The sequence below is a fragment of the Polypterus senegalus genome, chromosome 10, assembly GCF_016835505.1.
Source record: "Polypterus senegalus isolate Bchr_013 chromosome 10, ASM1683550v1, whole genome shotgun sequence".
Taxonomy (NCBI): Eukaryota; Metazoa; Chordata; class Cladistia; order Polypteriformes; family Polypteridae; genus Polypterus; species Polypterus senegalus.
The window spans coordinates 144052567-144340924 of NC_053163.1; the positions used below are offsets into that span (position 1 = coordinate 144052567).

Here is a 288358-nt window from a genome sequence, read left to right on the forward strand (position 1 = left end):
GGAGAGATCTTAAAATGGCTGTGCACCGACCTGATGGAGCTTGAGAGGTGCTGCAAAGAGGAATGGGCGAAACTGGCCAAGGATAGGTGTGCCAAGCTTGTGGCATCAGATTCAAAAAGACGTGAGGCTGTAATTGCTGCCAAAGGTGCATCGACAAAGTATTGAGCAAAGGCTGTGAATACTTATGTACAAGTGATTTCTGTTTTTTTATTTTTAATAAATTTGCAAAAACCTCAAGTAAACTTTTTTCACGTTGTCATTATGGGGTGTTGTGTGTAGAATTCTGAGGAAACAAATGAATTTAATCCATTTTGGAATAAGGCTGTAACATAACAAAATGTGGAAAAAGTGATGCGCTGTGAATACTTTCCGGACGCACTGTGCCTGTATTGCATTATATGTGAAACGTTTTCAAACCTGTTCCACTGCTCCTCAGCTGTCTCCACACTTAAAAGACGTTTCCGCATCAACACATAACAAAGTTAAATTTAACCGTTTTGCTGTTTGCTTAGTATTTCAGCTGAGCCCCTGAAATGAAGGGATTGTGTTAAATAAATACTTTAGTTGCCTCACATCTTTATGAAATCTTTTTGTTCAACCCACTGAATTAAAGCTGAAAGTCTGCACTTCAACTGCATCAGAGTTGTTTCCTTTAAAATTCATTGTGGTCATGTACAGAACCAAAATTAGAAAAAAGTTATCTCCGTCCAGATATTTATGGACCTAACTGTATGTATATTTGAATTCAACAGATCTTTGTCTTGAGTCACTCTGAGCAGACAAAGCCTTTCCTAAGCTTATATAAGAATAGATAAAAACACCATCTAAAGAGTAGTTAGTCATCCTATAGACAGTAGTAAACCGCTGATCACATGATTAAACGTTCACCTTGTTTTAGGCGAGGCTGCCAGTGGTCTTTTGTTCTATAACAGAGATATATACAGCATATAGAATACATATGTATTCAGATATAAAAACTTATATATTAAACAGAATAGAATATATCTTAAAAAAATATGATTTCCTTCACAAAGGCCCTCTCTGTGCTGTTTCCTGCCTTATGCAAAGTACTGCAGGGCTACGCTCCAGGCTCCCACACCGCCAAGATGGATTAAGCAGACCTAAGAATGCTATGTGGGTAGTGATGCTGTCTTACAGCTTCAGAGCTCAGGGTTCAAATCCATGTCTAGCCATTTCCTTTGTGGAATTTGCATGTTTATTCCTATGTACAGATGGATTATCATCCCACAATCCCAAAGAAGTCTAAGGTAGGGTTAACTGGCAACTCAAACAGGTCTGTGTGCCTCTGTATCCAGTAATGCATCGTCGGGCATCCGGTGCGCCGTGCGGTGGAATTTTCTAGGGGCGCCGCGAAAACCTTTGAAAAATATTTAAAATTGTTTTTGAACTTTTGGTTGATTTAAAAGATAATGTTTAAAAAAATATATATTTTATGTTGGAAAAACGGATAACGGTTAATCAGATTGTTGAATAAACAAATGTATTTATTTTGAATGCAAGTTAAAATTTTCGCTGTTCACATTTCATCATAATATCAACACCAGTAGTGTCAAAAACACATCTCGTGAGACTTAAAAAGTCTCGTTGTTAGAAGATCTCGCTCACTGTACGGATACGGAAATCAAGTCTAAGAAAAGCGAGAGACTTCAAATGATCGGCAAGGAACTGCGCGCCTGTCTTTCGAAAATTGATCCTCGCATCAATCTGATATGTGCTGAAAAACAATGTCAACGTTCACATTAATTCAGTTTAAGATTTATCCTTTGATTCCTTTATTAATAAAATGTCTGTCAAACTTGTAAAATTAACTGTTTTTATTGGCGATTGTCCATAGATTGTGTCGTCACGACTTTATTTACGGGCAGTCCCTCAGGTGCCCTGCGAAAGAAAATGTTTGGACTTAGTGCGCCGCAACTCGAAAAAGGTTGCCTTTCACTGCAGTAATGGAATGGCGCCCGTCCAACCTGCCTTGCCTGAGGATAGGCTCTTAACTCCATCTAACCCGCTGAATCCGAATACAGGGTCAGCCAACACAGGAACCAAGCACACACCAGGGCCAATTTAAAATCGCCAATCCACCTAACCTGCATGTCTTTGGACTGTGGGAGGAAACCCACGCAGACACGGGGAGAAGCGAACCCGGGTCTCCTTACTGCGAGGCAGCAGCGCTACCACTGCGCCACCCTCTTAACTCCATGGAAAACTGAATTGAATGAAGCTGGTTTGGGAAACGTCACCAAAAGTCACCAGGAGATCAGATCACTGCCATCCTTCTATTTATTAGTCTGCTTTTGCTGGTCTTTAAAACCATTCAGTGTGGCGTCAATGCACAAGGAGTCAGGTTTGCTTTTGACAATCGCCTTATTTTAAAACCATGCCTTATGATTAGTGGACCTCAACCTCGCATTCCCTCCAGCTGTTACACGATGTCACTTGCATTACATCTTCCAAGGACACCATTCACTTGTGGAGGCGACCATTCTGGTCAATCACATCCCCACCCAGCTCCTCCATTAAAGCTGACAACCCTAGTAATCTATGAGTTTGTCCTCTGATATTTTGTACTGCAGTCAAAAGATGGTGAGCTTCTCTCCTATGACATGCAGCACTTCCATCAGTGCAGTAGTAAAAAGCAACATGACGTGAAACCGAACTCGGCTCTTTGTTTATAATTATATATACAGAAGGTCATCTGCATGCTGTTATCCCCTGGAGGAAGTAGGGTGTTGTACTGTGTTAGCCATTATGAATGTAGTGAGACGTCAAGCAAAATGACACCTTTAATTGGCCAAGTAAAAAGATTACAATGTCCAAGAGGTCTCACTTAAAGGTTTTCCAATGCTGTATTTGTCCTGGTGTCTACAGTGCCCTCCAGTATTATTGCGACCCCTTGTAAAAAAATTAGTAAGAGGAGTTAGAAAAAAAATCACTTTTTGCTGAAGAACCGCCATCTCACACTCAAAAATAGAGAAACATCTCACTTTTAATTGAAACAAGTTAATTCAAAGAAAAACCAAAGCCCTAATCAAGAAATACATACTTTTAACAACAACACAAGTGCATGTAATACCTTGTATAACCTCCCTTTGCCAGTATAACAGCATGGGACCTTCTCTTGTTACCTTTCTCTAAGGTTGAAGAATACAGAGCCTGGCATCTGGGACCACCACTCTTTATAGAATCTCTCCAGATCATCCAGGGTCCTCCGCCCTCTTCCGTGTACTCTCCTCTTCAGCTCACTCCACAGGTTTTCAATGGGGTTCAGGTCAGGGGACTGAGATGGCCGTGGCAGAACTTTGATTTTGTGGACAGTTAACCATTGCAGGGTTGATTTAGACATGTGTTTCGAATCATCATCCTGCTGGAAGATCCAATGACAACCCCGTTTTAGTTTTCTGGCGGAGGCAGCCAGGTTTTAAATTTAAAATCTCCTGATATTTCGTGGAATCCATGATGCCATGCACCCTAACAATGTTTCCAGGGCCTTTGGAGGACAAACAGCCCCACAACATCACAGAACCTCCAGCATATTTCACAGTTGGTACAAGGTTCTTTTCATTATAGCCGGCCTCCTTTTTACACCAAACCCACTTTGCGTGTTTATTGACAAAAAGTTCAATTTATGTTTCATCAGAGCATAGAGCACGCGGTTTCAGTCCAAGTTGTAGTAACGTTTTACAGACTCCAGGCGCTTAGATTTGTGGATAACGGACAGATTTGACTTCTTTCTGGCATACCTTCCAAATAACGGTGGACTGTGGCTCTGGGCTTTACTTTTTCTTGCAATTCCCCAACAGTGATCCTTGGAGATATTATTGCCTCGCTTACCATCCTTCTCGTTGTATGTGGGGGTAGAATAAAGTTGGGTCCTCTTCCAGGTAAGTTTGTCACAGTTCCAGTTGATGATCACTTTTTTATTATTGACTACTGCAATGCGGTGTTCACTGGCTGTTCAAACTGTTCTCTATACAGCCTCCAGTTAATCCAAAATGCGGCTGCAAGAATTATTACAAGAACAAGAAAATACAAACACAGCTCCAGTTCTTAAATCTTTACACTGGCTCCCGGTTAAGTTTAGGGCAGATTTCAAAATCCTCCTTTTTAACATATAAAGCATTAAATGGTCGAGATCCGGCTTACTTGTCTGAACTTATCATGACTTACAAACCTGAGCGCACATAAAGATCTCAAGATGCCAGTGTGCTTAGGATTCCAAGGATTAATAAAATGACAGTGGGAGGTCGAGCTTTTAGTTACAGGACCCCTAAACTGTGGAGTGGTCTGCCTGCTACTATAAGAGATGCCCCTTCGGTCTCAGCCTTTAAATCCCGGCTGAAGACTCACTGACTTCAGTTTAGCACACCCTGACTAGAGCTGCTCATTAACTGTACAGACTCAGATATTAGTCATTAGCACTAAAACACAAGTAACATGATAGTTAGAATTTGTTACTAACCCTCACCTATTCTGTTTCTCTTCTTGGTACTCAAATATGGCACTTGGCGCCACTGCTCTACTGCCAAGTTGTTTGCCTGCCTGTGGTAAAGTCATCCCTGATGTAGGATCGCAGGAATCATGGGAAAAAGAGGGGTCCTTTCATCGGATTGGCTGGCCCAGCACTGACTCAACCGTGGAATGGCCAAATGGGGAGGCAGCTTGATGGCTGAGGTCTCCAGGACTCTAAACAAATCCAAATCTTATTATGTGATATCATCTACTGTTAAATTCTGCTCCTTACTTGTAATATTTTTATTTTTATGCTGTATACCTCGGAGTACTGCATCCTCCAACCATTCTTCTGCTGATACCAGCATAGGTGAGACATCCCCACCCACAATTACAGCAGCCCAGGTGAGCAGAGAGCTGAAAAGACTTCGTGCCAGCAAAGCAGTGGGTCCAGATGGTGTATCGCCATGATTGCTGAAGGCATGTGCGTTGGAACTGGGGAGTCCTCTACAGCGCATCTTCAACCTGAGCCTGGAACAGGGGAGAGTCCCAAGGCTTTGGAAAACATCTTGTATCACCCCTGTTAAACTGTTAAATTAACTGTTAAATGGTGCGACTCAAACCACTTACACCTTAACACCAGCAAGACCAAGGAGCTGGTGGTGGATTTTAGGAGGCCCAGGCCCCTCATGGACCCTGTGATCATCAGAGGTGACTGTGTGCAGAGGGAGCAGACCTTTAAATATCTGGGAGTGCAGCTGGATGACAAATTGGACTGGACTGCCAATACTGATGCTCTACGTAAGAAAGGTCAGAGCCAGCTATACTTGCTGAGAAGGTTGGCATCCTTCAACAGTTGTGGCGAGTGCCCTCTTCTACGCGGTGGTGTGCTGGGGTGGCAGCATAAAGATGAAAGACGCCTCACGCCTGGACAAACTTGTTAAGAAGGCAGGCTCCATTGTAGGATTAAAGTTGGACAGTTTAACATCTGTGGCAGAGCGACGGGCATTAAGCAAACTCCTGTCAATCATGAAGAATCCACTGCATCCACTGAACAGGATCATCTCCAGACAGAGGAGTAGCTTCAGTGACAGACTGAGGAGATCGTTCCTCCCCCACACTATGCAACTCTTCAATTCCACCCGGGGGAGTAAATGCTAACATTAATTTTATTTTTATTTTTTTCATTTTTAATTACTATTTAATTTAATATTGTTTCTTTGTATCAGTATACTGCTGCTGGATTATGTGAATTTCCCTTGGGATTAATAAAGTATCTATCTATCTATTAAGGATTTGTTCTGTTCTGTGTATTGTATTGTATTGTATTGACCCCCTTCTTTTGACACCCACTGCATGCCCAACCTATCTGGAAAGGGGTCTCTCTCTGAACTGCCTTTCCCAAGATTTTTTCCATTTTTTCCCTACAAGGATTTTTTTTTTTTCTTAGAGAGTCAAGGCTGGGGGGCTGTCAAGAGGCAGGGCCTGTTAAAGCCCACTGCGGCACTTCCTGTGTGATTTTGAGCTAAACAAAAAATAAACTGTATTGTATTGTAAACTTATTATTGCTCTAACTGTAGAAAGGGGCATTTTCAGGTGAGTAGCTATTTTTTTTTTAGAACCATTCCCTGAGTTATGAAGCGCAACACACTTCTCCCTCATTTTGATTGAGTGTTCTCTTTTCTTTAATATGATGACCGTTGGCTAAGGAAATGTGGTCCTGTGTCTCCTTACATTTGTACCCCAGTTCATCAAGAAGTCACTGATTTCAGCTAGAAAGGTCCTATACACTCCAATCAACTTAACAACGTCCTATTCAAATGAGAAACATGCTTCAGTTACATTGTGATACATTCATTTCCAAGGGTGCCAACAATTGTGGCACATGGGTCTTTGTTAAAAATATTTATTTCTTGTTGAGGGCATTGTTTTTCTTTGAATGAACTTGTTTCAATTAAAAGTCAGACATTTCTTATTCTTTCAGCAGTGATTTTTCTTACTAATTTTTACAAGGGGTGCCAATAATAGATGATGTCACTGTATATACGCACAGGGGAATTCCAGTCTCTGCCTGAAGAAGGGCCTGAGTTGCCTCGAAAGCTTGCCTATTGTAATCTTTTTAGTTAGCCAATAAAAGAAGTCACTTCCTTGGAGGAAAAATGAATTTGACCAGGGAATAGTTTACTCATGAACTATCTCCTTCACTTTGTGATTTGTTTAGTCAGTGCAGACGAGCAGCTTATAGCTGACTGACTTCCAGAGAGTAGAAACGTATACGACAGCATCTACTGGCACACAAGGGAACTGCTGGCTTTCTAGGGCAGCGTTTCTCAACCCTCAAGTATTTGTGACCCGAGTTTTCATAACAGTTTTAATCGCGCCCCCCTAATGTTTTTTTGACATGTAGATGCATATTTTATTATACCTACTTAACTTTTATCGACATGTATTTAACTCTATTTTTATTGTTCTAGTATCAGAATGTAGTTTAAGTTCATTTGTTTTGGTGTCAACAGATGTTTTTTTTCATATTTTTGATTCTTGTTTTCTTTTTTTCACATCTTTGCGCCCCCCTTTTTGTTACTTCGCGCCCCACAGGTTGAGAACCGCTGTTTTAGGGTCAAATAATACGGATTTGCTATGTGTGTGTTGGGTGTGACTGGGTGGGTGCTAGTAAGAATGGTTCATTCACACCATTTTAGCTCTCTAGACCAGCGGTTCCCAAACTGTGGTACGCATCGCGGTCCCTGAAATTTAATTTATCTGTGCAAAACCCTTTATGACAAGCCTGTTGTGAGCAAAAACCAATGAAACTGTTTAAATACAAAAATACGTGGATTCCCAAATTTAGTGCGGTGTGAAATTTCGTCATCTGAATAAATAAAAGCGATTATTCGAATCAGCATTTAGCTCATTTAACGCTACCATAATTCCGTTTCGCGGAAGTCAACTTCTACTTTTTCACTGTTTGAGCTTTTGGTCACTAGATGAAAGCACAACGCCGACACTATTTAGTCTTCGGTTTGTTGTTATACATGCATGTGACGATGTGGGTTCAGGCTCCACACTCCCTTTGATGTTTGGGAACCCTTGAACCCAACACCGTCGATAATGTTGCCAAGTGAGCTAGTCAATGGAGGCAAATAATTCCAGCAAGGGGAAGGTAGGAAGTGCAAAAGTGCTTTTATTAAAAATCCAACAAAGTGTTCATAAATAAATAGTGCAGTCCATTCAAATTCTTCATCAAATAATCCATAAAAGAACGTGGAGGTTAAAACACTAGAAAAACAATCCTTTAAAAACCAGAGGTTAAAATCTTCTCTAGGAAGCAGTCTTAAAAACCAACAACAAATCCGGTGCATCGTCTATTAGCGTCTCACCTGCTTATTCCGTTTGGGCCAAGCAGCAGGCAAGACGCTCTCTGCAGCTGCCCTCCTCTACACTTTCGCGAGACTGGAGACCTCCCGATCCCTGGCTCCGGTATGGCACTCATCCCAGTCCCCGAGACTTGATGTCCACCAATGACCAGGACGCACACATTGGGGACTCCACCACCAAGCCTCCCGACTTCCGCTGCCTTTCCGCGGCTTCTCTGCGGCCCGTCGCTTTCACCTGATCACTCCCGCTACATGGTCGCTCAGCGGGAGCAACCTCAACTCAAGCGCCTGGGTGTCGGCCTAACACCCAGCTTCCTTGCAGCTGCCCATGAGCGCTCGATCGCGCGCTCACCACACGCACGCTCCACGTGTCTGTCTCTCCTGCACCGCATGCTTCCTCGCTCCTTCTAACCTCCGTCCTCTTTCCTTTCCTTTTTCTCTCCGATCGTTTCTTACACACCTCCCACAAAACCGACTCGCGCTTCTTTTAAAACGTGAGGGGCCATCACAGTTGTAGCATTAGCCACGGGAGCAATCACGAATGTGGGCAGTTCCTCACCTGTGCACACGGTGAGAAACGCCCACATCGACGACTGCCCGCGGCTCGCTCCAACAACGCCCCTCACGGCCGCCTCGGTGCGGTGATTATTTAAAATGAATGGCCTTGGCTCAACGAGCTGTGGACCCATAACACCACAGTGCACTGCCGCTGTGTCGCATCGTAGGCACTAGATCTAAGCACAAAGCCGATACTATTTCGTCTTCGGTAACTGCGTCACATACAGGCCGAAGCCAGGATTTAGTTTCAAGGCGGAATTTATCAATTTATGTACATGCACACATTTTTTCATTAATTTTATTTATAATCTCATCCAATTCTTTAACTTTTCTTCAGATTTCGGGGCGGTCTAGGCCCGAACTCCTACCTTACAGCTCTCCCTCCCTTTCAACAAGGTGCGGGTGGTACGCAACGCAACTCACTTAACCTCAGGTGGTACTTGACGTCCAAACGTTTGGGAGCCCCTGCTCTAGCCCATAATGCTCCCAAAATGGCTTTGAATACTCCTATAGCAGTTTTCAAGTGTTGCCAGCCAAATGCTTGTTCCATTGAAATCAAAAGCTGGTAAAAGAAAATGAAGAGCGTTTTGGACGCATTACAGGAAGTCACTGCCTCTTCCAATATGAGTAAGGAGTGAAGCAGCTCACTGAAACTAAAAAAAAAATGCCAGTGTCGTTGTGCATCGATCATTTAGTGACGGCCGCTGAGGTCAACTGTGCATGTACTTTGCAATCAGATGACAAGAACTCAACAAACGTTATAGGTTGTGGCATATGGCTGGCCATTCATCCTGGCCAATACCCCCAGGCCACCAGGTGGAGCCCTCCCTGCAGCATGGAGGTGCCCCAATGCCAGCAGGGAATTATGGACATTGCAGTTTTCCTTTACAGCCCTGCTGGATACCACAGGGGCCACTAGAAGGCGCTGCAGGGAGGAACAGTGTTTATTTACCAACGCCCGAAGTATGTCAGAGTCACACGGACAAGGGGATGACATGCTTCCGGGTGAAGAAAAGGACTTTGATCTGACCCGAAGTGACAGGAGATCACGTGGACTGGGATTGGAACACTTCCGGGTCAGGAAGGATAAAAAGGATTGTGGGAGCTGAGCTGGGTGGAAGGGTGGCAACGCTGCCTGGGAGTGGAGGATTGTTTATTGTGATTATTGTGATTATTGATTGGTTTAATGAGTATTGTGGAGAGGAGGGTGCTTTGTGCACTGTGCAGAATAAATATAGTCTACTTTTGGACATTTATCTGGTGTCTGGCGTCTTGGACAGGGTTCAAGGGAGCGATGGCCTATCTGTCACAAGGTATACATTCATTTTTATCAAGTTAAAGTTTAGTACAGATGTTTTAACATAATAGGCAGAGTGTTAGCATAGAGATGGCATTCCTTCCTTACAGAGCCAACTGTATGGCGTTTGCATGTTCTGCCCATACATTTCTGGACTGATTGGTATTACTGAGTGTGTTTAAATGAGTATTACCACCTGTTTTAACACTGAAGTCTTTTATGAAGTAAGTAACATCGTTCCCCTTTACTATCTGTGACGATGTGGGTTCTGGCTCCACACTCCCTTTGCTATTGGAAGCACATGAACCCACATCGTCACATTTGGTGGCAGCGTGTGGGATGAGCTAGCAGTGGAGGCCAGAAGAGGAGACAGAGCAGCAAGTGGGATTGGTAACTGACTTTGAAAGAACCCACGCACCCAAGCCGGAGGAGGACATTTTAAGAGACTGAGCTTTTTAAGGACATTTATTTATTGCTGTCGTTTTTATTTGTCTTTTAAAGTTCTTATTCTTTTAATGTCCTGTTTTTATGAAGGGGGCTTGGGTTTGTTTTATTGTGGGGAATTGTTTTAGTGCTTTTATTGGTTTTAGTGCAGTGTAGAGTGGCCGAGCTGTGGACCTGAGCTCCAGTTGCATTGGGTTGGCAGTGGTGTGGAGCCTTCCCATGCAACTGGAGTTTTATGGGGGGTGGAATGTGGTGTTATGGGTCCACAGCTCGTTGAGTAAAGGCCATTTTAAATAAATAATCAATGTGCTCGCGGCTTAGTGAGGGGACGTTGGGCCATAATGGGCCGTGGGACGATCCGTAGGGTGTGGGCGTTTCTCACCTAGTGCACAGGTGAGGAACTGCCCACATTCATGATTGTCCCGCGGCTAATGCTGCAGCTGCTGTGGCCCTCGTCATTTTAAAAAGAAGCGCGAGTCGGTTTTAGAGGGAGAGAAAAGAAACGTTCGGAGAGAGAATCGATCGGAGAGAAAGGAAAGGAGAGGACGGAGGTTACAGGGAGCGTGGAAGCAAGCGGTGCAGGAGAGAGACGGACACGCGGAGCGTGTGGTGAGCGCCGATCGAGCGCCGTGGGCAGCTGCGAGGAAGCTGGGTGTTAGGCCGACACCCAGATGTTTGAGTTGAGGTTGCTCCCGCTGAGTGAGCAGGTAGTGGGAGTGCCTAGGTGAAAGCGACGAGCCGCAGAAGGCCGGAAAGGCAGCGGAAGTCGGGAGGCTTGGTGGTGGAGTCCCCAATATGAGCGACCTGGCTATTGGGGTAATCAAGTCTCGGGGACTGGGATGAGTGCCATACCGGAGCCAGGGATCGGGAGGTCTCCAGTCTCGAGCGTGTGAAGTAGGAGGGCAGCTGCAGAGAGCGTCTTGCCTGCTGCTAAGCCCGTACGGGATAAGCAGGTGAGACATACAGAAAAGCACCGGATTTGTTTGTTGTTTTAAAGACTGCTTCCAGGAGAAGATTTTAACCTTCGTTTTTAAAGGATTGTTGTGTTTCTATTTATTGGTTTTACCCCACGTTCGTTTTATGGATTATTTATTTAATGAACTATGAAGATCTGCACTATTTATTTGAACACTGTTTTGTTTTGTTGACTGCTTTTAATAAAAGCACTATTGCACTTTTGTATACCACCCTTGCTCAATTGTTTATTTGCCTCCATTGACTAGCTCACTCGGCAACATTATCGACGGTGTTGGGTTCAAGGGTTCCCAAACATCAAAGGGAGTGTGGAGCCAGAACCCACATCGTCACACTATCCCCAATCCAAGCCCCTGGCTGAATACTGGCCACTATACCATCATATCACACCGCTTCAAGATACCTTTGCCCAGAGGAGACTGGGGTGAAGAAAAGGACTTTTGATCTGACCCGGAAGTGACAGGAGATCACATGGACTGGGGATTGGAACACTTCCGGTCAGGGAGGATAAAAGGATTGTGGGAGCTGAGCTGGGTGGAAGGGTGGGTGGTCTCTTGGTCTGAATATTTTTTTCTCCAGCCTCTGGAGTTTTTTTTAGTTTTATCTGTCCACCCTGGCCATCGGACCTTACTTATTCTATGTTAATTAATGCTGACTTATTTTTGTTTTTATTGTGTCTTCTATTTTTCTATTCATTTTGTAAAGCACTTTGAGCTACATTTTTTTGTATGAAAATGTGCTATATAAATAAATGTTGTTGTTGTCTTTAGCAAATAACTAAATTAAAAATAACCAGACATTTTAATCTGTATGTTTCTGTTGCTGGATTGCATGCTCTACACTCTTATCTGCCTGGCTGTGCAATTGTGCCCTGAAAAGGACTGGCGCTACTCGATTGGTTGCGTGCAGCGGACGAATACGCAGTAATGCGGCGTATGAGTGAGGGAGTTGGCGAACTAGTTTGGTTTGCACGTGGAGGAAGCGTTCCGTTTGTGTTGCTTTGTTTGCCGACTTTGTGGAACGTATCATGGCTCCTAAACGAAAATCGGAGTCTTCAGATGGTAGTGCTTTAAAGAAGAGGAAAGCCATCATGATGGAAGTGAAATTAGACATTGTAAAGAGATCAGAAGGAATAAAGCTAAGGATTTTTTCATTTACATTCATTTTTTCTGTTACTACAGAACAGTGTACAGTGCAGTTTAATTGTCTTTTTCCTTTTTCTGTGGCTTAGTTGTGTTTTTATGTTCTAGATCAGGGGTCTCAAACGCCGGTCCTGGAGGGCCGCAGTGGCTGCAGGTTTTCATTCTAACCATCTTCTTAATTAGTGACCAGTTTTTGCTGCTGATTACTTCTTTTAATTAACTTGACTCAGGCCCTTTAGTTGTTTCTTTTTCCTTAATTAGCAGCCAAACAGTAATGAGGCACAAAACAAGCCGCCACATCACACAATATCTGAAAATAAAGAAAGGTGAAGGTCTCAGTAAGGCTGATCTCTCAACTCACCAAAACACTTTGACGATGTTCTTATGAAAAACAGAAAATCAACAGTTTTGGAAATGTCAGCTGTGGCAGAACGAGAGCAACAACAAGACGTGGAATTAAATAACGAGTTTAATTAACAGCAAGGATTGGCTTCTCATTAAGAAACTGGTTGGAGTTTGAAGCCCCAGTTTAGCTGCTCATCCGTTGGCTCGTTTCACGTCTCATTTCTGTTTGGCTGCCATTTTAATGAGGAAACGAATCAATTCAGAGGACTGAATCCTTAAAAGCAGGGCTATTAAAATGTGAATTAGCAGTGAAAACTGGTCACTGATTGGGAAAAGGGTTAGAATGAAAACCTGCAGCCGCTGCGGCCCTCCAGGCCTGGAGTTCGACACCCCTGTTCTAGATTATGATTTTGCAAATGTGTTAGGATAGGTAAGTGACTTAGGCTTGGGTGTGTTTCGACTTACACCAAAATTCGGGTTACATCACTATTGCAGGAACGGAACTGTGTCGTAACCCAAGGACCCCCAGTATATACAGTATGAAATCAACACATTTGTACTTTTTTGAGTTGATTACCGCTGTATATGACAATCCCTTCCCCACTAGTTCTTATTAGATGATGTGCTTGCATGATTTCGCACCAGTAGCAGCAGGATTTTTTTTTTCTTTTCACATATCACTACCAATGTGCCTTATTGACGCTGTTGTTTCATTCTGATTTTTTTTTTTTTCCAGAGTACTGCCTGAATTCTTTATGGTGGGTCCAGAATTGTCCTCTCGAATCCCTTTGATGAAGAACACCGTGAATCCAATATGTATGCTCACAAAGCTGACGACACCTGCTCTTCAGTACTGTGATCACCAGGATTAAAAGCACTAAAGTCACGGGAAACATTCTGGAGACGCAACAATCGCCTCACAACCTACAAGATGGACATGATGTCAATGCTTGGAAGCCACTCGAAAAACACCCGAAAGGTGCCTGAAAAAACACCCAAAAAAGTCAAAAAGCCATTAAAATTGCTAAAACAAATTTACAATGCACAAATGGGCCCTTAGTTTAATGAGTCTAACAGTTCCTTGCCTAAAAGGAAAAGGCAGCTTGGTGCCACAGTGGTCAGCCCTATAGCCCCTCAAATCCAGTATCCTGCGTTTGAATCCAATACTGGGTTGAGCCTGCACTTTCTCCAAGTGTTTTTGTGAGTTTTCCTCCTACATTCCTAAAGATGCGTTTTACTGGGTGTATATGTGAGTGACACAGCAATGGACTGGTGCCCAGTGTTGCTGGGATTAGCGTTAACTTGAAAATACTGAATTCTTGGGGGCTTCGCTCGCCAGCTCCCATACAGGGCCTGTGCTACGCATATTCTCACGGATACGCCGCTTCATTGGGAAGAAACATTACTTTTCCCTGATGGCAACACAAATGAGATGATCCAAAAGTCCCCGACTTAAAGTTTAAATCCAAACAATATATTCGATCTCTTTTCACTGTTCTGTTATTTCACCGAGGTAATAATAATTTTCGTTTGTTTGCGCTAATGCAGTCTTTCCTATCCTTTTTTTTTTTTTGACACTTTGGAATTTTCGTACTTCCATTATCTCTAACCTGCTCTGCATGTGTAACGCACCAACGTTTTTGAACTCTTTAAGAAGTTCTACTTTATCATCTACTCTTTGTCTTTTATTTCTGGCCCCGGACGTGGTGAAATCTCTTGGCACAGTCTCATCTCGCGGGACGTGAAAGTGTCTCTCTGACAAAATCATGTCACGTCCCAATATTTTTTTTTTATCATAACAGAGAGATTAGGCTAACTGGTCACTCTACAATGGCCTCCCACAAACCAGAGTGTTCTGTGATGGACTCCGTCGCCAGCCATGACTGACTGTTGCTTTGTATTTAATACAGCCAGGGTGCTGACTATATGACACTAGAAATGGAGATTTGGATGGATGGAAAATCTCTTACACTGTAGCTTCTTTAATGATGATGATGATGATGATATACTTTATTAATCCCAAAGGGAATTTGTCTTTTTGCATGACCCTTTGTTTAATTAGCAGAGGACATAATGGAAGCAATTTAAATAGAAATGTTAAGTAACTGATGACATAATTTGCACACTGTCCCCTTATGGCGAGGACACACACAGCAGTATTATTAGAGACCTCAGCCATCCCACGCAGTTACTTTACCCCCATTAATCCCCTTAACAACTAGATTGATGGGCAATTTTTATCCTCAGCTAATTAAACTCCACACCGTCGGACTCTTATACCAGCACCTGCATGAATGGACCTCATGTGTGGCTTTGGTACCTACTGGCTTTGGTATTCAGTGGTGTCTTAAGCCTAATAATTCTCATGGAGACGTCCATATTCTGGCTACCGAGGCTCCTTTAAAAGGCCTCACTTGGACTGCTCTTACCTTTAGCCAAGTCAGACGTTTTTCTTTCTCTTTAGTTACTCTGCTGTGTATTTGAGAGGGGTATTGTTGTTTGTTATATAAAATAATCTCAGTAAATTAGAATATCATCAAAAAGTTAATTTATTTCAGTAATTCAATTCAAAAAGTGAAACTCATATATTATATAGATTCATGACACACGGAGTGAACAAGTGTTTATTTCTTTTCATTTTGCTGATTAAGGTCTACAGGTTGTGAACCCGGCCCGGACACAGACAGGCGGACATGTTGTTACTCACCACCACACGTGTTTATTTACAATAATATATACAATTAAATGGTCACAAAGACCCCAGTTCATTGGTCTCTCAGACCTCAGTCACGTGCACAAACCCCAAATCACACAGTCCTGGCCGCAATGCCTTTTCTTCGGGCCGCCCCCACAGCTCTCTCTTGCCTCGTCCTTCTTCCACCCGACTGTAGCCTCGAATGAATGGAGACGGCCCCTTTTATACGGTTCCTGGATGAGCACCAGGTGTTCCCAGCATTCCTCCTCTGGCCACGCCCCAGCGTGGCGGAAGTGCTGGCTGCTCTCCGGGCGCCGTCCTAAATCTTCCCCCCAGCACTTCCGCCACACCAGGCCCCCTTTATATTCTCCCGGATGAGCTCCAGGTGATTCCCGACACTCCTTTATTGGCCACGCCTATGTGTGGCGGAAGTGTCGGCTGCTCTCCCGGCAGCTCACTGGGTGTCCTCTTAATTCTTCCCCCCAGCACTTCCTGGTGTGGCGGAAGTGCTGCGGTAACAGGTCCCCAAGGCATTGGGGCGCCTCCTGGCGGTGACCACGGGCCCCTACAGGGTGGAGCTTCTATGCCCTGTACCCATGGCCCCCAGAGCAACCCGGATGGCAACCCCCACGTGATCCAGGGTGGGCACAGACCCACATCCGGTCCCTCATGACGTCCCGGCCGGGTCATGGCCCCTGGCATCCCTGACAAGGTAATGAAAAACCAAAATTCACTACCTCAGAAATTAGAATATCTCTCTATTAAAAAAATAAAAATCTTGGAAGGAGATGAGACATCATTTTCCCGGAGAGACACTTACAGTATACATCCCACGAGACGAGGCCACACCCGGGACACACAGTTTGATTGTAGAGCTCTGCAGAGTTCCTGAGTCTTCGTGGTTTGGTTCTAGACACATCACAAGGACAATTAAAGCAACGAGGAAGCAGCTGACCGCCATTTGGAGAGTCACAAAAAAGAATCTGAATACTGATAAGAATGAGAGTTTTTAGTTTTGAAGTAAAAAAAAAAAATGACTAAACTTTCTGAAAACACATTTTCACTTTGTGAGTAGAATGATGGGCAAAAACTGATGGTTTTTTTTTCCAATTAAAATAGAATCTACAACACAATAAAGTGCAGAAGATGAAGGAGTCTGAATAGTTTCTGAATCCACTGTAGATTTAAATGCTAAGAAAAAGTGAGAGCCTTGCAAACTCTCACTCCCCAACAAATCTTCCGTCTATGACCTGCCTATATTAAAATAACAATACAGTACTACATGTTTAGAATTGCATAACTTTGACATGAAAAAAGACAAGCCACAATAACACTGACAGAACACCAAGACGACACATATTGCACAATTTGAACTGCACACTGCTTGTCCAGTAGTAGGACTAAGTACCATGCTGCTAAGGTTTGTGGATTATGTAAAGCAAGCAAACAACTGAAAAAAAAAAGAATTCTACACATAGATTGGTGCTTTCTGCAACAGGATTTTGTGCTTCTTTCAAACAGAAGGAATGTACTACTAAACTTGCAGTCCTCCTCAGAGGTAGTTGAAGATCAAGGTTCAGTTTAAAATCTTGGGAATGATGCATTCGTGACATTGATTTTTATTTCTTTTTCTTTTCCCAACATACAACATACTGTAATTACCTTTAAGGGAGCAAATGGTACAGAACTTGTCGCACCTCTTTGCTGGTGTGTGCTGCATAGCCCCAAATGGTATATGCTCTAGGAAAACCATGGAACTCGGACATATATAACACAGACTCCAGTTCTACATTATATGTGGCAAGTATTCCATACAGTGCATCCAGAAAGTATTCACAGCGCATCACTTTTTCCACATTTTGTTACGTTACAGCCTTATTCCAAAATGAATTAAATTCATTTTTTTCCTCAGAATTCTACACACAACACCCCATAATGACAACGTGAAAAAAGTTTACTTGAGGTTTTTGCAAATTTATTAAAAATAAAAAAATTTATAAAGCACATGTACATACGTATTCACAGCCTTTGCCATGAAGCTCTAAATTGAGCTCAGGTGCATCCTGTTTCCCCTGATCATCCTTGAGATGTTTCTGCAGCTTCATTGGAGTCCACCTGTGGTAAGTTCGGTTGACTGGACATGATTTGGAAAGGCACACACCTGTCTATAGAAGGTCCCACACTTGACAGTTCACGTCAGAGCACAAACCAAGCATGAAGTCAAAGCAATTGTCTGTAGACCTCCGAGACAGGATTGTCTCGAGGCACAAATCTGGGGAAGGTTACAGAAAAAGTTCTGCTGCTTTGAAGGTCCCAATGAGCACAGTGGCCTCCATCATCCGTAAGTGGAAGAAGTTTGAAACCACCAGGACTCTTCCTAGAGCTGGCCGCCATCTAAACTGAGCGATCGGGGAGAAGGGCCTTAGTCAGGGAGGTGACCAAGAACCCGATGGTCATTCTGTCAGAGCTCCAGAGGTCCTCTGTGGAGAGAGGAGAACCTTCTAGAAGAAGGACAACCATCTCTGCAGCAATCCACCAATCAGGCCTGTATGGTAGAGTGGCCAAACGGAAGCCACTCCTTAGTAAAAGGCACATGGCAGCCCACCTGGAGTTTACCAAAAGGCACCTGAAGGACACTCAGACCATGAGAAACAAAATTCTCTGGTCTGATGAGACAAAGATTGAACTCTTTGGTGTGAATGGCAGGCGTCACGTTTGGAGGAAACCAGGCACCGCTCATCACCAGGCCAATACCATCCCTACAGTGAAGCATGGTGGTGGCAGCATCATGCTGTGGGGATGTTTTTCAGTGGCAGAAACTGGAAGACAAGTCAGGATGAAGGGAAAGATGACTGCAGCAATGTACAGAGACATCCTGGATGAAAACTTGCTCCAGAGCGCTCTTGACCTCAGACTGGGGCGACGGTTCATCTTTCAGCAGGACAATGACCCTAAGCACACAGCCAAGATATGAAAGGAGTGGCTTCAGGACAACTCTGTGAATGTCCTTGAGTGGCCCAGCCAGAGCCCAGACTTGAATCGGATTGAACATCTCTGGAAAGATCTTAAAATGGCTGTGCACCGACGCTTCCCATCCAACCTGATGGAGCTTGAGAGGTGCTGCAAAGAGGAATAGGCCAAACTGGCCAAGGATTGGTGTGCCAAGCTTGTGGCATCATATTCAAAAAGACTTGAGGCTGTAATTGCTGCCAAAGGTGCATCGACAAAGTATTGAGCAAAGGCTGTGAATACTTATGTACATGTGCTTTCTCGTTTTTTTTTTTTATTTTTAATAAATTTGCAAAAACCTCAAGTAAACTTTTTTCACATTGTCATTATGGGGTGTTGTGTGTTGAATGTGGAGGAAAAAAATGAATTTAATTCATTTTGGAATAAGACTGTAACATAACAAAATGTGGAAAAAGTGATGCGCTGTGAATACTTTACGGATGCACTGTAATTCACCTAAATCTTGTTAATCTCATTTAGAATATTTAACCTGCAAGCGCTGTCATATATCTCCAGCATCACTAGGCCACATGTTTTGGTAGTGCAATAAATGAACATTACTTTGGATCAAAATCTTTACGTACTTCTCAATGATCCTTGGTGTTGCAATCACTCCTAATCCATTAACGGCAGTATCTGATGTACTCCAAGACGACATTAAGATTACTGTACAGGGATAAATCAAGTGTAATAGCCCATATCATACTACCACACAGACTTACCTTTCTTAACCAGAAGGATCCAAACATACCTTCTTTAACTCAGTGGGTAAATGATATTCTATATTATCTCAAATTTGAAAAAAAAAAAATCAAATTCTCTCTTAGAGGATATGTCCAACACTTTCTTAATACATTGTTTTAGAAAAAGCATGCTGGGCCTGTCATTGACTCTCTTATGTTATTTATTGTTTTACCATAATTAAAAATATAATTGTTTTTGTCTGTGTCTCCCATCTTTTGCTCTTGGGTGAAAACGGAATCTTGTTTTGTTCTCTTTTTTTGTTTCATTGCTTTGTATTTATATTATTCCTTTGTTTTCTTTGCACTCATTTCAAAGTAGACAGTAATATCTGTCTGCGGTGGGCTGACACCCTGCCCGGGATTTGTTTCTGCCTTGTGCCCTGTGTTGGCTGGGATTGGCTCCGGCAGACCCCTGTTACCTTATGTTAGGATATAGCTGGTTGGAAAATGACTGACAGTAATATCTGTTATGTTATTATATGTTTGATAGAGTAGCATGCCAATATAATGATCTGGCTTTCTACAATAAAATATAAAAAAAAATCAAAAAGAACAATAGGTGGCACTCCTTTTAATACAGATGATGAACTTTAAGCTCCGTTGCTGAACTAGAAAATTAAGGTTGTACATGCTCACACACACCCAAAGTCACGGAGAACACTGCAGGGCCAATTAGTCCATCCCATCTCACCAGGAGACAGGCTTGCAGCACCCAATAAATACAAAGACATCTTCACAGGCTTCAAGAAATAATATTTTTCTAGATAATTAACTGCAATACCAAAGTTAAATGGACTAAGGGAATCTTAGTTCTTATTTTGCACATCTAGCGGTCATAATGCAGAAAAATGCCACTGGCAGTATTTAATATATGATGCTTTATTCACGGTCTTTGTTGGTATTGGACTACTGTCACATGAATGTGGGAGGCATGCAAGTAAGAATTTCATCGTACTGTGTATGCATGACAGTAAGCTTGAATGCACTTTAGTTTTCAGAGTTTAACGGTTGGTGGCGGACACAATGCAGTTGATATGCCTAGTAGCCCCATTGAAATGCACAGACAGGGTTCTGCATACAATAGTTACAAGGTAAATAAAATATCCTTGAGTTCATTTTCTCACCTACTTAGACAAACGTGGCGTTTATTTTCTTTTGCTCTCTTGTTTTCCGTCAATCTACTTATAAATGTACTGGTCTTTCACTGTTACGTTCCTTTTCGATTTCTTTGCAACTGCGGTGGAATTGGCGGCAGCGCCGCTCCACTGTGGCAGATCGTCAACACCACCTTTAGCCCCGCCTCCGCCCTATACGTGACGCATGCGCACCGCCGCCACCGTGGAGCGTGGCTCGTGAGCCCATTGTTGCGCGGCGATGACGTAGCGGGTGAGTGACAGTGCGCGGCGCGGTGAGACAAAGGAGGGCAGCATTGAATTCTGCGACCAGAGCGCGAGAGCAGGAGCGGAGCGGCCTGAGTCAAGCCGAAGAGGGAGCAGCACTTACCCGAGACGAACTGCGAGTGGCAGTCACTCCCTACCTCCAGTGTGCACCGCGAGGGTGCACGCCATGCCGAGCACTCTCTACCATCCCGACATGCCCGAAGCGGAGCCCGAGCCGGACCCGGACCCTCAGGACGAGCAGCTGTGCTTAACCCTGGACCAACTCTCGCTTATCGGTTTGGAGGAGCGGCCGAGAGAAATTGAATTGGACCTCGCGGTGGCCGGCGATGGGGCCGGCTTTGTTGGACTTGCCATGCTGGAGCACCCAGCCTCACCGACTTCTTGCTCCTCCCCGCCAATGCCAGTTGCTGCCGCCCCGGACATCTTCGGCCCTGGCTTCCACATGGCTGCCCCGTCTCACCATTCGGTGCTGCTTGAAACGGGTAGCCGCAAAAGGAGTGTCAACATGACGGAGTGTGTACCGGTGCCGAGCTCGGAGCACGTCGCCGAGATTGTGGGCAGACAAGGTAGGATACAAAGGGAGGTGGGCTGACCGACGCGCGGTCTTTGTTGACTCACCCCTTCTTGTCTGCACTTTTTCCTCCCTGACCATCCAGGGAAGCTGTCCCATTGAAAGGGAATGAAGGTAGCTGGACTCGTACGGTTTGTTAGTTAGACTCAGTGGGGCGGGGACGGGTGGCTGTTGACTGTTCTTTTAGTCTTGAAGTCGCTCACCTTTGAACTCCCTCGTGCCCTGCTAACTCGAATACCGTTACTTGCCACCACCAGCACTCCTCCCCTCCCCGCCGAACTGCTGACCCACTTGTGTGTGAGGCTCCCTCCCCCCTGCCACTCCAAGTGGCCCAGGGTGGTGGATGAGTGGGCTGGGCCGGGCCGCTTTGTCTAGTCTAGGGTGACGGTATTCCTGAGGAGGATGGAGTGTTGAGGTCACAAGTGTCTGCGCTACTTTTTTTTTCCCTGTTTGGTCCAACCATTAAATTCGGTTGCTGGCTCTCCACCCAGTCCATGGTTTCTATGTTTCGGATTAAGCACTCCCTTACACCGCATTTATAGCTCCTTTTTTTGTGTGTGTTGCAGCAGTCGCCGGTCTTTGCTGTTCTCTTTGTCTGAAAACCACGCTGCCAGCGCAGTGACATCACAACTTCAGCTTCCCATTGGCTGGGCGTTTAGCCTCGCCCCTTTTAAAGGGCCCGTGCCGGTGTCAAGTGGAGGGTGGGAGGAGGCTGCAGGCACACAAAGAATTCGAGTCTGGGGTTTGTGATCGATCAGTGCGGGTGTTGTCTGCACCGAGGATACTAAAACTTTGAGGATCACTGTTTTGATGTATTTATTCCTTAATTACTGTCGCCTGGCTGAAGTTAATATGTATATTTAATATACATTTTGTTTATATAGCACCTTTTCCCTTGTTCAATTCTTTTCACAGAAATTCAGAATTGACAATAGGGTATATACAACATTGGATATACCTAATATCCAGATAAAACACTAAATAAAGAGGACCATAAGGTATCAATTAAAATATCTACACATTTCACTGATGTTGCAACCTGGATAAAGGAACACCATCTGCCCCTCCGCCTGGGAAAGACTGGTTGCCTTCTTGTTATCCCATCTTGTCTGTCTATTCAGCACCCCATCTATGTTCAGCTTGGCTCATTATGTCTAATACCCAAGTTGGTACACAACCTCAGGATGGTGATCGGTGACCATGTTGCTGTGGTCTCTCGGTCTTGTAGACTCCGTTATTCACGGGACTGTATCTGACGGAATATGCAACTCTTTGGTCCAGGCTTAGGTCTTCTAATCTGCAGCCATCTGCTGGAAGGAGTACCAGCATGTATCACCGAGCCGTTGCATTTGATTCAGAGTGCAGTGAAATGCCTTGGGTTTAACCAGCCAAGGAGGGCACACGTCAGTCTTCTTTTCAGAGCACCACCTTGGTTTCCTGTAGTGGGATGTATTAAGTTCCAATCCTTGATGCTCCCCTAAAGAGTAGTGGGTCAGCGCCTATATACACTACTGGTCAAAAGTTTTAGAACACCTCAGTTTTTGTGCTGTGATGGAAATGCACACAGTTTAATGTCTTACTGTTTCACGGAAGCAAGGCATAGAACAAATAAACAATGGCAAATACAAAAATATAAGTCAAGGAATCATTAAGTGTAAATGTTTTTTTCTTCTTCAAATTTTTGATTCATCAAAGTGGTAATCCTTTTCATTCAGAATGCCAGTCACCCTGTGCGTGTCACCAACTCTGCCTCCAGCAAAAGAACCCCAGACTATCCCATTTCCTCCTCCATGTTTGATTGTTGGCGTCACACACTGAAGGACCATTCTTTCATCAATTCGACATCGTACACACACCCTTGTGTGATGCACCAAAGATTTCAAGTTTTGATACATCGGTTCCAATTTGCATGGAAAATATGGATGTTGGTGGCAGGGGTTTCCACTTCAGCCACCATAAAAACCTCACCCTGTTCCATTGTGATCCCTTAGGCCATGCGCTCGGGTCCCAATCTGAGTGGATTGTCTTGTGGTGGGTGTGACAACATGCTGTAAAATCAGCACGTGCTCCCAGCCTTTTCAGAAGACTTTCTTCCATTCTTCAGTCGTCCACAGCTGGTATTTCAAGTCTCCTCTTCACAGTAGAAACTGAAACTTGCTGTCTCTGCCCACTGTTAAGCTGTGCTTGAAGCTGTTGTGCTGTAAGGCACCTATGATCACCCAAGCCAGAGACCCTCAGAAACTTGGCTTATGTCTTTGGGTCTGCCAGGTTGGATATTCTTCCAGTTTCTAATTACCTTTGGACTGTGTAGGACACCACTGGACTTATTGACACTTTGAATATTTATTTATTTACTTTTGCAGTTTCATTAAATGGAAGGCCTATAATTTTAAGGGTAATAATACTCTTGTCTCATTTCATTAGGTAATTGCCATTTTCTTGCCATTATCACTTGAATTTATAACTTTCTAGAGTGTGATATTGTCCAAGTAATACTTCAGAGGGTGTAGTAACACAGTCTATTCCAACTCTGCATTAAGACAGACAGACAGACAGAGGGTTTTTAAGTAATCAACACAAGTTGTTACACCTGTGCAAATTGTTTTCCTTCATTGTTGCAGAACATCAGTAGGTTGTAACCTATTAGTTGTTCCCTGAAGAAGGCCCATTTGTAATACCCACAAATTTCCCTTTTCTCAGTTTTTGCTAACCTAAACTTTAAAATTTAAACCTATGGCAGTTTTCTGCTTACATTTGCACAATTTAGGTCATTCATTGCATTTCATTTGATTAAATTTGAAGAAAAACTGGAAAAAGTGAGGTGTTCTAAAACCTTTGACCGGTAGTGTATATGGAGACACTTTCAAGTCTTAATGCTCCTTCGACCTTTCAAGGCTGCTGATTAGATTTAGATAGAAGGTTCTTTGTCTCCAGGAAGATGTTTGATTATTTAACAGAATCTCTTTAAATAAATAAGTATATAAATGGGTAGGTAGGTAAATAAATATACACACATTAACACTGTCTGGTGATGCCACCTATGTGTGCTGTCAGATCTCAGCCCTTACTTTTCATTTGCACCTCCTGTTTGGTGGAGCGAGCTCCCCACCTCCACATGAAACTCTGACTCCCTCGATGTGTTTAAGAAGAATTTGAAGACTCATGTTTGATGAATTTCTGTCTTATATTAACTGTTAGGTTTTGTAACCTAGCAATTGTAACTAGGAGTTTACATGTTCTCCCCGTGTCTGCATGGGTTTCCTCCCACCGTCCAAAGACATGCAGGTAAGGTGCATTGGCGATCCTAAATTGTCCCTAGTGTGTGCTTGGTGTGTGGGTGTGTGCCCTGTGTTGGCCGAGATTGGCTTCAGCAGACCCCCCGTGATCCTGTGTTAGGATATAGCGGGCTGGAAGATGACTGACTGACAGTTGTAATTGGCTTGTATTGCATTCTGAGCTCTTCACTTGTGATGTTCAATTTTGTTTACTCAGTTACGTTGCCCTTTTTTGTAAGTCACTTTGTATAAAAAGTGTCTGGTAAGCAGAATCATGTAAATACAGGGTTTACAATGTTTTGAAATAAATCAAAAGACAATAAACCAGAACAAAATGCAAACATGACAATAAAGACCCTGAACAAATAACCTAATTTATGATATAAATGCAAATCTTCCTGAACGTCTGGATAAATAGGCTAAACTGAAAATGCCTTGGGCGGCATGGTGGCGCAGTGGGTAGCGCTGCTGCTGCCTCGCAGTTAGGAGACCCGGGTTCGCTTCCCGGGTCCACCCTGCGTGGAGTTTGCATGTTCTCCCTGTGTCTGCGTGGGTTTCCTCCGGGTACTCCAGTTTCCTCCCACAGTCCAAAGACAACAACAACATTTATTTATATAGCACATTTTCATACAAATAGTAGCTCAAAGTGCTTTACATAATAAAGAATAGAAAAATAAAAGACACAGTAAGAAAATAAAATAAGTCTATAATTCTATATTAATTAACATAGAATAAGAGTAAGGTCCAATGGCCAGGGTGGACAGAAAAAAAAAAAAACTCCAGATGGCTGGAGAAAAAAAATAAAATCTGTAGGGATTCCAGACCACGAGACCACCCAGTCCCCTCTGACATGCAGGTTAGGTGCATTGGCGATTCTAAATTGTGCTTGGTGTGTGTGTGCCCTGCGGTGGGCTGGCACCCTGCCCACGCCCTGCCCAGGGTTTGTTTCCTGCCTTGCGCCCTGTGTTGGCTGGGATTGGCTTTAGCAGACCCCCGTGACCCTGTAGTTAGGATATAGCGGGTTGGATAATGGATGGATGGATGAAAATGCCTTTCTGAATAATTGTATTTTAAGCTTTTTTGTTTGTTTTTGAAAGAATTAATTGTATGAGTTGATTTCATTAATTTGAGGAGGTCATCTCAAAGTCTGGGTGCAGTAGAGCCGAAGGCTCTGTCACATTTAGTATACAGATTAGTTTTGTGCACCACAAGATTGCCAGAATCCATGGACCTTAGTGGAAGATCTTATTGATGTAGTTTGGTGCAAGGCCATACAAAACCTTAACTTTATGTATAATACGCTACAGTGGCTGTCCCTTTGTCTGTCCTGGATTTTATACCACCTGTAGCTCGCAAACCGTTTGACCTTTGACCTGAAATTTGGTACACCTCTACTATGCGACATCTACTGTCCGCTTTCGGGATGATGATTGACCTCCAAGGTTATTACTCTTTTAAATTTTATTTTATTGTAGAATCAACTCTCAGTTTTGGCCTTTCAGCGTATGTGTACAGGCGCCATTCTCATTCCCTACCTCCTTCACCGTTACTTCCCTTACCTATTCATGTCTTAAATCATTCTTGAGGCAGATTGAAGACTTAAGTGAAAAATTAAGGAAAACGAGCTAAGTAATTACAAAAACACTGACGAAAGAAGAGAAGAAGCAGGCTGCTAGGGTGGAGACAAGAAGAGCTGCTCAGGAAGCAGCAAGCGCATCAACCTCTGAGCAAACGAATGCTAAACGTACAGAGAAAGAGGATGAAGACTAGGAATGCTCAAGTCAAGTGTATTCACTGCATGTTATCGTGAAGTACGTCGTTACTGGTCGTTATATATAATACGCTACCGTGGCTGTTCGTTTCTCTGTCTAGGATTTTAAATCACCTGCAGCTCCCAAACCGTTTGACCTGAAATTTGGTACACATACACTACGTGATGTTTACTATCCGCTTTCGTGGTGATGATGATTGACCTCCAAGGTTATTCGCATTTTTATTTTATTTTACTGTAGAATCAACCAGCAGGGCAGCATTGCGGCACATGTGTATGGGCGCCGTTCTCATCCCTACCACCGTAGCCGTTACTTCCCCTACCTGTTCATATCTCAAATCGTTCTTGAGGCAGATTGAAGACTTAAGTGCCAGCTTAAGAGAAAAATTAAGGAAAATGTACTAAGTAATTGCAACACAAAAACTTACTTAATCAGTTTTAACGTAAAAAGACGCCGACGAAGGAAGTGAAGAAGCGGGCTGCTAGGGTGGAGAAAAGAAGAGCTGCTCACGAAGCAGCAAGTGTATCAACCTCTGAGCAAATGAATGCTAAACGTACAGAGAAAGAGAAGGAAAACTATAAGTCAAGTGTATTCACTGCACGTTATTGAGCAGTACGCCATTACTGGTAGTTTAACTCTTTGAGTTAAATGATGATGATTAATGATTTCAACATAAAACGTCTGTTGCTACATGCTGTGGCTGCTGTTGGCGCATGTTCGGCAACTCTGGCGGCAGTGGCTGCACAGGGGCACTTCGATGGCCAGCAGGAATGTACGTATGTGGGCCGGCTGTCTTCGCATAGCCTGTGGGCAGCGGTGGTAGTCTCAGTGTGGCACAATATGGGTTGCACCTCTTGTTGTCATAAGTGGTGGTCCTCCCAGACAAACGCTGCTGTAGGTGAATCGGCTACACAAACGATCAACTGGGGAGTGTTCAGCTGATGCTGGTACCTCACTTTTATTTTTGATGTCCATCTCCTGATCACAAGTCCGACAAGCTGGAGTCCAATTCAGTGATAATGTGTAAAATTGTCTCTCACCAGATACTGATGCCTTTTTTGGGGTTCTTTGTTCTTTACAACTCATGCAGGGAGTCGAGGTTAAATCAACAAAGCTACTTAACTTTCCTTCTAGTAAAGAGAGCCACACATAAATATAAGGGTGAGTTTTGTCACAGTGTACAGCTGATGACCGTCCACGACTTCTGAATTTCGACAAAAGTTGGCGTCAGCCCTGAAAGAGTTAATAATACAATTTAATGTTAAACTCTTTAAGAGACGGGGAGCCAGTGAAAGTGGAGCAGGTTGTGTTTTAACATGCTTGCTGTTGCAGGTTTGTGTAAGGACTCCTGCAGCAGTGTTTTGAACCAAATGGAGCTGTGATAAAAGATTTAAAGGGGCACCTGCTAGTTGGGGGTTACAGTGGGAGATACAGGATGCAATAAAAGCACGGATGACTTTCTCAGCTTTGGAAAAGGAGAGAGATGAGTAAGCATGGGATATGTTGAGGTTGTGGAAGAAAGAAAGTTTCTTAATTTGATTTATGTGGTTAGAATACGAAGGGGAGGAACCAAAAACAAAGAAAAAGAAGGTCTGATAACCTCATCATCAAAGGTGAGCTTTAGTGTCATTTAGCCTAACTTTGAATTTTGCTACAGTTTACTTTTAAAGCTGTATGTATTCCATTCAAGTTTTATTTTTTTTATAGTCAGAGGGCTAATTTAATATTTGTACTGTCTTCCCCAGGCTGCAAGATCAAGGCCCTGCGAGCGAAGACCAACACCTATATTAAAACCCCAGTGCGTGGAGAAGAGCCCGTGTTCATTGTGACGGGCCGCAAGGAAGATGTGGACATGGCCAAGCGGGAGATCCTGTCTGCCGCAGAGCATTTCTCTATGATCCGAGCTTCCAGGAACAAAGCCAATGCTGGGGGGTTGATGGGCAGTACCTCCCTTTCAGCACCTCCCAATCTGCCCGGCCAGACCACCATTCAGGTGCGAGTGCCTTACCGGGTGGTGGGTCTGGTGGTGGGCCCCAAGGGGGCCACCATTAAGAGGATCCAGCAACAAACTCACACATACATCGTGACACCCAGTCGAGACAAGGACCCTGTGTTTGAAGTGACGGGCATGCCTGAGAATGTGGATCGGGCACGTGAAGAGATAGAGACCCACATCACCCTGAGGACGGGGGCTTTTGTGGACTTGCAAGGAGAGAATGACTTCCACAGTAATGGGACTGATGTGAGTCTAGAGGCTTCAAGCTTGTCCATGGGTGCTGCCTTGTGGACAAGAGCACCAAGTGGTACCCATGTGGCAGCTAGTGCCAGGAAGGTGGCTACATCTGCATTCCGTAATGGCAGTTTGAGCTCTTTGGGCTCGGGGTCTACTGAGTCTCACTACAGTAATGCTGGGGGACGGCTAGCAGACACAAGCCCCACTAGCCCTTTCAGCACGGGCAGTGGCGGCTTTACCTTTGGACCGGACCCCGGCCCTACTTTGCCGACAGCTGACGATGTGGGTTTTGAGTTTAGCGGTGGCACTGGAAACATCTGGGCACCTTTTCTCAATGGAGGCGTCCAGCAGCGACGCAACAGTGGGCTGAGTGGGGGTGCTCTCACCCCTCGTCTCTCCCCAACACTTCCGGAGTCTCTGCTAACGGAACACCCACTGAGCACCCTTTCTTGGCTGCAGAGCAGTAGCTCTGCCCCGTCTTCCTTTTCCAGCAGCACCCCCGGCTACTCCTCTTCGTCTTCTTCACTACCAGGTAGCTTCTCTTCAGCAGCCTCTGGGGGCTCCCCTCCAGATTCCGAAGGCAGTGGGCTGGGTCACTTAAAGACTGTGCGGGAGTGCTCGGTGTGCTTTGAGAGTGAGGTGACTGCTGCTCTGGTGCCCTGTGGCCATAATCTCTTCTGTATGGAGTGTGCCGGACAGATCTGCGAGTCGGCACAGCGCGAGTGTCCAGTTTGTCACACTCCAGCGACCCAAGCCATCCGCATATTCTCTTAATGTGTGAGCGAGGTGGGTGCACTTTTAATGGCAAAGGGGGATGGAGGGGACTCGCTCTCCTTCTCTTCTGCCAAGCAGCCACTTGACCAATCAGGAAAGGTCTGGCTGTGAGGGGTGGCCACTCTCAAGTCAGCTCTTTATGCTTTTTTTTTTATTTTCAATAAGTGGAATAAGACCAAAACTCCAAGGGTGAGGGGGCATTAATTTGGGCATTTTTGGATCAAACAAATGGCAGGTGCTTTTAAATTATAAGATGTATCATCTTTTTATTAACTTGTACAGACAGTTTGAACAGTTGGCCGCTTCCATTTGTCAAATGTATGGCGGGGTCGAGCCTACAGACATGGGGTGGGGTCACCGCTGACTTTCCCGTCTACTCACTCATTATTTATTTTATTTATTCATCTTGATCTTGAGTCTTAGACTACTGGGCAGAGTGCTGCCAGTTATGCCTGCCATCCCAACACAATGTCCCCCCCACCCCAACCACTCATTATGTGGTTGCAGCACCCCAAGGTGCAGTGTTGGCCTTGCAGGAACACAGATGCATACTCATTCTTTTACTTGTGTAGGTGATTTATAGCAGAATTAACTTTATTGAAGAAATTTTAAGAATTAAATATATTTTATTTTAAATTACGGACCTTTAATCCTTTGGCGCCGCTGAAGTATCAAGATAAATATACATATATACATATATATATATTTGAAGTGACTTAATGGTTATGATAAATTGTATTAAGAGTTTTATTTTTTACGCTTCTTAATAAAATTTTTTTTTAATTAATTTTTGACTCTTGCTTTAAGTTGTGCTAGGGCGGCGGAGGGTTGAATGTGCTGCTGACTGTTATCGGGGTGGTCAGTAACTTGTAATGGACAGTTTTTGCTGCTGACCATGGTCAGTTAATGACTCTTCTGTCCAGGAGAAAAGCTCTTCTCCATGTGTGTGCTTCCAAAAAGTGTAAGAGCCTTAACTCCAAATAAGTGCTTTTAACACAAATCATTTATAAAGAGCTGCAGAGTATTTTTGAGAATAGAAAATCTGACTTTGTTTGAAAATAACCACCAGATCAATACGTTCGATACATAGCTTCCCACGTTAAGCCCTTAGGATTCTTATTGGGCTTTTGCTCACACAGTGTAAGTCAATCTTCCAAATATCTTAAATATATGAAGTTTAAGTATCCAAACTGGTTTGTCGTCTTCGGCCAATGTGTTTCAGAATTTGCGTCTGTCTTCCATGCAATACAGGTAATCCAACGATAAACGTACCTACCTGCAGACATTTGTTTTTCTAGAAACATTCCTATTGTACTCGGCGTTCATCTGGAGCACTTACAATATCAATAGTTTACCAGAGATACCCTCAAAGGATAAGTTTATTTTTACAAGTCAAAATGATTTCTTCACAAACATGTTAAATATGCATCTACCATTTAAAATTGTTCTAAAGTTTATCACTTTCTATAAATTAAACGTCTATGGGACATGGAGGAAACGCTTAAAAACTTAACAAATATATTAATTTATCAAGAAAAGACGGTGCTTTCTAGAAATGTAAAAAAAATATATTTTATTGGCTGCGGTGGGCTGGCGCCCTGCCCGGGGTTTGTTTCCTGCCTTGCGCCCTGTGTTGGCTGGGATTGGCTGCAGCAGACCCCTGTGACCCTGTAGTTAGGATATAGCGGGTTAAGTAATGGAGGGATGGATATTTTATTGGCTGTAGGGCTTTACAGTGGAGGGTTATGGGGCACGGAGGAAATGTTTAAAAATGTAACCAAGTACGATCATTTTCAAGCCAAGAAAGTGGTTGAACTTTGATCTGCGTCTTGTGTTTACACACAAACATTGTGCAATAGTTTATAAGTGTCATTTTTTTTTTTTACCAAAAAAAGCACCAATATTATGAAATTCTTAAGAAGGCCAGCCATGTGCGTTTATACGAGAATTTCTTCAAGCAAATAGTACTAGGGTGTTGTACCGTGTTAGCCATTATGGATGTAGTGAAAAGTCGAGCAAAATGAACCTTTTATTGGCTAACTAAAAAGATTACAATATGCAAGCTTTCGAGGCAACTCGGGCCCCTTCTTCAGGCAAGATCGAAATCTTTTTAGTTAGCCAATAAAAGGTTCATTTTGCTCGACTTTTCACTACATTCAAGCAAAAAGAAAACCTAACCCTTACCATGAGAAAAATAGTACCAGGAATATGCGACAAACTCATTATTTTCAGATCCGTTTTCTTCTCACAGACATTCTACAGAAACAAAGAAGGCGCAGATCAATACTTAACAACTTTCTTGGATTGAAAAGCGATCGTATTTGGTAAGTTTTTAAGCTTTTCCTCTGTGCCCCATAACCCTTTTTGTAAAGCCCTAGAACAGCAAATGTATTTTTTTAAATTTATAGAAAGCACTTAACTTTGGAACACAATTTTGTGTGTTAAATACATTTATAGCATGTTTGTGAAGAAATAACTTAGGCTTGAAAAATACTGAACTTCTCCTTTAATGCACCTTCAGTCCTGGACTACTGATGTTCTAATGTACACTTGGGTACAGTTTATTCTCCAGTTTTAAGAAAACGTAAGTTATTTGATAAGCGAGAGGAAACCATTCAGTCCGTCAATCTTGTTTGTTTAGCTAACAACTAAGTTGTCCCAGTATCTCATCCAGATGCTTCTTAAAGTTGTCAAGATTTCTTCTTCCACTGTGTCGGGTCCTCCAACTTGCAGGGAAATCTTGAGGTTTGGTGGCAGGATTGGCCAGTCACTCTGCTTCAGTGTGGTGCTGAGGTGTCACCGCTGAACTCGGGTCCCAGATTGTTGTGTCGGAAGTGTGACAACGTGCTGTCAGCAAATGCTCCCCACCTCTGTCTCTCTCTGTATGTCTCAGTGGTTTGTTCCAGATTCCCACAACTCTGTACTTCTGGTTTCAGTCCTTAATGCACTTCTTAATTTCTAATGGTATCACTGCTATGTGATTCAACATTAAGAATTCTGCTGGATGTAATTTACCAATGCCCCTGAGAGTTTGGAAGACATGTTTCAAGTCCCCATGCAGTCTCCTCAGCTTGCGACTAGACAGGTCTAATTCTCGGAGTCTGTCGCAGTAAGACGTGTCCTTGAGTCGTGGGTGGTGGTGGTGTTCTTCTCTGCACAGCTTCAAGTGCTGTCATGTCTTTCTGCACCCTGTACTCCAGATGCATTCTCACGAGCACGCCATATAGTCTGAGCGTAACGTTCCTTAATTTCCATTCAGCAGTTTTTACAATATAACATAACCTTTTATTTGCCTTTTTAATTAACATGTTGTGTTAACACCAACCTCTTAATCCTTTTCAGAAGTTTGTTCCTTTACGACAGTGTCTCCCGTCTTGTATTTATAATCGACGTTACTTTTGCCCACATGTAGCACTACACCTTTTTCCACATTAAACAGCATTTTTTTTTACTTTCTCATATACTGTACATAGTATCGATAAAGTATAGGAATCATGGAAAAATTCGACCTCGAGATTTTGATGAATCTTCACATTTTAGACCTTCCTGAGTCTGAAAATAACCGTTTTTGAAATTACGACTCTGTGTGTGTAAACACGCTAACTCAAAAATGCTTTGCTGTACGTCTATTTTGTACACCTGCTTTATATCAAAAAGAAAGGGCCACTTCCTTAACTGAATACTTTTTGCAAATTTTCAAGTCAACTCTGGTTATAATTACAGATAAATGATTGACGTTTTGTATATATGATTACTAGCAGACCACGTGCGCTTCGCTGCAGTCACTGTAGATGGACTAATTATGTATCTACATACGACTTCTAGAGCTTCTTTATATACAACATAGTCTACTAAACAGTAAAGTACAAAAACGAAGTAGAAAGTAACAGTAAACCGCAACACCGCCGGGAACCCCGGCACGCCGCGTCTACTAAACACTAAGAAACACTAAGTAGAAACACTAAAGGAAAAAATACTACTGGATTCAGTAGGTACTGCGTCTAGTAAACAGTAAATCAGTAAAGGAGAGAGGGCTAAACACTAAGGAAAAAGAACGGCAAGACAGCGTCCGCTGCGGAGCTCAGCTCGGAGCGAAATGAAGTGAATGAAATGAGGTGAATGGGAGGGGAGATGATCACGTGACTCCCGCACCCGCCTTAACTCACAAACACAGTCTCTCGGATCCCAACTCTCCTTTATATGTATAGATAATGATAAAAAACAAACAGATTTGAAATTTGAGAAAAATCACTCAACCTGAAGTAGTATTTTATTTAAACAACCATCCAAATTTTTTGTATCGTGAAAATATAAATGTGTACACGATATTAAAAAATGCATATTCTTTCAATAACCATTATTCATTTTATTTCAATTTATACATCATCAGTTTAACAATAACATGTTAACATTGAACAAGTCAAGTCAGGTTGGGGAGCCTGCACTGGCACAGCTCGTTACCGCACCCACCACACGACGAAACAACTCGGGATCCCAGTTAGCGACCCCTAGGAAGACACACGGTCCAGTCCCACCCTCCTGAAATAACCCTCTATCTGCCACAGTCCGGTGTTACGTAAGCGACCCCTTGGCCTGGTTCAGCCACTTGGGTCCGCAACAATGAGGGTCCTGTGAGCCGGATAACCCTCGGGGGGGAAAACGCGCCACATTGCCGTAGTGTCATAACTGACGCTCCCTCACAGTTCAGGTCCATGAGGAACACAAAGTCAAACCAGAGGTACCCTAGGATTCTCAGAAGAGACACACATGAAGGAGTCCAGTCTTCGTCTCAGGTCACTGGATAGTGTCCATGTCTCACAACCATATAGCAAGACAGGAGGCACCAGGAATATAAAGACTTGGACCTTCGTCCTTTTGCAGATATCAGGAGCGCCACACACCCCTTTCCAGTGACCTCATGACCCCCCCATGTTCTCCCAATCCGTCTACTTACTTCATAGGAAGAGTCACCAGAGACATGAATGTCACTGCTGAGGTAAGTAAACCTCTCGACGAGGTCGACACTCTCTCTGCAGACAGACACACTGATGATGGCCATGCACAAGAGGTCATTAAAGGCCTGGCTGTTGGTTTTTATCGGGACACTCGCTAGCTCAGACACTCAGACTCCTCACGCAGTCTCTCAAGCATCCCGATCAGAGCCTCCATTGTCTCCACAAAGATCACAGCATCATCAGCAAAGTCAAGATCAGTGAATCTTTCTTTGCCAACAGATGCCCTACAGCCGCTGGACTCCATGACCTGCCCAACACCCAGTCCATGACCATGACATATAAATATAAAGATGTAATGGGAACAATAAGCTGCTACATCCCTGTCGCGTTCCTGGTAATATATTTAATTTCATGATTTTTTTTTTCCACCCTCATTATGATAATTAAATCTAACTAAGTGCAATTTTACTCATAGCAATTTATTGTATCATTCTAAGACTTTTTCTATGTGACTATAACTCTTTTTACTTTGCACGGTAGTGCACATGTAGTCATGAAAAAATTCCACCACCTTTTTCGACCTCCCTAAGTCTAATAATATCATTTTAATACAAGGTTTAATTATGAATAGAGATAAAATGATTGTGTATCGATATTCTCAATTAGTTATGATGAGAAACAAAGAGATGTGATATTTGAGAAATATTGCGGACCTAGAAGTGGTTCTGATGACCTTTTCCTCTCTCTGAGTATACAAGAGATTCGAGGAGATCGCACTCCTGATTTTTTTTTTTCCCCCCCTAAGTATCCAAATCTTCAATTGCTTTTGTTGCCGTCTCATTTTCTGCCATTCCTCCACCTTTGACATCATCTGAGAATTCCACAGACTTAATAAGGATACCAAAACCTTGTCATTAATACAATTCTGAAAAGTATTGGTCGCAGGACAGGCTCCTAAGGGACTCCCCTAATGACCCCCTTCTCCTCTTATCTATACTCTTTGTCTTCTGCTGGTTAACCAACTAGAGATCCAGTTTTGGGGGTTACCTCTGATGCCTTCAGCTTCTAGGTTCTGAATTATTCTTCGATGTGGGACAACTGAGTCAAAGTCTTTTTGAAAGTTGAAGTCAATTCTGCCTATTTCAGTTGTCTGTTTAAAGGATTGGTTTGGCAGGAGCCTCTCATAAAGCCCTACTGGCTGCTATGCAGTACAGTATATTATATTATTTTCATATGCGCACATTTCTAATTATTATAGTTTCCATAGTTTCACATGCTACAGAAGTGAGACTTGTTGGTCTGTAATGAGCAGGATCCATTTTGTCTCCCTCCTTGGAAGACTCATTTGCAGCTTTTCAGTCCTCAGGTTATTTCAAATCACCTAATCACATCGGTCAGTTTTAAAGTGTCAAGTACTTGAGAGCCTTTCAGATCGTTTTAATCATGTATGCCTTACCGTATAACATTCATTTGTGACTACCGTACTCCATATGAGAAGCATTGTATCAGATTCCAAAAAGCTTCAAATGAAAACCCGGCCTAACAAAGTGAACAAAATGGCCACGTGAGCAGAATGTCTTTAGCAGAAATGAAGACAACAACAACTTATTTCTTTCATAGCCGCAAATCACACAAGGAATGCCTCAATTTATTATAAAATGAGTTCATCAAGAACATGAGGACACAGTTAGAAAACTTGTTAAGGGTAAATTTCACACAAAATGTGTGTCCACGGACACTTGGAATAAGCGACCAAGTAGTGTGGTAGACAGTAAAACTTTAGGGACTTTCAAAACGCAACTTGTATTTTGGAAGAAATAAATGAATGGCCTGTTCTCATCTAGAATGTTCTAATCACAGTCCTGGAGGGCCGCACTGGCTGCAGGTTTTTGTTCTAACCTGGTTGCTTATTTAGAAAGCAATTCTTGCCAATAGTTTAATTTCATGGCTTGTTGGTGCTTTAACTCTGCCATGTCAGGTCATTCTCAATGATTTTTTTCCCCTTTTTAAGGATATCATCCAAATGATTTGAAGGCTAAAATGGAGGAGTAATTCTCAGTCCTTCACTTTTTTCTTTTCGCTTTCCTTCCAAGTATTTAACTAAACCCAATAGTGCATGATGGTGTGAATGGTAACAAGCTACATGGAGAAATGCTGGTCTCTTTTGTTATTTGCATGTTATTGCTAGGGTGGCACAGTGGGTGGCGCTGCTGCCTCGCGTGGAGTTTGCATGTTCTCCCCGTGTCTGCGTGGGATTCCTCCCGCAGTCCAAAGACATGCAGGTAAGGTGCATTGGCGATCCTAAATTGTCCTTAGTGTGTGCTTGGTGTGTTTGTGCGCACCCTGCGGTGGGCTGGCACCCTGCCTGGGGTTTGTTTCCTGCTTTGTGCCCTGTGTTGGCTGGGATTGGCTCCAGCAGACCCCCGTGACCCTGTAGTTAGGATATAGCAGGTTGGATAATGGATGGATGGTATTGCTAGTTAGGAGCCAATAAAAACCAAGAATACAGCTGTTTAAGACTAAACTAAGCAATAAGGGTCATGAGCGAGACCACTAAAGTGAAGCAGAAGTGTCTTCTTATTAAGCAATTGGGTTGGAGCAAAAACCTGCAGCCACTGCAGCCCTCCGGGACCGTGATTGAGGACCACTGCGGCCCTCCGGGACCGTGATTGAGGACCCCTGCGGCCCTCTGGGACCGTGATTGAGATCCCCTGCTCAACGGGCTTTAACAGGGCTGTCCCCCAGCCTTGATTCTCTAAGAATAAAGAAACCCGTGGCAGTGTTAGTAGCACACACTCATTCTGAAACCTCCATGATACAGCTGAGCAAGGTTTACTGGAGCCTCCCCTGAAAGCACTGGGTGCAAGGCAGGAACCATCCCTGGACACTGTGCCAGCCCACCGTAAGACCCTCTCATACTAATTAAAGCATCACGTTATACTAAATAAGCACAACAGTCCTGCCAATACAATACAGCAGTCACTCAATATCCATGCAAACAAGAAAACGTTGTCATTAATCCTTATTGGCAGGCACATTGGTGGCAAGTGGCACCGAGCCTGTTGTCGGTGAAGAGATCTGTATAAAAATAAACTGAATTGGTAATCAGCCTTCCCAGTATCTAATTATAACCCCCTGTTATGACGCTCATGAGTGGAGCTTCAGTATTTGGGCATATTAAAATCTGGCAATCGGGCCGTGGCAAACTAAAGTGGCATAAAAAAAATGACCTAATCCAACACAAGTTCACAGGAAGGCGGAGCCTATTCTCTTAGGACCAATCACAGGCAAGACGTCCATTGTGTCACAGGGCCCAAAAATGTAGCTGGCCACATGTGGTCAGTTTAGAGCAGAGATGGCAAGAAAAGAAATCAATCCTGGGGCTCTGCAGAGTCTGCGGGATTTCATTTTAGCAGCCAGTTACTGCTGCAAATGGGACAGTCATATTTTATCTTAATTTTATTTTCCCTTTAAAAGATTCAGAACATGTTCATAGTTTTTTTTTTTCTTAACCAGGGGTGTAATTATACATGTCAGGGCCAGGGACAGAGTTGCACACATAGGGTGTGCCTCATCCTTACTACCATTTACAAACCGGATTCCAAAAAAGTTGGGACACTATACAAATCGTGAATAAAAAAACTGAATGCAATGATGTGGAGGTGCCAACTTCTAATATTTTATTCAGAATAGAACATAAATCACGAAACAAACTGAGAAAATGTATCATTTTAAGGGAAAAATATGTTGATTCAGAATTTCATGGTGTCAACAAATCCCAAAAAAGTTGGGACAAGGCCATTTTCACCACTGTGTGGCATCTCCTTCTTCTTACAACACTCAACAGACGTCTGGGGACCGAGGAGACCAGTTTCTCAAGTTTAGAAATAGGAATGCTCTCCCATTCTTGTCTAATACAGGCCTCTAACTGTTCAATCGTCTTGGGCCTTCTTTGTCGCACCTTCCTCTTTATGATGTGCCAAATGTTCTCTATAGGTGAAAGATCTGGACTGCAGACTGGCCATTTCAGTACCCGGATCCTTCTCCTACGCAGCCATGATGTTGTGATTGATGCAGAATGTGGTCTGGCATTATCTTGTTGAAAAATGCAGGGTCTTCCCTGAAAGAGATGACGTCTGGATGGGAGCATATGTTGTTCTAGAACCTGAATATATTTTTCTGCATTGATGGTGCCTTTCCAGACATGCAAGCTGCCCATGCCACACGCACTCATGCAACCCCATACCATCAGAGATGCAGGCTTCTGAACTGAGCGTTGATAACAACTTGGGTTGTCCTTGTCCTCTTTGGTCCGGATGACATGGCATCCCAGATTTCCAAAAAGAACTTTGAATCGTGACTCGCCTGACCACAGAACAGTCTTCCATTTTGCCACACTCCATTTTAAATGATCCCTGGCCCAGTGACAACGCCTGAGCTTGTGGATCTTGCTTAGAAATGGCTTCTTCTTTGCACTGTAGAGTTTCAGCTGGCAACGGCGGATGGCACGGTGGATTGTGTTCACTGACAATGGTTTCTGGAAGTATTCCTGAGCCCATTCTGTGATTTCCTTTACAGTAGCATTCCTGTTTGTGGTGCAGTGTCGTTTAAGGGCCCGGAGATCACGGGCATCCAGTATGGTTTTACGGCCTTGACCCTTACGCACAGAGATTGTTCCAGATTCTCTGAATCTTCGGATGATGTTATGCACAGTTGATGATGATAGATGCAAAGTCTTTGCAATTTTTCGCTGGGTAACACCTTTCTGATATTGCTCCACTATCCTTCTGCGCAACATTGTGGGAATTGGTGATCCTCTACCCATCTTGGCTTCTGAGAGACACTGACACTCTGAGAAGCTCTTTTTATACCCAATCATGTTGCCATTTGACCTAATTAGTGTTTATTGGTCTTCCAGCTCTTCGTTATGCTCAAATTTACTTTTTCCAGCCTCTTATTGCTACTTGTCCCAACTTTTTTGGGATTTGTTGACACCGTGAAATTTTGAATCAACATATTTTTCCTTTAAAATGATACATTTACTCGGATTAAACATTTGATCTGTCATCTACGTTCTATTACAAATACAATATTGACATTTGCCATCTCCACATCATTGCATTCAGTTTTTATTCACAATTTGTTTAGTGTCCCAACTTTTTTGGAATCCGGTTTGTAACACAACTGTGATTACCGGCGGAGTGGTGGCTCAGAGGTAGGGATCGGCACTGCTAATCAGAAGGTTGTCGGTTCGAATGCCACAAGTGACTCTACTCCGTTGGGCCCTTGAGCAAGACCCTTAACCTGCAATTGCTCCGTCCTGGGGATGACGTTAATCTGCATGTAGGCCCTAAAACCTGGGGGTTGGTGGCAGGACTGGCACCCCAGCCACCGTAAAAATCCTCCCAGTGTTCCACTCCATCTAAACTGGTGTGGTGCTGAGGTGTCACCTGTTGCATGGGTGCACTTGGGTCCTAATCTGGGATCCTGAGTTGTTTTGTCGTGTGGTGTTTGCGGCGATGTGCTGTATCAGCGTGTGCTCTGACTCGAACCCCTGACTACCGTAACGTTATCAATGTGTATTTTGTGGCATTTCGAGGCAAATGTAAAACTAGCCAACACTTGCTGTGTTTATTTATTTACATTTCCAGGCAAATGCAAAAGGTTTTCTTTGTGCATTTTGTAACACTTTAGAAGAAACACAACAAATATCCTTCTGATATCATGTAAACGTACTGCAATAACTAATCTTACTCCACTCATTTCTACAGAATCCACCAGTTGTGAAATCATCCTCAAAATTCAGTTAATGCACAAGCTGTCATTCGATGGACAGGAGCACAGGACTGTTCAGTACATCCTCCTTCTTCTTCTTCTTCTTTTGCCATATCTCAGTGTTGTAATTACACATCGACGTGGGCTCTAGCATGAGGAGACATCAAACGCCACAGATCTCTGTCTTGGGCCGTCCGCGTTATATCTTGCAATCCCATGTCATATCTTGAGAGTGCCGTCGACACCCATGTCATTCTTGGGCGCCCTCTCTTGTTGGTTCCATCCACTCTTCCATGTAGTGTGATGTTAGCAATCCTGTTCTTGTCCATCCGGAGTACATGACCTAGCCACTTATGTTGTCCTTCGTGCACTCGTTGCACTATCGTTTCTGTCTGGTTGAGGGCTTTCCTGATGTCTTCGTTTCTCATCTTGTCTATGATGCGCACTCCAAGTATCTTTCTGAGCGCTGTCATCTCGAACACGAGCAGTTGTCTTTCTTCAGCACTTCTAAGAGTCCACGTTTCGCATCCGTACAGGGCAATCGGTACTATAAGCGAGTTGTATGGTCTCATTTTGGTTATCTTACTGATGTTCTTGTTCTTCCAGATACTGTCCAGGTCACTCATTGAACTTAAGGCTATGGCTATTCTCGTTATGTTAAGTCGTCCTCTCATGTTTTGTTTCTTGTGGATTGTTCCACAGTCCTCTCCTCGCTAAGCTAGTTCTCTAGCATAGGTAGACGCCGTTTACCTCTCTGTTAGGTTCATCCGCCGTTTTGGTAGCTTTTAACTACCAAGGGTATCACCACACCCTGCTCGCAGCTAGCGAGTTAGACCAGTTATTTGACCGGCGCCAGTCGTTCGCCGTTGTTATTCGGCTCGGTTTAACGTCATGAGCTGGACGCAGTACATCGTCAAGTGTACGTAAATTTTAATGAATTTCAGTTAATTGAAACCGCACCAGAGACTGGTAACATACAAAAAACGTGCAGTGCAACGCTCAGTGTACAGCAGTAAGGTGTCGGTTCAGCTTTTAAAGTGCCACAGGCTGTTACCATTTTACCTGACTTTGTAACTGATGGCATCCTATTAGAAAGCTAATTTTATACAGTCCTATGAAAAAGTTTGGGAACCCCTCTGAATTCTTTGCATTTTTGTTTATCATTGGCTGAGCTTTCAAAGTAGCAACGTCCTTTTAATAAATGACATCCATCCATTATCCAACGCGCTATATCCTAATTACAGGGTCACGGGGGTCTGCTGGAGCCAATCCCAGCCAACACAGGGCATAAGGCAGGAAACAAACCCCAGGCAGGGTGCCAGCCCACCGCAGTAATATACGACATGCCTAATGGAAACAGTAGTATTTCTGCAGTGACATTAATTTTTTTGGATTAACAGAAAATATGCAATACTAGGCTGACCCACTTTTAAGTTGACCACTTCTTAAGGCAATTCAATATGTAAATCAATTTGATATTTTATACAAACTCATTAATTTGGTTATATTGCATTTGAGCGGTATTACTTTAATACTCGTAGTTTCTGTTATTTTTGTGATGAAATTTAAACTTTTTTTCTATATTGAGGTCGCCCTTTTGAACCCCCCTGATATTTACTACGCGGTGAGGCATTTGTACTCCATCAACATTAATTATTTCCAGAGACATCATTTTGTCTATTTTTCCAGCGCATCGCGCACAAAAGCAAGAGAACGATGGGAGCACCAGAACTCTGCTCACATCATGTCGCTTCAAGTAGTAAGTCTGTGATAAGCAGAATACCGCTACGCTTTCCACTCACGGGACAGAAGGACAATCCCGACCGCTTTTATATAGTAAGAAAGAAGAAGAAGATATCGCACAGTCTGGAGTAGAAAATCATCTTTTACCTGGAAAAACGAAACTACAAATCCCATCGTGCATTGCAAAATGGACGGGGCGTGTGTGAAACTCCGCGCCTGCGTAGCACTCACGGGACGGAAGGACACCCGACCGCTTTTATATAGAAAGATGCATCATAACAAAATTAGACAGGTGCATACATTTGGGCACCCCAACAAAGATATGACATCAATACGTAGTTGAGCCTCGTTTTCCTAATCTAACAGCCTCCAGACGCTGTCCTCCTATAGCCTTTAATGAGTGTCTGGATTCTGGATGGAGGTATTTCTGACTATTCTTCCATACAAAATATCTTCAGTTCAGTTAAATTTGATGGCTGCCGAGCATGGACAGCCTGCTTCAAATCATCCCATAGATTTTTTATAATATTCAAGTCAGGAGACTGTGAAGGTATTTTAACAGTTATTAAAGCACTTAAAAAAATAAATTGCAAATATTTCATCGAAGTTAGCCGAACACATGCAAATCTTATGGAAGTAAAAATGATAGGATACCGCGACACCGCACGAGTATCATACCTTTGTTAGTTGTATCATGGGTTATTCTCATCTATCTTATATTATGCAGGGGGCGCAGAATTATTCCAGGTAGAAAAGAGAGGGCGCAAAATTTAGAGAACTGCTGCCGTATATACTGGCATGTAAGTCGGGTCTTGAAACCTGAAAAATCAATCATAAAATCAGACCCTCGCTTGTATGCCCGTTCACAAATACGGCATTTAAATTTTTTTATCTTTTACATCTTCTTGCCTCCTCCAGTCTCTCATCAGTTTCTCAGACACATTGAGTTTTGTTGCAGCAGCGCAGTTACCAATTTCTTTCACCACTTCAACGAATTTAATTTAAAACCAGCTTCATGTTTTCTTCTGATTGAACACTCCATCGTAGATAAAGGATGCTCTTACGATAAAGGCGAATGAGGGCATGAGATACAAAAAACACAAATCAGTGCAAACGTTTCTTCGGAATAGTTCAGGTATTACAGTGTGGTCTCGTAGGCACAATACATAGAAGTAAAAAGGCCGTGTGCCCCGCGGTGACTCTCTCAGGTGGGCATTAGCAGATCATAATCTCTTGGACCAATAGTGGGAGTTTTCTGCGTTCCACTTATATGACCGACATTATAAAATACCAGAAATTATACAATAAAAATCAAGCTCTGACTTATCTGCGGGAGAACTTAAACACGAGTATATACGGTATTAGCAAAAACTGGTCACCAATTAAGAAAAGGGTTGGAATGAATACCTGCAGCCACTGCTGCCCTCCAGGACCGCAGTTTGAGACCACTGAGCAACAGTAGGTGAAATTTGAGGAGCTAAACCTTTACAGTTAAGCAAATGGAGGTTAGGAGGTGACCTGACTGAAGTATTTTACAATTATGAGAGGGATTAGTCCATTGGATCGAGACGGTGACTTTAAAATGAATTCAACAGGAACTCGGGGACACAGCTGGGAACTGGCAGATTTCCCACGAATGTTTAAAAGGATTTCTTCATTCGATGAACCACAGACACACAGAATAAATGGCCAAATAGTGCGGTGGAGCGAGGACTTTATTCACCTTCAGATCTAGTTGATTTTATTTTATGCAAACTAGATGGAGGAGAGAAGAATCTTCAAGGACCTTCAGATCTTCGCTTGAGTTTATTTTGGACAACCTCAGTAAATAGGATGAACGAGCTTGTTGGACTGAATGGTCCATTCTTGTCACAATTTGTTCTAACAAGAGGACTACTTGTATTCTGTTTTATGTGTTGTATTTACCCCATCTTTGACTTCCATTACACGCCCAACCTACCTGGAAAGACGGTCTCCCTCTGAATTGCCCTTCACAAGATTTCTGACCACTTTTTAGATTAGATTAGATTAATTTTCTCATCCCATTGGGAAATTCAGATGCAGACAGCAGGAGAAGCATACAGACTCACAGGACAGATAATTTAGTCAATCAACTGATAATTACATAAAAATAAACTTAACAAGTATATTAGCATTGAATTCCCTGATAGCAGTGAGCAGTAAAGACCCCCATAGGCACTTCTTAGCACACCGTGGAAGAATGAACCTGTGGCTAGAAGCTCCTGAAGGGGATGGAGAGGATTTTTCGAATTTTGCCACCATCCTCGTTTCCACAACAGCTTCAAGTGTGTCCAGGGTTCTCCCTGTTATGGAGCAGACCCTCCTGATAAGTTTATTCTTCTGAGCTCAGGTTGCTTCCCCAGGAGACTGCAGTATAGAACATCACACTGGCTGCTATGGACTGGTAGGACATTTCCAGCAACTTGCTGCACACATCACAAGACCCGAATCTCCTTAACAAGTCCAGTCTGCTCCTGCCCTTCTTGTCCAGACCAGTCCAGTTTGCTGTTTACGTGAATCCCCAGGTACTTGTACCACCCTCGACATCCTCCTCCTGAATGGCGTCTAGTCTCAGGGGGCTTCTTGGCATGCCGGAAGTCCACCACCAGCTCTTTTATTTTGCTGATGTTGAGTTGCAGGTTGTTGTCACCCTGCACTACAAGACAAGGTCCATCATAACTCCAACTCATATCTGTTATTAATGCAGCTTATGATGGATGAGTCATCTGAAAATGTCTGTAGATGGCAAGCGCTGGCTTTGTGCTAGAAGTCTGTTGTGGGAAGGGAGACCGGACAACTCCCTGAGGTGCTCCAGTACCACACACCAAGATTTCTGACACACAGTCCCTCGGCCTCACTAACTGCCGTCTGTTGGTCAGGTAGTCCATTATCTAGAACATTGTGAGGGCCTTTTCCCCAGTCGATGAAGCAGAATGGTGTTAAAGCCCTGGAAAAGTCAAAGAATGTCATGCTGACTGTGGCGTCGGCTTTGTCCAAATGGGAGTAGGTTTGTTTTTTATTTCTTGTCTTCTTAGAGAGTCAAGGCTGGTAGGTTATGTAAAAAAAAAAAAAACATTAAAGCAAATTAAGGCATTTATTGTGTGATCTTGGGCAATAGAAAAAAATAAATTGCTGTTGTCGTCGTTACAAAAGCAATGAATTTGTGCACAGGTTGTACTTGGCCAAGGCCCAGGACAAATATTCTCATTTTCTTCACTTGTCAGGTCCCCTGTTATATTACTAAAACTAAAACTGAAACTAATAGATATAAAAATAAAATAGAAATGTCTTTGTGAAATAACAACTAAATTAAAACTAAAAATATACGATGAAGGAAAACTAAAACTAAACTGAATTTCCAAGTAGCGTCAGAAAAAATATAGAAATGAAAACTAATAGAAGAAGTCAAAACTATAATAACCTTAGTGCTCTCATTCTGCCACACCAGACAGTCCTAAAATTATTGAGCTTCCTTCTTCTGGGTGCCATCCAAATCTTTGGGGGACCAGAACAGATCAATATTTCTCAGAATATCACTTTCAATTTTCAGAAGCCATTAAGAAGGCTAACAGAGTGTCAGGTTATATAGCGCCTTGATGTGTGGAGTACAAGTCACAGGAGGTTCTGCTCAAACTTTATAACACACTGGTGAGGCCTCATCTGGAGTCCTGTGTGTAGTTTTGGTCTCCAGGCTACAAAAAGGACATAGCAGCACAAGAGAAAGTCCAGAAGAGAGTGACAGGGCTGAGTCTAATGGCTACAGGGGATGAGTTATGAGGAAAGATTAAAAGAGCTGAGTCTTTACAGTTTATAAGAGGAGACATGAGGAGACTGAAGTGTTTTAAATTATGAAGGGAATTAGTCCAGTGGATTGAAATGGTGACTTTAAAATGAGTTAATCAAAAACATGGAGGCATTTGTTTATAATTTCACACAAATGGTAGGACGCTTGTCTTTATGTAAAGAACCACAGACACATGGAATAAGTAGTGTGGTAGACAATAGGACTTTAGGGATTTTTAAAACTTGATTTGAGGATATTTTGGAAGAATTCAGTAGATAGGACTAGTGAGCTGTCTTGGGCTGAATGGCCTGTTCTTGTCTAAATTTTTCTAATGTAAATATTTTAATGACACAATTGTGCCAGTAGGATGAACTTAGCCAGTCTTGTTGATAGCAGTGATTGATTATTAATTTAAAAAGTGTCTGGAATAAAAATCTAAAGCCACTATGGGCCTGCAGAATCTCAGTTTGACAACCCTGGTTTAAAGTCTACAACAGGGGCTCCTCAGGTTCTGTTCTGGTGGGCCCACAGTGGCTGTAGGTGTTTTTTTCCAACTCAAGGTTCTTATTTAGAATCCACCCTTTGCTAATGTCAGATTTAATTCCATGCCATGTCAGGTTATTCTTGCACTGTATATATACTGCTCAAAAGAATTAAAGAAACACTTTTTAATCAGAGTATAGCATAAAGTCAATGAAACTTATGGGATATTAATCTGGTCAGTTAAGTAGCAGAGGGGTTGTTAATCAGTTTCAGCTGCTGTGGTGTTAATGAAATTAACAACAGATGCACTAGAGGGGCAACAATGAGATGACCCCCAAAACAGGAATGGTTTAACAGGTGGAGGCCACTGACATTTTTCCCTTCTCATCTTTTCTGACTGTTTCTTCACTAGTTTTGCATTTGGCTACAGTCAGTGTCACTACTGGTAGCATGAGGCGATACCTGGACCCTACAGAGGTTGCACAGGTAGTCCAACTTCTCCAGGATGGCACATCAATACGTGTCATTGCCAGAAGGTTTGCTGTGTCTCCCTGCACAGTCTCAAGGGCATGGAGGAGATTCTAGGAGACAAGCAGTTACTCTAGGAGAGCTGGAGAGGGCCATAGAAGGTCCATAACCCATCAGCAGGACCAGCATCTGCTCCTTTGGGCAAGGAGGAACAGGATGAGCACTGCCAGAGCCCTACAAAATGACCTCCAGCAGGCCACTGGTGTGAATGTCTCTGACCAAACAACCAGAAAGACTTCATGAGGGTGACCCAAGGGCCCCATGTCCTCTAATGGGCCCTGAGCTCACTGCCCAGCAGCATGCAGCTCGATTGGCATTCGCCATAGAATACCAGAATTGGCAGATGCACCACTGGTGCCCTGTGCTTTTACAGATGAGAGCAGGTTCACCCTGAGCACGTGACAGAAGTGAAAGGGTCTGGAGAAGCCATGGAGAACATTATGCTGCCTGTAACATCATTCAGCATGAGCAGTTTGGTGGTGGGTTAATGATTGTCTGGGGAGGCATATCCATGGAGGGTCACACAGACCGCTACAGGCTTGACAAAGGCACCTTGGCTGCCATTAGGTATCAGGATGAAATCCTTGGACCCATTGTCAGACCCTATGCTGGTACAGTGGCTCCTGGTGCACGACAATTCCTGGCCTCATGTGGTGAGAGTATGCAGGCAGTTCCTGGAGGATGAAGGAATTGATACCATTGACTGGCCACCACACTTTCCTGACCTAAATCCAATAGAACACCTCTGGGACATTATGTTTTGGTCCATCCAATGCCACCAGGTTGCACCTCAGACTGTCCAGGAGCTCAGTGATGCCCTGGTCCAGATCTGGGAGGAAATCCCCCACAACACCATCTGTCATCTCATTAGAAGCATGCACTGATGTTGTCAGGCATGTATACAAGAACACAGGGGCCATACAAAGTGCTGCGTACAATTTTGAGTTGCTGCAATTCAATTTTGGCAAAATGGACTAGCCTGCCACCTAATTTTTTCACTCTGATTTTTGGGGCGTCTTTGAATTCAGGGCTCTGTAGGTTGATCATTTTCATTTCCATCAAACAATGTGGCATCCTTTCGTTCCTAACACATTACCCAGTCTATATCAGTATAGATATCCAGGAGGATTTCTTTTTCCCATTGAGATCTGATGTGTTTTCAAAGTGTTCCTTTAATTTTTTTGAGCAGTTTATATATATTATTTTTTCCAAGGATGTCCTCCATTTCATCCATTTTCCTAACCCTCTTATCCAGAACAGGGCCACAGGGCAGACAGAGCCTTTCCCAGCAATCATCAACCTCAAGGCAGGAACAAGTTCTGACATTGTGCCAGTCCAGTGCAGGGTGACCACAATAAGGCTCAAATACGCCCACATACTAGAGCCATTTTAGGATGCCATGTAAATAATTTGTAATTCTCAGTCCTTCACTTTTTGCTCTTCTAATTTATTCTAAATATTTTACTCAAACAGATGATTTTGTGATGCACAGCCTACCTGATGTAAATGGGACAAAGTCAGACAGTGACCCGCTGGCTCCTCTGATATTTCCATCAAATTGTTAACCAGCAGCCAGCTAAGGACACAGGTAGCGGGTAAGGGTTGGGAATCTTGACATTTGAGCTCACAAAAACAAAACACCAAATTGTTGCCTCAAATAATCGACTTCTAGTTAAACAATCAAGTTGTAACAGAAAGCCGCGGTCACCGCAACCCTCCAGGGCTGAATTTGGGAACCTCTAGTCTCCGGTCAAAAATATTTTTGGAATGTAGGAGAAAAACCCAAAGCCGGGATGAGCAAAGTGAGCTAAGGATTGAAGTTGGCTCTCTGGAGCGAAGACGAAGCTGTGCTAAGCCCTGTGCCACTGACCCGCTCCCAGTTAACCGTGCAGATCAAAGCGTATTGAGCACCCAAATCACACTACCGGACTCTAAAGGAAGGTGAGGGTCTTGAACACATTTCTATGAGTTCAGAAAGTCATCAGACATGTCTGTACAGAGAGATGGTGGATTGACCTGCACCTGTTAAAGTAAGAAAGGAGCTGATCAGGGACATGGCCACTCAAAGGAACATCCGCACAACTAATGGAAAAATCAGTAAAGATAAAGATTTAGCTTATATTTGTATATCTGAGTGCCTTCCCCAGGATTTCATGCTAAAGTCACTGGTGTTGGGGACACTACACCCACAGTGAGAGAGAAGAAGCGATTGGCACCCCTTGGGTATTGTTGGTGACATCCCACATGCGGGTGCGAGGCTTGTGCCTTTCAATGTGGTGTCTTATGTGTCTGCACCTTGGGATATTTATGAGATCATTGAGTTCTGCGATCCCATTAGTTTATATGTTTTATTTAATGTTGATTACACATTTTGTTCTTTATTGAACTTTATTTGTCCCCAGGACTTTTTACAGAAGCTCTTTAAATACATAAATAGACAGATAAATAACTATACAGTGCCATTGATAATGTCTGGGACAAAGACACATTTTTCTTTGATTTTCCCCCTCTGCTCCACAGTTTAAAATTCAGACATCGTGATTAAAGTGCATGTTGCAGACGTTCATTTAAGGGGATTTGAAGACATTTCGGTCACACATTGTAGAAATGACTACACTTCTTCTACAGTTCAGGGCGCCATAATGTTTGGGCTAATTGGCGTCACAGGTGTTTGTAATTCCTCAGGTGGGTTTCATGGTTTCATAAGACACCTTGGCTTGCGTCTACTCTTTGGAGTCTGTAGCTGCCTTTGTTCAACATGAGGGCAAGAGCTGTGCCAATGAAAGTCAAAGATGCCAATGAGGCTGAAAACCAAGAGTCAAACCATTTGAGACATCAGTGAAACCTTAGGATGAACAAAATCAGCTGTCTGGAATATCAGCAAGAAGAAAGAACACATTGGTGGGCTCAGCAGTCACAAAGGGACTGGTAGGCTGTTTTATCTTGGTAGAGTAATATATATATCGCTCTACTTTCCCCTATTGTATTATTAATATGTAGCCTTAGAACGCCTAATCTCACAGACTTACCACTGTTTATAAGGTATTATTTTATATAACTTATCCCCACCTTCCCTTCTATATCTATAACCTCAGGCAATTAGATGTAGTAAAAAGACAAGCAGGAGTTAAGCTACACATAAAATAATGTATTACTGATTATATTCATAAATAATAACAAAATGCAAAGTACATTTGAATATTGGCAACCATACAACCTGATAAGATGGTGATGTGTAATTCAGGTGGCACACAGACTTGTAGTTACTTAATGTCTCTAGTTAAGGCATCGTTGGTGCTCAGCTTTCTTCAGAACAGGCCTCAAGCCTGTCTCAATATGGCTGAAGCTGTGCTCTTCATTGTGCTATTCTTGTCAGTTCATGGTGTGATGGTCTTCATCAGTTGTTAACAAGAGAAAGATACTTCTACATCATCACAGGTTAGCAAGAGAGATGCTTCTTCATCATATGTTGGTTAGAGAGAGAAAATGTGGTTGAGCAAGCAAATTTATAGGTTTTCTGTCCAACCCCTACAGCCAATCCAGACAGCCATATCTCAGACCAATTGGGGGAAATAGTACATCTTAACACCTGCAACCCCCCCAAGACCATATGTTAAGCTAATCTGGCTTTATGTGGGGGAATGAGAGAAAGACTTTAGCAAAGAAACACTCCTCAAACTGGTTTAAAACACATCCCCAAATCCTGTCATAAAAGTACAAAAATGGGGGGCAAACACAAATTCCTTCCACCAAAGTAAAACTAAATTACATTGCTTTGCCTAAATTACAAATAAAGACATACAAAATATTTATAATATTTATCAAGTTATATGCAAAATCTTACATCACAACATAGGCCAAGGAAGACTTTCACTGCTGATGACAGGAGAATCCTCACAATGGTAAAGAAAAAGCCCCCAACACCTGTCTGACAGATCATACACAGTCTTCAAGGGGCCGATGTGTGGGTGTCAGAGACAACTATAAGCAGAAGACTTCATGAACAGAAACACAGAGGCCACACTGCAAGATGGAGACCACAAAAACAGGATGGCCAGACTACAGTTTGTGAAAAAGGAGCCTGCAGAATTCTGGGAAAAAAAGGTCTTGAGGACAGACAAGACGAAGATGAACCTGATCAGGGTGATGACGAGAGCAAAGTGTGGAGACGACAAGGAACTGCTAAAGCAGACCACCTCATCTGTTACACACGGTGCTGGGGGTGTTATGGCTTGGGCATGTCTGACTGCCAGAGGTCCTGGCACACTTCTCTTCATTGATGATGGAACTGCAGATGGCAGAGGCACAAAGAATTCTGAGCCTTGAATCTTCTTGAGAAACATCTTATGAACATTTGATAGATTTGCAGCTTTTTTAAAGGTTTGTACTGTGCTTCTTATTTGTTTGTGTGTGTCATACAGTATAAGTTATGGTAAGAAACAAGTACTGCATAATCGAAACGTTACTCCATATTTATAATGACACCTCAAGAACTGCTGAGCTGGTACACTGGAAAAACAATCTGTATAAATATAATTCATGTGTATGTTAACTGCCAAAAACCTGTAATGCTTTTAATTATTGATTTCTTAATTAATCATTAAAACCTGTAAGTGCATGTTTACTTACATTTATGCAGTGTTGTACTGCCAATATCAATTAATTAAATTAATGTGTTACAATCTACTCTCTCTACGTAAAATCCTAAGCCTAAAAGTGCAACGATTTTATGTGACGTTTAAATGTCACGTTTGTTGTCACGCTTTAAATCGGGCTTATTGTAAAATCTACATATATATGCTTGGTATCATTCTTTTCAGAATTTATCGACCTTTAATGTGATATTGTTAGATTTTAAGATTCTTATTCCATTTTTAAATTATATAGTAAAAAATATCAAGAACTCATGTCCAGCAAGATGAGACTTAACCAAGAGTGCCAAGATATTTCAAAGACAAAGAGTAGGACAGCTGCTGTACAGGTTTTTAAATGTTCGAAGTGCCGTGCAAGATGCAGATCACACAACACAGCAGCAGCAGCAATAAACCAGGAGCTGATCAAGCAAAGAGGAGGTAAAAAAAACTGCAGTTGTTTCCCTTTGTATCACCGTTTAAGAGGGGGTTTCGGAGGAGCAACTGCGTCTTCTTGGGGTGCGTTCAGCCCCCCTCTTCACAACACAAGTGGCAGACTGGCCGCAACTGGGGGTTGGGCGCCAAAGGTGCCAGGGCAGCTTGCCCCACTAGTATACATACATATACTGTATATATATATTGTGGAAAGCCAGCCCCCGGACACAGACAGACAGACAGACACCAGAATGTCCACAACAACACACACATGTTTATTCTCATTTACTCCTCACAATGTACAAAACACCAACCCCATTTCTCTTTTCTCTCTTTCTCTCTCTTGCCTCTACTCCCATCCTCACAAGCTCTGTCTCCTTCCTTCCAACTCCGGCTCATCTACTAGAGGGAAGCGGCCCCTTTTATAACAACCCGGAATGGCTCCTGGTGCGCTGTCCAACGACACTTCCTGGTGTAGCAGAAATGTCAGATGAGCACCCGGAAGCCCTCCAGGTGCCCCTGGGATTTCTTCTGGCAGCACTTCCTGGTGTGGCGGAAGTGCTGTCATCCAGGGTTCCATAAACGGTGGCCACGTCCTCCCACAGGGTTGGGAGCTTCCCAGCTCCGTGATCCCCGTGCAGTCCAGGGAGGCTGCCCTCCTGTGCTCCAGGGAAGTACTGCCCCATTTCCGGTCCCCTGATTCTTACGACGGCAATGTCCCCGAATGTCTGTCACAATATATATATATATATATATGAACATATCAGATCTCAATGGGATCCTGCTGGCTATCTCTACTGATATGGACTGATATGGTAATGTGTAAGGAATGAAAGGATGGCACATCGTTTGATGGAAACGAAAATGACCAACCTACAGAGGGGTGAATTCAAAGACACCCTGAAAAACAAAGGGAAAAATAATTCGGCAGGTGAGTCCATTTTTACCAAAATTTCATTGCAGGAACTCCAAATCATACTCAGTAGTTTGTATAACCCCCCATGTGTGCTTGTATGCATGCCTGAGAACGTCCTAATGAGATGATGGATGGTGTCCTGGGGGATCTCCTCCCAGATCTGGACCAGGGCATCACTGAGCTCCTGGACAGGCTGAGGCACCGGATGAACCGAAACATAATGTCCCACCCATAGGTGTTCTATTGGATTGATGTCAGGCGAGTGAGCGTGGGGCCAGTCAATGGTATCAATTCCTTCATCCTCTCGCCACATGAGGCCGGGCATTGTTGTGCACCAGGTGGAACCCAGGACCCACTGCACCAGCATAGGGTCTGAAAATGGGTCCAAGGATTTCACCCCAATACCTAATGGCAGTCATGGTGCTGTTGTATAGCCTGTAGAGGTCTGTGTGTCCCTCCATGGATATGCCTCCCCAGATATACCATCACTGACCAACCACCAAACTGGTCATGCTGAACAATGCTACAGACAGCATAACGTTCTCCACGGTTTCTTCAGACCCTTTCACGTTTGTCGCATGTGCTCAGGGTGAACCTGCTCTCATCTGTGAAAAACACAGGGTGCCAGTGGTGGACCTGCCAATTCATTTATTCTATGTGTGAACTTGAACCCGGACACAGGCAGACAGACATCGTTGTTTTCACCACACACTCGTTTATTTACACTATGTACAAATCCCGCGCTCAACTCCCCAGTGCCTCTTGCACCGATTCCCCAAGTCCAGGCCTTACAATGCCTCTCTTTCTTCTCCAGGCCTTACAATGCCTCTCTCTCTTCTGGCCGCCTCCAGTCCTCCTGCTAGCTCCGTCCTCTTCCACCCGACTTCCGCTCTCGACTGAAGGGAGGTGGCCCCTTATATAGTGCTCCTGGATGAGCACCAGGTGTTTCCGGCATTCCCTCCTTGGCCACGCCCCAGCGTGGCGGAAGTGCCGGCTGTCCTCCCAGCAGCTCTCCGGGCGCCACAATAAGTCTTCCCCCCAGCACTTCCTGGTGTGGCGGAGGTGCTGGGCTCCAGGGTTCCTCAGGCTCCAGGGCGCCGCCTGGCGGTGGCCACGGGCCCCTACAGGGTTGGGCTTCCAAGCCCTCTACCCGTGGCCCCCTATACAACCAGGGCGATCGCCCCCTTGCGGTCTGGGGGAGGCACAAGCCCTCCTCTCGTCATCCTGGGCGTCCCGGCCGGGGACCACATATGGAAAATACCAATCGAGCTCCTCGGTGCTCATTAGAGGATGTTGGGCCCTCAGGCCACCCTCATGAAGTTTGTTTCTGATTGTCTGGTCAGAGACATTCACACCAGTGGCCTGCTGGAGGTCATTTTGTAGGCTCTGGCAGTACTCATCCTGTTTCTCTTTGCCCAAAGGAGCAGATATCGGTGGGTCCTGCTGATGGGTTAAGGATCTTCTATGAGGGGCTCTGTCCAGCTCTCCTAGAGTAACTGCCTGTCTCCTGGTATCTTCTCAATGCCCTTAAGAAAGTGCTGGGAGACACAGCAACCCTTCTGGCAATGGCATGTATTGATGTGCCTGCCATCCTGGAGAAGCTGGACTACCTGTGCCACCAAACTCTGTAGGGTCCAGGTATGGCCTCATGCTACCAGGAGTGACACTCACCGTAGACAAATGCAAAATGAGTGAAAAAACAGATGAGGAGGGAAAAATGTAGGTGGCCTCCCTCCACCTGTTAATCCATTCATTCCTGTTTTGGGGGTCGTCTCATTGTTGCCCCTCAAGTGCACCAAAGCAGAGGAAACTGATGAACAAGCCCAGAAGCTTCACTGACTTGATGCTGTACTCTTATTAAAAAGTGTGCCTTTAATTTTTTGAGCAGTATATACAGTATATATACACACGCATACAGTAATCCCATGTGAAAATCTGTGAATACATTTTGAACCTAAGACTGATATATATATATATACTGTATATATTGTGAGTTTTTTGCTTGTTTTATGCATGCACATCAAAGGATCACCTTCCATATTTTTCTGAGGTAAGCGATACCACCCTGGGCCAGGAGGGGGTGCAGTCATTGTTGTCTGTTTTGTCACCCACAGTATTAATGGGGCACAAAGTAGAGAATATAAAGAAGTACAGCAAGACTTTATTTCTATTGTAGACGAGGCTTGTTTATATTCATCAACTTGTGTCAGTTTCCAGATCGTTATGGCTTGTATATTTGCCACCCAGTAATAAAATTGAAAGTTAGGTAGTGCCATGCCACCTTCTGCTTCAGGTCTTTGTAGAGTCACCCTTTGAATGCATGGATGTCTCGAATTACAGATAAATGAGGTTATAATTGAGTCTAACTTCTCAAACAAATGTTTTGTTAATGTTTAACGGGATGCCCTGAAATAGAAAAAGCAGCTTGGGAAGGTTTTTCATCTTAACTGTAGTGATTATCCCTGTTAATGTGAGATGGAGGGTAGGCCATCTGTTTTATATCTTGTTTAATTTTTTCCATACTGATAGCAAAATTGCATTGAAAAAGATTAGTAAAAGGTTCCTTAAGTACAAAATGAAAAAAAGGAATTGGCCAATCCAGTAACATGTTATAGGTGATTGCTATTGGCTCTAAAACAAAGAAATTGATTGGATCATCCCAACTTCTTATCATTGGTTATTTGGTTTCTGTGCACTTATGTATCTTCTTTACTGTTCCGTGTGCTTTGTGGGTGGTTCCCTGAACCAGTGTTTCCCAACCTTTTTTTCTAGGGTGGCACACTTTTTGTATCCAAAAACATCCCCACTGTTCTACTAACACATTCTAAAAAACAAAAGGTCAGCTCTGAGATTAGAGTTTGCAGATACAACACTTAGTGGGCACTTTGCTGGCATCTTCTAGCTGCTTTGACTCTTTGCTTGCCCCTCTCGTATACCCAGTGTCCTGTGAGGCTCACTGGCGACCATACTCCCAGGAGCCTGGAGGCCCGTTTGAAGTGCTCTAACATAGTATGCGCGGAGTGGCTTCTCCGGGTACTCCTGTCCTCTACAGACAGGTCTCATCCACCTGTAGAGCGCGTCTCTCTCAGGTTCAGACCCGGGAGTGCTACACTATTATTTCCACGGCACACCTGGGTAGCTCTCACGGCGCACCACTGTGCCACGGCACACTGGTTGATAAACGACTGGACCCCCTGTCCATCACCGGAAAAGGGACTGCCATCAGCCCCATCAAGACTGCTGAAAACCCACAGTCCCTTGTGGTTTGTTGTGAATGCGCTTGTGGTGGGGTGAGTTTACTTCTATTTGTGATTATTCTGCTTTTGCGCTATCCCAGATTTTTGTGACTGTTTGCTGTGTTTTTGACTTTGTATCTTGGATTTTGTATTGGGAATGCTTATTTTGAAGGCCTTGTCTTAAGTACCTTTTTACCTGGTGCTCCTTGAAGCCTAATTCTGGTCCACAATGAGCATTTCTCTGTATTATAAAAAAAAATCTTGGAAGGAAGACTAGGGAGACGAGATGTGACCTTCACGGATCTTCTCGGAAGACAATTTGACGTCCTGCAAGACAAGGCTGTGAGACAACATTTAAAATAAGTTCATGGACATCTAACCTAGTAGTTGTTGGAATGCTTTTGGCATTTTAAGTGCTCCCAGCTCTTAAAATGCCGACAAGCAACAAGAAGAGGACACAGCTCGCCAGCAGATGATCCAACCGCCTCTCCTTGGCGTGCATTAAACCTTCACAACGCGAGCGGCAGAAACGTGAAGTGGCAAAAGGACAGCTGCTGTACCGGCTTTGAAATGATCGACACAAAGAGCAATAAAAAGAACACGCAGCTCGCCAGCAGCGGCAGAAACAAGCCAGCAGATGATCCAACCGCCTCTCCTTAGCGTGCATTAAACCTTCACAACACGAGCAGCAGAAACGTGAAGTGGCAAAAGGACAGCTGCTGTACCGGCTTTGAAATGATCGACACAAAGAGCAATAAAAAGAACACGCAGCTCACCAGCAGCGGCAGCAACAAGCCAGCAGATGATCCAACCTCTTCTCCTTAGTGTGCGTTCAGACCCCCTTCACAATGCGAGCAGCGTTATACGTCCTTTGAGAAAGAGATTTAACCACGCCGGGGGACAGAAATAAAGGACAAGTATTTCTTTTACAAAAGTTTTAAAGTAAAAGTGAAAATAATGCATATGTAACAATTCCCATGAAAATAACAATCTCTTTAAATTATATATCCGGTAAACCAAACCCAGGGGTGGGCGAGCATAGCAAGCAGGGGGTGGAGCCCCCTAGTTTTTTATAAATAAATCTTTTATAAATTGCTCTCTTTGTATGGCTAGCTGGAGATGATGGTTACCCCTCTAGTGGGCATTTTCTGAGTATTTTAAGGACTTTGTGTGCTTAGGAACTCTCTAATAACTAACAATGGGAGCCGGTGCTGCCCAGTCCTTGCAGTGTTTGATGATTAGCCAAACAAACTGCATTGGTAATACAATACGTGGTCACCGCCTAATGCAAATCTGACTGTCCTTTCTAATATGATGGAGCTTTGTTGCTCAGACACATTGGCAGATATAAACAATACAATTTATTTTTGTATACCTCAAAATCACACAAGACGTGACGCAATGGGCTTTAACAGGCCCTTCCTCTTGACAGACCCCCAGCTTTGACTCTCTAAGAAGACAAGGAAAATTTCTTAAACAAACCCTTGTAGGGAAAAAAAATGGAAGAAACCTTGGGAGAGGCAGTTGAAAGAGAGACCCCTTTCCAGGTAGGTTGGGTGTGCAGTGGGTGTCAATACAATACAATGCACAGAACAGAACAAACCCTCTATACAGTATAAAAATAAAACTTTTACAAGTACGGAGCAGAATTTAACAGTAGATGATATCCCATAATATGATTTGGATTTGTTTAGAGTCCTGGAGACCTCATCCATCAAGCTGCCTCCCCCATTTGGCCATTCCAGCGCTGGGCCAGCCAGTCTAATGAAAGGACCCCTCTACCCCACAATTCCTGTGATTATACCTTAGGTGGGCAAAACAACTTGGCAGATGGGCAGTGGCACCAAGTTGCACATTTGATACAGAGAAGAGAAACAGAATAGGTGAGGGCTAGTAACAGTATATCTCATACTGACTAGTGTGCTGTATTTTCAGACTCCCTCTCCACCAGCTCTGATTGGTCACACATACAGTCTGGGAATCCACACTAACTGTGCCCACCAGCCCATTCTGACAGCAGCCAAACGGCGTGTGCCAGCAGACTCCCCTGTCCTCCGGTCACCCAATGAGGGTGTTACAGGGTGTGCCAGGAAAGTCGCATCAGCATAGCAAACCCCAGCTGAGCTGCCCCATGTGCTCCTTAGCCTCATTGGGTTAACCATTAACCCGCCGACAACTTCGGAGGACAGGAAGACATTCTTCCTGAATGCTCAGATTTCTTGCTCTGGCCGCACAGACTGTGAGAAGGTGTCCTGCTCCACATCCTGCGGTGGACAGCCCTAACTCCTTGATATGCCAGCATTAGCACTCTACACTAAGGTAAGTGACACCCTGGGGTTGTCTAGCAGAGGGCTGGTGGGCTCAGTCTGCGTTTGACTGAGAGTGTGGTGGTCTGAGGCAGGCTGGAAAAATATCATGATAAAGGTTTGTACTGTTCTTTCTGTGGGTGCTGTGCTGACTTCTGTGGGACACCAGGCCTGTCAAATGAAGTGTGGGTGATGGCTCAGTACCGGGGCATCCAGTGCTGCCAGCACAGTCCATTCCCCCACATTCCTTCAGCTAATCTGCTCCAAGTTGAGCAAAGGCAGCATCTGCTGACTGGAGTTAATCGTTAAGCTTCACTGGTCAGGGGTCACTTTGGACTTACTGCTTTTGTTTTTTCCTTTTGTTTTATTCATACAGTTTCACCGGGTGGCACCGGAAATCTCACTTTTTTAACTTGGGTTTTCCATTTGTTTACAGGGCACCCGGGTGTGGATCCCAGATCCAGAGGAGGTGTGGATTCCAGCAAAACTAAGCCAGGACTTCAAAGATGGAGACAACAGCCTTCTTCTCCAGCTGGGCAGCGGAATGGTAATCCAGGCTCAGCTGAGTCCTCCTCTGCAATGTGACCAGCTGTCTGATGGCCACCTTGCTTTCTGTTTTCACACCAGGAGTTGCATTATTCCATTGGGAATGGTTTGCCCCCATTGCGGAATCCGGACATCTTGGAAGGGGAGAATGACCTTACTGCCCTTAGCTACCTACATGAGCCAGCTGTGCTGCACAACCTCCACATCCGCTTCTTGGAAAGCAATAGCATCTACACGTACTGCGGTGAGTCTGGGTGCCTGCTGGTCTCATTCGAAGAGTCCGAAGGGGCTGCTGGAGTCAGCGGGTCAGGAGGAACTGGGACGGGCAATTCAGGAGGGGTAGTCTGTACTCCCATAAGGTGAACATTGAATCCCATTATGTCTAAATTCTCTCATACTGTACATTTACATGTATTTGCTTAGCCAACACTTTTATCAGTAGCAGTTTACAAAAGAGGTCAACATAATTAAGTAAGCAGTAGTCTGGAGGCGGGCGGCATGGTGGCACAGTAAGGAGACCTGGGTTCACTTCCCGGGTCCTTCCTGTGTGGAGTTTGCATGTCCTCCCCGTGTCTGCATGGGTTTCCTCCCACAGTCCAAAGACATGCAGGTTAGGTGGATTGGCGATTCTGAATTGTCCCTAGTGTGTGCCCTGCGGTGGGCTGGCACCCTGCCCGGGCTTTGTTTCCTGCCTTGCACCCTGTGTTGGCCGGGATTGGCTCCAGCAGACCCCCGTGACTCTGTAGTTAGGATATAGCGGGTTGGATAATGGAGGGATGGATGTCTGAGGAGGTCAGAAAGGAAATTAAAGACATGTTAAAGGGAAAGGGGTGGGAGATCATCTCAAAGCAGCTTGATGTTCCTGTGACAACAGTTGCAAACATTATTAATTAGTTTAAAGTCCCATGGGACTGTAGCCAACCTCCTTGGACATGACCACAAAAGGAAAACCAACCCCAGAATGGCCAGGAGAATGGAAGACACAAAGCCAACGGCAACGTCCAAAGAGAACCAAGCTGAACTCCAAGGCCACAGTCCATCAGTGTCTGATCGCACCACCCGTGGCTTTTTGAATGAACGAGGACCCCACTGTTAGAAGAAAAACAAAAAGGTAGGCTGGGATTTGCTAAAATGCATACATACTGACAAACCACAGTGCTTCAGACAGAATGTCCTTTGGACAGAGGAGACAAAATTGGAACTTTCTGGCAAAACACATCAGCTGAATGTGCACAGCTGAACAATGAAGCTTTCAAAGAAATGACCACTATAGCTACTGTGAAACATGGAGACACTTTTCTGTGTCTGCCTTGAGTCTGTGCAGGGAACAATGAAATCTCAAGACCATCAAGATATTCTGGAGTGAAACGTCCTGCTCAGTGTCAAAAAGCTCCATCTCAGTCGCAAGTCATGGACCCTCCAATAGAATAACGAGCCAAAACACACAGCGAAAAGCACCCAAGAATGGTGAAGAAGAAAACTCTGGACTAGTCCAAAGACATGCAGGTTAGGTGCATTGGCGATCCTAAATTGTCCCTAGTGGGTGCTTGGTGTGTGGGTGTGTGTCTGCGCCCTGCAGTGGGCTGGCGCCCTGCCCAGGGTTTGTTTCCTGCCTTGCGCCCCGCGTTGGCTGGGATTGGCTCCAGCAGACCCCTGTGACCCTGTAGTTAGGATATGGCGGGTTGGATAATGGATGGATGGATAGTCTGGAGGCTGTTTGGGGTGTTACAAGATGATGGTGCAAGACAGTGGTGCAAAACTGATCATCACAAGGAAAGAGCGAACAACAAAATACAAGAAAATTTCAGTTAACATCAGCTCACCAAACAACAGAGTCATTGTCACACTGAGGGACTCCATATACTGTATATAGAGTAAGTGGTGACATGTTCAGCACTCTGTAGACAAGCATCAGGATTTGAACTTAATATGTGTCGCCCACAGGAAGTCAATGTAGTGATCTGAAAAGAGGAATGACATGTGCCTGCCTCAGCTGGTTGAATGCCAGGTGGGCATTTTAAATCAGCTGAAGTGACTTGGTGACACATGTCGGTATGCCTGCCAGCAGAAAGTCACAGTAGTCCAGATGTGACAAGACTAGAGCCTGGGCCAGGAATTGTGCTGCAAACTTGGTCAGGTACAGTCTGATCTTGCAGATATTATGAAGTCTGAATCTGCAAGACCAAGAGATGACGACAACAACATTTATTTCTATTGCACATTTTCATACAAATGATGGAACTCAAAGTGCTTTACATGATAAAGAAAGAGAAAAAGGACAAAATAAATAAGAAAATAAAATTACAGAAGACTAATTAACATAGAGCCTCGCAGTTAGGAGACCCGAGTTCGCTTCCCGGGTCCTCCCTGCGTGGAGTTTGCATGTTCTCCCCGTGTCTGCGTGGGTTTCCTCCGGCGCTCGGTTTCCTCCCACAATCCAAAGACATGCAGGTTAGGTGGATTGGTGATTCTAAATTGGCCCTAGTGTGTGCTTGGTGTGTGGGTGGGTTTGTGTGTGTCCTGCGGTGGGTTGGCACCCTGCCCAGGATTGGTTCCTGCCTTGTGCCCTGTGTTGGCTGGGATTGGCTCCAGCAGACCCCCGTGACCCTGTTCGGATTCAGCGGGTTAGACAATGGATGGATGGATAATTAACATAGAATAAAAGTTTAGGTCCGATGGCCAGCGAGGACAGAAAAAACAAAAAAAAAAATCTCCAGACAGCTGGAGATAAAAATCAAATCTGCAGGGGTTCAGCGGCCATGAGACCACCCAGCCCTTCTAGGCATTCTACCTAACATCAATGACCTCAATCAGTCCTCATGGTATTCAGGGTTCTCATGGAAGGACTTGATGATGACAGACCTGTGGACTTCTGACCTTCAATCTATCAATGTGGGGATATCACGGTACTTTGATCAGGTGGTGGTGGCGCAGGTCGCCACCACAGAAAACCGGAAAACGAACAGAAGGGAAAGTAGGGGTTAGTATGGCTTATGGAGAAACCAGGAATGATAATGATAATTAATTAAATATACAGAGCATACAGAGCATCAAACTAAAATAAAGCTATGAGAAGGCCATGTTAAATTAATGTGTTTTTAGCAGTTGTTTAAAGTGCTCCACCGTATCAGCCTGCTGAATTTCTATCGGTCAGCTATTCCAGATTTGAGGTGCATAACAGCAGAAGGCCGCCCGCCTCACCACTTCTTTTAAGTTTAGCTCTTAGAATTCTAAGCAGACACTCATTTGAAGATCTAAGGTTACGATTTGGAGTGTAAGGTGACAGACCTTCTGAAATACAAGATGGAGCAGATTATTGAAGGTTTTGTAAACCATAAGCAGGATTTTAGGGTCAATTCTAAACGGCACTGGTACCAAATGTAGTGACATCAGAACTGGAGAGATGTGCTCAGATTTTCTTTTCCTAGTTAAGATTCTGGCCGCTCCATTCTGCTCTCGTTGAAATCCGTCTTTCTTGGGTGGTCCTGAGAGGAGTGCGTTACAGTAATCTAGTCGACTACAAACAAAAGCATGAACTAATTTCTCAGCATCTTTCAATGATATAAGAGGTCTAACTTTTTCTATATTTCTTAAGTGAAAAAAAGCTGAACCTAGTACTCTGATTAATATGTGATTTAAAATTCAGGTCAGAGTCAATAGTCACCCCAACATTCTTTACCTCCGTCTTGACTTTTAAAGTTTATTTCTGATAACCTCATTATATCTATTTTTTTCCAATCACTAAAATTTCTGTTTTCTCCTCATTTAGTTTGAGAAAATTACTACTCATCCATTGAGAAACACAAGTAAGACGTTCTCTCAGTGAATCAAGAGAGTCGGGGTCATCAGGCGCTATTGATAAATACAGTTGTGTGTCATCAGCACAGCTGATAGAGCCAGTTGCAACCTGGTCCAGGAATGAGAGTTGGTCTTCTATTACCACTCAAAGGTTGCGAACCGCCTTAGCGGGTGTTAGAGATAATGAGTCAAGCTGAACAGAGATGGGTTGTCGAATAGCCAGATGATCTAGGGCACAGGTGTCGAACTCCAGGCCTGGAGGGCCGCAGCGGCTGCAGGTTTTCATTCTAACCCTTTTCCCAATCAGTGACCAGTTTTCACTGCTAATTCACATTTTAAAAGCCCTGTTAGAAGGATTCAGTCCTCTGAATTGATTCATTTCTTCATTAAAATGCAGCCAAACAGAAATGAGACGTGAAACGAGCCAACAGATGAGCAGCTAAACTGGGGCTTCAAACTCCAACCAGTTTCTTAATGAGAAGCCAATTCTTGCTGTTAATTAAACCCCGTTATTTAATTCCACGTCTTGTTGTTGCTCTCGTTCTGCCACAGCTGACATTTCCAAAACTGTTGATTTTCTGTTTTTTATAAGAACATCGTCAGAGTGTTTTGGTGAGTTGAGAGATCAACCTTACCGAGACCTTCACCTTTCTTTATTTTCATATATTGTATAATGTGGCGGCTTGTTTTGTCTCTCATTGTTTGGCTGCTAATTAAGGAAAAAGAACCAACTAAAGGGCCTGAGTCAAGTTAATTAAAAAGAAGTAATTAGCAGCAAAAACTGGTCACTAATTAAGAAGATGGTTAGAATGAAAACCTGCAGCCACTGCGACCCTCCAAGACTGGAGTTCGACACCCCTGATTTGGGGTAACAAGAAAGTTGTCTTTGCTAAATGTAGCTGGAAATGGTGTTTCTTCATCCAGGTAACAATATCAGTGAGACATGCAGAGATTCTAGCTGATACTCTGTGGTCCTCTGGAGAGGGTGACAGGCTGTGTATCATCAGCATAGCACTGATAAGCAAAAAACATGGGACTTAGTATGCTGGTGAATAGAGAGAAGAGGAGAAGGTCCGGCACTGATCCTTTAGACACTTCTGTGCTTGCCTGAGATCTCTCCACACCAGGACACACAGTGGGATATGCCCAGGAGATGGGCCTCGAACCCACCTGACGGCAGTCACAGTGATGCCTAGGTCAGAGAGGGTGGCAAAGAGGATCTGGTGGTTAACAATTGAAAGTAGAGGAGAGATCTAGCAGGACGATGACAGATGACATGTTGATAGCTCTTGCCTGCTGTAGCATGTTGACCACTGTTAAGCAGATCCATCTCAACATAATTACCCTTCTTTAAGCCTGACTGGTTAGGATGAATAATATCGCGAGATGACATGCATTTGATGAGTGATGTGGAAGTGGAGTTTGAGAATCAAATGGATATGGCTATGATGATACTTTTCTACCAATTCTGATTGAGTTTTTCTGAGCTTCCTCCCACGTTCCTCCACATTCCACGTCATGTATGTTCTGTTGATCCTAAAGTGGCCCAGTATAAATGTGGGTGTATGAGTGTGCCCATTGCAGTGGTGCGTTCTGTACAGTGTTGGTTCCTGCCTTACTAGATTCTAGCTCCTGGTAACTTTGTAGTGGAATTACTTAGTCGTAAACAATGAATGGAATGGGACCAGAAAGGTTATTAATGGCTATTGATATTAATGTGCTGTGACCTACTTGACACCTCTGGAGTTGTGGCTGGGACTGTTATATATAGTAGACTTCCCTTGATCGGATGATGTTAACGGGGACAACAGAGTTTTTGTTATGGAGAAGAAAGGAGATTTACTGTACATGTATGGGTGGAGCCTTCAGTACTGATTTGCATACACATACCTCTCTCATTTAGATTTTCCAAGTGTACCTTTATGCCAATGTCAGGGCAAGTTGGTGGAATTTCTTGTCACTCTGTAATTGGCCTTTTAGAACAATCGAGACGAGAACAGGCCATTCAGCCCAACAAAGCCTCCCAGTCCAATCCACTTATTTCTTCCAAAAAACATAAAGTCGAGTTTTGAAAGTCCCTAACGTCTTACTGTCCACCACACTACTTGGGCGCTTATTCCCAGTGTCTATCGTTCTTTGTGTAAAGAAAAACTTCCTAATGTTTGTGTGAAATTTACCCTTAACAAGTTTCCAACTGTGTCCCCGTGTTCTTGATGAACTCATTTTAAAATAACCATCTCGATCCACTGGACTAATTCCCTTCATAATTTTTAACACTTCAGTCATGTCACCTCTTAATGTTCTTTTGCTTAAACTGTAAAGGCTCAGCTCTTTTAATCTTTCCTCATAACTCATCCCCTGTAGTCCTGGACTCCGCCCTGCTGCTCTTCTGTGGACCTTTTCTAGTCCTGTTATGTCCTTTTTGTAGCCTGGAGACCAAAACTGCACTCAGTACTCAAGATGAGGCCTCACCAGTGCATTGTAAAGGTTGAGCAGAACCTCCTTGGACTTGTACTCCACACATCAAGGCGCTATATAACCTGACATTCTGTTAGCCTTCTTAATGGCTTCTGAACACTGTCGGGAAGTTGATAGCTTAGAGTCCACTATGACTCCTAAATCCTTCTCATAAGGTGTACTCTCGATTTTCCAACCGCCCATTGTGTATTCAAACCTAATATTTTTACTTCCTATGTGTAATACTTTACATTGACTGACATTATATTTCATCTGCCACAAATGTGCCCAAGCCTGTATGCTATCCAAGTCCTTCTGTAATGATATAACGGATTCCAAATTATCTGCTAATCCACCTATCTTGGTATCATCTGCAAACTTAACCAGCTTGTTACTTATATTCCTATCTAAATCATTTATATGTATTAAAATAGCAGCGGCCCTAGCACTGACCGCTGCTGGTCACCACTCTTAACATCGGCCAGTTCTGATGAGGTTCTTCACACCATCACCATCTGCTTCCTGTGTCTGAGCCAATTCTGCACCCGTCTACACATCACACCCTGAACTCCCACCTCTTTTAGTTTGATGCCCAACCTCTCATGTGGCACCTTATCAAATGCTTTCTGAAAGTCCAGATCAATAATCTCATCTGCTCCACTTTGATAATATCCTTTTGTTGCCTCTTCATAGAATTCCAGCATGTTAGTAAAACACGACCTCCCTCTTCTTACTCCATGCTGACTGTTCAGAATAACTCCTGTCCTTGCCAGGTGTTGCTCAATCTTATCCTTAATAATTCCTTCCATTAATTTTCCTGTGATGCATGTTAAGCTTACTGGTCTATAGTTGCTTGGATCTGCCTGGTCACCCTTTTTATATAATGGGATGATATTTGCCATTTTCCAGTCCTTTGGAATCTCTCCAGTGCGCAGCGACTTCCTAAAAATATGTGTCACGGGTTTATATCTGTACTCACGAGCCTCCCTAAGAACTCAAAGGTAAATATTATCTGGGCCTGGTGATTTGTTTGATTTCAGCCTGTTTAATCTGAGCAGCACTTCTCCCTTTAACATTTTCCAAATCCCTCAGTGTCTCATTAGTCGTCAACGTTACCACTGGGAGGTCATCCACTTGCTCACGTGTGTTTATGGCATCCGCTGTTTCATTGTCTGCATCTTTTAATTCCCCTTTACTATTTGTGATGCACTTCACCTCCTCCTTGACTCTTCTTTTACTGTTTCTTTTGTTGGGTGTTGGCACTTTAAGGGCATTGCCAGCTGCCCATCTTTGTTTGGCTCTGCCTCAGTACACTTTCCTTTGCAGGTATCGTTTTGGTTGCAATTAATCCATATGAGTCATTGCCCCTCTACGGTGAGGAGGTCATTGATGCCTACAGTGGACAGAATGTGGCTGACATGGACCCACACATCTTCTCAGTGGCTGCAGAGGCTTATCGACAGATGACACGGTCAGTGCCCTCTGGTTTATTTCACTTTCCCACACTTCTCCTCCAAGTGTTTAAGGTGCCGTAATTTAGTCTTGTATCACCCTGCAGGGAACAACAAAACCAGTCCATTATTGTGAGTGGTGAGTCTGGTGCTGGGAAGACAGTCACAGCCAAATTCGCTATGCGCTACTTTGCCACAGTTGGGGGAACTGCACAGGAGTCAAGTGTAGAAGACAGGGTGCTGGCAACCTGTCCCATCATGGAGGTAGGATAATCCTGAAGTGCAAGGAGAGCTCAGCCAGCGTGGTTTTAGAGAAAGGACGTGCCTACAATTAATGAATGCCATCTTTTACCAGGCAATTGGCAATGCCAAGACAACTCGCAATGACAACAGCAGCCGCTTTGGGAAGTACATTGAGATTGACTTTGGGCCCCGGGGTGACATTGTTGGGTCCAGCATGAGGACCTACCTGCTGGAGAAGTCCAGAGTCATCTTCCAGGTACCTGAATAAAGTCTAATCTCAACCTCAAATGGGTCTACGGACACACCAACTGACATCTGTGCCATCCTGTAGGCCCCTCAGGAAAGAAATTATCACATCTTCTACCAGATGTGTGCCGCCAGACACCTCCCAGAGTTCAGCATGCTCAGACTACGTGAGTAACCCTAACTGCTGTAGTCGTCCTTGCCAACTGAGCTGCTTGGATTATCTGTTGACTGTGACTGTCTGACATCAGGGCCTGCAGACGAATTTCACTACACCAACCAGGGCGGCAGAGTGGACATCCCAGGGGTGGACGATGCTTCAGAATTGGAGCTGGTCAGGAATTCACTCTCTCTGCTGGGTAAGTAGGAAGGGGGTCCAAGCACTGGATGGCTGATCAGTGAGCTCGTGACTCATGGGACTATTCTGTTGTCTCTCCACAGGAGTGCGTCCAGCCCAGCAGGCATCACTCTTTCAGATTCTTGCAGGAATTTTGAATCTTGGAAATGTAGACATCAGAAGTAACAGTCGAGATGCCGAACGATCCAACATCAACGTAAAAAACCTTGGCTTTTATGGTCTTCTTGATATGTGCTTCTGTTTAGGCCTGCCTTTCATATCAGTCTCTCTTTAGGTCCTGCCTGTTCATCAGTTTGCACACTGCCCACCGTAATCCATGACTTTATGTTTCTTACAGCCTGCCGACAACTCTCTGCATGCCTTCTCCCAGCTTCTAGGGGTGGAACAGACCCAGATGGCACACTGGCTGTGCCACAGAAAGCTACAGGTAGCTGGAGAGACCCTGGTGAAGCCCATTGGGTTCCAGCAGGCCTGTGAGGCCCGTGATGCTCTCGCCAAGCACATCTATGACCGGTTGTTTGCCTGGACGGTGGAGCGGCTCAACAGAGCATTGCAGACACAGCACCGGCAAACCCAGAGCTTCATTGGGGTCCTTGACATCTATGGGTGAGCATGGCATATGGGCACCGTGCATGCCTGAGGGGTACATGGCATGCTGACTGCCCTCTCTTCTTGTTCTGTAGCTTTGAAATGTTCCAGACAAACAGCTTTGAACAGTTCTGCATCAACTATGCCAATGAGAAGCTGCAGCAGCAGTTCACCCAGGTGAGTTTGGGGTCTCTGTGTGGCTAAGAAGCAGTCCCCCACATGTTCACCTGACCAGTTTCTTTTCTTGTCCATCCAGCATGTGTTCAAACTGGAGCAGGAAGAATATCTAAGGGAGGGCATCAATTGGAACCGAATCGACTTCCGGGACAACCAGCCCTGCATTGAACTTATTGAGGGCAAACTGGGAATTCTAGAGCTTTTGGATGAAGAGTGCAAAGTAGGGGTGGTTTGCAATAGGTGGGTAGGGGTGTGAAAATGAGGATTCAACTGAGATGCTGACTCTGTCATTACAGATGCCCAAGGGCTCTGATACCAGTTGGGCACAAAAGCTGTATGAGCACCATGTCAACCACAGCCAGCATTTCCAAAAACCCCGTCTGTCCAGCTCTACCTTCCTCATCCTCCACTTTGCGGATACGGTAGGTGAAAGGTGGCCAGCTGATCCTCTGGCCTATTTGAATGTAATCTAACCATCTAACCCTGTAGGTGGAGTACCAGTGTGAAGGTTTCTTAGAGAAGAATCGTGACACCATGTTTGAGGAGCCCATCAACATTCTCCGTGCCAGCAAAGTGAGTAACACCCAGCAGGGCAGGTGCCTTCTAATCACTTAAGGGCTGAAACGCTGGCAGGGGGAGATGCTATGGACAAGGAGGTTGGGGTTTAGCAGGCAGTCTTGTGTGAATCTCAGATATAAATCACCTGCCCTTGGATTTTTCACAGTCAGAATTCGTAGCAGAGCTGTTTCCAGATGAGGTTCCCAGAGAATTCTCCTTCCTTCCTAGTGCCAAGTCTATACTGCCAACAAGGAACCAACTCTCCTCTAGGAAGGCTGTCCGAGAGCACAAGCACACCGTGAGCTTTCAGGTGGACCATTTTCCTTTCTCTGTGATCCTCAGTCCTTCATCTGAATAAGCAGGTCCAGTAATTTCTGGGAAGACATTCACTTGTGTAAGGCGAAGCCCACAGACTTGAGGGAGGTCAATCCACACCTCATCTCTAGGATGAATTATTGTAAAGGGTTGGGTGGCACACTCCATCTGCAGCGGAGCTGAGGAAACCTCCCTATATATTGGAAGGCCTTTAGTGTGACATGAGCCCTTTAGGTGGAAGATGAAGTTAAGGGGCATTGGCATTGGCACCTCTTCTCTGTAAGGTGAACACAATGTCTTTTTAGGCAGTGCTACATTTCAGGAATATGAATCTTCATGAGTGGTGGGATGATGCCCCTATTTTTAGTGCAAAGTCCAATAATATTGGTGGGAATACTTTAGCTTAAGGATGAGTGGATTTGTGGATGTACTTATTTCATGCAGGGTGGGATTCAATGACTATTAGGTAGCCCACCATCTGTAGAGTGCAACATAATTTTTACACATACCTGTATGATATTATTTCATATCTGTGTGATAAATGCTTGGTCACAAGGTGAATACTTGGGTACCATTTCCTATTTATGAAAAGAGATATAGTGATGGCATGCACATACAGTATGTGTGACAGTGCACCTGTCTATAGTGTGTCAAGCAGTGTCACCCTCGGTCTGTACGGGGATACTACTAGAGTGGTACCCTCTTATAGCTGACACTGTTCTCACAACTATTACACTGTTGGTCAAAAGTTTTAGAACACCTTCGTTTCTTCAGTTTTTATGGAAATGCACGCGGTGTAATGACTTACTGTTTCATGAAATCAAGGCATAGAACAAATAAACAATGGCAAATAAAAAAATAAGTCAAACAATTATTAAGTGAACGAAATTTTATTCATATTTTTGATTCCTCAAAGTCGTCACCTTTTTGCTGATATATCAGCCAAACTGTGGTAACCATTTTCATTCAGAATGCCAAGTCATTTTCAGCAAAAGAATCCCCAGACCGTCACACTTCCTCCTCCATGTTTGACAGTTGGTGTCACACACTGAGGAACCTTCCTGTCACCAACTCGACGGCGTACAAACACCCTGCATGATGAACCGAAGATTTCAAATTTTGACTCATCGGTCCATAAGACTTTCTCCCAGTCTTCAGTAGTCCACAACTTGTATTATCGATTTTGTCCTTTAAGGAATGGCTTTCTTCCTGCCACTCACCTTGTCAAACCTCCTCTTCACAGTAGAAACTGAGACTTGCTTTCTCTGCCCACTGTTAAGCTGTGCTTGAAGCTGTTGAGCTGTGATGCGCTTATCACGCAGACGGGTGACCCTCAGAAACTTGCCTTCTGATTGGCTGGTGACTTTGGCTCTGCCAGTTCTCTTCTTATCCTTTCCAGTTGCCTTTGGATTGTGTAGGACACCACTGGACTCACAGACACTTTGAGTTTTTTTGCAATTTCTCTAAATGAAAGGCCAATAGTTCTAAGGGTAATAATGTTGCGTCTCATTTCATTTGTTAATTCCCATTTACTTGCCATTATCACTGGAATTTACAACTTTCTACAGTGTAATATTGTCCAAGTAGTACTTCAGAGGGTGTAGTAACACAGTCTGCTCCAACTTTGCTGACAGAGTTTTTAAGTAATCGACAGAATTCGGACACCTGAGCAAACTGTTTGTTTCCACTTGTAAAGCTTGACTTCCTGTAATGGCTGCAGAATATCTGTGGGTTGTAACCTATTAGTTGTTTCCTGAAGAAGGCCCATTTGTAATTTCTTTTTTTTTCAATATTTGCTAACCTAAACGTAAACCTCTGGCAGTTTACCTTTTCACCATTTTAGGTTATTTATTGCATCTTGACTGATTAAATTTGAAGAAAAACTGGAAAAACTGAGGTGTTCTAAAACTTTTGACTGGTAGTGTACATAAGCCCAGTGTCTGGATGCATGGCAGACATCATTAATTTGTACTTTCTGTTCTGTTTGTGTTTTTGAGTGTTACTAATTGTTATTTTCTTTTGTCATTTGAAATATTTAATCACCTTTACATGTGTTTATGTCTGGTGTAGGCTTTTTTCCATCCATCCATTATCCAACCTTCTATATCCTAACTACAGGGTCATGGGTGTGCCAATCCCAGCCAACACAGGGCACAAGGCAGGAAACAAACCCTGGGCAGGGTGCCAGCCCACCGCAGGGCACGCACACACACACACCAAACACACACCAAGGGGCAATTTAGGATCGCCAATGCACCTAACCTGCATGTCTTTGGAGTGTGGAAGAAAACCGGAGTACCCGGAGGAAACCCATGCAGACACAGGGAGAACATGCAAACTCCACACAGGGAGGACCCGGGTCTCCTAACTGCGAGGCAGCAGCCCTGCCCACTGCGCCACCGTGCCACCCTAGGCTTTTTTTGTATGCATTTTTGATTACTTGATACTATGTTGTCCACACCTCATCACATTCCCACTTACACTGTTGCAGTAGTTGCGATTAGTGACATCATTGGTACTGCCAGTAGAAACATGGCCTCCTGTCTGTGAGGTCTCAATGTCACTTTTGTTTCTGTCTGTTCCCTTCTGCAGTTCCGCCAGTCTCTGCACCTGCTGATGAGCACCCTGAATCTGACAACCCCACATTATATCCGCTGCATTAAACCCAATGACCTGAAGAAGTCCTTCTTGTGAGTGACCAGCTGGCCTCAGATGTCCTCCCCTTTCCTTTTCAGTATGTCTTCCTGCTCACTGGCCTTTCATACTGTTTTCAGATTTGACCCAAAACGTGTGGTCCAGCAGCTTCGAGCTTGTGGCATTCTGGAGACCATATGGATCAGTGCTGCAGGGTACCCATCCAGGTGAGCGAAGGTCTTGAGTGATAGCCCCGTGTGTATCTGGAGTGGACAGAGTGCCTCCTTTTGGTTTTAATAGTCGATTGCGGTTTTCAGGTGGACCTATCTAGAATTCTACAGCAGATATTGGCCCCTGTTCCGACCGGAGGACTTGTCTCTGAAAGACCCGCAGTCTGCATGCCGAAACCTCTTGGGAGCACTCATTCTAGATTCAGATCAGTATCAGTTTGGAAAATCAAAAATTTTCTTCAGGGCTGGCCAGGTGGCATACCTGGAGAGGCTGAGGGCTGAGCGGTTATGTGCAGCCTGTATTCTGATCCAGGCGTGGGTGCGTGGGCAGCTGGTAAGAAGGAGGTACCAGAGGACACGTAAGGCTGCCATGACACTGCAGACGTACTGCCGGGGTTTCTTGGCCAGAAGGTGAACAGAAGAAGACTTCAGCACTTGGTGCCAGGGTGGTGGTAGTGTTGTGCAGTGGTAACTTGTTTTGTCTTTCCCTTTTCCAGGCTAGCACAAATTCTCCGATGGACACGGGCAGCTTTGGTGATACAGAAGAACTGTAGGATGGTTCAAGTGCGCAGACCTTATCTTTTGATACGAGCAGCCACAATAACCCTGCAAGCCTACACTCGAGGGGCACTGGCACGACGCACGGCTCGGCAGGTATGCTAAGTGCTGTAAGTGGTGTCCCGGTCATCGTCATTGTGTGACAGTGAACCTGTCCACAGCCATGTAAGGCCTTGATGCTTCTTCTTTCTTGTCTAACAGCTCCGAATGGAAAAGATGGCCACCATCCTGGCAGCCTATGTACGTGGTTGGCTGGCCAGGCGATGGTTCCAGCACATCCGTAGTGCTGTTATTTACCTTCAGTGCTGCTGCCGGCGGATGTGGGCACGCAGAGAACTGCGGCAACTACGGATTGAAGCCCGTTCTGTGGAGAGATACAGGGAGCTGAACAGAGGCATGGAGGTCAAGCTCATGCAACTCCAACTCAAGGCAGATGAACAGGTAATATTATGCCATGGGGCAAACTGGAAAGGAACAGAAAGACTCTGCAGTTATTGAAGTCATTCTGTGGCCCCTGTTGTAGGCCCGTGAGAACAAGGCATTAAAGGATCAGCTGCAAATGGCAAAGACAATTCACTGCAAGGAGGTGGAACGCCTGCAGGGGGAGCTTTCACGACTCCAAGCTGATCAGCAAGCGGAGGGTGTGAGTGAGGGGCAGGCTGAGGAGCTGGCAGCACTGAGAAGTATGGTGACACAAGAGCGGGAGGATCGGCGGGCGACAGAAGAAAGACACAGTGCAGACATCGCCAGACTCTCTGAGGTACATCCTATCAGCCAGACGGTCACAGCTAACTCACAATGTTCTTTTTTTTTTTGTTTTTTTTGGGGGGGATTTTTGTGATTTTTTTAATTTTAAGTTCAGTTAGTAAAAATAACAATCAACAATCAAAGAGAAAATAGTATTGGCAGCAGTCAGCCGGTAAATGTTACTGATGCCGATGTGGACCAGTGAGGGGCGCCCAAGAGAAGATAAGAGAATCCAAAAAGAGAAGATTAAAAGCATGATATGGAACCCCAGCTAACCAGTCCCCCACCAAGGACAGAACAACTTTCTAGTTCTGTGTTGCTAAACACGCAAGTTAAGCCATGTCACCTTATGCGACTATTTGCCGTGGATTAGGTCCGATTTGCTGATTGCAGTCACTGATCTCCTTGCTGCACCATGTCAAATTACACAACTGAAAATTGCAAGCCAGGTTATACCGTGTTTCCTCGAAAATAAGACCTACTCCGAAAATAAGCCGTAGTATGATTTTCAGGCTGCTCTGTAATATAAGCCCTACCAAAAAAATAAGCCCTAGTCAAGATCGTCAGCTGAAAAGTAAGGCGGCTAAGGCCAGGTTTATACTGTGCCCGAAACATCCATTCAATTTTGATGACACCTTGGCACAATATCTCTGAAAAGGGTGTTTAATGATTACATCCATCAATTCGGGGATGCACCCATTCCAGCAGCATCGGCCCAAGACAGAAACAAAATCCCTGGATGGGGCATCATCTCATTGCGAGGTGAACACAAGCACACACACATATACTGGCCTCATTAGAGCTTCACCAAATCCGCAAACCTTCATGTCTTTGGATGGAAAACTGAGCCCACTGTGGAAACCCACCATGAAAAACATGCAAACTCCAGGCAGGGATCACTAGGGACATGACTCCCTACCGCTCTGCCACCGTGCCACCCCATATGTGTAACTATTAACGGTATTCATTATTTAAACAAAGTTAACGATTTATCTGTAAAATGTAACATGCATATTTTAATGCATTTCATCATGAAAGTGATATCAAGTATAAATCTAAGGATTCGAAATGTGCAGAGAGCTGGAATATCATAAATGTAATGTGTTCTGTGTGGCGAACCCCAGAAGCCCCAGAAGCAGGTAACGATTAACAACTGGGTCGGTTTTAAGATGACGTTTACGACGGTCTACTTTAATGATAAAGTAAACTACGAGATTAAAGTGGACATTTTGAGGTTAAAGTCGACATTTCCACTTTAATCACAAAATAGACATTTTCACCATGGCCTTATTTATTTTCTCTGTGGCTCAAATGCGCCGTCGTAGCGCATGAGATGGTATGTGAGACTTTTAAAGCGTATCGTGTCATTACTTTGGGGAATATGCGACGCTTGAATATAAAGGCACCACGAATGCATCTGTATGTCGCCATTTTGCTTCACCACATCAAACCATTCATCAAACATTGAAGCGCGCACATCGATCTCGTAGGATCCGCAAAGCGGCTTGGAGTAGCAAGAAATTCAGGGTGGAATTCAGCATGGAGAGTTAGGACGATATTCCAGACATGACTGTATTTGGATAAATGTATATTGTTGTACATGAATAAATATAAGATCCATCCATTTTCTAACCCGCTGAATCCGAATACAGGGTCACGGGAGCCAATCCCAGCCAACACAGGGCACAAACCAATCCTGGGCAGGGTGCACACACAAACACACCCACACACCAAGCACACACCCGGGCCAATTTAGATTCGCCAATCCACCTAACCTGCATGTCTTTGAAATGTGGGAGGAAACCGGAGTGCCCGGAGGAAACCCATGCAGACACGGGGAAAACATGCAAACTCCACACAGGGAGGACCCAGGAAGCGAACCCGGGTCTCCTAACTGCGAGGCAGCAGCGCTACCACTGCGCCGCCCTTAAATATAAGATATCACCTGAAAATAAGCCCTAGTGCATCTTTTGGAGCAAAAATTAATATAAGACTCGGTCTTATTTTCGGGGAAACACGGTAGTTACTGACTGAGTGTCAATCTTCCAGCACAGTCATGCTCGCCCCGTTTTCAGAGAGCCAATAGCATGATGCCTGATGGAACTGGTGCTTTACGAAGAGTTAACAGCTGCAGTGGGTTCAGCATCAATCTCTGCCCTTTGTATCTTTTTTCCATTCTAATAAGGTATGTAAAATGCAAAGCATCAGACTGAGGAGTTTGACTTCTGTTTGTGAGATCTACAGCTCCCATGCTGCCTTCCAGAGTTGGCGCTGCACCTGTACCTTGTATGGTGCGTTCAGCCTCCTCGTCTCTATGTTCTGTGCATTGTACTGACGGTTGGGCGGTTCGATAGAAAACTGTAGCATAAAGCGATGGCTACCCTATCAAAAATACTCCCTTTGGCTGCGTTCGCATGATAAGCATTGAGCTTTGTCTGTTCATGTACATGAGCGGCATGGCTGAGAAATGCTGCTGAGATGTCACCATAATGTGATCGCCTCTTTTGACATTCCTATCTTCCCGTTTATTTATTATTTATAATTTATTATTATTATATGACATGATTATTTACATTTTAACAAACATTAATCGAACAGTCAACTTCACCAAACTTCTTTAAACAACTGCACAACATTTATATTATGAACTAGGGGGTTTCCCACTGCTTGCTTCGTTCACCTGCCACTTTGCGTCTCTGACACTCACGTTGTGGACAGGGGGGCTGAACGCACCCCAAGGAGACGCAGTCACTCCTCCGAAACCCCCTCTTAAACGGTGATACAATGGGAAACAAATACAGTTTTATTTTTTATCTCCTCTTTGCTCGATCAGCTGCTAGCGTGCTTGCTGTTGCCGCCGTGCCGCGTGATTTGCATCTTGTGTGGCGCTTCGAACATTTAAAAGCCTGTACAGCAGCTGTCCTACTCTTTGTCTTTTATTTCTGGCCCCAAGCATGGTGAAATCTCTTGGCACAAAGTCTCGTCTCGTGGGACGCGAGTTCTTGATATTTTTTAGTTTATAATTTAAAAATGGAATTAGAATATGAAAATCTAACAACATCACATTAAAGTTCGATATATTCTGAAAAGAATGATACCAAATATATATACAAAGTATGTAGGTTTTAAAATAAGCCAGATATAAAGCGTGACAAAAAACGTCACATAAAATCGTTGCACTTTTAGGCTTAGGATTTTATTTATACAGTCATATGAAAAAGTTTGGGAACCCCTCTTAATTCTTTGGATTTTTGTTTATCGTTGGCTGAGCTTTCAAAGTAGCAACTTCAATTTAATATATGACATGCCTTATGGAAACAGTAGGATTTCAGGAGTGACATTAAGTTTATTGGTTTAACAGAAAATATGCAATATGCATCATAACAAAATTAGACAGGTGTATAAATGTGGGCACCCCAACAGAGATATGACATCAATACGTAGCTGAGCCTCCTTTTGTTAATCTAACAGCCTCTAGACGCTGTCCTCCTATAGCCTGTGATGAGCGGCTGGATTCTGGATGGAGGTATTTCTGACTATTCTTCCATAAAAAATCTCTCCAGTTCAGTTCAATTTGATGGCTGCCGAGCATGGACAGCCTGTTTTAAATCATCCCATAGATTTTCAATGACATTCAAGTCAGTTGACTGTGATGGCCATTTCACAACATTGTACTTCTCCCTCTGCATGAATGCCTTTGTAGATTTCCAACTGTGTTTTGGGTCATTGTCTTGTTGGAATATCCAACTGCTGCGTAACTTCAACTTTGTGACTGATACCTGAACATTATCCTGAAGAATTTGTTGATATTGGGTTGAATTCATCTGACTCTCGACCTTAACAAGGGCCCCAGTCCCTGAACTAGCCACGCAGCCCCACAGCATGATGGAACCTCCACCACATTTGACAGTAGGTAGCAGGTGTTTTTCCTAGAATGCGAAGTTCTTCTTCTGCCATGCAAAGCACTTTTTGTTATGACCAAATAACTCAATTATTGTCTCGTCAGTCCAAAGCACTTTGTTCCAAAATGAATCTGGCTTATTTAAATGAGCATTGGCATACAACAAGTGTTTGTGGCGTGAGTGCAGAAAGGGCTTCTTTCTCATCACCCTGCCATACAGATGTTCTTTGTGCAAATTGCGCTGAATTGTAGAATGATGTACAGATACACCAACTGCAGCGACATGTTCTTGCAGGTCTTTGGAGGTGATCTGTGGCTTGTCTGTAACCATTCTCACAATCCTACGCATATGCCGCTCCTGTATTTTTCTTGGTCTGCCAGACCTGCTGAGTTGGTTTAACAGCAACTGTGCCTATGGCCTTCCATTTCCTGATTCCGTTCCTTCCAGTTGAAACTGACAGTTTAAACCTCTGAGATGGCTGTTTGTAGCCTTCCCCTAAGCCATGAGACTCAACAATCTTTGTTTTCAGATCTTTTGAGAGTTGCTTTGAAGATCCCATGCTGTCTGTCACTCTTCAGAGGAGAGTCAAAGGGAAGCACAACTTGCAGTTGACCACCTTAAATACTTTTTATCACTCGTGATTGGACACACCTGTCTATGAAGTTCAAGTCTTAACGAGCTCATCCAACCAATTTGGTGTTGTAAGTAATCAGCGCTGAGCAGTGACAGGCATTCAGCACAATGGCAAGGGGACCCACATTTGTGCACAGCCAGCTTTTCACATTTGATTTAATTTCATACAACTAAATACCACTTCACTAAAAAAGTGAAGTACTCGGATGTTCCTAGGAAATGAAAGACATGCCACTGTTATCTTTATTGTTTTGAGGAGACTGAATTATTATGCAGGTTGAGAGAGTTTCCCAAACTTTTTCATATGACTGTATATATTGAGTAGATTACATTATTGAGCACACACCTAAAGAAGCATGATTCCATTGACAAATATGCAAAAAACGTAATACATGTAACATGTAATATAAGGTCTTTTCTGATTTATACTGTTGAGTATGACTTTTTATACGCATTTCACTGTTACATATGTTTCAGCTAACTTATGCATTGTGCAGCAACACCAGTACCGTCCATCCATCCATCCATCCATCCATTATCCAACCTAACTACAGGGTCACGGTGGTCCGCAGGAGCCAATCCCAGCCAACACAGGGTGCAAGGCAGGAAACAAACCCTGGGCAGGGCGCCAGCTCACCACACACCAGTACTGTACATATGGCAAAAGGTTCAATGAGCATAAGATTTTACAATATTTTTCCCATTTTCCCCTCTGTATTTACAGAGGTTGCATGCCGTTACTGGATCAGAGCACAACATTTCAGATAACGTCTGCGTTCTGCAGTAAAACAAATGTGCACATGCAAATATTTTCATGTTTAAATGTGAAAACGTTGAAATGAGCATAAGATTTTTATGGTATAACTCACTAACAGCCAATGTTTTCTTTCACAAATCGATGGGTACAGTGACATTTGAGGTGAAATGTATACTGTGCATGCACAGAACAGCTTTGGGGCACATTTCAAAAGGTTGGGTGGTTTGATAGAACACTTGTTCATTGATTCTCAGAATCTTGCACATAAAGAGCCTGCCCCTGTGACCAAAGAGAAAACCAATTCTGTTTGATTTTACCTTAGCAAGTCACAGACTAGTTGGTCTCAGTTGCTGTGTATGTCACATTAAGTGATTGGCTTCATGGGAATGTGCTGCCAAATACCTCAGACTGGCTAAAATTACGTAAACGAAGGCAATGACTGAAAATCACTGGAGAAGTCATCTAACATGTCATTCACTTAAGACTAGGTTAAAAAAACAGGATTTCCAGAACTCTCCATTAAGAGAGAAAGAGAGCATTTGACTATGCTCACATCACCAGGCTGAAGTGACTCAAATCCATTTTTATGCCTTAATGAGACACAAATATAATGTCTTCAGGGCTGTGTGGACATAGCAATTCAATCTTTTCAGACCAGATCTGATTCACTTTCACATGTACTCCTAGATTGGATACATATTCAGTTTGTGGCCACGCGACATGAATGAGAATGTTCAAATCAGAATGTGTTTTTTTGCCCATACGCACAGGCTGAATGTTGCCATCCTCAGCCAGCACTGCAGTGCAGTAAAACAGCAATGGAGGAGAGATTCCACCATCGCTGACTCCTTTCTCGTACCCACACATTTCTTGGTGCAGCAGTACTGGCAATAGCTGCAAAAGCTGGTCATCTGACCTTTTTCTTTGCTTTCTCAAACTTATCATGTACAACTGATGAACTATTTGCCTTCCTCCAGAACAAAATTCGGTGGATACAGTATACTGTACTAGCTACCAGCATGTCCATGTTTTCAGTTTTATTACCATGAGTCATGTCACAAATATGAAGTTTTATTGTTGGTGGTGACGCGGATAACTCATGCACACGTGTATCAATGTACGCATCTGTGCCGTTTTGAAGAACAGTAGCTTTCACATTACAGTTTGATACAAGTCACTTATACTTATAGTGAATATGAACTCTCAAGAAAGGCAAATCTGATCTGAGCAAAAATGAAAGTCGAGCAACAGTAATGTGAACATAGTGTAAGATTAACATTGCTAATCAGAATAACCTCTGCTAGATATAAGTCATGGTAAGAGTAGAGAGGTCCTGTTCTGCCCAAGAACAAGAAGAGGAGCCTCATGTATAAATGGTGTGTACGCACAAAAATGTTGCGCATGCCCATTTCCACGATTACATCGAGATGTCCATCTGTCCATCCATCCTCTTCCGCTTATCCGAGGTCAGGTCGCGGGGGCAGTAGCTTGAACAGAGATGCCCAGACTTCCCTCTCCCCGGCCACATCTTCCAGCTCTTCCGGGAGAATCCCAAGGCGTACCCAGGCCAGCCGGGAGACATAGTCCCTCCAGCGTGTCCTGGGTCTTCCCCGGGGCCTCCTCCCGGTTGGACGTGCTTGGAACATCTCACCAGGGAGGCGTCCAGGAGGCATCCTGATCAGATGCCCGAGCCACCTCATCTGACTCCTCTCGATGCGGAGGAGCAGCGGCTCTACTCTGAGTCCCTCCTGGATGACTGAGCTTCTCATCCTATCTTTAAGGGAAAGCCCAGACATCCTGCAGATGAAACTCATTTCAGCCGCTTGTATTCGCGATCTCGTTCTTTCGGTCACTACACACAACTCATGACCATAGGTGAGGGTAGGAACATAAATCGACTGGTAAATTGAGAACTTTGCCTTACGGCTCAAATCCTTTTACACCACGACAGACCAATGCAGAGCCCGCATCACTGCGGATGCCGCACCAATCCGCCTGTCGATCTCATGCTCCATTCCTCTCTCACTCGTGAACAAGACCCCGAGATACTTGAACTCCTCCACTTGGGGCAGGATTTCGCCTCCAACCCTGAGAGGGCACTCCACCCTTTTCCAGCTGAGGACCATGGTCTCAGATTTGGAGGTGCTGATTCTCATCCCAGCCGCTTCACACTCAACTGTCCAGAGACAGCTGAAGATCACGGCCTGATGAAGCAAACAGGACAACATCATCTGCAAACTTGCCGTAATGCCATGCACATTTTCATGGCAGCCTCAGACCAGACTTTGAGGAATTGTGCTTTACCTGTTCCTCTGCAAGTTCTGTCCAGTCTCAAGATTTTAGCCACATGAGCTTTTCAGTGTGAGCTGGTAGGCCAATCGGGTATTTCTCAGTCATCACTGAGTCACTCCATGCCAGCTGTATGGCATGGTATTATCCGCTTGTCATGCAGGTAAATAAGATTTCCTTACACTGTGGTTCAATGGGCAAACATCAAAGCACAGTACACAGCAGCACTTGGTTTTCCAGATTTAATCGGAGATATCGACTGCACGCACATTGTTATCAAGGCGCCTTCAGAGAATGAATCTGCTTCTGTAAACAGAAAGCATTTCCTCTCTATTAATGTGAAAATTATCTGTGGTGCGAAAATGCGTCTCATTAATTTTTATGGTGAGATATATACTGTAAATGTCTTGCCAATAACTGCAGCAGCTTGTTACTCAAATGGTGTGAGCCCTGGAATTCGTCTACCTCCTCCGGTGGTGTTGACACTCAAATGGTGGGCTGCAAGTCATTTTTTTCCCCATCAACTTTAATATCTGACCACTTCTTTTTTTATTTCAGGCACTGTGCAACTTTCCGAACTTGAAATTTTGAGTACCTCCTCCGCTACACTGTGCCACTCCATAAATTTCTATTTGTTGCTTATACCATTGCTTAAGCTACCCAATGCTATGTTTTTCCTGGCTTCCACTTCACTAAGCAGGACCTCCATTTCACATTCACTGAAATTCTTCTGTTTTACATGTGCTTTTGCTTTTAACAAAACACCAAATGGAAGGGGCTAGTTATATTGATTTGCGTATTCAAGTAAGTGAAATTGTGGGAAGAGTCAGGGTGGGGCTGTAGACTCATGTATGTGTGTTAAAATTCACATTGATTGGGTTTTATAAAGGGAAGGGAAAAAAAACATTGGTAATGCACAGTTTTATGCGTCAAAATTTTTGTGTGCATACGCACATTTCTAGTTTTGTCCATACGCCATGTTTTAGTGTGAATTCTATGCAAGGTGTTATACATGAGGCCCCTTGAGATGAAAAGCAGTCAAAACCAGAAATGAGTCAAAATCTAAATGACAAAACCTTTTTGTATCAAAGACTAATCACTAATCAGAAATCAAAATCAGAGAGAAAGCAGTAAAATCAGAAACCAGAAAAAGTTTCATAAAGTTTTATCCAAAATCACGGGTACGGAATGAACCTTTGTACCAGATTTAAACGGTCATGCTGATGATGCGAGGTGCAGTTACATCCAAATATGTCCTTGAACCATCGCCACTGACTGTCAACCAGGAGAGAGCCTTTGAATACTATTGTGAATCATGACGCCATGTGACACAAATCTAAAAAAACAAGCTATGGTTTAGAATTTCATATTTTGAATAGTATTTAAAAATGTATAAAAATATAACATTTTTAAAATAACTTCCCATGTAGCAGTGCCATGCCACTTGTGACGTCGTCAATGCGCCGGTATACAGAGCACCCTAAAGTAGCCACGAGTATCCAAGATTGGATCAAACTTAGCGTACTTCTTGCTTTGAACTTTGATTGTGTTGTATTTCAGCTAGGGTTTCTCCCCAGCTGGGGTTCATATCCTTGTTGTACGTAATTCTATGTTAATGATTACATTTTCATTTATGATGTGCTTTGTTCTCTGTAGCTGCGCTATATTCCATGTGTTTTATGGGTTTTCTCCCACCTGCCAATCACGATCAAGAACTGCCTTCTGCCCTCTAAATCCAAAGGGGTTTCCACAGTTCCAGTTGCAATTTATTTCAAAAGTGCTTAGGGGTGTTTGGTGTCTTCTGTGATTCTTCTGTGTTTATTCTAATTGCTGGATTTTTCATCCTGTGCTCTGTTTTTTGACTGTTTTGGGGCTTTTGTTTGCTTTGGATTGCATTATTGCTTCAGGCGATTCCTTTGTCTTTTCTGCTCTATAGAAGTTGCTTTTGTTTCAGAGCATTTTATTAAAAATAATTCTTTTACAGTGAACCCTTGTTTATCGCAGTTAATCCGTTCCAGACTCAACCGTGATAAATGAATTTTCACGAAGTAGGATTCTTTATTTATAAATCGAATATTTTCGCAGTTAGAGTATAGAAAACCTGTTTCCGACCTTCTAAATACGTTTTTTTAACATTATTAGAGCCCTCTAGACATGAAATAACACCCTTTAGTCACCATTACACTCGTATTACCCAATATATTAGACAAAATAAGAGTAAATAAGACATATTAGACGTTACAAATATCATATTACTAGGCGCACTCGCCTTTTAAGGCGACCGACTTTTATCCTCAATTTGTATGCGCTCCATGTGTACATCAGGCATGTAAGTGTAGGGAATGAGAACATCAAAGTGCCCATTCATAACATCTCCCGAAAACCTACGTTTTTTTATCCCCTCGAGTGCCTGTCCAAAGTCGTACAATGTCAGCCCGAATCTGTACCGCTAAAGACGGAGTTTCATGCACTAAATAAGCTATAGATGAGAATAAGCAAGCACCATCTCCCCTGATATTTACTACGCGGTGAGGCATTTGTACTCCATCAACATTAATTATTTCCAGAGACATAATTTTGTCTATTTTTCCAGCGCATTGCGCACAAAAGCAAGGGAACGATGACAGCACCAGAACTCTCCCCTCATCACGTCGCTTCGTACCGCAAGCCGCAAGTAGTAAGTCTGTGATAAGCGGAATACCGCTACGCTTTGCACACACGGGACGGAAGGACAATCCCGACCACTTTTATATAGTAGATTATTGTACTGTACATTTAATTACACACTGTATTCTATAAAGATTTTTCAAGCCCCTTTTTTGAGTCTAGCTAGGTATTTTTGGAACTGTCAAGACTTGTGTGCTTTGGGACTCTGAGCATTCATATTGATTACACTGGTCGATAAGCATTTTGCTACTGGGATTCTTTCACTTGTACTTTAACAAATTTCACTTGCTGACTCCAAATCTTAAAACCGTTCTCGTCCAGCAGCATTTCCCCTTTTTTAGTAATGATGTTCCAGGTCTTGGACAACTAAGGTGACTGGACAGTAAAGGCGATGTGTTTCAGCATTTAAGAAATACGTTTGGTCTCGAGAAAAGTGAAGCCAAAATTAAGGAAGGTGTTTTTGTTGGCCCTGAAATCCATGAACTGATGCTTGATGATGAGTTCAAAAGGAAACTGAAGCCCACTGAATCAGCACCCTCATTTGTGTAGGTTGTCCAGAATTTTCTTGACAGTCACAGAGCAGAGAATTATACTGCGCTTGTGGAGAACCTGCTGAAAGTATATTAGCTTACGGGAGCCCGAATGTCACTGAAGATACATTTTTTTACATTCTCATCTCGACTTTTTTCCACCATATCTAAGCGATGTCAGTGATGAGCACAGGGAAAGATTTCATTAAGATATAAAGGTGAAGGAAAACTGATATCGGGGAAAATTCACTCCGAGCATGATGGGTGACTACTGTTGGTTCTTGCAAAGAGAGACGGATGTGTAGAACAAGCGCAAAAGCGAGAGCCTCCAACATTTTTGGGCACGCTGACCTCACTTTTATATTGAGGTAAATTGACATAAATATACAGTACTTTAACGTGTCTCCGGTATCGTCTTCTGGTGTGTTTTCAGAATAAATACATCAAAACAATTTTGGTGGGACAGAGTTCAAACTCTAGATATCGTGTAGATATATTGATATTCAAAAGTGTCAACTGTGTATGATGTGTATTTCAAAAACCTGACGTGCTAGCTTAATTCCGATTTCATACATGAAACCAGTGTAAAAAAACTTAATAAAGAGATGCTCTGAAGTTCCCAGTAGGAAGCAAAAAATATTTTTTTGTAGATAGATGGATACTTTACTAATCCCAAGGGGAACTTCACATACTCCAGCAGCAGCGTACTGATAAAAACCAATATTAAATTAAAGAGTGATAACAATGTACGTAAAACAGACAATAACTTTGTATAATATTAATGTTTACCCCTCCGGGTGGAATTGAAGAGTCGCATAGTGTGGGGTCTCCTCAGTCTGTCAGTGGAGCAGGATGGTGACAGCAGTCTGTTGCTGAAGCTGCTCCTCTGTCTGGAGATGATCCTGTTCAGTGGATGCAGTGGATTCTCCATGATTGACAGGAGTCTGCTCAGCGCCCGTCACTCTGCCACGGATGTCAAACTGTCCAGCTCCATGCCTACAATAGAGCCTGCCTTCCTCACCAGTTTGTCCAGGCGTGAGGCATCCTTCTTCTTTATGCTGCCTCCCCAGCACACCACCGCGTAGAAGAGGGCGCTCACCACAATCATCTGATAGAACATCTGCAGCATCTTATTTCAGATGTTGAAGGACGCCAGCCTTCTAAGTATAGTCGTCTCTGTCCTCTCTTGCACAGAGCATCAGTATTGGCAGTCCAGTCCAATTTATCATCCAGCTGCACTCCTGGGTATTTATATGTCTGTACCCTCTGCCCACAGTCACCTCTGATAATCACGGGGTCCATGAGGGGCCTGGGCCTCCTAAAATCCACCACCGGCTCCTTGGTTTTGCTGGTGTTCAGGTGTAAGTGGTTTGAGTCGCACCATTTAACAAAGTCCTTGATTAGGTTCCTGTACTCCTCCTCCTGCCCACTGCTGATGCAGCCCACAATAGCAGTGTCATCAGCGAACTTTTGCACGTGGCAGGACTCCGAGTTGTATTGGAAGTCTGATGTATGTTGGCTGAACAGGACCGGAGAGAGTACACTCCCCTGTGGCACTCCTGTGTTACTGACCACAATGTCAGACCTGCAGTTCCCGAGACGCACATACTGAGGTCTGTCTGTAAGATAGTCCATGATCCATGTCCACCAGGTGTGAGTCTACTCCCATCTCTGTCAGCTTGTCCCTAAGGAGCAGAGTAGGATGGTGTTGAAGGCGCTAGAGAATCCAGAAACATAATTCTTACAGCACCAGAGCCTCTGTCCAAGTGGGAGAGGGATCGGTGTAGCATGTAGATGATGACATCCTCCGCTCCCACCTTCTCCTAGACCACTGTTACTGGTATTGTGAAACAAAGCTCTGCCCTTTGACTATGATTTTGGTTTACAGTTTGGCTTGATGTTTCTCTTTTGTTGATTTTAAGTTTTGACCCTTGTTTTGCCCTTGGGTGTTGTTCTTTCTGCTGATCCTCCACTCTTTAATTATGTGGAATGACTGCCCTTTTATACATCCAGTATGGAAGAGACCAGAAGGGAGGTCTTGTTACCAGACTGAATATAAAGGTAGAGGTTCAGAAGATGTCTTATGCAGAACCAACATATTGAGATGTCACTGGGTTAAAGTTTAGAGATAACAGGCATAAAGAGTAATAATGAGGATGAGAAAGAAATTCTGAGGATAATGGGACCCCTTTTACTTTAAGGACTGGCCTGAATAGAAAAAGCAAGAAGAAGGAGGAACACAAAACCAGGACATAAGTCATTTGAATATTTTATGCCCAGGGCCCTCATAAAGTGTCTTGATACCTTGACTATACCATGGCTGAAAAGAGGTGGGCTTGCCACCAGTATGAAAGGTTGGATACAGGAAGATGAAGGGTTTGGCTGTGCCAAGATGTTTCTAAACTTTTGGCAATATTTTGCGAGTATTAATTCCACCACAGGTATGAGGTGAAGGAAGAAATGTTAAACGTAAGAAGGGTTGGGGTACCATCTGGTCACCCCATTTAGGGCTTCTTAGAGGAAGTGGGGTCTCTGCTGTTCAAGCCTGGGAACAGTGGATGAAAGGGATTATTGTGATAAGCAACAGTACCCTCTCTCTATTGGGGTTGTACTTTTATCTTTTAAAGTGCCCTGAAGCTGTCCCTTAAACACATGAGTGACACTGGATCACAAAATGAATCGGCATTAAAGCAAACCAAACGAGCTAGCAGACCAGCAGTCAGGGTTAGCCTTTAGTTTTCTGTAGTAGCAGCACCTTGTTTAAGGTTAACCCTTCAGTGCATTTTTTTCCTGTTGTGTTGGAGCTGCACTGCAAAAGGTGTATTTTAGGCTGTTTACATCTGCACTTTTCTAAAGGCATGTTCAGCTTTATATTCTTCTACAGCAGAAGCCCCTAAAGGGTTAGCATTGGCCATTCAACATGTGGAATTTTGTTTAGTAGTCTAGCTGTCTAGCTGTGTTTGTCTCAGTTGATTACATTTTAAAGTTAGGGTTAGCCTTGGTTATTTGGCTTTTTCTTTTTTAGACGCTGTGGAAATATAAGAAAAAAGAAGCTCCACAAAAACAAAGTTTTGGGGACCGTCCCCGTATATTGTCCAATGGACAAAAATAAAGCAGAAAAAGTGGTTGAAATGATCAAAAGTAATGGTAGCAACTGACAAAGTACATGAAACAAAATGGCGCTTATATACAGTAATAAAATGGAAACAGGAAGTGGTTGGCAGGAAATGAAGTCGAATTCAGGAACCGGAAGTGAAGTCATCCATAGTGGCCAGAAGTGACGTCTTGGCAGCCATTTTGGAACCCGGTAATGCAAGGACTTCTTTTTCTTCGGTTTTCCTGTTGGGAGTTGAAGAGATTCGGGTAAGTACCACGTGACAACCCCTTGTCTCGCGATGTTTCACTCACCTTTAGGATTTTTGACTGCCTCCTAATCGCACGTGTGTGACAACGCGTTCGCGTGTAATGCGCTATTAAGATTGCCCATGTCGGTCTATCTGTCTGTACACATAAAATAACTTGATCCCGAATGGACCAAATTTGTTGAAATGTTGCACACTTACTTGTTTAAGAAAATCTTTTATGACAGGTTCATTTTTGTTGAGATATCTTGAACAGATCACGATGTACCCAGTGTGGAACATGGCCCGGACACAGACAGGCAGACATGGTTTTAAATCACCCAGCAGACGTTTATTCACAATCACTATTTACAAGGTGGACACACAACCCCAAAACTCCCCCAAAGTCCAAGCCTTACAATGCCTCTCTTTCCTTCAGGCCGCCTCCAGTCCGCTCTGCCTTGACTTTGTCTTCTCCGCTCCCGACTCCAGCCATTGAATGGAGGCAGGCGGCCCCGCTTATCCTTACCCGGACGAGCTCCAGGTGCCTCCCGATAACCTTCCGCTGGCCCTCCCAGGTGTGGCGGAAGTGCCAGCCGTGCACCCGGAAGCACTCTGGGTGTCCCTGGTCTTCTTCCCTCCAGCACTTCTGGGTGTAGCAGAAGTGCTGAGTGCCAGGGCTCTTCAGGCATCCGGGCGCCTCCTGGCGGTGACCACGGGCCCCTATAGGGTTGAGCTTCTAAGCTCTGTTCCAGTGGTCCCCAAAGCCACAAGAGCGGTCACCCCCTCGTGGTGTGGAGGAGCCCTCCTCCGGTCCTTCTGGGCGTCCCGGCTGGGTATCACCCCCAGCCACACACCACACCAGTTTTCAAATTTCAAAAACACCCATTGAAAGTTATGGCGAATTTGCAAGCTCGTCTGTCTTGAAACGGGGAAATGGCACATGCATGCGAGTCCAAGTACAAATTAATTTGCGGTTTCAATTTTAAATTTACTTGTACGTTTTGAATCTTTTCCTTTTTCTCACCCGTGACAGCCGCTTCTGATGGCAAACAGACTCCCAATACAAGTTAATGACACGCTGGCTGTTTGCACATATACGCACGTGCGGAAAGGCAACCAGGGTGGGTCTGTCCACCTCAGCGGGCGCGGGAAGGAAATCAAAGTCATTGGTTGGTTGCGCTCGCGCAGGAACAACATCGTCCTGCCTGCCAAATCCATCTTGGCGTGTGCGTTTACTCACTATTTACCTCACACTAAATTAACCAAACAGCCATTACCTGCATTTTATAATTATTCACTGTTTCACTAACACTATAATTTACTAAGGTGACCAGACGACCCAGCAGCAGCGACATTTACGATTTCAGGCTATGCGTACCGATAAATAAATGAAGAATATTAAAATGCCCATGTTTTAACAGGCTGCCATCTAATAAAACGTTGCACAAGCATTATCACAATACCAGTAATGGCATACTGAATTCACTTGACTTGACTTCATTCCTAGTTTTCCTCCTCTTTCTCTGTACGTTTATCATTCGTTTGCTCAGAGGTTGATGCGTTGGCTGCTTCCTGAGCAGCTCTTCTTTTCTCCACCCTAGCGGCCTGCTTCTCCTTTTCTTTCGTCGGCATCTTTTCGCGTTAAAACTGATTAAGTCGGTGTTTGTGTTGCCATATACTTAGTACATTTTCCTTAATTTTTCACTTAAGCTGGCACTTAAGTCTTCAATCTGCCTCAAGAATGATTTAAGATATGAAGAGGTAGGGGAAGTGATGGTGAAGGTGGTAGGGATGAGAACTGCACCTGTACGCATGCGCCACTCTGCCGCCCTGCTGGCCGCTGCCGAGAGTTGATTCTACAATAAAATACAATTAAAAAAAAAAGGAATAATTTTGGGAGTCAATCATCACCCGGAAAGCAGACAGTCGAGGTCACGTAGTATATGCGTACCAAATTTCAGGTCAGTACGTCAAACGGTTTGCGAGCTACGGGCGATTTCAAATCCTGGACAGACAAACGGACAGCCACAGAAGCATATTATATAAGGAGACATTTAGAACTTCAAGGGGCACAAAACCAGCCATATATAATATACGAATGATAATGTGGTCAAAACTGGGGAACGCTTCACTAAGATGTGTTAAATTTGCACAGCATCATGAGGGCGACTAAGAAGCAGACACGAACAAACAGAACTGCCATTTATTTGTTCACATTTCAAGAAAAGTGTTGAATTCTTTGTGTTCATTTGTGAAGGTGTTTTTTTTTTAATTTCCAAGTCCTGGTGTCACCGATCCTGATGAGATAAATGAGGTATTAAACAAACGAGGATGGGCTTTATGTGTGGGCATATATGCTGTGATAAAAACACAGACCAGACATCATAAAAAGGTTTGGGGCAGCCACCCGTATAATATCCCTGGCTGCAAAAGGTTTTGAGATTGACAGAGATGTTCACCATACTGAGTCTAAAACAGAACTGATTCTCTGGTGGTAAAATGGGGGCTTTAAAGGCCCATATCCATGTCCACCAGGTGTGAGTTTACTCCAGTCTCTGTCAGCTTGTCCCTAAGGAGCAGAGTAGGATGGTGTTAAAGGCGCTAGAGAATCCAGGAACATAATTCTTACCGCACCAGAGCCTCTGTCCAAGTGTGAGAGGGATCGGTGTAGCATGTAGATGATGGCATCCTCCGCTCCCACCTTCTCCTAGACCACTGTTACTGGTATTTTGAAACAAAGCTCTGCCCTTTGACTATGATTTTGGTTTGCAGTTTGGCTTGATGTTTCTCTTTTGTTGATTTTAAGTTTTGACCCTTGTTTTGCCCTTGGGTGTTGTTCTTTCTCTTGATCCTCCACTCTTTAATTATGTGGAATGACTGCCCTTTTTTGGCATCGTCTAGACCAGAAGTGACGTCATCGAAGGGCCCGGACCCGGAAGTGACGTCTTCTGAGGTACCGGAACCTGGCAGGATTTCTCAGGAAAGGTCTGCAGGGAACTGAGAAAGACAGTCAGTGCACCCCGCCCTCCCCTGGTTGGATGTGGTATTACCATTACTGAAGCCCCGTGTGTGACAATGCTAAACAAATGTCCTGACTGGGGATTTTGAAAATCTGGTTACCCTGTAATTTACTCTCGGAGTGCAACAAACACATGCTGGTCACTTGTTGTAATAAAGTTTGCTTTGCAGATCCCGTTTTATGAAAATTACAACAGCCAGACATGCTCAAGCAAAGAAGGAATTAATTACAAAAGTCTTTTTTTAGGTTAAGTGTTAATTGCAAATTGTCACTATGTGGGGCAGCACGGTGGTGCAGTGGGTAGCGCTGCCACATCACAGTTAGGAGACCCGGGTTCACTTCCCATGTCCTTCCTGTGTGGAGTCTGCATGTTCTCCCCATGCCTGCGTGGGTTTCCTCCCACAGTCCAAAGACATGCAGGTTAGGTGCATTGGCGATCCTAAATTGTCTCTAGTGAGTGCTTGGTGTGTGGCGCTGGCACCCTGCCTGGGGTTTGTTTCCTGCCTTGCGCCCTGTGTTGGAAGGGATTGGCTCCAGCGGACCCCTGTGACCCTGTAATTAGGATATAGCGGTTTGGATGATGGATGGATGGATGTCACTATGTGTGTGTTTATGTGAGTAAGAGTGGTCTTTTGTCAAAGACTTGAACTCTATCCAGGACTGTTTTCCACCTTTTCCCAGTCCTGGAGAGATTGCCTTTGGCCCTTGTAACACTGAAATGGATTGAGAAAGTTCTAGAACCGCCCTAGTGAGCTCAGTTCATGGAGGGCTACAGTGCCAGCACAGCCCTCAAATGTACCTGAATGTTATACCATACGTACCTTTTGTAACTTTATATAGGATCAGCACACCAGTCCTCATGTTATGTCTTACAGTATGTCTTCAGTGATAGTCTTCTATGGAGGTAGACTGTGCGGTGTAGCGACTGAGGCACTGGATGTTAAATAGTAAGGTGGCTGGCTTAATTCATGCCTCTGACTTGCTGTGTAACCCTTTTAGGTTAGATCAATGGTGGCAATGAGGCTTAGAAAGGAAGAAACAGAGATAGTGGAATAGAAAGAGAAAGAGATATAAACACGCAGGACTGTGCAAAAGTCATGAGAAAATGGTGTAACGTGAGAATGCTTTATAAAAATACACCATAAACAGTTTGTATTAATCAACAAACCTCCCTAGGAAGCACAGTAAAGTAGTACTATTAAAAAAGAAGGAAAAGCAACATATGGATCATGGTGCACGGATTTCACAAGGACCCTGAAAAATGACTTAAAAACTGACCTTTCAGGTGACCCAACATCCTTACCTGCACATCACGGGTTCAGCTTTGAAGCCTGAATTGGTTTCCTTTTCATTTGAGGCTTCCTGTGACCTAATGGGCCCATTTAGGGTTTCAAGTTTTGGTGTCACCCTGAGTGAACTCTTCAGCAGAAACAAATGGTGCAAGTGAGGTGGAGTGTAGCGAAGCTGAGAGAGTATGCTATGGTGAAATCTGATTGGCTGTTGGGCTGAGGATATTCTACTTTAGGACCCTGTTTACTGACTTGGAGGTCTTGGGTTTGTAGCTCGCCTCGCCATGTGTGTACTGATTCCACTGGCCAGTGATAGGAGTTAGTGGTTATTATGGGCATGTCCTTGGAGGCTGTGACTGGAGTACTGCAACGCAACGGGTATAAAAGACCTTCTGGGGCATCCTTTCACTATCTGAGCAGTGGATATAAAAAAAGTAAAAAATGAATATCACTTGCTAAAAATGGCTGTGCTTTGTTTGTCTCTGCATTGACCATTTGCTTACATCCTTAACTTTGCTTCTTGTTTTACATTTTTACATTGATGAACAGTTTTCTTTAATCTCCTGGTTTTTACCTGTTTTGAATTCATGTCCTTCTCCTGGTTACTCTGAATCCCGTCTGCCCTGCAGACATAACAGGCAGAAGCAGTATTTACATAAAAAGGGAAGATGAGGTGTGGTTTTATTAATTGGCAAAGTGTGACACCAAGAGGACAATAATCTAATCTAATAATCAAGCCCTGGACATAAAATCAAATTTGTAATTGAAAGAATGCAGAGTCAAAAATTAAACAAAAAATATTACACATAACTAGAAAGTTATAGTTAATTAACAAGAGTTTGTTACCAAAAGTCAGACTGAAACAAGTGTTGTTTTCTTTGTTGTATCCACAAACTTGTACACCCAGGAAGTGTATGAAGCTGATCTTTATAACTTCCACCTACGCCACCCACTTGCAGTTGACCTTACCTAGCAACAGCATAGCAACCATCAACAGAAAGGTCCCAAAATAGCGATGCCAACATGCAGCCGCACAATAAGTCAGTTCACATTAAACATTGTTAAACATACTTTGAAAGTGAAAATCAACACTAGCATTGCATTCCTTCACCTCCAAAGCCACCAAGACAATCATTTTTACAGGCCAAGGAATAGCTGCGAAACATGAAAAACAAAAGCCAGATCATGACACTGTGAGAAAGTGAAATGGACAGGGCCTGAGTCCTGAGAGATTTCTTACCAGTGACAAATCCTAAGTCACTTTACCTGTCTGTGCTCCAGCTGTGAATCCTTATATATAATTTGATACTATCAGTATGTAAGGTGGTCACGTCAATACCCCATATGTAAGGTGGTCACGTCAATACCTCATATGTATGGTGGTCGCGTCAATACCTCGACTCAATACAAGTTAGACATGCAATGGGACTCTGCCTCTGTAGTTTGAACGTAACGTGGCAAACGCGGACGCAGTATTGCATGATTGGCTAAGAATGTTCGAATGCTTCAGTGACGCCACTGGACGGCCGAGTATAATAAGTCGGTGTTGGTTCGAGCAGATAACGGTAAGTTTGGTTGGTTTTTGGAACGTTGCTTTGGTGGGGCGTACTTTCCAGGACTAACATCGTCGACTGACTTAAACCCTTCGACAGCTCCAGAACCGTAAGTAATTTAGAACGTAACGCCATTTGCTTGGTACGTCGAAATCTATAATTGGCCAGTTCAGTTTTGGCCTCCGTCCTTCTGACATCTATTGGCAAACTGACTAATGACAGCTGGGTATTAACAACGGTCATTGTTTAAATTTTAGCCGATCTCAGATTTAAAATGACCACGCCAACATAATTATTACTCCGACTCTGATTAGAGTCGTAAAATACGGTTTGTTTTGAAAATTTGTTTGCCGGAAAAAAACCAAATGAGGTGCGCCGAAGAGCTGAGTTCACGTCTCGCAGCCCTGTTTAAACAGGCAGCTCTTCATTACATCGGCCGAAAAGGTCTATTTTTTGCACAAATTAGTGCCATGATAACAAAATCATTTTAAGAACTTAAAAAAACAAATAATTCTTTGCAGAGAAAGTATGAATCTCACAAACATAGAATTTGTAGCCCGATTCGATCAGGCTCCCAGTCGCTAGTATATATATAAAATCCTAAGCCTAAAAGTGCAACAATTTTGTGCAATGATTTTATGTCACTTTTTTGTCACGCTTTAAATCAGACTTATTTTAAAATCTACTTATGTATGTTTGGTATCATTCTTTTCAGAATTTATCAGACTTTATTGTGATGTTGTTAGATTTTCAGATTCTTATTCCGTTTTTAAATTATAAACTTAAAGATATCAAGAACTCATGTCCCTTGAGACAAGAGTGCCAAGAGATTTAACCACACATGGGGCAGGAAATAAAAGACAAAGAGTAGGACAGCTGCTGTACAGGCTTTTAAACATTCAAAGTGCTGCACAAGATGCAGATCACGCAGCACGGCAGCAGCTGATCGAGCAAAGAGGAGGTAAAAAAAAAAAAAAACTATTTGTTTCCCATTATATCACCATTTAAGAAGTGGGTTCGGAGGAGCGACGGCGTCTCCTTGGGGTGCATTCAGCCCCGCTCTTCATAACGTGAGCGTCAGTGACGTGAAGTGGCTGGCGCATAGCACAGGCCGGGAGGATTGGCGAGCGAAGCAAGCAGGGGGGAACCTTCTAGTATATATGTATGTATGTCTGTGTGTACAGAGTCAGCAGCTCGTAAGTTAAGTTGATAAAAGGTAACAGCCAAATATGGTATACTGTACTCAGATATAAAGATCAATGCTAGAAACAGTTCCTTCAGCTGCTTTTATTTTTACTTTACTAAATCTGAAGATAATCAGTCAGTTTCTGCTCTACCTCTACCTATTTTTGGTTTTCTATGGAAACTGTCCAGCAGTCAGGGTTAGCCTTGGCAGATTACAAGAACACCTTAGCAACATAGTTATTCTGAGCTATTCACATGTACAATTTTCTATAGCAGTAGGTCTGAAGAACTGGTTGACTACGGATGGTTTGGTTTAGTTTGTCTTTTTGATTCAGAGATGTCCAGCAATCAGAGTTAGGCTTTGTTGTTCAGCTTTGTACTTTATTAAAGGAGGCAGAACATCAGTCAGTATTGGTCTTGGATGGCCTTAATATCATCTTACAGATACAATTACTAAGAATTGTTTATTTTCATTTTTCCTTCCACCTACAGGCAGACTAACTTATATAGGTGTTATATGTTAGCCAGGAATCCTTCCCTGGCTGGGGTTCAAGTCCTTGTTTCATGTCCTTTATGTTATGTTTTATTTTTTTGCATTATTCCTTGTTTTTAATTTTGCTGTATTCCCATTGGTTTTTTTTTTATGTGGATGGTCCCCTATATGTGAGTTACTGCCAGGAACTGCCCACTGCCAGTCCAGAGGGTCTCCCGCAGCTCCTGGCTGCACATTTAAAATGTTAATGGGGATTTGGTGAGCGTTTTCTTAGTTTAGTTCTGTGCTTTTTTGGATTTTGACCATTTTGGGTTTTTTTTAACTTTGCCATTGTATTGTATATGGGGTCTTATTTGTCTTGAATTGCCCTTACTAGCAAATTCTTTTTGCCTTATGTACTCTATGGAGCTTTATATACTGTATTTACAGAGCTCTTTATTGGGAAAAAAAAAAACACTTTTTAATTTATTTTTTTTATTTTATCCATCTATCCATTATCCCATTATCCAACCCGCTATATCCTAACTTCAAGGTCATGGGGGTCTGCTGGAGCCAATCCCAGCCAACACAGGGCGCAAGGCAGGAAACAAACCCCGGGCAGGGTACCAGCCCACTGCAGGTCGCACACACACACACACCCACACACCAAGCACATACTAAGGACAATTTAGGATTGCCAATGCACCTAACCTGCATGTCTTGGACTGTGGGAGGAAACCCACGCAGACACTGGGAGAACATGCAAACTCCATGCAGGGAGGACCCGGAAAGTGAACCTCAGTCTCCTTACTGCGAGGCAGCAGCGATACCACTGCGCCATCGTGCCGCCCTTATTGATTTTATTTAAATCAAACAACATTCCATACAAACAAATCAAGTTTTACAAAAATAGATTCAAAACAAATCAACCCAAACCCCAAAAATGTTCAGTACTTCCCCTTAGTATTAGCCGTATTTGATGGTGACATCCCCCTCTTATTATAAATGTTTGGGACTTCATGCTTTGGAGCTCTTCAGTGCTTGGGACTCCCAGTTCACGACAACAGGTTGTTTAGGATCAGTCTGGTCTTCAGGGTTATCATTTGTTTTTTTAGATTTTTCACTTTAGAAGCACATCCATCTGGGTTAGCCCTCCATTCTTACCGGTTTACATTTATTCTTTTCTAAGGGAGCAGTCCAACAGTTAGGGTCAGCCTTCATTGTAGACCTGTGTAGCTTCCTGTTGGAGCAGCCCAGTAAGTCAAATTGACTTTCTCTACTGTAGTCAGATGTGTAGATTTCTAAAGTAGCAATCAGACCGCCAGAGTTATCCTATGATGTGCTGCTTTGTCCGCTCATCTTTCTGGGTTAGCCTTGGCTGACTTTTATTGTTAAAGTGGAGATGCTAAAGCAAACTTGGTTATTGTTACATGTTCACTGTATAATTATTTTTAGCAGCAGATTAACATCAATAAATAAATGTGTAGCTTTCTACATTGCTCATCAGTCAGGATAAGCCACATTTCTTTTTGTTATACAGTCAACCCTCGTTTATCGCGGTTAATCCGTTCCAGACTCTGCCGTGATAAATGAATTTCCGCAAAGTAGGATTCTTTATTTATAAATCGAATATTTTCACAGTTAGAGCATAGAAAACCTGTTTACGACCTTCTAAATACATTTTTTAACATTATTAGAGCCCTCTAGACATGAAATAACACCCTTTAGTCAAATGTTTAAACTGTGCTCCATGACAAGACAGAGATGACAGTTCCGTCTCACAATTAAAAGAATGCAAACATATCTTCCTCTTCAAAGTGTGCGTCAGGAGCAGAGAATGTCAGAGAGAGAGAAAAGCAAACAATCAAAAATGAATACGTGCTGTTTGGGCTTTCAAGTATGTGAAGCGCCGCACGGGAAGCATATCGTATATCATTAAGGAGTTTTATTGAATATGTAATGGGCACTCTGATTGGGTAGCTTCTAAGCCATCTGCCAATAGTGTCCCTTGTATGAAATCAACTGGGCAAAGCAACTGAGGAAGCATGTACTATAAATTAAAAGACCCATTGTCCGCAGAAATCCGCGAACCAGCAAAAAATCTGTGATATATATTTAGATATGCTTACATTTGAAGCCGCAAAAGTCAAAGCGTGATATAGCGAGGGATCACTGTAGTTGTTATTGTAATAGCTTCTCACTCTGAAGATTATGCGAGTTTGAGAAAGGTATGTTACGATTAGCAGCATTATTCCAGGCTGTCCGCATTAGTATTTTTGCTTATCAGGGGGTTAATGGTCGGTTTGGCCTTGATTTGTCAGATTTGCAGTTTTCAATAGTTGCATCCTATAAGTCAGTGTTAGCCTTATAATGTTATAAGAGTCTCTAATTTTGTATGAATGGAGGTCAGTATAAAGCGTTAGCCATTGCTCAACTTCATGGCATTCAGTTGAAGCTGCCATTCAGTCAAGGTATTCCATGTTTGTCCATAAATGTACCTTTCTTTAGCTTCAGACTAGCTTTGACTGATTTTGGCTGGTTAGTTCTGTCATTTTTAATAGGTGCCGTCCTGCAATCAAGGTTAGCTTTTATGGCTTGGCTTTGTAGAGTTTATGCCAGAAGCACATCAATAAGAGAAATTCCTGTTTGTTGAAATTAGTAATTTTCCATAGCTGTTTACTAGCAGACATGATCTGCCTTTATATGAGTGCAGCCCAGCAGGAAGGGTTAGCCGTCATTGTTCAGATTTGTGTTTTTTTTTATATGCTGAAAGCACATCACTATGGGATATCCTTCACTGTTCATATTACTTTTCTATAGATGCTTAACAGCAGCAATAACTGGCCTAATGTATCTGTGCAGTCCAGTGAACAGGATAAGCCTGATGTTTGCCTGCAGAAACAGCCCTTTGGTCAGGATTATTCTTGGTCGTCCGCCTCTGTACTTTTCTTTAGCTGCAGTCTAGACATCATGGTTTATTTGGTTGGTTAGATTTGCAATCTTCAATATGAGCAGTCCTGCAATCAGCGTTAGCCTTTGTTGTTTCCGATATCAGGTTTGGCTTGGCCTCTTTAGAACTGTTGTTTGTTGGAGTATCAGGCTTAGTGTCGGGGTTAAGCCTAAACTTTTCTGATTTGTGGATTTGTACAGCATAAACCTTGTTACCAGAGACGAAGAATAAGGTCAAGTTCCAGAGCATTGTCTGACCAGCATTTGTGTGCCATCTCACGTTTTGAGTCCTTCTTCTCTCTCAGGCTGTGAAATCCCTTGAGCTGGAGAAATCTGCACTTATTCAAGAAAAGGAGGATCTGCACAGTCACTTGGTGAAAATGGAGCAGGAAATGGAAGGTATGTGAACTCAACATAATGTCCGGAGAGAGAGGTCTGGTATCTGTTGACATTTTATGTGTATGTGATTGTGCCCTCTATTACAACCTTCAGATAAGATCAATCAGCAGGTGACGCTGGAGAAGACCAGCCTTAGCCTGGAACTGGAGGAGGAGCGAAGACGCTATCAGGGTCTGCTGAAGGAGTTTTCGCGGTTGGAGCAGCGATATGAGAACTTCAAGGAGGAGATGGCTTTTAGTGAGGTACTCCTCAAACTCTAGCTACCCCACAATTTTGGTTACCTTCAGGTGTATCATAATCAATTATCATATAGCACTCTTATGCACTCTTTATTTGTATCAAATTGTTTGGATTGGAATGGTTTGCCAATCGTAGCAAATGGCCAACATTCGACATGTTGCCACTCTCCAAGGTCATGACAAATAAGAACATTTTAGAAGAAAGTTTAGGCCGATTGTGAATTTCTATCACACACAACACACAAAAGGGAGCAAGTTTTCAAAAAAAAAAAAACACTCAAAAGTCCAGGCTTGCTCTTAGTTCTGGTCTCAGCCCCCAGATGGCCTAACCCTCAACTCAAAACCTCAAAAGGTAGGCTTTCCTGTCTTTGCCTTTGTAAACCCATAGTGGGTGTAAGGCTTTGAAAGTTCACCAAGTGAAGGCCAGAAAAATAGGCAAAAACCTCAAGCAAACAAGTCTAAATACGGGATCCAATTAACAGTACCTTAAGATGTGGCAGGAGTACAAACCAGTAAAACCAAAGAAACACAAGATTCGCAAATCAGGAAACACAGAGAAACAAAGATGAAGGGAGAGCTTCTATCCTATTGTCATGTGTATAGAGCACAGTGATATTCGTACTTGCACGCCCAACCAAAATGCAGGCCATTTTCACTGTCTGGTGCCATGAGAATGAAGATGTATTAAAGTTTATACAGCAGCTTAATAAAACAGAAAGCCAAATCGGCTTACCTGATGTAATTTTAAGGGAAAAGTAGTGAATTAATTTGGAAAGATTTTGTTATGAACTGAGAGTACCAGTGCTACAGAGTGCCAAAGCGTGTACTGTAGCCTCAAAAGTGTCCTGTAGAGGGGGAACCTTCAAGTCTGGCTAGTAACAAGGCCAAACACTGAATCTTTTTTTTTTATTTTATTTTATCCATCCATCCATTATCCGTCCGGCTATATCCTAACTCCAGGATCACAGGGGTCTGCTGGAGCCAATCCCAGCCAACACAGGGCACAAGGCAGAAAACAAACCCCGGGCAGGGTGCCAGCGCACCGCAGATTTTATTTTATTGATTTTATTGAAAACAAATAGCATTCCGTACAAATGACTCAAGTTTAACAAAAAAGGTCTGAAACAAATCAAGCACCACCCCTGAGAAAGAGAGCCAGGCTAGCAGAGTAGAACTTAAAACTAGTAAAAACAAGTAAATAGATACATTAATAAATGAATAAAGATTTTACTATATTGGAGAAGTTTGGGTTTGGCCCGAACATTTGTGCATGGATTAAATTACTGTATACTAACCCAGAAGCTTCAGTTTGCATCAATAACATTTGCTCAGACTACTTTAAATAAATGAATAAAGATACATGGAGTCAAAGATGGGAGAGAATCTGCTTCCTCAGTGCTTTAAAAGCTTATTCTAAAATGTTATTGATGAGATCCTGTCAGGTTTTGAGAAAGTTCTGCACAGATCCTCTAAGTGAGAATTAGATTTTTTCCAATTTCAAATAGTAGATAACATCAGGTACCCACTGACTTAAAAGAGGAGAGTTAGGATTCTTCCAGATGAGCAAGACAAGTCTACGTGCCCATAGTGTAGTAAAGGCCATTACAGTTTGCTTGTCCATCTCCACTGTAAGCCCCTCTGTGAGCCCACCAAACACCGCTGTTAATGGGTTAGGAGGGATTGGGACACCAAGGCTGTCTGAAAGGCATTTAAAAATTTTGGTCCAGAATACTGTTAATTTGGTGCAGGCCCAGAACATGTGGCCCAGTGAAGCTGGAACTCGATTGCAGCATCCACAGGTTGGATTTTGCACAGGAAACATTTGGACAATTTTAAACGAAACAGATCATCAAGTTGAATAATTGTATGCTCTGCGCATATGGGGCTCAAGTGAATTCTCTGCATTGCTGCCTTCCACTCCTTTTCTGAACTGTTGAGTGAGGGATCCTTTTCTCCCTGTTCTCTTGGAACTACGAAAGGGAGGGACTGTAAAACGTTTTTATATATTACAGAAATGCTGTCTGAGTCCTCAGGACTGATCAATATTTTTTCCAGCATGGACGTAGGTGGGAGGTGAAGAAAATTGGGCAGGTTCTGTTTAACAAAGTTTCTAATTTGAAGGTAGTGAAAGAAATGTAGTGCTGGAAAGTTAAATTTGGAGTGTAATTGTTCTACGTACAGATCTCTAAGTGATTTAATCCCGAATGTTTTCAGAATTTAAAAGCTGCGTACATTTGAGAGGGTTGAAAAAAAGTGGTTCTCCTGTAGAGGTGCCACAGATAAAACCTTCTCTATCTTAAAATACTTCCTACATTGGTTTCATATTCTGAGTGAGTGAAGCAGAATCTTTATATTTATAAAAGATTTATTCTTCACATGAAAAATTGTCTGTAATACTGTGATGCTCCGAAGAGCACAAAAGGCATACAATGCCTGGTAAAAAACTAAGTCCCAAAGTAGCATCTAAAGAGTAGTCAAAAGGCAGCAATAAGGTAAAATAAATCCACCAAATCACAAAGCAGAGTAGAAAACACCAGAAAACTCATCAACTGTCTAGTGCATTCGAATGAACCAGCAGGAACTGTGGAAGACTCTCTTGATTAATAGGATGGAGGACAGGTCCTGGTAGTGATTAGCAGATGGCTCCAATTCCTGGGGGACCACTCATAAAACACATGGAACATAACTCAGGCAGCTTGCATACAGTACAAAGACAAAATTACAAACAATGAATAATGCACATAACATAAATAAAAGAACCAAAAATGATTCACATTGACATAAAACATAAATATGAACCCAAGACGGGTGGGTTAGAACAGATGGACGCATATAGGTCACATTTAGTCAGTTGGAGGAGAGTCATATCTTTTCATCCATCCCTTTTTTATTCTGTTTATACATTGCTTATTATGATTCATTGCACTCAAAATGGCAAAAAGGTCTATCAAGACATATAAACCTGACCCCTGGCAGCCTGACCCTAAACTTTATTGGCAGGCTTTGGCCTGTCTAGGGCCCCAGAAATGGGGAACAGCCTTTCATTGTTCAGAAATAATGGAAACTAGGGGGCTCTGACCTCTGCTCACTTCGCTCGCCCACCCCTGGGTTTGGTTTACCAGATATACAATTTAAAGAGATTGTTATTTTCATGGGAATTGTTACTTATGCATTATTTTCACTTTTACTTTAAAACATTTGTAAAAACAATATTTGGAATTAACTTTTCTTCAAGATTGCATTGAATTTTGATTCTGTGTTTGGACTTGCATCGTGACAACACAACGTTTATCTACCTGTGAGTCAATATCGTTTCTTTCTCTCTAATAAATAAAACGACTTCCTCGAATGTTTGTCCATGCTCTCTCTTCTTTGCTTTGTTGTTGACGTGTAATCTAGAATGTATAAAATTATTGTCCTGATAAAATTTATAAGAGCTGAGAGCGCAGGAAGCATGTCTGACAAAAGCATTCACAAGACTCAGGTTAGATTAACGTCTCGTTTGAAAATAGTTGTAAGTAGGATGGGACTTGAAAGAGTCTCATGTTAAACGTCTCCATCTCACGGGACTTTTTGGAATTTTTTAATTCTCGCTGGCAACACGAATTAAACGATCTACACGTCTCCTACTTAATGTTTGAATCCAAACCTTGTATTCGATCTCTTTTCGCTGTTCCGTTATTTTACCGAGTAATAATTTCTGTTTGTGCTAATTTGATCTTTCCCATCCTTTTTTTGAGACTTTGGAATTTTCATACTTCCATTATCTTTAACCTGCTCTGCATGTGTACTACGCCACCATTTTTTAATTCTTTACAACGTTCTACTTTGTCATCTACTCTTTGTCCTTTATTTCTGGCCTCAGGCGTAGTTAAATCTGTTTCTCGCGGGACATATACCGCTGCTCACATTGTGAAATGGCTGAACGCACGCTAAGGAGATGCGGTCAGATCAGCTGCTGTCTTTCTGCTGCTGCTTGCAAGCTGCATTTTCTTTTTTTCACCCTGTTTGTCGATCATTTAAAAGCCTGTACAACACCTGTCCTTTTTGCCACTTTGCGTCTCTGCTGTTCGCATTGTGAAGAGGTGGGTTACTGTCCGCACGCTAAGGAGACGCGAAAAAAACCCTCAGGTTTGAATGACAAGTCCAAAAACAAGATACTAATAAAGAAGGCTATTGGTTTATAACAAACAATGAAGAATAAAAAATGGCAAAAGACAAAAAGGAAATGGCAAAAAATGATTTTCCTAGAAAAGCAATTCACAGCAAAAAAGATCCAAGATGTAATGTATTGTAATCTAATATTCAAAAACCACAAGCAGGAGTGACATCTCCAGAAGCCAATAAATACAATCTTTCCAAATGTTAAAGAACCATTGAAGTATCTGCTTCTTAGACTCACAATATATAGACTGAGGGTGGTCCTTTAGCTGTGATGTAATGATGGCTTCACCTCTTGGGGTTCCACGAACAAAACTCAAAGAACAAAGGAGAATACATAATATATAGACAGTAAATTAATAAACATAATACTAGTAACAAAAATGCATAAATGCAGTAAACATCAGAAAAATAATGCAGGAGATTAATAAGAGTGCAAAGTTCATAATGAGGGTTTTTTAAGTGGCCTGTGATAAGCTGACATGACAATGGAAGCCCTGATCATTGTGTTCCCCTGTATCTCTTTTCACCAGCGTGTCCTGGGACACCGCAGAACCCCGTCCTCAATGAGCCTGAATCTTGACTACATTCCTGAGACCACTGGAGTTAGCAGTAGCCCACAGGAGCCAAAGCGCAAGATTAGCATGGTGACTGCATCTGAGGTGAATGACAGGCTTGATAGCAGAGCTGGATCGCTCCATCTCACTGCAATGGTATGGATTCTAATATGTGCCTACTTTCTGAGTGACTTTTAGAGGTAAAGACTCTCATAGCAAATGTGTTGCATGCATTAAAGGATTCTCTCAAGGAGGCAGTGGGCCTGCAGAAGGACGAAGTGAAAGGATTGAGTGAGGAAGACTTGAGTCATGCATACGATGCGGTCTGTGTGGCCAACAGGTTAGCTGAGGCTCAGCTCTCAGACTTTCCAGTTAGCAGTTCTTTCTTGGTTCCTCTTGCTCTCACTGCCATTGTCCCAACAGGATACTAGAGGCTCAGCTTGCCTCCCAGCGTGGTACCTGGGACTCTGAGATAAACAGCTGGCGACTGCAAGTTCAAGTTCTTCGGGAGGAGATGGACAGGCAGAGCCAGGCCCATGCTCGTCTGCTCCAGCTGCCCCCTGGTGAACAGCTTCATCGAGGGCTACAGGATCAACTTACACGGCTCACTGCAGACAACCTAGATCTGCTAGAGCAGCTGGAGAGTCAGGAGCAGGTGGCCCGTAAGCTGAGGAGGGAGCTGAACCTGTTGAGGAGTGTGCAGAGGCGTGACCTCAAACCAGGTTGGTCAAAGGAAGCGTGAGCGGTGATTTACAAAGCATAGTAGGCTAACTGTATCTCCATCACTTCCCACTGCCAGGTATGGTGAAATCTGAGGGCATCACACCTCACAAAGCTGTAGAGCTCCAAGGGCTGCTGCGCTGTCAAAAGAAGGATGAGATACAGCTGCTCAAGAACCTGGTGACAAGTGAGACACCCGCTCCCCTGAACTTTGTGATTCTGCCTATTTAAACTTTGTCACACTGGGTATACTGGGTATACCATTAAAATGTCTCTTCTTATTATTATTATTCTTTCAGTTGCTCTTGTTAGGGGTTGCCACAGCGGATCATCTTCTTCCATATCTTTGTCCTCTGCATCTTGTTCGGTTACACCCATCACCTGCATGTCCTCCCTCACCACATCCATAAACCTTCTCTTAGGTCTACCTTTTTTCCTCTTCCCAGGCAGCTCCATCCTTAGCATCCTTCTCCCAATATACACATCATCTCTCCTCTGCACATGTCCAAACCAACACAATCTCGCTTCTCTGACTTTGTCTCCCAACTGTCCCACCTGAACTAACCCTCTAATGTCCTCATTTCTAATCCTGTCCATCCTCGTCACACCCAGTGCAAATCTTAGCATCTTTAACTCTGCCACCTCCAGCTCTGTCTCCTGCTTTCTGCTCAGTGCCACCCTCTCCAGCCCATATAACATAGCTGGTTTCACTACTGTCCTGTAGACCTTCCCTTTCACTCTTGTTGATACCCGTCTGTCACAAATCACTCCTGTCACTCTTCTCCACCCATTCCACCCTGCCTGCACTCTCTTCTTCACCTCTCTTCCACAATCCCCATTACTCTGTACTGTTGATCCCAAGTATTTAAACTTGTACTGTTTTACCTTCCCCTATGTTTAGTTCCCATCGTGAGGAGTTCTCCATGCGTTGCTAGAAGCGTGTCCTCAGAGACCACAACCTTTGAGTAACAATGTGACAGAATATAAGGGCATATATGGTAAATTACTTCTAATGTGAATTGTAAATACAAAATCATTTTTCCAAATCACTCTTTCTAAAAGTGTTCAGTATCTTTTCTTGGTTCGGACTTTTTTGCCCTATATTTTTGACCACAGTTTTTGACGCTCGTGCTTTTGATCTTCTAGTTTTGACAGTTTTCTGATATTCATCCCTTCTCTTAGGCACTTCTCAAATCTAGTCAGTTCACTGACATAACGCAAGTTAGGCACTCCATGCCTCCAAATGCTTGATGACCTCCTCTTTATAATAATAACCAAATATAATCTATATAATATAGTCTGCATCCACCAATGTCATTCTGGACCTGCCTATTGATGTCACTTACACAATAATAGAATTGATCTTACTGGGGTGCAACAGAGTACCTGTGTTACACAGCTGCAGAAGAGAATACATGTAAACAAGGGAGTGTAAATGAGGCTGTAGGGAGCTACAGTCATTGTTTTCCATCCCATAAAATCTTTAAAACCTCCAAAAACTCTTTGTATTTAGTTTTGTGTTTCCATATTGCAAAATCATCCATTAGACAGATTTTAGTGTTAGTTTTGCAAGACTGTAGGTATACTGCCAGGAAGGAAAAAAGCCAGAAAAAAATAATACATTCCAGATAGAAGAGCTAGCAGTTAAGTTGGGTTGCAACATAGCCAAACTCCACTCGCTATTTTAAACCTAAGCTTCACTGCTAATTAAAAAAAACTGGCAAAAAAGGATCAGAAAAAAAGTAGCAAAAATCAAAAGCAAACATGTAAAATAACCAGGCAACAGTACCAGAAACACTAGGCAAAATTCATAGCCAAGTAATACTTCTCTCTATGATAAAGAAAAATCTTGGGAGACGAGACGTGATCTTCTCGGAAGACACTTTGAAGTCCCGCGAGACAAAGAAATGAAATAAAAGGACAGCTGCTGTACATACTTTTAAATGATCATCGTGCAGTGCAACATGCAGATCACGCAGCACGTCACAAACAGCAGTACCTTTTAAATGATCGTCGCGCAGCGTCACATGCAGATCATGCAGGATGGCACTAGTAGCCCCGGGGGAGGGGGAATAACTCATTCACTACAGTTTTATTACTGGCTAATATTAAGAAATAAAAAATGAATGAAATGAAAATAGCAATCTCTTTAAATTGTATATCCGGATAACCAAATCTGGGGGTTGGCAAGCGAAGCGAGCAGGGGGCAGAGCCCCCTAATGCTATAATAAAACCAAAGATCACTAGAAGAAGCAAACACACTGGAAACTAGTGCTGTCACAAGAACTGATAGTTCAATGCCAAGCCAATACCAAACTTCCAAAAACAAAATAGTACTGACTTGTTGTTACAGTACCCATACTACCAACTTAAAGTCGGTACTGCGCTCATGTGCGACTGCAAGTAGACCAGCAGGTCTCCAGCACTGATCCAGGAAGGCTACCGTGGCTGCAGGTTTTCATTCTAGCCCTTTTTCTTAATTAGTGACCAGTCACTTTTTGTGCCTTAACTGTAATTGACTTGCCTTTTAAGACTCATACCCCTCTATTATTATTATTTTTAATCAGCAGCCAAACAAAAAGATAGATAGATAGATAGATAGATAGATATGAAAGGCAGTATATGATAGATAGATAGATAGATAGATAGATAGATAGATAGATAGATAGATAGATAGATAGATAGATAGATAGATAGATAGATAGATAGATATGAAAGGCAGTATATGATAGATAGATAGATAGATATGAAAGGCAGTATATGATAGATAGATAGATAGATAGATAGAATAATGAGATAAACAGTAAAATGAACCAATGCATGACCAGCAGCCAGTGTCCAGCATACAGTATCTGAATAGAGGGAAAGGTGAATATCTCAGTAATGCTGATCTGATCAGGTACACAAAACATTTTGGTGGTGTTCTCAGAAAAAGGAAAATCATCCGTTTTTTAGAAGTGTCTGCTCTGGTGGAATGTGAGTACCAACAAGCCATGGAATTAAAGAATGAAAAGAAACTGGTTGGGGTTTGAGGTCATCTGTTGGCTCTTTGCACATCTCATTTTTATTTGGCTGCCCTTTAACAAATCAAGAAGCAATTGAAAGACTGAGTCTTAAATAAAAGACAATTCAAATGAACGGAAAGACAAGTTAATTAGCAGCAAAAAAGGGTCACTAATTAAGAAGAATATGTTAGGTTAGGTTAGGTTAGGTTAGGAGCACGCACTGATACAGTGCATTGCCGCACCCACCACAAACCAACTCAGGATCCAGATTTGGACCCGAGTGCAGCCATGCAATGGGTGATACCTCAGCACCACACTAGTTCAGATGGAGTAGAACAGTGTGAGGTTTTATATGTTGGTTGGAGTGCCAATTCTGCCACCACCCCCAAGTTTTTCCCTGCAGGTTGGAGAACTGGAATGAAAATCTGCAGTCACAGTAGTGCTCCAGGAATGGAGTTACAGACCCCTGAAGTAGACAAGTTACTTCATAAGGTGCAACAATATGTGAGAAAAGTCAGTCAGTGTCCAACCTGCTATATCCTAACACAGAGCCACTGGGGTCTGCTGGAGCCAACACAGGGCGTAAGGCAGGAACAAATCCTGGCCAGGGTGCCAGCCCAGCACAGGGCGCACTCACACACACACACACACCAAGTATAGTTTAGGATTACCAATGCACCTAACCTGCATGTCTTTGGACTGTGGTAGGAAACCCACGCAGACACGGGGAGAACATGCCAACTCCACGCCAGGAGGACCTGGGAAGCGAACCCAGGTCTCCTTACTGCAAGGCAGCAGCACTACCACTTTGCCACCGTGCTGCCCTACATGAGAAAAACATTAGTAAAAACTGCATATAAAAATGGCTTGTAGTAGTGAGGGCGATGATACAGCACTGCATCACAGGCTGAAAAGAAAAGCAGCAAAAGTCAGGAGAATTCCAGTGAGCACCAAAACAACACACACACGGGCTTCTGGTATTGCCTCTTTTATCACAATATGGACTTAGTTCATAAATAGATTTGAAATAATAGAATAAACGCTTTGAAAGTGAAAAAACATGACCAATCTGATAAGGTTTAATCATTCAGCTTGTAGTGTCACTAAGTTGTACGAGGAGACAAATCAATGGCTAGATGAACTGCCTTTTAATAAACCTTGCATGCATTTGGTTTTAACCTTAATTATATTAACATTGTTTCCTCAGCTGAGATTGCAGATACTGTAACATCCATCCATCCATCCATTTTCTAACCCGCTGAATCCGAATACAGGGTCACAGGGGTCCGCTGGAGCCAATCCCAGCCAACACAGGGCACAAGGCAGGAACCAATCCCGGGCAGGGTGCCAACCCACCGCAGGACTGTAACATGAACCTTAGTAAACTAATTTGCTTAATAAAAATATCTCTTTGGTATTGAACTCCAGTCTCCCTGTGCTCCTCCAGGCCGCCCCTCTGTAACTGTAAAGGCCTACCTCCCTGACCTCGTCCACCATATGATTTCCAAGATCTAACATCCTTGAGCTCCAACACCACATCATTTTAAGGAACTGCCTCACCTACTTATTACGTGGCGCTACAAACAATTCTTCAGTTCCTGCCTTCTTGGTGTTTACCACGATTTCCACAGTGGACTTTGACCTTTCTTGAACTCCTCCTTCTTGTGATCCCCAGTCTCCAGTTCTCTCAGGGTCATCTTACCTTCTTGTGTTCCCGCAGATTTGTGTCTGGACACGATACGGGCCGAGACTCCTGGATTGCCTGCACACATCCTGTTCTTATGCATGAGACATGCTGATGCTTGTGGAGAAGAGGTTCGGGCGCAAGCTTTTTGCTTTGCTGCTGTGACTGCCATTAAAGGCACTCTTAAGGTACTCAAGGGGAGATGCTGCCTGAATGTCTGGCCACTTGTTACATCCTCCTGACCTCCTGTGTTGTGTGTTCTTCAGAAACACCCAGACGACGTGGAGATAACAAGTTTCTGGCTCTCCAACACCATCCTCTTGCTTAATCTTCTTCGACACTTCAGCTCCAAGGAGGTCAGTGAAGGGCTGATGAGGTTACTGCTGGACTGCTGGGCTCCAGCTGACCATTTTACTCTAACTTCTAGGCTGCCAGTGGAAACATCAATGAGGAAGGCCTCCTGAGTGGTGACTTCAGTGACCCATGCAAATCCTTGGCCGACCTGATTATCCAAGCCTACCAGCAGCTGATCCGGATTTCAGAGAGCCGACTGCACCCCATGATTGGTGAGGGTCAGCCCTGCCCTTTGCTTTTCTACACAGGTGGATGCCAACTCACCATTCGCTCTTGTGTCACTTTTGCAGTACCAGCCATGCTGGAATGTGAGGCTATCCCTGGCTTATTAGGCAGTTCCAAGGGTTCTGGATTCTGCAGGTGGATGTCAAGTAGCACCACAGTGGATGAGGCGTCCAGCCACAACATGGATTTGATGCTTCAGGAGCTGAGCAGCTTGCATGCCACCCTGAGTGCCTGGGCACTACCTTTAGAGATTTGTCATCAAGCCTTCCGGCAATTCAGCTACATGATTGCCGCTTTGACACTTAACAACCTGCTGCTCCGGCGGGACATGTGCAGTTGGACCAAGGGACTTCAGATCCGGTGAGTGTAACCACGCTTTGACAGTCTAGCTCAGGGGTCCTCAATCACAGTCCTGGAGGGCTGCAGTAGCTGCTAGTTTTTGCTCCAACCCAATTGCTTAATAGGAAGCACTTATTGCTCAAGTAACACTTCTGCTTCACTTTGGTTGTCTCGCTCATTAAAATTTTGAACCCTTATTGCTTATTTTAGTCTTAAACAGCTGTATTCTCGGTTTTCAATGGCTCCTAATTAGCAATCACTTGCAAATGACAAAAAAGACCAGCATTTCTCCATTTAGCTTGTTACTATTTACTCCTGTGTGTATTTATCATGCACTGTTGGGTTGAATTAAATACTTGGAAGGAAAGTGAAGAGAAAAAAGTGAAGGACTGAGAATTACTCCTCCATTTTAGCCTTCATATCATTTGGATGATATCCTTAGATAGAGGAAGACAATCTATGAGAATTACCTGGCATAGCAGAGTTAAAGCACCAACAAGCCATGAAATTAAACTATTGGCAAGAATTGCTTACTAATTAAGCAACCGGGTTAGAACAAAAACCTGCAGCCACTGCGGCCCTCCAGGACTGTGATTGAGGACCCCTGCTCTAGCTTCTTTACCCTTTGTTTGCTCATCTGTCCTCTATTACTTAGCAAAGGAGCCTCTCTGTCATTTTAATGGTACTTTTTCTTTCTTTTCTCATTTCTGTTTATTGCCTGTTGTGGCCCAGTTGGCTGAGGCGCTGGACTTTAAACTTCAAAGCTGCAGGTTCAATCTCCACTTCCATCTTTCTTGAGCAAGTCACTTACCCCTCTTAGATTGTAGTTATAAGAGCAGATGTAGATAATTATACATTATCTCTGTGGTTGTAAAGCACCTTGGGATGGTGTTCATTATTGAAAGAATCCCCCCCATCGAAATATTCCCATTTTGTTTGCTTTACAGCCTTAAATGAAAACACACAATCAAATATTTTTTTCCATCTTTACTTACTCAATGCAATCAATAACATCCTAAGTGAAAGATATCACAGCTACAGTTGAGAAGTATTTCAAAAAATGAAAAACAAGACCTACTGAGATTAATAAAGGATCACCTCCCTCCTAAACTCGATCAGGTGTAAGTGCCCACCATTTCCATTGCAGACCATGGTTACTGGCTTCCTTCCACCTGTGATCAACTGTAATCAGTGTGATTAGTGAAGCTGTTCCTGGTCCATTCATTCCCTTGTTTGGCAGTGCAACTGACAGCAAACAACTGACTATGGGTGGCAAGCAACTTTCAAAAGATCTCAGGGACAGAGTTGTGGACAGACATAAGACATGAGATGGAGACAAAAACATCTCAAAGGCTTTATCAATCCCAAGGATCACAGTAAAGTCCATCATAAAGAAGTGGCAAGTGTTTGGTACTATTAGGACCCTCCCTGGATCCGGCCGTCTCTCCAAACTGGATGGAAGAGCAAGGAGGATATTGGTAAGAGAGGCTACCAAGAGGCCAATGGCCACTTTGAAGGAGTTACGGGATTTGGCAAAGAGTGATCATTGTGTGCATGTGACAACAATTTCACAAGTGCTCCACAATTGTGGCTTGTTCAGGAGGGTCACAAGGAAAAAGCCACTTCTCAAGAAAGGCCACATTAAGGCTTGTTTGAGGTTTGCCAGAATACACCTGGAAGATTCTGATGCCAAGTGGAAAAAAAGTCTTATGGTCAGATGAGCCCAAAATCAAACTATTTGGCCTCATTGCCAAATGGTACACCAATGCAGCTCACCATCCACAACACACCATACCTACAGTAAAGCATGGAGGTGGCAGCATCCTGTTGTGGGGGTGTTTCTCTGCCACAGGACCTTGCGCTCTTGTTAGGGTAGAAGGAAAGGGATATTGTCAAATTCTTGAGTAAAACCTGCTACCCTCTGCCAGAACGTTGAAGAATGGCAGAATGTTCAACTTTCAGCATGACAACAAACCAAAGCTCACAGTAAAATTGACCACACAGTGGCTGAAGTAGAAAAAAGTGAATGTCCTGGTGTGGCCAGTCAGAGCCCAGAACTAAACCCCATTGAAAATCTGTGGATAGATTTGAAGATAGCAGTCCGCCAATGCTCACCATCCAATTTGACCGAACTTGAACAGTTAAACTGTTAAGAAGAGTGGGGGGCAAATATTATACAATCTAAATGTACAAAGCTGATAGAGAAGAATCTCAACAGACTATCATTAAAGCAAATGCCACTGACATTGGGGGGGTGATCCTTTATTAATCTCAGTAGGTCTTGTTTTTCATTTTTTGAAATACTTCTCAGCTCTAGCTGTGATATCTTTCACTTGGATGTTATTGATTGCATTGAGTAAGTAAAGATAGAAAAAAATATTCAATTGTGTGTTTTCATTTAAGGCTGTAAAGCAAACAAAAATAGGAATATTTCAAAGGGGCGGATTCTTTTCTATACTGTATACACTCACTGAGAAAATGATTAGGAATACCTGTACACCTTCTTATACATGCAGTTATCTAATCCACCAATCATGCGACAGTAGTGCAATGCATAAAGTTCTGCAGACTCAGGTCAGGGGCTTCACTTCATGTCCATGTCAAACAGATCAAACACAAGAATGGGGACGGTAACTCAGATAAACACTCCGTACAACTGAGGTGAGCAGAAAAATTTCCCAGAATGCACAACACGTTGAAACCTTGAGGCAGATGGGTGAGAACAGCAGAAGGCCATGTCAGGTTCCACTTCTATCATCTAAGAACAAAACTCTAAGGCAGCGGTGGGCAAAAGCTCACCAACACTGGACAGATGAAAACTGAAAAAATGTAGCTTTCTGTGAAGAGTTTCGATATCTGCTGAGGTACACAGATGATGGGCTCAGAATTTGGTGCTAATGGCATGAATCTATACACCCAAACTGGCATGTGTCAATGGTCCAGGCTAGTAGTGCTGGTGGTGTACTTGTGTGAACTTGTGCACACTTCGGACCCATTAATGCCAATCAATCATTGCTTGAATATCAGTGCCTATTGAGTTGCTGCATCAATTCATGACCACAATTTACCCATCTTGTAATTGCTACGTTTTGCATGATAATGCATCATTTCACAAAGCAATATTCATCTTAAACAAGATGTTAATGAGTTCAGTGTTCTTCAGTGGCCTTCCTGGTCACTGGATCTGAATCCATTAGAACCCCTCTGGGATGTGGGAGAACAGAAGATTTGCAACATTAATGTGCAGCTGGCAACTCTGCAGAAATTGCATGATGCAAACATGTCAACATGGACCACAATCTCAAAGGTTTTGTTTCCAACATCTTAAGGAATCTGTGCCACAAAGAATTGAGGCTGTTTTGAGAGTAAAAGGAAGCTTTACTAGTATTAGTGCAGTATTCCTAAAACGAAATATTTTTCCAAGCTTTCTCTCATGTTGCCTTCATTCCTGTTTTCACATACTGTCTGTGTATCTGCCAGGTACAACATTAGTCAACTCGAGGATTGGCTTCGAGGCCGGTCACTTCATCTAGGGGGAGCTTTAGAGGCTCTTGAGCCTTTGATCCAGGCGGCACAGCTCCTGCAGGTCAGCAAGCAGTCAGAGAGTGATGCTGAGTCTATCGTGCAGACCTGCACGGCCTTGTCTACTCACCAGGTAGGTACCACCTAACCTGTCCTATCTGACTCACAGCTCCTTTAAATGCTGCTTTTATTGTCTTAACCAGTGCCTTAATGGTTTCCCGTGGTCATTTTGACCCTTTTCCCATGGCGGGTGAGTTACTAAATTTATGCTGACTGTGAGAGTCCTCCTCTAAGTATTGTGTGGTGGATCATCTAGGTAGTACATTCTTACAGATGACAGCTGCCATAGTGATGTGATGTTGTGGTCTTGCTGTGCCACTTTTCTATTTTTCAGATTGTTAAGATCCTAAGTGTATACTCTCCTCTCAATGACTACGAGGAGCGAGTCACCCTGAAATTCATCCACAATGTTCAGGCAAGTCTAATTTACCTTTGCATTTTATTATCAGCACTCATCTCTTGCTCTGACAGCAGCTCTCTGTCCTGATCATGTGTTATGCTAGCCAAGAGGAAGGCAAATGTTTTATAACAGAGATGACTGGGAGACAAAAGGACAATAAACCAAGCCAAGAGACTAGTTGCAATTGGACGTTTTTATCTTTCATCGAAATGAAAATGGTAACTAGTAGTCAAAGTCCATCCATCCATCCATTTTCTAACCCGCTGAATCCAAATACAGGGTCACGGGGTTCTGCTGGAGCCAATCCCAACCAACACAGGGCACAAGGCAGGAATCCTGGGCAGGGTGCCAACCCACCACAGGACACACACAAACTAGGGCCAATTTAGAATCGCCAATCCACCTAACCTGCATGTCTTTGGATTGTGGGAGGAAACCCACGCAGACACGGGGAGAACATGCAAACTCCGCGCAGGGAGGACTCGGGAAGCGAATCCGGGTCTCCTAACTGCGAGGCAGCAGCGCTACCACTGCGCCACCGTGCTGCCCTAGTCAAAGTCTAAGTTAGAAAAAGAGTTAAGGAGAATTAATTAATTAAAAAGTTTCCAGACAGAATCCAGACGCCTTTCTTCTTGTTGTGAATGGCACAAATTGTGCCTTAAGCAAAATGAAATGGATTTTTCTAATTTTTTTTTTTTTGTCAAAGCGAAATACAAAGTTTCTGTATTATTGGGGGATGAGTGAGACTTACCATCTTCATTACTAGATTGGCCTGCTCTACACCTTAAGATTTAGGACTCGTTTATACTTCATGCTCAGAACGCATAGGCGCATACATTATGGCTGCCACACGTTCCCAGTGTTCATTTGATGTGTCCTCTGAGCAGGTCCTCAGAAATTAATGCGACACGTGTGTGAGTTGCAGTACCAGCAGAAAGTCAGAGGGCGCAGTGTGATAAAAGTCGGACCGTGACGTCAGAGTCTCTGTTTACTATCTACATGTGACAGAAAACCACTTTGAGGATCCTACGAGACTGATGTGCACGCTTCGATGTTTGCTGAATGGTTCAATTTGGTAAAGCAAAATGCCGACATACAGATGCATTCTTGGTGCTTTTATATTCAAGCGTCACATATTCCTGATTGTAATGACACAATACATTTTAAAAGTCTCACATACCGTCTTCTGTGATGTCTTTTTTTTCTGGGACTTCCTCCTGACCTGACAGCAGCAATCGCCACACACAGAACACATTACATGTATGATATTCCAGCTCTCTGCACATTTAGAATCCTAAGATTTATACGTGATATCACGTTAATGATAAAATGCATTAAAGTATGTATGTTGCATTTTACAGACAAATCGTTAATTTCATTTAAATAATGAATACTGTTAATATTTACACACATGGGGGTTACACGGTGGTGGAGCAGTAGCACTGCTGTCTCGCAGGGAGTCACATCGCTGGTATTCCCTGCCTGGAGCTGGCATGTTTTCCTGCTGGGTTTCCACAGTGAGCTCCAGTTTCCTTCCAAAGATACAGATCTGGTGACACTAAAATGACGCCAGTGTGTGTGTCTGCTTGTATTCACCATGCGATGAGCTGTTGTCCTGTCCAGGGAATGTTTCTGCCTCATGCCCAATGCTTGCTGGAATGGACACATCCTTGGATTGATGGGTTTAATCATTAAACATCCTTTTCAGAGATACTGCAGTAAGGTGTCATCGGAATTTAATGGGTTTTCCAACCAATTCACAACACAGCGAAGCCGAACCTGTTCTCACCGTGATGATATCTCACCCTGCCTCCTGGTGGATTCTTCCAGATTTATGTAAAGTTACGCGTGCAAGTATAAACAGTAAAACGCTTGCATAGCAGTATAAACCTGGCCTAACACACACACACAAACAGATCCTATTCACATAAACCGAGTATGAATTATTTCTACACTGCTTCTCTGCATGTCTTTACTCCAATGTTCTCCACATATGATCCCATCTACATAAGTACCATATGAGTGATTTGCTACACTGCCAGTCGCTCCCTAGTACTCCACATTATGACTCACTATCCCTGACATTAACAATGGATGACTCCTGAACATGTCACCTTACATATATATAATTGATTAAATGTCCTAGTGATGGATGGCTCTGCCCAAAAGCTTATCTGTACAATCACTTATTGCCTCTGTTCTTTTTACCATTAAGTTAGAAACTTGCCTGACCATTTTAAATTAAAAGCACATTCAATTCATTGGATAATAAAACCGATGCATTAAAGTTATAAATTACCAGTACAATACAGAAAAAATGTACAAATGTATGTGGGTCATATATTATTTGTCCAAAAGAGAGGATGCTTTCAACGTAAATTGCTTCTATACATTATTTAGTTAAACTGCCTTAATGGTTCTGTAAATTAGTTCCTTTATATTCATCATGGTTCATTTCAAAACTAATATAAGCAGTCTGCAGGTTCAAAAAATGATTATTTTTAATTATACTTTATTAATCCCGAAGGGAATTACTTGGTTTTCGCATACCCCTTGGGTTCAGAGATTATATAGCGCCTCTGGAGCAACTGATGGTTAAGGGCCTCGCTCAAGAGCCCAGCAGAGAAGCATCTCTTTTGGCAGTGACGGGGATTTGAACTGGCAACCTTCAGGATACCAGCGTAGATCCTTAGCCTCAGAGCCACCACTCCTCCAGGACAGTTTTGCTATGCACCCAGCTTCGTCTGAATCATTTTTCTCATCACTATTACTGAGTATAATGACCTTACCTCAAAACGTCTGTCTTCCTTACCTGAAAAATCTCAGAACATTTTCCCCTTTTCATCTGAAATTTCTGACATTGGTAGCAGTTCAATGGCCTTCTTGGAGATCTCTTACTCTGGAAGCAGCTATTTCAGCTCACTAAATCTTCATCTCATGAAACAGCTCTATTCTGTGCTTATCATGTCACCAGTGAGTGGCAGTCTGTTGCATGAAAGTCAGACTGGCAAGTAAGAATCTCTCTGTACTCTGTACATCTGACAAGGCTCTTACAGCTACTACTACTACTTCTACTGCTTTGCAATTCCATGATTTTAGCTCTGGTAAGAGACTTCTTACCGCAGCTCTTTGGTCTTGGTCCAGGTTTTATACTCTGGAACATGGGAGGGTGCAAGGCAGGAACAAATCCCTGGGCAGGGCGCCAGCCCACCGCAGGGCACACACGCCAAGCACACACTAGGGACAATTGTAGCATCACCACTGCACCTAACCTGCATGTCTTTGGACTTTTGGAGGAAACCCATGCAGACACGGAGGGAACATGCAAACTCCATGCAGGGAGGACCCGGGAAGCGAACCTGGCCTCCTAACTGCGAGGCAGCAGCACTACCACTGCGCACTGTGCCGCCCCTTGACTAATCAGATAACTTTGATAACAAGCCTCAAGCCTGAAGCTCGGCACGGTGGCGCAGTGAGTAGCGCTGCCGCCTCGCAGTTAGGAGACCCGGGTTCGTTTCCGAGTTTGCATGTTCTCCCCATGTCTGCATTTCCTCCCACAGTCCAAAGACATGCAGGTTAGGTGGTTTGGTGGTTCTAAATTGTCTCTAGTGTGTGCTTGGTGTGTGGGTGTGTGCGTGCGCGCCCTATGGTGGGCTGGCATCCTGCCTTGTGCCTTGGGATTGGCTCCAGCAGACCCCCGTGACCCTGTAGTTAGGATATAGTGGGTTGGATAATGGATGGATGGAAGCCTGAAGCTATTCTTAATGATTTGTGAAAAGACTGGTTTGTCCATTACTCCAGTACCAAATGGTTTCCATATTTGCTTTCTGCTCATCGTTTTTCCTAAAGGATTGTTCAGACTCCTTGCCAATATGACCTGTGGATTTTCTATGACCTTATGATAGATCTCTTATTTTGACATAATTGTCAACAAAACACTTTGGTAGACCTCTCTGTTTTTTATATGTTAACTTTTAACTCATGAGGCAGTTCCTTAGCGTTTTTGTTTGCAGATCTATAGGTCCGGCAGCAACTCTCTGGCTTATTTGGGCCTCTTGATTATGCCGAAGATCTGTGTGTTGATCTCTTGATCTTACAGCATCTGTTGGATAGTTCTGCAGATTTCTTACTCTGACAGCTGTTCTCTACCCTAAATGCAGATATCTTGCTCTGAAAGCATCTCTTTGGCCTGCCTGTGTGTGGACGTCTTTTACGCTTGCAGCAGGTCTAAGTCTGTATACAGTCACTTTCTGATCTGGTTCAGCTTAATTAATGAGGGTGCCCTCTCCTGTCTGTTTCAGAGTTTGCTGAAGAATCGCTCAGAAGGGGAGTCCCGGCAGTACCTTCTGATGGATGTGAAGCACACCTTCCCAGTGACTTTCCCTTTTCTCCCACCCTCCCATGTCCGCTCAGAAAATCTTCACATACCAGAAAACTTAAAGTTGTCTTTTCTTCAGCGTGTGTGACATGCCGGGCTCTGATGTCCACTGTAGTGCCCAGTGGTTTACCAGCTATTGTTTTTGCTTGAACACTTTTTGTCAAAAAGTTCACTCCCACCAAACATTTTCCTAATTCTTAGTATTTAAAAGGTGAGCTGAATAATAAGAATTGCAGTGTCAGAATAGTGATGGCCACCATCATCCTCACTCTAATGAGCTGCAACATGGAAGCACACTAGGATTATGATGACACCCAGACTACTTCCTTTTATCATCAATGTTTGGCCAGATGTGGAGCATTGCCAGTTGTAGCATGGTTGGTCATTGTGCATGTAAATTAAGTTGATGTCACATTACTTGACTGCTAGTCAGAGGTGACGTGTCACTTCATGATGTTAGATTACACAACTAGAAATAGCAGGGTATGCCAAATCAGACGACTTTCCAAAAGTATCTTAAACTCACCCCTTTTCCTAATGGCCAATACCATGTTGCCTGATGAAGCCAGTGGCCAATCCATAGGCGGGTTTGGCTGCAATCTCAGCCCCCTTTTCTTCCATTTAGCATCAGACAAATGAGCTTCTCTTCTGTTTTCTAAGTCCAAAGTTAGGTGCATTATATGTTTTTTGCTTCCAGCTGAGAGCACATCTCTTGTCAAACCTGTTTAATTTTACCGGGATGAGTTGCAGATTTATTGGAATGAGTCACTGGGGGTGTCAGACAAAATGAATGGTGGTCACAGGAGCGTGCTGGAACTAAGAATCACTGGAAAAGCTGTGTAATATGACTTGGCCTTTAGCCTTTGGCACCACACCAGAATTTGTAGCTATTTAAAAATCTGGAAATGACCAAACAAGTGAAATTATGGTGTACTCACTGTAAATGGACAAACAGCTACTGGAAAATTTGCCTAGGACTCATAGGCTCATTTTAATAGAGGGCGTGGCTGGAGGTGGAGTGTTAGGTGGTCATCTCTGGTTTTCGCCATCTTTGCTGTATGGCAGGAATACAGCAGGATGAAGTTTGCAATTCTCCCTTTGTTCTTTTATTTACTTAATGTTTCCTTCCATGTCCTTGTGCTTTGAGTGTTTTGTGACTCTGAATTCGCAGAGTCTGTTTATGTGCTTGATGGACAGATTCTACATCTGGCGTAGGTTCCTGCTTTGCACCAATGCTGTTGGTACCTGTCACCTTGAACAGAATTAATGAATGGAAATATAACAGATATCAGTATACAAACTGGATGATACGCCATCATCCGCTGATTATCCGCCATTCAGCAGCCTATTTTTAGTCGGTTTCAATTTCCACTTATTTGGCTTACACTCTTAACAATGACGGCTCTTTAATGGTACTGTATGGCGTTGTGTGGTTCCTTGTTAAACCATAGCTTGGCAAAGAACCACATCATTCTGGGAGTTGGGGTTAGAATTCCCTACATATGACATTGGATCTTCGAGCTCTGAAAACAGAAATTTTTAATGTCAATTAGTCTATCTAGCACAATACAAACTGATGAAGAAGACCTGAACTGAGTCTGTGTTATTGTATGTAGCCTCAGGAATCCACTGGTATTTGAAAAATCTTGATGGAATAGCTTGAACTTGAAAAATACCACATGTATCCTTTAAACCAGTGATTCCCAACCGGTCCTGGGGACCCTCTGTGGCTGCAAGTTTTTGTTCCAACCAACGTCTGTTTTTAATTGGACTCCTGGGCTATTTAAGTGAGCTGTTATTTCCCAAGTTCTGTGTTTTGGGAAGAATATAGAAATTAGAAAACTAAGTTTGGTAAAATTATTGTGGCGAGTGGCTGGGGGTGGTACGCCTCCTCTAGACCACGAGAGGGCAGCTGCCCTGGTTGGTATAGGGACCACGGGAACAGAGCATGGAAGCTAAACCCTATAGGGGCCCGTGGTCACCGCCAGGGGGCGCTCAAGTGTCTGAAGAGCCCTGGCCATCAGTACTTCTGCCAGACCAGGAAGTGCCGGCAGAAGTTCATCAGGAGGCACCTGTAGCATGTCTGGGTGAACATAAAAGGGGCCATCTCCCTCCATTCGATGGCTGGAGTCGGGTGGAAGAGGAGTGGAGGCAGTCAGGGAGAGAGGCTTTATTGAAAGGCCTGGACTGAAGGGTGCTTGGTGCAGGGGCACTGGGTTGTGTGCAGGACATTGTACATAGTAAATTATGAATAAACCGTGTGTGGTGTGGAAACTTTTGGTGTCTGCCTGTCTGTGTCCGGGCTGCTTACCACAATATATATATATTTCTAATTGTTTAATGAATCCATTATTTACTAAATAGTGGGTCTGATGCGAAAGTAGTTGCAGCCTTTAATTAATCAGTGTTGTTTGCCAGCGTGTCTGTTCTGCTCATTTTTAATTGTCATCAATAAGATACAGTCAGTCATCATCCAACCACCCGCTATATCCTAACACAGGGTCACGGTGGTCTGTTGGAGCCAGTCCCAGCCAGCACAGGGTGTAAGGCAGGAACAATCCCTGGGCAGGGCGCCAGCCCACCACGGGGCACACACACACACACCAGGCACACACTAGGGACAATTTAGGATCGCCAAAGCACCTAACCTGCATGTCTTTGGACTGTGGGAGGAAACGGGAGCACCCGGAGGAAACCCACGCAGACACGGGGAGAACATGCAAACTCCTCGCTGGGAGGATCCGGGAAGCAAACCCCACTGCGTCACTGTGCCGCCCTTAATAAGATACAATGAAGGGCACAATCTGCACAGAGAAAGGGCAAAATATAATGAAATCAACAAAAGAGAGTTAAGCATTTAAATTTATAGCAAAATTAGAAATATTTCTAAATGTCTTATAAATATAAAAATCATGCTGCTGTGCTTTTCTGAATGTAGGATAAGAGAAACAAATACCAGCTAATTAAATGAGATCAGCATGATCAGGTGTTGTCACTGATTGGGAATCTGGTTGGAATAAAAACCTGCAGGCACAGGGGGTCCCCAGGACCGAGGCTGGGAAACACTGCTTTAAACTGACATGCACATGTTGAAGAGGTGAGACCAACAGTGTACCTGGAGAAATAGGCCATACAGACATGGAGAGAACATGCAAACCCTGCACTGCCAGCGGGAAGGTGTGGAGTTCAAACCAAAGGATTTGGAGCTATACTGCAATGGTTCTAAACTGTGCCCCCCTTACTGTCTGTGAGGATATGTAGAAGAAAATCAAATCTATATGTTGTACATACAGTAACTTGTAATAGGAACCGAGAGACAGGATTCATTTACATTTAAGTTCATGCAGAGAATAGTGGCTGTTAGTTTTAGCCACGTTTGGTATCAGGATTTTGAGTAAGGTGAAGTGAGACGAGTTTATGTAATTTAATCACATTAAAGTTGTACATGTGTTAGCTGTTAAGAAGGTTAAGGCCAGGTGGGCAAATTGTCTCATTTTTAAACAATAGAATGAAAATATAAAGTGTTCACCCCCATGAAGCATTTTATGTTTAATTGTGTTACAATAAGGGAATATTAATTAATTTCAATCTAACTGTAAATGAAATTCAACAGATCCTTCTGTTTCCATATAACATCCTCAGATTCACCTTGACATGGTGGTAGGGCTTGTGAACATTAGGGATACTCAGAGCTAGGTTGGCTGGAGCTTGATGCCCCTGTTAGCATCTCCCTTGATAAAAAGGTTTGAGCTAAAAGGTCAGACAAAGAACAGTTCATGATGATCCTCATGATGGTATAAATTAAAGAAGAGTGTGCCCTGTTGAGTAGGGTTAACAGGACCCACTATTGTAGCCACCCTAACCCTAACCCTTAAGGTGGCATTCACTGGTGAACAACTGGTGGTTGGTTAACCCACATAACCCAGCTGGGCTCAGCCTAAAACAGCAATATGGAACCATCTTGTAGGATCACAACCTGCAAGACCAAGGGTGAGGATTGGATGACGGTGCCAGTTATGTAGCAGGCATGGATGGGAAAGAGTCAGAGTCTGTTTCCGACAGGATTAGATGCAAAGCAGGATCTATCTCTAGCTAAGACACCAGTCTATCACAGAGCCAGCTTGCACACACACTCTTGAACACACGGGGTCAGAAACACCAGTCAACTTGAGGGACGTGTCTTTTGAAGATGTGAGCGAAAAAACAGAGGAGCCCAATGTAAACCCAATACAGCCACAAAGAGAACTTGCCGAGTCCATATGGTCAACAATCAGATGTAGGATTTGTAAATGGGATACAGGATTTCAAGGGGCAGAAATGAGTTTTTCTTTACAAGGTGGATGGACTGACACTCTTTGATAGGGTGAGATGCTCAGTGAATCAGGAGAGCCTCAGAGTCGAGTCGCTGCTCCTCCGGATTGAGACAATCCAGGTGAGGTGGTTTGTGCATGTTGCAAAGATGCTACCTGGGTGGCTCCCACTGGATCTGCTCTGGGCGCCGCCATCCCACTGGGCATAGACCCTGAGGCAGACCCAGCACACTTTGGAGAGACTAAATCTCTCAGCTGTCTTGGGGCCACCTGGGAATTCCCCAGATAGAGCTGTAATCTGTAGCTGGGGACAAGGAAATCTGGATTGACCTGTTTGCCACTGTGACCCCCACCAGGAAAAGTGGTTGAAGTGATGAAATGAGAAGAATGCAGGATTCATAATGTAGCAGCACTAACTTCTGTGCCACCATGTTACAAGTAAAAACTGACATTCGCTAATTTCATCATTTTTTCACCTTTGTCTTTGTAACACATTTTAATTAACAGACTTGGTCACAAGTGTGTGTATTTAGAAATGTAGCCCACCTGGATGTAGAAAAGGTGCCTGCTCTGCTCACCCTAACCCAAATACAGCCACAATGTGGAGACAAAGCAAATCTGTGAGACATTTATTGAAAATTTTTAATCAAGCAAATTCCCAAGGCACTGAAAGTCCTCCAAATCACAGTAAAGTTCATTATAAAGAAATGGAGAAAATATGGCACAATGTCAATATGAGTACAACAGTGTGCCCACCAATGACCATGCAGGCAAGAGGAGGGGGGTGGGAACTAGTCAGGGAGACGATCGAGATTGCAATGTTGCATTTAAAAGAAGTTTTTGGAGGGCTACATATTTTTATTTTTGTATACCACTCTTCACCAAGTGCACAGAACGGTGTGACAAATTCTCAGGTAAAATGCAAATACAAAGTTTACAAATCACTAATTACATAATATAATTACATAATTCAGTCTTTGTGCTGATTGCTATATTACACTTTTTGTACTTTTTTCAAGGAAGCTTATTCTTCATTCATTTTGCCTTTGCATTGTCTTCTCCAGCACTCTAGTGTTTTATATACTGTGCATATATATATATATATATATATATATATATATATATATATATATATATATATCCTTATTTGTAAGTGCTCATGGAAGAACATATACTAATATTCTAAACAGTCCAGTTCAGGGCTGTGGGAACCCAATGTCTGTCCATCAGGTTTCATGCAGGACCTAGCTGCGCATGGGCTTCTCTGCTCACTTACATACATACCTGCACTGACAAGGGCCAATTTAAAATCACCATTTAGCCTAACATGCATATGTTTGGAATGAAAGAGGAAACCCCTCGTAGACTCATGGAAAATGTTATTCCACTACAGAGTGACTATACATGGGATTCCAGCCTAGGACGGTCAATTTTTGAGTCAACAGTACTAACCAACATACTGCCATACCACCCATTTGGCCGAATAAGGACAATCTTATATCACAAGCATCCCATAACGTAAATGAAAGAATCTCTGTGAGGATAGCTACACACCTGCTGATTGGCAAAATAAAAGACACTGAAAAAGCTCACACCAAATATCAATTAAGATCAGTAAGGTAAAGTCTGAATTGATGGAGCAAAGTGCATAGAAATCCTCTTGTGTATGTAAACAGTTTTGGACTTTGGAGAAAATTAACCTTTCAGGTCAGGTGGACAATAAGCCACAGTGGAGTGGCTTAATTATAAAAAGTCAAGGTTTTGGTGTTGCCATTCAAACACTGAACCTCACGTGATTTGAGAATATATAACCAGAGAAATAACAATCTTCTGTTCATTATACACATCAAGGGACCTTAAGAAATTTGGTTAATAAGAACAGATTGAAAACTACAATTTTCAGGTGCACATGGTAGAGACTCAAACATTTTCAATAGCCGCAATTTCAGAAAATGTGTCTCGAGTGGGATTAATATGTATAAATCTGTCAATTTAAACATAATACAACATTCCATTCTCAAATTAATATAGGTTGTGCGGGGACTAAAGACTATCCCAGCAACATATGATGGGATGCTGGAACTAACCTTAAATGGATGACCAGCCCATTGCAGGGCAAACTTAGGGACATTATTAAATTTGTAAATAATCAAACTTGCACATCATTCATATTGGTAAAGAGAACTGAAATACTCTGTGACATAATGTGACATAAAATATTACGAAAATATATATACTTATAAAAACTTGTAGCCTGTTCTACTTGCCACAAATCAGTTCAGACTGACAAAGATCAAATTAACCACTTATAGCTGCTCTACTCACCACATACCAATTAATTAGAACATTGGAAAAATGTTGACAAGAACAGGCCATTTAGCCCAACAATGCTCATCAATTCTATCCACCTAATTCCACCAAAATAATATCAAGTCAGATTTTGAATGTCCCTACTGTTTAGCACACTACTTTTACCAATTCTGATTGATAAAGATTGGATAACAATTAATTGACCTAAACAAAACCTGCTGTACACAGATATGTGTGTGTTCTACTCAGAGAATACCAAATCAGAGTCAGTATAAACTAAATATTGATGGACGAAAACAAGTTTGACCTAGCCCAAGGGCTACAGTGAAAAATTGAGTTAATAGAAGGTTCAATGACATAAGGAATGCCTAAACAGGGTCGGTCAAAGAGAGGTCTGAACATGAGAGGGGAGTCGGCCTTACACTATGTTGTCCCATTAACTCAAGAGGTATATCAAGGAAGAACAAGACCAACGTGAATTTAGGCTAACAGAGAAGCCAAGTGTCTCAGTCTCTCTGCATCATTCTATCTATTCAGAGACCATGCTGGGTCAGAATCCACTCAGCTTACTAAGACAAACAGCCAGCAGTATGCTTGGACTCCTAGTAAGATGAGCTGTTTCCTATCCAGGTTGTATTGTTATTATTTTGTCACACTCATTTCTTTGTTTTTTTTCAGCACATTAGGAATCTTAAGTTAATGTTAATCTATAATGCATGTATAAAAACGTAAGCTTTCTCTCCTGTTTGTTTTCGATTTGTGACAGACGGCTACTTGAAAACATATGAGGGCTATAGTGGGAGTTTGTGACACTCTTATCACATAGACCTGAACAACGAGTCTGGAAGTGTACTGCTATAATAGAAATAGCCTCAAAAGGTTTTAAGGATCAGATGAGACAAAGTCAAGGAACAAAACACAGGTAGAAACAGTAAAGACAATAGGAGATGTGCCAGCGCCAAATACAAAAGACAGAAACCATAGTTAAAAAGACATGCAAAAAAAGATCAAAAAGCCAGAATATCAAGAAACACTTGTTAGAAATGGGTTGTTTTGTTTTAGCTCCTTATCCACAATCTCTGATACAGATCAAGTGGAAGCAGCATAATAATTTTTCTTCTGTTACATAATAGACATAATACAACACAAATATCCAGGATGTTGCCACAGAAATGCATAAACGATTAACATAAAATGGTGGCGTTCATGAGAAAACAAAACAATAGAAACTGCTCCAAAAAAATCTTCTAAATCGTATTTACACTTAAGAGAATAATAATTAGCATTCTAAGTTTATTTTCAAAGAAATAAAATTCAAAAGGGGATCAGCAAAACAGTAAAATGGGCAGGGAAAACCGAATTAAAAAAAATGAAGCCATGAAGCAACACAACAATGAAAAAGCGAGAGTAGGATCACCTTAGGACCCCTTCACAATAAAACTATTTAGTCAAAATAATCAGAAGGATTTTGGTGTAATCACGTCTTTCATCCCATTTATGAATGTTGTTTTGCTTAGTGATTGAGGAATAAAGTAGTCACAGGGAGCCTGGAGTACCCACAGCATTAGCAGGCTAAGCAGAATGTCCTAGAAGAGAGGATGTTACAGTGGGAATAATGCATTGTGGGCTGATAAGTGTGTCTAGGCTCTTATTCAGATCAATGTGTGTGAGAGTTTAGGTTTATGTTATATCTGGGGGATACCCATGTGCTGTTTGTGCAAAAAGTAGTGAGGAGTGGTCCATTGTGCAGGTATCACTCATAGTCAGTGTTTTAGTGTAGGGGGTTCTTTGTGAATGTGTTTTAGTTTAGGGGCAAGAGTAACAAATTTGCAACAATATCAGCTTAATATCATAGAGACAGAAATGTTTACGCCCATGTTGAAATCAGCCATCTTCCAGTGAACTGCCAGGCATAAGCAGGGGGAGACCAAGAAAGAGAGCCCAAGTGGCCTCTCCTATTGGCCTAAAACAGGGGAATAGACACCTGTTGTTTTGGTGCTAGAAGAGACATAAATCAATCCGGCGGTAATATGGGCTGCTACCTATCCAGCTTGCATTCGTATTATTTTGTCACACGCATTTTACTTTGCTTTTGTTTTGGCCACATTTAGGAACTTTAAATTAATACATAGCACATGCATATCTCTCTATTATAAAAAAAAAAAATCTTTGGAGGGAGACGAGGGAGACAAGACGTGATCTTCTTGAAAGACACTTTGATGTCCCGCGTGACAAAAGGACAGCTGCTGTACAGGCATTTAAATGATCGAAACGCAGCGTGACAAGCAGAACACGCAGCTCGCCAGCAGCAGCAGCAGCAAGCACAGCAGTTGATCCGACCACATCTTCTTAGCATGCATTCAGCCCCCTTTCACAACACGGACAGCATTATACGTCCCGCGAGAAAGAGATTTAACCATGCCCGGGGCTGGAAATAAAGGACAAGGAGTAGGTGACAAAGTAGAACGTCATAAAGAACTTGAAAATGTTGGCGCTGTACACATGCAGAGCAGGTTAGAGATAATGGAATTACGAAAATTCAAAAGTCTCAAACAAAGGATAGTAAAGGTCACATTAGCACAAACAAACGGAAATTATTACTCGGTGAAATAATGGAACAGCGAAAAGAAATTGAATATATTGTTTGGATTTAAACTTTAAGTCGGAGACTTGTAGATCGTCTAATTCGTGTTGCCAGTGAGAATTAAAAGATTCCAAAAATGTTGGCGCGGTATTTAGTCCCGTGAGACAGAGACTTTTAACATGAGATTTTCCCATGAGATTCTTTCAAGTCACTCCCTACTTACAACTATTTTCAAACAAGACCACGGTCATCTAACCTTAGTCATGTGAATGCTTTTGGCAGACAAGCTCCCAGCGCTCTCAGCTCATAGAAATTTTATCAGGACAAAATATTTAAAACGTTCAAGATGACATGTCAACGATAAAGTGAAGAAGAAACAGCATGGACAAACATTTGAGAAAGTCGTTTTTTATTTATTAGAGAGAAAGAAACGATATTCACTCACAGGCAGTTATATGTTGTGTTGTCACGATGTAAGTCTAAACACGGAATCAAAATTCAATGCGATCTTGAAGAAAAGTTAATTCCAAATATTGTTTTAACAAAAGTTTTAAAGTAAAAATGAAAATAAATCATATGTAACAATTCCCGTGAAAATAACAATCTCTTTAAATTGTATAGCGGAGCCCTCGAGCAAGTTTAAATTTTCTCTCCTGCTTGTTTTGGTACTCTGTCTTGTGGTTTGGGGTCATAGATAAAAAAGAAAGGGCACAACTGGACCTGCAGACTGCAACTGTATTTTTGCGATAGGCTGGCAAGCGGAAACTTATAGAACAAGGGTTATAGTGAGGAGCCTGGACACTCTGTTCAGGTCTATGTAATAAAGAGTCTGAAAGTGAAAATAGGGTCTCCCTAGGACCATTCAATGATAAAGCACTCTGAGAAAACAAATGGGGAGAACCTGCAAACTTCATATCAAAAATGATTGGGGATACAATTTAACCGTTTCAATGAGGTTGCAGTGCTAAGCACTGTGTTGTCATAGTCATATTGTGTTTTTTTTTATTAATAATTTATTTAGAAGGATCTGAGGAATTTTGCTTTACTTTGACATTATGAAGTTTTTTCATTTACCAATAGTAAAATCTTAAACCAAATTCCATATTGTGGCACAATTAAAGGTAAAAAAGTCAAGTGATTTGAATACTTGTTATATCCCATAAATCTATTAGAGAAGTGATGTCCATGATTGCCATGAGTAGGCTACAGTAGGGCAGAGGGCATTGTAGGTTCCCTAATGTTTAATATTAATTTAGAGTTAAGGATTTAGATGTTCATAGCAGCTCTGGACACATTTAAGGGCAATTTAGAGACAACAGCAATACATTCTCTCATCTATCCAGTATCAGACCCACTTAATCCAGTTCACGGTTGCAGAGGTGCAGAGCCTGTCTTAACAGGGAGATGATTTTATTTTTGAAAATTATTTTTGAGATGCATACATAAAGTGCATTTTGGAGAGATGGAGAAAGAGAAGATTTGTGTCTCTGCTCTTCGACTAGTTAGACAATAGATGAGGATATCACACATGCAGACACGCAGTGGTGCATTTATTACGTATCCCTTATGGCCCCCGCCTCACCCAAGAGCAAAGGGGAAAAGGGGGTGGCACGTGCAGTGGAATGTGACTTGTTAAGAACAAAGAAATGAAATAAAAATAATAAAAAAAAACAACAAAATAAAAAAAATCCCAATGAAGGAGTCTGAACACAGAGGCTCCAGTGGTGACAGTTTGGCAGTCTGGCAAGTAAACAGTCTTGTTTGGGTCTGAAGAATTTCACATCTGTAGTTTTGTTCTTTTTTTATTTTTCTTTCCCATTCAGTGAATTTTCCAGTCTGCAAAGTGTTTGTGCACGTGGGGAGGGTTGGGATTTACTCAGTCACAGTGCTAAAAGGCATCCAAATTCTCATGCGCACGTTGAAGAATTTACACAGGAATGCACAGATAGACTTTCACTAACCTAACCCACAGCCGGGGGGCACTGTGCTCCTGCACTGACATAAAAATGGAACAAACAAGACACCCATGTTAATGGTTTTCTCTTTTAAAGAAGTGCAGATTTTTTTTTTTAATAACTAAGTGAAGTCCTTAGTAATTAGAAACGCCTTTGCGGTTCAAGGAGAGAGGCTTCTCAATGGCTATTGCATTCGGACTCCAGCATGATGCTCTGTTCCACTCTTTTTGACCACAGACTTGCAGAAATGGCTCCTAACTGAGCTCTGTCTTCTATTGCCCATGTGGTCATGCCTTCTGGAGCAGGCTAGGATGCCGGGTGTCCTAGATTTGCATAATGGAGAGAGCTCCCATTAACCCAACTGAAAAACAGTCCTCTTCTCCACTGGGGAGTGGGGTTGGTTGAGTGGGGTAGGTTGAGCTGGGTTTGATGTAACATGCAGTCAGCTATAACCATTCCGTTCTACAGTGCACAAGATGTGTGTCCTTCAGAAAGTGTTATTGCCCCCTTCCTCATCCCCTCCACTGAAGGCATGAGGTTTAGAGCAATGGGTGGGATGATCTGAAAAGAGAGGGAGGGTTTGCCCATCCCATCCTGTCAATATCTGGTTATCACTCCATACCCCCTAGCTGCCCTCCTCAGCTGACCGGGTGTCAGATTTCAGCTTGACAAACTCCCTGGCTACTTCATCATTGTTGCGTTGGGACAAAATACGCAGAACCGTCAGACCCGTCTCATCCATGTGGATCCGTTTGCCCAGTGGCAGCCAACATGCTACGCTCCCCCTTGTCATGAGGTCCTTCAGCTGCATGACGGCAATGCCCACGGTGCGATCTTCTCTGGCAAAGCAGTAGTCCTTGACACAGATCTGCAGCTCATAACATTCTGGGCCCGTCTCATTGCTCAGGGTGCTAAAAGAAGAGATAAAAGCGTAGGATTATGGAACTCTAAGAAAACCCTGGTTAGTTAAAACACATGCATAATACAAGATACTTACTGTGATTGTCTTCTTTTGATTTTCTAAAAGCACAGAGGTTCATCTAGAAAGAGGGTATTCTACAGCACATAGTGATATGTGAAAAAGTAAGAACTACCTCTTTTAATTTTATGGTTTTATATAGTGGTGAAATAGCTAACAGTCAACTAGCCCTCGCCAAGTCTGAAATTTAGATAAATCTACATAACCTCAGATGACAAAAGCACCCATAAGAGCAGATTTCACTTTGTCATTTTTTTAATCATCAAAAAAAGATTCAGAAGCCATATGCAAAGAAATAAGCACATTCATACTGCTCCATATACATCTAAAAGGTCATTAAAGCCTGATGCTGGCCATCATAGAGTGTGCACTAATTAGCTGGTGATTAGATGTGTTACCACCTGTTGAGGGGTACAAAATCTGTACATTTAGGTTTATATTTTCATTATATTTTGTTCCATACAAGACAACAGATGAACTACATTCAGGACCCATCAAAGCATGTCTTCTTCCCAGTTATATCTCACTTTTAAAACAGCTGTTCCAACATAGAAGGGAAGACATGCTGGTGGCTCAATTACTTTATAACCTGAGAAAGGATGGACATCTAATTATTTTACAGCCTGGAAAGGAAGACATAGCGACACCTCAGAGAACATAAAACGTTTTATTGTTTGGAGATATGGACAGTGAATTAATTCTTCAAAGTGACAGCCAGCCAATCAGAAAATCTAATAATCACATCTTGCAAAATGCCCCATTAGAATTTTAGAATAAATATGCCTTGTCTGAGGAGCGATATAGTGAGTAAGTGAGTAAGGAAGGAGGGAGGAAGAAGAAGAGACGAAGACGTCAGAAGAGAACAGAGCAACGTCAACGTGAAGCCGTTTCCATCTAATCTTCAGAAAAGCATCATGAGCAACTACGAGTGCTAGATCATAAGCCACCTGTGATATTCATCCTTGTCAACTGTAACCTTTAGTAAGCTTTTTCTAAAGACTATATATCCATACTTTTCTATCAGTCCTATTTTCTATTATTCTTTGTTCCAATGGTTATTATCATTATTATTCCTGTAATAAATACAATGCTGCTTCTAACTTTCTATGCTTTGTCTTAATGTGTAGTGTGATTGAAATAATAAGGTAGATTTCTTTGAGCACCTGGTGCAGCTGGAAGTTTGCCATACACTCTGTGCTGTGAGGGTTTATTAAGGCTGAGGGTGTGAGCTCCACTCAATAGTAGGGAACAGTATGTAAAGTAAGCCATTCTTGGCTGATAAATGGCCTGTAGTCAAGGATGCTGAGCCTTTCTATGTTTAAAAGTATTATTGTAGACCAAAAGTAATATTTAGGTCTGAGATATCATTAAAAATTTGTATGTTGTTCGTGCCGATAATAAGTAAGTCTCTTGAAGTGCTGAGAGAGTGACAGGCTGTGTTATTCATAAGGCACTTGTGTGGTTTAAATTGCCAGAGGTTAACCAGCTGTGTGTGTGACCTTCATGGGGCACTGTTGTATTTAGGATATGTGTGTATGTGTATATGTATGTGTGTGTGTTAATTTTAAAGTGCAACAGTAGACCAACCTGATAATGAACTTGATGAATACACTTACCCTTGATGGAAAACAGGTAAAGGGTAAGTAGAGGGAAATACTACGATAATACACCACCTCAATATAAAAATAGAAACCTTTGGCAGTTTTTTTTCTGGAGCATTCAGTTTTATCATTACACCATGTCAGGGACAAAATACACCTGTACTAAGTCAGAAGAAGACAGTGAAACTTTTAATAAAAGGGTTCAGGACATATTGGAACGTAGTCAGAAGTTTGCACTATGGTCATTACCAAAGAATGCAAACAAATTGATTGTAAAGTTCAAAATGCAAAGTCAAATCAAAGGTCAAAATTAACAAAGCAATATGATTAGCAGGAAGTCTTTTTAACAAGAATTAGATTTGCACACTACACAGTTTTTATCTAAAACTTGGATACATAAGGAATGCGTCTCGCTTTTTATGTGGCCATTGCAGGGGGGTCATACATTGTGAACTCATGGGAGGTTAGGATAGATCACCATGGCATGGGCAGAAGAGATCACTCCAAAAATGGAGGCGCCCCTAACAAAACAAAAATGGCATTGCAACAAAACAATGTTATATTAGAATTCACTGATGTTCAAAACCTCTATGTAGATGCAAATATATTGAAAATTCATCCAGGAAAACCTACAAAAATTAATAAAGATCGCTGATCAGAAAAAAAAAACATCAGTTTGAGAAGGGTTACAATTCTATTTCTGGACAACCTGGAGTCCATCATTGTACACTGAGAAAGATTATTTAAAAAACGGAGAACATTCAAGACAGCTGTGAATCTTGTCTGGAATTGACAACCCGGCAAATTCAACAAAAGGTCAGAGAATATGATACCCTGGCATTCTGTGTACAGTTTGGGTCTCCATATTACCAAAGAGACATAGCAGCACTAGAGAAAGTCCAGAGAAGAGTGACAAGACTGATAAGGACTGAGAGATATGAGCCATGAGGAGAGATTTAAGGACCTTTACAGTTTAAACAAACAGGGATTATTAATAGGTGACATGAAGGAAGTGTTTAAAATTATGGATAGAATAAGTACAATAGATCCCAGATGTTACATGGTTGGAAACATAAGTGCAGATTTCACACATATGTTCAAATGTTTTTCTTCATGCAGAGAACTATAGACACCTGAAATAAATGACCAAGTAGTGTGGCGGACAGAAGACTTTAGTGACCCTCAGATCTTGACTTGATGTTATTTTAGACAACATAGATTAAGAGGATGGACAACCTTGTTGGGCAGAATGGTCTGTTCTCATCACAATCGTTCTAATGTTCTAATATTTTAATATTCAAATATTAGATGTTTTTTCTTCACACAGGGAGCCATAGACATGAAATAAATGAAAGCCAAGTAGTGTGGTGGAGAGAGAACTTCAGTGACCTTCAGATTTTGATTTGATGTTATTTTAGACAATCTAGCTGAATAGGATGGACAAGCTTGTTGGGTTGAATGACCTATTCTTGCCACAATTGTCCTTTTGTTCTAATATTCTGCCCCAAAAAATCATAAAAACAAAAACAAAAGCTTCATCTGTGGATTTGAGTATAGTAAATATTTAAGTTTATGACCCTACCATTAGAATAAGATGGGTAAGTATAGCTTTCATGGAAGGGTAGCCAGGAGAAAGCCTCTTTTCTCTAAATACATAGCAACAGAGTCAAGACTTGCAATGCTACATGATAATGAACCTCACAGCCTTTCGAACAATGTCCTCTAGACTGAAGTGCAGTGTTTTGCTCATAATGCATAATGTCATGTTTGTTGAAAACCAAATTTAGACTCTCATCACAAAAACCTCATACCAAATGTCAAGCACAGTACTGCGGAGGTGATGATTTGAACACCTGGATGTCTCACAGTCACTGTGTTTACTATGAACTCCTGTTCACATTCAAGTATTCTAAAGGAAACAGTCTGGGAACTAATCCAACAAATGATGCTTGGCCAAAATTCACATTGTGCAAAATGACAGCAAGTAAACTACCAAATCTACAACAGGATGGTCAAAAAAACAGAGGGTTTTAGAATGGACAAATCCAATTCCAAATCTCATCCCTTTAAAATGCCATGGTGAAACTTTAAGTCAGGTGTGCATAAAAGTATGGCCCCAAACACTAATAAAATGAACCAGTGTTGTAAGAAGTCAGTCAGTCATTTTACAATCCGCTTAGTCCTGAACAAGGACCACAAGGGTCTGCTGGAGCCTCTCTCAGCTAGCATAGGGTGCAAGGCAATCACAGGGTGAATGCACACACACACATCCACCCCAAGCACACACTAGGTCCAGGATCATCAATTCACCACTGTGGGAGGAAACCCAGGCAGACCCGGAGAAAACATGCAAACTCCACGCAGGGAGGACCTGGGATGTGAACCCTGGTCTCCTTACTGTGAGGGACCAGAACCACCATGTGCAACCTGATGTAAGAAGTAGTGGACTAAAATTCCTCTAACACCACGGGAGAGACTAATAAACTCATAGTAAATTACTATTTCATGTTAACACTGCCAAAGGTGCTTCTACTGTACATGCTGTTGGGTCGAGGGGTACACATTTTTTCATTGGTGATTTCTGCATGTTGAGTTATTATAAAGTGGATAAATATGACAGAGTAAAATCTCTTCTGGGTTGTATGTCTTCTGAAGTTTATTTATCTCACTTGCTCTGGACTAGATGATTCTTGATTATGTCCTTGATATGTAAAACCATAAAAATGAAAAAGTGGGTACTTACATTACTGCATTTGCTCAAGTATGCTCTCTTTCTAGCTGAACATCTCAGCTGTTGCATAATATCTATGCATTCAGAGAAAACCAGGTAGCTGAATTCTGCAGGTGAAAGCAGACTAAGAGAAAGAAGCTTCTTAGATAGCAACACTGAGGCAACAGAAGGAGAAGTGGCCCTCAATCATTCTACCCTAATTCTTTCATTTATCTGTATCAACCAAATTGTATAATCTGAAGCAAATTATCACTTAATCAACATTTTTGTGCTTCATGTTTGTTAGCTTGGCTTTTACAATCCCCATAATTGCTTTATTAGTCTTAAACAGCTACATTCTCATTGTTTATTGCTTCTTGCTTTCTTAACCAAATGCAAATTAACAAGAAGATGAAATTGAGAAGCAGTTCACCATTAACTTGGTCTCATTTAAGCCTGTGCAGATTGCTGCACCCACCACACGATTGGGACCTTAGTACAGCACCTCAGCACCACTCTGGAACAGTGTGAGGTTTTTTTATGGTGGCTGTGTTGCCAATCCTGCCTCAAACCCCCAAGTTTTCCCTGTAAGTTGGAGGATCTGCTTGCAGGGCTAGATGCAGGTTAACATCATATCCATGATGAAACAATTGCAGCTTAAGGGCTCTTGCTCAAGGGCCCAACAGAGTAGAGTCACTTTTGGCATATACAGGATTCAAATAAGCAACCTTATAATTGCTGGTACAGATTCCCAGCCTTAGAGCCACCACTCCACGACATCACAAAATATCTAAAAAAATTCCTCCCACAATCCAAAAGACATGCAGGTTAGGTGGATTGGCGATTCTAAATTGGCCCTAGTGTGTGCTTGGTGTGTGGGTGTGTTTGTGTGTGTCCTGCGGTGGGTTGGCACCCTGCCCGGGATTGGTTCCTGCCTTGTGCCCTGTGTTGGCTGGGATTGGCTCCAGCAGACCCCCGTGACCCTGTATTCGGATTCAGCGGGTTAGAAAATGGATGGATGGATGGATAAATGGAATGAAATTTAAGAGAAAAACTGAACAACTGTGATTTACTAATCCACTCTGGACTACAAATCATTTGGATGATATCCTTGGAAAGAAAAAAAATCTGCAATCTAAGAATGACCAGAAATAGCAGAATGAGAGTCATGGAATTAAGTAACAAGTTCTCTTACCAGCCATGATTGGTTTTGAAATAAAAAAATTGCATTGAACTTGAGGAAACCTGACTTGGGCCCTGTGATTTTGTCCACACTAATTAGACACATCAGAACAATGGTTTAGACTTACAAGGTGAAGGTCTCATTGTACTTGGGAGCCCAGCTATTGTTTTTGGATTTAGTGGCAAATTTCCTTTTTCTGTCACTAAGATGCGGACCGATGATGTTCACCTCCACAAACGGACGGAATATCCCAGAAGTCTGCCATCGGAGGTCATTTGCCGCCACCACTGAGGAAGGAAAACATCGATTAAACCAGGAAGAGATGGGAGAAAGAATGGAGTCATCCTTCTAATCCAGGACCCATGTGAGACTCATCATCTGTGTTACTCACCCTTGACTGTAACCTTATGTTCGCCAGTGTTAGGATGTGTAAACAGCTCCACATGTATAGACACTTCCCCAACGGGATCATCTACTCCAGAGCCTGTAGGTAATAGGTTACACTCAATATCTGAAAAACACCACACACCGGCCAAGGTAGTTCCTTCCATCTGTTTGTATTACTCAAAGGTTACCCATCCACTGAGCACAGCCTTGTGATAGACTGCATAGGGCACTCAATTTTCCTGCACTGCCTATAGGTGCTGGAAGGATGCACCCAGCTGCTGCCAAGGCTATGGATTAGCTTTGCATGTCCAGCGGCTTGTTTCTGAGCATGGGTTAGAGGGTAAGGACATTTGTGTGGGGAACTGAATGCAGGAAAGCAAGCAGGAAGCATGGTAGAACTCATCAGACTTTAATCCATAGCCTTCATTGATAAGGTAGTCTCAGGTTCTCGAGGCAGCTTTCCGGCCACTGCCGTTCATGTTTAAAATGGATAAAACCCCCGCAGGCAAGTCAAAGTTACATGCTGAAACCTAGCCAATCAGTGGCATTCCTGGATTTCTTATGTCCGAGCAAGCACAGTGAACAACTGGCAGTGTGATTGGTCCGATCGGAAGCCTAGTCTCCTCCATAATATGCATAGGCTTCAACCTTAGTGCAGCTTTGGTGTGCAGGGAGCATCCAAATTCAAAATGGAAAGTGGGATACTTCCCTGCAATTCTTTCCTGGTTGAATAATGGAATGACATTGGAGTGTTACTGGGAAGAAAGGCTCTAGGGTTCAGATCAGACCTCATTCAAAAAACAACAACAACATGCAAAGTCTTCGGGGTACAGTTTTTCTGCAGGCCAACCCTCCTCCCCCCTTTCATTTAAAGAGCAAGCCTATGCTTTAAATGAAGCAACAGTCCACCTGAACCTGAAGCTGTAGGTCTGTTACCCAGACAGGCTGGTCTAAGTGTCTAAAGCTTAAGCGTGAAAAAGGCTTAAGCATGAATGGAGAGGGAACAGCGAAAAGACCATAGGACTGGCTGAATGCCTTAGCACCTCAAACCACCAAAATCCAGGTGAGGGTACCTCGGTATCTGAGGTGCGCAGAAATGCTGACTAAATGCCCATTGTTGGGAAAAGAGGTCTGCCAGAGACTTTAAGTAAACGGTTATATTATTGGGCTCAATCAGTTTCTCAAAAACCCTGGGCTGGGACTAACTGAACTGCTCCAAAATCACAGGAACCACTGGACTGGCTAGAAAAAAAATGGTGTCTAAACCCAGTTTTATTCAACTGCAATAGTGACAAATCCCATTATTCTATCCTAGTAAGAAAAACTATGAGGAGGCCTGTGAGGATGCAGCCTGCCTGGGCAACAAGACCTTTCTACTGTTGCTTGTCATTTCCTATGACAACAGTCCACAAGTCAGAGCCAAACTGGGATCAGTGGCCAAACAGCTTCATGCTTCACTATCAAAACTGAATCTGAAGTAGCATTCCAAAGTCAAGACTCCTGCAAGAGGCAATAGGTTGCTTCCAGCGTAAAACTGGTGCCTATCCCTGCAGGTGAAGACAAACACACACGCACTCGCACTCGCGCCATTGTAGGTGCACACACACACAGGTATACACAACAGGGCAGTTTCTCTGGGGACACATTTCTCAGGGTCTTGAAAAAATTCAGTGACAATCTGGCACTCCAGTGCAAACGTACCCTTCTCCGGGTACACATCTTCACTAAGGGTGAACCTAACACCCTTGCCTCCGTGAACTATTCAGATGATGGATGATAAAGGGGAAAGAGAAGAGAAATATAGAAAGAGAGAGAGAGAAGAAAAGATAAAGAACGGGGTTCAGAGAACAGGAAAACAGAAACAGTTACAACACGCAGAAAACCGTGGACAGGTGTTAACAGCAAAAATGAAGAACAATATGAAATTATCCAGTAGAGGTGAACTACCTTTCTTCCAAAGGTACAATTACTCCATCTGGAGAGCATGGCTCAATTACACAACCCCAAGGCTTACGGTCACTCTGTTACCCAAGTGCTGTGTCTCCTTCTCAACTTGGCTCGCGCCTGCTGACCAGTAGACACTTCGATTTGGGAGAACATTCTTTTGTGAATTGGTTGACTTACCCTGTGCATTCTGGGATTGAACAAAGGTCTTGATGAGTGTGTCCGTGGCTTGTGTGTACAGGGAGAGGGCGTAGCGCAGGGACTGCAGGTCGGGACTCTTCTCTAGGAAGGTCTTCTTCAGACCAACTCCACCTGCATGGAAGTATTGCTGCAGAGGGAAAACCAAATGTAATAAGTAAGGGTAGGAAAGAGGACATAAAGTACAAAACTAACAATAGGTAGTCACCACTCATGCAGGTATGTATTGTATTTATTACACATCTGTTTCAAACCCTGCCTCAATAAGAACAAAAGAGAGAAAAGGTTACATGGGCATTGCTTGTCTTTAAACAAAGAAATAAAAGAACTTGATTTAGTGAGTTGGAATGCTGGAGACAATAAATAAACATACTGTCAGTATTTAGTTTAGGAGAATAAATATTAGATATACTACATTACCAAACATCTCATATGTTATCTTTGGTGCTATTTTGATTTTCAAACTCAATGTACTGCACTGTCCAAGACTAACATGCTCCAGCAAAAAAATTATAAATATAGGTAAATTGTATGTATTTTTGTGGCTCGTTTTAAGTGGAGGTTTGATGAGGGGGCCCTTTGAATCTGGAAGCCCACACACCCAAAGCGTTGGCTGTGGGGTCATCCGCTATGCCAGTGACCATGGCACAAAGTTCTTGGGGACTCTTGATCCTGACTTAGAATGGCTTAAGGTTGTGGCACCAAAAGGCAGTGGTTACTTTGAACATTAGGGAATTTCTGGATTGACTTCCTCCATCTTCCAATAACTCTGTCAGTAAAATGAATTCTAAAGTGGTGCCATGTGATGGACATCACTTGCACTTAATGATAGTAGGGTGGGGTCAACCCCCCCAACATAGCTCTGAATTAGTTTGGGAGGCTTAACAAATGGGCTAAGAGATGGCTCTTATACTGAGGCATCACACACCAGTGTTGCGGGTTCTTTCCTCATACTTCTTTTCCAGTGATACTGGGAAACAGAATGGGGCTTTTAGTGTAGCTCTAATTGTCTTTCCGTTATGTGGGTTATTAAATGTATGGAGGATTAGAAACATTTGTGTACTTAACATATTTAGGCTACGGAGAAGTAAGTTTTAATACTATATTTTAAATGCTGTTTTTTTAGTTTCATGTTTTTCCTTCCCTCGTTGCTGTTTTACTCATTGCCAGATGGCTTGGATTCACACCATGGGGCTTTGCTTGCAAAGGGGGCTTTTGTATATATGAGAAAAAAAATACCTATGGTTTTTACTGACTGTACCAGCATTCACAGCAATCTGCTGTCCATAACACACCCAAACCCACTCCAGTACTCACAGCTATAAACCTATCCATTAGATTGAAATAAAAAGCTTTCGAAAATAAAAATATGAGTCTTATTTGGTTGATATGGGTGGGCCATGATCAGAGAAAGTGTCTGATAGGTCACTTCTATTAGATTATACATTTACTCACTTACTGTTCTGCAAAAGGGAAAATGGATGGCCATTGAAAATGAGAGATCAGTGGGGCAGTGAAAAGAAATGAGATAGAGAGAAGCTTTAGATGCTGATTTTCTAGTAACTACTGAATGAGACTCCCCTTACTGATTGTTGGGAGAGGGATGACATGACTGCTTCAAGCAACCTTTGCATCAACATACAGTTCAATTCTACATAGCCGCCAACATGGACATAGAACAATGTGGCAGATAACAAAACCACTGCAGAAGATAAGAAGCACCAAACACTGCCAAACCTAAATGAAGGATCCCCTTTCTGGTCCTGAGTTTCATTTGGTCCCAAAACACTCAGTTAAATATTACCTTTTTTGACAGAAACTTGAAAAACTTTGAACTTCTGAAAATGTTTAATTGATGTTCGTTAACTGTGTAACCAGAAGAAAGCTGATTTCTCAAAACTGTGATATTGCCCTCATTAAGTCATTTGTTAAATTCATTGCAAATGCGGTCCCACTGCTATAAAAGTAAGACACTCCCAGAATGGCGCGTCTCACTCAGGAGAGAAGAGCAGACTGGTTACTGGATACTGAAACTGATGTAGAATGAATAAGTCTCTTGCATAATTTTTATTTAACTTGCTTTTTCATTTTGCTTTATTATAATTTCTAGCGATGATGTCTGTTTAAGGACCATGTAAATATTTAAAGGTGCAACCTGATTGGTGCCCAAAATTTCCTCCATGACCACTGTATTCCATCGGTTGACACCTGTTATAAACTTTTTGGATTTTTTAACAGTAGCTGATTTATTATTGAAATATGTGTCATTCATAATTTGTCAGTATATATGTATGCCAAGTGGGGGTAAGAGAAGTTTGGTGAAGAAGAGTCTTTTGAACTTCGACACTCTGGGGCTTGTAGGGAACTTAATCTGCCCTTGGTTGTCTCTTTGTGTAATCTCCTGTTTCTTCCAGCCCTTTCAATACTCACTTATACAGCACGACAGTCACTATGAATGCTTTTAGTAAGTGTTTCTATTATAGTGTCTTGGGCTATCAGCTATGTGATGGCACATCTGTAAGTGTTAGAGACTGACACTGCCTTTGTTTTTGGGACATGGTGGTGCGGAGACTGATTATCTGCTGTCTATACAAATTAAGTCACTGAAAGAAGCTGTGGAAGCTTGCTGGGATGCACTCAACTAATGAAGTTCACAGGAAAGTGTACCGTGCCTCTGCCTATGCAAAGAGACAAAAAGATTAAAAAGAGGAACTAGAGCAGACGAAGTGAAGTCAGAGTCTAGGGAGTGACAACAAAATGGGAATGAAAAGGTGAAAAGCATGGAAGTCAATGTAATTAGGTGGTGAGCTTTGGGGCCTAATAAAACACCAGAGCCAGTAGTCAGGTCATAAAAAAAGAGGTTAGGAATGTAAATAGTTACTAATTTCATTTTCTTACTGTCATGTAACCTGAAAACTCTATTCTCTTATTATTGTGTTCATAATAATTACTTGTGATCACTTTGAAATCACTTCAGTTTCTTTTTGTCCAGCACCTTGTGAGAAAAAAACCCACATATGATAACAACCACATTGATTTCAATAGCACATTTCTATACACGGATTGCAGCTCAAAGTGATTTAGAGGTCAGATGGCCAGGAGGACAAAAAAAAACATATATGAAAAAAACACTTCAGTTAAGATAGAGAAAAAAAAAAAACAAAATCTGCAGGGGTTCCAAGGCCAAAAGACCTAGTCCCCACTGGACATTCTACCTAAAATGACGTACCATTTGACTTGTCTTTTGTTTACAGTAGTTATGCAAGACATCAAGCTTTTTGTAGTTACCCCCTTTATTGATCCTGTAGACCAAAAAAAAAACTCTAATTGTTAGACAATTTCTGGATCATACTTTTAAAGGAAATTGCACCCTTATGATTAAGAGTAAACCAATGGGTGCCTTCAACAAAAATGTTCAGAAGCACTTGAATTTATGCTTACCAAAAAAGTTTGGAAAAATGGGGATAGTTAAAATAGGCATGCAGAGTCTCAGTTTATGTTATTTTGAGTTGATCATGGATATGAAAATATTTTTGATATTTACCGGTGGTCCTAGCCCTCTAATCCCTGAAAGTTAAAAATTACAAATTTGAAACATTAGCATGTGGGGTATTGTTTTGGATTATTTCAATGAATATAATGTTTTTTTTGATTTTTGATCATTTTCTAGGCATCTAGCCTTCAATAGACCTCTATCAGAGGGTGAAAAATGATACCTTTTCTATTACAATCAAGAATATTTAGACTTTTAGGATTTAAATTGAAGCACACATTTTAATACTTCAAATATACAGTGATGTGTCTTGCCACTGCATGGGCTGTAGGGAGTGGTACCAGTAGTGGGGTAGAGTCTTGGGAGAACACAGTTTGTAAGGGCTCAGGGCACCTCCCTAGAGAGAGCTGAGTGACAAGGATCAGGGTTCATTTTAAGAGTGCGTGGAGAGAAAGGGAGGATGGGTACTTGGAAGAATAGTTGTTGTTGGAACGAGAGGAAGACAGCATCATGTTGAGAAGGGAGCGAACAGTTAAAAGGCAGGCAAGAGGTAGTCAGGGTGAAGATGAATTGATTTTATCATTTTGGAGGTGTACCCGTGGCCCAGACAATGAGTGGTGGTAGGGCACTGTTTATATTATGGCATATCAAATCAAAGGTCAGTCACCATTTGGAAGACTCCCCCTGAAAAACGGCTCCCGAGTGTGTTTTATTCGATGGGACGTCACAATACTATTCTTGTTTATTAAATACTTCTAATTTATGAATAAATCATCACATTTCTTAAGAACAACTTGAATTAGGACAGCTTACACTCTATTTTGCAAAAAACCCAATTTTTTATGTCAACAATTCTTTCTTTCCCTACCCACTTTGAGGGTCACTGCAGGTTCGTATGAACCAATAGCTCCAGTTCTTAAATCCTTACACTGGCTCCCAGTTACGTTTAGGGCAGATTTCAAAATCCTCCTTTAAACATATAAAGCCTTACTGTAAATGGCCAAGATCGGACTTACTTGGCTGAACTTATCATGACTTACAAACCTGAACACACATTAAGATCTCAAGATGCCTGTCTGCTTATGATTCCAAGGATTAATAAAATAACAGTGGGAGGTCAAGCTTTTAGTTATAGGGCCCCTAAACTGTGGAGTGGTCTGCCTGCTACTATAAGAGATGCCCCTTCAGTCTCAGCTTTCAAATCCCAGCTGAAAACTCACAACTTCAGTTTAATACAGGGTATATCCTGACTAGAGCTGCTGATTAGCTGTGCAGACTGCATCTCTGTTGTCAGTCATTAGTACTAAAACATAAGTAACAAGATAGTTATAATTTGTAACTAACCCTCACCTATTCTGTTTCTCTTCTCGATATTCAAATGTGGCACTTGGTGCCACTGCCTGCTTGCCAAGTTGTTTTGCCTGCCTAAGATAAAGTCATCCCTGATGGAGGATTGCAGGAATCATTGGGTAGAGGGGTCCTTTCATCGGACTGGCTGGCCTAGCGCTGTCTCAGCTGTGGAATGACCAATTGGGGGAGGCAGCTTGATGGCTGAGGTCTCCAGGACTCTAAACAAATCCAAATCATATTATGTGATATCATCTACTGTTAAATTCTGCTCCTTACTTGTAATATTTTTATTTTTATACTGTATTGAGGATTACTTGGTTCTGTTCTGTGTATTGTATTGTATTGACCGCCTTCTTTTTGACACCTTGTGCACGCCCAACCTACCTGGAAAGGGGTCTCTCTTTGAGCTGCCATTCCCAAGGTTTCTTCAGTTTTTTTCCCTACAAGGTTTTTTTGGGAGTTTTTTTCTTGTCTTCTTAGAGAGTCAAGGCTGGGGGGCTGTCAAGAGGCAGGACCTGTTAAATCCCATTGCGAAACTTCTTGTGTGATTTTGGGCTATATAAAAATAAATTGTATTGTATTGTATTGTATTGTATTTCTTGCATTCCGCTAGCAGTGGTTCCCAAACTCGATCCTGGGGACCCCCTGTGGCTGCAGGTTTTTGTTCCAACCAGATTCACAATTGATAATAATCAATAACTGATCTCAATTAATTAGCTGGTCTTTTTTACTTTTCGTTATTTTGCATTCAGGTAAACAACAGTATGGTTTTTATATTTATAAGGCATTTAGAAATGTTTCTATTTTTTTTCTAAAGCTAAATGCTTAACTCTTTTGTCATTTTCCTATTATTTTCCCCTTTTCCTGTGTAGTTTGCTCCCTTCATTTAACCCTAATAGTGCCAATTAACCAGCACAGCAGACACCGGGATGATGAAAGCAGCAACAACTTCAGTGTCAAACTTGCTAATTAGTAAATAATAAAATAACCAGAACACCTGGAAAAGCAGAATGAAAATTAGCTTGAAAATACTGATAAAAAAGCTACATATTCCCCATATAACTGCTTGTTACATTTTAATAAAAATCTAACAAACTTAGTTTGTAATTTCTACATTGACTTCAAAACATAGAAACTGGGAAATAATGACTTACTTCATTAGGCTAAGAGTCCAAAGAAAAACAAAAGTTGGTTGGAGCAAAAACCTGCAGCCACAGTGGGTCCCCAGGATCGAGTTTGGGAACCACCGCGCTACAGGGTTAGGTGCACGTGCTGATACAGTACATTGCAGCACCCACCACATGACAAGCAAACTCAGGGTCCCAGATTAGGACCTGAGTACAGCCATACAACGGGTGACACCTCAGCGTCACACTAGTGCAGATGGAATGGAACTGTGTGAGGTTTTTTTTATGGTGGCTGGAGTGCCAATTCTGCCACCAACCCCCAGGTTTTTTTCCCCTGCTGGTTAAGGGCCTTGCTCAAGGGCCCAACGGAGTAGAGTCACTTTTGGCGTTTTTACGGGATTTTAACCGATTCCGCCACACATGCTATGAAATTCTGCATAAAACTAACAACTGAAGTGAAAATGTTAGGCAAAGCAATAAGCCGCTGAATAACTGTTTTCCCATTGTTTTAAAACCCTAAATCTCCGCCGAGTCATTTCGGCTAAGGAGAGAGAGAGAGCCACAGGGGATGCACAAACCAGTGTGTTTCTTTGTGCCGGTCCCGTGGCCGGATAAATGGGAAGGGTTACGTCAGGAAGGGCATCCGGTGTAAACTTTTGCCATATCAATATGCGGACACCAATACAAATTTACATACCGGATCGGTCGAGCCCCCGGGTTAACAACAACTGCCACCAGTTCTGTTAGCCAACCTGGTGCTGGCGGAAATTGGGCCACTGTTGGCCGAAGAAGAAGAAGCAGAGGGGGGAGACATGTCCGGAGGCATGAGAAGAGGAGGAAAGTAAAGAGAGTGGAACTGAGGGTAGGACCTTTGAATGTTGGACATGGTGAGAGAGGGCATGCAGGTGATGGAGGTGACAGAACAAGATGTAGAGGACAGAAAGATATGGAAGAAGATGATCTGCTGTGGCGACCCCTAACCGGAGCAGCCGAAAGAAGAAGAAGAGAGAGAGAGACGTTGGGAGCATGCGCTGATAGCACGTTGCCGCACCCACCACAGTGTGAGTGGTTTTTTTAACAGTGGCTGGAGTGCCAGCCCTGCCGTCAACCCCCATGTTTTCCCTTTAAGTTGGAGGACCTGCTTTTAGGGCTGGATTGCAAATTAATGTTGTACCTAGTAAAACGCAGATGCACGTTATTTGCTCAAGGGCCCATCGAAATAGAGTCACTCTTGGCGTTTACGGGACTGAATGCCTGTGCAGATCCCTACCCTTACAGCCAGCACTCCCACGTGTTGACAGACATAAAACAGTAAACTAAGTTCGCGATAGGTTCGAGGAACTTTAGAAAAAAAAAAAACGCATTAAATAAGATGATAAGTAAGGTTATATTACTTCGTTACAGAGAATAACTGGGAGCCGTGGTGTTGACTAACACGATAAATGCTCGTGTCACGGCTACCCGCCAATGAAAAGAGCGCGAAAGCGGGCGTGTATCAAACCGACTCGCCGCGCGCTTTTTGGACACAACAAAACAGGTTGCAAGCAGCACGCTAGGATAGACTATTAAAAAAAATCGTGATAAAAGAGGCATCAAAAGAGCCTTCAACGCAAAGAAACACAGTTGTGGAACTAAATTCAGGGAAGGCTATTATTTCTGAGCAAGACAGTGCATTTTTTAAACGCGTCATGAATTTCAACGACAAAAAGACACACAAAAAAAGCTACCAGTCATTCAGATCCAACTGTCTTAGCTTTGCACGATTTGGACATTTGGAGAGATTATTCACTACTCTCTTCGGCACTTGGAATCATTACCAGAACTCGACAGAAAACAAGCCTTTGACTTGTTGGCACCATAAGATGAAACCAGCACACATGCGTTTAAGGAGAATCGGAAGAAAATGTAAAGGTTAGTAGTTTTTCTAAAAAAAAAAAAAATCTTCGTTTGTTGAATAATTTTTAGTCAGATCCCGCGTTATGAAACTTGTTCCATGAAAAGGTACGTGTCATGTTAGAGCTGTGCATAGTGGAAGAGCCAATAGTTCAATGCCGGGGCTATAAAAGGGGGCGGAGCGACGCGCTAGCGGGCTCCGGTAAACTTAGGGGGCAGCAACATGACTGAAAAATATAAGATAGCATAATGCTGAAAATCAGGCTAGGGTGGAAGATGTTTCTTTTTAAAGGGGATTCCTTCATCAATATTCAACACTTGCTACATATGCGCGCTGTCAGTTTTCTCAAAGACCCACAATCATGTATAATTTGCGTCCGTATGTGATTTAAAGGATCACATCAACACCTTACGGAATCGTACCAGACCAACTATATATATATATATATATATATATATATATATATATATATATATATGATTCAACGTTATTGTCATTATACAGTTAAATGGCGTATATATAGGTTAGGAGCACGCGCTGATACAGCGCATTGTCGCAACCACCACACGACAAACCTGAGTGCCAATAACGTCATACCCAGGACTGAGAAATTGCAAGTTAAGGGCAGGCTGAAGGGCACAACAGGGTCCCTTTTGGGATTTACGGGATTCGAACCGGCAACGTTCCGAGTGCCATCGCAGAACCCTAGCCTCAGAGCCACCACTCCGCCCCTGCGTTTTTATATATACTGCTCAAAAGAATTAAAGGAACACTTTTTAATCAGAGTATAGCATAAAGTCAATGAAACTTATGGGATATTAATCTGGTCAGTTAAGTAGCAGAGGGGGTTGTTAATCAGTTTCAGCTGCTGTGGTGTTAATGAAATTAACAACAGATGCACTAGAGGGGCAACAATGAGATGACCCCCAAAACAGGAATGGTTTAACAGGTGGAGGCCACTGACATTTTCCCTTCTCATCTTTTCTGACTGTTTCTTCACTAGTTTTGCATTTGGCTACAGTCAGTGTCACTACTGGTACCATGAGGCGATACCTGGACCCTACAGAGGTTGCACAGGTAGTCCAACTTCTCCAGGATGGCACATCAATACGTGTCATTGCCAGAAGGTTTGCTGTGTCTCCCTGCACAGTCTCAAGGGCATGGAGGAGATTCTAGGAGATAAGCAGTTACTCTAAGAGAGCTGGAGAGGGCCATAGAAGGTCCATAACCCATCAGCAGGACCAGTATCTGCTCCTTTGGGCAAGGAGCAACAGGATGAGCACTGCCAGAGCCCTACAAAATGACCTCCAGCAGGCCACTGGTGTGTATGTCTCTGACCAAACAACCAGAAAGACTTCATGAGGGTGACCCAAGGGCCCCATGTCCTCTAATGGGCCCTGAGCTCACTGCCCAGCAGCATGCAGCTCGATTGGCATTCGCCATAGAATACCAGAATTGGCAGATGCACCACTGGTGCCCTGTGCTTTTTACAGATCAGAGCAGGTTCACCCTGAGCACGTGACAGAAGTGAAAGGGTCTGGAGAAGCCATGGAGAACATTATGCTGCCTGTAACATCATTCAGCATGAGCAGTTTGGTGGTGGGTTAATGATTGTCTGGGGAGGCATATCCATGGAGGGTCACACAAACCGCTACAGGCTTGACAAAGGCACCTTGGCTGCCATTAGGTATCAGGATGAAATCCTTGGACCCATTGACAGACCCTATGCTGGTACAGTGGCTCCTGGTGCACGACAATTCCTGGCCTCATGTGGTGAGAGTATGCAGGCAGTTCCTGGAGGATGAAGGAATTTATACCATTGACTGGCCACCACACTTTCCTGACCTAAATCCAATAGAACACCTCTGGGACATTATGTTTTGGTCCATCCAATGCCACCAGGTTGCACCTCAGACTGTCCAGGTGATGCCCTGGTCCAGATCTGGGAGGAGATCCCCCACAACACCATCTGTCATCTCATTAGAAGCATGCACCGATGTTGTCAGGCATGTATACAAGAACACAGGGGCCATACAAAGTGCTGCGTACAATTTTGAGTTGCTGCAATTAAATTTTGGCAAAATGGACTAGCCTGCCACCTAATTTTTTCACTCTGATTTTTGGGGCGTCTTTGAATTCAGGGCTCTGTAGGTTGATCATTTTCATTTCCATCAAACGATGTGGCATCCTTTCGTTCCTAACACATTACCCAGTCTATATCAGTATAGATATCCAGGAGGATTTCTTTTTCCCATTGAGATCTGATGTGTTTTCAAAGTGTTCTTTAATTTTTTTGAGCAGTTTATAATGGGTCATCTGTAGGAATTGTAACGGGACCCAACAAGAAAAACACGCCACACGCGCTTCTTCAGTGCACTGCTCATTTTTAAAACTGCCAGGGCTGGCCGCCCTGACGTGGCTTACCTGAACGCGATTCTTTTGCCTTTCCCACTGGCTTGATTATTGTGTGAGGATATGTAGAAAAGGCATATTTGCATTTTCAGTGGTGTTAAAAGAGGCTGTCGCTGATGGAAACGCTCCAGTGCTGAATCCAGAAGGTAGCAAAGTCGTTTCTGTAAGTTATGATAAAAAGGACTAATTCTGCACTTCAAAAATATATAATTATTTTATGCATACTTTAATAAGTAATACTTAAGTCATTTGTGTAGTGAACAGCTTTTCTATCTGTAGTAAGATATCTGTATTTTGGGAATTTCTGGTTGTTATTTATCCCCCAAAAATCCCCACTTATTTTATGTTTTGATTAAAGAATTTGGCCGCTAGTAAAAAAAAAAAAATGCTTTTTGAAATGGCTTCTTAATTTTGTATTATGTTTTTAAAAGAAGCAAATTTGCTTTTATTAATAAATGTTAGCAGCAATTATATGTGTTTATTAATAAACATAATTAAAAAAAAACCAAACACCTTATTCAAGACTGCAGCAAAAGTACAAGAGTGTAAAGTACAGTGCCATGGCCACCGTTAGGAGGGCCTCAAATATAGTTGTGGTTGGAGAAATAAACAGTTGAGAACCACTGGTTTGATGGTTACAAAAACTAACTGTTCTTGGAGCATTGAATCTATTATAACAAAGTATTTACATAATTTTTATAACTGTTCTTAGAGCATTGAATCTATTATAACAAAATATTTACATCATTTTTAAAGTGGTGTGACTTTTCAGGTATAACTTAAACAAGTAAGGCAGATATAAATACTAATCATGGCAACATGTTGCATGTTGATTATCACTAGCAAGTAAGAATTCCCCTGTATTCACTACACAATATGAACTCTTTTAACCCCATTAACCTATAAACTATTCCCTGCAAAACATGCATAACCAAGCATTAAACCTCAGGTCTTCAAGTTTGAGTGAGCATCATTATAGCTTGAACCTCTGCCAATTACATTTAAATTAGTAACACTGATGCATGCCAGGCTATTCTGGACTAACGTATTGTATGTTGTGCCAAGTCAAACTTTACATTTGACAAGTGCCATGTTTGTACAGCACATGGCACAGCTGGCATCTGCTTTATTATGAATTTGTGCCCATCTCAAGCTTCTCTTTTGCTTAAATTATGTCTGGTAAATGCTGTGGTAAAATCTGTAAAATCAAGGATTTGAGAAGAAAACCTGACTGTTATAACTAAATACGAACACACTAGTGCGGTGCAATATGCATTTTTTGCCTCAAGCCTACCTCCTCTGAGCTGTTAATTTTTTATATATGGTTAATTATGTTATATTCCCAGTTTAAACCGTAATTTTAAGGCATCAGTCAATTGCTTATTTAGTCCAATTTACCCACTGGGAGCTGGAGTGTAGTGCATCAATGTAAGATACAGGTAGCAAATTCTGAAACCCATGCAAACACCAAGAAATTATGCAAACACTACATGGACCATGAATGGGCATGGAATTCAAACCCAGCATACCGGATCTAAAAAGGTGGTGTGTTACCCATGTTTTGAAGAATTATATATATTTTTTTAAAGTTACAGTGTATCCTGTGTATTAGATGCTGGTATCTTAGTGAGACTAAAGCAGTACAGTTGCACTGTTTGCTTGGTTTAATTACATAGATATAGTACACTGTAAAATTCCTCATACTTTGAACCTGTATTCTGATAAATGGTTGTCAATCTAAAAGGTTTTATTTTTTTTATCTTTGTGAGCTTATCTCAGTTATTTCTCTGTAAATGTGATTTATTATGCATTTTCATTATCTCGTGTTGCACTTTATTATGGAACAAAAGCAGTTGTTAAATGCAAACAGAACACTGCAAATATTTCTTATTTTTCTGCAGTTTTTTTAGAAAATATCTCACTGTTTTAAAATCTGTGAAAGTGACCAATGTGTCTTTGTAACATGCTCAACTATGATTTGAGCTTGCCGAAGTAACAGATAACTTAGCTGACCAGTTTATTTTAAGAGTATTCTTTATATTCAGTTTTCTTTGCATATACTACTTACTTTTTTCAATTGTGGCACCATTATGTAGTGTAAGTTTAGATTTTTCATCTATTAACCTAACCTGCATGTTTGTCAGATATAGGAGGAAAATCAGAGTACCCGCATTAAAGACACACATACAATGATGAGGCAGCAGTGGGAACCTCTGGGCTTGTGACATATAGATAAACTGTTTTCTAGACATCAACACTGTGAGATGTTTTGCTTATTGCTTAAGTGAATAGCAATGCAACACCTTATCATAACCTGGGAAAATGTAATCTCAAATATATATAGTTTTGAATTGATTAAAAATCTAACAAGATCTTAGGAGTAAATATGTTACTATATTATAGAAATTAACAGGTTCATTGCTTAACACAGCAACAATAACGGACAGCAGTATTTTCTTTACAACATTGATATTTCTAGTGGTTTTACCTAACACCTTTAGATAAAGTTGTTACAAAACATATCATAAAAAGGTTGGTGTTTGGATTCATGACTTTAGTGAAATTACTTGGATTAAAAGTAGCTTATTTATTAGAAAATTGTAAATACTTTCTGTATTTTTGCTTGTAGAAGATAAGCTTACAAATATCTCATGCAAAAAATAAAAAGGCAGCAGTGAAGATCAGTAATATTCAGTGCAGTGTATTTAATAAACTTTGAACTTATAAATAGCTTATGAAATATTATTTTATACATTATATACAGTACATTATGTAAATGGCATGTCCTGTTATTATTATTATCACTATGATACAGTGCTTGATTTTCCTTTTTATTATGCTCTATTATTCATTTTTATTATTGTACTATGTAAATCCAAGAGAAAGTGTTTTTTGGACTCTGCCAAGAGAAATGGCGAGAATATTTTGTTTTATGACACTTCTAGCACTTCTGTATTGTATCAAAACACTATTGTCTTAAAGTTACAAAAACGTGTTACCACACCCTGATATCTTAGACCTCCTGCATAAGCTGGAGCATCATAACTGCTTACCTGCTTAACTGTGGGGCTTTTAAATTGTGGCCTTCTGTAACTCTCCATACTCATAATTTCTGAACTATTCTGCATTTGGGGAAGGCATCTGCTGAACACTCAGAACACCCCAGCTTAATTGCTGAATTTCTCTCTGTTGACTTTTTTTCTTGGGTTTTCTGGCAGAAGCCTGACTGTGGATTTTTGTCTTGAAAGATTGTTTAATACAGACTAACTATAAAGCTGTTATTTGTGTCATGATTGATTTATGTTGATGATGTGATTATTTTGTCAGTGTTGTGGTTTTGAGGTAGCACTGTAAGTGGATCAACCTTTCCACAGTGTGATTCCGAGTATTGATCCTGGTCCATCCACTTGAAAATGAAATGTTCATGCACAAGAAGGCTTTTCAAGAAGCTTTATTGTGCCTGATTTCTATTATAAATACTGTATTCCCTAAGTTAAAATCCTGCCATATTTCCTCGTAGCAGATTAAATCATATAGTATGTATACCTGGTTTTGTCCAGGAAATGTCATAAGACAATGCACCTCACTTATAGCACCATTGGCTAATCAAGTGTATCAGAAGTACCATGTAACTAAGTGTATTTGTGTACACGATATTTGTTGTTTTATTTTTTACCAAGTACTGATATTATTAGGAGGTAGTGATTAAGGCTTTGGACATAGAACGTCAAACCCTGAGACTGTGGGTTCAAATCCTGCTACTGACACTGAGCAAGTTACTTCTCCTGCATGTGGTCCAATTGGAAAAACTAAAGAAATGTAACTAATTGTATCTCAAATGTTACCTTGAATAAAGGCATCAGTCAAGTTATAATTTTACTATTAGGTCACTGGAGCCGCTTTCTATTGAACATGCTATGCACAATTGTACTGAGTAAAATACTTCTGGCTTTTCCTAGTGACTTAGCTTTTTTTGATGGCCGTTGCAAAATTTACAATACAATTTAGTATATATATATCAAAATACCTGTTCTAATCCCATTGAAATACATGTTAATACAACCCAGATAGCCATTGTTCTAAATATGCAACCTCTATGTTTAAGCATCACAGGACCACCTGCATGAGTTTTTGAATTTATAAATTACTAATTCTCAGATGGATTAGAAAGCCAATTGCTTAAAATTTCCTTTGGTTCTTTTTTTGTAGAATCACAATACATTCTAATTTACAATGATGCAATACCCACATCGGTTTGCCCAATAGCTGTTTATTCAGCAAGAAATGAGTTGTATATTTGTGCTTCCTTCTCCTCAGAGTAGTTGGAAGTTATTTTTGACCCTTCTGATTCAAAATTATTCATTTCCAGTTCTACATACAATAGTATAAATAGCATATCCCATTTTATGTCAATATAGCGAAACTGAAATGAGCTGCGGAGGAAATCTGCAGTCGACAATGAGAGAATGAGACAGAGAAACCACAAAGTAGAGTGAACTGAATTAACATCAGCCTACCTACCTTTATAGTGTCCAGGGCAAGTTCCACAACAGCACACTGTTTTGGCGATAGTGACTTCGCTTCCTCTCTTACCATATGGTCCTGAAAAGCAATTTCACATATAAGATAATCTTCTGTTCACCATGTGGCTCATCTTTTCCACCAATGCACCCAACCAATGATAAACCCATTATTACCTTCAACTTAGAAAGTTGTCCCAGTTCCTTGGCTGCATTAAAGATCAGCTGTGTGCCCTACAAATAAAAAGACAGTAGGAGTTAACTCCCATAGATAAGTTTTAAAAGAGAAGGGCACAGTTCAAGAGCTGAACAGAGAAACGTGCAGACATGAGAGCAAGAAAACAAGAGAGGAGAAGAAGAGGAGCCAAGAGTGAGAGAACAGGCACTGGAAGGCACAGTTCAGTCTGCTACTGTGAGACAACTCAGATGGACAGACTCCTGTTTTAGTGGAGGATTGGTGGAGGGGTGGAGGTGAAAGTGTCAAGGAAAGCAGCTATGAGGGCAACCAGACAAGTAGACAAAATCCTGACACGCAGCGAAACGAAGGAGCCCTGCAAGCAGAGAGAGGGGCTCGTGTCCGTGCAAAGTTTCAAAATCCCCACGAGTGAAAGATACAAATAGCATTGAGGAACAAAGAACAGAGGAGCAAAAGGAAGAGAGACACATTGAGTACGGCAGCAAGGCATTTCCTTACATCAGTGTGACACACAAGCTTCACTCTTCCCTGTAAAGAGAGGAGAGTTAATGACATTGCAGCAACTGGTGCGGTACCACACCAGCTGCCCTTAGTTCCAGAGGTTTGTAGCTGTAAGAGGATGAGCAGCAGCTCCATTCTGTAGTATGTCAGGAAAGCCTTAGATTGGTTCAGTTCAATAGCAGTGTTTTTAAGAGAAAATATCTGAATTGGATGGTCATCTTCACCACCCATAAACTGCTTCTTCCATGCTCTATTTACCAGATCCTGAACCTTATAAGGCCTATGAAATTTGATCCCTCCCAAGCATACAGTCATTAATTAAATCTCTTTTTGGTCACATCCAAAAAGTAAAACCACCCCAGCTCACACAATCTAACCATTTTCTGAGCTACAGACTCTCAGAAGAGCCCACTACTGACACATATGTATCCTAAGTCAACCCAGATATTCCTCTAGGTGCATGTGAGCTAAATGTTAAGTCCACTTAACCTGCTTTATACTGTTTTCCTCTCTGCTATATCAACCTAATCACTAATAATAAATTTGTGTGGTTGCTCAAGACTTGGAGCTGCAGGCAACATTTCTACATTACTAATCAAACCATAGGAGGAGCAGAGAGCTCTTCTCATTTATTACTAATTTACATTTAGTTAGAAACATACAGTAAAAAGACAAAAGCATATATTGGCAGCAAACATTGCACCGGAGATGCAGTGTGGAACAGGTAGACAGTGAAGAAAGCTGCAGTACAATGATTCTGAACGAGGAGCAGGGGGCAGGTGGGGGAGGTGGAGTACCTGAAATCATCCACAGAGACCAAGGCTGGATGGGAGAGGGCGGGAAACAGGAAATCCAGTCAAGACAATGCACAGAAACATGGCAACAAACCTAGTCAAAATATCAGACCACCAGGGTGAGGTGGGCCCACAAGGGCGAGAATGGGTTTTGTGTGTGGGGCTGGGCCCAGCTGTTTACCGAAATGCACCATGCTGCTGTCTAGAAGAGACTGATATAGGAGAGAAAATTAGTAGGGGAGAGAAGAAGTGAGGGAATAAAGATTTAAAGAAGTGAAGAGAATAAGGGGTATAGTTAGTGATGCATGAATAAAGAGAATTTACAGAACTAAGGAACCTCCCTAATTATAGAAACAGATGTAATGAGGTGTAACGGAAGAATAATTTAAACTGTGACTAGGTAAAAAGGAGAAGAGTGGAACAAGTGTGCTGCCAACTCCCAAATTCAAATTCACTTTCAATTTTGGTTTCTTGTGACTCCTATGTTGCTTTGTTTAAATGCCTTTAATGACTTTGGTTTAACTCTGTGGTGCAAAGCTTTTATCAAATTGATTGTTTATTTGAAAATGTCATGATAGTGCATCAATATATCACTGTGTGCCAATGCACTGTGAAATACTGGCTTTTGATTCAGGCAAAGTTCCTGTCTTGCACCTGTGGCTGCCAGGGTAGGCCAAGGCTGCTTGGAATTTGACAAGCAGGCAAAGAAAATGACTAAGTAGATGAAATGACTAAAGGTGAGTGAGAGAGTGAGAGAGAGAGAGAGAAGAGGAGGGGTGGGACTAGTAGAGATGAACCAAAGGACCTAACCAGAGGTGTAGAGGAAAATAATTTTAAAAAAAGAAAAATGTTAAAAGTGAAAACAGAAAAAACAATGGAAGTGTAAAGAGTGCGAGACAGGGAAAGGGAACAACAGACAGGTGAAAGGTGGGCTGCGAAAACATGGACAATGAGAGTGAGAGACAGTAGAAGAGTACAGGGTTGCAAGAAGGGTGCAGCCACACATAACAAGGACTGGCCACCTGCAGCGACGCACTGGAGACAGACAGATAGACACACAAGTGTCGTACTTACAATCATCTGTGGAGTAGCCAGAGAGGCAGGGTGCAACAATCAGAGAAGAGGGTCAGTAAGTATCCATAGGCCCAAGTGACAACAAGAACAAAGTATTCATTAGAACAAAAAGGGGACACCCTCCAGCACACACTGCTCTACTCAGAATGGCAAGCATATCTGCTTTTCATTTTAGCCATGAATTCAAGGAGGAGGATATTTAGGTGAAAGAAAGATTACTGTAGGTACTGCCCAGTAGTGAAACACTGATCATCCACACGGCCTGCTAGGTGACACAGCCACACGTTGACCTAGGCTTTCTCATAGATCAGGTGAGAACTGGGTGCAGTAAGGTTAGTGACAGCTCGAGGAGTTTCAGTTATAGAAAAGGTCAAGCTGGGTAACACTGTGTACTTACCGTCTGATCAGTGAGAGGTGGCAACACGATAGTCTTCTCCATTGTGTTCATCACCAACTTCCACAATTCCTTAAGGACACGTTTCAAAACTGTTTTCTCGCAGATCTTTGCAAAAAGGGTCAGGCTGCAGTGAGAATGTTAACAAAAAATGAAAAAAGTGCTTCCTCCATATTTGTATTTTTATACCCTCTCACATGTATCTCATTCTCACAAAAACTTGTGGCTTTACACAAATATCCTTAATCCTAAGGCAAACATGACCGGTACTCCCCATTACATAACATTGCAGACATATTATATGTGCTCATTATATATGCATGCATAAAATGGCACGAAAAAAGGAAGACAAAAGGAAGGCTCAAGCACTTGTCTCACATTTAGACTCACACTTTCAGAGACTGCTAAATCACACATGCCAAGGGCTTCCATGTTACAGAATGCGCGGCATCCCTTGCTTCACAATGCATGAATATTCTCTCCCTCAACATGCTTAATTTGCACATAATATATTTACAACACTCATTTGCTCACTTGCTATCTAGGAAGTCCATTATTGGTTGTAGTACATTGTCTGCATCTTGGGCTACACTGCTACAGGCACTGGCTGGTACATTGCCTGTACCTTTCACTTGGCTTAGGATGTCACCCATTTGCTTGACACATTCTTCAATATGTGGCTGGAAGCTGAAAGTGAGAAGACAGCACAAGTTGGCAAAATGTCTTGTACACTTAATAAAAACCATTTAATGACATGACTCAGTAAGGGAGAATGATATCTAGCATATGTGGTAATAATCGTTTGTTTTTTTTTCCATTCTTCAAGTCTTACAATATCAGATTTTAAAATGCAGGAAAGGTGTATGAGCCAGTCCTTGTCCAGGGACCTACCAGATTAGTTAATATGTTTTGTTAGGGGAGAGAATTGACTAGGTGTGCAGGATAGTCTATGTGTGTGCCCCCAAGGAAGGGACAAGACAATTTATCTGGAATACCAGGCAGTTGAAATGAAAGAAACATGAACTGGATGGGGGCTGAGTACGCCTGACCAAGAGATGTGTCCAGAATGACAAGATTAGACTTAAATTAAGGGCAGACTGAAAGGCAAAATCTCTCTTTTTTATCCACCTTTTATCTGCCATTTTATATCCTGAGGAGATCATCTCTTTCAGATGCCATATTCAGAGAGGCCATGCTGCGTGACGCTATGCAGATGGCATGCTGGATCAAGGACCAGGAAGGATCAGGCCAGACCAGGACAAAAAAGAATATGGATACAAGATGAACTTCTAAGTAGGTTGTAATGGTATTTTTATCACAATTATTTTTCTTTGATTAATATTTTGGGTGTATTATTTATAACACATGATGAATAAATGTAAAATATTTGTCTCCTTCTTGCTCTAGTACTACAGTATTTGGGAATTCAGATATAAAATAAAGGGGGAAGTACTGAACTATTACACCTGAAAGTGTGGTTAGAGTAAGGAATTGGAGGTGTTTTGGTCAGGTCTACATAATAAAGATTGTTAAAGGGAACAAGGTCACCCTATGACCTTATCTCAACATATGTGCATCTAACAATCCCTCCAACCCCATTTCAATTTCCCATTGCAGTTTGCACATTTGCCATGATCTCCTATGTCATTTGTTTTGCCTAATCCATCTTTCCTGATTTGGAATGCGCTTCTTGCTTCACTCCTGCTGTGTCTCATATATCCTCTTGGCTCATCCCATGTTAGCATTTTTGTTACATTACTTAATCCTATGTTTTGTAAGCACCTGTTCCTTATCACCCACCCCCCATTTGTGATTATATTTTAAGCATTTTGTCACTTTCTAACTCTTTTACACTTTAAGTACTCTTTGCATCTTAGGTCCTATGTATCATATTGCTACATTTTGAATGCTAGGTCTCAGCCCTTATAGAATTCCCCATTTTTTAAGCTCCACTTACCTAGTAGCAAAAACTCTGCTGAGGTCATCCAAGACATTGTTCAGCTTTACCTGTAATTCTTTAAGGATGTCACTGGCCTCTACATTCAACTACAATGAGATTGATAATAATAATAATAACAATACAATTTATTATATATATTATTATATATAAACATTATCATCAGGCATGCAGCCCAGAATTCTGAAAATGCTTTGTGGCACAAGCAGATTCAAAGACAGCAACACTCACATCTTTGCCTCCCATAGCCTCAAACATTTTCTCCAGCTGAACTCGTAGCTGCTGTATGTTGTTCATCAGGATACATGGCTGTGGACAAGAAAATAGTTTGAGCAAGAGAAATGTAATCTGAAGATTGCAGACCAAGTAAAACAGCAATAGGACTGACTGATGGCACAAGGACAAAAACAACACAAGTCTGCATTGACCACATGTAGTAGGCATTTTTTCCACAGTAAGAGTTGCTTACCACTTTCTCTTTGGAACAGTAGTTGGCAAAATCCTTAGCAATAATATCAGCATAGGAAAGTAGCACATTGCTGATGGTCTGTCAGTTCATGGGAGAGAGACCAAGACAGAGAGAGGAAGGGTAAGTGAAAAGGTCAAGCACAGGAGTAATAAAACAGCAGTAAAGACTCCTGACACAGAATGTGCCTCTGGCACCTCATAGCACTTTGACTTCAGTTTTATTTGCAGCAGTGGCGTCAGTTAGTATATTCCACTCTACTTATGAGGATTTTCTTTCACTGTTAAAAGATGTGCTTTTAAATTGATTGATTTTTGTGTGGTTTGTGTGAGCGTGTCCTTCTGATGGATTTGCCAGCACAGAGTTTAGATCTCTCTGGCTCTGTATTGGAAAATTGATGGATAGATTAATAATCAAATTAAGGATGACAAAGTAATGTGGATTGAATTTTTTTAAAGCAGGGTTAAAACTTCATATAATCTGGGAATGGTCATTATTTCATATTTTAGATATGACCTGACAAACCAATGAATGACTTATGTTATAAATCCTGACAATTTTCTTGACTGCTAAAGCATATTATCCAATTATATTATAGGAATATAAAAACATGAATTCCAAAAGAGGAAAGCAGATGACTTAAGGATATGATAATCAATACCTCCTTCATCTATTTCCATTGCAGTTGCCAGGATTGAAGTCTTTTTAAGAGTACTATTGTTTTTTTTCCCAGATTTTCTCATCAAATACAATTGGTTTATAAATTAATAAGCAATTCCTATCTCCTCTACCCTTATAAACTCACTTAAGATTCAGAAAGTGATACACATTTAATAATGATAATAATGGTTATTATTAATTAATTACATTTACTGTATATAATTCTATTCTAACTTACTCATACTGATTTACATAGCAAGTATGGAGCCACTATATTCACCACCAATGTGTGTAATCCACATGGATGATGTGACAGCAGTCATACACTCACCACACATTAGCTATTAGGTTGTGAAGAGGTGAGAGAGATAGCCAGTTAGAGACAGAGGATGATATGATTCTGGGCCCAGAATGGACAAGACCTTGGTGGGCAATTTATCCAGGACTTTGGGGAACATCCTATACTTTTAAAAGATGCTCAGAGATCTTTTATGAGAGTCAGGATCTCAGTTTCATCTTTAATCTGAAATATGGTACCAACTTAATGTCATTGTCACTGCACTTGGGCATTGAAATCCACACACAGGCCATAATATATATGTCCCCTGCTAGGCTCATCAATGCCTCTTCTAGAAGCAATCCAAGCTTTTCCTAGATGGCCTCCCATCCATTCATTGGCCTTTACCAGACATACTCAGCTTCAGGTGGATTACCTGTTCTAAAGTGCTGGTGGTAAGGCTGCTGGCATTTAGAGGAACAGGGACTAATATATGGCAAACAGTGAATGTCAGTGCTATTTTTGTGGAAAAATTTCCTCGTAGTTCATTGATGGAACACATTCTCTTACTTGAACAATACAGCACTATTTTAAAAGATATGTATTCATAAAAGTAAAGCCCTCATAAGTGAATCACTAAGTGTCACATAGTGAGGCAGTTTTGTGAATTGATCCTGCAGCCTTGTGGTGTTCAGGATGATTTCATAGACCTTAGACAACCCTTCCAGTAACTTAATAAAGATGAGTTTCCATTTACACTACTAAATTTCTGGTGTGATTTTCCCCCCATAAAACATCTTTTCTGTTTTAGATTTACAACCTGACAAATCAATAAATGATTGCTTCTATTCTTATACACATTATATACCAATATGACTATAATAATAACAATAAAAATAAACAAATTATATCAGTAATATATCTAGATTAAATGGCGTATGAAAAAATGGCACTGATTTCAATTATGGGACCATAATAAACAGCAAATATAAATGTAGTATGGTTGTCTGAGCCCTGTGATGGATTGAAATCCTAATCAGTGTTGGATCTCAATTGTGTGCTCAATGTTGTTGGAACAAAGTGTGGCTCCTATGATCATAACCAGGATAAACAGGACAGAAAATGGAAGGATGGATGGATGGATAGCCTAACATCATAACACATTATAGAATAATTGCAATATTTGTGTAATTAGACTGCTATTTCTTATACATTTCTTTTTATTCTGTGAGCTCAATCTTTCTTGATGAGAATGAGTGCCAATGACTGATACAGACCTTTTCAGTTGACTAAAGCTTCAGATCTTAAGCATCACGTCCTGATACATATTTTAAAATGCTATAAAAAGCAAAAGACCATCTCTCTTACCTTGGCAAATCTTCTCATGTAGTGACCAACAATTTGTGGGTCTGGACATTCCAGCTTCTTTATGATTTCAAAACTCTGGTTGAGCTGAGAAAAGACATCCACCACGGAGCAGGAGAAAAGTGCATGCTCTGAGGTTTGTTGAAACTAGGAAAGAAAAGTGCGATTAGTTATGCGAATGTGCAGCTGATGCCAGGACTCACCCTGAGCCTGACAAGTTGCTCCCAAAGGACAGAAGAAGGTGCAGGAACTAATGAGCACAGCATGGATGAGCAACTTGCAGGAGAAAAAGCTCAGCTTTGCTCTGCTTCATCGCTCAGTAATCAATACTCTTTTAAATTTTACTAACTTGAAGAAGCCTTGCAGAAATGATTTACTCCTCATTGCCACCAGGAAGCATCCTTGATTCCCATTAGATGTATTTGATTTCCATCAAGGAACTTGTCATAGAAACAGCTCCATTCCAGACACTTCATCTTTGGATGATTCTCCCATTATACTTTAAGATACTCACCCCATCCTTTTTGTCCCTTTCAAGCGCCCCATGCAGGAAATCACGAGAAACTTCCTCATTTTCATCAAGCCACTGAATAACAAAAGGCTCAAACCAGCTGCGACACAAAGAGAGACGGAGATGAAAACAGCCTTAAACAGCTTAATGCAAAGCAGTTCTGGAGACATTGGAAATGACAGGATTAAATATTGGAGGCATTAGTGACATAACCCAAAAATAAAAATGAGGGAGACAAAAAAGTCAACACTTACGCAGGGTATTCTGGAACACGGTTCTTGAAGAAAGGCAACTCTGTCACATATTCATTGTATAGCCATTTGACCTTAAAGTGCAGGTTCATATAGTCTGCGCTCTTACACAAACGGTTCTTGTCATGTTCTGAAAGGGAAAGTTGATGAAGAAACAGAAGGAGAAAGACTAAGTTTAGAAAAAGAAATATGACAATGAAAAGGACCAAGACAAGTGTGAATGCCAGATGGGAAAAGATTTGAAAAATGCAATAACATGGTAATAGGGAAATAGTTGGTTAAATTAAAAGTGGACAAATAAAGTGTGCATGAAAAGGGTAGGAGAGAGAAGGCATGGATGTGAAATGAATGAAAAACTGATTTATTCGGAGCAGGGCTGTGGAGAAGCTGGGGGCTATCTCAACAAGCATCAGGTGCAAGGCAGGAACAATTACTGGATGGAGTGCAACACACTCACACACATACACACACACTAGGACCAATCTGGCATTGCTAACCTTCTTATAGCATGAAGAGGAAAACTTCACATGATAATTCCAGAAGTGCACTCACAAGTAAGTAATACAGCTTAAGTGCCACCTCTCTTCATGTGTATTCTGCACAGTAGTGTGCTTTATTTCCATACATTCTATTGGGCTTTTTAATCGCTTGTGTAAAACAGTGTAAGACTCTTTATTACAAAACATATTTTCATGTTCCAGACCATTTATTTTGTTAATATGTAGACTTTGTTTTAGAATATATATCCTTTTTATAAATGTTTTTACATTTATTTGCATTAAGCTAAATTCTCCACATATTTGTCCATATCTGAAAGTCTATTGTATTTTGTGGCCTTTTTTCTGACACTAGTGTATGTGCTTTGTGTTAAGCCATCTAATTTATTGCAATTTGTCGGCTACATTGTTGCCCTTTATTTGCAGAAGACAACCTTTGAAATAATGTAATTTTGATAAAAAGTCTCCTGTATTTTTTGTGTTTAAGCCAATTCTGCATCCAACTGCACAACATCTTCTTGAAATCTGATGACTAGCCTCTCCAAGGTGCTTTATGACCACTTGTTGCAACTGTATATAGTGTAGAGCATTCCATTAAAATCCAGTTTTTCTTTGTGTTCCTCATTAAACTCCAGCATATTTGTTAAGTATGACTTCTCCTGCTGAAACCCAACAATCCACCAGCGGCCCTGGACTTCATAACTATTTGCCTATCAACTTTTTTGTAATCTTTTTCTATTTTTTCTAATGTGCATTAAGCTAAATGACCCATCATTACCAGGGCTGAACCAAACATTTTTCTATATAATGGCAGCTTTACTAGTTTTCAGTCTTTCAGGCATATAGTGATATCTGAAAAATACCTCTATAGTGCCACAGAGTAAATGGTGTCTACTCTGGATGATTTATTTGCTTTCAGTATTTTTAATCTTAGTATCGTTTTACTCTGTACAGTTCACAAGACACTTAGTATTTAATTTTGTTGCTATTGACATGTTACTAAACTCTATACATGTGAGGAGCACAGAAAATATGAATTAATATTAATTGTAATTTGTTTCTCAATATATTATACTTTCAGCTTTCTCATCTTAATACACTTCACTTTGCTCCTTGACCATTGTTTTACTGCTAGAATATTGAAAGAAATTCTTAGTTTGTTTGTTATCATTATTTATATATTTTTAGCTACCTGTCTTTTCTGAATTTGCACTTTTCTTTTTAGCTGCTACTGTACTGGTAGCAAACCTAGCATTGTGGGATTTTTTTGAAAGGAAAACTTGGAGAAGTGGTGTAGTTAGTGTCAAGAAAGGGTCAAAACTGTAAGAATTATTGTATAGTGCCAAAGCCAAAACAAAAGCCAAGGATTGAGTTTGTAAATTGAAGGGTTGAGTCAAAAAGAAACTAATCAGAGAGAATAACAAATCACAAAATTGAGCGTCAAAAAGTGTTTTTGGAATCTATAAACTCTAATAGGGAAATTATTTTATAGGTGAAATTTTAAACTCACCACATTGTTAATGTAAGTCACTACCATTGAGAAGAAGCCCCTAACAACATGAGAGCTGCACTATCAATGAGAAGACAAAATAGCAATGATTGAAAATGACCAAAGTGGTGTCAAATAGGTAAAAAAATAATTAATTACTATAAAACTAAATAAAAAAACTAATAGAAGATTCAGAATCAAGGGCTTAAGAAACCACAATGTAAAAAACTGATTCACAAAATGCATAGAAAAACAATAATGAACCCATTCATAACAAGTACTCTCATGTGCTCATAATTGCTACAGCTAGCAGTTTTGTATCCATCCATCCATCCTCTTCCGCTTATCCGAGGTCGGGTCGCAGGGGCAGCAGCTTAAGCAAAGAAGCCCAGACTTCCCCCTCCCCGGCCACTTCTTCCAGCTCTACCGGGAGAATCCCGAGGCGTTCCCAGGCCAGCCGGGAGACATAGTCCGTCCAGCGTGTCCTGGGTCTTCCCCGGAGCCTCCTCCCGGTTAGACGTGCCCGGAACACCTCACCAGGGAGGCGTCCAGGAGGCATCCTGATCAGATGCCCGAGCCACCTAATCTGACTCCTCTCGATGCGGAGGAGCAGCGACTCTTCTCTGAGCCCCTCCCGGATGACTGAGCTTCTCACCCTATCTTTAAGGGAAAGTCCAGACACCCTGCGGAGGAAACTCATTTCAGCCACTTGTTTTCGCGATCTCGTTCTTTCGGTCACTACCCACAACTCATGACCATAGGTGAGGGTAGGAACGTAGATCGACTGGTAAATTTCACCATGAAAAAAAAAAAGTTTTAATTTAGTTAAAATGTATTAGAACACTTTTTCTACAGTGGTGCTTTCCAATTCATTTAATAATCCACTAAGAATATCTGTTAGATTTCCTAATGCTTTTATTTTTTGCATAAAATTGTGCATTGTATGAAGTAATGTACATAAATTACTCCACTTCTTCCTTCAAAGTTTTGTTGCATTTGTAAAAAGTTCAGCTTTATGAAATTACATTACCTGTTTTATTTTCTGCAGCTTAATTCTGTCTTACTTTTCTCTATCTAAATTATGTGAAACTTATTATATTATGATCATTGCATAACAGTGGTTCTATAATTTCTTTATTCTGGACTTTGTGTACATAAAAAGAAAATATTAAGCTTAGACATACTGCCTTCACAGAATGCCCAGAGGGGACTGGGCAGTCTAATGGTCTGGAATCCCTACAGATTTTATTTTTTTCTCCAGCCATCTGGAGTTTTTATTTTTGTTTGTTTGTTTTTTCTGTCCACCCTGGCCATTGGACCTTCCTCTTATTCTATGTTAATTACTGTTGACTTTTTTATTTTCTTACTGTGTCTTTTATTTTTCTATTCTTCATTATGTAAAACACTTTGAGCTACTTTTTGTATGAAAATGTGCTATATAAATAAATGTTGTTGTTGTTAATGAGTTGTCATGGATTACATTTCTGAACTTTAGTTCTTGTACTGTACTGTATCTTAATCTTTACTTTTGGTATTTCTCCTCAAACCTAACTTCTGTAATACCATTATAAAGTTGATTAACAGTTTTACTCTTGGTTTGAAAGGTCTGCAACACACCCAGAGTTTCATGCCTCAGTCCTCTAACCTAAATCTCCTCTTTTAGATGTGACTAATCTTCTTTTTGAATCAGGTATGAATTAAATTATCTCAAGTACAGTATATGATCACCCTTCCACCTTTTGAAACAAAGAGCAGCAGGCTCTCTGATAAGATGGAGAATTTTATGAATGATGAATAAACTGTTTTCTGCAATCACCTTCCATGGCATACTTCATGTCCTGAGCAAACAGATTCCACATGACTTCTGCGCTGATCTTACCCACATTCAACTCCTGCGGGAACCTGTAGAGAACAAGCAATTTAACTAGGGTAGAGGTGTTTAGAAAATGTCACTCTACATGGACAGAGTTTCACTAACTGGTTAAGACATGGTGTGTAAGAGTTCTTGTCCTCCTCGATGATGGACACAATAAGTGTGATGAGTTTGGACCAGAAGTCAAGGTTTTTGATACTGGGTCCCTGCTCTTCTGGTGGTAGCTCACCCTTCTTAGCCTGCAAAAACATTAAAGAATATGCAGTGTCTTCAGCTGCTTGGTGCCCTAGTGTAAACCCAATGTAGAAAGTTCATACTTACTGGGTCAGTCTGATATTCCCGACTGTACAACTCATGGCAGTTGTTAAAAATATATTCATAAGTGGAGTTCAGGCATGCTTTCACACAGTCCTTTACAACCTGACTGGCCCTGGGTGGGCTTTGCAGCTCTTGCACCTGAAAGGTAGAAATGTTAAAGAGAAAAACTTGCAATGCTGTAAGAGGAAACATGAAGTACAAAGGTTTCAGTCACTTGATGCCATCTGACCTTCATTCTAAAAAATGTAATGCTGGTGAGTAGGTCCACTGTTGATTTCAAGTCTTGTAGACGTTCAGGGCTACTGGCAGGGAAGTTGTTCTGTAGGTAAGGAGACATATGACTTGAGAGAAAGGAAGAGTTTGCTTTATTCTCCTTCTCTAGGCATGACAATTCTGAGATAGGGAAGCTTCTCTATTTGACCTTTTAAAAAGCCACCCCTAAACCCAGTACTTAATTTCTTATGCCACTTTCCTTGTTATTAAATGGCCCACTGCATCAAACAAACTACTTAATGCAAAATTAAGAATGAATATGTAAAGAACATTTTACATAATAAGTTGCAATTACAAAACAGCACTTGACTAAGTCCATTGACTTCCTGCCACACAAATGGGTGAAACAAAAACTCCAAGCTGACATTAGCACTGGAGAAAACCAAAATTATCTGCATCCATAAAGGAAATGTTCAGAAAGACCACCAGCAGGCCAACCAACGCTTTTATAGAGTTGGGAGCATGCACTGGTACAGAGTGTCACCACACCCACCACATGACAAACCATTTTGAAAATATATAGCCTAAAATGTCAAGAGAAGAAATCTATGTCTTTAGAATAGAGAGTGCAATAGGCTGGTATTAAATCATGCAGATATGGAAGATTTATTTTCTATGTTTATGCTTATTTCTCTCAGGATATTATTTCAGTAAATGGCTTATGATTTTTTTATACAATTGGTTATGATTTACTTATTATAAAATAGTACTACAGTGGTACCTCAGTATACGTCCGTTTTGGAATGTCCAACTTGGTATACGTCCTGTTTGGACATTAAAAATATGGCTTGGTATACGACCTCTGTTTGGAATACGACTTGTGTGCTTCCCTTGTTTACCTCTCTCGAGACAAAGCCACGACTGCCACGAGCGTCAGTACATCAGTTGCTAGCATTCAGTGAACAACCAGTGCTATAACTCTCTGTGAATTTTCACGTGATTTTGTGTTTTTCATTTAAATTTGAATTGATTGTTGAAAAGTATGAAGCTGGCATGCATATCTGGGACATGGCTGCTGCCTACCGTATGCCGAGAATGATGGTATCTATGATTGTGAAAAACAAAGACGTTATTAAAAAGTAAATTGAGGTTAAATTTTCATTTATTTCATCTAATTGCTTTTGTATTTATGTATTTTATTATTAAGCAGTGTTTAAACTATTTTATACAACCCCATCAATGTATAATATGCCAATAACAATAGGATTTTTTTTCATGGGAACGGATTAATCATTTTCCCTTTATTTCTTATGGAAAAAATTTGTTTGGTATACGTCCTGTTTGGTATAAGTCAAAGGATCTGGAACAGATTAAGGGCGTATATGAGGTACCACTGTATTTACATATTACAGTATTAAATATTGAAGTTCCTGATATGTGTATAGTATGGTGTAATCCTCACTCTGTATGTAGAAAGGTCAATCCTCAGGGAGTTGTGTAGCTGGTCCAGAAGTTTCACAAACCTTTCTTTCTGCAGGGGGAAATAATAAAAAGATTCAAATGGTTACTACTAGATAAACCAAACAGGGCTTAGTTTCTTGCACCTAAGCCCTTTTTAAGTGAGGCTAAGCACTTAAAAAGACTCACCCCAAAATTTGAGGCTGAGAAGCGGTCTGAAGCAGAAACATTGGTGGAAGCGGTGGTGTGAGCATAGTAGGCATTAATGTTGGCAAGCAAAGTGCTCATCACTGCAGGGACACCCGGACACATGTACTTGGAGGAGAGGCAAGCAAAATGCCTGGGAGGTGGGATTAAATGTAAAATTTATAAGATGGTGATTCTCTTGCCACATGTAGTTTTTCACCTATTTAATTATGATGGGCTTCTTCCCTTATGTTTAAAAATAAAGAGTTCCATTCTAATTTAAACCATTATTCTCTACCAAGAGTAGATATATATACTGTATATATATATATATATATATATATATATATATATATATATATATATATATATATATATATATATATATATATATATATATATATATATATACAATGACTCAAATATCGATACTCAGTCATATTGAGATACTTTATAGTTGGCAATCAATACAACACATACATCTTCTTAAACAAACATCAACTCACAAAAGCACTGTACTGAATATTCTCAAAATACAGTACTATTATTTTGCAATTATCAGATGGTTACACTTACGTCATTGCCTGGTAAATGGACTCCACACCATAGCGCATGGCAAACTCGTCTACAATTTCTTGTGCTGTTTCTTCAAAGTAGACCTTCCAGGCATCATCCCCCTTGGCATCAGGGATTTTGACCACACCACTGTTTTGAACATCTGTCACATAATGGAACAGGTTCTGTGGGGGAGATGATTGATTAAAACTACGAAGTTGATATTTCCTTAAGACCCATGCCCAATATCACTGTGCCATTAAACTTGCCTCGTGCAGACAAGTGTACTGTACGTGGTAGGGTGCCACCTTTTCCTCGCCCTTGATCTCCACACTTATTTGCAGCCGAATTGCTCCAGACACAGCAGACTTGTCTGTACGCTTGTCTGTTTAGAATCAAAGATAAATCACAAGATAAATGATTTAGGAGAAACTAAATAAACAAGGATATTAGTCTAATCAGTGTACTTCTCTTTTATCTTACATATTGCCATTTTAAAGTTACTCTTAAGATGAACACCATTCCAGTCAAGAGAGAATGGTGTAAGTAAAAAGTAGTATAAAGTAAAATTGGATAAGGAGAAGAGTTTTTAAAAACAGAGAAGAACATAATATATGGGACACAGAGAATCACAGGATAGGAGGCAATGAGGAAGACACAATGAACAATGAGAATCATGAGCTGAGATAAAAATCAGAGGTCATATTGGAGAATCATGGCATATAAAGCAAAGAATATAATTTGTGCCATGGGACAAGATAACATGAGATAGCATTATGGACAAGAAACATTGGATAAGTATCAAAGAGGATATTCAATTGATAACAGAGCTCACCCAAATTGTACCACACATCCATCTCTCCACTCAGTGTTCGAACTTCAATGATTGTCTGACCCAGGAAATCATCAGACTCGCGCTTAAACCTCTGTTTGACCCGGGATTTAATGTCATCATCTTCATCCCAGACTCTAACCTTAATCCTGTCCGAGGAGTTGTGGCACTCACTGCATATAGAGTAAGCAAGGGTCAGATTTGTGAGAATAGATTCACATTAACAATTATATATTGCTGTCCACTTACCCTCCCTCAGTCCATGCTAGGGCAGAAGGAAGACCAGATAACCCTAATGAAGGACTAGCATGCAAGAGGGGTATTGGATTCACTCACAAGTGGAAATTCTCTTCCCAAACGGGGTTCAGGTTTCCATATATGGTCTTTGTCCTCTTCTTGGTTTTGCCAACCTGAACGGTGACATATGGATCACTAGAGCCTGTCTTATCCTTGGCTTGAAGACCTTGAGCACAGACCACTTATTCATTTGTTAAGAGAGAGAAAGACACACACACAATCAGAATATATTTTCAAGACAAATCAGTTATTGACACTCCAAAACACATGTATTATTACCTGTGATACTGATCTTAGCTGACCACTTGGATGTTCCATCAAGCACACTTTGTTTGATCTGTTTCATTTGTTGGGCATGGGGACCCTTAACTACACCAAAAACCTCTTGAATAAGCTCAAAGATCTCTGGCTTATTCCTTTCTCGTATTTTCATCCGATCTTTAAGAACCTGGATGATATTTTGTGTCCTGTCTTCAGCACCATGTTTGGAGCTCTTCTCAGCAGCTCCTGCAGGAATGCAATGCATAGATGCAATGAGTGGTATAAGAGAAAATGAGTAATATAATAATTAGATGAGCTAGAAAAACAGGAAAGTTCTGTATAATGAGAGAGTGGTGTATGGTATATGACTAAAGCTATTGAAGACTTCTACTCACTTTGAAGACAGTCAGCATTCAGCAGGTCCTGGCACTTTTCATGACATTTCACTCCACATTCTGTGCAACGCATACCCTGGCGTGCAATGCCCCACAGCAGTCCTTCACACTCATAGCAGTAGGTAGGCGTGGTGGCTGTCCACACCTCAAAGTTGTGGGGTGTTGTGGAGGAGATGGGGTAGATGAGGGCCTGCAGTGTTTTTCGGTACACATGATTCTTCTGCAAAGAAGGGCAGTCGCCAAGGCGGAAGACTCAGTCAGTGACCAGATAGTGAAGATACACATTATACAGGCACAACCACACGAATATTTTGGATGGGAGGCTCTTACCAGCTCCTCATTGTTCAGAGTGCTAGAAGCAAGTGCTGAGGGGATCCCTACTTTTCGAGAATTAACCAGAGTCTGGAAAAGTAAAACAGTAATGATTAAGTTGGAGGAGATTTCACAACAGGTAAAATGAGAACAATATACCCCATCATGTAGAAAAAAGGAATATTTACTCACCATAGCCTGGGGAAACAGCGCCATTATTGGAGGGAAAAAGACATTTGTTAGCTGATGGAATCTTAGAGGTACTTCAATCCATAATTCAAGAGGAAAATAAAGAGCATGATTTGCAGCCAAAGGGCAGGGGCTAGTGACAAGACTGCAAATTCTCTGCCATGGGAGCAAACCGGAGAAAACCAAACAGCTTGCTGGCCTTAGACTGGTGGCACATAGGTCTATACCTTGCCCCTAGCATATTCATTGTTTTTTTCTTAATAATGTTTTGTGTAGATAGACTGAGTGAAAATGTCTTCATTTTTTCAGTTTGGTGAGATTTGACACCTACATCTGAAGGACTTATCTCTGTAAAATGTAGTCTACTTCAAACTCATGTTGTGCCTAAAAGGAAAATTCACATAAAGTCAGCGTGAAAAGCCTTAGGGAATGGGTTAGATTAAGGTGTGGTTTTCCCCTCAAACAGAATGTCTTAGGGTCCATGCAACCTTGCATGACTTTGAGAATCAACCATTTAGACAAGAAACTCTGCATTGGGAACAGATTTCTCCTGTGGCTTAACATTTTGCCAGGGCGTTATTTTGTTGTTTTTTGAGGGAACGATAAAAGAACAATGCCCCACATAGAGTGAAGTCATCAGCAGAGTCTGTCGGGGGTCTGTCATGGGACCGTTACTTTTTTTGATTTATATTAATGACATAGATTTCAGTATAGTGAGTAAACTTGTGAAATTCACAGACTACACTAAAATTGGAGGAATTGCAGACAATGAATAGTCAGCAAAAACAATTCAAGAAGACTTGGACAAGCTTCAGAACTGTGTGAATGCTTTAAAAAGTGCACTTTAATGTAATAAAGTGCAAAGTATAACACATGGGCAAAAGGAATGTCACTTATAAATACAAGGTGGAAAACAGTGTCTTACAGGGAGCAACCTCCAAAATGGACTTAGAGGTTTATGTTGACAACAACATTTTCATTATCTAAGCAGTGCACTTGAAGCTATTAAAGAGGCAAATAAAGTGTTAGGCTGTATCATAAAAACAGCTGAATATATATCAATGGATTTTATGTTTAGACTATGTCAGGGTGAGCAATGCTGGTCCTGGAGAGCCGCAGTGGCTACAGGTTTTCATCTCAACCCAACTGCTTAATTAGAAACCAATCCTTTCCAGTTTCAGACCTTATTTAATTTTATGGCTTGTTAGTCTGCAATGTAAGGTTCTTATATCGTAGATGTTTTCCTTCCCAAGGATATCATCAAAATGATTTCAAGCCTGTCACATTTTTGTACTAAGTGTTTTAATAAATTAAACAGTGCATGATGAACACACAGAGATGTAAATCGAAACAAGCTAGATGGTGAACTGCTGACTGCTTTGACATTTACATCTTATTGCTAATAAGAAGCCATTAAAACAGTGAATGCAGTTGTTTATGATTGAAATAAGCAATTAAGGGTGGGGAACCTTAGCAAATGAGGCCACTAAAATGAAGCATCAAAATGTCACTTGAGCAATAAGTGTTTCATCAGCAATAAGGGACCTCTCATTAGCTGGGTTGGAACAAAAACCTGCCACCACTGTGGCTCTCCAGGACAGACATTGCCCACCCCTGGGCTATGTAATGCACTAGTAAGATTGCATCTGAAGTATTGTGTGAAATTCTGGTCACAACACTACAAGAAAGACAGCAGCACTTGAAGTTGTGCAGAGGAGAGCAACCAAGTGCATTCCAGGACTTAAGGACATATCGTACTCTGTCAAACACAGTGAATTAAAACTCATTCTTGAGCAGAAGAGACTGTATGGGGATCTAATCCAGGTCTACAGAAGTATCAAATGCACTCTAAAGTAGATCCAACAGAATTCTTTTAAATTAATGTTGAATCAGGTATTCTGGGACATTAGCAGATATTAAGGGGAAGTGCGTTTAGGATTGAAGAATTGTGGGAATCTATAACAAACTACTAAGACATGTAGTTGAAGCAGAAACCTTGACAACCTTTAAGAAGTGTCCAGAAGAAATATTGGGACAGCTTAGCAATTAGCTAAACAAACAAGCTTGATGGATTGAATGGTTTCTTCTCGCTTATCAAATTACTTCTTTTTCTTATGTTCTAGGGCTACAATTGTAGACTAGAGTCTTACTTTTTTTCTTGCTGTTTGAAGAGGCCAGACCTATCTAAGGTCAGCAATATATTGAACACAAGGTGTACACAATGCAAACTACAGAAAGCAAAGCAACAGCAAACAAAGCATAGGAATTTTAGGAGAGGTGGAGGAGGAGGATAACAAAAGGCTGCTGAATCTGGACCTGTCAATATTAAGAGGAACATGTGAAAGTTATCTTTTCTTTTCTTTTCTTTTCTTTTCCACAGCAGCACTTACTTGCCCTTGCATTCCTTCTTCCCCATGCATTGCCTCTCGCAAACAGCCTAATAAGCAACATGCATCAACTCATTTGATTTCCTCCAGTAGGCCCACCCTCAATGATAGGCAATAGTGTTTTAATTCAGTCATAATCTATTGTAATAATCTTTCACATTGTAGATTTTGACCACTGTGAAATCAAACTTTCTGGAAGCAGTTACATTGTGGACTGGGTTGTGCCCTTTGATGAGCTCCCTTAAAGAGACAGCACCCTGACTAATAAAAGTGGTAACAAAGACAACTGTTAAAATATATTTCTAGAATACTTTATGTGGCATTAACAATTACTAATTAAGGATGCCCATTCAATTATCTGGATTAGTGGAAAGCTCAGCCTATGATAATTTTCTCATTCTTTGATGTCATTTTCAGAACAAAGCAAAACGTTTGCCTAGGATAGGCAATGAATAATGTGCTCAGATTGCAGAGACCCCTTCCCCACAACTGTACAGTAAATAATATGGCAGTTTTCAAATTGAAATCTGGAGTGGGCCATTAAGTTGTCTCAGGCTACTCATTATGCTACAGTATTGCTCTTCTTTTTCTTATAGACCATAACTGCTAAGGTATCATTTGGTACAATATGTGGTGCTGTCTCTTTAAATAAACTACTAAGCCTGTGGTAAGCTCACCAGGCCAGTGACAAATGGGAGAGATTTGTGCCATGGTTTAATATCAGGCATGCTGTCAATGCTCTGCAAGACGTTAACAGCCACTCCCCTAGTCAGACCAACAGAGAAGGACACAATCCAAAACCCAAATCAACAAGCCTGCTATAACAAAACATGAGATTGATATTAACAGAGGCAACTACAAGAGCCAATCAACAAACAGATAAAGAGAAAGCAACAGAAGGCAGAACAGCCGGAGCCTCCTCTCAACGGCAGGATAGAAGAAGAGAATCCATTAGTCAATCAGAAGGAGTAAGAGGAAAAGTAGACATTTATAAAATGAGATTTAGGGAAGGAAGGCTTTTAGAAAAAGAGATGGGAATGAAGCAAGAAGATGAAATGGAATGTAAAGGAAAAAATACATAAAAAGTATGAACTGGAATGGAGGGGAAAGTGAATGAAAACAATGAACAGGAGAACGATGGAAATTAAAAGCAGGCAGACAGAAACTGGATGGGGGAGGAGAGGAGTAGATAAGATAGAGTATAGGGTTGAGTGAGAAAGTTTGAGGAGTTGAAAGAGTATTGTAGAGGAAAGTGCTGAATGGAGGAACAACAGCAGAAGACAAAATGTATTAAAACAGAAAGAGCTGAAGGCAAAACAGAGAGAGAGAAAAGGAGAGAGAAATTTGTTAACAGAACTAGAACAGAACTGGTTACCAGAAAAAGCTTCAGAGACAGACATGGCCAACAAAAGAGTGAGATAAAGGAGGAAGAATAGAGAGGAGAAGAAACAAAAGGGGCTTGCAATTGAAGAATGTGAAAGAAAATATTAGGAGAAGGAGAGTGCAGGGACATTAAAGCTTTGGAGAATAGTCATGGGAGAAGTGGAAGGGTTTTGTTTAAGAGAAAGTGAGAGGACAGGTGGTACAGAATACAATGAGAAGTAACTAGAGAGGGTGTTTACAGAAGGGGTGAGAGGAGGTGAGTTATGAGGAATGGGTCATTAAGAGGGGGGCAGATTCAGAGTGCTCACCAAATCTCTAACTAGAGGCACCGCTTTCCTCTTTCGAAGGTCAGGCATGCTGTCTATGCTATACAGCGCCCCACCTGGCCTGCAGAGAAACAGCAACAACATCATGTAGGCAACATCTTCTCCACCCTGCAGTAAGCCCAAAATGTGAAGGAACAACAGAACTTACATTGACACTAACAAGCAAAGTAGAACCTTTGTTACACTGGATTTGTGAGATTTCACATAGTGCAGAATGCATTTTGTCTAGTTTTAAGAACAACTGATGAATGCAGACCTGGATACCTGAAGACTCCTTGAACATTAAAGTGACACCCTTCAAAGCTCTTCCATCCTCTACTGATGTATGACACCAGTGACATAAATGCACAGCAATACCCAAAGTTCGCTTGAACATGTGGAATTATATGCCCCTTTGTATATATGAGGCAGAAGAAGTTCATTCTGACCTTGCAGATAACTCGCTAAAAATGTTATGGTGTGCTTCTTTGTAGCCGGATGTCTTTGAATCTACTGGGATTTTTATCTGAGTTTCATTGGACATACATAGCCATGACAATTTTGTAAGAGCATAGTAAGGCACTCTGAACCAAATAATTGCATGGATGTATCTGTGAGTGTTCTTGGGTACAAATATACATTTGAGTCAAGGGCATCAAATCTGTAAATGTAGTTAAGTATATTAGAGTAATGGATGTACTTGGGCACTTGCCCTGCATTATTTTAGTTCTGTGTACTGGTACCATGGGAATAATGTAAACAACAGGAGCCAAAAGCATATGTGAGTTTACCCATGTGGGGCAGAGTACACATTTTGAAAACAAATTTATATTTCCTACTCTTTCTGGTATGCCAGTAATATGGTTGCACATATATATGCACATTAAAGTTGTTGGAGCTGTTGATGTTCCAGTGTTGTGGCTGTAATCTAACACACAGATAGTACAGGACTAGTCAGATGTGCAACTGTCATGGACCTACTTGAGCATCATGTTGCTACGAGCATTTCAGTATCACAGGAGTATATTAATGCCATGCGCATAATGGAATTAAAGAATAAGTTCAGTATTTTTCAGGTCAAAGTTATTTTTTCACAGTCATGATATATATTAATTTGTCATGGATAATTTTGTTCTTAAGTTTATGCATTTTTTAATTAATAAAAAAATAATAATATATATATACTAGGGGGCTCTGCCCCCTGCTCGCTTTGCTCGCCAACCTCCTATGCGCCAGCCACTTTGCGTCTCTGCCGCTTGCGTATGTGGATTTCACTTTCACCAAACATATCTCGTGGATACGCCTCTTCATTAGGAAGAAACACTACTTTTCCCTGATGGCAGCACAAATTAGACAATCTACAAGTCTCTGACTTAGTTTAAATCTGAAAAATATCTACATACTTATGTCATATCACCTATGATATGATAATTCCTCCGTTATTTCACCGAGTAATAATTTCCATTTGTTTGCACTAATGCAATCTTTACTATCAGTTTTTTGAGATTTTTGAATTTTAGTACTTTCATAATCTCTAACCTCCTCTGCAAGTGTACCGCACCAACATTTCTGAACCTCTGTACGACGCTCTACTTTGTCTTTTACTCTTTGTCTTTTATTTCCGACCCTGCTGAGAGCACAGGAACTGTGCCTCTACAATAGCATTCACACAAATGAGAAGTGATTGGACCGTGGGCATGGTTATAAATGTTTGAGAGGAGGGCGGAACTTGTCAAAATCTCAACAAAAAGATATTGCAAATAATTAATTTTATCACACATTCTTGACGCTATTTTTTCTCAAGTAAAGATGCATTCCTAATTACTTGTCTGTTCACTGCAACTGTTCTGGGTGGAGTTTTTATTTAAATATGGAAGTGAAATAAAACTAAACTACACACTACACACATCTGAAACTGTTTAGCACGTTATTACCTTATTAATAAAATATTTCACAAATGCACATATCCAGGATGTAAAAATAAAATTAAAAAAAATAGTTTAGAACAATGTCAATTTAATTTATTAGCAAATTGAATACTGGATAAATTAGTGGCTTTTATGTAGGGTGGCACTTCAGTGCAGTCATTAGTGTCATTGCCTTACAGATCTACCATGTTGAGTTTGAATCTTGTGTTCAGTTGTTGCCTGTATGGAATTTGCACATTCTCCTTGAGTCAGTGTGGGGTTATTTTCCACATACCAAAGACATGCAGGTTAGGTGAACTCATAATTTCAAATTAGTGGGAGTGGGAGTGTGTATAGATGTGTGTGAATCAGAATAAAATGACAGCTTATTTAGTTAAGTCCTGAGAAAAACTTATTATAAATGCTCAAATCACTCTATGAAGAACAACAACTACAGCATTCACAAAATGAGCTAAAGAAAACGAAACCTGTGGGAGTGAAACATTACCACAGAGGGAGACAGACAGTGAGAGCAAAGTTGGACTTCTTATGAATGGCTTTGTTATTCACGCCAATCAAGAAAAAAAAATTGTGTTATCTTACAAAAATATTTCCTGCTGCAGCTAATAATATTGTGTATTGTGTGTGCTTGGGTTGCCTTGTGACGGCTATCAAAGTAGAACGCATGTAGCTTGCAATCAAGTTGCAAGAACTAAATAAAAATTATAGGTGTACATTTAGTTTTAATCAAGATACAGATGTTTTAACATAAGCAGAGTGGTAGCACAGCGCATTAATTCCTGTCCCACGATGCCAGAGTCTGCTTGGGGTTTGCATGTTCTCCCCATGTATTTGTGGACTGATTGTTATAATCAAGTGTTTTAACAATGAATCCTAAAAAATGTATCAATAATATTTCTCAATTAACAAAGTACATTTAGTCCTTCATATGTTGTGAAATAAATAATATTCATCTCATTTTTCTTTCACAAGCCTGAGCCTCTGAAGATACAATGTATGAACACCAAATCACACTGTTTCATATTATCTATAACAAATAACTGAATTAAAACTAAACAGATACTTAATCTATAAGTTTCTATTACTGGCTTGCATGCACCACACTCTTTTCTGATTGGCTGTACAGTTGTGCTCTGTAAAGGACCACCATGTTTGCTTCTTGCTTTACACGTAGTGCTGCTGCAATAATCACTGGATCTCTGTGACACTAAAATGGGAAAATTAAATGTGGCACTCAGCACATACGGGGTTAACTATACAGTATATGACTGAAACGTCTGCTCAGGTCTTGTCACTTAATTACACACTACACACATGTTTAAAGGAATACTCCATCCAAAAATGATATTTTTTATATGCTACTTTCCCCATATAGTTTGTAGTAGCAGCAGAGAAAAATTTTTAATCTCATGTTTTAATCCAGAATGAAAGAAAGAAGTTTATGATATAATGGGGCATAATGGTGACCAATTCTATCCAACTGTTGTAAAAAATGTCCAAGGAAAAAAAGAAAAAAAAATTCTCACATAATCCACATGCTGTATATGTTATCCATTCATATGCTCAAAATATTCAAAATATGTACATTCTTTGCTAAAACATTATTATTTGCATTTGATTTAAAAATCCACCTCTCTCAACTCATTTATTGATTAAGAATCCTATCTTCAAATCAGATGTACTGTATTGAGGGAATGTGCCTTTCCTGATGATCTTTAGCTCTGAATTTCCCAGAAGTAAGTATTAATAGTATTTTTGCAAAAATGCAGAAATTTTGCACCTTAATAATGGACATGTGGATTATATGACATGAGTTTAAAAATTTGTTTTTCTTCTTCCCATTTAAATTTTCACATCAATCAGTATTATGGCCTATTATATTGTAAATTGTTTTTTCTCATTATTCATAAAAATATGCAATAAAATTTCTTCTCATCACTAGTCAAGTGCAGCAGGTAATATATTTTCAAAACAACACAATAATTATTTCAAAATAACGCAATACGTTTGTGAAGTGATGCAATAAAATTTTTTTGAGTGGCAGGAATAAGCTTTCACGCTGAAGAACTTCCTTGCCTTGAATATAGACATTCGTTTTAAGGTTTTTGATTTCACTTTTGGACCAGTGCCCCATATACCCCATTTTAAACCACAAGAACAAGCTCAGCATCATATTTTTTTATTTATTTATTTAAAAAATACATCACTTGAGGACACAACTTCCCATGACAAATGAATGTATACCATGACTGTATTGTTAACTTTGTTTTAAAAATGCAAAACTTGTCCTTTAAAGATCTGCCAAAAAGTCTAAATGGAACTTTGTTTGAGTTGTATGCAGGTGTGTTTAAATGGACTTAACTTTGCAGGTGTGGCATTGTCTTGAGTGTATCTGCATAGCACAAGTGACACATCTGGCCCTGTATGAAACCGAATGTGACACTTCAGGTGCACATTTACTTACCCCCCTTTAAACCATAAGGATTGAGCCCCAACATTTTCTCCACGGGCCTGGTGAGGAGAGGAGAAAACAAATGTAGTTAGGTTTCTTGGAGTTACACCTTGTATACAAATCACTTCCTTAGCCAGTATTAGACATGAGAATCCCCCCTCCATCTCTCTCTTTCACACATTCTTTCTCTCATAAACCATCTCTCTCTCTTTTTCTCTCTCTTTCAGCTTGTAAAGGGGAACTGTTTGGTTCATAGTCTCAGATGCCCTTGATTTCATGGGCAAGCCATATCAAACCAGACCCACCAAACTGTGAGGACCCACCTGTCTTGCCGTCTCCGAGTGCCCCAATGAATATTGCTAATGGAAACAGCTGGTGACTGGAACACAAAGGTGAAGAAACAAAAAAAAGTGCCAACAAACTGAAAATAATTCAAATCAAGACATCAGCAGACAGTGCCAATCAAAACAAAAGTAATGAATTAACAGGAGGAATGGAAGTAACAAAAAAGAACTAAGCAACAAAGGTATAAACAAAAAAGCTGACATACACAAAAACACCAGAAGACACTGGGGCCAACACCGTGAGACTCTGCTTCCTCCCCTTATTATCTACCAGTCACACCTTCACAGTGCCTGTCTCTTAATCAACCGATCATAAAATAGCTCCAAGGATTTGGTTAGTGCCTTTATTAATAATAACTAAATCTTTCTTAGTGACTTACAAATCCATAGACCAACACATACCCCAGTACCCACCTCCTCACCTAGTGATCTATGCAACTCTCCCTTAGAGTCAGATTTAAATGCTGTGGAGAAATATGCCTTTACCCAGACACCCCAAACCTAAACCACTTCATGCTACATCCAGTTGCCCCAAAGAACCAATGCTCCCACCACCAGTATGTACAGTCATTACCCTGTAAACATTCTTCCATCCAGTCATCCTCTAACACTCAAGCAAACACTTTCCTTTCCCAGTTATTGGTCCATGCTTTCATCTGCCAAAAATAAAGACCCACATCTCCCAGTATACACACAGTTCTCAACATCACCATTCTTTCAATGTGACTGCTGATCAGTGATCCCTGCTCTTTTTCTTGCCCCTCCCAAACACATTCTTTCCTCTAAATAACTCTTCCTACTACTAGTTACAAACCTCAATCCTGTGTCATATTAATGATATTCCCAAAACAATTTTCCCTACCAACTCTTGCAATTACAATACTCCCTGGTACTGATGAAATGAATCTACAGAATAGGCAGTGGACTCTACTTCTCTTTAACTAATTCCCAATATCCCAATGCAGTAAGTCAGCAATGCTTTTTCTGCCAGTAACTAAGACTCAGTGTCATGTCCTTCCTTTTATATGAACACAATAATGCAATGACACTGTGGGCTGGATGAAACCTACTACTTGTTTATGTTGCTTTCCTCTTAAAATGCATCCAAGCCAGTGATTTACCCAATCTTTCCTATGGCTCTCTTTAAAATCCTTTGACATGGGGCCACAAGCCCATACATCTGCTTACCTCCTGTAGCTGTATTCGGACCTTGTTGAAGAGCCTCAGCCAGTTAGCCTTAGCACTGGACATGGAGTCATGCCCCACAGGCTCCTCCACACCAAAGCTGTGAAAAACAGAAAAGCGCCAGTAATGAAGAGATGGGAACAAGACCAAGGAGCAAGTTCTGAGTCATGTATATCATGCAGATGAGTTTACCTGTCCGGCAGCTTTTCTGGCTCTGTTGGGGGCACAGCATCAGGCTGTGTGGGCAGTGGTTCTTCAGATGCCTGTCGAATTTCTGGGGCTGCCTCCTCTGTAGTCTGAGAAGGGATCTGTTGAGAGAGGGATGGCTGCTTTTCCAGAGTGGGCTTGACTGATGCCAAGGGGGCCGGTATTGTCTCTTCCTGCTGTTCAGTTAAGTAAAGATCAATATCCTCATCATAAAGGGGCTCTTCCTCATAGGCACCTTGGTCTTCCTCAGGTTCATAGATTTCTTCTTCCTCATAGAACTCATCTCCCTGCTCGTAGCCAACCTCCTCCTCTCCCTCATCACTGTAGATACCAGGAGGTTCATCTGTCTCCCAGTCAGGTGACTCCTTGGTGTAACTGACTGAGCTGTGGCAGGAGTGGTAGGACTCCTCTGCTTCGGGGTCATCATCCAGCTCTGACCCTCGAAGGCTCTCATTGTCTTCCTCAGGATAAAATTCTTCACTGAGCTGGGAGCTCCCCCGACTCAGCTCTGCCGAAGATGCATATCGACTACTGCCAGTTGGGCTGGATGGACAAAAAGGGCAGACCAACTGAGCAGATGGGTGTGCCAGTGTGTAGATACGCACTTTGCACCACCAGTCACACAACTGTATGCTCGCAAACATGACTACACTCATGCACACGCACACATAATCAAACAGTACTATGAACAAGCACAAAAACACAACCACACAAATGCTGAATTTACACATTACACAGTCACAACCTCACTTGCAGTTACACACATACTGCCACACTCACTCCTCCTTGTGACATTCAAGACAGATGGATTGGGAAACACCTGGAGAAAAAGGTCTAATGCTAGAGAATGTGGCCTCCTGTTTTTACAGGTATAGACCAGCAAACAAAACCAAGACCCTGTAAGGATGTTCACTGGTAGCTTGAGTGGCAAAGATTCCCCCTTGCAGTGTAGTCCATTACAAACCAAGCCCTTCTGTTCACATGATGTAAGATATTAAGAAAAGAGGAAAACCTAACAGTTGGAAATTTAGTTCATTCCCAGCCTCTGAAGAATAAGTATAAGGAGGAAATCCACATTGTAAGTGGTCCAGTCTGTATGTACAGAGGGCCCTGTCCATTACAACTGAAACAAAGTAAGAATTTCTGATTAATTGAAAACAAAAGGACACTGAGAAATCTCTTAGTGTATTGATGCATTCATAAGCAAACCAGTAACAAATTGTACTTATGAGAATAATGAGCGAATGCACAATAACTCCACTTTTATATCTATAGCCTATAGCGATCACACATCCACAACGACACACATGATTATGCAAATAAGGACTCTGATGCAAATGTATTTGTGGTCACACAAATTCAAAAGGTACTTACACACCTATAACTGCATGTAATCACAATCTTACTCACAGTTGGGTACATTCACATTCATACACTCCTCAAAAGTCAAGTCGGAGAAGTACACACATGCTTGCAGCTATACAAACACAGAGTGAAACTCTTCATACATTTGTATTCCTATTTACATAAAATCACATTAGTAACTGCAGAAAAGTACGCATTCTCCTGTATACATTGCAACACTAGTACACAATTTTACAGGTACAGCCATTTTAATCATATTGCACATAACTGCACACACAACTAGCTGGGCTCAAAATTGCATTCAGTCATACACACTGCAGAGCTACATATTACAATCTCATGCTCTGCCAACTAAAAACACAGCAACATAAACTTAAAATCTCATGAATACCAACACACAAAGAGCTACACACAAACAAATACCCTCAAACAGACCACCACGCACACCCATGAGATTATCTTAACACACAAAGTATTACACAGTTGTAGTCACAACTAGCGTTAGCAACACTGCATTACCTATAACTTGTGCAGAGATATACATAGACCCACAAAAGCTGCACACTCTCACACTCCAGCACACCATTAGGCATCTTGCATGCATGCGCAGGACATTGCACACGCAAAAGGACATGCAGAAGACACTCAAAATCAACACAGCAGAATGCGTGTGACCAGCAGCAATGCTAAAGAGGAGCAAAAAGTGCACATTCCCAGCATGGCTGGGCTACAGGAGATAGCTGCACCCTCTTCCTAGTGTTAAAAATAGTGCCTGGGCATCAGGCCTCTGTTGTTAAAACAGACGCATCTGAAAAGACCAGACCGGTATCTGGAAAGGTTCACCAGTGTCCGGCAATACTGACACCCCATCGAATCCTTTTCTGAAAAGTAATCATGCACTACATGACACTGGCCATTGATGCTTATGCTTTGGGAATTTGAAGAAACAAACTGTTTGGATCAGCGGTCCTTGCTAATCTTTAATTTACTTGGCCACTCTGACTAATCACCTCACCAAATTATATGTAGTCCTGTCTGCTCTCACCTTTCATATGCACACAAAAAACCTACTGATAAATTCAGCCTCACTGACTCCTTAAAATCTTCCTTTAATAACCAACATTTAATTACAGCCACCTCAATGTGACCTCTACCATTCCTTCGCCCACTGATCTATGACTTGAGCCATCATTTATGACCACTTTGGTGTTAAATCCTTGCCATAAAGTACATCCCTATCTGGTACATACATTATTATCTACCTGTGCGATCTTTATCATTCTTTATATCTGGTGTACTGTGACCTCAGGCATTGCTGACACATGACCATGTGTGTAACCCAGGTGTTACCCAACCTGTGTAACCCAATGCCATCCCAATCTCTGTTCTAAAGCCCTGCTTCACTTGCTCATACAGTGTTTCATGAAGTCCCAGCTACCACCAGGAAACTCCTTAATGCACTCAAATACACCTTCTCATGATGTACTAAGCAACCACACTGCTCCACTGCCTGACTCTGGTACACACGAGCCTCAGAAAATAAAAGAGAGAGACAGAGAGAGAGCACCAAGAAAGCACACATGCAGACATGGCCGGCACAGGACAGGGTACCCACCACAAGCACGGCTAGAGATGAAGGCTGGCCACCCACCTATCAGAGAGGGATTGCCTACTGTCTAGCGAGTACTGCCGACTGGTCAGCCTGCTAGAACCTGAGGCTGATTCAAGGTCGCTGCGCCCATTGGTGGCAGAGTCTAAGCTATCATAGCGTCTGCCAGGGAAGGGAGGAGAGGTCTGTCAGTACCCGCCAGAATGGTCATCAGATGCTCATCCTATCTACATGGGAGTTGTCACCTTATTGCTATAACAATGTGGCTATCTTCTGGCCAGTGCATAACAGCAGGGAGATGGTTATACCATGCACAGTTTGATATCCCACACACTACAGGAAATGATCCTCAGTGGTTAGACAGTGGGAAATATTAGCAGCTGACCACCCATGGGCCCACCATATGGGAAATCCCACATGTGTGAGAACTATTTTGCATGCCTATGTGGTAACTCCTTTAGGATATAACACAGAAAATGAGTGTACAAGGGCTACACCACCCACAGAAGGATTACCTCATTGCCCTCTGGTGATCAGAAGAGTCCAAATCACAGCTGTGCATAGAGCTTGTGTAAGAGTCCCGTGAGATCTGCTGCTGATGCCTCATTGGATACTGATGGACAGAGGCATTGGGTTGGGAGGTAGTGTAATAAGGTGGTGGAATGCTGTTACTGGTCTCGCTACGATAATCACTGTCCCGGTCATCCACCGCACTGTCAGGGTCATCATCTATATGGATGAAAAAAAGTGTTATCATATCTTTGCTAAAACAACATTTTTGTTGCTTTTCCCCCTCTGGTCTGGTCACTCTAATCCTGGAGATTTTTGCTGAACCCCTGCCCTCCAACTCAGTGCAAAACCTGTACTCACTTTGCTGGTCCCACCAGAGATTCAAGTTACCTGCAAGGAGAACAGAAAAATAGAGGGGAGTGTAGAATTAGTCTTCGGTGGTCAGCAATGGAGAAAGCGGGAAGCAACCAGATTTCACTGCCCAGCAGTGAATTCATTGATGCAGAGTAGGTGACAAAGTAGCCTGTTTTAGTTGTCATTGCTGAATATAGACACCATATCCTACTAGTCATAAATTAATATACTGACCTGAAGAAGGCAGTAAGTTAATAGATCTCACTGGTTATAGGTAACTTCGGGGACCCAGGAAAAGTAACAGTAAATTGTATCTTAGCAAACAATGATGACTGCATTAACCTAGAGAAGGTGACAGGTAGACCTTACTGAGGTAACAGGAAACCATATGTCATTGGCCATTACAGACTAATGTCAACCAATTATACTTGAAATATACTAATCACAATAACCTCAAGAAGATCAGAAATGATCTCAATCAATGGCTATAGGTTGTGCAATTCAGACCACTGTAGCCTCAAGAACATGTCAGTGAAGGAGAGTTTCCTGACGAGGAGTGAATACAAGCCAGAAACCATGAGGGGGAACCACGTCTTATGGTATTGTTCTGACTATATTAACTTAAAGAATACAGTATTTCAGTCCAATCTCACTGACCAGCAGTGACTTCATTCATTTGGTGGTGGCAATAAAGCATAAAGTATTGCATAGAACTGATCACAGTGACCTAGAAAAGTACAAGTTCTACCTGGTCAGCATCTACCACATCATTCTGGTGGTCATCTAAAACAACTAGACAAACTCAGTGATGCAGAAATAAAGGGGATAAGTAATCACAAATTACTGGAAAGTTCCAATAACAATGACCAAGAGAAGATGCAATAAATAAGGCCTCATGGGTCAGTAATGGCCACAGTGATCTAATGGGCTTTGCAAGATAAGGCCAGTGAAGACCATTCTGAGTGGTAGAAGGTGACATAAGTCACATTTCTCTTTTCGGTGATAACCAAAATGATTCTTGGAAGATGACAAAAATGAGTCTCCCTTGATTTATGGTCTCCAGGAATACTTACAGCACTGAGTCCCTGGCACGGGCAGCGGGTGCTCCTGCTCTTCCTGGTCTGTGTACTGAAAGTAGAATCATGGGAAAGGAGGTTAGTGGAACTGGAATCATGATTCAGTTTTTCCTCATATGCCGTTGACTTTTTCAAAGAGGTCAAGACTTTCTTAAAGCCCTGCAGCTACTTACATCCTGGTCCCGCAAGGCATTCAGTTGTTCCAACTTCTTTGCCCAATAGCGCGCCTCCTCCTCTGGGATATCTGGTGAAAGGAAAATGAGATACAGGATGCTAATGAAATCCCTCTTTGCCCATCCCATATATTACCACTAAGTGACAGCACTGGCCCTCCCACTACAGGGCTTACCAAGAGGCAACTCAAAGCGTGTGTCTAGAAGAACGCGATGGAAGGTAGGGTCCTTGGTGCCACAGATCTCATTGTCTGCCATGATCACCTGGGAGTCAAGAGTGAGCCACTCTCCTGGGCCTTCCTGTAAAAACATAGTTGGGAAGAAGATGAGCTCTTAAACACACCCCGGACAGACATGAAGATGAATTCAAAGGCGGACTGACATAGAACACTGAATTTTGCATATATTTAATATTCTGATTCAACAAATGATATTGGAATCCTGCAAACAACAGGAACACTAACACTATTTCCACATACTCCCTATTCCCATCTTCTCCTCACACCATTCAGGGGCACAGTACCTCATTTGACTGGCGGATGCTGTGCAGAGGTATCCACACTGTGCCCATCATGGTGTCCCAGATGAGACCTTTGTTCCATAGCTCCACCGTTAGCCCAAGATCAAGGCGGCTGATCTCGCTAAATGACAGAATGAGACAATTAGGATTTGGTACCACTGTGCATTTCTGCAGTGAACATAAAGCTGAATATAGGAGCAATGAGTTGAATGGGATCAGGGTTGGCCTATTATCACTCACAACATAAAATCTTGTTCCCAACATGGCTGGCTGCCCCTAACAGCGATTGTTGTGCTCTTCACATTCTGAACCTTTAGTGACACATATGTATTGAATTTCTCTAGAAGAGACAAGAATAAAACAACATCAGAATGGGAATCAGTTTATCAAACAGGTAGATCCACTAGACATACTGTACATAAAGAGTAAATTCAGCATGGGCACAGACTGAGAGCCAAATGCTGAGAAGAATGAAATTAGCATAACTAAATGTTGTGTACAGGTGGGGCCAGAAATAAGGGGACTAGGAAGGTATATGAGAATGGAAAGAGTCTAGAGAAAAAAAAGAATGGTCTTTAAAAAGAAAAGTACATAATCACAGAGCAACAGATACCCAGTTAAAGGTGAGGACCACTAGGGGAGATTAGGTTGTGCACAGGAAGTGAAAATGTTAATTTCATTTTCAATGAAAAGCTGAAGGGTTTAGAAACCTAAAGTAATAGGTGAAGACTATCAGTCAGTTACACAATACTGACTCATAATGTGTTGAAAATGGAAATTACAGTGCAGTATCAAAAAGATGTCACTGATAGAGTAACTGAAATTAAATGGTGCTGGGAGTCAATGGGAGGAATGACAATGCTAAATGGAAGAGGTGGAAACACAAGTGGAACAAAGTGGACTACAGAATAAAAACAATAAACAGTAAAATAAGAGTGAAAGCGATAGTAGGTTGATGTAGAAAGATTCTATAACATGGATGTTAGGTGCAGTTTAAAGGCAAGCGGTGTAAGTGTGGTTACACTGGGAGTGGGGGTGGTCTTGAAGGGAGGAGCAACTTTAAAAAAGTCAGTAACCAATGTAATCCTGACAGTAGGAGCAATAAAAGTAAAGACTAGGATATTGCTGATGACATTGTGTTGTATAGCACCAGAAAAGAGAAAGTGGGGAGGAAGTTGGAAGAATGGAGAAAGACTTTGGAAGACAGAGGATTGAAGATAAATAGGAAGAAGACAGAACATATGAGATTTAATGATGATCAGAATTCAGAAGTTAGCCTGCAAGGAGTACTACTGAAAATAGTGGATCAATTTAAATATCTAGGATTATTGGTAGCCCAAAATGGAAAGTTAAATGCAGAGATAAATCATAGAGTGCAGTGTGAATGGAATAATTAGAAGAAAGATATCAGGAGTATTGTGTGATCAAAGAATTGAGACGAAGGTTAAAGGTAAGGATTTTAAGACAGTGGTAAGACCACCAATGATGTATGTAGCTGAGAAATGGGCAGTAAAGGGAGCGCAGGAGAAGAACTTAGATGTGTCAGAAGTGAGAAATGGATGTATGGAGTTACAAAAAATGACAGAATATGAAATTTCACAATCAGAGGTACAACAAAAGTGAGAGAGATATCTAAGAAAGTGAGGAAAGTAGGTTAAAGTGTTATAGACTTGTGATGAGGAGAGAAAATAAATATGTGTACAACAGAATGATGGGAATGGAAGTACAAGGAAAGAGAAAGCGAGGGAGGTCAAACTGAAAGTGAATGGATAAAGTAAAGAAGATCTGAAGAAAAAGAAATGACTGAGGAGGAGGTGCAGGACTGAGCTGTTTGGAGAAGGTTGATCAAGCACATTGACCTCACATAAAAGTGGGGAAAACTGGAAAGGGAGAAAAAGAAGAATATAGATGAAAATACAGTATATAAAACACAACTCACCCTGGGGACCATCAAGTTTGGCTTTCTTTACTGGAAAAGTAAAACAGAAAGAAAGGTTATCAGCTCCATACACATAGAACAGGACAGATACAAGAGTCTGCACATAAATTTGAGTGTCACATGTTCCCATGTTCACATATAAGGCTCCTCAACTCTAGCAAATATGATTGTGTCAATCTATGTGATTAACTAGTGCATGCAAGCTCGCGATGGAAATTGAACAATAAACAGAAGAATATAGGAAAGGTGACAAAATCCCAGTAACTCACTGTACATTGTCAATGTACTGTAGTTTTAAATTCAAAAATATGCTATCAGATCACTTCAATTAATCAAGAATGCAACAGACTTCCATCACAGTGACATACAGTATTTTGTCCTCCATACTAGAGTCTGCACATATTGTATACAAAATGCTAGTGCTGGCTTACTGGGGTGACAGGTGTGCTGGCCATGTGAATCAGCCAGCAGCCATATTATTTGCATTTCAGAACAGGTAATTCACCTGAAGCTAAACATGCTTGATTTCAGTCAGTACTTGGAGAGGAGACCACCTAGGAAAAACTTGGGTTGCTGCTGAAAAATGTGTTGGTGAGGCCATCGGGGTCTCTTACCTTGTGGTCAGTGTGTGGATCCCAGTACAGTGACTGAGACATTATGCTGTAAAAACTAGCACTGTCCTTTGAATAAGACATACTGTAAAAGAGATATCCTGACTCCCAGTGTTGATAAAAAGATCTCTGGACATCTTTTGAAAAGAGTAGGGCTTTTCCCAATGTTTTGACTAAATTGCCCACCACGGCTATGTTATTCTGACCCCATAATAATCCCTTGTCTCTTACTGGATAACTCTCTCTCACTCCTTCACCACCTAATAGCTAATGTGTGGTGAGCATACTGGTGTGAGAATTGCTGCCGTCACATTATCCAGGTAGATGCTACACATTGATGATAGTCGTAATGGTTGCCCAAAGTCTATGTAAACTGCTATATAAATGTAATTAATTATTATTATTATTAATATTATTATCATTATTATTATTATTATTATCATGCACATTTGTAGACCAGACACATCTTATACATCAGCAATCCCTTGCTGGTTGTTATCATCATGACCGGAATGGTTGTAAAGAATGTGGTATATATAGTATAGTATATATAGTATATGAAGCACAAGGATATAGTAGACACATTTTAATGAACAAAGCAATAGCAACAGCAGTATCAAAAACAAATAAATAAATGTATCAGAGAGAACAAGTAACAGACAAAGGAAGTAACAGAGCTTTAGACATCCTGTAACATTGATTTGGTAGTTTAGTCTGATTGGTTATATAATGAAGTCTTGGGCAAGCATCAATGAGTTGAAAGTATGTGAGTTAACAGTGGCTAAAAACTGCCTCAGAGTCTGTTAGCGTGGCAGTGAATGCTACAGTATCACTTGCTGGATAGTGTGTGTGGTGGTAAAGCAAATCATTTGTACATGGGGTATGTGAGACCTGAGACAGCTAGCTTTTCTTCAGTAATTTGTTTCTTATGCCTTTGGTCATAATCTGGGAGACTTATTAGTTATTTTTCAGCTTCTAAATTTTGGTACAGAATTTTCCTGCATTTTATGGTCTTTATTTTAGTACACAGTTGGCCATAAAACCATCCCAAGAGCTAGGCATTTCATTATTTTTGGCAAGTGCTCAAAATTTTCTCATTTTCAAATTAAATGAAAGAGTTTTATTTATTATGATTACTGCTTCATAACAGTTTAATCACCTGTTTACTTGAAAGTTTGTCTTCATATTACAGAATATCGGCAGCATGGCAGCGGTTAGTGATACATAAGCACATAAGAAATTTGACAAACGTGAAAAGAACATTCAGTCCATCAGGCTCGATTGTTTAGCTAATAGCCAAGCTGCCCCAATATCTCATCCAGATACTGTACTTTGCAAAGGTTGTCAAGATTTCTGCTTCAACTACGTGTCTTGGTAGTTTGTTCCAGATTTCCACAACTCTTAGCATAAAGAAGTGCTTCCTAGTTTCAGTCCTAAATGCACTTCCCCATAATTTTCAATGGTGTCCTTGAGTATATGATTCACCATTCATTTGAAAGAATTCTGTTGGGTCTACTTTATCGATACCTTTGGAAATATTTAAGACCTGGATCAGGTCCCCCCGGAGTCTCCTCTGCTTGACACTAAACAGGTTTAATTCTCTGAACCTGTCACAGTGTGACATGTCCTCAAGTCCTGGGACACTGACTCTTCTCCTATGTACAGCTTTAAGTATTGTGTCTTTCTTGTAGCATGGTGTCCATAACTGCACACATTACTCCAGATGCAGTCTCATTAGTGCATTATATAATCTAAGTAACACGTCCCTCAGTGATGTGTGCAGACTTTCTGGTAGGCACTGGCTCAAAAGCGGGATTAGAGGCACCATATAGTCCTTAAGTTAATGGACCGAAGGCCAGATGTCCACATGACCATCATCATCTAATTCTTCCACGTGAAGCTTGAAAACCATGAGGACTGATTTAGATCATTTATGTTAGGTAGAATTCCCATTTGGGGCTTGGGTGGTCTCGTGGCCCCAGAACCCCTACAGATTTTGTGTTTTTCTCCAGCCCTCTGGAGTTTATTTTTTGGCTTGTTTTTTCTGTCCTCACTGGCCATCTCACCTTACTTTATTCTTTGTTACTTAGTATTGTCTAATTTTACTTTTATATTTTTCTTTTTTCTGTCTTCATCTTGTAAAGCACTTTGAGCTACATCATTTGTATGAAAACGTGCTATAGAAATAAATGTTGTTGCTGTTGTTATTATAAGACAAGTTTTGTTACTTTGAAATCCTGGACTCAAGTCAGTGTTTCACTTCTGCAATTTTTAATTACCCAGAAAATTTGGAAGTAACTTCAAGGGCATTATAATATTCACAGCCTTCTGTCCACATTGCTGAATATTTTATATTATCAGGAAAGATGTTACACACCTTCTACTTTATCTGCACTTTATATTCTTAATAACACATCTTAACAACACCTAACAGAAAATCACAGAATTAGTTCATGCAGTGCTTGAAGTGAGCCGGTACTCACACACTCTTCAATCAAGTAGTGACGCAGCCCGATGCTCAAAGCTCCATGGGAGACCACCCCCCCAACTCTTTGATCGAATGTCACTGTATCACCATTAAAAAGACTACTGCCAGTAATTTGGTTCCACTTCAAGCACTGGGTCCATGAATACCAGACGAATCTTAACAGCATGAGTTCACATCAGAGAACATCAAGTCAAAGATTTTTCTCCCTCTATAAAGTGCCTTTTGTGAGTCAGTTATTCAAGAATCCACTAGACCTGATCATCTGTTAGCATAGATCACCATTCTTTTTTGTGCATTAATCATTCACCAATGAAATGAACATTTTGTTATGATCCTGAACCCTAAAGTACAATATTAAACAGTTGTATTTGTCAGCTTTTGGATTTTAAAGCAAAATCTTCTCTTTGGATCCTGTGTTTTAATAGGTTGCAATGACGTCATCTTTTTTTAATAGTTAAATCACTCTTGACAGAATTAGAACATCAGAGAGCTGGTGTTGTTGTCATAGATTTATGAAGTTGGACTTAACTGAGCTTGGAAACATTTCATTCAGCAGTTGCTGTAGATACAGGCAATGTGGCATCGACATGCAGCAATTGGTACAATTCAATCAGCATCACACTCTTTCAATATACCCAGCATTGCTTGGTTGGTAATCTTTGGATAAGTTTATACAGAATGAAATACACTGAATTATATTAGTATACCCAAGCCAACTAAGCTTGAATGGCACTGCCAAATTTGAAACCTGAGATTGGTCCCTTGGAGGCATGCTTTCATGATGCCAATAGTTTTACAATGCTTTGCTTTGTTACAGTGGCAGGATGTTGTACCGTGTTATTCATTATGGATGCAATGAGAAGTCAAGCAAAATGACACATTTTATTGAGTAAGTGAACAGATTACAATATGGAGGCTTTTGAGGCAACTCAAGCCCCTTCTTCAGGCAGTTTGTAATGATTGTTTTGATTACAAACTGCCTGAAGAAGAGGCCTGAGTTGACTCGAAAGCTTGCATATTGTAATCTGTTCAGTTAGCCAATAAAAGGTGTCATTTTGCTTGACTTCTCACTGTAAGAATCAGCTAATTTATAAATAACAGATAATCATAACAATCGAAAGCATGACCAGCACACAAATATTTATTATAGTTTTTGTGGAACAAATGCCAATTATTATCATTGATAAACCTTTATTATGATAGTAAACAGTAATCTACCTAACTTGAATAAGGTATGTGATCATCTATCCATCCATCCATTATCCAACCCGCTATATCCTAACTACAGGGTCACAGGGGTCTGCTGGAACCAATCCCAGCCAACACAGGGCGCAAGGCAGGAAACAAACCCCGGGCAGGGCGCCAGCCCACCGCAGAGGTACAGTATGTGATCAGAAGTGATTAATTAATTTTGAATGGGAGTAAAGGTCACCTGGGCCAATAAGGGGATAAAGGTCCAGGGCCTGAGCCACAATAGCCATTCATTTGTGCATGTCCCTGATTTACATTGATTTATATTCAAGTTTTTTATGGTTTTTGTGGCTCAATAGGTGCAGTGTTCTGGGTTTAAATTCTGTGTACAGCTACTTGTTAAATATAGAAGTCATGGAAAGCTCAATTAAGAAATTGGGTAGAATGTTAACACATTGGTTAACAAAGCTTCTTAACTGATCAAGCAGTCGGCTGCTGATGTTTGTATGAACTCTGAATGATCTGCCTTTGTCATTTGGGGATTTCCACCGAATGCTCCAGTTTTGCTTCCACATCACCATAAGATGTAAAGGTTAATTTATTTAGCAATTACAAATTGGCCCCTTGTGTGCATAAAATATTGTATGCTATAACAATCCTTATCAAAATATGCATTTTGATATACAGCAATAAAAATTTGTTAATGGGTAGTACAGAATAATCTAAATGGGTGCCTGTTGATGAATTGTTATGTTACACAGAGCCATTAATAGTTTGCACCATCATATGGCACTTTACTGTGCTAATAAGATGAAAAAGTCAGATTTATCAACTGATTGGTACAAATGGATGACTTAAACACACGTCTATCACATGCAAGACATCAGAAGGACTTGGATGGAAACCTGAGGGATGTTACACAGCAAGGGTCAAAAGGGATTTCTGTCTCAAATATCTTAAGATACACAAAGATAAAAAAAAGTCTTCTGCCATTTTAAGCAACCTCAGTGTGGAGTTGGCTCATTCTCAGCATGTCCACCTCATTTGTGTACTAATACTCTTGTTTTCCTCCATTTCCAAAATGCATTGTAGCTGACAGCTTCATTCCTGACTCTAAATTGACACAGTAAGAGCATAAGTGTGAGTGTACCTTGTGATGCCCCATCCAGAATTGGTTATTGCTTTGAACCCTTTTGCTTTCTGATAGAGGGTTTGATGATTGATGGATGGGTGGGTTGGTTAAGCAGAGCAGAGTACATCAGGCTTCTGACCCTAAGACCTTAAAAGCAGATTAAATGGGTCTGCAAATGGAGAGATGGAAAGACCATTACTTTGCACCAGCCCAATAAGCAGGGAAACAAATAAGAATAAATGAAGCAAAATTTTACACAAGAGTTGTTTCCTCCAATATATTTCAGTATGACAGATTTCAATGAATTTCATTTTGCACTGTATAGCACTCTTCACCGAATGGAACTTCAGAACACTTATACAGAGGACAATTACAATGTCTGCAAATAGGTGTCACAGTGGTTCAGTGTCTCCCCCAGATCCCCATTTGACTCCCACATGGATTATGGATGTTTAATTTTCTCTCTGTGATCATGTAGGTTCTGTAGTCTACAGTGTAAATTGACCTATTTCTAGTTGGCATGCCCTGTGTAATGCAGCTGACCCACCCAGGGCTGGTTTGTGCCCTGTGCCTAATGCTGTTGAGGCTCTGGCTCCCCTTCATCCTCTATGACGTAAAGCAGAAGCAAAAAACTGATGAGAGAATGTAGGTATGTTAAATGGAGGGCAGTAACTACTACAGATCAGTGCTGATGAAAAGACAGAGTAGCTTGCTCACATTCACCAGTGATAAAAAGAACTAGTACCACCCTTTCTGGAAGTGGAGAAAAGGCCAGTTCAGAGGGAAAAAATCATTTTTCAGATATTGAACTCTCTTCTAGGATGACACAGATGACTTCTCACTGCTGGCTGCTGCTGCCATTTGGCTAGTCAAATTTGTCAGTCTAGCTTCAGCAGCTGCTTATAATTAAGCCATTTTAGGCAATTTAGAAACCGACTGCTCAGCCTTTTCAATGCCCTATCACTTTTGTGTGCCAGACAGAATTTTGTTTTTCATAAATCATCTTCAGAGGGCGACATAGCAACCCAAAAAACACCTAGCTTGGAAAACTGGCACAGTAAAATAAAGTGGGATGGCTTGCTTTTGAACCAATACCCATAAAGCTGTCATTTTTTTCATTTTCTAAACCTGCTTGTTGAAGTTCAAGGTTGTGGAGTTACAACAGTGGGCTCAAAGCAAGATAAACTGGATAGATAGATAGATAGATAGATAGATAGATAGATAGATAGATAGATAGATAGATAGATAGATAGATAGATAGATAGATAGATAGATAGATAGATAGATTCTGAACACACACTAGAATAACTAAAAAGATAGAAAATTAAAAAAAAAGAAAAATGTCTGACTTGACAGTCACAGTCACAGTGATGCATTAAGCAGGTGTATAACCATTGGTATAAAGTAGCTTTTCTCAACACACTCCTGCGTTATAAGTTGTTGATTGAAAATCCTCTGTGTTACTGGTTCAGAGAGATGATGTGCATCACAGAGTTGTAGAAGATGTGAAAATGCTACCTCAGCCCATAGCACACAAGCATTGTAGGACACAAGCATACTCATATGTGGACAGGTTATAGCCTGCAATCAACCTAACCTTCACGTGTTTGGGATGTACTTGCAAAACCAGTATAGCTGTGTAAAGCCAATGTGTACAAAGAGAGAACATGCGATATCCCTAATAAAGTTACAGGCTTGAGACTCTGATATCTGTGGAGCTATGAGGCAGCACTTACAGTGATGCCACTCAATAATATCTGTATGACAGTTTACCTGATTCATAAACACCAGGGAAACAGACCTCCAAAATGGACATTAGCAGAACAAGAGGAATGCCTCAGACTTCCTATCACACCTCTGAGTCTCAGTCTGTCCAGCACCATATAAATGCAAATGGAACAGCATGATACTGAAGTCATGCTGTTAGCATGAAGTGAAATGGGTATGATATAGATGAGCATGGAGAATTTGGATCATAATTATTTCTTTTATGAAACTTGCATAATGGAAGTTTTATTTTCTCTGAAGGGCCACTTTAGATGGAGTTGTCAATTCTGCATTGAATATTTAAGTATCATGGATTATCTTCAGAACATTTTTTTTTTTTTCATTGGATTGTGTTAAAAATATGCAAAAATGAATGAAAATGTTTATGTGGATGTACAGTTGTAGGTTTCCAGATCTGTCCATTCTGCATTGTATTATTCCATAATGTTCATACCACTAATCATAAAGTAATTTCACAACATTTACTCCAAAATCTTGAAGAAGACCCCATGTAGTTATATAAGCATTTTCCCCAATGTGATACAATCAGAGATAATCCTATACTAGGGATACAGTTTCAAATAGCAAATTCAAACCCATTTTAAGAGTTGAAAGTGTGGGCCCGTTTCCTTCCTAAATCTGGATCAAGAATAGCCAATAAAAACATACACACAATAATATCCAAACAACAACTGATGTTTAACATAGTACAATTTACATTAGTGCCTAGATAAAATGACCTGAAACCAGTTCACCATATACTGTAAATTCAACCTCTCAAATGTAGGGTCACTGCAGAAGAGGCAGAAACCAAACTTCATTGGCTCACCATTCATCACAAACATGTACATTTCACACCCACACTCTCTCCTAATGGGACCAGTTTATAGTTGCTGATTTACCCAACTGGTATGTCTTTCAGCTGTAAGAGGAAAACAACATCAGCCAGGGATAACATAAGAACTCCACAGAGGCAGCCACAGGTCCACAATGTGAAGCTGGTCTTGTGCAGCTTTAAGACCGGTGCCATAAACACTACACCACCATGCCGCCCAGCCTACTTATCTACAGTATAACCATATGTTACAGAAGAGGTAACAAATGTATAAAGTATACATCCATCCATCCATCCATTATCCAACCCGCTATATCCTAACTACAGGGTCACTGGGGTCTGCTGGAGCCAATCCCAGCCAACACGCCGCAAGGCAGGAAACAAACCCCAGGCAGGGTGCCAGCCCACCACAGGGCAATGAAGTATATATTTTAGGAAATTAACACAAGATATGTAGAGAAAAATATTTTTACAGATCATGTACTATGAGACAAATGAATGTTTGTGTAATAACATTTTGAGACAGATGTTTTCTTTGAATGATGTTCTAAACTGTTGTTAACCAAATTCAGAGCTGTAGGGGAGATGCATCCGTAGAAGATTAGAAATACCTTTATATTATAAAAGCGATGTTTTATAGGATTCCAGTTAAAAAGTACTCATTAATAATAACTTTGATCTGTATTTTTACAAAGTAACTATAAATTAATTTACAGAAAAATATATTATGTTAACCTAAATGCCCCTGTTTTGAATACAGTACATTCTGTGTGTGAAGTCACTGAAATGTGTTATTTGAAGATTAACATTAATTACTTTATGAGATAAAAATGAAAATGAAATTCTTTGTAAAACGTGATAAAAGCTTACTTTATGCTTCTCCTTCTAGACTGACGGATAAGATGCATGTATTGATGCTCTGCAATGACTTGGTGCTTCCATGCCCAGCCATGCCAGTGTCCAGCGGTGGCACAGCATCAAGCTCTCCTGATACACTGGTTAGTAAATGGATGGATGTATAAATAAACTGACCTCTTTAGAGACAGCCTATATGGACAATGACGCTCTTGACTCACTGGGTTCAAATCCCAACACTGCGGATATCTGCGTGAATTTCTCCAGGTACTCTGGTTGGCAAATGCAAGCAGGTAGGTTGATTGGCAATTGTAAGTAGGATCATTATATACTGTACTTTTATATGCAAGTGGGTATTGCTAGGAATGTCAATGACTTTAAATTGTATTAAGCGGAAACAAAAGTATTCAGTAATTGATGTGTTTAGATGTGTCATCAAAAACTCGTATAAAGTTATCAACCCTCGCAGTTAAAGTTTATATAAGTGAACAACACACAGCAGAAACTCTGCCGTTGACCACATTCTTCTCTAGTCAGTATGTTTTGGAACAGACTACCAGAAATTTGAAGCTGTTGGGATCTAGGTGAAAACCTGGCACTGGCTACACCTCCAGATTGTAGCGAGGCGTTGCAGAGTTTGCAGGGATCAGACCTGACGATCCAGCAGACAGAAGACACCTCAAAAGGCAGCATCACATTACAGATGAAATGGCCACAAGAAATTTATAGGAAAAGGGGTATCTTGTAGGTAGTTAAGAAATGCATGTAAACATATAGAGCGAGGTGCTGTTGGTATAGTCGCGTGTGTTGGCTGCAGGCGCTTTAAAGAATGCTGTGTCAGTAAAAAATGCGGCAGCAATCTGGGTATCAGCGGAGGGAGGGTGTGTCTGCGTGCCCACCCCCAACTAGTGCATCTATCTCAGGCTCACTTTAGCAATCCCGGGATTGGCATGCAATAAACCTCCTCCGCTGTGTGTGTTTGTGGGTGAAGGGAAGGCCGGCCAGCCAGGGGACACCGTTTTGTGAATGAAATCAGCGCGACATGACGGCCTCTTCAGTTCATCCCTCGTGACTGTGATGCGCTGTTCCATTTACACTCGACACACACGCGCGCAGGACTCACGGTTTCTCGCCCATCACGTGCATTCGGTCCAGTGATACCTAATTTAAAGCTCCAATCTCCTGATTCCCAAAATAAGTGTAATGCGCGTGTTTTGTGTATGTGTGAGTGTGTACATGTGAGTAAGTATGACTGAGTGTGCGATTTTTAAATATCTTCTTTCCCTCAAGCCCGATTCTATAATTAGCTAAGAGCTGGGGTGGAAACGGGCGGGGAAGCTTCAGGGTGCTTTTATTTAAAATATGCTCTGTGTGGGTACTGAGATATATGCAATAAAGTGCTAGTTTCCCTTTCTTTTACTTTTAAACCATTCGCAAGGTTCGTCTTAATAGTATTAAGAGACTGCTGACGCCGAAGGCGCAGAGAGACACCTGCTTGCGATTCATCGATTTGAGGCAACTACAATTATAAATAAATACATATCCAATTAAATAAAGAAGGAAATTTGGAGTCCAATCGATAGATCAACATTACGCGGTAGTGACCATGCGGGCGAAGAATGGGGGATTGGAAAAATCACAATTCCGCCCCACACCCCCTCAAAAAAGAAGCTAGCTAGCTAGTTCGAATGGAAGAGGAGAAGGAGAACGGGGTTCACGCTGCACCCCAGGGGTGGGCTTGGCCCCGTTAATTACTTCCCATCCCTAATGTGGGAATCCTTCACTCGGCATCAAACACAAAACCACCCGGAGTGATGGGTGTGCTAATAGGGGATAGTCGGATTCGACACAGGGGCTAGGTACAGGGCGGGGTGGGGTGTAGGATAGAAATGATTTTTTTCTGGCACTTACAAAGTAAAAACAGAATAAAATATTTGTTTAAAAAATCAGTTCAATGACTAGTCAAAATAAATCGAAGCCACAGCACTGGTCAGCGCTCCTACCTCCGACGCACAACAGGGACATGGCTGCTCGGCTCCCTCTCCCCTGCCTGGTCCGGCTTTATCTCCGCGCTGGTTCTCCTTTCCTCCTGCTGTCCTGTCGTCTCATGTCAGGTCGCTCCTAAAGCAGCACGGAGCGGCTCGCCTCACTTGTCCAACGCCCCAGCCATCTTGGATTCAGCACAAGCGGAGGAGAACAGCGCCCTGACGTCACGTCAGCCAGATCGGAGGCAGCAAGAAGCGATAAGAGGCACCTGACTCCGGCCAGCTGGTCTGGAGAATGCCGCTCGTCGAAAGTCCTCAGGGGACTAAAACGGGAGAAAGGTTTGGGAAGAGAGTCTTCGATTCATCCGCAACCCCTCACAGTTTCCTGATGGAACAACCCGGTGTAGGCGGGTGACAGCAGCCCTGATGTCACGGGGGATCTCTGCTAGAAAACAGCTGGAACCCCACCCCCCCCCCACAGTCACCGCCACCGCCCCCGTCTTGTAATCACACCATCTCAACTTAATCACGACCACGAAAGAAAGAAATGTATTGAGAAGTATTTATCGTTGTGTTAGATTTCAGAGCACGAGGCTTTGACACGAAATGTGTTAAAGAAAGCGCAATGAAATCACGGTGATTAACGTGGTCAGTTTAATACATCTCAATGGGGACGCCAGATGAAGGCAGGCTCAAAGCGGTTACACCTATTGAAACATAAGACAGTAGTAGAAAAGGACATAAAGTATAATCATGCAACATGCACAGTACATACACGACCATTCATTTATTTAGATGGATCAGTATGAGATGAATCCAAAAACATTAGCAGTGTTTGTGTGTCATGAGGTGGAATGAGGTCTTTTCAAGGGTTGGTTCCTGCCTTGTGCCCGATGCCATCAGTACACGCTCCAGCGCCCACTACCCTAAGTTGCACATTTGGGCATAGATGAAGGAAGGAAAGATAGATGTATGGATGAATATATGGATTTCTCACAGATGGGTATTAGCTTAAATTATCCTGTGTTAGTGAGTGCATGCGTCACTGTGCAAACTGATGAAATGACCCCATGTCCAGCAATGTAACGGTCTTGGCAGCTTTACATCAATCCCTGGATCCGGCTTTGTGTGGACTTCAAGTGGAAAAAAGCAGGTTCTAAACTTGACAAAACTAATGGATGAATGAATGATGAATGTAAATATATACACTGTCTATTCCGTTTATGTTTCTTTTTCTTAATGCACAACTGGACTATCTTTATTAGAAGGTAATTATGTGATATTGTGAAAATAATCTTTGTATTTAATATTTGAAATAGCTTACTGCATTGTATCACTGCATGCTCCCAACCTCCTTCTCCTCCTTACTGTGCTCTGATGCCTTTTAAATATTATTCTATATTTTGACATCACATACTTAATCTATACAAAGTGGTCATTCTTTGTTTTTTGTTGTTACTCTTACAAAACATGTTAAACATGTTTAGTGCCCGGACCACCCAGCCCAAAACCCACTAAAATAAGCCCACCCTTCTGTGCTCCCATTGATAAATTATCCTTTTTTAAATGTGTACATTTGGTTTAAATTGAAAAATCTTTAGCACTCAGAATGTTTTATTTAAAGTAAGATATACACTGTAGAGATGACAATTTGGAAAGCAAAAAGAATAAAGACATAGGTACACGCTTTACTGGGCTATGTGGTTTCACTTAGCGCCATTACTTCATTCTGTAAGGGTCCTTTGTAAATTACATTGGTTGGTTGGGCTTAGAAAATATTAATGTGGACAAAACAGAATGATTTAATGCATCAGCTACCTTGCAGGATACAACAGGTTAGCATGTGCTACTTTAAGCAGCGAGGGTCCATTTAAAATCAGGAACCCACTGCATTTCTTTTATAATATATTTATATTATTAGATAGATAGATAGATAGATAGATAGATAGATAGATAGATAGATAGATAGATAGATAGATAGATAGATAGATAGATAGATAGATACTTTATTAATCCCAAGGGGAAATTCACATACTTCAGCAGCAACATACTGATAAAGAACAATATTAAATTAAAGAGTGATAACAATGAAGGTATAACAGACAGACAATAATTTTGTATAAAATTAACGTTTACCCACCCCCGAGTGGAATGGAAGAGTCGTATAGTGTGGGATCTCCTCAGTCTTGTCAGTGGAGCAGGACGGTGACAGCAGTCTGTTGCTGAAGCTGCTCCCCTGTCTGGAGGTGATCCTGTTCAGTGGATGCAGTGGATTTTCCATTATTGACAGGAGCCTGCTCAGTGCCCGTTGCTCTGCCACGGATGTCAAACTTTCCAGCTCCATACCTAGAATAGAGCCTGCCTTCCTCACCAGTTTGTCCAGGCGTGAGGCATCCCTCTTCTTCATGCTGCCTCCCCAGCACACCACCACGTAGAAGAGGGCGTTCGCCAAAACCGCCTGATAGAACATGTGCAGCATCTTATTGCAGATGTTGAAGGATGCCAGCCTTCTAAGGAAGTATAGTCAGCTCTGTCCTTTCTTACACAGAGCATCAGTATTGGCAGTCTAGTCCAATTTATCATCCAGCTGCACTCCCGGGTATTTATAGGTCTGCACCCTCTGCACACAGTCACCTCTGATGGTCACGGGGTCCATAAGGGGCCTTGGCCTCCTAAAATCCACCACCAGCTCTTTGGTTTTGCTGGTGTTCAGTTGTAGGTGCACCATTTAACAAAGTCCTTGATTAGTTTCCTATACTCCTCCTCCTGCCCACTCCTGAGGCAGCCTACGATAGCAGTGTCACCTGCAAACTTTTGCACGTGGCAGGACTCTGAGTTGTATTGGAAGTCCGATGTATATAGGCTGAACAGGACCAGAGAAAGTACAGTCCCCTGCGGTGCTCCTGTGTTGCTGATGACAATGTCAGACCTGCAGTTCCCGAGACACACATACTGAGGTCTGTGTTTAAGATAGTCCATGCTACCAGGTATGAATCTACTCCCATCTCTGTCAGCTTGTCCCTAAGGAGCAGAGGTTGTATGGTGTTAAAGGTGCTAGAGACGTCCAACATTTATTGTGGAACCTGTTTCTGATCAAAATAAATAAAGTATCCTTATTGATTCTTTATGTACAACCCCAAATCAGAAAGTAAAAAAGGCAGTGATTTTTAAATTTACCTTGACTTTTAGTTCATTGCAGACAGTATGAACAGCAAGATATTTAATGTTTTGTCTGGAGAACTTCATTTCATTGGTTAATATACACTCATTGCTGTTTTTCAGGCGCAAACAAGAGTAACTGTGTATGCATACAATAGTGGTGCCGGATCGGGCTTTAGGCATAAACTCATGAACTCTTCTGCCAAATCGAAAACCTCAATCCTCCCCCTCTGCTCTTCCATGTTATATGTGAATATCAACGTCCTCAAAATCCCAAGGTGGGCCCCTCATTTCATTTATACAGCTATATATGGACTAATGATGCTGATGCAATCAAAATTTGTATCTGTTAAGCTTTGACAAGTTCTATTTTTCTCCAGTGTATAACATGATTGGCGTCCCTTTCAGGATTGGCTCCCACTGGTTTCACGAACCCTATCAAAAAAACATTAATCGCTAGAACACACTCTCTCAACTTTTACAAGTAAAAGTGACAATTTTCATTTCAGAGTTTACTTAAATGAATAAATAATTACATAAAGAAAAAGCAATAAAAATATATTTTGCGACACATTTACTTATCTAAACTCACATTTCATGTTGTTATTGTTTATTTTTTGTCACATTTCACATTGGGTAGCATAGTGGTAGATATGCTGCTTTGCAGTAAGGAGACCAGGGGTTGCATCCCGTGTCTTCCCTGTGTACAACTTGCATGTTTACTCCATGTCTGCGTGGGTGTCTTCCGGGTGCTCTGGTTTCCCTCCACAGTTCAAAGATGTGCAGGCTACGTGGAATGACAATACAAAATTGGCCCAAGCATGTGTTTGGCATACATATGTTTGTTTGCCCTGCAATGGACTGGTGCCCTGCCTAGGGTTTTTTCCTGCCTTGTGCCCTATGCTGGCTGGGATAGGCTTCTGTGACCCTGTTAAGGACTAAGCAGGTTAGAAAAATAATACAAATAGCATTTCACATTTATTTATTTGTTTAATCTGAAGTATTCCTCCATATGTAAGAAACAAAAGATGGCTGGGTATGGCTTGCTTTTAATTCATTATCTGATTTGTGTAACCAAGCTTTAAATTCTTTATTTTATTATTTACTGTATATCTCTAATTTTTCAAATAAAGTTAAGTTTTAATCTTTTATTTTACCTTCAGTGATTATTGGGTCTTAATGTCTCGTGAGGTAAGCAACAGAGGGGCCGTGGGGGCACCATTGTTAGGCTGGGCTTTGGGCATCATTTTGCCTTAATCCTGTTGTTTGGCAAATCTAGTTGAACTTGTGTGTGTGTGTGTGAAAGACTTTGCTCTAGGATGAACTCGTTTGTCCTTGCATTAAGAATGATGCTGCCCTCTGCCCCCAAAACCCCAAATTAGATTAATTGGGTTTCATAATGTTATGATCAATAAAGAACAAGAGCTCAAAAAAAAACTGTAAGTAGGGCTGCCTTAGGTGAATTAGGCAGTGTGAAGGTCAGCAGGATGCAGAGGCACACTGTAGGGCTTTTCTTGTGCTGTCCTGGAGCTGGCCAGAACCACTTCCTAAATGGAGGGCCACGATGCCATTTGGGAGCTGGTCAGGACCACTGCCCAGATGGAACACAAAGGAGAGATCTTGGGATTGGAGAGCCCATCCCAGATGGAAAAGTTGCAGTGGCCAGAAGAAGACAAGAGACCACATATTAGTTCTTCCAGCCATGAGGGAGCACCAGGAAGCTAATTCCTGTTTGAAGTCAAATGTAAGTGTGTCTGGCCCTTTAAACAGATGGAAGTATGACCCAGGATCACATGTCACCCAATTGGCTGTGACCCTGGAAGCAGCCAAGGGGTGCAATTTAAAAGAGGTTTGCTTTACTCAGACAGGTGAGCTGCAGTTGAGAGTGAAGTGGAGGCAACAGCTTGCCTAACAAGGAAGAGGAAAACAAATTACCAGTATCCTTGTGGGGTGTAAGGACAGAGGAAAAGGTAATCCAGGGACAGAGTATCATATATTTTAGATTTAGGCTCTGAAGTGGCAAGTATTTGGTTTTTTTTTTTCATTATTTAACCTATGTTCTGTACCTCCCTGGAACCCTTTTTTCTATAAGTAAAAATCATTGTGACTGGACTATGTGGTGTCTGCATGTCCTTTAAGTGAAAGGTTGACTCGTGAGTGCCCCCACTGCTCACAGGAGTCATTTACAGCAGTTAAATTTGGGTGGGGAGGCATTTTATACAGACCATGACTACAAACACTCAGACTAGACACAACATTCTAATGCTGATTATCTTGTTTTACATTATTTTCACATATCTTGTGAAGATTAGTCTTAACGTCTGGCCACTTACACAAGCACTTCACAGGTGGTCTTCCAAATCTTTTCTTTATTTTCTCTTGTTAATTTTCTTCACTTTATGCTTGTACAGTGCAAGCATATATGCCATCTATTGGGACACATTTTTGAAACCTGCTTATCTAGAGTAGAGTCACAGAGGAGCTGAAGTCTATCCCAGCAATCATCAGGCACAAGGCAGGAATAATCCCTGGGCAGGGCACCAACCCATCACAGGATGAAGACACAAACACACACACACATGCACACTAAGGCCAATTTAGCATTGTCAGTTCACCTAGCCTGCATGACTTTAGGCTATGGAAGGAAACCACAGCACCCAGAGGAAACCCAGGAGAACACAGGGAGAACTTGCAAACCTCATACAGTGAGCACCAGGGATGCGGATCCTGGCCTTCTAGTTGCAAGGCAGCAACACTACCACTGTGCCACCGTGCTTCCCTCCCTCAAATCACAAACAAGTGAACTGAGATGCCTAAAATAAACTGACTAGCCTAATATCACCACAAAATTGAATGAAATCAAAGTATAATGATTAATATTAAACATTTTCCCATGATTCCTGTTTATTGTGTCTTTAAAAACATATGCAAAGAAGGCAACATCACCATCTAATCAGTGGATGATGTCAGAGGTTGACTATGGAGAACTTTTTGGCATGCCAGGAGCATTTGTGAAAAGTGCATTTAATCAAATCATACGGTAAATGGTGATGAGCTACAAAGGAGGAAATTTCTGTTAACGCAAGCTTTATTGTATGTGCATTTGAGTGATGCTTATACTTTTAATTAAATCATCCTTAAGCAATGTATTAAAAGCAAAGTTGCAGCTGTTTGCAGCACTGATTATTTCATTTTATTGTGCTATATTTTTGTCACATATGCTATGCCAATTTTCAGATTATTACTATTATTATTGTTGGGTTATTACACAGGTATGCAAAATTAAACTAATAAAAATTGTTTTGTGAATAGTTCCTTTTATTTGCATTCATGAACATAATAAAAATATATATTTAGAATGTTTCCATTATGTCTGATTTATGTACAAAACTGATAAGAAGTGTAATTAATTTTTAACAAATTATGCAATTTATTCATGTTTACTGTAAATAATGAAACAAAAACATTTAGTCAATCAAAATTTTTTAAACATATGTGAAAAGGAAACAGTATATATTCATTAATTTACACAGAACTTCCCTATTTTTTGTCACCTCTTAGTTCTTTTGATACAAACCGTCGTTTAGTGGCCAATCGTTTGCCCACTTTTTCTGGTGCGTCCCTATGCATCCAGCCTGTAGTCCCCCTTCATAGCGACATCCGAACGTCCCTGGAACCTTGTTTTCATGCACTTGATATCATAATGGAGTCTTTTCACCTACATTCCAAGATTTTCAGGGGAAAATGCCAAATGCAAATCCAAAAAGTAACATTTGAGACACCTGTTGCAACCCAATTCCTTAAACGTCACTAATACGTTTGTAGCATTTTTTTTCAAATTTGAATCTTGATTGTTACCATAAAACTTTAAATTGCTTTTCTGAATGTTACTCGGTCCAGGTTTGTTTATTGAATAATTCAATTCTGTATTAAAAATTAGTTTTCTTCGTTCGTTTTACTCTCAAACAAACTAGGCCACTTTCACTAGGAATACATCAAACAGGCTCCATTTTTGATGGGTTATTTGACAAACTGCTTCATTAACCCAACCTTAATTAAACAAAGCGGGGTTAAGTAGCACCTATTGAAAATAAATCCTTCTGAATTCTGACGAAGGAAAACAACTCGTCGTTAAGATTCATTGATTTCATAGCACTGTTTGTCCCCACAGTATCACAACTCAAGAGTGCTGGTCACGGTATGCGACGGGGGTTTCTCTTGCGGAGTTCTATGCGTTCCTCGCTTCAACATCCGCGTCATGATGAGTCAGGTCTGGTCTCGCGGGATTATCTTAACCCCGAAAACTTGCCAGTTAAATTTTTGAAATGATTTTAAACTGCCCTAGCCAGGGTGTGTACGTGAGTGTACCCTGCCAAGAGCTGATTCATAATAGAATAAAATAAGCAAACACGACCGACTGAAGAAATAATCTAACACTTCGATTTGAAAGCAGCAGCCAACTGAGAGTGCAGTAATGGAACGTTTTGCTGGATAAAGTTGCCAAGCTCCGCGTTTTTCTGCTACACGATGTCATATTTTCGCACCGTGCGTTTCGTTTCTTTTTTTCACTGTATCTCGAGGCCCGTCCAATGTTTTTTGGTCCACCTTTACATCTTGGTGTGCACCAATTTCATACAGTGGGCTTTTAACTGCATCCAAAATCTCCAAATGTTATTCACCATGAGACTACACTGAATCTGGGATGTGGGCACTGCCAACGAAAAGCTTCTGCTTAGGCTACGTGTATTACTTTTGTCCTTTTTTGGACAGATGTCTTCCTAATTACTCACACATAACTCTTTCATGCAGATCGTTTTATAATAAACGAGTGGCTAAAATAATTTTCGTAGAATATTATCGATGCTTTTATGAACAAGTGATTGATGAACCCATAAGGGAGTATTTACATCAGAACTTGCGCGTTCTCTTCCTATTTGCCGAAGACAGGCGTGTGAAGTTAACTGTCCGTTTTTGTCTCCGTGTTAATGTAGGGTGGACCTGGACAATGCGACTTCTAATTGGACGAAGCGAGGTGGGAAATAAATGTTTCGGTACTGGGGTAACTGTCGTATCCAAAAGTGACGGATATTGGGTCCCATGAAGTGTTGTGTGCGTTTTGCAGCTTTTTTCCTCTGTAACCCCTAAACACGTGGGCTCGGTTACTTGGCAACGCTGGGTGGGCCCAATGAGTGTGCTGGTCCTGCTCCCCATCCAGGCTCGGTGCTTGCCTTGCTGAGAATTATGTCAGCTCCCCGTCAGCCAGAACTTCACAGGTAGGTAAGAAAAATGGTTGGGCCGAGACTCTAAATCACTTTAGTTTGGTCCATTCAGGGTCTTTTCTCACATTCCACTCTGCAAGGTGGCTGTAGGATGTATTTTATAATTAATTCAACAGGCCAAATTAATCTTATTTCTTCTGATTGTGTGTTGTTTAAAACTCTTATTAACACAATTTGTCCTTTGACCCAAGGCATACTTCGGTTGCAGAAGACTTAAACCACAGTTCATTCGAGCAAAGGGAGGTATTAAATTGCACTTGAATGTCTGCACCTGGTCAAACCCAATCAGCGCTGCACAAACTTCGCCATCTAGTGGAATTAGACAACAAGTACAGTTTAAAAAAACAGAAATTGGGAATGGAGTACTGTATACAGTGGCTCGATAAATTAGCACCCATTTTATGTTGTAGACTTGAGCCAACATCTTTTAATTTAATTTTTTTCCTTTACAAGAACAACACTTACTATCCCAGAATGACAGAGAAAAAACAGGATATTAAGATTTTTTTGCAAATGTATTTTATATTAAAAAAAAAAAACCTAATAATCACATTGACAAGTATGCAGTCCCTTTGCTATGACACTTGAAATATGGCTTAGGTGGATTTCATTCTGATGGTCATCGTTGAGACATTTCTACAGTTTGTGAGTAACAACTGTGCTCAATTCAATTGATTGTATGTGATTAGCCTTTCTATGTGAAGGCCTACAGGCACAATGTATAACAGAACAAAAAACCAAACTGAGGTCGAAGGAATTTCCTGTAGTGCTTAGAGACAGGACTGTGTCATGGCGCAGATCTGAGGAAAGCTACAAATAAAGAAGTATTCTGCAGCATTGGAGGTTCACAAAAGCACAATGACATTTATAATTCTTTAATGGAACACATTTGGAACAAGCACAACTCTTCCTAGTGATGGCAGTGAGGCCCAACTGAGCAAAGGACTTGGTAGGAGAGGTGACCGAGGACCCAATCGTCACTCTGGCTGAGTTTCAGAGAACCGGTGTGGATACAGGAGAAACATCTAGAAGGACAACCACCACTGCAACGCTCTACTGATTTGGAAATTAGGCAAAGTGGTCAGACGACACATGAAAGCCCGCATGCAGTTCAGAAAAAGATAGCTGAAGGACTCTCTGGTCTGATGAAATCAAGATTGAACTATTTGGCTTGAATTCTAAGCATTGCATCTACAGGATACCAGGCAACATTCATCACTTTTAAAATACAATTCCAATGGTGAATCATGGTGGTGACAGTAGCAGGGACTGGGAGCACAGTCAGGGTTGAGGGAAAACAATGAACCTCAGCACAAAGCAAAGAAAAAAGGGACTCCCTTAGGGACAACTTTGTCCACGATTGTTCTAGCAAAAGTCCAGATGTGAACCCAATCAAAACCACTCTCCTCCAATGGTCTCAAATCCAGCATGCCAGAGAATGAGAGGATCTGCAGAGATGAATGGCAAAAAATCCAAAAATCCAGGTGTGTAAAGCTCGCTGCACCAAACCCAAGACATCTCTAGGATGGAATTACTGCCAAAAGGGCTTCAAAGAAGTACTGAGTAAAGGGTCTACTTATGTCAATGTGAGATTATAGATTCTTAATGCATTTTGAAAAAAATCCTAAAGTCCTGCTTTTGTTTTGCCATTTATGATATGGAGTGTTTAAGGAGGGAAAAAAAAGATTTTAGTAAAAGGCATATGAAGGGCTCTGAAAAAAAAAAAAAAAAGCAAAAGTGGTTTGAAAACTTTCTGAAGACACTGAATTTATCTAAACGAAAGAACACACTAACTCAGCTTTCAAGGTTAAGCAATTGTTATTTTAGAAATTCCAGAGTGAAAAAAATAAAAATCAAAATTCATTGGTTCGATTAAAAAAAGGCCCTACTGATGGAATGTGATACATTTCTGAAAGGCAAAAATCATATGAGGCAGAAGCTGACAAGACATTTTGTAAGGCACAAGGGTGGAAATAATTTAAACCTACAACTGCAATAGAAATAAAAGAGAGGGGGCTTAAAATGCAACTGGTGCAGTAAAAAGTAATCAGAGTACCTTATTTAAAAAAACAACAACAAAAAAAAAAAATGTCATGGTGGGATAAAGGTGGAATAAAGTCCCAAACTCTGCTCCTCTAAAAATATAGCAGTGAGGTAAAACTTCTATTCCCCAACAAAATAGCCGTTGATGGCAAAGCAAGACCATATACAATATGTGGGAGAGCAAAATAGCCAACTGCCTCTCATTCAATAGCCACCCCACAGGCAGATGGCAGTGTTTAGGGAGCTCTTCGTATATTTCATCTTGCAGTCTGTGAGGAAAAGTCAGCATCAGGAAATTCTGTGAATCAAGGTGCAGAGGTTGGTGTTGCTCCTCCACTTAAAGATAAAAAGGCCATAAGGCATGGTCCCACCAATGAGCAGCGATTCCTTCCTTACATCCTGTTCAGATCTTTTCACTAAAATGCAAGACAGTGAAAGTTGTGTGTTAGGACTTCGAAAACCAATCCTGCTTCCCCATCACCAACTTAATATTCTCAAGTTCTTTCAAAATGAGTTGCTAACTAGCTGAGAATCCATTGATCAGCAAAATTCATAAAAATAAGTTGCAGTGCTTAGGAAAAATCCCAACCATGTCCAATTACTACATGCCTTTCTCTGCAGCCTTCTAGAGACCTCTGTCTTGAAATCTAGCCCACCTTTGCATACCAAAGCATTTCTGAAGAAATTGTTATCTTCCAATTGGGGTGGTGTGTGGGCGTGTCACACTTGCATGGATGACCAGCATTCATCCTCTCATTCTACAAATCAAGGAATGCCTGGAATCCAATTGACCTAAAACATCATCAGATTTTCACTTAAATCCTAAAAGTAGATAAAGAGAAACCGGTTAAACAAATGAGACAAAATTATTATACTTGGTCATTTTTTGAGGAAAATGATCGAATATTACATATTTGTGAGTGGCAAAAGTATGTGAACCTCTAGGATGATCAGTTAGTTTAAAGGTGAAATTCGAGTCAGGTGTTTTCAATCAATGGGATGACAATCAGGTGTGAGTGGGCACCGTGTGTTATTTAAAGAACAGGGATCTATCAAAGTCTGCTCTTCACAACACGTTTGTGGAAGTGTATCATGGCACGAGCAAAGGAGATTTCTGAGGACCTCAGAAAAAGAGTTGTTGATGCTCATCAGGCTGGAAAAGGTTACAAAACCATCTCTAAAGAGTTTGGACTCCACCAATCCACAGTCAGACAGATTGTGTACAAATGGAGGAAATTCAAGACCATTGTTACCCTCCCCAGGAGTGGTCGACCAACAAAGATCACTCCAAGAGCAAGGCGTGTAATAGTCGGCGAGGTCACAAAGGACCCCAGGGTGACTTCTAAGCAGCTGAAGGCCTCTCTCACATTGGCTAATGTTCATGTTCATGAGTCCACCATCAGAAGAACACTGAACAACAAGGGTGTGCATGGCAGGGTTGCAAGGAGAAAGCGACTGCTCTCCAAAAAAAACATTGCTGCTCGTCTGCAGTTTGCTAAAGATCACGTGGACAAACCAGAAGGCTTTTGGAAGAATGTTTTGTGGATGGATGAGACCAAAATAGAACATTTTGGTTTAAATAAAAAGCGTTATGTTTGGAGAAAGGAAAACACTGCATTCCAGCATAAGAACCTTATCCCATCTGTGAAACATGGTGGCGGTAGTATCATGGTTTGGGCCTGTTTTGCTGCATATGGGCCAGGACGGGTTGCCTTCATTGAAGGAACAATGAATTCTAAATTATATCAGAGAATTCTAAAGGAAAATGTCAGGACATCTGTCCATGAACTGAATCTCAAGAGAAGGTGGGTCATGCAGCAAGACAACGACCTTAAGCACACAAGTCGTTCTACCAAAGAATGGTTAAAGAAGAATAAAGTTAATGTTTTGGAATGGCCAAGTCAAAGTCCTGACCTTAATCCAATCGAAATGTTGTGGAAGGACCTGAAGTGAGCAGTTAATGTGAGGAAACCCACCAACATCCCAGAGTTGAAATTGTTCTGTACGGAGGAATGGGCTCAAATATTCGATCATTTTCCTTAATAAATGACCAAGTATATTTTTGTCTCATTTGTTTAACTGGTTTCTCTTTATCTACTTTATCTACTGGAGTGAAAATCTGATGATGTTTTAGGTCATATTTATGCAGAAATTGGGAAAGTTTGTGAACCCTTTAGAATTTTCAAGTACAACTGTTATGTCTGACACCTCTGATAAGTAAAGGAAAGCAGCCACTTTAATTACAGTTCAAGGGTTTTCGCATTTGAAATTTATTTTGAACCACACAAAAGCGTAGGGCCAAGGGTTAATGAGAGATAATTTGATGGAGGGTGGCTTGATGGCTTGCTCAATGAAATCATGGACAAACAAGGCCAGTTGTTGAACCGTGCCACTGGGAATTTATTGAATTGTATTCTTGCAACTATCCTAACAGCCACTTACCTATCCATTCATTTTCTCACCCTCCTGTCCAGTTCAGAGACAACAATATGCACAAACCCATCCCAGGACACTCATGCTTTTAAACACTGGTCCAAAGTAGCATTCTGAATTAAATTTCTCAAGACTTTGTCACAACCAGCTATGACAGAGTATGGGATTCAAACCACGAGGTAGCAGCCCTAACCACCACACTACAATGCCACCTTTGTATGTTGTGGCATTAAAAATGTTCACCCCATTGGAAACCATTTTATTACAGGGAATGTACACTTTGTCATTACAGAATGAAGCATGGAGAGCAGTCCTAGTTGGTATGGTTAGTTCTTTAAATTGAGCTTTTCAAATACTCTTTGCTTGCTGCAGGGTGACACTGCATTTTCCTCTTTGTTGTAAGCATGCAACCGAGATGCATTTTGCACTTTACCACTTTTGTATGTCTACTATCCCAAATACTCCACTTTGTACCTGTCAAAATGGCTGACGATTTCCTGTATCTTGGCAACAAGCTTCTTGTACTCTAGGGGGCTGCTTTCAAGAATGCTGGTTAGTCGCGTCATATAGGACTCCACTGTGCTGGGAGTTGGGATCTCCCCTGTACCTGAAAGAGGTAGGAGTGTAAGAGGAAGATGATGAATGTAGCGAAAACTGCTTCAGCTGATCACGGTACTTCTCATTCCTTCATCTCCCCCTTCTAACTGCTCTCTTTAAGTAACCACGTGTACCTGGCAGCGGGAGTGCCGCAAAGCTTGCTGAGAGAGCCTGCCGGATATTTAGCAGGTGGTGCTGTAAAGCCTGAGTCTCTCGCTCATCTTGCGCCAGCTCTGCCTCCAGCCTCTCTTTGGCATTGTGCATGTCTTCTATGTGCTTCTGCAGCACTGAATTCTGCTCTTCATATTCCACATTGGCCTTGCGTAACCTACGGATTTCTGCCTCCCTTGCTGAATGAGATGGAGAAAACAGGCAATCGTGAATAGACAAATAGACACTATAAAATAGACAAGCAAGATACAGGTAAGCCCATCATTACCTTTGTTCTGATCCAGGAACTCTTCAGTAAAAATGGGCACATCAAAGCTGGAGAATCTGTCAGAAAGTGGGTCACCGCTCTGTCCACCAAGACAAAACTGCAGTTAGATGAGCAGAAAGGAAACCCAACACAATCCTCTCATGAAAGGATTATAGTACTAGGGTGTTGTACCGTGTTAGCCATTATGAATGTAGAGAAAAACCAAGCAAAAGGATTTATTGAATTTAGTTAGCCAATAAAAGGTGTCATTTTGCTTGGCTTTTCTCTACATGAACGGATTAAAAAGCTTCAGTGCTGAGCCTTTAATGAGGGAACAGAGGAGGCGGGTTTACAAATGAAGAGACAAGACTTTTAAATAAATGGCCAAATAATTAAATGTATAATTTTCAATAAGCCATATATGTATTGAGAAGTTAGGCAAAATAACAAGCTTAATTGGCTGACTGAACAAGTTGCCTGGAGAAGGAACCCAAGTTGCCTCAAAAGCTTGTATATTGTAATCTGTTCAGTCAGTCAATGAAATGTGTCATTTTAGAACATTAGAACACTCTAGACGAGAACAGGCCATTCAGCCCAACAAAGCTCGCCAGTCCTATCCACTTATTACTTCCAAAAAAACATCAAGTCGAGTTTTGAAAGTCCCTAACGTCTTACTGTCTACCACTCTACTTGGTCGCTTAATTCCAAGTGTCTATCATTCTTTGTGTAAAGAAAAACTTTCTAATGTTTGTGTGAAATTTACCCTTAAGTTTTCAACTGTGTCCCCGTGTTCTTGATGAACTCTTTTTAAAATCACAGTCTCGATCCACTGGACTAATTCCCTTCATAATTTTAAACACTTCAATCATATCACCTCTTAATCTCTGTAAAGACTCAGTTCTTTTAATCTTTCCTCATAACTCCCCCCCTGTAGCCCTGGATTCAGCCCTGTTGCTCTTCTCTGGACATTGTCTTGTGCTGCTATGTCCTTTTTTCATCCTGGAGACCAAAACTGCACACAGGGCTCAAGATGAGGCCTCACCAGTGCATTATAAAAGGGTGAGAATAACCTCCTTGTACTTGTACTCCACACACCTGCTATATAACCTAACATTCGGTTAGCCTTCTTAATGGCTTCTGAACACTGTTGGGAAGTCAATAGCTTAGAGTCCACTATGACTTCTAAATCCAAAATTTTGCCCGACTTAATGCATCCATTGTGGCTAACACGATACAACATCCTACTACTACAGATAACTCATATATAAAATAGTGAGAAAAAAAAAACACACACAAGAAATCCTAGCATCAATTATAACATTTTCTTTTCACTGGTCTTCATGTGCAAAGTTTTAAAATAGAACATCCATCCATATACTAACCACATTTGAGTCATAGAGGGCTGGGTGCAACAAAAACCAACTCAGGACAAGGTGCCAGTCCATTCCACTGCCCACCCTTGCATACATCCACAAAGGACCAATTTGGAGCCACCAAATTGGAGGTACAAATACATGTGGAAAACATGTAACCTCCACATTAAATGTCTTGTTATGAGGGATTGAAAAGCAGGATGCTGGACTTGTGAGGCTGCAGCACCAGCCACTGTGCTACCCTTGACAAAGCAGGCTCAAAACTTTGCTGCCTGAATCAGAATCAGCATCATCCCAAATGTAAAGAACACACATCACTCTTCATTTGGTTCCACTACACTTCTGTTTGTTATGAAAGCACAGTGAAGCCTCTGGTATTAACTGACAAGTCTAATAATTAATACCTTCAAGAATTCCTTACTCACTGCTTCACAAATGCTTGCAACACACCTATTGCCAAACACTCATCTACTAGCATCTCTACAGTGGGTACGGAAAGTATTCAGACCCCCTTCAATTTTTCACTCTGTTATATTGCAGCCATTTGCTAAAATCATTTAAATTAATTTTTTCCCTCATTAATGTACACACAGCACCCCATATTGACAAGACAAAAAAAAAGAATTTTTGAAATTGTTGCAGATTTATTAAAAAAGAAAAACTGAAATATCACATGTTGGTGGACAGCCATATTTTTAACGAAGGAGTGGCTTCACAACAACTCTGTGACTGTTCTTGAATGGCCCAGCCAGAGCCCTGACTTAAACCCAACTGAGGATCTCTGGAGAGACCTAAAAATGGCTGTCCACCAACGTTTACCATCCAACCTGACACAACTGGAGAGGATCTGCAAGGAGGAATGGCAGAGGATCCCCAAATCCAGGTGTGAAAAACTTGTTGCATCTTTCCCAAGAAGATTCATGGCTGTATTAGCTCAAAAGGGTGCTTCTACTAAATACTGAGCAAAGGGTCTGAATACTTAGGATCATGTGATATTTCAGTTTTTCTTTTTTAATAAATCTACAGCAATTTCAAAAAATCTTTATTTTTTTGTCTGTCAATATGGGGTGCTGTGTGTACATTAATGAGGGAAAAAATTAATTTAAATGATTTTAGCAAATGGCTGCAATATAACAAAGAGTGAAAAATTGAAGGGGGTCTGAATACTTTCCGTACCCACTGTAAATTACCGTTAACATGAAAGGCATTTTACATCCGTCCCATGTTCTCCTTTAAATTTCACATTTTCTCTTTTTGTATTTTTGATTTCTTTGTTTGGATTATTTAGGTTACCCAGTGTTGTCCAGGTGAGAAAGTTGAATGGTGGAAAGTAATTACAAATTAGACATTGCCAAACTTAACTATCCTTAACTTTGTTGCCTTTAATACGTAAGTATTGTTATATCCCGGAGTGGCCTGGGGCCATGACAAAAATTGTGATGAAAGTTTTTGAATAAAGTAAAGTATAAATGCAAATGGGCTAAAATCAAATACATATGTTTTTGGTTGAAACCCGCTATCCATCACACCATCATTACTTATATTTTACAATTTCTCTATCAACAGATCTTAATACTTGCTATTTGAAATTAGCTCTTTACCCAAAGTTTACTATTAAGCTAAAGTGGGAAAAATTGTGTTTAAGTTGAACACAACAGCTAAGATCACTTCACTAGGAGATTTGAGTAAACTGTAGGGTTACGACAGCTTGCGTTGAAGCCAGTGCAAGGTCAAAAAAAGAACAGACTTATAGACAGATATGATACATATATCTCTCTATTGTATATAAAAAAAAATCCTGGGACGTGGCGAGACTTTTTCAGAGAGATAATTTCAAGTCCCGTGAGATGAGACTTTGTGCCAACAGATTTAACCACGCCCATGGTCCACTCACCTCTCATTCGTGTGAATGCTATTGTCAGACACAGTTCCTGTGCTCTCAGCTCTTATAAATTTTTACATTTACCTCATTTTAATACAAGACATACAATCTATTCGTTTCCTTCGATGTAGTCCTTTTCTGGACAATACTTTTATACGTTCTAGATGAAATGTCAATGACTAAGCGAAGAAGAAAGGACACCACGTCAAAAAGAGTCCAAAAAGCGTTGGAGAAAAAAAGAGTTCAAAAATGAACAATAATAATTTAAGTGCAAATTCGGAAAAAGGAAAGTTATAATCAGCCTGGACCAAGTATAATTAAAAACCTAACAGGTCCAAGCGGGGTTGGAAATAAAAGACAAAGAGTAGAAGACAAAGTAGAACACCGTTAAGAAGTCCAAAAACGTTGGTGCGGTACACATGCAGAGCAGATAAGAGATTAATAAAGTTCTAAAATTCGAAAGTCTCAAAAAACTGATAGTAAAGATCACAGCGCCAACAAACGGAAATTATTACTTGTTGAAATAAAGGAACAGCGAAAAGAGATTGAATATATGGACATGGGTGATATGACAGAAGAATGTATATAATTGTTCGGATTTAAACTTTAGGTTGAAAACTTGTAGATCTAATTTGTGTTGCCATCAGGGAAAAAGTAGTGTTTCTTCCCAATAATGAGGCGTATCCACGAGAAATAAAACGTGTTATTTGGTGAAAATGAAATCCACAAACACTACAGGCAAAATATTTGCATCTACAATGATCTGTTTGCATTTGCATCAATCAATGCTCAAAACATAGATTTACACAATTCAGGACCATATGCTATTAGAATCTGTTGTCCCGCAACAATTGAAGCTACTATAAGTTTAATTTCAAAGAGACCCCAATTTGGTCAGGTTTATATTTATGATCACTGAGAAGTGATGCAGCATAGAATTGAAAGAGTTAAACGATCGGAAGTATTAGAAATTCTACAGCCAATAATGGATACAAATCCATACGTTCAAAAGTATCACACTTTACACAAAATTTATCTGAAAAACACGGACAAAGAAGTTTTCTTGGATTCCTATATGAATCTGAAAGATCACGCTTGCATTTATAATAAACCAACATGTGACTAACTATCAGCGATAATAGTTTCAAAAGATGGAGATGCCAAAGACAGAGTTGATATTTGTGTTTAACCAAAAGCACAACACGATTCATCGCAAGCAGCAGATCTGGGAAATGACTAGCGCGTAGGGCCTGCACGGGGATTGGCGAGCGAAGTGAGCAGGGGGCAGAGCCCCCTAGTTTAACAAATAAATAATTAAGACTTTACAGGGCCTCAAGAAATACATATATAAAGAAAAAAAGAACACTGAGCTTTTGTGGCACCCAGATTTCAGGCAGGTTTAAATGCAACAGAGACACAGTGCTGTTCTCATTGCAAAGGTGGTTTAATGAAGAGAGATTACACTAGTGACCCCAAATTGTAATAAATAACTCTGGACGCAATTTGGCCATACCCGGGGTAGTTTGAGACCAGGACAAATCGTAAGAAAAAGGTCAATGTAATGGATGGAAACTGAACCCGGATTTCTTTGTTGAAAGGTAAGAGTGCCAGCATTCACACTGCCATCATAACCAATGTGCCTCTCTTTCTCTGTCAATACATCACACTGTAGTATTTCACATCACTTCTTTCAACCTCAAGCTGACAAACGAGATTTATGAGGAAAAGTACCTTTGTGCTAAATTTCAAACCTCTGACTTAATAAAGCACAGTTGTGGCTAAACCAACAATCAGGCTGTGCTTTATATACTGTATATCAAGATGACACATTTACAAAAGTTGACTTATAGAATTGGGATACAATTTACAAATAAGGCCTCAAGCTGTCTAAGGGACTTACTCAGGGATCATGCAATGCAGAAATTCAAAGATGAGGACTGAACAGACAACTCCACCATACAACCTGTCCAATTTATTTTCTAACTGACAATGCTGGATATGCTCTGCCCTCTACCTGTACTTACTGTCAGTCACCTAAAATCTACCTTCAGTTCACTACTTTATGTTACAATTTGATGACAGGATATTGGTCCTAGCAATAAAGAGCATAAGCCAAGAATCAACCCTGGGTAGGGTAGCAGTGCACCACAGGGCAGGCAGACTCTTCTATCCAATCGTCTTCTGAAATGGTTACAGAAGGCTGGGTAAAATGCAAGAATCAAGACTTTGTGGGGTTGTACTCCTTTCAGCTATCAACTTACTGAGCCATCTTAAATATGTTATATCCATCCATCCATTTTCTAAACTTGCTTATCTAGAGCAGGGGAGCCGGAGCCCATCCCAGCAAGAATCAGACACAAGGCACAGCTCTCTAAACTTGGACTTTGAAAAAAGGTATCCAGAACAAGACTCTAGCATATTCAAAGATGTTTCTCAACACCTGATTACATGATACAAAACACTTGTTCATGTTTATTTAACTGTATGGACAAACTAATTAATATAAACAGCAAAACAGACCAATTTTAATTTGACTATTATTAAAGAAATTATAATATCAGTATATTAACACTATAACCAAGATATCACATGGTGACCCTGGAGGAACAGAAAACAAAAACTCCAGTCAACAGGATTCCCAGAGAAAATAAACCTCCAATAGGAATTCACAGTCAGTTATAACAGACAAAGTCACATTAGCAGCTAACACCTTATCTTCATGGCAGCTCAAATCACACCATGCTGAATCAGTGTACTTAGGGTTAATTCATTATAAAAAGGCTTAAGGGCATAAGGCTCTTCTAATGCTTGGGCAGAAGGTGGATCAATTCAAGTGATGAACTTCACAAAACTCACAACCACTACATTCCTGAAACTCTAACACAGCAGTACATAAAAATAAGTTTCAATTCCAACTAAAGGTGCTTAACACCAAAATTATATCAGAGTTGGGACTGTATGGGAGTACAGTTGTTAGTACTGTCACTACACAAACCCAACATCGTTCCTGGTAGTTGTTCATTGGAGTCTTCTTCAGGAGCTCCAGGTTACCTCCGACATCTCAAAGATGTGTTCTTTAGGTTTACTCTAGATTCTAACTTGGTCTTGTGTGAATGTGAGTGAACCCTGCGATGGACCACTGCCCCACCTAAGGGTCATATCTGCCTTGTGCCTCAATGCTGCCTGGATAGGCCCGGACACACATAAGTCTGAATTAGATGTAGCTGCTGGTGAGTAAGGCAGGATCACGCATGAACCAAACATGTACCAAAGGAAATCTCTCAGTCCAAAAAAGTTCATTTAAAAAAAGGTTAAGTGAAATTTCAAAGCAGACAGTCCACACAAGAATAGAGAAAAGTTGTTAACGTAGAATAAAAGGAACAAAAAAAAAAAGGAAAAAGTTTCTTCTTGTTAAACTTCAATTGTTTCTATACTTAAGGATGTGTTATTTCTCTATGCTTTTCATTACATTCTAAATGTACACCAAGTATGCCATGTAAGGCACACTTTGAAATCGTGCGCCCTCCATGCCTTACACGTGGCAAGACAGGTCACTAACTATCTAATCTGCAATTGGACAGACAAGAAATCGTTAGAATACACCAATTCAATTTAGCTGGTGGGGGTTATAATAGGACTTCCCATACACAAACTTTTAAGCAAACACTTAACTCAAAAAATACTTCTATCAATTTAACATAACCTGAATAACTGGCAAATGGCTCTTACATTAGATTAGCTCATAAATATTACACCAGGGCTAAATTACATATGTATTTTGGCAAATGATGTAAACACTAACAGAACAATTCCTCCAAACTTTCACTTCCTCTTAGTTGATACTTAATAAAACCGCATATGCCTACCTTGTGCCCTGGCAAACCATGTGTGCCTACCTTGTGTCCTGGCCCATTTGTGACCGCATTGATGATGACTGACGTACATTCTTCTGGTGTAAGAAAAGAAGGTCAGAGGACATGTAATACTGCACTTCTTTATTACCACAATCCACCACTTCCATATAGGCTTCAGTACCTTTCTTGATCTTTTTCTCTTGGATCTTCTCATTGCTCAGTCTGTACGCCTCACTCTGCTGGTACTCCTTCAGTTCTCTCATATACTTCTGCTTTTCTTTCTCGGCTTCGTCCAGATAGCGCTATAATTAAGATCATAGCCACATATGCAAATGCAATGCAGCACTGTGACATGACAGTATCCCCCACCAGACAGACACGTCCCTCACCTGTTTGTCATCGGAGGCAAGCCGACTCCACTCTGCCCCTAACATCTTCGTGATTTCTGGGAAGGGCAGCTCAGGATGTTGGCTTCGGATTTGTTCGCGTCGCTCATTTAGAAAACGCACATATCCTGTCACAGGAGCTTTTGGACCATTTGGAAGCACTTTTTTCCTTTTCTTCCCTTTTGGCCAGCCACGCTTTTTCACCGGCTTTAAAAAAAAAAAAATAGAAAGAAAGAAAGATAAAACCAAAAAGTTTCAGCAACCTGATCAAGATTTCAGCAGAGAAAAGAAAAGAAACAAAACTCATTGGTCCAGACGGGGGAAGAGAGCGTGGGAGCAAACTGGAATATGGAAAGCATCTCACCTCCTCCTCCGTGCTTCTCCCTTGGCTGCCTGCTGTGTTCCCACCTTCGCCTGCATTTGCCGCCCGCACATTTGTCTCGCTATGCTCCAGTTTGATGGCCCCTAAGAGAAGAACCTCCCCGTTCTGATTTTTTGCAGACAGTAGCCTGTAACACACAGAATAGTACAATGCAGGTGGCTTGAAATATTAAAAATGACAGGCAATGTGGTGTAGTGGTTAAGGTATTGGACTTTAAAGCCTGAATGTGTAGATTCAAATATTGCTTTTGACACTGTGCGACTCTGAGCAAGTCACTTCATCTTGCCTGTGCTCTAATTGTAAAAACAACAACAAAATGTAACCATAATGTTGTATGTGGTCTTGGACAAAGGCTTCATACCAATAAGTACATAATAATTATAATTTCTCGCACACATACTTTTACAGTATCAGTGCATTAAAACTAATGGAGAATGACCCATTCATCCTTTTTGTATACCCTCCTGTCCATTTGAGGTTCCAAAGCTAGCAGCAGGAAAAGAAAAGGCCCTATGTCCTTATCCCTAGCAGCAGATTACAATTATTGCTGGGGAATCCTAATCTTGTCAGATCACTAGGACAGCATTTTTTCACTTAAGAAATATAGCAAAAGTTAGACCTCTTATATCACTGAAAGATGCTGAGAAATTAGTTTTCACGTTTGTTTTCAGTCGACTAGATTACTGTAACACACTCCTCTCAGGACTACCCAAAAAAGACAAATCGTTTGCAACGAGTGCAGAATGCAGCTGCTAGAATCCTAACTAGGAAAAAAAAAATCCAAGCACATCTCTCCAGTTTTGATGTCACTACACTGGTTACCTGTGTCATTCAGAATTGACTTTAAAATACTGCTTATGGTTTACAAAGCCTTAAATAATCTTGCTCCATCGTATATATCGGAATGTCTGACACCTTATATTCCAAATCGTAACCTTAGATCCTCAAATGAGTGTCTGCTCAGAATTTCAAGAGCTAAACTTAAAAGAAGTGGTGAGGCGGCCTTCTGCTGTTATGCACCTAAAATTTGGAATCGTTTACGGATAGAAATTCTCCAGGCTAATACAGTGGAGCACTTTAAAAATAACTGCTAAAAACTCATTACTTTAACATGGCCTTCCCATAACTTATATACTTATATACTCTGTATATTCTATTAATTATCATAACTATTCATAGTGTCTCCATAATTCATACTCACCCCAACTCTCTCTTCTGTTCTTTTTCCAGTTTTCTGTGGTGGCGACCTGTGCCACCACCACCTGATCAAAGCACCGTGATGTCCCTACATTGATGGATTAAAAGGCCAGAACTCCACATGACCGTCATCAAGTCCTTCCATGAGAAGCTTGAATACCATGAGGACTGATTTAGGTAATTTATGTTAGGAAAGCCTAGTCAGGGCTGGGTGGTCTCGTGCTCTCTGAACCCCTGCAGATTTTATTTTTTCTCCAGCCATCTGGAGTTCTTTTTGGTTTTTTCTGTCCTCCCTGGCCATCGGACCTTACTTTTATTCTATGTTATTAAGTTTTGTCTTAGTTTTCTTATTTATTTATTTTGTCTTTTTTCTTCATCATGTAAACCACTTTGAGCTGCATTATTTGTATGAAAATGTGCTATATAAATAAATGTTGTTGCCCTGTGCTTACTTAAGAAATTATGCTGGAAAAATCCTCCCTCTAATAACTTGAAGGAACTTTTAAAACACAGCCAGATGCGATATACATAGTAATTAGCTCATTCATTTTTTTTCAAATTCAATATTTCAAAAGTACAGTTTTAGGAGAGCCAGGGCGCATTCTGCCAACATCTGGTGCAGAGAGTGACCCTGCCATAGGTGGGGTGCCTGTACACTGGAGGTCTGGTTTACCTCCACACAATCCAAGCTAATTTATATTTATCTGTTAATCAAACCTGCAATTTCTCTGGGAAGGGGGTGAAACTGAAGTTCTCAGGAAACCATGCAAAGTGTATGACAATCCTAACCTTAGCATTACAAATTACTCTGTAAAAGCTTTACATAGAGCAAATGATTGGAAGCACTTTTGAGCCGTCCTCTAAAAGTATAGAAAAAATCAAAGAGTTCAAGGTTGCACATAAAAAGGGAAATGCACTGCAATCAAAGGCATATGGATCAGTCAAATTATTCCAAATAAGCAAAAAGAAAGAAAAAAAAAACCAAAAATGCCTGATTGGGTCCTCTAATGACAAGGTCAAGTCCACTGTCTAAATATTAGGGGCACTGGTCCCCTTCCCACCTTTGTACTCACACTAAGCACTGAGTGTACACTTACTGTACTGCTTATTTTGATTATCTTCTCAATCTGAACAAGGGCTGCCACAAATGTTTATTTTGTAAAATGGTTAATCTATTGGCTATTTTATGAATTAATCTATTGACTAATTTTGTCCAAATAACTCAGATATATCAATTTGCACTGTACTTGAATATTTATTCAATAATTTTATATACACAATTTGAAAATCTTTTAATTTATTTTTTTGCCATTTCCTAATAATGCCCACAAAGAGAAAACAAGACAACCGTAATCAATAAAGTATTTCACCCAAAAATGCCCAAAAGTAGAAAATGATACATTTGATCAATAATGGACTTGACATAACTTGATGTCAGTAGTCCAACTTGAAACAAGACCAAAGAAATAGGCTTTGGGGGTCTTTTAGACCTCTGTGTATCAACTCTGACTAGTTCCAAATATATTTAAAAAAAATCCATGTTAAATTAAGATAGATATTGTTTATAGACATCATGAATATAGGTGCTAGGAATATTTAGCATAAAGCAGCTTAATAATATTTGTAAAATATAAATGATACCAACAAAGATGCAGGAGAAAGGCAACTCATAACTCCAGAGGAGAAGACAAGGCTAAAAAAAAAAATCTGTACTTTTGCAACCACAGAGCATTAAATAATTATAAGTTAAACTTCTCAGCAACAGGTGATTTTTGCACTGCCAACTTTGGTACAACTTTATTCTAAAGGAGCAAAGACTGCACAATGAGCATTTTTTTTAAATTCCTGTTGCTGGTTATTGCCATCATCACATTTAAACGTTTACCTACTATATAATAAAACACTAAGGTCTGCGTGTCCAGTTCCTCAGAGCAATCCAATTGGTCAACTCGATGCGATTGGTCAGTTTGCCTTTGGTGACACGACAAACAGAGGAAGTGCGACTGTGAGACACAGGCTTTACAAGAACACGCGCGACAGAACGATTGCCGGTGAAGAGTGACGGACAGCATGGGATCCTCAAAGCAACTCTCAAAAGACCTGAAAACAAAGATTGTTGAGTCTCATGGTTTTGGTGAAGGCTACAAACAGCCATCTCAGAGGTTTAAACTGTCAGCTTCAACTGGAAGGAATCTAATCAGGAAATGGAAGGCCATAGGCACAGTTGCTGTTAAACCCAGCAGGTCTGGCAGGCCAAGAAAAATACAGGAGCAGCATATGTACAAGAATGTGAAAATGGCTATAGACAAGCCACAGATCACCTCCAAAGACCTGCAAGAACATGTCGCTGCAGTTGGTGTATCTGTACATCATTCTATAATTCAGTGCAATTTGCACAAAGAACATCTGTAGGCAGGGTGATCAGAAAGAAGCCCTTTCTGCACTCACGCCACAAACAGAGCTGCATGTTGTATGGAAATGCTCATTTAGACAAGCCAGATTCATTTTGGAACAAAGTGCTTTGGACTGATGAGACAATAATTGAGTTATTTGGTCATAACAAAAAGTGCTTTGAATGGTGGAAGAAGAACACCGCATTCCAAGAAAAACACCTGCTACCTCCTGTCAAATGTGGTGGAGGTTCCATCATGCTGTGGGGCTGCGTGGCTAGTTCAGGGACTGGGGCCGTTGTTAAGGTCGAGAGTCAGATGAATTCAACCCAATATCAACAAATTCTTCAGGATAATGTTCAAGCAACAGTCACAAAGTTGAAGTTACGCAGGGGTTGGATATTCCAACAAGACAATGACCCAAAACACAGTTCGAAATCTACAAAGGCATTCATGCAGAGGGAGAAGTACAATGTTGTGAAATGGCCATCACAGTCTCCTGACTTGAATATCATTGAAAATCTATGGGATTATTTAAAGCAGGCTGTCCATGCTCAGCAGCCATCAAATTTAACTGAACTGAAGATATTTTGTATGGAAGAATAGTCAGAAATACCTCCATCCAGAATCCAGACACTCATCACAGGCTATAGGAGGACAGCGTCTAGAGGCTGTTAGATTAACAAAAGGAGGCTCAACTAAGTATTGATGTCATATCTCTGTTGGGGTGCCCAAATTTATGCACCTGTCTAATTTTGTTATGATGCATATTGCATATTTTCTGTTAATCCAATAAACTTAATGTAACTGCTGAAATACTGTTTCCATAAGGCATGTCATATATTAAAAGGATGTTGCTACTTTGAAAGCTCAGCCAACAATAAACAAAAATCCAAAGAATTAAGAGGGGTTCCCAAACTTTTTAATATGACTAAGTTTATAAAACTGATCTATGTTTATACAGGTTGTTATTGCTGCTTAGTTTTGACAATCACTGGAAAGTACTTTTCTTTTGGATCCACAAGTTGACAGTTAAAGAGTTCTAAGTTGCCAGCCCTATCATAAATATCCGGCAAAAAGTGAAAATGCAAATCAATTAAGAAAATACAATCTAACTAAATTTTTTTATTTGTTTACATTGATTAATCACGGCAGCCCTAATCTGAACATTAGTTCAGCTCAACTTCCAAATCCAAGCTCACCAGAACTCTGGCCTTTAAACCCAAGGTCAGGGTCAGGAATACCCCCTGAACCGGTGCAGTCCTGGACCCTAGTTCTCAGGCATAGGGGCACGCATCCCCAGGTAACCAAATATACAGAACAGCAGCAACTCACTAACATTTTATTGTTCTGGTGGACATCTAAAAAATGTGTTGTTTCCAGTATTCTCTGTCCTGTAATGCCCCCTTCGGCTAGAAATCCTGGTCCCGCTCCTCAATTATCATTATAAACAAAATACTTGAAAAAGCAGAACAAGGAAATACATTGGTAATAATAAAATGCAGTTTGAGCCAAATGATAGAGGGTAAATAAAGTAAATGAAACAGGGTGTTTATCCCAAACATACAAAAGAAAATGAGCCTTGGTACATTATTGAAATGCCACCTGTTAGATATTACATAAAGAAAGCAATCAGAAAACATAATGTGGTATAGCCAACAGTTCACTGAGCAACACATTCAATAAAGTGCAGCTCACTATTAGGAAAAGGATAGAAATTAACAAGAATAATCAGTGTAATTGAATAAGTTTATACTCACGGAGGTCCAGTGCTCTGCTGTTGCTTGGCAGCATGCGACATATTCCACCAGCCTGCAAGTATATAAATTAACAGTCAGGAAAAGTGGGTGGTCTTGGTACATTGTGATGCCAGGCTATCTGCTCTACTAAAAATAAAAATGTTTTGAACATCAACAAAAGGCAAACCTTTGCAAAATTATGTAGTCCTGGATAAAGCCAAGAAATGGACACATGGTATCAGAAGAGCAAAGTATAAGGAATTATCTAACAAGAAAAGTTTGTCTATCCCAATACAGCTCATCAATTATTTTTAATTAACATTATCAATAAAAACAGCAAGATGAGATTTAAAGATCTTCAGTTCCTAATTAATTAGGCAGGTACTTTCATCAACATGTCTACACTTTTGTGTGTAAAGGGATATTCTCTAACATTAACACAGTTCCCTGTCTGTGCCATCATGTTCAGGCTGAAAAGCTCATTCTAAAGTAACATTCAGCTTCCTTCATAGATTTGCACACCTCTTTCATGTTGCCCCTTAATTTCTGTTTATGTAAAATTGAACTCTTTTCACCTCCCATTTCATTCCTTGAAGCACTGACATAGGTCTAGTCATTCTTTTCTGGACTTTATGTGCAGTTATGTCACTTTTCTAACATGGAGACACATAACGGCACATAATCAATCAGGTGAGGTCTCACAAGTACATTAAAGAGCTAAAGAATAACTGCTCTCACCACAGTGGTGCTGGATGCTACACATGTTCTTATAACTAAATTCTGCTAATTTTTGCATAGAGGCCTTCACCAAATAAAGGTTTAAATGCTCATAAATCATTTGAAATGCATAATCTGAAACACTAACAGGAATCAAACAAGATCACATAATTCAAAACTTGAAAATGCATTGAGTAAACGTTATATTACCATGAAAACATAAATAAATGTTGTAGTTCAGCTCACTAGCTTGGAGGATGTACAACATCAGAATTGTTTTTTGACATTACAAATGTCACCACTGTGTATGATTCAATATGCACACTAGCATTAAATATAGTTGTACTCAAAATTATATATATAGGTAAAAAGCATGTTGTTCCAACACAAATTAATATTGTTCATTCTGTCTTCGCAAAGTAAGCCTGCTGTTCATTCTCACATTTGCATAATTTGGCAAGTCTGTTGTGCTTATGGAAGCTTTGCAAGTGAGCCTTACATGTAATTCACTCCAACCACAATGTGCCACCTCACGTGTTCTCCTTTCCCCACATCACATTGATACTGGGGGTGTACTTTGCATTCCATGTAAATGAAAACACTGCAATGAAACTGTAGGCGAGTTTATTTAGATAAGTAGATGAAATAACTGGAGCGTATCAACTTTTTTGCTTTGAGCCCTCCCATACCATAACCTATCGTCTATGTTAGAGGAGTGGAAGCTTTAGATTCATCAAAATTTTGATCTCCGGTTTTCGGCAGATCTCGACATTTTAGGTTCTGCTGATACTGTCAATGAAGAGTGTGTGTCTGTTTGTCACATTTTCTTGAGGATGGTCTACAGCTAAAACAGAAGGGCGGAAAAGTACCAAACTTGAAACTTATGCCCGTTATGAGACGATGATGTGTCGATTAGTTTTTGAGCCAAATCGTGAAAGAGAAAGAGGTGCTCTAGAAGAACCCTCAGATACTGTGATTCCAAAATTAATTATTAATTCTTCTTGTCAACTGCTATCAAAATGACCTAATTTTATGATCAGAAAGATCAACATCAGGGAAGTAAATAATTATTGAAATGTTAAAGAATATTTTAGGTAATTTGGTTCCTAGGGCACAAAGCCTAATGACGTTCGTGTCCAAATATTTTATTAAGTGTGCTAAAAAAATGTGATTATATATTATATTTTTTCTGTAATTATTGTATAGTTGTCTGAGGAAGAGTGAATTGCTGTCTTACATTTGGGAAGAAACATATATGTGAATATTTGTATGTATTTCAGTACATGCACCAGCATTTCAATATAGCTGTACTCAAATCATACATTTTTATTAAAAAAAAAAAAAAAAATGTATCTAATTTATGGCCACATTCCACCAGTCCTTCCATTTTCCCCAAAACGCCCACTGTTAATTCTTCACCACCCACCCCACCCACCTCATCTCTGCAGTTGCACCATCATATGTTGTGTTAGAAGGCAACAGAACACACACCACTACAGCACATGTCACTTATATGAAAAGTAATAAAGGCAGCCTCCTGATGGGCTAAAACACGGTAAAAATTACATATAAAAATTACTCCCAGTCAACTGCACACCACTACCTGATGCGATATGTATCTAATATATAAAGCTCAAAATTTGTGTGTGTGTGAATATATAAATATATCTCTCTCTCTATCGCTATATTACTATATCTAAAAAAATCTGTCTTATATGTCTGTTTTTCACGAGAGAACTACTTAACGGAGTTAGATCAGGTTTTTTTTCTAGAATTTGCTTAAATATTCTGGCTAATTTTGTGACTTCTCTCATCGCGCTAAGAATCATAGTTCGCGTGCAGGAGGGATATATTCATGCTAATCCGAGAGAGAGGCTGCAGGCCGAGGGGGAAGTGGGATGTCAGGAGTGGGGTGCCGGGCAGGGCCCTCCTCACTGTCATGTTTCAGTACTACGCAGCCGGAGCTCCAGGGGATGGTTAGCCTGGTAAATAAATCCACAATGCTGAAACAATCTCTGTAAATATTTGCGCACCTCCCTCATTTGATCAGGGGAAGACAGTTAACTATGTCTCGAGCCAGCATTTTGATCCTGGGGGGTACTTCTGTCTTTTCTTTTTTACTACAGTTTGACCACAGTGCCACCTGGTGACTCTAGTCCTGGAGGGCCACAGTGACTGCAGGTTTTCATTCTAACCCATTCCTTAATTAGCAACCTATTTTTTCTGCTAATTAACTCCTTTTCCTTTCATTTTAATTTACTTTTTTTTTTTTCATTCCTCCGAATTGCTTCATTTCTTTCCTTAAATGGCACCCAAAAATAAATGAAATGTGAAGTGAATGTGCCAGCAGAAGAACAACTAAGTCAGGGCCTCGAACTCCAACCAATTTCACTTCAATCAGTTGCTGATTCTTATTGTTAATTAAACCCATTCTTTAATTCCATGGCTTGTTGCTGCTCTCATTGTGCAATAGCAGACATTTCTGAAATTATTGATTGTTCTCTTTTCTAAGAGCACTGGTAACATGTTTTGAGGATCTGAGCTGATCAACATTCCTGAGACCTTCATCTTTCTTTATTTTCAGATATTGTATGATGGTCACAGTTTGTTGGTCACGTTTTAGCTCATTTTGTATCTCATTATTGTTTGGCTGCTAAGTAAGGAAAAAGAAACAATTAAGGGGGCTGAGTCTTCAAGAGCAAGTCAATTAAAATTCATTTCAAAGCAGTTAATTAGCAGCAAAAACAGGTCACTAATTAAGGGTTAGAATGAAAACCTGCAGCCATTGTGGCCCTCCAGGACCAGAGTTGGGCAGCCCTGGCCAATACGATCAATTAAATAAACCAGAGTTTCAAATTACTGACCTCAGTCACACCGGGTGATATTATATAGAGTTCTAAACATGGATAACTAAAAAAAAATGTAAAGCAATTAATAAGATGCACACCAAGACTATAAACCTGCACATTTAAAACACTTTTGTGATAGTAATTGCAGTTTACACAAACATACAAATGCCATTGCAACAATAACCCAAGCATTAGATTATTCTGTACTGATTCTCATTTGATTGCTTTATTCAGAGTGACTACCATATCACTGACTTAATGGAAGGTTTGAGAGTAAGTTAGGCACACAAAAGCTCTGCTTCTTCTACAGCTGTAACCAAGTGAACTATACAACAAACAAAGAGAAATGATTATAGTTGAATCCTCTGACTGCTCCGCTATACCCTCAGGAGGTAGTGCTCTGGCTAGTAAAGTGCACAATGTCTTAAAGTCATTCTGGAAGATGTGCCAAAAAGTTCCAGACTTGTTGAATCAAAGTACACAAAAAATGGCTACAGAAAACAAATGGCTGCAGCTGTCCACTGCATTGATTTTATAAGGTGGCAATCTCACGTTTACTGGATCGTGGGTGCAAATTTCAGCCTGCTTACTGCTAGAGAGGAATTTCCCATGATTTCTTTATGGAACTTTTCTCCTGGTAATCCATTTTTCCTTCTACATCCCAAAGATGTGGATGCTGACTTAACTGGTCACTCTAAAGTATTCCAATGTGACTAAATGAGTGGGAACACACACTCTGATGGAATGACAACTGCTGCGATCCTGAAGTTGTTGGGATAGCTTCAGTGCAAAGCAAAATTGAATTTGAATAATTGGGCTTAATAATGCCTGGATGGGTAAATTGAAAAAATATGCAGACTAGTTGTGGTCATTAATAAAAAAAATGCCAGAGTTAAAGGAATGCTTCAATCAAAAGTAAAATTTTTGATGTTACCCCAAGCAATTTGCAGTGATGGCAGATAAAAACTTTTCATGCTGAACAAATATAATGTTTTCTATAGTACAGGGTATATTGTGGCAAACTCTGGACAGCAGCAAACAATATCAAAAAAGACACTTTTCCACAAGGAGAAAAAAAAAACAAAAAAAAACACAATTGTTCTTGCAGGACACTCTGCTGGAGTCAACTGGCACGTTCACACTTTCATTTGAGAAGAGTAAAATATTAGTGCATCAAACTGACCTAAACCTGTACTACCTCTAAACAAAAAAATATTCTAAACTTGATAAACATTTAAATATATCCATATTAGGATTAAATGATGCCTTTAGGTTCCAATTCTGGTTTTGAAGTGTAAACATGTCTATTTTCAATTATCTGATACACAGCTTGTAAGAGTTGCTGTGTTCTTTAAACCGTCAAGTTATGCCTTAACATACAGTGGTGTGAAAAACTATTTGCCCCTTCCTGATTTCTTATTCTTTTGCATGTTTGTCACACAAAATGTTTCTGATCATCAAACACATTTAACCATTAGTCAAATATAACACAAGTAAACACAAAATGCAGTTTTTAAAATGATGGTTTTTATTATTTAGGGAGAAAAAAAAAATCCAAACCTACATGGCCCTGTGTGAAAAAGTAATTGCCCCCTGAACCTAATAACTGGTTGGGCCACCCTTAGCAGCAATAACTGCAATCAAGCGTTTGCGATAACTTGCAATGAGTCTTTACAGCTCTGGAGGAATTTTGGCCCACTCATCTTTGCAGAATTGTTGTAATTCAGCTTTATTTGAGGGTTTTCTAGCATGAACTGCCTTTTTAAGGTCATGCCATAGCATCTCAATTGGATTCAGGTCAGGACTTTGACTAGGCCACTCCAAAGTCTTCATTTTGTTTTTCTTCAGCCATTCAGAGGTGGATTTGCTGGTGTGTTTTAGGTCCTTGTCCTGTTGCAGCACCCAAGATCGCTTCAGCTTGAGTTGACGAACAGATGGCCGGACATTCTCCTTCAGGACTTTTTGGTAGACAGTAGAATTCATGGTTCCATCTATCACAGCAAGCCTTCCAGGTCCTGAAGCAGCAAAACAACCCCAGACCATCACACTACCACCACCATATTTTACTGTTGGTATGATGTTCTTTTCTGAAATGCTGTGTTCCTTTTACGCCAGATGTAACGGGACATTTGCCTTCCAAAAGTTCAACTTTTGTCTCATCAGTCCACAAGGTATTTTCCCAAAAGTCTTGGCAATCATTGAGATGTTTCTTAGCAAAATTGAGACGAGCCCTAATGTTCTTTTTGCTTAACATTGGTTTGCGTCTTGGAAATCTGCCATGCAGGCCGTTTTTGCCCAGTCTCTTTCTTATGGTGGAGTCGTGAACACTGACCTTAATTGAGGCAAGTGAGGCCTGCAGTTCTTTAGACGTTGTCCAGGGGTCTTTTGTGACCTCTCGGATGAGTCGTCTCTGCACTCTTGGGGTAATTTTGGTCGGCCGGCCACTCCTGAGAAGGTTCACCACTGTTCTATGTTTTTGCCATTTGTGGATAATGGCTCTCACTGTGGTTCGCTGGAGTCCCAAAGCTTTAGAAATGGCTTTATAACCTTTACCAGACTGATAGATCTCAATTACTTCTGTTCTCATTTGTTCCTGAATTTCTTTGGATCTTGGCATGATGTCTAGCTTTTGAGGTGCTTTTGGTCTACTTCTCTGTGTCGGGCAGCTCCTATTTAAGTGATTTCTTGATTGAAACAGGTGTGACAGTAATCAGGCCTGGGGGTGGCTACGGAAATTGAACTCAGGTGTGATACACCACAGTTAGGTTATTTTTTAACAAGGGGGCAATTACTTTTCACACAGGGCCATGTAGGTTTGGATTTTTTTTCTCCCTAAATAATAAAAACCATCATTTAAAAACTGCATTTTGTGTTTACTTGTGTTATATTTGACTAATGCTTAAATGTGTTTGATGATCAGAAACATTTTGTGTGACAAACATGCAAAAGAATAAGAAATCAGAAAGGGGGCAAATAGTTTTTCACACCACTGTACTTTCATTGGATCTCTAAATTTATATTTGAATAACTCACTATATTAGGAAAACTCAAAATCAAGCAATTGGCATTGTTTGCATATATGAAAAGTATAAGCATTAATATATCTGTGATTTATTGGTCGTTAGCTACATTTCACTATGCAATATTTGTGGACTACTTGACTTAAGTCTGAGAAAACATGACAGTTAGCTATACATCCATGCATCTGTTTTCTAACCTGTTTATCCATCTCAGCATCACAGACAGACATTACCTCTTTGGTGTGCATCAGACACAAAGTTGGAACCAAACCTGGACGTCTTGCCTGTTAACAGTTTACAAATTATTAAATTAGTATTGAAATGCTTCTTTACGTAATCATGTACAAAGATTTCATTTGTAAAAATGTTTGCATAAGCTGTGTCTGTGTATTGTTTTTACAATAAAAAATAACTAAAAAAAAAAGTACTGTGCTTGCATTTTCAAGGAAGTACTTAAGATCCAACATTCACATACGAAATGTGGAAAACTGGGGGATATCTTTCAGTCCAACAAGTTTGTTTGTTTAGCTAATAGGTAAGCTATCCCAATAATTCATCCAGACACTTTTTAAAGGTTGTCAAGTTTTCTGCTTCAACTGCATGCCTTGGTAGTTTTTTTTTTTTTTGGAGTAAAGAAGTGCTTCTTGTGTTCTGTTCTAAATGCACTACCACACAGTTTTCATTAATATCCTGGAGTATGTGATTTCCCGAATTGAAAGAATTTAGCTGGATCTACTTTATATCAAAGTCTTTTAGAATTTTGAAGACCTGAATAATGTCCCCTTGAAGTCTACTTGGCTCATGTTTGTCGGACATGTCCTTAAATCCTGGAATGCACTTTGTTGCACTCCTCTGCACAGCTTCAAGTGCTGCTATGTCTTTTTTGTTGCATGGTGCCAGCAATTGCACAGAATACTCCAAATGTGGTCTGACAAGTATTATGCAGTCTGTGCTTAACTTAACCTTGGTCTACTGTATATTCCACAGTTACTATGATATAGCCTATAGCTTTTGTTCATTGCTTTGATGATGGGCCCTTAAGCCTTTTCAAACGTGCCTCCCACAATGCCCTGGCACTAATACTCACTATGTAGGTAAGACGCCATATGGGGCAAATGTGGACGTGGTGTAAACGCTAGAAGCTCATATTAAACCTGTTAAAAACGCACTGCATTTAACCCGTTACGTTCAACAAGTGCAACTGTCTGGTTGTATAATATTCACCTGATGTGATCAGCACCCAACTCTACGTCTCACAAAGTGAACAATTTGAATAAATGCAACTAGCGAAAATAAATGTAGTTGCAGCATATTTTGAATAATACCTTGCACGCATTTTTGAGAGGACTAACTGCATGCATAGTTCTGCAATTGAAATATAAGTTGATTAAAAACTGCTTTTTATAAAAGTGATGCTACTTTAAAGCGCATGCGTCCCGTTTTATTGTTATTATTCTAACAGTATCTGGATGTCAATGGGCGTTATCGGATTTATACAAGATAACGGACAATAGCTTTTTCAGACGTCGTAGGCAAATACCACAGGCATTATCGTCGAGTTGCAGAGGACTCAATGGCCTGCTCTAGTAAAAGATTGTTTCATCTTCGATAGACGTAGGCAACAACAATCACTCGCCTTCGTTTTAAAAATAACAGAGACAGGTATTATCGCTAAACTGCAGGTAAGCTACATCATAGCCCTCTTCCCCCCAAAGAATTCCCGTCACACTCACCTTAGATGTCAGTCCCCAGTGAAAAAACAACGTTAACTCACTTTAACTTAATCGTCGCCGCTTCGATTCGGGGCCTTACAGCAAACACTAGATCGCTGATTTAACCCGCCCCTCGTCGCTCATTGGTTTTGAAAAGTAATCTCAACATTTGATTTGATCGGATTTTCACTCACTGGTCTGACGAACAAATTCCACATTACCAATTGGTCATAGCCACTTCTGAACGCTCATTGGTAACTACGGCAGTGTTAGGTCTTTTAACCCGCCTTTCAACGTTGATTTGCTCTTTAGCGTAATTACGTCTTCACAGTCGACACGGCTACTGGCGGAGAGCGACATTAATAACAAAAGCGAGCCTGCGCAGTGCTGCAAAGATTGCTTCTTAAAAAGATAGCGCTGCGTCCAGAGATAACGGGTTGGCTGATTTAAAACATGAGAAGCTGACACCGCTCTGTAATACCCACTTTTCATTTTCTAGGGTTTCCCTGCAAACTGGAATTGAATTACACGGGTGGATGGTTGGATTTTTTTCTAACTATTTACAAGTTAATTATGTCATTTACATTTTAATTACGTAATATTTACAAAAATATAAATTTAACAAAATTGCAACTATTATATAATAAAAACATACCCTCTGTGTGTGTATGTGTGTATTTCATGTATCCGAGTTCTCCGAGAAATCTGATTGGTCAATTTGGCTTTGATGACTTTGTGGCAGGGATGATGACATGATACTTCAGTGATGTCAAGTTCAGTTCCTGACTGTGACTATTTTTTAAAAATTATTTCTTACAAAAATTAGTTAAAATGGAACATTTCAGCAACAGCAAAGTGCTAACCACCTGCAATTCACTAAAAACTAAGCATCGAGACCATCTAGGAAAAGCTTAAATTGCTGCTGGAAGAGGTGTTGGGGAGGCCAGCAGGGATGCTTATCCTGTGCTCTGTGTGCGGATCCCAATGTTTCAGTCAAGTGACTGGGACACGTGCTGTAAAACAAAAGCAAAAATTGTCAGCGTCCTTTGGATGAGACTTATAGTCAAAATCCTTAGGCATCATTTGAAAAAGGGCAGGGTGTCTCCCAGTGTTCTGATTAAATTGCCAACTATGGCATTGTCCATTCTGTCTCTCCCCTTCACCATCTAATAGCTAGTGCGTGGGGAGCATACAGGTGCAAAAATGGTTGCCATTGTCCAAGTGGGTGTTGCACAATGGTGATAATTGAAGTGGCTCCATATTATCTATATAAAAAGTTTTGAGAGTCTAGAAAACCGCTACATAAATGTAACTATCTATCTTTTTACCCAAGTGTCTGTCTTGCAGACTGAAACACCACAAATTGTATTAGAAGTGCCCGTTGTTAATCGCTGGTTTGTTTATATTTAACCATAATAACAGTAAAAATGTTGATAATAAAATAAATGTTATTTATATAGCATGTTCCCTGTGTTCAAAGCACTTAAAATTAGACAAGAGCAAGAATGTGTTTATGCTATTATTACAATTTGCTTTATGAAATTCAGTCTGATTTTTCAAAAAAGGGTAGCGCCTAGACAATTGTTCCATTTTTAATTGCCTAGGACAAACTAATATTCCTTGAAATTCACTGAACATTAATTTTTAAATAACATTTCTGCAGTTAACTAAAAAGAGAAAGGATACCAATCGACCTTGACATATTTCCTTATTTGTAATGAATCTTTGTAAAGATGGCAAAACTAATTAAAAGAAAAATCCATCACAAGGTCCTAAATGTGGGAAAGTAAATTCCTTATTTAGAAAAGCACATTCAATAGAAATGAGTGCTTAAGTGGTGCCAACTGCTTTAAAAGTGTCCAAAAGCAAAATCTTGAACTCTTAACTAATAATCAATGACATTTAAAACTAAATGGACATTCTTTGAAATTTGTCTACCGAGAACTCCTTAGTAATCTGATTTATACCCATAACAATTAGTAAGCAAAGAGATTAGTTTCCAGTGATTTAAAAATGCATCTTCATTTGACTGGGCAATTAATGTAATACTGTACTATTCAATATAATTCCACAGTATGGTACAATAAAAAGTATTTGTTGCCAATCTGACTGGTGCAAAACCATACAGCAGCAGCATAGTAGGTGGAAAAATGACACAGGAGACACAAGTTACTAAACAAAGCAATAGCAATAAAAAATAAATAAACACCCAATAAATATCCATGTGTCAAATAAAACAAGTGACAATCAGACAATACCAATAACTGAGCTATAAATGGTCAGTAGCACTAAATCAATAATGCAAACTGATGAGTAGTTGAGATGCTTGCGTAATGGAGTCTTTGTCTTGGGTCAAACAGGTGACTGCATGTGAGTTAACAACGTAATGGCCGGCAAGTTAGAAACTGTGAGTCTGTTCATGTGATAGTGAATGTTAACAGATAGCTTCATGAATGGTAGAGGGGTCACGCACTTTGATACTTATGTGTTTGTGGGCTCTGAGACAATAAAAAGTGATTTGCTCTACCATTTCTTGTCAAACATTTCCTGTGTGATTGTCTCTTGGATCTGGTAATAAACTTGGCTGTTTTAACCACCCACTGCATGGCCCTACCGTCTGCCACATTGCCGCTGCCATTGGAGACAGTTATATATCTACTTTATCTTCTCTACTGTGCATCTACAGAATCTATCTGTAGAAGTTCCAGAGAGACTGAATGTCCACTGCCTTCTCAAAAAGCACAGGCACTGTTGAGCCTTTCTAACAAGGCAGGTGGTGTTTGGAGACCATGACAGTTCCTCAGTGATGTAGAACCATAAGAAATTCAAACTTGTTACTCTTTCTATTACAATGTCCTTAATATCAATAGGTGCATTATACTCTGTCTAACTGCACTCAGTTAGGCCATATGGGCTTGTGATCCCTGGATTAAGTGGCATCACAGGATAGATGGATGGATGGATGGATGGACATTCCATTTAAAAAAGTGGACAGTTTCTCATTTTGGCTGTCTATATCGGGGTCCCCAACTCCAGTCCTGAAGGACCACAGTTGCTGCTGGTTTTCATTCTAACCAGTTTCTTAATTAGTGACCTGTTTATGCTGCTAATTAATTTCTTTTGAATTAATTTTAATTGACTTGTTTTTTAAGATTTGTTCCTCTGAATTGCTAAATTTTTTCCTTAAATGGCATCCAAACAGGAAAGAAACGTGAAGTGAGTGAGCCAACAGAAAACTAACTAAGTCAGGGCCTCAGACTCCAACCAATTTCACTCCAACCAGTTGCCTAATTGGGCGCCAATTCTTGTTAATTAAACCCGTTCTTTAATTCCAGGGCTTGTTGCTATTCTCTTTGTGCAATAGTAGACACTTCTGAAATTGTTGATTTTCTCTTTTCAAACAGCTCTGTTAAAATGCTTTGGGGACCTGAGCAGATCAACATTCCTGAGACCTTCACCTTTCTTTATTTTCAGATATTGTGTGATGGACACAGTTTGCTGGTAATATTTTGGCTCATTTTGTACCTCATTATTGTTTAGCAGCTAATTAAGGAAAAAGAAACAGTGAAGGGGTCTGAATCTTCAATATCAAGTCAATTAAAATTAATGCAAAAGAAGTTAATTAGCAGCCAAAACAGGTCACTGATTAAGGAAAGGGTTAGAATGAAAACCTGCAACCACAATGGTCCTGCAGGACTGGAGTTGGGGACCCCTGGTCAATATGATTAATAAAATATATGCAGCATATTCACAAAACAATTACCAAAATACTACGAAAGGACAGATGATATAGAATTAGCTAAATTTTGTCAGAGGGACTTTATTTTATTTATAGTGTATTAAATGTCATGCAAGAAAATGTCAAGTATTGCATATAGGAAGTAAAAATATTAATTTTCATTACACAATGAGAGGTATGAAATGTGAAAGTGTCCCTCATGAGAAGTAGCTAGTAGCCATTGTGGATTGATCACTATCTACATCAGGGGTCTCCAACACGTCACTCACGAGCTACCGTTAGCTTGCCACCCCTTTCCAAGTAGCTCACCAAAGGTTAATGAATCCTACATAACTTTGAAAACTTGATTAGTCAAATTAGGGGTGGGCGATCTTTCCAAAACATCATATCATGATCCTTTTAACACAAAATCACGATCCACAATCTGAATTGCAATCTGTCTTTTTAATGTGGCATACACTTAAGAGAATATCCGGACTCAAACTCATCAAGACCTAAGTAACACTTTATTTTAAATATCAAACAAAGTTAAATTCAATTGTTCTCTCATTCACTAGCTAAGCAGAGTTAAGGAACACGCCCCGAAGCTGGCGAGTGAGTGATGAAGCCCCCTCCCTTCGGCCCACTGCATGTTTCTTGGATTTGCGTAAATAAATCGGTACCACAAGTGAACTCTGATACATAGCGAAATGAGAGAAGTCGCAAAATCAACCGGAATGTTCAAGCAAATTATAGAAAAAAAACGATCTAAATCCGTGAAGTAGTTCTCTCGTGAAAAATGGACAGATATACAGACATACAGACATTGGATTTAATATTTTATATATTAGTAAACCTTCAAAATAATGTGCAGTTAAAGTCTCAACAACATTCTCAGCATCCCTGGAGCTTAGTAGAGCCAGATAACTATAAGAATCTGAAAATGTCTGCTTTGTTTGGGTCTCCATACCTCTGTGAGTCTGACATGAATGTCATGAAATCAAAGTTCAGAACAAGACAGACAGACAAACATTTAAATGACTCCATAAGAGTGAATCTCAGTGGATCCACTCCACCATACCACCTCTCTTGTTTATGCCAAGCAGTGCCACTGATCTGACTAACTAAAAAACACATCACTCATGCAACTGGACATGTGAATAAAGTGAAACAGTGACATGTGACAAAATGACAAATGAATAAGGAATATCTGTGGATTTGGAATTGCATTGTTTTGACAGCATTCATGTTTTAACTCAATAGTGTGAGAAACGCTAGAAAATGCATACAGACATATAAAATGCACTTGCAGGTTAACTAAATATTTTTGTGATGTTTTAATGCAAAATGTGAGTTGTGGACACCAACATTTTATAAATGTTCAGGCAAAACAACCTTATTCAGTTTGTTTGGGTTGAAATAAACGGTGAGAATAAACGTTAGAAAACATGAATAGCTCTCAGCCATTTTCATTTTGTAAAAGTAGCTCTCAGGGGGAAAAAAGGTTGGAGACCCCTGATCTACATATAGACAGTATACAGAAGTTATCAAGAAAGCTAAGAGCATGTTAGGCTATATATCAAGATGCATGGAGTATAATTAAAATGAGCTTTGCTTGAGATATATACAGTGCATAATGCACTAGGGGGGCCTCACCAGGATTACTGTATTCAGTTTTGGTCTCCAAATAACATAGCTGCACTAGAGAACTTGCAGAGAAGAGAGTCTAGGCTGATTAGGACTGAGATGTATGAGCTATGAGGGGGCATTGAAGGAGCTGAACCTTCTCAGTTTAAGCAAATGAAGATTAAAAGGGGACATGCTTAATGCTTTTAAAATGATAACAAAAATTAGTAGAGTAGATTCCAGATGTTACTTTAAAATAAATTCCGAACATGAAGCATACAGGGACTCAGTTGAAAATGTGTTAAGGACATACTTTGCCCAAATGTTAGAATGTTTTTCTTCACACAAAGAACCAGAGACACATGCAATAAATTACCACGTAATGTGTTGGAGAGTAAGATTTAATGACCTTCAGACTGTGACTTGATGCTATTTTAGACAATGAAGGTGAGTGAGATGAACAACATAGTTGGGCTGAATGGCCTGGTGTCATCTCAGCTTTTCTGATATTCTAATGCAATATTGTGCCAAAGCACAAATGTATCCATGGACTGAAGGTCATTGACAGGCTAAGGCTATTGAGCCCCTTTAGTCTTAGAGAAGGCTGTGCAGTGTCCTTATACAGAATCCTCAAAAGCACTGAGGAAGTTAATACAGCAGACTTTTCAAAATAGTGAATCGGGCACTTAAGGACACCTAGTGGAGACATGAGACTACAGTGAGGTAGATAAATCTTTGAAGCACATCATCACAACAAAGGGTTATTGGAATCTCCACATGGATGTCAAGAGAAAAACAACGCGAAAACCTTCAAAATTATCTTCATGGGATATTAGTATTAACACACAAAACAAGCTCAATGGACTTAATGGTCTCTTCTCGTTTGTCAAATTTGTTATGTTTTGTAAAACAAATAAGTATTGATCCACTAAAAGGAAGGAAGACACATCACTTTACATTCTTTTTTTTTTGATCTGATGCCTTTTTTCAAATCAACTTAAAAACCACAAACACCACCAACATTTCGTCAGTCAGAGAACTGGCATGTGAAATGACTCATTGTCTCACAGTAAGTCAGTACTGAGTGGTGAACCATCAATTTTACATTTTTTATGCAACTTTAATACTAAGGATTACCACATAACATTTTCCATCTACAGTATAACTGTTTCCACATTTCAGCAGGTGAGGGGACTTGTTCAGGGTCACACAGAAAGTCACTCACAATGCTGAATTGTTCCCGATATAAAGGAATGTGTGTGTGGATCCTTCAACGGCCTGCATCACATTTACCTTCCTGCACCCCATTAATGGATGGACAGAGGATCACACTAATATCTGGGAAAAATACAAAAGTATTATTAAAGCAAAAGTCGTATTGCTGTATGTGCATTTGAAAAGAGTTTGGGTGTTTTTATTGTAGAAAATAAACAAAGGTTCCGGTTAAGCGCACATCCGCTGGCTAAGGTATAGTCACCACATGAATGGAGATGGGAAAACCCCAACAAGCCAAAAGTACACAATTTATCACCTCTAGTCCTCGAAGATCATCTTTTTATGTTCATATATTATATGCCAATGTACTGATAAATTCAGTGCTACATACACCACTTTTCTCCCTCTCCCTATTATGCCCGTTTGAACAGCCATCTTCTGACTCCACCTTCAGTCCCCACATTTATACTTGAACCCATGTCAGAGTGCTGTTTTTGTACAATCATACCTTACAATCCTTCTTGTACTTTGTAAATGGTTGCTCATTCTGCCTAACCCAAACCCTTATTTTAGTTCTCCTATTTCACTGTTAAATGGGAACCCATACCAACTCTTTGTACAGTGCCATTCTGATAATGACAGTGGTGTTTGCACCCTGTGATGCCAGCTTTTAAGTATTTTTCAGTACTGAGAGCCAGGTGCCCATTTTAGTCAACATTTGCCTGTGTCAGCATAATAGCCCACTGCAGTCTTTCTCAAATCCTCATTTTCTAACTCCATCACTCTGCACAGCATGCAAACAGGAGACCACAGCTGGGTGCCAATGCTTTGCCAGCTTATACCTGTGTGCATATTTTAGCCCACTCCACAGTGCTGCTTACTCAAATATTCATCATTTTAGCCTGCTCTTCAGGTGTGCTGTTACATGGGAGCCTATATTAATGGCTACCCAAATGCCTATTCTGAAACAGCTTTAACTGGGTGCTGTTCTTACCCCAGTTCCATTTCACACTGCTCCTCAGTAGTTTCACAAGCAGGAGCCCATATTAATGTGTTGCATGTTGATCAGCACATGGAAATAAGAATTTAACTGTACTCTGTACACAAGACAGTAATGACCCTATAAATCCATAAACCTAGTAACTCAGCTTTGTCATTTATGTCCCCTTGGTTTACCTGGCACCTTCCTGCGTATGTTCTGGCATTGCCCTCCTGTTATCTCTGTTCTGCTTACATACAAACAAGTTTCTGTTTTCCTTTCTGTCTGTAAACATCATTCCTATTTTTCAAACTCTACTTCCTTTGGACTTTTCAAAGCTCTCCATCAGATCTCAACAGCATGAACTGCTCTGTCTTGGCACTATAGCGGTTAAATTGTTTCTTGCCTGTGGATGGAAATCTTCCAAAGTGCTTTTCTTTTGACAAATGGCAATCTTCCTTTATTTAGTCATATTCCTTTGGGACTGTCTACTCTTGGCTCAAAGGAGCATTCTGCCACTGTTTCAACAATGAACTTTGAATATTATTTGATGAACATTGACATCATAGATACAGCAGACTTAGGTTAATTTGACGGTGTGCCTGATGCCTATGTTACTTAATTAGTTTCCTCCTCTTTACGTAAACATTTTGTTGATTTTGACTCTGCTGCTAGGGGTAGAGTGGCTTTCTGAAAGGGATGCTGGGTGCCATTTGGAATCTATAGTTTTTCCCTTTTTCAATTAACCTTCTTTGTTTGTTTGTTCAAATCTTGAAACAATAAAAAATGATCACAAAATAAAACAAAGAAACAAAGAGTATTCTTAACCAGGCTCTCGTTTTTCATTATTTCTCTCACACATACATTAACCCACTATGCAGTACTTTTTTCTCCCAAATATCCCTTTTAAACCTCGCCCCTCAGTTTCAGTCTTAAATGAGAGACCACAGCTCCCTCCATGCAGCTTTGCTCTTGCCTAGCTGCCCATATAATGTCAGCTTTTATATGATCATCCATTCTAGACATTTTTGCAGTACTATGTTAATCCTGGCATCAATTTCCTCCACCTCTCAATGCTGCCCATCTACAGTACCTCTAACTTCAACAACACTTATCTTACAGTGCTGTTTTCTATCATGGTGCCCAACTCTGGTTAGTTTATATCTAAACACCTATTTTAGCCCACTTTTCAGTGCTATTCTTACATGAATCATCATCTTTCTTCCCTGCTCATACTGCTTCACCATAAATGCCACTCTTACCTAGGTGCCCATTCTTCATCATCTCTTCCATCCCAACCCAGTCAGCAGTGCTGCTCTAATCTGGTGTATATCATTCCAAAATTTCACAAGACTGAGTGCCAGTATGAACAATACTGTACATCCTCTCTCTGACACACTAACATGGAGGACTTTCAGCAGACAAATTATTCAGCAGAAGTGTGTCAAGAAGCGTGACTGGGGCTCTTTCATAACAACAGCAATAAACCTGCATAAGTCGCACTGTGATTGTCAAGTCAGAAGTTTTCTTTTTAATTTTCTTGCTTCATAGTCATTCTAGGGTGTGTCCAGACTAAAGTGTGTGTGTATATTTATTTAGTTACTTATCTACTTAACAATCTGCCTGTTTATGTACTTATTTAAAGAGTTTCTGTAAAAAGGCAATTTTCCCCCTGGGAACTAATAAAGTTCTATCTGTATATCTACCTACCTACCTATCTATTATATAGTGCCTTTCATTTCTATCTATTATATAGTGCCTTTAATCTATCTATCTAGTTTAGTGCATTCCCAAAGCATGTGGCCTATTAATACTAGAAAGAGATGGCAATGCTTGCAGGCTGGATTTTGCCCAGGGTACATTTTGGACAATTTTAAACAAAATAAATATGATTGATGGAAGATTTTTAGTTGAAGTATGGTATGGAATGCTTGGCACATACAGAACTAGAGTGTATTCTATGGATGCCCGAGTTCAGAGTAAAATGTGTGTTTATGTATTTATTTATTTATTTATTTATCAATTTACTTACTTACTTATCTACCTATTAATGTATTTAATTATTTATTTATTTTTTTATTACAATCAATACATAGCAATCAAGTTTTTACAAAAAAAAGAATTATGTTAAGAATAGATCGATCCCCACCCTGAGAGAGAGAGCAAGCCAAAGCGTGTAAAATTTAAGGCTTGTAAAAATACCTAAATTAATAAATTCTCTGTGCTTTATAAACTTATTTTAAAATATTACTGATTAGATCCTGCCATGTTTTGAAAAAGTCTGTACAGATCCTCTAACTGAGTATTTGATTTTTTCCAATTTCAAATAATATAACACATCAGTTTCCCACTGACTTAAAAGAGGAGAGTTTGGGTTCTTCCAGTTTATCAGAATAAGTCTGCGTGCCAACAGTGTAGTGAATGCAATCACAATTTGTTTGTCCTTCTCCACTTTAAGCCCCTCTGGAAGAACCCCAAACACAGCTGTTAATGGGTTAGGAGGGATTGTGAGTCCAAGGCTGTCTGAGAGGTAATTAAAATTTTTGTCCAGAATAATGTTAATTTGGTGCAGGCCCAGAACATGTGACCCAGTGAGGCTGGGGCTTGGTTGCAACGTTCGCAGGTTGGATCATGCCCTGGAAACATTTTGGAGAGTTTTAGTCGAGACAGATGTGCTCGATATATAATTTTGAGTTGTATAATTGTATGCTTTGCGCATATGGAGCTCGAGTGAATTCTCTGCATTGCTACTTTCCACTCCTTTTCTGATATATTAATTGAGAGATCTTTTCCCAGTGTCCTCTTGGATCTTTGAAAGGAAGGGATTGTAAAATGATTTTATATATTGTAGAGATGGAGTCTAATCCTTGAAATTGAGCAATATTTTTCCAGCGTGGATGAGGGTGCAAGATGAGGAAAATCTGGAAGGTTCTGTTTAACAAAGTTCCTGATTTGAAGATAGTGAAAGAAATTTGTAGCTGGAATGTTAAATTTGGAATGTAATTGTTCATAGGATGCAAAGACGTTGTCTATATAAAGATCTCTAAGCAAGTTAATTCCAAATTTTTCCAGATATTAAAACTGCATATGTTTGTGAAGGTTGAAAGAGGTGGTTCTCTTGCAGGGTGCCACAGATAGAAGCTTCTCCGTCTTAAAATGCTTTCTACATTGGTTCCAGATTCTAAGTGAGTGGAGCACAATTGGGTTATTAGTGTATTGCCGATAGCGTGTGTTTATTGGAGCAGAGCAAGGAATACAAAAAGTACTGCAGGATTTTACTTCTATTGTGGTCCATGCCTGTGTATGTTCTTCTATTTGTGTCCAGGTTCTTATCGCCTGTATATTTGCGCCCAGTAATAAAACTGGAAGTTAGGTAGAGCCATGCACCTTCTGCCTTTTGTCTTTGTAGGGTCGCTCTTTTGATGCGTGGATGTTTTGAATTCCAAATAAATGAGGTTATTGTTGAATCTAATTGCTTAAAAATGATTTATTAATGTATATTGGGATGTTTTGAAATAAAAAGGAGCTTAGGAAGAATATTCATCTTAACAGTGTTAATTCTTCCAGCTAGTGTGAGATGAAGGGTTGACCATCTATGCAAGTCTTGTTTAATTTTTTCCATGCAGACACAAATTTTGTTGATAAGAGCTTTATGTTTACTTGTGATGTTTACCCCGAGGTATTTAAACTGTTCTGCAATGATAAAAGGAAGGGTGTCTAATCTAATATTATATGCTTGAGAATTCACGGAAAGAGTACACTTTTATTCAGATTAATTCTGAGACCAGAGAGCTTTTGAAATTCTGTGAGTGCTGCTAAGACTGCAGGCACAGAATTTTCTGGGTCCGATATATACAGTACCATGTCATCTGCATATAATGAGATTTTCTGTTCCAGTCCTTCTCTGCTAATCCCCTTTATCTGATCAGTATTTCGACAATGTATTGCCAGTGGTTCAATGGCAATTGCAAACAGCAGTGGTGACAAAGGGCATCCTTGTCTTGTGCCACGTTCTAGTTTAAAGTAGTCTGAGCAAATGTTATTGATGCAAACTGAAGCTTCTGGGTTAGTATACAGTAATTTAATCCATGCACAAATGTTGGGCCAAACCCAAACTTCTCCAAAATAGTAAAAGGTATTTCCATTCAATCATGTGAATGCTTTTCTGCATCCAATGATAATAATATTTCTGGGGTGTTTGATTTAGTTGGTGAGTATATTACATTAAACAGGCGTCGAAGATTTGAAGATAATTGTCGGCCCCTAATAAATCCAGTTTGGTCTTGTGATATTACAGAGGGGAGCACTTTCTCCATCCTTCTAGCTATGATTTTAGAGAGTATTTTAACGTCGTTATTCAGAAGTGAAATTGGTCTGTATGATGCACATTGTAATAAGTCCTTATTTTGTTTTGGAAAGATAGTGATTAATGCTTGGCGAAAGGTTTGTGGAAGAAATTGGTTATCTCTGGCTTCTGTAAATGTTGCTAATAGGAGGGGAGCTAGCTGAGCGGAGAATTTCTTGTAAAACTCTGCAGGGTAGCCGTCAGGGCCTGCTGCTTTTCCACCTTGGAGTGACTTTATAGCATCCAGTAATTCTGATAATGCCAGTGGTTTATCGAGTTCCTCCACACTAAAAGCGTCAATTTGTGGTATCTGTAATGTATCCAGAAATGCATTAGATTGTATATTGTCTTCTTTAAACTCAGTAGTATATAGGGATTTATAGTAGTCTCTAAAAGTGTACATTATATTTTTGTGTTCGATGAGTTTATCTCCGTTCGTGTTAGTGATTACCATAATGTATTTAATTATTGAAAGAGCTTCTGTAGAAAGACAAATTTCCCCAGAGACGAATAAAGTTCTATCTATCTATGTGCCCATCCAAATCCCAAATAAGTAGTAGCAAGTAAAGTATCACAAGTAAAAATGTTAGGCTTGAATACACAATGGGAGGTCAGAAAATCGAAAGTACACCTTATGAGAAGAACTTAGGAGTTGTAGTGGACTCGACACGATAAACTGCCAGACAGTCTTCAGAAACCACTAAGAAAGCTAACAGAATGTCAGGTTATATAGCGCCTTGATGTATGGAATACAAGTCACAGGAGGTTCTGTCCAAGCTTTATAGCACACTAGTGAGGCCTCATCTGGAATACTGTGTATAGTTTTGGTCACCAGGCTACTAAAAGGACATAGCAGTGCTGGAAAAAGTCCAGAGAAAAGCAACTAGGCTGATTCCAGGACTACAGGGGATGAATTATAAGGAAATATTAAAAGAGCTGAGCCGTTTTAGTTTAAACAAAAGAAGATTAGGACATGATCAACTTGTTTAAAATATGAAGGTACTTAGTCCAGTGGATTGAGACTGTGACTTTAAAATAAGTTCATCAGGAACATGGGGACACAGTTGTAAAACTTGTTAAGGAGGAATTTCACCCAAACATTAGGAAGTTTTTCTTTACGCAGAGAATCACAGACACATGGAGTAAGTTGGCAGGTAGTGTGGTAGACAATAGGACTTTCAGAACTTTCAAAACTCAACTTGATGTTATTTTGAAACAATTAAGTGGACAGGACTGGCAGGCTTTGTTGGGCTGAATGCCCTGTTCTCATCTAGATTATTCTATGGTTCTAATATTGTGAACTAGGCGCCCTCATCTTACAGGGTTTTTTTTTTTTTTTTACCACAGTCCTCATTTCTGGTCAGTTTATATCCAAGTATCCATTTTAGCCCACTTTGATTCCTTCTCTTTCTAACCTGTCATACTGTTTAATCATGTCACTCGTACCTTGGTGCACACTCTTCATTCATCCATTCCAACTCTGTCACCAGTACTGCTGTCATCTGGTATATATATTTCCCAAACTTCATAATGCTGCCCATCTACCGCAAACTGTTGTGTCACTCTTAATGTGGCACCCATTGTAACCTCATTTTACAGCCCTCATTTTTTTTTTTTAACAGATTTGCCATTTGTTACCGTGTTATACTCAAATGCCCATTTTAGCTCACTGTGTTGTGCTGCTCTCACCCTGATACAAGTCTTTCCGTAAATTTACAATCCTAGCCATGTAACCGAAACTGCAGCGGCGCTTCCAATAGGGCACATTAACTAACAGCGCTTCTCTCCAGTCGGGTATTCATCTTAACCGTCCAGCGTCGTTCTTAGCACCCATGCACATCTTAGCTGTCTACGTCTTTAACGGCGGACCATCTTTTTTATGCCCACTTGGCACCCGGGCGCCCTTAGCATCTTCACCCTGATGTGCTGTACAGCTACCCGAGGGCCAGTCCTGTTCCCCTCCACCCCCATGCGCTTCTGCTCCTGTCTGCCTCTCGTCTTGCAGCTCCCGCAATCCAAGATGGCTGCAGGAGGGAAAGGTGGCGGAGCTCCGTGTCTAAGCTTCACCGCCCTGGGACCTCTCGGCAACGTCCTCCCAAGCAACAGCGCACAGCCCCCTGCAGCAGCGGCAGCAGCAACCGCTAGTGCTGTTGCCGGAGCGCCGGCCGCGGGGGGCTCGCACGGCGGACAAAACCCTCAGGCGTGCGCGGCTATGCCGGCGAGTCTGCCGCCCACTCCTCCTCCAGCCCCGGCTCTCGTTCCGACTCCGGCCGCGGTGCTGGTGTACAGAGAACCTGTTTACAACTGGCAGGCAACTAAGAGCACCGTCAAGGAGCGCTTCGCCTTCCTCTTTAACAACGAGGTACTCAGCGACGTGCACTTCCTGGTGGGCAAGGGCCTAGGAGTGCAACGAATCCCGGCTCACAGGTGAGCAGAGCGCGGCTCGGGAGAAGCGTGCGTGCTGGGGGGGGAAATGACGGGAGATCGAGCGAGGAGGACAGGCTGAGTGTGGAGTCTTGACGCCGGAGTCACGGAGGTTCATGGTAGGCCTTCTCCGGACTCTGTATGACAGGGCAATACTTTTCATAGTCCACACGTATAACAAGCGGATACTTTAAACCGATCGTAGTGCTGCTGGTCAGTCAGACGGAGACGATGCCAGTCTCAGTTGGTATCGCCAGTGCCTTTTCGTGCTTTGCTTGTCAGTGTTTGTAGTCGTAACGCCCGCAACGGGTAGCACAGTTTGAATGTCCTCCCCGTCTTTCCAGGTTGTGCATGTCAATCTCCCCCGGCTTTAATATGACTACGTGGGTCACTTCATTTAGGTAGCTTATGATGAAAACTATGTGTGTCACTTCATTGAGGTAGCTTACGATGGTCCGATGCCAGTCCCAGTTGTTTTTTTTTGACAGCGGAGACGCCAGTCTCTGTTGCCCTGAATGCCTTCTGTATCTTTTCTGTGCCGTCTCTTCCCGTGTTTTTGGATGTTTTGGTTTGAATGGCCTCTGTTTTTTTTTTTCCAAGACTGTGCATGCTAATCAATCCCAGTTTTAATTTCATAAATTGGATCATTTTTATTGGGGACTTTCCTAAATGTCATGCGTGCCAGAAGAGGGTCATGCCTGCCCCTCCTGATTTTTTGATAATAATGAAAGTGAATCTTGCTATTCCGCCTTCTGTGTATTTTCTAGTTGTCTTGCCTAGTAGTTCTAGCTTGTGATGCCTTCTTCTTAGGAACGTTGTTGTAATGACCTCTTGTGCTTTTTAGGAGGGCATATGCCAGGTTCTTTACTTTTATACTGAACATTAGAACACTAATGTTAGACGAGAACAGGCCATTCAGCCCAACAAAGCTCGCCAGTCCTATCCACTTATTTCTTCCAAAAAACATCGAGTCGAGTTTTGAAAGCCCCTACTTACTTAGCAGATGCTTTTATCCAAAGCAACTTACAAAATCAAGTAAACATCAGTCTGGAGAGTATTCACTTACAAATGTTACAGAATTAATCACCACAAATGAAGAGTCCAGAAATGCATGCTTGGTACAATTTGTAGGTTCATATCCTAACACCAAATTAGACAAAAAATTAACAATCAAGAGACTCTTCAGATACTTCTTAAACACATTGAGGGAGTCAGAATTTCGAGTAGAGATAGGCAGCTTGTTCCATTATCTAGGAGCTAAAGATGAAAAACATTTGGATTGAGATATGATGCCATGCAGTGGTGGCATCACCAGACACCATTTATCAGCAGATCTGAGTGGGTGAGAAGGATAGGACCTCACAAGTGTCTCCATATAAATAGGTTCTGACCCACTGACTACTCTGTGGGCAACATCAAGGATTTGAACTTAATTAATATGTGCCACTACAGAAAGCCAATGTAGTGATCCACAGAGAGGAGTGACATGTGCCTGCCTCAGCTGATTGAACACCCGACGTCACTCCTGGCAGCAGAAAGTTGCAGTAGTCCAGATGTGACAGTCTAGACCAGGAGTTGTGCTGCATACTCTGTCAGATACGGTCTGATCTTATAGATGTTGTGTGCAGTGAATCTGCAGGAAAGCAGCAGCATGGTCTCTGAAGGACAGCTGAACATTGAGCACCACTTTAAGGTTGTCTACAGACTTGGTGGGTGTTAGCAATAATGAGCCAGGTTGAATAGATGGATGAGCTGAAATAATAAGAAGGTCTGTCTTTGTCAGGTTGAGCTGGAGATGGTGTTCCAGGTTCTTTGAATTTGAATGGGCTGTGTTTAATTTTAGGGAGTATAATACATGCAAATATATAGCCTACCCACCTTCAGCAGGTTCACTTCAATCAATCAATCAATCAACATTTATTTATATAGCACATTTTCATACAAAAAAATGTCAACATTAATTAACATAGAATAAGTAAGGTCCGATGGCCAGGGTGGACAGAAAAAACAAAAAAAACTCCAAAGGCTGGAGAAAAAAAAAAATCTGTAGGGGTTCCAGACCAAGAGACCACCCAGTCCCCTCTGGGCAATCTACCTAACATAAGTGAAACAGTCCTCTTTGTATTTAGGGTTTTCATGGAAGGACTTGATGATGATGGTCACGTAGACTTCTGGCTTTCAGTCCATCAATGTTTGAGCATCATGATGCTTTGAGTAGGTGGTGGTGGCACAGGCAGCCACCAAAAAGAAACCGGAAAAAGAAACAGAAGAGAGAGTTGGGGTCAGTACAGATTTTGGAGCCACTGTGAAAATAGTAATAATTCATAATAATGACACCTGTGTGTCTAAAACAAAAGTTTTTTGGAGTCAAGATTCCGATCTTTCTTGAACAGCATACTTTTCTTTCAGCCTGTCAAATCCTCTGTTGGACACCTTGTGATTAATGCCCTCTGGTTTTTTTTGGGGAGATAGGATGCTAGAATTCCTGGATCTGAATATCTGCCTTGTGTATTAGGATCAATGTGGCAGTCTCTTCAACCTTTTCTGCATAAGTGTTACTATATTTTATAAGTTTGGTATATTTTAAGTCAAGGTTATTTTTTCACAATCTTGGAATACATTAGTTAGCCACATGAAACTGAGTATTCTAAAGTGAAGCATATTTTATACATTTTAAAAAATAAGTAGACCTCTCTTGTATTTTATAATGGAGCTAATGGGTACTGGGGACCCATTTTGAAAAATAAGAAGTTTTCAAAGATGTAGCAAAGGTTTCAATTTAAGGAAAATATGAGGCATGCTTGTCACAACAAAACTAAACTGGAAAAGATACTTTTATCATAAATTCTTTGTACTATTTTCTCTGGGTAAATATGCATTTCTTGCTTGTTTATCTGCTCTCTGAGGATGACGTAGATAGAGTTATGAGATCCATCCCTCCAGTTAGTACTCTGTTTTATCGTTCTCCTTTTTAATTCGGCAATTCTGTTTCTTCATCAGTTATGTTCAGTCTCAGCTTGTAATAACAGATGCATGCTAAAATCGTAACATTGTTTTTTCCTAAACATTGCTGACTTTTTGCCATTTACATTTTGTGTAGTTATTTTTACATAGCCTATAGAACAAGATTCACACCAAGTGGCAGTGTGGTGAAAAGAGCACATAGAAATTTCTTTGTACTTTATACATATAACAATAAACCTGACCTGAACTGATTACCCTCAGTTGTATTTTTAATGAAAGCCTTAGATTTTTGAAAGCCCAAAGAAGCCACCTGTATGTCGCACTTTCTGTGGCATGTTGTGAGAATGTGCAATGAAAAAAATTAAAAAGGCAGAGTGTGTGATAGAGCAGATTGAAGCACCACAAACCAATTATCTAATTTTTTAATGCATGATGAGTCGCTGTTGCTGAGGACATGGTAATAAATGGACTGAGGACAATTTTTTTTTTTTGAGTGAGTAAACTCACCGCTGTCAACCAAATCCATAAATATACAGATGAACGCGTAAACTCCATGCAGTCCCTGGCACTGTGAGATTGGAATGACAACTCTTTGTTACCACTATACCTTTGTTAAAATATCTGTACTAAACGTCAGCCTAAATAAACCTAGGTGAACTGGCGTTGCTAATTCTAGTATGTGCTCTCTTGTTCCTGCCTTGAGCTTTATACTTGCTTGGATAGGGTCCAGCTGCAACCCTGCTCTGGATAAGTGGGTTAGGAAGGTGGATGCCTGCCTGCCTGTAATTTCTTTGCAGTTCTTGTCACTGGATTGCATGCTATGTCTGTGCTCAAACTTCATGCAGCAAATTAATGTTTACCATGATTGTGAGGAAATGACTTTGACTTGAAAAATACCAAACGTATCGTTTAATTTCTTCAGTTTGTCTTCTATAGCAGTTTACAGTCTCGCCTGGTTTTTGACAGAAACGTGACACTTTTTCTTATAAATGTCCTCTGTGTATTGGAGTGTGCACCTGTTGATCTTTGCAGCCATGTTCTCCCCTCTTTTTGCAAAGTTTATTTTAAAAGCCTGGGGTGTTTTTTTTTAATAGTTTGTGTCTAGTCATCTGGACTTCAGTGCACTTTGGGAATGTTACAAGTCATGCATGCCACACACCTCTGCCTTTGATACCTTAAGTTTGGTTGTTTTATTTCGGTGTCCTCTCTCTTTCTGTAATGAAACAAGCCAATATCTCCTCCGTTTGCACAATACAGATACAAACCTTTTTGGTCTGAATGTGTGTATATCTGATATAGATGATGCCAGATGCCGGTTAGATTTTGCTAGTTAAGATGCCAGTCTCTGATTGAATGAGCACCCCTAGATCTTTTCAGAGTGTGCCTGCTGGTTTTTGCTACCTGTGTTGTCCTCTTTTGGGTATTTTGATTTGAATCGCCCTTTGTATTTTTTCAGTTGAGGATGTCAGACCCACTGCTTTAGGACAGTAGTTCTCAAGTTCAGTCCTGGGGACCCCCGTGTGGCTGCAGGTTTATGTTTCATTTAGTTTCACATTGAGTAAGTCATTTTTACTTTTAATTGATCTCATTGTTCAATTAGTTTTCTTTTTTATTTATCCTGTTGTGCATTCAGAAAAGCATATTAGTGTTAGACTTGCATTTATATAAAACTAGCAAAATACCCGCGCTTCGCAGTGGAGAAGTAGTGTGTTAAAGAAGTTGTGAAAAAAAAAAGGAAACATTTTAAAAATAACGTGACATGATTGTCAATGTAATTGTTTTGTCACTGTTTCTTATTGCATCAATAAGCAGCTCATCTTCCGCTTTATCTGAGACATCACACTCTGCATGCACAGGTTTACCTTTCCCAGTCCTGCAAAGGCAGTTCACGTGAGCCACTTGGAGTACATGCATTGAAGCTTCTCAGCTGTGCTTGTGCTATGTCGTGCGATCTCGCGATGTCCACGGCTTTATTTAATGTTAGCTCAGACCCAGCACTTAAAAGTTTCTCTCACACTTTTGCTGAGTTTGTGTCAACCTATTCTATCCTTGACCATCTCATCTTCGTTTTCATAAGCACAGTCCTTCACCAGGAATTTTAACTCCGTTACAAAGTGATGGAAAGTCTCGTTTATACCCTGCATCCTCTCATTAAACTTGTATCTTGCGAATATCGTATTCGTCTTAGGCATGACAAACGCCAGTGGCAGCCTGTCTATGAACCTAATTTAAAGTTAAGCTTTACACCCTGCTTTCCTATTCGTTTGCATAAGCACAGTCCTTCACCACCAATTTTAACTCCGTTACAGCAATTTTAACTCTGTTACAAAGTGATCAAAAGTCTCGTTTATACCCTGCATCTTCTCATTAAACTTGTATCTCGCGAATATTGTATTCGTCGTAGGCATGACAAAAACCAGCGGCAGCGTGTCTATGAACTTAATTTAAACTTAAGGTTTACACCATGCTTTGTTTCTGCAGTAGCTGCACTTATGAATATGCTTGTATGCGTCACTCGCTTCATATTCTTTTGCTGCCTTCTCAATTGTGTAATGCGTTTTTTGAACAGGTTTCATTCATCGAAGTGTTCACTACCCAAATCGGTACTCGTGAATCTAAGATGTTTAACAGGCATTCCCGGTGTTAAGTTGTGGCTTTGCCTGCGAATATTTAGTGGCAGCGTGTCTATGAACGTAATTTAAACTTAAGCTTTACACCTTGCTTTCCTTTTGATATGTGTACAAAGGCTTGTTCAGCGTCAGAGGGTTGTTCTTTTCTTACTGCATCAATAAACAGCTCGTCTTCCTCTTTATCTGAGACATCACACACTGCATGCATGGGTTTACCTTTCCCACTCCTGCAAAGTCAGTTCATGTGAGCCGCTCGGAGTACATGCATCGAAGGTTCTCAGCTGTGCTTGTACTATGTCATGCGATCTTGCATGGGCAGGCACTCAATTACATGGGAGGTGTGACGATGACGGACGCAACTCCGCCTCACACTCGACCGAGCTGCAGGCTATGTCCGTATATATGTACATAAGTAGGTACCAGTTATGATTGTTACACGTAGAATTTCGAAATGAAACCTGCCTAACTTACTAAGTTGTAAGGAATGAGCCTGCCAAATTTCAGCCTTCTACCTACACGGGAAGTTGGAGAATTAGTGATGAGTGAGTCAGTGAGGGCTTCGCCTTTTATTAGTATAGATGAAGAAATATTTCTATTTTTTGCCCCCTGCTTGCTTCGCTCGCCAACCCCCTTGTCTGTGCTATTCACTTGCCTCTTTGCGGTTCTGCCGCTCGCATATGAGGATGCAGTTGTACAATTTAAACAGATTTTTTTTCCCTGGGAATTGTTACATATGCGTAATAGAATTATTTTACATTACAGTGAGTGATTAACCATAGTAAATAATAGTAAAAAGTAATAATTTGAAAGTAAATCGTTTTTCATGTTGTGTTAAGAGTTATTCATATATGGCTTTAAAATTAACAAGCAAAAACTTCTTAAACTTACACTTTTATTGTAAAAACAATCTTTTTAATTACATTTTCATCAATATAAAATTGAATTTTGATTCTGTGTTTGGACTTTCATCGTGGCAACGCAACGTATAACTGGCCATGATTGAATTTAGTTTGTTTCTCTCTATTAAATATAAAGACTTTTTTGAATGTTTGGCTCTGAGATTTGTTAATTGTCTTTGCAAAAGTTATTCAAATGGGAAACTGTTAATGTTTTAATACGAAGGGCATATCAAGATCTCCTTTGTTGTCTAATGTTTTCCACGGAAGATGTGCTACATTAACTTTCTTGGATACGTCCTTCTTTCTACAGTAATTTGTGTTGAGGAAGACCGGACAGGTGTTAATGGTTGTAGATATTCTTCATGATATTATAAGCTGATGTTTTCATCTTACGCACAATCACCACCAACTGTTTCAGTATAGTCTTTTGATACACATTTAACCATTTTCCTGTGTAAATGATCTTCATTTTTGCCGTAAATTCATTTGACTTCCTCATTTCTCAGTGCTAGGATTGCCCGTGTACTCATTTTTTCTGTTGATAAACCTTAAAGTGAGGAAAACGTTAAAATTTATAAGCGCTGAGAGCAGAAATTATGTCTGCGAAAAGCACTCACACAAATGAGAGGTGAGATTACTGTGCGCATGGTTAAAAATGTTTGAGAGGAGGGCAGGGCTTGAAAAAATGTCATGGCCAAGGTCTCAACTCGCGGGACTTGAAAAAAATCTTCCAAAAAGTCTTGTCGCCCAAAAAGTCTTCTCTTGTTGCAGGATTTTTTGATTATAATAGAGAGATATGTCTCGGTGCCTTACATTATCATTTTTCCATTCACGTTTTCTGAGGACTTTTCTCTGTTGGTTATATATCTGAACACTGACAATAAGTGAAAAGCATAGCAGTCACCAGGGCAAGCAACACTGGCTTAAGGGCAGCTATTCATTGTTACCCACTTGTGTACATATTAGTAAACTAGCCGCCCCCTGTGGCTCCACCCACGTAGTAGTAAAACAGGATAATGAGGATGGCCCGCCCAGCTCCCTACTCCTGATGTCACGCTTCCCCCTCCCCTTGTACTGCAGCCTCTGTTTCGGATTAGCTCAAATATATTGCTTCTGTAAGCATACTATGATACTTAGAGAGATGACAGAATTTGCAAAATCAGCTAGAATGTTCAAGCAAATTATAGAAAAAAACCCGATCTAAATCTGTTAAGTAGTTCTCTTGTTCACTAGCTACACGGAAGTAAGGTACACCCCCTGAGTCTGGTGTGTGAGTGAGGAGGGCCCTTCCCCCCTCCCCACGGACTGCTGCGTGTCTCTTGGAGTCGTGCAAATAAATCGGAACCGCAATCGAACAGTGATACATAGCGCAAAATCAACTGGAATGTTCAAGCAAATTCTAGAAAAAAAACAGATCTAAGTAGTTCTCTCGTGAAAAACAGACAGACAAACAGATGCTGGATTTTTTTTATATATAGAGAGATAATATCATTAATAACCAGAAGTTTTTAAAAAGAACATAGCGCCAAAAAGCATCTAAATTCCTGTTTCAATCAGTAAAATAAATCACCAGTTTGACAGTTAGAAGTTGATACAAATACACACACTAGGAAAATAATATCTATGAGACTAATTAAAAAAACAAAATGATTGGAGTGAAAACTGTGCAATGTTGTGGGTCTCCAGGACTGAACTGGAGAACCACTCGTTTAGAGCACTCTTGTTTTCTTTTTAGGTAGTGAAGTCTAATACCTTGTAATTTTGTGGGGCACATATGGCTGATTTTGTTAATGTCTGGTATGTATTTAAAGATGACAATGCAGGACACTTGAGATATTTGTCAGTTCATCTTGGTGTGAATGCTGTGTGTTTTTTTAGAATGTCTGTGCTGGTCTCTAGCTTCCTTGGATTAGTTTTTCATCTCATAGATTCAATGGAGTCTATCAGTTGAAAAATATATATTTGTTTCAATGTACTTTGTCTTTTTGGACATGATGGTGCTTTATAATAACTAAAAAAAGATTTTGTGCTGGATACTTCTGGTTTTGTTGGTGATGAAGGTGCTGTTCACTTGGGTTTCTCTCCTTTGCATTTACGAGTGATAAATCATTGGCATCTCTGTAAGTAATGCCCTGGTTAAGTGGTTAAGGAATGACAAGCCCTTGTGTTTCTTTTTTTGAAGAAGGCCATAGGTATTTCTTTTAATGCCTTTTCCTCATATTCTGGTTGTGATTCCATTTTTTATAAGTTGGCAGTGAACGTCCGTCTTTCCTGGCCTAAGCATTCCTTTCACACTCCACTAAACATTTCTTTTCTGTTTCAGGTTTGTGCTGGCAGTGGGCAGTGCTGTTTTCGATGCCATGTTTAACGGTGGGATGGCTACCACTTCCACAGAGATTGAGTTGCCTGATGTTGAACCTGCTGCCTTCCTGGCTTTGCTAAAGTGAGACCCGAACTAGTATATGGATTGTGTTAGTTTTTTTCCACTATTGGTGGGTGATTATTGTGTATCTTGCTGCTGGGCCAATTTTCACAGCAAGGCCTTTGGGTCCTGTTACGATCCGGGATAGTCCTGGTCCTGTCTGCCAGACCATGCTTTTGTTTCTTTCTGTATTTCGCCATAGGTCACAACTCCTTCTCATTTATTAGATTCCTGTATTCTGATGAAGTGCAGATAGGACCAGAAACAGTGATGACCACTCTGTACACTGCCAAAAAGTATGCTGTGCCAGCACTGGAAGCACACTGCGTGGAGTTTTTAAAGAAAAACTTGCGGGCCGATAATGCCTTCATGCTCCTCACACAGGTATGCTGTTTAGGAGAGATTTGAGTGTATGGAATTTGTGAGGTCTGGGGCTATATTGGTCTGACACTACAGTCTGCCATCTTTCTTTATGTTATGTTCTGTCCCAGGCTCGCTTGTTTGATGAACCTCAGCTTGCCAGTCTATGCCTGGAGAACATTGACAAGAACACCTCAGATGCTATAAATGCAGAGGGCTTCACTGACATTGATTTGGGTAAGAGGAAAAAAATGTTATGACAGAAGGTATTTGAAAATTATGAGGGAGCCACATTGAGAGGCTATCAGCACTATCTGTAAAGTCAACATATTGGCTTGGATCTGGACACAACTGCTCTCTGTATAATGTGTTGTGTGATATGTGAGTGTATCCTGTAGGTCTACAACAAGTACTCAGCATTATCAATTATTAAAAGCATTAGCAACAATCACTTTCATCGTTTAGTTGAATACATCATTAGGCTGAGTACATTATGTCACACAATTGTGTCGCTACTTCATTCAGTTGTGAATGTATTTGAAAAAAGGTAGATGGTAATCAGCTGCCAGAAGAGACAGTGCAACATAAGAGTTTAGGAACAGTTTACTCTGAACACAGAAAAAAAATGTTACGAGTTTAAAAATATGTAGGTCTGACCTAATATGGCACAAGAGAAAAACGGAGATGCACAAATATTTGAATAGGAAGCAAACCATTACAGGCTCTGTGGAGGAGGAAAGTTGACTGCTACTTCAGCATTCTGTGATACAGATGCAGGCCTGTCTTACCAGAATCATGGGCCCCCAGGCAAAATAGTGCACTGGAACCTATGTTTTGATAGCAAATCAGAAACATACATAGGCATCCCCCAAGCTCCTGAGGCCACCATCCAGTGCCCATATGTTAAGACAGCTCTGAATATATAAACGCAATGTTTGCTAAGCTAGGCACAATAACGTGACTTTCACTTTGAAGTGAGGAAAAATTTGAGCAATAGGCCATCCCTCTACAATGTGAATAAAACAATAGCGTATACGACAGAATTTCATGATAGGCAAATAAAAATATGTGTCATTAGCCACTAGCTAGTAAACGTTCATATTCTCACTTGCCAAATTTGGTTGTTTTTTTTTTTTTTGATGTGGTCACTACCTAAATTATGGTGCTGCATTATATAAATACAGACATGTGTAACATTAGTGTGTGTGTGGCTGTAAAGAAATGTAAGTCCCTGGCCGAGTAGAACAGTCTTTTTTCATTCTCTTATGCAAAGGAAATCAAAAACTCCTTGAGAGGGCGGAGTTGAATCTCATAGCACCTCAACCGCGACTGAAAGGCCCATCACTCATTCTGAGTCAAAAGATAGGTGCTGGGTGGAAAAGTAAAAGTTCCAGACTATTTACCGTATATACTTGCGCAAAATTCAGGTCTTGAAACCCAAAAAATCCATCATAAAATCAGACCCTGACTTATACACCCGTTCAAAAATACACTTAATTTTTTTTTTTCTTTACATCTTCCTGCTTCCTCCAATCTTGCACCAGTTTCTTAGACACATTGAATTTTATTGCAGCAGCGCAGTTACCAATTTCTTTCACTACTTCCATGACATGTAATTTAAAACGAGCTTCATATTTTCTTCTAATCAAATGCTCCATCGTAGATAAGGTATGCTGTTACGATAAAGGTGTATGAGGGTATGAGATATAAAAAACACAAAACAGTGCAAATGTCGCTTCAAAATAGTTCAGGTATTACTGTGGTCATGTAGGCACAATACATAGAAGTACAAAAGCTGTGTGCTCCATGGTTACTCTCTCAGGTGGGTGTTAGCATATCATAATCTCTTCTACCAATAGGGTGAGTTTTCTGCATTCAACCTATACGACCGACATTATAAAATACCGAAAATTATACGGTAAATCAAGCCCTGACTTAGCCGCGGGAGAACTTAAACGTGAGTATATATGGTAGCTATCAAACTTCAGCTGCCTTTTATACAGTCTGGAAGAAGACATGATAATGTGCAAGTACTGGTGCAGCAAGCTCTGGTATAGCTGGTAAAACAGATTCTGTGGCAGGATCACACAGTTTCAAATGTGAAAATCTTACAGCACACTTGTGACAGCAAATGATCTGCAGCAGGCTGAGACAGTGTGTTGGCTACAAACAAATGTGCCAAAGAATCTGCAGTGGAAAAAGGTTTCCAGACACAAAAAAGACAAGTGATGATGCAAAAAGATAAGAACTTTCAGTAAAATAAGCTCAGCCTATTACTTAGTCAAGAAAGAACTGAGTTGCAGACAAATTAAACCACTTGCTTTGCTGCAAATGGAAAATAGTCTGGACATTTCCCTAGCATGTGACAACCATGTTGGTTGTGCTGAACTAAATTTTGAATTAATTTTGAGCAATACCACAGACTTACAAAAAAAGAAACTAATAAAGTCATGGTGGTGCAACAGATTCTTCTGTGGTGGAATGTGTTTTATTTTGAAGTGTTGGTTTAGTGTTATTCTGAATACATATTCCATATTGCCAGTTTAGTGAATTTATTGAAAACTGTTGTGTTTTTAAGGAAAGTTTGTGTGTGTGTGTGTGTGTGTGTGCTCATTGCACAACCAGAGCCATAAGTGCTACTAAGTGTTTTATTTATATTTATTGCTGTTTATTTTCAATGTATGATTATATAAATGTTTTATAAAAAAAAACAAAAAACTATATGTTGTTAAAAATAGAATTAGTTTATTTAAAAATAATTTCTGAAAATTTTACACAGACCTGTTCAATTGGTGATTTATGTAGAGTGTCACAAAAGTAGCTACTGTATAACAGAGGTATCCATAAACTTAAGAAAGATTTTTGGTTTTGTACGAAAAGTGTTTTGTTTCCCAGGACAACAGAGGGCTGTAACTCAGTGCTGGATAGGGTTAGTTGACTCTTCTGTTAAAACTGGATGATGCCCCAGGGGAACTTAGCTGGGAATATGAAGTAAGAAGAAGAACAGCGTGGGATAGTTAAGTTGGTGTGAGGTCAGTTTGATGGCAGCAGGAAGTCTTGTTTATGGGGGGTTTGATGTGATGAATCTTAAAATTTTTACCTGCATTGCCGATATGCAAATTTGCTTTCAGATTCAACATGAATTCCTGAAATTGGTCATTCATTTACTAAGCTTGCTATGGAAAGCACTTCCCAAAATGTGCCTTGTTCAACATGGCAGCTTTACGACAGGTGGACGACTATATATGTGCCACTAACAGTTTTTGCATTTATATATTCATTTTACTACTTCGTTAGTGTAGGTGATTAATTTGTGATGGCAATTTCAGCTTTGCTGACTTATCCATGCTACTGGTCTTGGGACAAGACATCAATGTTGTTAAAACACACAAAAATACCAAAACATTTTTTTTTTCATTAATAATGCATTTCATATATACAGCATGTTGACAATTGTTAATACGACACAAATACTGATACTAATTAAAATGGCTTCATTTACATGGTGACACAAGATAAAAAAAAATTACACACTTTTCCTTGAACCTCCTGTTTCATTTTTTAGTTGAATTATAAAAGTGTCATATACTTCTGTCTTCATATAGAATAGGTGAGAAGGTTTCAAACTAAAACATGCACCCTCCAGGACTCTGCCACACTGTTCCTCCTGAATCCGAGGTTCGACTATCCGACGGACCCTCCTCTCCAGAACCCCCGAATAGACTTTTCCAGGGAGGCTGAGGAGTGTGATCCCTCTATAGTTGGAACACACCCTCCGGTCCCCCTTTTTAAAGAGGGGGACCACCACCCCGGTCTGCCAATCCAGAGGCACTGTCCCCGATGTCCATGCGATGTTGCAGAGACGTGTCAACCAAGACAGTCCTACAACATCCAGAGCCTTAAGGAACTCGGCGATCTCATCCACCCCCGGGGCCCTGCCACCAAGGAGTTTTTTGACCACCTCGGTGACTTCAGTCCCAGAGATGGGAGAGCCCACCTCAGAGTCCCCAGGCTCTGCCTCCTCATTGGAAGGCATGTTAGTGTGATTGAGGAAGTCTTCGAAGTACTCCTCCCACCGACCCACAACGTCCTGAGTCGAGGTCAGCAGCGCACCATCCCCACCATATACGGTGTTGACACTGCACTGCTTCCCCCTCCTGAGACGCCGGATGGTGGACCAGAATCTCCTCTAGTTTTATTTTGTAAAGCTGGAATGGAATATTTGGCTAGTCCAGTCTCTGTGCAGTTGCACCTGATCCTCGCTTACTAAGTGCGTCTCCTGTAAAAATACTACTTTAGCGTTTAGACCTGTTAGGTGGGAGAATACTTTCTTTCTCTTTAATTTGTGACCTGTAACATTCCAGGTCACAAAGTTAACTGTTTGGTGATCATTTATTGACATTTTGTAGTCTTAATTTAAGATAGTACATAATTACATAAGACAGCTTTGACCTTAATTTCTAATTTTTCCAGGAGTTATTGCAATGAAGCCTATTGTTCTATTGGCTCTTGCAATTTATAAGGATTAAAAGGAAAGATAAGAAATAGCTTGCACCTCCCCCCCCTTCATTTTGCCTCCCCAAGTGAGACTAAACCTCAACTTCACAAAGCCGCAGTCGCAGACCTCTGACATACCTAGCGACCGAGCACGTTCAAAACAAAACAAGCCCCTCAGCATTGGTGCATGAGGATTAAAATAAAAATATCTAAAATAAAGATATCTATTGGAAGTACAGTCCAAATACTATAAACATAAAATGTAATTTTAAACAGTTTTGACAGAGTAACCCAGGGAATAATGTTAAAACAGTAGACCTGGATAAGCAGATAACGTTTGATAGTAAGCCACAAATACAATGAACCAAGGGTATGATGTTAAACAGTCCACTATGAAGAAAAAAAAAATTCCACATACATACCTACACTAATAAAATTGTAATTAAAATATAAAAATGACAGATAAGGAAATGGAATGTATAATTACAGAATGAGTTTCATTGCAAATGGGTCCTACAGCAGAGAAGATCTTCTTTGCCATTCCAGGACACGATACAACTCATGACCTTCTTTCAAAAAGTGTCGGGTCAGTTTTCTTACCTGTTTTTCTGCTTCCTTTGTAGATGTAATAATGTAAAACTTGCTTTGAATGTCCACTTTCAGTTTGGCAGGATACAAGTGGCTGTATCTGATCTCGGCTTTCCGTAAGTGCTGTTTAATGCTGTAAAATGCGGCACGTTTAGCAGTTGTTGAGGGTGAAAAATCAGGGAAAACACGAATGTGGTTATTTTCAAATATAATCTCTTGTTTCTGTCTGAGAAGTAATATTGTAGTTTAAACTGTTATATTTTTCAAAACACATGAAAGTCCTAGGCTTTTAGGTATTCAATCCAGGTATGCGGTAAGCTGCTGCTATCTCGATGTCTGATTTGAAATCCTTGCCATTTATTTTAGAGAATAGTTCAGCTGCAAATTTCACTGGGTTTGGACTTTCACGATTTTCAGGGAGACCTTCGATTCTGATATTATTCCTTCTGCATCCATCTTCCAGTGCAGCTAGTCTCTCTTTTTTTCTGCCACTCATGCTTATATATGCTTGTATATACTGTAATTGAACCCCCCTGGACTGAGTAAATACAGGATACCTCGGAATTATTTTTAAAAAATCAAAAAATTAACACCACTGCTAACAGAGTTCCGCCTCAGATGTCCATCTCCCATAGCGAACGAGACCAAGTGCAGTTTTGACAGGTTGAATGGCAGTAAGAAAGCAATTGTTAAAAAATGGTAAAATCCGAAACAGAGGCTTGATTGGCACAGGCACCACTGGTCTCAATGTACTCTGAAAGTAAATCATAGAACAAATAAATTATTGGAGATATGAATTCTACACAGGAATTGTCCTGTGAGGTGCCTATCATGCAAGTTGCTGACTCTCAGAAACTTGTCTTATGATTCTGCTGTAGCGATGGGACAGCCAGAATTGTTACTGTCGAGTTTTTTTTTTTCCAGTTTCCAAGTTCTTCGCATTGATGGTGTAGGAAACACCATGACTATCTTTGCAATTTCTCTAAAGAAGAGACCTGCACTTAGGGTTATAATTGTCTGTCTTTCTTTGTTAGTTGCCCTTTTATGACCATTATTGATAGCAATATACTGTGAAGTATTGTTCAAATAATGTTTCAGAGGGTGTAGTAACACACAGATTATTACAACACTGATTTTATAAGAACAAAAGGTTTGTTAGTTATCAACAAAATTTAGGACAAACGTAAAAATTGTTTGATTCAGTTTTCAAGGCTTCTTTAACTTCTGTTGCTTCAGAAAAGGTGTAGGTTGTTAACCCATTATTCATTCATTAAAAAGGCTTTTTGTATAGCTCTGAAAATTACATCATTTTTCACTTTTTGTTAACCTTTTTTTTTAACCTCTGGCAGTTTACTGCTAACTTTTGTACCACTTACAGTTATTCACTGGACGTGAACGATCCAAATTTCAATAAAAACTTGAAAGATGATGGTCTTTTAAAACTTTTGACTAGTAGTGTTTTAGGTTATAACAGTCTTTATTTTCTCTATTTGTAGTAAGCTAACCTGTCAACAGTCTTATATCAGCTTCATTTAGCAGTTACTTATGTATCACCGATAAGCTCCTGTATAAAAGAATAAGGGGTGCCATAAATGGAGAGGTTTTCTAACATTTTGAAAATTTCTTAACCGTAAAAACAATTATTAGTCTGTTCAGAAGTGTAGATGTGTAAAGACTTTTAAACATAAAATATAAAAAGGAAAATAACTCCAGTTTTGAACAGTAAACTTGCAGGCATCCCCATTCTTTAGGGTAACAAACATCCAAGTCAATGTGACCTCAGTTAACTGCTCCTCCAGCAAGCCTTCTGCTGTGTACTTTGGTGAAGGTGAGTGCTCTGAATGTGGCTGAAATACAATCCAAGATTCCTTTAATAATCACATCCAACAAAGAAGCTTTTGAAAACAAGTTGGTATATGCTTGAAATTGAATTAAATGATGACCTAAATAAATCAGACTTGGTTATGTATTTTAAGAAAAGTTTAGGTGGATGGGGAAAAGCTTAAATTAATAATAAAGTATTAAAAAGGGAAAAACTGGGTGTAAATTAACTGGGGGCTCCCATCCTACTTGCAGTAAGTGAATTGTTTTTTGTTCCCTATGTGTGAAAAAACATGGGGACCAAAATGTGAGAAGCCACTGGTTGGCATTGGACATCCCTTGTGGCTTCTGTTCAGAAGACACATTTGAATGTGTTTTTCTTCTTTCCATATGAAACAAAATAAACACAGCAATATTTACCACTGATTTTCAACTTATCATCCATACTGTTATGAAATATGATGGCCTGCCTGTCAACTTTGGCACTCTTTAGCTGTACAATTCAACTCATTTCACTTAGTTTGTATATTTGTTTTGTCACATGAAAAATTGTTTATTTCAGTTGTTATGAGACTAAGACAGTAAATTATTTTTATATGACACCAATTCACCTACATTTGTATAAGACAGAAAATTAACTGTTTCTATCACATCATTTTTTGTATGTACCAACACTTCTATTATTCAATTAAAGGGCAAAACTGGAGCTAAAAGGGGAAAAACAATTAAGTGTTTGCTTTTTCTTGTGTGAGGACTCCTGTAAATTAAGCACATTGTAAATAATTTGAAATGTCATTCTTTAATGTTTGTGGCCATCTTGGCATAAATTGGGTTAAACGATGGATCAAGAGTACCAGCTAAGCTAATACCCCAAATGGCTCGATTCAGTTATCAAATGTAAAGTCTATAAACATTTCTTTGGTAGTAAAACGCCGTTTTTCGTGTGAGAACTAAATGTATTTTTTGCGGTTTGGTGAGTTTCTTTTTCTACGAGAGGCTTTATTGTGATTAATGTGTGCTCCTCACTTCAGATACACTGATGGCTGTCCTTGAGAGGGACACCCTTGGGATCCGTGAGATCCGGCTGTTCAGTGCTGTAGTGCGCTGGTCAGAGGCTGAATCTCAGCGGCAGCAGCTGCCAGTGACGCCAGAGAACAAGCGTCGGGTACTGGGCAAAGCACTTTCTCTCATTCGCTTCCCACTGATGACAATTGAGGAGTTTGCAGCAGGTGAGTGGTGAGTCAGTCATGAAGGTGCTCGTCTGGGGAGAAGGTTGCTTCCTCTTTGTGCTGACGCTATCTCAACTTCATAACGTAGGTCCTGCTCAGTCTGGCATCCTGACAGACCGGGAAGTGGTTAGCCTATTTCTCCACTTCACAGTGAACCCCAAGCCCAGAGTGGAGTTCATTGATCGGCCACGATGCTGCCTGAGAGGCAAGGAGTGCAGCATCAACCGCTTTCTACAGGTGGAGAGCCGTTGGGGTTACAGCGGGACCAGTGACCGCATCCGGTATGTGAAGGCCCCAGCTTGTCTGAAAGGTGATCTGAGCTGTGTCCATTTTTTACTGGCGTTGTTGGTTCATGTGGCTTTTATGGGCATTTAAACTTGACTTCAGAAATATATAATCCAAACACTGATGTCATGTTAATACATATATGTTATCCATTTATGATTTATGTTCTTACTATTTATATCTCAGTATGAAATGTTCCTTGGGGAAAGGTCAAAGTCTTTATTCTGTGACGTTGGACCCCTTATGATCACATTACGTCAGTCTCCTGGTTATGCAGAAGATCTTATATGATGGTAATCTGCTGCTGTTGTGAGATTGTGCAGCAGTAAGCACCATTTCTTTACAGTGTGTCATCTGAGAGAGTGCGTGAATGGCAGCTACTCCTGTGCTAACACCCCATTACTCAAGACATTCACAGTGCAAAAGCAGGACGTTATGTTGCATTTGCTAGTTAATAGTATGCTGTTATGCAACTTTCCAGCATTCAATTAGTGTCAACAGATTTTTCAAGGAGGTAAAAGCAATGCCTTGTAGTTGTCTTCTGTGAAATGTTAGCATATCCATGCGCACACAACAAAGCAACCACTATTGTAGTCAGTCATTATGTAACTGTTGCGACACCTACATGTATGTTAAAAATCTGTCTGTTGCACCAAATGTAATTTATAGCAGCTTTGAAAGCCTAGTATAAATGAGGCCTTGGTGCTGGACTCATCTTAAGTACATGCCACTAGAACAGCATAGAGTGTCTGGAATTAAACATTTCTGTCTGTCCTTCCTGTCCTGCAGGTTTTCTGTAAATCGACGAATATTTATTGTAGGATTTGGTTTGTATGGCTCAATCCATGGCCCCACAGATTACCAAGTCAATATACAGGTAAGTTGCGGCCTCTGTTTACATGATGAGAATAACTGACACTTCATAAGCAAATGTGTGTTTGTCGAAATATTTTTTTAAAAGTGGTTTCTGCCATTGTTACATAAACAAAACCCTGCTGCATATTGCTTGGAAGCCAGCTGCCTTTAAGATACAGAATGATAAAACAAAAATCAGTGTCACTGTCGTTTAAGCATATTGTACAATTACTATTGTGATGTTGCATCAATCAGTTTTATATTCTGTGTTATGAGTGTGCTTCCTCTCAAGTTAACAAGGTTTTTAGAGAATAATTTCATCATTGCATCTCTGTCCTGTCCACTTGCCCTTCAGGTACAGTTGTCTCAATCCACAAGCTGCCTTCTGCTATTTAAAGCTTGAAATGGCTCCCACTTCACATGTCTTCTTTGTCCTGATCATTAATGTTACTTTGTGTCCTTGCTCTCTCTTATTCAGATCATCCACACAGACAGCAACACCATCCTAGGTCAAAACGACACTGGCTTCAGCTGTGATGGCTCATCTAATACCTTCCGAGTCATGTTCAAAGAACCTGTGGAGATTCTGCCCAATGTTAACTATACCGCCTGTGCCACACTCAAGGTAGGAAACATTTTATATGAAATATGAGGGCATAAGCAAACCAACTGACAAACATGCAACAGTCTGTTAGTCTGACATTCCAATTTAAATGAGCTTTATTGGCATGGATTACATAAAGTTGTATTCATTTGTTTCTTATTTGTAGAACAGTTTAAAATACTTGAACGAGTATTAGTTTCCACAGTGTTGTTATCGTTCAAAATCCGACAGAAGCTCAAGTGGCCAGCTCAAGCCAGTGTAGTTCAGCTATATTAGTAGAAGCTCAAGGTCATATTTTACAGTTTTAGTGATAAGATAGATGGTCTGAGACATAAATAAGAAATACTTTTGTTGGTTATATACTTTGGTAGGTGTTGGCAAATTGTTATAAGCAACATTTATAATAGGCAAAAAACTTTGTAGTTACCAATTTTGGGTGTAATTGTGTAGGAAAGTTAAACATTAATGTAACAAAGAAAAAAAAACTAAAATGAAATAAAAAAAAGATAACCAAGTCTAAGAAATTGCGAAATATAGTATATGGAGAGATAGCTGTAGCATATTAATGTGCTTGCCCAGAAACTGGTGTCTAAGGTATTGCTCTGTAAATTTCAAGGTTGCTGATTCAATCCTTGACACTGACTTTGGCTGTTTGAACCTGGGAAAGTCAGTAACCCTGCCAAGGGCACAGCTGCACAGACACTGAAACAATTGCACCATACTTCACTGATTAAATAAATATAAATTTAAATGTGGTTAATGTCAGAGCTAGGGTATCTTATAAATCCAGAATAGTCTTTTTAATGAGGCAGAGTCTCTCCTGTTTATTCAGCTCCTTGTATGCTCACTGCCTGTATCATTCTGTCAAAGATAGAAAGGTCAAGTAATGACAGAACACTTGGCGAAACTGTAACTACTACCAAGTAAAGAGGGTTAAGGGGTTTCCAGTGTTTGTTTTAATGTATTCTAACTTTAAATATTCAACGATAACAAAATGAGCAGTGGCCAGTTTGTCCATTGTGATTGTTTGATTAACTAAAGGCTAAGTTGTCCCAATATCTCATTTTGATACTTTTAAAAGCTTTTAGAGATTATTCCTTAACTACATGGCATGATCATTTTTTCCACAAACTTTTACTTCTTAAACTAGTTCTTGAATGTAACTCGCTTTAATTTCCACAAGCTTCCTTAAGGCTGGTTCTATACTTCATTGCCTGAAACAGCCATTAAATTCTGAGGACACCTTGCCACAATATATGTGAAAAGGGTGGATATTTAATGACTACATCCATCAATCCAGGGATGTACCAATTCCAGCAAGCACTGGGCGTGAGTCAGAAACAATCCATGGACGGGGCATCAGCTCTTCACAAGGTGAATACAAGCACACACATACACTGGCATCATTTTAGCGTCACCAGATCCCCAAACCTTCATGTCTTTGGAAGGATACCAGAGCACACTGTAGAAACCCACCAGGAAAACCTGCAAACTCCAGGCACCACTCCAACACCAGGGACGTGAATCCTTGAGAAGAGGTATAATTCACATTAGAAAACAGTTTGGTCCATTGAGCTCGTTAGCATATCCAATATCTCGTCCAGAAAGTTATGCAAACGTCATGGCTGTCTGTTTCAGCTACATGTCTGGGTAGTTCCTTCCACATTTCTGACACTATCTCCTGGTCACCCTAATTTCTACAAGTCCCCAAATACATGATTCACATTCAGAAAGGGTTAACCTGTAAATAAAGAGAAAATTACCGAGATCTAATCTTCAGCCAGGCTGACAACACCCTACTGCAAATGTGCCAGCGTGACACATACACGGAAGCTGTCTGTTAGACTGGTATGTTTACTTATGTAAAGTAGTCTCGAGTCATTGTGATCAGCAGTGTCTGTCTGTGGCAGTGGAAGTCGAAAGTTGGCTCGCATCAAAATGGTGTTGGCAAGTTGTGCAGACACAAGTGTGAAATTGTATACTTGAAGTAGGAAAGTCTAACATTTAATTGGTCACAAATGGTTTGACTTTATATGACATTTAGGGCAAAATTACTGTGCTCGGTGTTACTGCCTCCATGCCTTCCATCTATCACTTTTTGTGCGGGTTACTTCAAGAATCTGTTCAAGTGCATCAGAGATGTTTAAAAAGGGTACATTAACAAAAAAAAAAATAAAAGTTATATACACTCACTGGCCACTTTATTAGGCACATCTGTTCAACTGCTTGTTAACACAAATATTTCATCAGTCAATCACATGGCAGCACCTCAGTGTCAAGATGACCTGCTGAAGTTCGAACTGAGTATCAGAATGGGGAAGTAAGGGGAGTGACTGCCTTTAGGAGCCTCTGGTTACCAGAGAACGCCAGGCCCTTTGTGCTTCTTGCTGTCGATATTCACCTTACATTTTGTCATTTTACTTTTTCAGTAGGTAGAGAGCTTACTAGGCTGATTGATGCGTTTCTCATTTGTAGGGCCCAGACTCCCACTATGGCACCAAAGGCTTGCGCAAGGTGATTCACGAGGCAGCCACAACAGGGGCCAAGACTTGCTTTACATTCTGCTACGCTGCTGGCAACAACAATGGCACATCTGTGGAGGATGGACAAATTCCAGAAATCATTTTCTATACATAGTTGTTTTTAAGGATGTGAAAAGGGATTAAAAGAATTGCGGGGAGCATTGGAAAGGGTAAGGGGGGAAAAGAGGAGGGGCAGCACTGCAAAGGCGGCAGAGGATTCTGAGCAAAAGTTGACATCATTCCAAGGTCATCACCACTCCAAAAAGCTTGTGAGCAATTTCCAGTTTATTTGGTGGGGAATCAGACATTGGTTAGCGTGCAAGGAGAAGCTCCAGACAACCAAGTTCTAGTTTTGTGCCCAGCCCACCCCTACAGCATCTTTGGTTGAGTGGATACAATCATCAGAAATGTGTATTCTGCTCACTTGTCTTCCTGGAGATGGTGATCGCCCCTTTTGCACAGAGATCTGACTGCAAGTGAAGTGGACATCTCAACAAAATGCATGGACTCTCCCACCCTCGCCTCAGAGCCCACTCAACTCTGGGCTCTTTTCTGCCTGCGCTACAGAGTTACATGCAAGTGGGTGGAGGACACTTGTGTAAACGTCATGCAGAATCCAGGATTGGTGTGCACTTCACTCCCATCAAGCAACAGGACCGCTTGGGCCACCAGAAACTGCAGACCTAAGGCCTGGATTTGAAAGGATATTGTGTGGCACATTTCTCCATTGACGTTTTAATTGAAGAATTTAATCTCTCCATAGAGGCACTTGTCTTTTGCCATGTGTATGAAAATGAACAGGTTTGAAGTGCACATTTAACTTACTGACTGTAAACAGTTACATGTGTGTGTGTTCTCTGCACTGGCTTTCTCATTATGAACTGTATATATTCATCATGAAAATAAAGGTTTGTGTTAAAGTTAACTAGGGGCTCAAAGCTTCTCTTCCAGCTATAAAAACTTGAGCAAAGACGCCTGGTTTTCTTTTTGAATACACAAGTAACATACTGCTTTTCATAGGAACATTTGAAGGGTTAGCAGATGGGAAACCCACCAACATACATTAATTGTGTGGCTACATATGCATTTTTACACGTATTAAACTGAAGCCTGGCTGTGGGTTATCTTGCTGGTGGTTTCCTTAATGGCATTAAATCAAAAGGTAAGGAGGCAGTCGCCCTTGGAGTTACGCACAACATATCTTAAGAAAATGGCCCACTTATAACTGTCATTTTCTTACATTTCAGGTAGTAGATCAGGACCAATTGCCTGAAACCACAACATCTGGTCACTACACATTTAATTGATCTATGCACAAATTAATGCAAAAAGCTAAACATGGGCAAAGGATTAGTAGTTTGGCAATTACAACTTCTAAAGTGTACGTCGTACCAACCACGGTCTTTTTTTGAACATGTCATCACTTGGTTTTGTACTTTTAAATGGTCAGTATCAGGTTTGTGGGCTGTAAATACTTGTCTAATTAAAAGCATTAGGTTTCTGTTAACAGAAGCCTAATGTAACACCAGATCTGAATGCAGCTCTTTAAATTTCACTACAGTTCTACTGGGTTTTTACCCACAGGACTTTCATTAGATGCAGCCAGGGAGAAAAAGCTTTTAAATTCTACCACCCTCATAATTCCAGGCATATGCCATATTTAGAAATCACAACTCTCAATGCAAGAAATGTCATCAGTTGCTCAGAGTACAGTCAGACCAATTGACAGGCCAGTACATGGATGTGGGCAGTCTGCAGTAAAGCTTTACCCATTCAAAGCTACGAGGCCAGACTTCAAACCATCAGGAGCTAGCCAGTGAGTTTTGCTGCCAGAGCAGTTAATCTGCATACCATGCTCTTACAACACCACCTTTCTGCACGGTCATCACATCATTGTTGCTGCATAATGAATTTTGTGAAAACTGATGCAGACATCAAAAATATTCAAATATGGCAACTGAAATGCAACAAGTTGTTCTGTTCACAAGATACAAGTCAGGCATCACAACCCCTTATACAGCATGTGAAATTGGCCAAAATCAAGTGTATGCCCAGGTTATGCTTTTCAAATGAAACCTTTTCAAAACAGAGAGCAAATTCAAAGACCGGTCTCTAAAGTCCCTCACACCATTGGAGTGGTTACCCATGCCAGTGAAAAATGTTCTCAAGCTCAAAATTCAGCTTTAATCTTTATTTTTTCTTTTGGCAAGGTATATTTAAACAATTTCTAAACAAGTCCACAAGACCGGATGAGCAGAGATCACAAAGAACCTGTGCCCATCACCAGAGTTCAGTTACAGCTTGTCCAGGTAGTTGTCCAGGGCTGGAATGCCCTCCTTTAAGCCTTTGCGTTTACGGGTCTCAGCCACAACTTGAGCAGGTCGGGTAGCTGCTTCGTAGGGGTCACCAGGCAGAATCTGCCAATGGTCAAATACACACTGAGGGAAGGCTTGACCACCAGTGTTGGAGCGCAGGTCTGCAGTGAATCCTACAGAGATAAGAAACCAAAACAGGTAAGATTCAGCTACCACTGCAAAGTACTGAGCTACTGTCATTTAGGAATATTTGCTATATAAATGTTACCCAAGAAACTTGCAATAATGCATCATGGACAAAGACACCCCCATAATCAACTTACCAAAGGATTCATTTACAGGCAGGTAAGCCTTAACTACAAACATAGGAGTCCCAGCCACTTGTGATTCCTCAAACACATGTCCTCGTTTTCTGTTCAATACACCATAGATTCCTCCTACTACTTGCTCAGGACACTTGACAAAAAAAAAAAAAAATCAATATCACTATATCAGGGCAACTAATCAAACATAGGGCCTTTTATTGAAGGATTTAAAAAAAAAAAAACCCAACACACACCTGAATCTCAACAAGATAGATGGGCTCCATGAGTCTGGGCTGAGCTGTCAACTGGCAGGCATATAGGACACGACGGGCAGTTGGGATGATTTGCCCACCACCACGGTGGATTGCATCAGCATGCAGAGTCACATCATGGATATCAAAGCGAACTGCTCTCATGTTCTCCTCACAGAGTGCACCCTGTCAAGACATTTACACACACAAAAAATGAGCAGCGAGATACCAGACAAGGTTATCAACAACAAATTAAAAACTGTCAAGTGCTCACCTCTTTTGTTGCCCACTGGAAACCAGCAACCACACTGTCTTTAATTTCATTCAAATACTGAACTCCCTTAGTGATATCAACCAGGACGTTGGGTCCTGTGCCATCAGGTCCGAAGCACCAGATCTTTCGTGCCTCAGACACATCCCACTCATATTTCTCTGCCAAGTAGCGGGCACGAGCCTTAAGCTCTTGCCTCGAAGAGACATCCCCTTTGTCTATATCCTCTGCCAGACCATCAGGGAAGGGTCTGGCCTTCATGAACAGACGGTTGTGTTTATTTGGAGACTTTGAGAGACACATTTGATCAGACTCCGCACTCACAGTCTCTCTGTAGGACACAACTGGGTCAGATTTCTTGAAGGGGGGGAAAAAAAAAAAAAGTTTTAGAAGATGAATACTAAAGTTATAAACTCTCAACTGCAATTTGCAACGTCCATGAAACTAAAAGATTTACCTTGAGTGGAATGCAGGCATGGTCCTCCTCTAGATCTTTAAGGCAAATCTCCAAGTGCAACTCCCCAGCCCCAGCAATGATGTGTTCTCCAGACTCCTCAATGATGCACTGCACCATGGGATCTGATTTGGCCAATCGTTTCAGCCCCTCTACCAGCTTGGGAAGATCAGCAGGGTTCTTTGCCTCCACAGCCACACGGACAACTGGGCTGACACTGAACTTCATCACCCTCATATTGTGGGCTTGCTCAAATGTAGTGATGGTACCGGTCTTCACTAGAAATTGGTCAACACCTACCAGACCCACAATGTTGCCACAAGGGACATCTTCAATGGGCTCAACATAGCGACCCATCATAAGAATGGTTCTGAAAGAGAAAGTTTGGGGTTTTGTGGCAAATGGGGAGAAAAAAAAAAAAAGTCAAGAATCACTCAAGCATATCAAGTACTCATGAATTCACCCATTTTCTGACACTCTCCCTGCTAGTACAAGGTTACATGCAGAATACCATCACAAGACACTCTAGCATGAGGCCACATTAATACCAAGCCAGATGAGTTGGTCAGGATAACTGACACCCTTGAGTGCAGTAGAAAACCAGCATTAAAATGAGAGATTTAAGGTGTGCCAAACACTGTCTTGGACCTCAAATACAGATAATTGTAAACCCATCTGACATTTTGCCCACACAAACACTTCTCACCTCTGAATTGGCTTAAGGTACAGATCTTCCTTTTTCCCAGGTGTGTAGTTTGGTCCCATGATCCTAACCTTGAGGCCAGTAGAGACTAGGCCAGAGAAAACTCTTCCAAAGGCATAAAAACGTCCCTTATCGCTAGTGGGCACCATTTTTGAGATATACATCATCAAAGGAGCTTTAGGGTCACAGTTTTTGATTCCTGAAAGATATCCAAAGGTCAGTAAATTCTGCAAACAAAGTCCACAACCTGGTAATTACAAGACTTAACAAGTGTAGAAATTTTACCCATTGCTGCCTCGTCATCTCCAGGACCCTCATACAGAAGTTCACAACGGTACCGCTGTGCAGTAACAGGAGATGGCAGGTGGATTGTAATCATTTGCAGCAGTGCCTCTCCTGCTGGCAGCCAGCGACGCATTACTGCCTTCAGCAATGGTTTACCCTCCTTGTCCTTATCTTCACTATCAAGCTTAATGTCCAGCTTCTCAATCAGCTTGGCAGTTTCTTCTTTCTTGAAGTTCATGATGGCATCAAATATCTAAGGGAAAAAAACAGGACTTACTGCTGGACAAAACTCAAACGACAGTTTAGGCAGTTTGTCAACTGCATCAGACAAGAGAGATCATCACTGAAAAGTCAGGTCAAAGTGAAGAATTCTAATCATCACACACAGATGCATCTGCTTATTACATTAGTCTCAAAGCTTGTGTACCAACAAAACTGCAGTTCATTATCTTGACAATCACCTTGAAAATAGGGTCCAGGACAAGTTGGCTGAAGGTACGAGGTAGCTTTTTACCATCGGGGGATATTGCAGTCTTACTGAATTTGCCAGCAGATGGGTCAAAATACCTAAGGAGAAGCGAGTCACAAGGAATCTGATAAGGCAAGAGTAAACTGCTTCCACTGGGCTAAGCAGCTCTGGACATTTAAAGCAGGAGAATGCCCATACACTCCTCCACCAAATACAGTGCCATAAACATATAGGACTGTACACTTGGTTTTCAGTACAGTCATTAACCCTCCTCTTGCTCATCTACTTACCGGTCTCCCCACAGCTTCTTCATCATGTCCTCCACCTTCTTGGCCCTCTCAGATGGTCCCAATTGAGCATCTCCCTTAGCAGCAAACTTGGTCACATACATTTCTGCAAACTGTTTCAGGGTGAAAGCCCAACCATGCAGTCCAGAGCCAAAACCAACAGTGCCAATCACTGGATCAATCTAATAAAGGAGTTAAAAACAAAAATACATATTAAATAGAAGCAAGTCCTAGGCTTCCAAAGGGCTGATCCTAGACAGCCTTAATTGGGGAAATAAAAAAAGTCTTCTCCAGGCAGACATTGTACCCAGTGTTATCACAAATTAGTTCCCTACAAAGCTATTAGTATTTACTCAGTAGTTTTAACTTTATAAATGAAGTTAATGAATGGATGTGGGTGACATGGGTGAGGCACTGAAACTTGGGGGCATGCTACAGTTCATTTTCTGTTTTAGTAAGTCCATCTAATACACACCATGATGTTACCCATAGGGCCTGCCTCGTCCTCGCCATAGGTGGAGATGATGACGTTGACATTCTCCACGATACGCTGGAAAGTCTGGTAAAGTTCCTCTGGTTCCAGCTGCAACTCGAGCAACGCACGGTCCATTTTGTTCATCATAAGCACCGGCTTTATACGCTCGGCAATAGCCTGTCGCAACACTGTTTCCGTCTGCACACACACACCTGCAAGACAGTTAAATTTACAATCAAAATGTAAATTGTTGCAGTAACGCTTGTTACAGAAACTTTCGTCAAATTAGTTGTTCAGAAAATTCCTATTATCTGTAGTTAAACCCGACTACCACATTTTGCCCAATGCTTTTCCAGTAGTCCCTTACCTGAAACACAGTCAACAACCACCAAGGCACCATCAGTGACACGCAAGGCAGCAGTCACTTCTGAAGAAAAGTCCACGTGCCCTGGTGAGTCGATCAGGTTGATGAGGAAACCAGACCCATCTTTGCTTTGCTTGATGAAGGCCAAGTCATTGTCAGTCAGCTCATAGTACAAAGAAATTGCACTTGAGGAAGAAAAATGTGAAGATAGGATGTCAGGCATTTAAGTTTTAGGAGGCATCCATACATTGTGTAAAACAAAGCACTAATGAAACTCACGTGGATTTGATGGTGATGCAGCGTTCCTGTTCATCCTTCCTTGTATCAGTAAACCTGGTCTCTCCAGCACGTGCAGATGCGATGATACCAGCTTTGGAGACCAAAGAGTCTGTCAGTGTGGACTTCCCATGATCCACATGAGCAATCACAGACATGTTACGGATGTTGGACTTTTTGTCCATGATTGCCCGGATCTGGTCTACTGTAAAGTTCACCTAAAAAGAAGAAAAAAAAAAAAAGCAAAAAAAAAAAAGCAGGTGAGTCTCACATAAGCCATCACTAAAACAAAATGGAAACAAACAGAACAGTAATTAAAGATTACGCACACACCCAGAATTCCATCCAGCTTAAACAGAACAACTCCTCTGACAAAGCAGGCGGACTGGTACCACCAATACCTCCCATCACCAAACACGCAAACGGATTTCAAGCAGTCCCTTTATAACTCGCTGAACTCAAAGCTAACCCAGAGACAAAATTATTAATTTTAATAGAATATCTGAAACTACATTAATGTAAAGAAACCGGGCACTGCGACATTTCTGAAGCCGAAATGCATTACGTAATAGCTAGATTGTGCCATGTTAGTTGGAAACAGGCAGAAGAGGCCCAGATCTCAAGGCCGTTAGATAACCGGCCACCTAGCACTGCGGAGTTCTACAAACGGTTACAAAACATAACTTGTTTTTTCCCTATCGCAGAATACTAGGTATCGATCGTCATCTGCGAAGGCCTCCAATGCCATCATTACAAAACAAAAGCCTGGTGCTATTCATCACACTTCCCACACCGGGTCCTCGTCGGCCTTCAGAGCGCGGGTGTGGAGCTGAATGTGTCGCATTTCATGACCAAACTAGTCTGAACATGCCAAGGACGAACACGTAAAACCAAAGAGGCATTGTAACGCTTTAAAATTATAATGGCATCCCGAAATGTAAAGTAAAACGTCGACATTGGCTACTCCACCACCGTTACCCCGACACAACACAATGCAAAGCCCTCCGCATCAACCCGGTTCTGCGTCAGGGCGGCTGCCATCTTGCGCAGACGCCGGCAGCCTTTGTGCAATCGGACATTTAAAAGTACGCAAAAAACCTTCGAATCGCTTCAAAAACGGCTTTGTGCGAGATTAGAGAAAAGATGATAAAGTACAAGTTTCGGGGACTCGATTGTCACTCACCATGATGTCGGATGGCTATGGATTTCCTTGCCAAGCCGGATCGCTGCCCACCGTTATGGGGACAGGCAGGAAAGAGGCCGCTGACGTCAGCTACGGTGCTTTTATAAAGCGGGCTGGCGCGCAACCGATGACGTCGTCGAACTCGCGCACGGAAACCATGCCGAGTGGCATATCGTGCGCGCTCCAGCGTCCGTACGTACATAATAGAGTTACGCAGAGACGTTGAGTTAATTCCGGATGATGAAATATTTAGGGACTGCAATAGTAAACCGAGCCTAAAAAACAAAACACAACACGAAAGGCCATCCATTTTCTGAATCCGCTTAATCAGATCGTAATACCCGGAAGAATGTCTCTGTATCTGCACAACTGGGCGCAGGGTAGCGCCGTTCCGCCTTTAAAAACTATCCGTATGTTTTTAGCATAAGAGCTCGTTCATTTTTGCCAATGGCATTTTTATTTTTTCATGTTTTAAGTTGGTATAAGATACGTGACCCTGTAGTTAGGATATAGCGGGTTAGATAATGGATGGATGGAAGATAAGTGACTGAAACTTAACCGAATGCAGGGAATGAAGATTAAAACTAGTATTCACACGGTGGGCAGCTTTGACATGTCAAAAACGAGGAAATCAGGAAAATGACCTCTTCAAAGTTATTTATTTCGATCCCATAGCCCGTTGTATGGTTTAGTGGCTACATTCTAAACAACAAGTGGAAACTTTAGAATTGTATTTATTTAAAATTTAAATATATAGTGAATGGCATTTGCCATGCAAAGAAAATATATTTATAAAATATACTTTAATATACAGAAATTTATATTTTCAAATCTGTTGAACTAATATACTCTAAACTATACTGTACTAGTTGGAATTACCCATTGTTGCCTGAGTATATTTGTATAACGGGTTAAGTTATGAAAGCAAAGGTTTATGTGTTTTTTAAATGGTGACCCTCCCATTCTTGCTGTTGGTCAAATCCGTCATCCATACTGCCGTTATCAATGTCTCTGGTCTCGTGAGTTGAGATTTTGTTTCTCTTTGGATCAATTGAACTCCAGAATTGCGGTAACTTCTTGCATTATTGTAACCATGAATGCTGTCATGTCGGACTCATCCTCATTCTTCAAGGTGGACAGTTCCTTGTGCCTAAATTATGAAGAAAAGCTGACAAAGCAGGAGTTAAAACAACAACCCTCGATTCTCCTTTGTGTTGCATTGCACTTTGCCTGTCGATCAGGCCCCATCCAACACCTCCTTGTAAGAGCACTCAATACTTGTTTTTAAATTACAGTAGGTAGAAGCATCCTGAGGCGGTGTCCAGGTAAGTCATGTTAAGCTCTGGTCATTTTGTCTGCTACTCTGACTTCGGTCTTTTCAGGTGTTTCACTTGCTCTGAGCCAGCAGTTGGCACTGCTAGGCAAAATGTAACACACAAGAAAAATGAATCTATTGGGGACCCCCCACTAAAAAGCCTGAAAAGCAGGAATGGATATATTTAATAATAATAATACATTTTATTTATTTGTAGGCACCTTTCTAAACACTCAAGGACACCGAACAATAGATAAAACACACATTAGAAACAAAAGTAAAATACAAAATTTAAAATCAGACAGAGCAATTGTAGTCAAAGACAAGAAGCAGTCTTAAACTGATGAGTTTTAAGGTTAGTTTTGAAAAGTGAGGATGAGTCAATATTTCTAAGCTCAGATGGTAATGAGTTCCAGAGCTGGGGAGCAGAGAGACTGAACGCCCCGCTACCTATGGTGGTAAGACGGACGAAGGGGACAGTCAAGTGGATGGAGGACGAGGATCTAAGAGTGTGGAGGGAAAAGCAACATGGAGAAGGTCAGACAGATATGGAGGGGCGAGGTTGTGGAGATCATTAAAAGTTAACAGAAGAGTTTTGAATTCAATGCGGAACTTAACCTGAAGCCAGTGAAGCTGTTGCAAGACGGGAGTGATATGGTGAATAGAGGGGGCTCAAGTAATGATGTGGGCAGCTGAATTCTGGACCAGTTGAAGTTTATAAAGAGATTTGTGAGAAAGAGCAAAGAAAAGGGAATTGCAATAATCGAGACGAGAAGTGACAAGGCAATGAGCAAGGAGAGCAGTGGTGTGAGGAGAATACGATTCATGTTACGCAGGTGGAAATATGGAGACCGGGAGATGTTATTGATGTGGGACTGAAAAGATAAAGAGTACTGTCAAGGATGACAGCTGTGGGGAAGGGGAGACAGAGGAATTATCAATAGCCAATGAAAAATGATCAGTTTTGGATAATGTTGATTTTGTACCAATGAGGAGAGCCTCAGTTTTGTCACTACTTAATTTAAGAAAATTTGAAGAAAACCAGGATTTGATTTCTGTTATGCAATCAATAAGTGAGGAGGGTGGAAAGGAAGCAGTAGGTTTGCTAGTGAGGTAGAGCTGGGGGTCATCAGCGTAACAGTGGAAGCTATTTATGAAAGATATTGCCGAGGGGAAGGAGGTAAATAATGAGAAGGAGCTGCTCCAGGACAGAGCCCACCTGAAGTAACAGCGCTGGGTTGGCATGTGAAAGTTTTAAGGTGAATGAACTGAGTGCGGCCTGAGAGGTAGGATCTGAACCAGTTTAGTGGAGTGTGGGTAATGCCAATCGAAGATAATCTATTGAGAAGAGTAGTGTGACAAATAGCATCAAAGGCCGCACTCAGACCAAGAAGGATGAGAATAGTAAACCAGAGTCAGCGGCCATAAGGAGGTCGTTAGTAATTTTGGTAAGTGCCGCTTCTCTACTATGGAGGGGGATGAAAACTGGACTGGAACTCCTCATACAGATTATTTTGAGATAAACGAGAAGTTGACCAGACAAAACTGTCTGTAATGAAATAAAAAGTCAGAGTAAATTTAAGAATCACTGCTTTTTTTTTGTATTTTCTATAACATCCCAACTTTTTCTGATTTACGGGTTGTAGGTTGATGGGCAAAAATGGCAAACTTATCCATTTAAAATGAAATTTACAACACAATAAAGTATGCAGAGAGTGAAGGGGTCTAAATACGTACTTAATTAATTTAGCATATGTGGAGAATTCACCACCTTTGTATCTCCTCAGGGTGATGTCCCCCTCAGTCACGCGTCCTCACTGAGACAGCAGCTGCTGGACTTGAGATGACTTCTCGGCCACTGTACCAAAAGCTCCTTCTCACTTTTTTCCCAAAAACATCAGTGCGCTTGCTGGTTTTCGATACACTGTTAAAACTGATAGGTTCCTGTTCTGTTCTCTTCTGCGCACAATGTACTGCTTAGTGGTTCTTCCATACCAGCAAATGACAGAGTCTCATTGATCAGATAAATTGGAAGGCCTGTTACAGGCAGAGGAGGAGGAGGAGGAGGAGGTTAGGAGCTCACACTGATACAGCGCATTGCCGCACCCACCACATGACAAACCAACTCAGGGTCCCAGATTAGGACCCGAGTGCAGCCGGCTCTATTCAATAAGGGCGCGCACAAAACGGCGAGCTTCAAAAGGGCGACCTCAATTGGGCGCGGCGAATAAAGGCGTTCGTAGATAATTTAGTTCAAATGGCTCTGGAATATGTGAAGAGCAACAAAGGTGCAGATCAGATCCTTGATTATGCTAACAGGCCGCATCTCCAATATCTACGTGGCATTGCACATAATCTACAGCTTCAAGTGTAACACAACAATGAGTAAGAGCAGAAAACAATGAAAATATAGAAAGCTTTAGAAATAGTTCGTTAGAAGTTCATGCATTACTTAATTTGATGTTTTAATATTCTTGCTTTCGCCTTTTTATACGTTCAATCATTGCCTTTATCTAATACATTTTCTGTAATAATTTTGTTGCGTTTGCCTTTATTCGCTGCGCCCAATTGAGGTTGCCCTTTTGAAGCTCGCCCTTATTGAAGGATACCAGTGCAGCCATGTGACAGGTGACACCTCAGCACCACACTAGTTCAGGTGGAGTGGAACAGTGTGAGGTTTTTTTTATGGTGGCCAGAGTGCCAATTCTGCCACCAACCTCCAGTTTTTTTCCCTGCAGGCTGGAGGGCCTACATGTAGGGTTGGATGCAGATTAACGTCATACCCAGGACGGAGGAATTGCAGGTTAAGGTCACTTTTGCCATTTTCCGGATTCAAACCGGCAACTTTCTGATTGCCATTGCAGATCAGAGCCACCACTCCGGCAGAGGGCCATAGTCTTTTCACCAAGCAGTAGTCATTGACCTCCTCCTGGATGAGAGAAAGGCCAGGGTTAGGGACTGCCAGTCAGTATCCAACCTGCCATATCCTAACACAGGGTCACGGGGGTCTGCTGGAGCCAATCCCAGCCAACACGGGGCACAAGGCAGGAACAAATCCCGGGCAGGGTGCCAGCTAACCGCAGGACAGACACACACACACACACCAAGCACACACAGGGACAATTTAGGATCGCCAATCCACCTAACCTGCATGTCTTTGGACTGTGGGAGGAAACCCACACAGACACGGGGAGAACATGCCAACTCCACGCAGGGAGGACCTGGGAAGCGAACCTGGGTCTCCTTACTGTTACCGTTACCACTGCGCCATCAAGCCGCCCTGCACTTGTTTGTTCTGTGGCCAAATGTATGAAGAACAATAACGTGATTTATCAATATAAATATATACTCAGCAAAAAAAGAAACGTCCTCTGACTTTCAACTGTTTTTACTTTCAGTAAACTTAATGTGTAAATATTTGTATGAACACTAAAAGAGTCAACACCATAAGACATAAACTAAAAATGTTTCACAATGTGTCCCTGAATGAAGGGAGGCTCAAAATCAAAAGTACCAGTCAGTATGTGGTGTGGCCACCAGCTGCTTGAAGTACTGCAGTGCATCTCCTCCTCATGGACTGGACCAGATTTGTCAGTTCTTGCTGTGAGATGTTACCCCACTCTTCCACCAAGGCACCTGCAAGTTCCTGGACATTTCTGGGGGGAATGGCCCTAGCCCTCACCCTGCGATCCAACAGGTCCCAGACGTGCTCAATTCCTTCGACGATAAACACGAATCCGTCCATCACCCTGGTGAGACAAAACCGTGACTCATCAGTGAAGAGCACTTTTTGCCACTCCTGTCTGGTCCAGCGAAGGTGGGTTTGTGCCCATAGGCGGCGTTGTTGCTGGTGATGTCTGGTAAGGACCTGCCTTACAACAGGCCTACAAGCCCTCAGTCCAGCCTCTCTCAGCCTATTGCGGACAGTCTGAGCACTGATGGAGGGATTGTGTGTTCCTGGTGTGACTCGGGCAGTTGTTGTGGCCATCCTGTACCGGTCACGCAGGTGTGATATTCGGATGTACCGATCCTGTGCAGGTGTTGTTACACGTGGTCTTCCACTGCGAGGATGATCAGCTGTCCTTCCTGTCTCCCTGTAGCGCTGTCTTAGGCGTCTCACAGTGCGGACATGGCAATTTATTGCCCTAGCCACATCAGCAGTCCTCATGCCTCCCTGCAGCATGCCTAATGCACGTTCACGCAGATGAGCAGGGACCCTGGGCATCTTTCACAGTCGGTAGACAAGTCTCTTTAGTGTCCTGCGTTTTTAGAACTGTGACCTTAAATGCCTACTTTCTGTAAGCTGTTAAGGTCTTAACGACCATTCCACAGGTGCATGTTAATTAATTGATTATGGTTAATTGAACATGCATGGAAAACATTGTTTAAACCCTTTACAATGAAGATCTGTAAAGTTATTTGGATTTTTAAAACATTATTGTTGAAATACACAGTCCTGAAAAAGGGACGTTCTTTTTTTGCTGAGTATATATAAAAAAATCTGGAGCGTTCTCCACTCGACCTTCTCGTATATGTAGAGATGATATAATAATTGTGTGAATATGTCAGCTTGTGAAACAAAACATGTACCTGTTTAAATTTCAAGTTTATTTGATAGTTCTTTTACTGGATTAGATACATTTCCAATTACAGTGTTATTTTGTGTTTGTACCATGTAATTTGTTTGCATTGCTGATAAGTTAAATCTCTCTATTTTAATAAAAAAAAATCTTGAGACGTGACTTTCTCAGGGAGACACTTTTTCCTGTCCCGCGAGACGAGACTTTGTGCCAAGAGAGTTAACCATGCCCGGGGGCCGGAAATAAAAGAGTAGATGACAAAGTGGAACGTTGTAATGAGGTTCAAAAACATTGGTGCAATACACATGCAGAGCAGGTTAGAGATAATGACAGTACGAAAGTCTCAAAAAAATGATAGTAAAGATCGCATTAGCGCTAACAAATGGAAATTATTACTCGGTGAAATAATGGAACAGTGAAAGGAGATCAAATATATGGACATAGGTGATCTGGCAGAAGTATGTAGATGTTGTTTGGCTTTAAACTTTAAGTTGTTGACTTGCAGATCGTCTAATTCGTGTTGCCATCTGGTAAAGTAGTGTTTCTTCCCAATGAAGAGCAGCAGAGACGTGAAGTGGCTGGCATATAGTGCAGGCTGGGGGGGTTGACGAGCGAAGCGATCAAGGGGCAAAGCCCCCTAGTAACACTTAAAAATAGTAATACATGTAATGTAGTTAATAAACTCTGACTTAATAAGATGAATATGTAGATATTCCCCAAACTATATATTATGCTAACCCTGTCTTTAACTCTTTCATTCTGTTTATATGACACATCAGATCATAAACGTGTATGCAACGGATTCATTTTCATCTGCCTTTGCAATGCGGTTTGCTTTTTGACTCTCATTTTCAAATAAAAAAATAAATGTAGGTAAGAAAAAAGAAGTTCTGGCAATCCAAAAAATACAAAACATGAGGACAAACAGCACAAAATTGATGGGTGATCAAAACATATATGAAATACAATCTGTGGAATTTAATGTAAGGACAGAGAGGTAAATGGTTAGCGCAAATCAGAAAGGTACGGTATGTGCAGTAAATTTCAAAATGTTACATTTTTAAGACTATCTATACTTCAATTAAAAATGATCTCTAACTGGAAAAGTTATGAAACAATGATTTCATTAATCGTAATATAATTTACCAGTAACGGCGTAGTGCACGATAACGTGCAGTGAATACACTTGACTTGACCGTACTCCACGCCCGTACACTTCCACTGCCCTGCTGCCCACTGCTGAGAGATGATTCTACAATAAGATAAAAAATAAATAAAAAGAGTAATAATTCCAGAGTTCTTCGCCTTTAATATAACGCTGTATTGCAGAGTTTCAGGGTAGTATATGTGTACCGTATTTCTGGCTACAGCTTATTTGATTTTTGACCTTGACTTTCCTGGGTTGATCTTTGACCTTGGAGGTCAATCATCACCCCAAAAGCGGATAGTTGACGTCACAAAGTATATGAGTGCCAAATTTCAGGTCAATAGGTCAAATGGTTTGCGAGCTGCAGGTGATTTAAAATCCTGGACAAACAAACGGAGAGCCACGGTAGCGTCTTATATAAGAAGATTAAATTAATTCAAACAACCACCATAGTTGGTGATAAAACTAATTTTTTCGTCGACAAAATAATGTGAAACGATGAAAAACAAACTTACCAACTGTTAGTGTTCATTTGTAGCCAATCACACGGGATAAGTACTGAACAGAAATCCTAACACTGAGTTGTATAAGTTCACCGATAGATAGATAGATAGATACTTTATTAATCCCAAGGGGAAATTCACATAATCCAGCCACAGCATACTGATACAAAAACAACAATATTAAATTAAAGAGTGATAAAAATGCATGTAAAAACAGACAATAACTTTGAGTAATGTTAGCATTTATTCCCCCGGGTGGAACTGAACAGTCGCATAGTGTGGGGTCTCCTCAGTCTGTCAGTGGAGCAGGACGGTGACAGCAGTCTGTCTCTGAAGCTGCTCCTGTCTGGAGATGATCCTGTTCAGTGGATGCAGTGGATTCTCCATGATTGGCAGGAGTCTGCTCAGCGCCCATCGCTCTGCCACAGATGTCAAACTGTCCAGCTCTGTGCCTAAAATAGAGCCTGCCTTCCTCACCAGTTTGTCCAGGCGTGAGGCGTCCCTCTTCTTTATGCTGCCTCCCCAGCACACCACCGCGTAGAAGAGGGCTCTCACCACAACCGTCTGATAGAACATCTGCAGCATCTTATTGCAGATGTTGAAGGACACCAGCCTTCTAAGGAAGTATAGTCGGCTCTGTCCTCTCTTGCACAGAGCATCAGTATTGGCAGTCCAGTCTAATTTATCATCCAGCTGCACTCCCAGGTATTTATATGTCTGCACCCTCTGCACAGTCACCTCTGATGATCTCAGCGTCCATGAGGGGCCTGGGCCTCCTAAAATCCACCACCAGCTCCTTGGTTTTGCTGGTGTTCAGGTGTAAGTGGTTTGAGTCGCACCATTTAACAAAGTCCTCGATTAGCTTCCTATACTCCTCCTCCTGCCCACTCCTGATGCAGCCCACGATAGCAGTGTCGTCAGTGAACTTTTGCACATGGCAGGACTCCGAGTTGTATTGGAAGTCTGATGTATGTTGGCTGAACAGGACCGGAGAAAGTACAGTCCACTGCGGCACTCCTGTGCTGCTGACCACAATGTCAGACCTGCAGTTCCTGAGACGCACATACTGAGGTCTGTCTGTAAGATAGTCCATGATCCATGTCCACCAGGTGTGAGTCTACTCCCATCTCAGTCAGCTTGTCTCTAAGGAGCGGAGGTTGTATGGTGTTGAAGGCACTAGAGAATCCAGAAATATAATTCTTACAGCACCACTGCCTCTGTCCTAGTGGGAGAGGGATCGGTGTAGTATATAGATGATGGCCTCCTCCGCTCCCACCTTCTCCTGGTATGCGAACTGCAGAGGGTCAAGGGCATAGCTGACCTGTGGCCTCAGGTGGTGAAGCAGCAGCCGCTCCATGGTCTTCATCACATGTGATGTCAGAGCAACAGGCCGGAAGTCATTCAGCTCACTAGGACATGATACTTTTGGGACTGGGGTGATGCAAGATGTTTTCCAAAGCCTCGGGACTCTCCCCTGTTCCAGGCTCAGGTTGAAGATGCACTGTAGAGGACTCCCCAGCTCCTGTGCACAGGCCTTCAGCAGTCGTGGCCATACTCCATCTGGACCCGCTGCTTTGCTGGCACAAAGTCTCCTTGAAAGGTACGTGAATTATTAATTGTAATTATATTAATAACATAGTAATTATATCTATCTATCTGAATTAATAACCTTCTGTGAAAATTCATTCAATTTTGAAATGTGTTCAGGCAAAAGTACCACTTCTGGTTGACGTACGTTGCCCAAAAGTTCATTGAAAAGTAACATTTTGATATAACACCCATATGCCAAATTTCATTTATCTAGCTCAAAGCGTTCTCAAGTTATCGTGTTCTCATACGTACGCAAAGATAGACACACACACAGACATAATTGCAAAAATGGTCAAAACGTGTTCAGGAATGCATGAAACGTCAAGATTCATCAAAATCTCGAGGTCGATTTTCTTCGCAATTATTATACTTTCTCTATACTATGTATACTTCTTCTTTCAGCTGCTCCCGTTAGGGGTCACCTGTGGTATAGCGGGTCCACAGCGCTCTCTGTAAGGGCCAGTTTTTAAATAAATAATCACCACACTGGAGGCGGCTTCGTGAGGGGGCATAGTGGTTGTAGCAAGCCGCGGGGCGATCTGCGGTGTGGGCATTTCTCACAGAGTGCACAGATGAGGAACTGCCCACATCCGTGATTGTTCCCGTGGCTAATGTGCTGCAGCTGCTATGGCCCCTCGCTATATAAAAAGAAGTGCGAGTCGGATGGAAAAAAGGGGAAAAGATCAGAGAAAGAGAAGGAAACGGAGGTTGGCAGCAGGAAGCAGGAGAGAGAGAGGGAGAGAGAGAGAGAGAGCGCTTGCAGGCAGGTGAAGGCAGCCTGGGTGTTTGGCCAACACCTGGGAGAAGTTGTGGTCGCTCCTGCAGAGTTTGTTTTGAAGGGCGGGAGTGACCGGAAAGGTGCAGTACTGTCCGCGGGAGTCGGGACTTGGGACGTGGTGTTCCCTTCATGAGAGCCTTGGTCGCGGGGAATTCCCAAGTCGCTGTCCGGAGGAGCCGACCGGAGCCAAGGATCGGTAAGGCAACTGACAGCAGAGGCAGGCACTAAGAAGGTCAGCTGCAGGTAGAGTGGCTCCCCTATTGCGGAGCCTGGTCAGGGAGTAGCAGGGGAGTCACCAGTTAAAAGAAGGCACTGAACTTGTTGATTTTTTTTAAAGACTGCTCCGTTTTTAAAGGATTGTTTTTGTTTGCTATTTTTAACCTCAACCTTTTTATGGATTATTTATTTAATGACTGAATTTTGGAAAGCACTGCACTTTATTTATTGAACACTATTGAACACACATCTATCTATCTATCTATTATATAGTGCCTTTCATATCTATCAATCTATCTATCTATCTATCCATTATATAGTGCCTTTCATATCTATCTATATATCTATCTATCTATTATATAGTGCCTTTCATATCTATCTATCTATCTATCTATCTATCCATTATATAGTGCCTTTCATATCTATCTATATATCTATCTATCTATTATATAGTGCCTTTCATATCTATCTATCTATCTATCTATCTATCTATCTATCTATCTATCTATCTATCTATTATATAGTGCCTTTCATATCTATCTATCTATCTATCTATCTATCTATCTATCTATCTATCTATCTATCTATCTATCTATCATATAGTGCCTTTCATATCTATCTATCTATCTATCTATCTATCTATCTATCTATCTATCTATCTATCTATCTATATATTATATAGTGCCTTTCATATCTATCTATCTATCTATCTATCTATCTATCTATCTATCTATCTATCTATCTATCATATAGTGCCTTTCATATCTATCTATCTATCAATCTATCTATCTATCTATCTATCTATCTATCTATCTATCTATCTATCTATCTATCTATTTAGCAGGTGTTGTGCTCTTGTCAGTCTATCATTTTT

General features: G+C 41.2%; 6 protein-coding genes across 18 annotated transcripts; 3 read left to right on the plus strand and 3 right to left on the minus strand.

Annotated features, from left to right (window-relative positions):
- The first annotated feature begins 20398 nt into the window (after positions 1 to 20398).
- LOC120537766 (RNA-binding protein MEX3B-like) lies at positions 20399 to 29818 on the plus strand. The gene is made up of 2 exons (XM_039766943.1): positions 20399 to 21018; positions 27816 to 29818. The coding sequence occupies exons 1-2, from the start codon at positions 20619 to 20621 to the stop codon at positions 29075 to 29077; spliced, it is 1662 nt and encodes a 553-aa protein (XP_039622877.1). The 5' UTR covers positions 20399 to 20618; the 3' UTR covers positions 29078 to 29818.
- Positions 29819 to 57876: 28058 nt separating this feature from the next.
- Positions 57877 to 118484, plus strand: si:dkey-110c1.10 (unconventional myosin-Vc). The gene is made up of 35 exons (XM_039767730.1): positions 57877 to 57903; positions 58327 to 58437; positions 58518 to 58680; positions 66018 to 66162; positions 66250 to 66406; positions 66498 to 66641; positions 66717 to 66798; positions 66880 to 66987; positions 67070 to 67182; positions 67324 to 67592; positions 67670 to 67751; positions 67831 to 67971; positions 68048 to 68173; positions 68241 to 68324; positions 68476 to 68619; positions 71217 to 71314; positions 71399 to 71485; positions 71576 to 71899; positions 71986 to 72142; positions 72248 to 72487; positions 72570 to 72806; positions 97254 to 97373; positions 97688 to 97781; positions 97875 to 98023; positions 102715 to 102894; positions 102978 to 103078; positions 103162 to 103460; positions 103538 to 103645; positions 108184 to 108335; positions 108414 to 108523; positions 108583 to 108713; positions 108792 to 109086; positions 112546 to 112720; positions 112982 to 113062; positions 117349 to 118484. Exons 1-35 carry the CDS (start codon positions 57877 to 57879, stop codon positions 117511 to 117513), a joined length of 5199 nt encoding a protein of 1732 aa, XP_039623664.1. The 3' UTR covers positions 117514 to 118484.
- A 10205-nt stretch (positions 118485 to 128689) lies between these two features.
- Positions 128690 to 198716, minus strand: unc13a (unc-13 homolog A (C. elegans)). 11 transcript variants are annotated; one of them, XM_039766944.1, is made up of 45 exons: positions 198323 to 198716; positions 187441 to 187470; positions 185742 to 185841; positions 185505 to 185622; positions 185158 to 185281; positions 184982 to 185052; positions 184806 to 184860; positions 183739 to 183768; positions 183384 to 183597; positions 182911 to 183030; positions 179880 to 180437; positions 179691 to 179787; positions 178171 to 178217; positions 173782 to 173860; positions 169707 to 169712; positions 169533 to 169604; positions 169203 to 169422; positions 168826 to 169053; positions 168586 to 168727; positions 168253 to 168422; positions 167687 to 167802; positions 167439 to 167602; positions 166866 to 167016; positions 166681 to 166749; positions 165235 to 165324; positions 165009 to 165143; positions 164793 to 164926; positions 164631 to 164716; positions 160832 to 160958; positions 160581 to 160677; positions 160070 to 160213; positions 157768 to 157845; positions 157530 to 157607; positions 157299 to 157387; positions 155876 to 156028; positions 155345 to 155468; positions 154948 to 154953; positions 153077 to 153106; positions 152560 to 152616; positions 152384 to 152464; positions 137569 to 137716; positions 137146 to 137202; positions 135449 to 135541; positions 135185 to 135344; positions 128690 to 129495 (listed from the first exon to the last, which is right to left on the minus strand). In XM_039766944.1, exons 1-45 carry the CDS (start codon positions 198342 to 198344, stop codon positions 129210 to 129212), a joined length of 5256 nt encoding a protein of 1751 aa, XP_039622878.1. In that variant the 5' UTR covers positions 198345 to 198716; the 3' UTR covers positions 128690 to 129209. The 11 variants fall into 11 exon arrangements, with proteins under 11 accessions (XP_039622878.1, XP_039622880.1, XP_039622884.1 ...); XM_039766946.1 differs by lacking the exon at positions 183739 to 183768; XM_039766950.1 differs by lacking the exon at positions 182911 to 183030.
- Positions 198717 to 208541: 9825 nt separating this feature from the next.
- hmg20b (high mobility group 20B) lies at positions 208542 to 233868 on the minus strand. 3 transcript variants are annotated; one of them, XM_039766957.1, is made up of 11 exons: positions 233756 to 233867; positions 232256 to 232306; positions 225458 to 225509; positions 220093 to 220237; positions 219732 to 219935; positions 219524 to 219644; positions 219385 to 219437; positions 212255 to 212333; positions 211950 to 212165; positions 211693 to 211825; positions 208542 to 209201 (listed from the first exon to the last, which is right to left on the minus strand). In XM_039766957.1, exons 3-11 carry the CDS (start codon positions 225496 to 225498, stop codon positions 209189 to 209191), a joined length of 1005 nt encoding a protein of 334 aa, XP_039622891.1. In that variant the 5' UTR covers positions 225499 to 225509; positions 232256 to 232306; positions 233756 to 233867; the 3' UTR covers positions 208542 to 209188. The 3 variants fall into 3 exon arrangements, with proteins under 3 accessions (XP_039622891.1, XP_039622892.1, XP_039622890.1); XM_039766958.1 differs by lacking the exon at positions 232256 to 232306 and having other exon boundaries at positions 219385 to 219434; positions 233756 to 233868; XM_039766956.1 differs by lacking the exon at positions 232256 to 232306.
- A 13498-nt stretch (positions 233869 to 247366) lies between these two features.
- On the plus strand, positions 247367 to 270642 carry LOC120537771 (BTB/POZ domain-containing protein 2). The gene is made up of 9 exons (XM_039766960.1): positions 247367 to 248044; positions 256858 to 256977; positions 257184 to 257340; positions 257448 to 257553; positions 265254 to 265451; positions 265540 to 265732; positions 266526 to 266613; positions 267070 to 267216; positions 269671 to 270642. The coding sequence occupies exons 1-9, from the start codon at positions 247497 to 247499 to the stop codon at positions 269830 to 269832; spliced, it is 1719 nt and encodes a 572-aa protein (XP_039622894.1). The 5' UTR covers positions 247367 to 247496; the 3' UTR covers positions 269833 to 270642.
- Positions 270643 to 271890: 1248 nt separating this feature from the next.
- eef2b (eukaryotic translation elongation factor 2b) lies at positions 271891 to 277481 on the minus strand. Its single transcript, XM_039766959.1, has 13 exons — positions 277356 to 277481; positions 276176 to 276390; positions 275900 to 276081; positions 275533 to 275744; positions 275061 to 275239; positions 274763 to 274868; positions 274302 to 274554; positions 274020 to 274215; positions 273317 to 273683; positions 272863 to 273216; positions 272592 to 272774; positions 272356 to 272488; positions 271891 to 272205 (listed from the first exon to the last, which is right to left on the minus strand). The coding sequence occupies exons 1-13, from the start codon at positions 277356 to 277358 to the stop codon at positions 272012 to 272014; spliced, it is 2577 nt and encodes an 858-aa protein (XP_039622893.1). The 5' UTR covers positions 277359 to 277481; the 3' UTR covers positions 271891 to 272011.
- Positions 277482 to 288358: the final 10877 nt, after the last annotated feature.

Bases quoted from the DNA above. Each gene is read 5' to 3' on its own strand.
- si:dkey-110c1.10 (XM_039767730.1), top strand. From the start codon at position 57,877: ATGCCAGCATTAGCACTCTACACTAAG. The intron at 58,681-66,017 runs GTGAGTCTGGGT...TTTCCTTTGCAG, and splicing joins TAGCATCTACACGTACTGCG to GTATCGTTTTGGTTGCAATT. The intron at 67,593-67,669 runs GTGAGCATGGCA...CTTGTTCTGTAG, and splicing joins GGGGTCCTTGACATCTATGG to CTTTGAAATGTTCCAGACAA.
- eef2b (XM_039766959.1), bottom strand. The intron at 275,745-275,899 runs GTAAGGGACTAC...ACTGTCTTGCAG, and splicing joins GGTTGTTGACTGTGTTTCAG to GTGTGTGTGTGCAGACGGAA. The intron at 272,489-272,591 runs GTGTGTGTTGGG...TTTTTTGTCAAG, and splicing joins TCTATCTTGTTGAGATTCAG to TGTCCTGAGCAAGTAGTAGG.
- LOC120537766 (XM_039766943.1), top strand. From the start codon at position 20,619: ATGCCGAGCACTCTCTACCATCCCGACATGCCCGAAGCGGAGCCCGAG. The intron at 21,019-27,815 runs GTAGGATACAAA...TGTCTTCCCCAG, and splicing joins CGAGATTGTGGGCAGACAAG to GCTGCAAGATCAAGGCCCTG.
- LOC120537771 (XM_039766960.1), top strand. From the start codon at position 247,497: ATGCCCACTTGGCACCCGGGCGCCCTTAGCATCTTCACCCTGATGTGC. The intron at 248,045-256,857 runs GTGAGCAGAGCG...TTTCTGTTTCAG, and splicing joins CAACGAATCCCGGCTCACAG to GTTTGTGCTGGCAGTGGGCA. The intron at 265,452-265,539 runs GTGAGTGGTGAG...TTCATAACGTAG, and splicing joins AATTGAGGAGTTTGCAGCAG to GTCCTGCTCAGTCTGGCATC.
- hmg20b (XM_039766956.1), bottom strand. From the start codon at position 225,498: ATGTCGCATGCTGCCAAGCAACAGCAGAGCACTGGACCTCC. The intron at 219,936-220,092 runs GTGAGATGCTTT...TTTTTTTTAAAG, and splicing joins GGAGAAGCACGGAGGAGGAG to CCGGTGAAAAAGCGTGGCTG. The intron at 212,334-219,384 runs GTAGGCACACAT...CTTGGTGGACAG, and splicing joins CAAATGGGCCAGGACACAAG to AGCGGTGACCCACTTTCTGA.
- unc13a (XM_039766944.1), bottom strand. From the start codon at position 198,344: ATGTCCCTGTTGTGCGTCGGAG. The intron at 183,598-183,738 runs GTGAGTACAGGT...TCATCCATATAG, and splicing joins TCTCTGGTGGGACCAGCAAA to ATGATGACCCTGACAGTGCG. The intron at 160,959-164,630 runs GTGATTGCAGAA...TTTCCCTTTCAG, and splicing joins CATGAAGTATGCCATGGAAG to AACATGACAAGAACCGTTTG.